Below are 252,597 nucleotides of genomic sequence, written 5' to 3' on the forward strand. Positions count from 1 at the left end.
TGTTCAGTCGCTAAGTCATGTCCAACTCTTTGCAACCCCATGGAATGCAGCACCCCAGGCTCCTCTGCCCTTCACTATCTCCCAGAGTTTGCTCAAATTCATGTCCAGTGATGCTATCTGACAATCTAATCATCTCATCCTCTGCTGCCTCCTTCTCCTTTTGCCTTCAATCTTTCTCAGCATCAGGAACTTTTCCAGTGTCAGCTCTTGTATCAGGTGGTCAAAGTATTGAAGTGTCAGCTTTAATATCACTCATTCCAATGAATATTCAGGGTTGATTTCCTTTAGGATTGACTAGTTTGACCTCCTTGCAGTTCAAGGGACTCTCAAGAGTCTTCTCCAGCACCACAGTTCAAAAGCATCAATTCTTCAGCACTCAGCCTTCTTTACGGTCCAACTCTCACATCCATACATGACTACTGAAAAAACCATAGCTTTGACTATACAGACCTTTGTCAGCAAAGTGATATCTCTGCTTTTTAATATACTGTCTAGGTTTGTCATAGCTTTCCTTCCAAGGGGCAAACATCTTTCAGTTTCATGGCTGCAGTCATCATTTAAACACATCGTAAACACCAAATAAATGAAGTTATTTCCAGCTCCAGCTAAAACTGAGTTTTCCTATAAGCCTTTATTCTGGGTGGAAGACAAAAACCAAGAACAACTGAGACTTGAGTCCCTGGACAGGCCTCATTCTGCATCCACCCCAGGACCTTGAGCCTTCTCAGCAACCAGCAGCTTGTTCCCTAACTCATAAATCCTGACTAATGACACAGACATGTCACTTAAATGTTTGTGAAGCCCAATGACTTATTGTTAAGTGCTTGGACATCTTCAGATGAAAGGCACCCAAGGGCAAGCACCAGATATCTTTTTCAGTCATAAAAGCAAAATACTACCCCCAAACTTGGAAAAGGCAGAGGCTCCATAACAATGCAGGAGAGAATTAAAGCAGGCACCCAGAAAGTGCAAATCAATTCTTAGACTGTAATTCCTTTATACAGAGACAGACACAGAGAGATAATTCTGAATATCTCAGGCTACTTGGAGGGTCCAGAACGCACAAGGGGAGCAGTATACCCAAGTCTTTAACAAAACTCGGGGTGAGGAAGGAGTGTGAATCTTTCACCTCTCCTAAACAAAAACAGGAACAATTTGTCTCTTATCCTAAATTTAAGTTAAGAGGCTTGGGCAAATTAGTCCCCTAAGTGGCTTTTTTTCTGAATTGTGGCCCGTCCTGAACTATGCCAGGTTTCCTTTCCAACGTGAACTTCATCTTCCCCCCTTCTCCCCCAACCACCAAGTTAGACAATGGATCCTCCTGGACCTAGAGGCCATTCCAGGGATGCCAGGCCAGGATTGTATCGGCAGACCCCTGGCACTGAGACCTTAAAAGTTGGGGGGAAAAAATCGTCAGGGGTGCCCAACACATAGTTTTTGCAGGGGCTGTCCCTGATGTTGAAGCAGAGAAACTATTGCCACAGATACTAGTTTCCTATCCGATAAATGGTAGAGTTGCCGTGATGTAAGAGCAAGGACACTCGGAGTCGTGCAATGCTACCATCTCATAGCTTTGATACTTTAGACCGGTTCCGTAACCATTCTGGGCTTTGGCTTGTTCATCTATAGAGAGTTGATAACAAAACTTCCTATCTCACATGTTGTGTTAAAAGTAAATGAAAGAGGAAATAAAAGTAAATAAGAGGGTATACCCGAATGCTTCGGCCGGCTCTAAAGTATTATACCAGGGGCATTAGAGCCGTAACTCCTCCCCACCCCCTAAACACGCACGTTACCAACTAGCAGTCGCCACTAATATAGCCTGCCCCCTCCCAAGGCATCTTGGGCCTTGAAGTCCTTTGGTGGCCACACCCTCGTTGGCTGCAGCGGAAGTAAGAACTACGCCTCCCAGGATGCAGCGGTAAGGCAGCCACCACGGCCGCCCTCTACTCCGCCCTCCTTACGCACAGCCTCCTGGGATATGTAGTCCCTGTTCTGCGCTGCTACAGTAGGAAAAAAAGGGCAGGGGAACCACAAACCCCAGAAGCCCTCGCGCCCACCCATCTCCCTCCCACTCGGAGTCCGAGTGCTGTTTTTGTTGTTGGTGAAAGGTGAGGGAACAGCTGATCCGTCTGTGGGGTAAGAAAACTTGGCCTAATTTGGGGGCGATCTTATGGGGGGTCACCCCACTTTCCAATCTGTGAAAGGATCATCTAAGGGAACCGTAGAAGGGGGAGCAGGAGCGTTTGAGCGTTAACACTTTCCGTACTGGAGAAGCCATCCCCACTGTTTCGGGAGTTCTTGGTCTCATGGGGGGCCTAATCACGGGGGTTCCCTCTGACGGTTCTTGCCTCCCTCTCAGTCCTTCTCTACAAAGCTTGATACGCTTAAGGGAACTCGAGGGAGGCTGAAGTCTGCTCGTTCTCGGCCCAGCAAGACTTGGCCCCACAAACCTTCCCTTTCCCCTTACACCCTACGCCGTTCCCCCCGACCAATCCAAAGGCCTTCACTACGCTGGATCCGTGGGGAGGGAAGCCTTCCAAGATGTAGAATGTCAAAGAACTCTAGAGCCCTACAGCGTGGTGGGGGGATGGGGAACCCCCCCCCCCCCATGCAAACACCTGAATCGGGCTACACGTACACACCTTGGGTGCCCATAACTCTCTTTCAAACCTGGGGGATATTTCCAGCTGTTATGAATTTTGTGGGGAATATTGTCCTGGGTGCCCAGAACAATGTCTTTGAGAACAGTTCAACCCCTTTTAAGAGAGCCAGAATTGTATTGAAGGGGAAAAAGCATAGACTAGTTTTCACTAGGGATTTTTCAGAGATGAAAATAAAGAGACACCTCTTGTTGTCAATTAAGTCTCAAGTTTGGAGGGAGAAGTAGCTCCTTTTTATAGAGCTGGCCCACCTTCCTTTCTCTACTGAGTTTCTGTCCCCTTTTAAAGTCCCTGCCCACCTGACTTAAGCCTGGTGTGGGTTTGTGATGTTTGAGGGCGTGCACATGACTAGCGGCTGTGGTTGGTTGGACGCCCATCACTGTGGTTGACACAGGCCTGAGTTCAGTGGGCTGGAGATGAGAGTTGACAAGGGCCATCTCACAGTCCTCCGCTGCAAATTCTCTTGATTATTGTTATCTTTCCTCACTCTACCCTCAGATTTTCCAGGGAATTCTCCTCACCCAACTTAGAACACCTTTTCTTCTTAATCCCATCCTATAGCATGCCTCCAACTACCAGTCCAAGCAGATGGAAGGGTTCAGACATTTAGAATTGAGGCTAAGGGGAACAGAGAAAATGAGGGGGAAGGGGAAAACTGGAGATGGGTTAACAGTCAAACCAGTAGGTTTCAAGCCCTGCTCGAGACCTGAAGAGAAGAATGTGAGGTTCTTTTTGAACTGTTTCTCCTCCTCACAACATTATGTGTACATTTCCCTGTCCCAAGGCCCCATACTTCCAGGTTATCCCTACTGGGGGTGGCACTTTTCTGGCTCCAGGCCCCCACATTCCATCTCCCCACAGCACCACGTTCCTGCTGAGTGTTCCACCTCACCCTTGAAGCAGCCGCCTCCAGAATTCTTTACTTTCTGGAGTAATAATTGAGGGAGAGAACCTGTGTTTCCTTCCTTTCCCTTTGTCTCTTGGATGAGAGTACAGGCTGCTATTATTATTATTATTATTATTATTATTATTATTATTATTATTCATGGCATAAGTCAGCCAAGAGATGGGAAGAGAGGGTGAGAGTTCACTGGCTTCAGGATTGGTCAGCCACATTCCAGCTCCAAAGACTGACTTGTTACTTTCAGAGATGGTTGCTGTTTTCAGGTGTCACAAGTCATTTCTGGGTACAGCTGGAGTGAGCAAGGAGACCTGCTCAGGATGAGGGGGCCCCCACGCCTCAGCTGGAAGTTGAATCTAAGAGCCAGAAGATGTGAGGGATGGGGTGAGGAGATGGAGGCTGAAGAATTTGGAATATTCAAGGCTATTAAGAGATGGAAAAGGAAGGACTAACTGCAGGAAGCAGAATCTGGGGTACTGAGGCTTGGTCAGTGGGGCTGTGAAAAGGGAGCAGAAATTAGATCTTAATTCTAGGAAAAGCCTATGACTCAGAGGGTGCAGTGTGAGACAAAATGTGTACCAACAGCAAAGGCCAGACCTATGCCCTAGAAGCAAAGATTGATACCTTTAAAGAGTCCTGTAACTCACAGGGCTTGGAAACCAGATCCACCTTCATCTACAGGGGCAGGGGCTGTGGGTAGGTAGGGACAGAGTTGTGGGGCAGAGAGGTAGAGGGGAGAGACTTTTTAGGATATTAAATCTTTGTTTCACAGGAGGGCAGATAGCTCGAGACCAGAATGGAAGAGTCATCACTAAGCCGGGCACCATCCCGGGGTGGAGTCAACTTTCTGAATGTAGCCCGGACCTACATTCCCAACACCAAGGTGGAATGTCACTACACACTCCCGCCAGGCACCGTTCCCAGTGCCAGCGACTGGATTGGCATCTTCAAGGTATCCCTAGGTCCCCTTCAGGCTCAGGTTTATGGGCCATGAGTGGTGTGGAATAAGGGGAACGACTTGGTTTCTGGATTCTTAACCTTATAATGATAAGGAAGAAGGGAAAAGGATGTCAGAAATGGCAAAGGCCATCTGTGTAAGCAAAGCCCACCTTCTCCCTATCTTAACATTGCTCTCTCCTGACACAGTAGCATCCCTCCACTTTCCCTGTCTCAGCATCCTTGCCACAGCCACACCATCCTGCCTGCCTCCCAGTCAGTCCCTCAGCCCTTTGCACCATCCGGACCTGGGAGGTGCATCACCATACCCCTCTCCCACTGTGGGCTCTGACAGGTGGAGGCTGCCTCTGTCCGGGATTACCACACATTTGTGTGGTCTTTGGTGCCTGAAAGTGTTACTGATGGTTCTCCCATCCATGCCAGCGTCCAGTTCCAAGGTACAGGGAAGAGGGGAAATCGGGAGGGAGGGGTCAAAGGGATGGAGTTTGGAAGTGGGTAATGGGCTCACCAGATATATTGATAGAATCATGGGATTTTCACAGCATCAGGGGTTCAGACATGAAAGGAACAGTAAAGGGCCAATAGCCCTGGCTCCTAAGAAAAAAGGAGGGAACTCCTCCTGTGGAATTAGGAGGTAGGGAAGAGGGAAAAGTGGCTTAACAAGAAAAGTGGCTTAACAAGAAGATGCTCATTAGATTCTGAAAGCTTCAAATCTCAGCTCTAATACTTATAAGCTGTTTGACCTTGGGCAAATTACTTACCCTTTCTGTGTCCGTTATCTTAACAGTAAAAGGGGATGCCTGGCTTATAGGAACAATATGAAGATTTAAAATGATACAGATAAAGCTGTTAATACAGTGCCTGGCACATAATGGGTACTCAAAAAAATGATAACTAGCATTGTTACTGGGTTTCCCTAGTGGCTCAGTGGTAAAGAATCACCTGCCAATGGAGGAGATCTGGGTTCAATCCCTGCGTCGGGAATATCCCCTAGAGGAGGAAGCAGCAAGCCACTCCAGTACTGTTGCTTGGGATATCCCATGGAGAGAGGAGCCTGGCACACTATGGTTCATGGGGTCACAAAAAGAGTCAGACATGACTTAGCAACTAAACAACAACAGCATTGTTGTTGTTGTTATTAAGGAGGGGAGGGCAAAAGAGGAAAGAGGGCTAGGCAGAAAGGAAGGAAAGAGTATCCCAGGGGTCAGAAATAGCCTGTGGGAAACGGAGAGGAGAGAAAACAGTCTATAGAACAGGGAGCAAGAGACGAGCCAAAGACAGTGGATAATAAGACACCCCACGGGGGAGAGGGTCTGCTGAGCACCTGAGGGCCTGGCATCATATTGGGGTCCGGGGTCTGTACTTGTCCCCACAGCCAGCTACCTGCCCAAACCTGGAGCCCAGCTCTACCAGTTTCGCTATGTGAACCGCCAGGGCCGGGTGTGTGGGCAGAGCCCCCCTTTCCAGTTCCGAGAGCCACGGCCCATGGATGAGCTGGTGACCCTGGAGGAGACCGATGGTGGCTCTGACATCCTGCTGGTTGTCCCCAAGGCAACTGTGCTGCAGGTGAGAACAGAGCAGCAGGGCTGTTCTGGGCAAGGGCGCCCCCTCCCGCTTCACCCCGCCCTGGCTGTAGCCTCAGCTGCAGACCTCATTGGGAGGTACACAAAGCCTTGCCTACAGGAGAGTCTCAGTCCAACACAGTCACACATGCAGGATAAGAGAGCAGACCACCCACAGGCCAGCATCACTCAGTATTTCCTAAGAACTTTTTGAACCTTCTTCTCCTGGCGCTGCATCCTCCCCTGGGCTCTAGAGGAAGATGCAGAGGGTGGAGGAAGGCCCCTTGGGGAAGGAACATTCCGAGGGAGGGAAGGATGAGACCCACTTCCAGGATGAGTGAGGAGGGAGAGCAGATCGGTAGGGCCCCAGACCTGTGGAGCAGCTACCCGTGTGTGGCCCTTCAACATTTGAAATGTGACTGGTCTAAACTGAGACGTTCTGTATGGATAAAATACACACTGGATTTTGAAGACCTATATTAAAAAAAGAATGTAAAAGATCTCAATAATGGTTTATATCAATCCCATGTTGAAATGGTAACATTTTGATCAACTGGATTAGATGAATGAATTCCACCTGTTTCTTATTATTTTCCTTAAGCATCTACCAGAAAATTTTAAGTTATATATGTAGCTTGTATTATTTTTCTATTGGCCAAATAGAGAAGGATTAGGGAGAGAAGGCAGATGTTAGCAAGGAAGACTTCCTGAAGGAAGGGGAAAGATAGGGCCTGGTGGGGAGGACGTCCATGCCCCTGACAAGAGGACAGGCCTGAGGAAGGCTCAGAAGGTGGAAATGAGTAGTTTGTGATTTACACAAACTCCTGCCCTCTGGAACCGTCTAAACTTACGGAATCACCAGAAGGATGGGAAGAAGATGCTCATATCTTACATAAGTCAGCGGTGGGTGAACTCCTACCCAGTTGCTGTTTTTACATTCATTTTTCTCATTTAAACCTTCCAACAACCCAGGCTAGGGGATCACATGACAGATGAGGAGAGAGACTCAGAGAAATTAAGTACTTTGTTAAGAGTCACCTAGCTAGTTAAAAAAAAAAACATACTGGAGATTTAAACCCACATCTGTCTGACTCTAGAATAAATGGGGTAAAATTAGGGGAGCCATCCCTTTTGTCTGTGTGGATTAAGAAAGACTTCTGCCAGGTGAGGAGTTCCTGCTATTGGTGGTCAAAGAAGGGGCAAGGCCTCGGGGCAGGGGGAGGAGAAGAGGAGTGAGCAGTTCAGGGAGTTCAGGGAGCCCATGTGTGATGGGAGATGGGCAGGATTTGGTAGCACACCAGGCCTCCCCGACTCTCCACTTTGTAGCCTGTACTGATGTAACTTCCCCACCCTGACACGCATCTGCAGAGTGGTGGGGAAAGGACCTTGGAATGGGCGCTTCACAGGCAGAACCCAACTTCTCATCCTGTCCCCCGTAGAATCAGCTGGATGAGAGCCAGCAAGAGAGGAATGACCTGATGCAGCTGAAGCTACAGCTGGAGGGGCAGGTGACAGAGCTGAAGAGCCAAGTGCAGGAGCTTGAGAAGGCTCTGGCCGTGGCCAGGGAGGAGCACGCGGAGCTGGCAGAACAGTATAAGGTGAGAGTTGGGCCGGTGCGGGGAAGGTCCTGGCTGCCCATCTGGGGTCCAAAATCTAAACCCAGTAAAATGAAGACAGTGAAAGGGAGATGTTAGTGGGCTCTTAAGATGGTTCTGGCATTAAAGATACAGGCTGAAGGGGTCAGAAGTAGTAGTAAACTGGCTGTGATGGGAGACTTGTCCCAAACTGGTAGTGAGACTCAGTTCTCTGAGTCACAGAAGTGCTGAGATAGGGTGGAGGTGGCTATCTTCACTGGAAGGGGATGTTCCCTTACAGTTTCTTCTTCAAGGAAGGTGACCGGGTAGAAGGGTAGATAGTCAAACTTAGGAATTCTCCTTCTAAGCCTTTAGTCCACTCACTGCAAGGTGAGTCTCAGCTTCTCTCTTCTTCTTGGGGAACCTTAACTCCAGGGGCTTTCCCGGTCCCACGGGGAGCTCACAGAAGAGAGGGACATCCTGAGCCGACAACAGGGAGACCATGTGGCCCGCATCCTGGAGCTGGAAGATGACATCCAGACCATCAGTGAGAAAGTGCTGATGAAGGAGGTGGAGCTGGACAGGTGAGGGGACCCCTTCCACCCCCAACACTTCCCTTTGCTTCCTGTGACCCTCGAACCTCAGCCTCCTGTGTCAGGCAGGCAAGACCTGCCAGCCGGTTTCTCCTTCCCTTCTCAGCCCCACTCAGGGTATTCCAATTCCTGAGGATATCCCCGTCTGCCAAGCTCTCTTCCATCTTTCCTAACCTATTCTGTATTCCTTACCTTTGGAGATAATCATTAGTATTTATTGTGCAGCAAAGGTGAAGCAGGAGCTAGGAGTACAGGATTTGGAAGAACGGAATGGATAGAATGTTCCAGGCAAGATAAGAGAGGATGGATTTCAGATTTTACTTCAGCAAAGCATAAGATTAGACTCTGTTCTCAGTATTAGGAAATGTTAGAACTGGTGATCTGGAAATGTTAGAACTGGTCATCCAGAAATGTTATGGGATCTTTGCCCTGAAAAGAGGTACAAATCAGGAATCTTAGCATTGGGAGAAATGTAATGTATTTAAGAGGGTATGTGAGGGAAGATCACTGCCTCAGAAGGTGGCCTCTTTATCACAAAGCTGTCATTTGTTTTATCTCTTGTGTCATATTTACTCTCCTATAGCTTTCCTGATTGGTCCTGGTTTAGACCTCTGGAGCCACATAGAATAAATTTCTATCTTCTGCTAGACAACTATTCTCTCTACCAGATAGCACAAATATTGGCCACCTCCCTTGCCTCTCCTTCAGATTTTCACTGGGAGAAACACTTCTTTCATCAAATGACATAATTAAGTTTCCTTCATTCAGTGCTGGTAGATTTAATATCTTTTTAAAAACTCTTTGGAGAAAAGCAGCATGCTATCCAAGACCCAGAGTAAAAAGTGAGTTAGTCCCTAAGGCCTCTTCAGTCTAGGATGTGTTAGTCTTGCCCCAGGGAGATACTAAATGTCTAGATTCTAAATCATGGAATAGAAACGTTAGGATCAAACCAAGCATCTGGAAAAGATCAGGGACTGTCTAGACCAGGGGTCAGCAAACTGTGGCCCACATGCCAAATCCAGCCTACCATGTGGTTTTGTATAGCCCACAAAACCAAGAAGGGTTTTGACAATTTTTAATGGTTGAATAACAAAAGAAGAGTTCTATTATGTGACATGTAAAAATCAGATGAAATTCAGATTTCAGTTTTCATAAGTAAAATTTTATTGAGACAGCCAGGCTCATTCATTTACATAGTGTCTGGCTTTTTCCACACTCCCATGGCAGAGTTTAGAGGTTGCCACAGAGTCCACACAGCCTGTAGAACCTAAAATACTTACTCTCAGACCCTTTACAGAAAACACCTGCTGACTTCTGACCTAAATCAAAAGTTTATCATTAATGATGACTGGCCCCTGTCTACAAAAAAATAGATTCCAGTCTCGATTGAGTGCAAACAACTAGGAAGCCATCAACAGAGCTTCCCTCAAAGTGATACACAGAGAGGAAAGAACAACTGTCTATTCTTAGACTGTGCTCTAAAGCCAGCAATCTCAGATACTTGGGGCTTGGACCTGGATTATTTTGTGTTGGGAATTTGGGTGTCCCAGAGAGGTGGAGTTCTGGGCTAGACAAGCCCCAGCAGAAGGGCTGATGACAAAGTCTTGAGTCTTTGTTCCTTCTCTGGAAACTGATGAGTCACCTGACATTGTGTCCACCACTCACAGGGTTAGAGACACGGTGAAGGCCCTGACTCGGGAACAAGAGAAGCTGCTTGGGCAGCTGAAGGAAGTGCAGACAGACAAGGAGGAAAGCGAGGTAAGGGCTCCAAGCTGGTTTGCCTTCTCAGTTGTCCATCCGTTGTTTTACTGTAAACTTACATCTGTAAATTCAGGTGTATAACATTTCCTTATTAAATGATGAAAGCGATTAGATAATTTTGGTGGATACCAAACTTTGAAATTGGAGGTTGTGGATGACTGTTTTGTTGGCCTCAGCAGCTAACCTGTTTATGTATCGCGTGTATTGTACAGTATTGAGTACACCTTAAGTCTCACATACAGACCAGTACAAGTGATCATTTTTAAGCTTCTACCCTGCAATCTCAGTTCAGTCTTTAGGTCAGTAGAAAATACAGTTGAGTCAATGTATGACAAAAACCACTACAATATTGTAAAGTAATTAACCTCCAACTAATAAAAATAAATAAAAATAATAATAATAAAAAAATAAATTTAAAAAAAAAGAAAATACAGTTGAAACTTTATTCTGAGGTTTTCACAAAAATGAAGTAACCTGGAAGCACATGTCAGTGCTTGGGGATCTCCAGTGTGCTAACACGTGAGTCTATGCATTGTTTTTCCAACATAATTTTTCATAATTTGGAAGAAACTGAAATCAAATATTTAAGCTTCCAAATGGCTTCATCAGAACCCTAGGCTTCCATGGGAGATGGTCTGAAAACCATTTGCTCAGCAGTGAAGAGTAGGTAGAATTTGAATGGACAGAGATGAGAGGGAGGCCATTCTTGGAACAGAGGAAGACATGAGCAAAGGCTTAGAGTTGAGAATACACAGGGAAGTTGAATGTGTGGGTAAAGAGTTTGAAGTAAGACCTAAGTCAAATTGGAGAGGTTCTTGAATTTAGTCTTTATTCTATAAGCAGTGAGAGGCATTGATGATATTTTAAGTAGAGGACATGTTATACTTAAAGAATGTTCTTAGAGACTATTAATGTGGGAATCCCTTGGCAGTCCAGTGGTTAGGAGTATGCACTTTCATCGCTGAGGGCCTGGGTTCAGTCCCTGATCAGGAAACTAAGATCCTACAAGCTGCATGGCATGGCTAGAAAAAAGAAGACTATTAATCTGATTGCCTTGTGAGATTATTCAGTGATCCAAATGACCAGAGCCTGAGCTAACGTGATCATGGTCATGGTGACAGCAGAAAAGGGAAAATGGCTGTGAACAAGGTGAAGGATGGAGAAGCATCCTTCCGATGGGTCGCTAGGAAGAGAACAGAACCACACATGGCACCAAGGTATCTAGTCTCAGTGACTTGGGAAGTAGTACCATGGACAGAAACAAGAGTGGCAAGGATGGGGGTGGAGTGGGAGGAAGAATATGGCAAGTGTGAGAGCCTACGCGACATCCAAGTTGAGTTTCGGTCTAAAAGGAAGTGTAGGGGAGCAGACATGAAGCATGGGATGCCTAGATTCACATAAGACCCCAGGCTGTGCCACTGGAGATGGGACGTTCAGGATTGAGTTGTTTTGTGCTGCAAACCCAGGAAGGGCTGGCCAGGGCTGAAGGCTTGAGTTTGTGTTAAATCTGAGGAGTGGAACCTTGGCTTTTCTCATCACAGAGGTCCATCTGCCCGGTCACCCCAAATATGTATTCCCTTTCCTTACCTCCTTCTCCACCTCCACCAGGCTGAGCTCCAGATGGCACAGCAGGAGAACCGCCGCTTGAATTTGGAGCTGCAGGAGGCCAAGGGCCGGCAGGAGGAGCAGAGTGCTCAGGCCCAGCGACTGAAGGACAAGGTGGCCCAGATGAAGGACACCCTTGGCCAGGCCCAGCAGCGGGTGGTGAGTGAAGCCCCTGGGCAACAGGAAGTAGCGAACATTCCAGGGCAGGTTGTAAACACATTGGGGGAAAGGCATGGCTCAAGACTAAAGAACCCAGTCCTGAGATCCTGATGCAATGGGGGAGAGGAAGGAACCCAGTTGTCTTCCTGGCTCAACAGATGACTCCTGGGAGCCCTGATTCCATCTCCTTCTTTCTCCCGAGGCTGAGCTGGAGCCCCTGAAGGAGCAGCTTCGAGGGGCCCAGGAGCTTGCAGCCTCGAGCCAGCAGAAAGCTGCCCTTCTTGGGGAGGAGTTGGCCAGCGCAGCGGGAGCCCGGGACCGCACCATAGCCGAGCTGCACCGCAGTCGTCTGGAGGTGGCCGGAGTCAATGGCAGGCTGGCCGAGCTCAGTCTGCACTTGAAGGAGGAAAAAAGCCAGTGGAGCAAGGAGCGGGCAGGGCTGCTGCAGAGTGTGGAGGTAGTGGGATGGGGGATCTGCAGGCTCCTGGTCACTACTGCCCCCACCTCAGTGTGGTCAGATCCCCTGGGGGGAGAGAAACAAGGGTGAGAACCTTCATGGACTTAGGGGTGGGGAGGACCCGTGAGGGAGGTATTTCACTGTCCCGGTATGGCCCCTCCCTGCGAGGAGTGTCCAGTTCCTGATCTTCATAGCACCTGCCTTTGTTAACATCTTGATTCAGATACATGTTCCAACCTAGGCCCCAGCCCTGCACGATACCCATTCCTACTCAGCAAGGCGCCTTGCTGTCAGAGCCCTTCCTTCTTTTGGGGAATGAGGTGGGCAAGAAGGGAAGATGTCTCTAAATGGCTCCAAAACATTCAGTCCAATAAAGAAGAGACACGGTGAGGAGTGGAGCTGTTACCAGGGCATCCCTTACCCTTACCCTCCCGTTTGCCTCTTCGGCACCTCCAGGCGGAGAAGGACAAGATCCTGAAGCTGAGTGCAGAGATACTTCGACTGGAAAAGGCAGTGCAGGAGGAGAAGACTCAGAGCCAAGTTTTCAAGACTGAACTGGCCCGGGAAAAGGACTCTAGCCTGGTGAGGCACCCAGCCTCCCACGAGCCCCAGGCGAGGGCCTCCCGGGGCATCAGTGCCCCTTCCCTCTGCCTTGGCTGTGGCCTCAGAAGTGCTGAGCACTCACTTCCCTGGTGGGCAGTATTCCACTTGCAGGCCTCCCCTCCCTCATTGGTCAGAAGCCTGCCATGTGCGTTTCTGCTCTCGGCACACATTCTGGGTCCAGTGGGGATGACTCAGGAGAATTCTAGGGTGGCCCTTCTCTGACCAAGGCCTCTGCACCCCAGTCCAGAGGCAGTCCTCCAAGTCCCCACTTGGGAGGTGGAGGCGAGGACTCAGGTGAGTCTCCTGCGGTTGAGATGGGGCTCTCGGAGGAGGAGAGTCAGGCCTCCCATGTGTCGGGGCAAGTGAGGAGCGAAGGCATGAAGAGTCGTGGTTCCATGTTGTGGCATCCAGGTTCTAGGAGGCACATTCTAGTCTCCAGATTCCATCTGGCCGTTTCCCCCCAGGTGCAGCTGTCAGAGAGCAAGCGGGAGCTGACAGAGCTGCGCTCAGCGCTGCGTGTGCTCCAGAAAGAAAAGGAGCAACTACAGGAGGAGAAGCAGGTGAGAGCCCAGAACCCAGCCCCTGGATGCCTGAGTGGAGGACCTGAGGGCTAGGAGCTTGGTGTCTTCTTGTCATCTCTCGGCTTAGAGATGGACATCAGTAAGAAGCGCCCAGAGGCTAAAAATGGGACCATGGCTCCTCTTAGAAGCCCACCTGGCAGGACAGAGGAGGGTTGCTGGGGGAAGCAGGGTGGGCGTGGGCAGTGGAAATCGGCCTTAAACCCTCCCACCCTTTGATGAAGGCATCAGATTCTGAGGAGCTCAGAGATCACCCTGGACCAGGGGAAGGCTCTGTGGGGCTGCCTGGTTCATACCTTCTCAGCCTCTCACACTTCTCCCCTCTTCCAGGAACTGCTGGAGTACATGAGAAAGCTGGAGGCCCGCCTGGAGAAGGTGGCCGATGAGAAGTGGAGTGAGGACCCTGCCACAGAAGACGAGGAGGCCGCCGTGGGGCTGAGTCTGTACACCCGCAGTCTTGTGACCCCCACCCCCCCCAGCTCTCCCTCCCCATGTTGGGAAAACACCATGTGCCTCCCTGGGAGCAGCCTCTGCCCTCCGTGTTTTGCCTTCTTCCTTCCCAGCCCCTGGTCCCCAATTTATTAACTATATTTCTCCTTCAGAGAAGCCAGAGCTGATGCAACCCTCTTTCTTCTCTGCCTGCTCCCTCGCTTGCAGGCTGCCCAGCGGCTCTGACAGACTCGGAGGACGAGTCTCCAGAAGACATGAGGCTCCCACCCTATGGGCTGTGTGAAAGTGGAGACCCGGGCTCCTCCCCTGCCCCGGGGCCACGAGAGGCTTCTCCCCTCGTGGTCATCAGCCAGCCAGCCCCCATCGCTCCCCAACTCTCAGGGCCAGCTGAGGACAGTAGCTCAGACTCGGTGAGCAGAGAGGAGAGACTAAACAGGGGCAGGGACAAGGGGTATGCCCAATCCCAAGTGGCCCAGCCTCCAGAGCAGCTTTAGCTTCCTGCTTTCTTTGGAGGAGAAGAGGCAGGCCCAGGCTGTCTTTAAGACCACCCAGTAGACACCACCCCAAAACCCAGTCTGACCCAATAGCTCACTGCTGCCACCCCCTCTTCACATACCCGTTCTCTTCTTGTGTACCAGCCCCCATCCAAATGCTTCTCCTGGGACTTCCCTGGCAGTCCAGTGGCTAAGATTGCTCGCTCCCAATGCCCATGTTCCATCCCTGGTTGGGGAACTACATCCCACATGACATGATCAAGACCCAGTACAGCCAAATAAATTAACAAACAAACAAAACATGCTTCTCATGCCCCACTCTTACTACAGCCCCCTGTTAGTAACCTTGGCCTAGTCTGCTCTTCCCTTACTTGTCCCAGCACCCTGCTCCCCCCGTCTCGGGACACTACCCCAAGACTCAGCACTATCCCTTTGGTGCCCAGGAGGCTGAAGATGAGAAGTCGGTCCTGATGGCAGCTGTGCAGAGTGGGGGTGAGGAGGCCAACCTGCTACTTCCGGAACTGGGCAGTGCCTTCTATGACATGGCCAGGTGAGTGCTCAAGGGGGCAGACAGCAGGGAGGATGCCCGTGGAGAGGGCATCCAGGTGAACAGTCCTCATGCCCTTCCACCCCCTCCCCCTTCTTGGCCCCAGCTAAGAAAAGGAGATGCACTTGTATTGACACAGAGAGTGACCCACTGCCCCAAATCATTGGTGCCTTCAGGCAGTCCTCCCCCATCCTGTCAATGCACGCGTGCACTCAGAGGCCCTGCCTTTAGCTGGCTTCTCTGTTGTTCTAGCACCATCTTCCGCGGAGCCCACATTGCCCTGCATCCCCTCTCTCCTGCCCCTACCCCTTCCCCAGCCACCAGGTAAGTGCCTAGGCTCTGTCAGGGGTTGAAGGGAGGTGACCAAGGCCCCCAGGGACAGGAACAGAGAGAAGACTGGGGTCCAGCATCCATCTGATCACCCCTTAGATGCTGCCGCTCCTCTCTGACTCGCCTGGTCAGTCCTTTGGGTGGGGGATTCAGGTGTCAGATTGTGCCCCCGCTGCCTTCCCTTTTCCCCTCGCAGGTCAAGAGGGGAAGGCAGGGAGGCAAGAGAGGTTTTATCATCCAGCCCCCAGCTTCGCCTGGATATGAGATGGGCTCAGGGCAAGGAGGAGGTGATGCTGTCATCCTTCCAGGCTGGAGCAGGAAGATGAAGGACGATGTCAGAGTCATTTTCAGCCTCATTAGGCAGCAGACGGAGATGGAGGGAGGAGAGCAGGAGGTTGGGGGAAGGGCTATGTACCAGAGCAACCATCAGGGACTACAGGAAAGAGGGCTCGGGGGAGCCAGGAAGCTGAGGCTTCCAGTGCTGTGGGGAGAGGGATACTGTGAGAGGCTTGGAGAGGACTTAGGAACAGGGTCATCTGGGAGCCCACGTGTGTGGGTCCCTCTCCCTGAGGTCCGAAAGCCAAGAAGCCCGCAGAGCATTGTGACCCTCTCCTTCCCCCTGTCTTTCTCTAGTGGCTTTGCTGTGGGTCCCTTGACAGAGGCCAGCACTGGGGGCCCTGGCACCCCGCCGTGGAAGGAGTGTCCTATTTGTAAGGAGCGCTTCCCAGCCGAGAGTGACAAGGATGCCCTGGAGGACCACATGGATGGACACTTCTTTTTCAGCACCCAGGACCCTTTCACCTTTGAGTGACCCCACCCTGCACTCCCAGTCCACACACAGACACACACTTATACACATGCACACACTCATGCATAGACATACACTTCGGTTTCATGCCTCTTTTCCAATGCCCTCGGCTCCATGATATTCTGTTGCCTGACAACCGCTCCCATGTGGTTTCACCCCAGGCTCCCCAACATCATCCTCTCCCAGCTGGCTCTTCTGTCCAGGCAGGGGTTCCTTCTTGGAGGCAGTGGCTGAATTTACTCCCTGAAAATGGTTTTGGAGGAACCAAGATGGAGGAGGCCTTCTCTAGGGGGAATGGAATCACCCCCTCCTGGCCCCGGTTGCTTCTGTTAGTCACGCCAACCACTGCACCACCACCACCACACACACTCACACACTCACACTCTCTGATGCCCCAAAGCCAATTCCTGGGGCACACCCCCACCTCTTTTGTTTGGGGTCTGTGTTTGTTTACCTGAGTTTTCTCTGGGGCCTGCATTGACATCATGACTTCTTTAGGTCTCTTCCAGTTCTGAGCTTCTCTCGTTCCTCCTCCTATTCCCCCGCTGCCTTCCATACCCCAGCCCAGCCTTTTCCATACCATTAGATATTAAGTTTTGAGGTTTCTTTTGTATTTTTGAGGTTTTCTGTACTTTATCTCCTGTCCCTCTCCACCACCATCCCCCAGGGTCCTCACATGGAAAGAAATGATGTACTTGTGCCTTCTCTGAGGGATGGGGGAACAAATGTCCCAGGTGTCCCCACTTGCCAGCCCTCCCTCGCTCACCAAGTCCCCCCTCAGCAATAAGAGCTCCCCCCCATTGCCCTCCCCCTGCCAGTAGTTGAACAAATATATTTATATGATATGTATAACTATTCTAATAAAATGTGTTCTTATCATGAGGTGTGACTAGAGAAAAGACGCTCAAGACCTCTGGCTCTTAGACCTCGGTGGAGGGAAGAGGGAGGGAGGAAGGGCCCCCCCACCCCCAGCCCCAGCCCCATGCCTTAGGGAGGAGGCTGGCAGTATTTTTCCATGATGCTTCCATATGCTGGCCACCAGTGGGAAGTGAGGAAAGAGGAACGTTTGTCTCAGATGGGGGTCTGAGTGCAGTGCAGGAGGGGGTAAGCCGAGGGAGAGGGGACCGTTGTTTCAAGGTGGAGCAATATGGGACCTGGGATATGGCCTGAGGTGTGTGTCTTGAAAGTAGGGTGAAGTTTCCACCACTGAGACCTTTACTCTCCAGAGTAGCCTTCACTGTACCTGAGCCAAAGGACAGACATTACTCCCAATAAGAGTACACCCCTTTGAGTATCAGCTTGGTAAAAAAATGTCCTAAACCTCCTACCTCTAGAATTATTTGAATTTCTCCCAACCCTGCCTCCCTCTCTCCCTCTGTTGCAATCCTCAGATAACCAGTATGCACATGCAGACTCTACAAACACAAAAACACATTCATCCACCCTAACCAGCTTCACAGGCTAGACAGACACACACGCAGCATCATAAAGCATGAATTAAGAGCCCACGTGCTCACCAAGGCTCTCGGCAGTACCCGGCATTAGCCGTGTCTACAGCCCACTGTTCTCCACTCCAGTTGCTCCCTTATCAGCCACCCTCCATTCCCTTCAGGGCCCATGGATGGGCCACCCCCACCATTCCCTCTCTGCATCCACCTGAAACCTCCTTGCCCACCCCCTTCCAGCCCCACCTGGGTGACATCTTACATCCTTCCTTCTCTCACGTTGCTGTCTCCTAGCAACCCCATCTCATTCCCTGAATCCCTTCCAAGGAAATTAGAGATAATGGATCTCTCCTCTCTCCATCTCTACTCCTCTTTATTGATCCTCCTTTAATGAAAGTTAATTATAACAATGATTTAATTAATAGAATCCCTCTCTTCCTTTATTGCTTCCCGTATTAAGACTATTAATAAATACGAGCTGGGCTGACAGAGGCATCCATCACCCGCCTGGGATTCCCCCAACCCTCCTTTTTCCCTCCCCCTTATCCCCTCCCTCTCTTGGCCTATAAACTTGCTGGGGTAGTGGGGGTTAATCAGAGAGGAATTATGAGCCAACATCCCCAGCAGGAGGTGCATTTAATGAAATCACTTGTGATTTATGTCTGGGGGAGGTTGGGGAAGGAAGAATCTGGAACCCAGACATCCTGCTTCTATAAGGGTATCCCCCCAGTGCAAAAGAGGAGGAAGGGAAGCAGAAAGAGGGGCCCAGGGCTTTACTGCCACCCCACAGCCCCTGCAAAGCCACACACACCCTGGCAGGAGCCACATGGGTAGCTACACAAGGCCACTGACACAGAGGCTGCCAGACTTAAAGTGCTTCCTAGGAGTGTAGTGTAAGTTTCACTCTTTCCCACCTCCACAGCTACACAGGTCATTTTCACCTCTTTCCCTTCTCCCCAGCCCAGTTCTGCTTCACCTTCCCAATCTACTCCGCACTTTCCTCCTTCATGAGGCCCCCAGTCCCTCATCAGACCCCTCAACCTGGGTATCTAGAAATTTCCAGCCCCTCCTTTCTCTGCCCTTAGTATGTTTTCTGGTGTGCAGTCTGCACCTTCAGACTAGGAGTTCCCTGGAAATGTAGAACAATTTCTTTTCCTCACTTATGATTTGCCTACCGCAGGTGCCAGTGCCTGACACCGGGTGCTCAGGGGAGAGCAATTGACTGCACAGGCAGGGGAGGAAGACAGCTGGGTTCCCATCAGAGTTTTCTCCTACTCACGGTGTGGTATTTGGCAACTCAGCCTTCCTACTGTTCCCCCCCTGTAATGGATCGTCTGTCTTCCTCTGCTTCCCAATACTCTTGCAGAAAGTGATGGACCTGAATGGGTTCAGACCAAGTAGCAGCAAATAGGAACTCAGGTGTCAGTATTTGGTGAGGGATGAATGAGTCCAAACATCACTCCCCCCTTACAGAACCTCAGTGGCTGCCTGTGACCTACAGGAATGCAATGTGTGCCAGTCGGGGCACTTCACCAACTCGCCTTTCCATTTCCCATCCTACCCTAAGGAACCCTGGGCTCCAGTTTTACAGAACCACTCCACAGAAATAGGCACTGCTTTTGTATGCCTCTGAGCACATGCTTTCGCCTCAAAACACACCTCCTCGTGAAGCCTTTCTTCATCCCCTTCATTATCCTCTGAGGTACCACATGCTAGCACTTTGTCAAAACTCACTATATCGTGTCTGCAAGTTTTTCTTCTCTCTCAGTGATAAGCAGCTTGAGAGAAGGGGTACTTAATTAATCAAGAATCGAGGAGACAAAGCTTCCTGTGGATAATGACATGGGGGCTGAGTCTTAATCAATGTGTACTTGTTAGCTTAGTGTGTGCAGGCAGACAGGACAAAATGGTGAAGATCGAACTCACTAAGAAATCCCAACCTTTAACGCTAAGAAATCTTGATTCTCACTTAACTCTGAATTGGATTGGATGTGACGTGGGAAGTGAAGCTGGACAGATGGATCATAGACATCTACTCATACATATCCTCAACAAATCCTCACTGAGTGCCTACCATGTGCTAGGTGCTGTTCTAAGCACTAGGAAGCTGCATGAACAGACAGGAATGTGTACGCTCAAAAAGCTTACACTCTATTGCAAGATCATGAAAGTCCAAAGAAACCAATTAGGAACCCACTGTAATAACCCAGGCTAGACCATTGAGCCCAGAACTAGGGAGTTTCCTGGTGGTCCAATGGTCAGAGCTTGGCACTGTCACTGCAGTGGCCCATGTTCAATCCCTGCTTGGGAAACTAAGATCCCAAAAGCTGATCAGTGAGGCCAAAAAACAGTGAGCACTGAACTTAAGTGGTGTCAAAGAGAAAAAGAGGCAGAATTCTTTAGAATGCAGAATTAGTGGGACTTGTTAATAATGAGATATGGGAATTGAACAGGAGTCCTGTTGATCCCAGGTTTCTGCTTTCAGTGACCAGATAACCAGTGATGCCATTCACCAAATTAATAATACAAATGGAGAAATAATACATTGAGGGGAAAGGTTATCAGTGCAATTTTGCCTTGTTGAATTCCCAGTGTCTTCAAGATCTTTCAAAGGAGACAGGACTCCAGTAGACAATTGGATAGATATTTAAGTCCAGAGCTCAGGAGAGTTTAGAGCAGAAGAGAGAAACTTAAGATCCTTGTAAGTAAAGATGATACAAGTGAAGAAAGATTACCCAGGCCTCCCTGAGTGTAGAGTGAGAGGTCAGAGGACCAGGGGCAGCACTCAGGAGACCATTAACACGAAAAAGAAGGATGGGGAGTGCTAAGCCACAGAGAAGAAAGAAGAATCAGAGAGGTAGGAAGCAACTCAGGGGAGGTGAGTCAAGGAAAAAGGCCACAGCAGCAGTGCAACAGAGAAGCCAGGGAATGTTTCCCTGGAAACAGCTGGTTTGACAGCCAGGAGCTCACTGGCAACTCAGCAAGAGGCACTTAAGGAGAGTGTTGCAGGTAGAAGTAATTGTACAACTGGACTTCACAGAGCCTGAAACAGATACCCTGCAATAGATATGCCATTCTTCTGACCCATGGGAACTGGGGACATGTCTCTAGTCTCACAGAAAAACAAGGACTCCTAAGTCAAGGTGTAAGAACAATCAAGAGTGGGAACCACGATGTCTGGATTCCCCCATCAAAGATCCTGCTGCCTGTGACCAATCAAGGTTAGGTACTCTCTAAGCCTGCACTGCCCACTTGGTGACCACCAACCACATGCCACTACTGAACACTTGATTTTTTAAAATTTCTTTTGCTTTTTGGCCTTGCAGCATGAGGGATCTTATTTCCCCAACCAGGGATAGAACCTGTGCCCCATGCAACAGAAGTTTGAGTCCTAACCACTGAACCACCAGTGAATTCTCCGCTAAAACACACTTGAAATGTGACGAGTATCGACAGATTTGTCAACTGCAAATCGCATAACAAATTTCATATTTAACACCAAAGCTAAAACAAATTTAAAATAATGTTACATTGACTGCATGTTGAAGGGATATAATATTTTGAATAGCTTGGGTTAAATAAAATGCATTATTAAAGTTAGTTTCACCTAGTTCTTTTTAAAATGTGGCTAATAGAAGGTTTGGGGCTTCCCAAGTGGCGCTAGTGGTAAAGAACCCGCCATCCAATGCAGGAGACGTAAAAGATGCCAGTTCAATCCCTGGGTCCGGAAGATCCCCTGGAGGAGGGCATGGCAACCCACTCCAGTATTCTTGCTTGGAGAATCCCATGGACAGAGGAGCCTGGTGGGCTATGGTCCATAGGGTCGCAAAGAATCAGACACAACTGAAAGTGACCTAGCATGCATGCAGGCACTAGATTTTAAATTATGTATGTGACCCATATTAAAGTTCTACTGCACAGCGTTAGTCTAAGCTCTGCCACTAAATAGGACCCCTACAACATGGACATCCCTAAATTCACCCAGCCTTCCAACAGCCCTCCTAGCAGAAAGAGAAATGCCTGGAATCCCAAGATTGCATTCTGTAGGTACTTGTATGTCTCATGCTCCCAATGCCAACACCCATGGCAAGAGATTCTAGTGTCCAGTACCCCACCTCCCAGTTTCTCTGTGCCTGTCCCTTCTTCTCCAGGTAACTGTTGATAATCAGATAAGAGCAGAAATGTCCTATTGTAACTCTCAGAAAAGTAGATTCCGCCCCCCTCCCCCCCCCCACCTAAGAGTTCCAAATTTCTCTCCCAACGCTAAATTTAAAAGCCATGTCTTCTCCTGTTTCCTCCATTTCTCAACTCCTTCTTAGCCTTTCTGAAACCTTGGAAATCTCTCAAACTGGTAGAAACATAGTGTGGTAGCAATTACCAGGATTTAGAGATCTTTAGGAGAAGGCAATGGCAACCCACTCCAGTACTCTTGCCTGGAAAATCCCATGGACGGAGGAGCCTGGTAGGCTGCAGTCTATGGGGTCGTGAAGAGTCGGACACAACTGAGAGACTTCACTTTCACTTTTCACTTTCATGCATTGAAGAAGGAAATGGCAACCCACTCCAGTATTCTTGCCTGGAGAATCCCAGGGACGGGGGAGCCTGCCGTCTATGGAGTTGCACAGAGTCGGACACGACTGAAGTAATTTAGCAGCAGCAGCAGCAGACTTAGTTTGCCGTATTTCCTAATTACGTGACCTGGAGTGAAACACCTTATCTCTCTGAACCCTTATCTGCAAAATGGATCTGTGATGATTATATGAGATCAGCTGTGTAAAACACCTTGTGCAGAGCCCTGCCCACAATAGTTACTTTGTAACTTGGGGTTTCTCACTTTGCATCTTACCCCTGGATATCTGGAGAACTAGGAAAAGAACAGCAAACTCAGTTTCATGTATATGGACTAACAGAATCTTAAAACCAAAAAGGGGCTTAGAGATATATTTCCAGCTTCCCATTCAGTGCAGAAATCGCCTGGACTCCATCCCTCATTGGTAGTCATCCAACCTCTGCTTAAACATCTCCAGGGGCCATTCTCTGGTTCACTCAATAAACAAGAACAAGGCAATGCGGGAGCCACAAAGAAGGGCAGACACAGCTCTCACTGTTAAAGAGCCTACTTATATAAGAGCAAAAAGGATAGAGAAATTACTATCACATAAAATAAACGTTGGTATGTGCCAGTCAGGGTGCATACAGAGCCAACAACCTTACAGGTTAATATATGTGCAACAAAGTGTAGTTGTAACATTGAAATCCCTCCTAAATCCCAGACCTCAGTGTTCCCATTCATTTCATGGAAAATGAAGCAAGATCCTTCCACATTAGATCTTGGGTCATTCTCTCTTTTTTTATTATTTTGTTTTTGGCTGTGCTGGGCCTTCATTGCTACATGCAGGCTTTCTCTAGATGCAGCAAACTGGGGTTGCTCTCTAGTTGCACTGTGTGGGCTTCTCATTGGAAGGGGCTTCTCTTGCTGTGGAGAACAGGCTCTAGGCATGCAAGCTCAAATAGTTGAGGCATATGGGCTTAGTTGCTCTGCTGCACGTGGGATCTTCCCAGATCAGGGATCCAAACCGTGTCCCCTGCCTTGGCAGGTGCATTTTTAATCACTGGACCACCAGGGAACTCCCATGGGTCATTCTTAAGGAGGACATTTTTTTGTAAAAACCTTTAAAATTCCAGGAGGGTGTAAACATGGAAACAGCTAGAACAGATAAATGGTAGCACAGGTGTAGGGAGAACTGCAAGATCCTCCGGCCTCTTCTGTCTCAGAATTTCTAGGAATCCCTAGATGTCTACCCTAGATGTACAGTCCCTTATGTACTACCAGCAATTCCTGTCCCCCTGGGAAGCCCTGTACATCCCCACTCTCAGAGCTCATCCAAATGTCTTCCCGCGTGCTCTTTTATTCTTTTTCATCCCATCCCTCTTACATTTTTTCATCTTTCATCAGCATCTCTATGATTTTCTTTGTGTCCATCTCTGCTTCAGTCTGTCCCTCTCATTATTTTGATTTGGCATATCTGGTATTCTCAAGGTCTTTCTGTCTCTCAGTCTCCCTCTCTTTTACTCTTTCATCATTCTCAATTTCTTGGTTGGTTTCCATTTTCTGTCTCTGGCCTCGCTTTCTCCCCAGCTGCCGCAAAGCCATAAACCCAGCCGGCCCTGCAGCAGGCAGCCGCCAATCACCGGGCTCCAGGAGTTGCGGGGAGGGGGCTGCAGAGAGAAGGGGGCTTGGAAAAGCTGGGGCGTTGTTGCTACAGCATGGGAGGGGAGAGGCAGAAAAGAGCAGAGAGATGCCACTCCCAGAAGGCGACCACGGCTTTCCTGCAGGGAGCAGACGCCTGACCCCTCTTTCTGTTGGGAATCAGGGTACCTGGGTCCTTCCCCTGTACTCCCCAAATTGTGATTTCTCATCTAAAACCACAGGTCACAGAGCACTTACTCCACCAGAGATTTGCCTCCTCCTTCATTTTTAGTCTGTCCCAAGATGATAGAGCTAAGGGACCCTGGGAGTCTCAGGATGTTTGGGACATACGTTACATGAACATTCGGACAATAAATGGATGATCAAGACATGGTGCTGGGAAGGCGCTGAGAAGAGGCAGGCTCTTAATTGGCCAAGGGCGAACCAGAAGGTTGGACAATCCAGGCTCCTTACCTGCTACCTGCATCCCCAAAGCAGGACTGACAGCCTGAAACCCTGGTCCCTAGTCAAGGCTGGGATTGGGCAGTTTAGGTGCTATATAAGGAGCAACTATCCAGCTCATCAATAGGAAACTACAGGGCCTGGGGAAGGGGAGGGGTGCTAGAAAAGGAAAGCAGAAAAGGGGAGGGATTAGCGAGAGATTTTAGGAGAAGACAGAGGAGGAACATTCCGTTCTGTTCGGGCCCAGCGAGTGGTAATTCCTGGTGTGCCGGCGACCCCTGCTGGCTGCGCACCTCACTGCCGGGGAGAGGAGAAGGAGCCGCCGGCCTCTGTGGGTCCCAGCGTGGGTCGAATAAAACACTGCGTTTTGTGAGTGTGTCGCTGTACAGCGGTCGCGGTGCCTGTAGCACCACCTGCGATTATATGTGGGCACCCTGGGTGATGGCAGTAATGTGACCGAGCACAAAAGTCACAAAGTTCAGGCTTTGAACTCCTGGCTCCCCCTTAGGGAGTCCAGACTGGAAAGGGGGAGGTCTCTGAGCCCCACAGAGGCCTCACTAACGTCATGTCAGTGTATGAACCCACTCGTTGAGGCTCTGCGGGCATCAGAGTAAAATTTACCTGTCCGAGTTTAGGGGGGAAAGTGTGGGCTTTGGAAACAGACTTACCTAGGTTAAAAATCCTGATTCCCTGTACTAGCCATCTAACCCCAGGCAAGTTACTTAACTTCTCTGAGTCCAATTTCCTCACCTGAAAGACATGTTAATACCCCTCTCACAGGGTAATTGTGAGTGTAGCCCAGTGCCTGGCAATGGAAAGCGTTTAATAGATGCTAATTTTCTGCCTCCCTTTTTCTTTACCTCCCACCCCCAAGATGCGGCAGGGATTTCAAAAGGCAAATGAACTGAGGATATTGTTGACACTGATGATGGTGGTGGTTTATATTTACATCACTCACGCAAATCATTTTAAACATATTTTTAATACGTGGCTTTTTTCCTTTTTATTAGCCAAGCACATCATGATCATGTTTTATTGGGATAGAAATATCCTGATGATATGGCAGGTACGTAGAAGGACAGCCTTATGAAGTGATAACAAGGCATGACAAATCTTTCTTTATTGTGATACATTTTCATTACTCAGGTTAATCAGGAATTACCCATTAGAACAAGGGCTTAAGATAAGTACATGACAGTCATCTGTGCAGATCAGAATCTCCTGATTTTCCAATGGGTATCTAATTGTTATTGCTGTTGTGGGGGGATGATTAATGCTTTGATTGAACTGGTCTTAAAACGTTAGAATAACTCGAGATACGACAGGCAGTTAGAAACAGTATATTCTGAAATTTAAAAGAGGACGGATTTCAATTCTACTGAAAAATGTCTATCCATTACAGCTGTCCAGTGACAGAGGGCAAACTGCTCATGAAGTAAAAAGCTCCTTTTGGGGAGAAGTACTGAACCTGAAGCTGGCTGATGCCCTGGCAGGCTTACTGTGAAAGAAAGAAATCTGGGCTGCAGAGGGAACCTGGATAAGAGGCCCTTTGAGGTGCCTTCACGAATACACTGCCGTGCATAATGAATACTTAGCTCTGTAGAAGTGTTGTCCCAAATGACATTACTGCCATACCCAAGGCCATTGTTTGTCACAATGGGGTGGGATGGGGGGATAGTGATAATAACAACTATATGCTTTTCCCGTTCAAGACTGTTCTTCCCAAGGAAAGTCAAGATTCCAGATCGTTCCCTCTTTAACCATCCCCACATTCCTCTAATTCTTTTTTTTTTCTATCTTCAAATATCTTAAAGAAACTTTTGCTTTTAAAAAAAAAAAAGACTTTTTTCATCTTTTAGTTTTCTGCCTCCAAGAGGTGGGCAAGCAATAGGTGGGGGCAGAGGAGGAAACAAACATTTATTGAGATCCTATTTAGTGCTGTCATTTTTGCATTTAAGAAAAGTGTGTATCTGCTCTCATGCGGGTTAAACATGTGTATGTGTGAGTTAGTCGCTCAGTCGTGTCCAACTCTTTGCGGCCCCATGGACTGTAGTCCACCAGGCTCCTCTGTCCATGGAATTCTCCAGGCAAGAATATTGGAATGGGTTGCCATTCTCTTCTCCAGGGGTTCTTCCCAACCCAGGAATCAAACCAGGGTCTCCTGCATTGTGGGTGCATTTCTTTACTATCTGAGCCACCTATAATCTTTTGTAAATGTGATGGGGCCACACATTTTTTTTTTTTATTCTTCAGGCTTCTCTGTGGGATTTTGGTTATCTAGCTGCCTGTGGGGGTATCTGTATGCAACTCCTCCAAGGATTTCAGTTCCTCCTATGTGTACACAGGAGTTATTCTTCTGGCTTCAGGATCTTTGTGCAGGACACCAGCTTTGTCCCTATCCTGGGCACAAGGGTGTTACCATATCAGGACTCCTGCCTCCTCATATTCCGTGTGTGCATGATTTCCTTTTCCATCTTTGTCACAGTGCACACAGATCCCTGTGCCCAAGCTCCGCCACATGAAGCCATGTGTGTCCCACAACCCCTCCTTCCACCTCTGTGAAGAGTCCTTGGTACCCTCCCTTCCTGGCCACCTCCACTCCCCACTTTCCATGCCAGGAGAGATCTAATTACACAGAAATTAGTACAGAGAAGGATCGTTTGCTTTTATGGCATCAGCGCCAGGGCAGTTGTAAATCTGGGGCTGCTGCTGCAACTGCCTCTGGGCACTGTGCAGGCTGTAGGGGGGTTCTCACCTCTGTACCCCACTTTGTTCCATCTCTGCCCAGCTGCCCAGGGCTCTAACCCTGCCCAGGACCCCAGAGTCCTATCATATACCCCTCTCAAAAGGAGGAGGAGACCTGTGAAAGGGGAGGGGTCAGTCAGAAGATGACACATACTAGCTGCTCAATAAATGTTCCCTGAATGAGAGAAGGGTTAATCCTAGCAATGCTAACCACCACTAGGTACCCAGCTCTGGTGGCCAAGGGATGACTATTCCTACTATTCCTACTAAGATTTCTCCCAAAATATTTAACACTCACTAGAGAGTCTTCCCCACCTTCTTATAAACTCAGATGAAGTTTATGGGTCATCTTGGCTTCCACTTTAGAGCTCTTGAACTCCTTCTCAGGCAGTATCAGATAATGAAAACAGCCCAGTTTACTAGCTAAGTGATTTTAAGTTCCACACACCTATACACACACACACACACACACACACACACACACACACACACTCACCTGAGCCTTGGTTTCCTCATCTGTGAAATGGCAGTCATAAACCTACCTTTCAGGTTGTTGCGCGACATCCATAAGAAAGCACTGAACTAACAGGAAAGTGGTCTACTAATTGTTATTATCACCACTGATTTCTTGGGAGCTAATGCTTCCATTTTCTCACCACTCTTAAACTAGCCTTTATCCCAACCAGTGCTCACACAAGTGCCACCACACAATTTGGCCCAATAGGGTATGCAGGCAAGGTTGTGTCCAACCTAGAATGAATGTTTGTGTTATGAGTCTTGTCTGGAGCCAGGGGTGAGGACAGGTGACTCCCACAATCCTGGGTGCCTGTAGACACTGTTTCACCTGTAACCAACTTTCTCCAAGCTCTTACCTTGACAATGATTATTTTGAGCTCCATTATTCTCATGGAAGTTATGAATTTGTTCCTTGGAGTACCTGTGAGTACTGGGTAGAAAGAATCAAGGACTTAAGGAATTAAGAGAGCAGGAGCAGGGGAATCAGGGTGGTGACAGAAGACTTTAACCCTAAAGAGAGAGTAGCAAAGACAGAAGCCAAAGGTCCAGGCTTCCAACTTCCTCCCAACACAGTCTCCAAACCTAGGGACTTGGGGCCTCCTCCCTCTGTTCTCTCCTACTCTCATGTCTCCAGTCCAGGGCACTCAGCCAGGAATTTCTGACTTTCTCTATATATGGATAACCCTGGAAAGCTCTAAATGGTGTGTAGGCCAAGAAGTGAAAGCCAAAGGAAGGAAGGGGTATTCCGCCTTTCTCAACCCAGGTCTGTGCGGATCTCCAAGCACCACTTGGACAAGACCCCCAGTTTCCATTAGTCAAGGGCAGGGAGAGCAGGCTGGAGAAAGCTGAGGCACATCATTGTCTGCGTTCGGCCTCTCACCCCATGATCTGCGTCCCAGGGAGGGTGAGGATTCGGCGTGAAGGGCAGAGTGGCGAGGGGATCTCTGGCCCCCGCCTCCCCCCACCCCCAACCCCAACTCAGGCTGCAGTCTCTCCTCGTTGTAGCAGAGCGAGAGCAAAGGGACGGGCAGTAAAGATGAGTGATGGCGCGGAGACAAGCAGAAATACACCATCATGAAAATGCTAATGACTCCTTGCTCTCTTTCTTTATGGTTGGAGTAATACAGACTTCAATCATAAAAACAATCTCCCAACATTTTAATGGGCTCCATCATGCCCGCACTTGTCGGTATATTTGAAGAATAAATCACCCTCCCCTCTCGGAATGAATTCGCTGTCAAACTCGGCTCCCTCGGAGAAAATGGATGGGGAGCGAGGATGGAGGTTTTTTTGGGGGGAGGTGTGGGAGTCCTCTCCCCCTCTAACTCCCTTCTAAAGTAGGCTTTAGACGGTTGTGCGAGGCGCCTGGATCCTGAGAGGGGTCAATTGGGAATTTGGTGGAGCTGAGCCCGAAGGGAGGGTTTGAGGCAACAGGGGGCAGGGACTGAGGGACTCTACACGGAGAGAAGCCGCCCCTTGGATGGACATGGAAGCGAGAAAGGAGCAAAAACTGTCATAGCATTGGACGGAAGGGGCAAAATCTTGATACAGAACCGAGAGAAGGCAAAGAAAATGCAAAAAAGCATACAAATTCGCCTTATTTTTTGCGAATTTCTTTCCGACTGGGTGTCAGACAGAGGCGCTGAGGGGAAAGTTTGAGATATCGCTTTGGGGGAAGAACAGGGAGACAGGCAGAAAAAAAGCCCCGGAGTTCTGGCTCTGAGCTTGCAGGTTTCAGTGCTGTAAGCCACAGGTCCACGTCGCAGAGACGGCGCTGAGAGTCCCCTGTCATTCTCATTTCCATACAGGTGGCCGTCAGCCAATGAAAACTTAGGATGCGCTCACCGCCAGCAGCCAATCCCAGTGAAGGATGAGCCGAACTGCCAGGCCTAATTGCATCTTGATTGGTTGTGATGTTGCTAGGCAGAAATGAGGTCCTGGAGATCGCTGCGGGCAAGACCGGAGAGACAGGTGGATATGAAAATATCTGGAAACCTAGACTCTTGGATTGTCATTTTTCTTCCTGAGCTCCTTCATTCTTAAAGGATTAATGGGGTCAGGGGAATCACTCTTCCTTTTCTCCTCCGCAGTGGGACAGAGGCAAATAGTTACCGTTTCCCCAAAACGCCTTCAGAGAAATCTGGCTGCTTCCAAGGTCTTCTAATCCAAAAAAATCATCAGGACGTATTCCAGCCTCATACTCAGTCTTCCCACTTAGGAAGTCCTTTCTGAGGCCTACCTTCAAGCCTCCTGGCTGTAGTTTATGAACCATTTTCTCTAACATGATCAGGAAACGAGAAATCCTGTCCACGTTCTTCTTTCACACCGCAAGACTCAAAGAGCAAGAGATTTCCCTACAGAATGGCCCCTCCACCACCACCCAAGGATGCCCTGCAGACCGCGCCAAGGTCGAGGTGGCCATATAGTAGCTATATAGTGGCATTCTCAAACCCGTGGTTTCTGCATCTTTATTTGCATCTCATTTGCATCAATGCCGTTCTCCCGCTACCCCCAGACTCACCCCACTCTGCCCGGCCTCGGCCCCCCTCCCCTCCACCTTACATCTGCAGTTCCCTCTCCGTGTGCCTGACTCGCCCCCCGCTCCTCACTCTACCCCCTCTCACCAGTCCGCTCGCCCCCACCCCGGTGCACCCCCGCCTGCAGCCTCCGCTGCTGGAGACCCGGCTCCGGAGCCTCCCGCGGCTCCTGAGTCACAGCCTCCCAGGAGGCAGGAGGGGGCAGTGGGGGGAGCGGCGGGGGCCGCCGCCGGGAACTGAGAACCCGCTGGTCTAAACTAGACCGTCCGCGAACAATATGCCACCATTTAAATCTGAACGCGCGCCAGCCGCCGATTGTGATGTTAATTCGGGGATGATTTAGGGGGGCGGGAAGGAGTTGGGACTGGCCGCCTCTCTGTCAAAGTGCTGTCCGGGGGCTTAATACTTGTAATTGAAGCTGATGAGGACTCTGTCTGTTTCCACTGATAAAAAAAAAAAAAAAAAGCAGGGAGGGAAAAAGAGCAACTAAATTATGGGGCCGGGAGAAAAACATGATTAATCAAAGGTTTGAACTGTCGCCGTGTTCGAGGCCCAGTAAATCTCGCCCGGCCGGGGCCTATAGAGGCCGGAGGATAAATCTGAGCCGACCGGTGTTTGCCGCCCCTTTCTGTTTGCCTCTAGGTTAGCACGTCAATTAATCCGATAATTGGATTTGAAGAGCTATCAGGAGATTATCGAGGGGGAGCTAGGAGGAGTGGATGTGGAGGAAGGGGGCCGGGGATGGCATGGAGGAGGCGAGAGAGACGGCGAGATCGGTGATGGAGGGACGCAGAGAGCGGGCCTGCCCAAAGAGCACCTCACCCAGCTCGCCACCAGGAGACCCCGGGAAAGGCAGCCCGGGTGTGCGCTCCCTCAGCCACGGTTCCCAGCCCCGCTCGCCGCGCACTGATCCCTCCAAGAAACTTTCCCCAATTGTCTCAGTACTGCCCTTGTGCCAGCACTCGTTTCCCAGCTCTTTCCTCCATTTAAAGCTGTGGGTGCCCCTGCGTGAATTCGTTTGTCATTGTCTGTTATGCTGGTTTGTAAACAAAGTTTAAGTGTTCCCTCCTCTGGTTCATCCCATCTGACCCAGAGATCTGCCTCCCAGGAGGCGGGTACCAGGACTTCCCTTTGTATCCCTTTTAAATGACAAAACAGGATTTTTGTCCTCACCAAAATTTCTCTCCCACATTCACACTTAGAATTATAACCTACAACCAAAGTTAACTTCTGCTTAAGGAAGACATCTTTACAAACTCATAACACACACAGGAATACATGCAAAACTGACAGAAGCAGAATTCTTCAGAAATTAAGCCCTTCAATAACCTCAGGAGGATCTCCCCAAAGGGGTGCATTCATCTCGTGGAAGAAAAGTGATTCTTTCTCTGTGTTGCTTTTTAGGCTTGGGTTTGGGTTTTGGAAGTGATCTTGATTTGATATTTGGGAGCACAATAAGGTCAGAAGAGAAAAGAAATCTGCCATCCATTCTGTGTGTTTGTGTGTGTGAGAGCGAGAGAAAGGGAGAGAAGGGGTGGGGTGGCCGGGGGAGAGATTGATTTCTCTTTAAGAGATATTTGTACCTGTTCTCTGTAGAATTTTATGCAGGGATGGAGAAGGTTGGGGAAAATGCATCCAGGAGAACCATGCAAATGATTCTGGAAAACAACAACAAGAGGAAATTGGAGGCAGGGGAGGAAGTGAGGGCAGGGACATGAAAACCATCCTGCCAGGTTGCCTAGGAAAGGACACTAGTAGGCACCCCAGCCAGAGGCTGCCCTGGTGAGAACAACACACAGCTACTCTTGATGCACGGACAGGAGAGGCTAAGCAGGGACAGCTGAGTCAAATAACAACATGAGGGGTACAGCAAGCCAATTGTTATTTAAGCATACCAATTTAAAACAGTGATGAGCTAACCAAGCACACTCGTTCAGGTAATTATCCTTTGTCTGCATACAAGGGAGGAAAAATTCCAGCTATGAAGGGACAAAATGGAGGATTTGAGCAGCTTCAGTTTCTATGTGGAGGCTCCTCAGAGAAATGGACCTTTCAAATCCACTCATGCCTACTCTTTCATGATACCTGGTCTCAATCTCTTGCCTGTGTTGATCAACCTCCACACACAGAAATGAATCAGACCCACCACCTTCCTTTTGATTAGTGCCTGGTTTTGGCTGTGTCCTCTGAATGGATTCATGATAACAAGCATCCTGAATACTGGGAAATATTTTTACTTAACTAGGAGTTGAGGGATGGAGTCACAGGAAGAAATTGGGCTCAAGGGTCCTTCTGCAGTTCTATAAGCTGCAGCCATGAACCAAGACATTCAAGAAGTCATCAAGGTCTTCATATATAATGTCTCAGAAAAGGATGCTCCAGTTATGAATAACACAACATCACAAGCTGCCTCTTACACTACGAGGAGATGAAAGATGAGATTTAGGGGATCACAACCAGATTTAGGCAATTGATACTGGTGGAGAAGCAGAGGACTTGAATTCAAAAGAATAGGCTTTAAGATTGGTGATCAGAAGGGGCCGAAGACCAGAGAGCTGAGATGATTTCTGCAGGTCACACAGCAAGCATACAGCAGGGCGGGCTGAAGAACTCAGCTCTCCACTCTCCCAATTCATCACCTGGACAGCAGACTTCCTAGATTCAAGTTCTGTCTTTTCTTGCTTCCTATCTGTGCCTGAGTTTCCTCTTCTGTAAAGTGGGATAATAATCATATCTACTTCATAGGGTTGTTGTTAGGATTTAAATAATTCATGTAAAGAAATCAGCAAAATATCTGGCACATAATCAATATTCAATAATAACTGTTTTTTATTATGAAAAATGGACACAGTTCTCATAATTCACAACCTGAATGACACAAATTGGCAAAAGGTATTCACCAATGCCTGTAAAATGCTTTGTGTTTTAATCACTAGGCCTTAAGGAAAGAGTGAACACTGCCTTGAAAAGACATTAGGCTCTCTGTTTTGATGCCTCTAGAGAGCACTTCTCCCCTCAAACCAGTCTCACACCTTTAAGTCTGTGAGAACTGGTTTCATAAGGGAGGGATACACCTGGAACAGCTTGCAGGGTTGTTATCCAGTAATTTCATTCATTCATTCATTCATTCATTGAATGCCTAGTCAAAAAGCAGCATGGTTCATCAGTTCATCAAACCTCTACTGAGGAACCATTATGTGTTCAACACTTTTATAGGCAGTTATTAAACCATGAGTCCATTACTAGCTCCACTAGTGAAGAGGAATATATATATATATATATATATTTCATTTTTGCATCCCCAGCACCTGAACCCCAGTTTAGGCACATGGTAACTCAATAAATGTATATTAAGTGAATATATAGACACTATGGGAAATGGAAGAGAAATAGAAATATAGTTCCTTCCCTTAATAAGCTTAAACTCTTGTTGAGGAGACAAGACTTGCACACATAAAAGGATAAATGAACAGGACTTTCCTGGCAATCCAGTGGTTAAGATGTGAGCTCCCACTGCAGGGGGCAGGGGTTCAATCCCTGGCTGAGGAACTAAGATCCCACAGGCCACTCTGTCAAATAAATAAATTCTAAAAAATTAAAATAATTTTAAAGGATAAGAGAACAAGACTAAACATATTAAGACCATGAATAAATTCCAGGTGATATAGACTAGGGGCTTTCCAGGCAGCACTAGTGGTAAAGAACTCACCTGTCAATGCAGGAGATATAAGAGATACTGGTTTGATCCCTGGGTGGGGAAGATTCCCTGGAGGAGGGCATGGCAACCCACTCCAGTATTCTTGCCTGGAAAATTCCCCTGGACAGAGAAGCCTGGTGGGCTATGGTCCATAGGGTCCAAAGAATCGGACACAACTGAAGCTACTTAGCACAGCACAGATACAGACTAGGAAGAGCTCAGAGGAAGTGGGGAGGGTCATACATACCATGGAAGGAGTGAGCCTGAAATAAAGAGTAGAATTTAGAACAGCTGAGACAGAGAGAAAGGGCATTCTAGCTGCAGGAGTAGAGAGAGTGACAGCATGTGGTAAGAATCTATGCATGTTACACAACAATACAAGATCAACTTAATGAGAGGGCTAGTCCATGTCTGAAAGATGGAAACCATCTGTGTTTTCAACCATGTTTCTCCGACCATTTTCCTGGTCTCCAAGAAATTATGTTTGGATTTTCTATTCTTTTTCTTTTTCTTTTCACACCTTCTTCCCCTGTCTTAACATGAAAACCAAGAATCGAAACAGTAACCAGCTGCTACTGTCAGCAAAACAAACAGATTGTGAAAGCAATTACGCTATTACCATTTCTCATTCATCTACACACAAGACAACTGACTCTCCCTCCTTCCCCCACATGGCCCCAGCCTGAGCTGGGATTACTGCTGCCTAGATTGTTACTGTTTCCTTTATAAACTCCTTTTTCTTGGACCCACTCCTCCCAGAAAAAAAAAATTTACCTAGAACAAACTTATTTTCCCCAGCCTCCATGATTAGTTTGAGGGAAAGTGGTGATGAGTGGGAAGAAAACTGTAAACTGGGGAGGGGGGGAGGGGGCATTAAATACCAGGTGCTCTGCATATATTATTGTTACTTAATTCTCACAATAACCCTATGAGGTAGACATTACTATTGCCATTTTACAAGAAAGGAAACAGGCTCAGAGAGTTTGCCCGGGTACAAAGAAGAGTAAATAAACAGGAGAATAGGGGTTTGAACCCAGTCTGTATGATTTCAGAGTCTATGCCCTTAGACCAGGTAAGAGGGACCTCTACCCTGGGCGACAGTTTTAGAGGGTCTCTTCCTCTTGCAGGGGGAGGATAACTTTAGGCCAAGGGGATGTGCCTACCCAGAGCTCACGCCTGCCCACTCCTAGAACACGCTCCATTAGCCAGACTGTCCTGCCAATTTGCCCCAAGATGACTTCCAGGACCTCTTCCTGGGGTTTGATTTCCTGAAAACACAGAAGGAGCTGCTGAGGAGTGCAGCACCAACCTTGTTGGTGTGGAGTTTAGAGGTGAGACTGCCCCCAGCACGCACTTTGGTGTTAGGCCCCTCAGGTAGCGGGATAGAGCAAGGAACAGAGACAGAACCCGAGGTCAGACTGAGGCTGGAAGAGTCCCAGGATTCTAAATATAAATCTTGCAGCTGATATTGATATATTTGTCAAGATAAGAGGGTAGAACATGTTTTATTTAACAGTTTGTTAGCTTTGATTTATATCTTGTACATATTTAGACATTTGGTATGTAGGCTATATTTTTTATCTTGCCCTGGGCCTCACAAGTATTAGGGGTTGGCCTGCTCATCTCACTCTAACCCTCTGACTCTTTTCCAATCAGGGAATGGCACCACAGTGACCCAGGCCAGAAAACTGGGCACTGTCTTCACCTCTCTCACCTCCTTCATCCCCCATAACAATCCATCACTGAGGCCCGTTGGTTCTTCTTCCTAAACCTCTTGAGCTCTGCCTACTTTTCTCCATCCCTGCTATCACCTCAGAGTTCAGGCCACCAACATCTCCCACCTGGATTCTAACGACAGCCCCCTATAGCACTCCCTGTCCCCAGTCCTGCCCCCTCTCATCCATTCTGCACACTAGACCTACAGCGATTTTCTAAAATGCAAATCTGAGCTCATGCTCTGGTTTAAATGGCTTCTGGCTGCTTTCTGGATAAAATCCAAATGGCTTGAGTTTGATGGTCAAGATCCTTCAGGATCTAGACACTAACAATCAGTCTCTGCACCCTGTTGCACTCACAACTACTCATTCTGACCACACTGAGTTACCTGCCCTTTGTGGAAGAGACCACTTATCCCTCTCTTCAAGCTTTGTCCTTACTGCTCCTTCTCTGTGGAACATCCTTCTACTTCCTCTCTTTCCAGGTTCTTTGAGTTTCTTGTAAATGTCACCTCATCTTGGAAGCCTCCCTTGACTACTAGTTCTCAGGACGGAAATATATGTCCTCCCTACGCGTTCCCACAGCATCCAGTGCTTATCCATCTTAAAACACTGTCAAATTGTGTTGAAATTATTTGCCTTTTGCTTCCCTGTATTCCCTGATAGACTAAAGCTTTTTAAGGGCAAGGACTCTATTTGATTCACCATTCAATCATTCACGAAATTCCTATTGAGAGCCTGTTAAGTGCCAGGCACTTTTCTAAATGCTGAGGATACAGTGGTGACAAGGTCTCTCAACTAGTGGAGCTTATCTTCTAGTGAGGGAAAAAGCAATAAAAATAAAACTATGATAAGTGCTAAAAGAAAAATGAAGGAGGATAATGAGATAAAGAAGGGAAGATGGAGGAGTTTCCTAGTGGTCCAGTGGTTAAGACTCTGCACTTTCAACCACCTCTGGTTCTGGAATTCAGATCTCACAAGCAGCGTGGCCAGAAAGTTAAAAGGGGCTGGAGAGTGGCAGCTATTTGAACTGGGTGGTCAGAAAAGCCCTCTCGAAGGAGGTGCTATTTGAGATGAGACCTAGATGAAATGAGAGAGTGAGCATAACCCAGGAGAATGATCCAGGCGGAGGAAACAGCCAAGGTGGTTCCGAGGGGAGACAAGTAAGTGTGGTGTGACTGAGGGTCAATAAGAGCCTAATGTAGCTGAACTCTGAAATTTTTTTCTATGAGAACTGGAAAACCATTGGAAAGCTTTAAGTTGCATGATCTGATCTACATTTCAATAGATCACTTTAGCTGCTTATTAGGTGGTGAGTAGACCATGGCAAGACCAGACTGGAAAAGGCAGAACAGCTAGGAGACCATAGTAGTGGTCCACCAGGAGATGTCACTGGCTTGGACCCAGATAGATCTTGGAAGTGGTGACTGGTGAGCAAGTGTGGAATATATTCGTATTCTCAGAGTCTAGCATGACGTCTGGCTAGACATTCAATAAATATTTGATGAATGAATTAAGAATTAATTAATCCAAATAAATGAGGACTCTGAGCTGGAACTGAAATCATCCATCCTTTAAGCCTCAACTAAAATCCCAACCCTACTAAAAACTGGAAGTAGATAGCTGATACTGGCAAAGAATCAGGACTAGGCTATATATATTTGTTAATTCCTAAAAATCCACAGGGAAATGACAAATAACCCAATAGGAAAATGGGCAGAAGACCATATATGAATAGGCATTTCACATAAGGAGAAGCATGAGTGGCCAATAAATATATGAAAAGATGCTCAACTTCCCTGATAATAAGGCAAATATAATTAAGTATAAATTCAAATCACCATTTTATATCCAATAGATTGACTAAATACCAAAATTGGTAAGGATAGGGTAGCAAGCAAAACTCTTATATACTTTAGTAGGCATAAATGTTGGAAAACAGTTTGACATTATCCAGAGAGGTTGAAAAATTCATATGCTTCAACCCAGCAATTCATATATATGTACCCTGAAGAAACTCTTACCCAGGTATTCTAGGAGAAATGTTCTGAGCAGCATTGTTTGTAGTGGCAAACAGCTGAAAACAATCCTAAATGCTCTTCAACAGGGAAATTAATTGACAAATTGGTGGGCTATGATACAGCAATGAAAGTAAATAAACTATAGCTACCTACATCAGCTTCAATGAATCTTAGAAACATAATGTTGAATGAAAAGAGCAAGTAAAGAAGGATACAAATATTATATCACTTTTAGAACAGTAGGGGGAAAAGACCAAAATAAGCAATATGGTAAAAATATGAGGAAAAATCTTGAAATGATAAACATAAAATTCAAGGATTACTTTACTATAGGAGAGATGCATGTTTGTGTGGGGGGGGCGGCTCAGTGGTATTAGTAGGTTTTTTTTTTTTCCTTTTCCTAAACTGGAGGTCATTTAATGGATATCTATTTTATTATTATGCTTTATAATTTATATTAAAGTCACCTCTGAGGAGGCAAGGATTTTTGTCTTATTTTATTCACATCTGTGTTTCCAGCACCTAGAACAGCACCTGGCACATAGTAGGATCTCCAAAAATATCTATTGCATAAATTATATTCATTAATTGCATTCCTTTATGTAATTCAAATACTTTAAGTTTTCTTAAAAGAAGAAAAAAACTACTTTTAAATCATAGTGCCCCCTTGATCATGCTAAATGGAAATCATACTGTTTCCTCAACTCCTATAACCCATATAACCCATTAAACCTTGCTGCAAGTTATAGTTATATATGTACATGTTTTTCCTACTGATTATAAACTTATGAAGACAAGGGACTGTGCTTTCTCCTTTTTTATTCCTAATCACAATACATGGTACAGCACCTCACATACAGTAAATGCTCAGTTAATACTGGTCGAATACTTAAAGTCACAGGAGATGAGGGCAAAACAGGCAGAACAGATCTATGCTATTTACATTTTAAGCCGAAAAAGAATTCAATAGTCAGCAAGTGTTTTCCTACAATGTGCAGTTAAGAAAACTGAAGTCCAGAGAGGTGAACTGATTTTTTTCAAAGTCACATAATTAAGAACGGTCCCAAATTTAGGGCTTCCCTGGTGGCTGAGTGGTGAAGAGTCCACCTGCCAATTCAGGAGACATGGGAGTAATCTCTGATCCAGGAAGATGCCACATGCCTTGGAGCAACTAAGCCTGTGGGCCACAGTTATTGAGCCTGTGCTCTAGATCCGCGGAACCGCAACTCCTGAGTCCACATGCTGCAACTGCTGAGCCCATGTTTTTACTATAGCCTGTGCTCTGCACCAAGAGAAGACACTGCGACTAGAGAGTAGCCCCTGCTCTCTGCAACCAGAGAAAACTGCACAGCAGTGAAGACTCAGCACAGCCAAAAATCAATCAGTTAATTATATTATTTTTTTAGAAGATATTCCCACATCTACATTCAGATCTCTAACTTTCAGTCTTAAGCTCTTTACAATGTATCAGAATGACCTTTTTTTTTTCGATTGTAGTATAATTGCTTTACAATACATTAGTTTGTGCTGTTCAAGACAGTGAATCAGCTATACGTACATATATATCCCCTCTCTCTTGGACCTCCCTCCCACCTTGCCCCTTTCCCACCCCTATGTCATCACAGAGCACTAAGCTGAGTTCCCTGCGCTATACAGCAGGCTCCCACTAGATATCTACTTTACACAGGGTGGTATGTGTATGTCAATGATCACAATGACTTTCATTTTCTGTTCTTTGGCTTGGAAGACAATAAATGGCAGGGACCAAATCTGTTCACATAAATACTTAATCATAGTTTCTAGATAAATATGTAGAGCATGTATAAGTTCACCTTATAAATTCAAAAGAACTTAGGTTCTTCCCAGCAAAAACTTGTCTGGCCTTCTCTCACCAACGCTTCCACTGATCCCTGTCTTGGAATCCTGGATAACCATGACACTTTTTTCTTCTTCCATCTACTTTTTTTTTTTGTTTTTTTTCTCCAAGAGTAGGGAGGTTTACTGATGGCTAACAATCCTGTTGTTCTGGGGAACTGATTTAGCAAGAGAAAATAGAAAAGTCCATCAGTCAGTGCCTACCAGTCCCAAAACCTTGAAATTAACAATCTCAAATAAATAGAGGAACATAGCACCCAAGAATAGTCCTTATGGCAGTGTAAAGTTACCACTTAAGCTTTAGAAAACAGACTGCTTATCAGAAGAGAATCAACAGAGTTAATATCAGATGGAACCTTACGGATCACCTACTTCTCCCCCTGATTTTTCCAAATGGGGACACTGAAACTTTGACAGATGAAGTAACTTGCATAGCTACTCAGCTAGTTAGTAGCAGGGCTGGGACCAGATTCCTAGCCTCCTGCCTCCAAGACAGCTGTTCTTCCCATGCCACACGCTGGCAACATGTGCCTCTAACAAAATGCATCATAAAGTAGCCTCCTCTTAAACCACCAGAAATGAAAACCAAATTATTCAAATCCATCCTCTTTGGCTATTTTTTTTTTTTCTTTCATTTCTCTGTGTCCTAGTCTCTCTCTTTTTACCACTCTTCTGTTTCCCTCTGTGAATCCTTCTCTCCGTTTGGGTTTCAAATTGAACTGTAGCATGCCTGCACGACTCTTGATTTTTCTTCTCTAAGCTATTGTTTCCAGTCCAAAGGCAGATATGCATAAACCAGTCAAGACTCTTTCTTGGTGACCTTTGTGGAAAAAGAACTCTCAGAATTTCTATATGAAAGGTGCCGGACCTCCCTCCTACCCTCTCCAGTCAATTAAAATGAGTCTCTGGCCCCTCTGAGGGCTGTTAACCAATCCTAAGAAAGAAAAGATCAATCTCATTTCACCATCACCACTGTGCAGGGAGGTGGCTAACCAGTCAGAATCTGCCACTAACAGTCCTTAGAAAAACTGGCCAATCAGGCCAACCTTGTTACATGGTCTGGTAGGAAAAGAAAGGGATTGATTGGAAAAGATAGTTCTGGCTCCACACCCTTTCCTTTCTGGACCCTAGTTTTCCCTCAGTGAAGTGAAGGAAGAACCCTTTACCAAGCCCTTGGTTAAGAAAATCCCTAGACCCTTAGCTAATGTTCTCTCGGCTTATATTTTGCTGTCTTCAAATTCACCCCTCTGCACATACCTCCAACCACTTTTTGTAGTCTCATGCCTCCAGGTTTAATGTCTGGTTGCAAATATGGTAGCCCTGGGAATTCTCAGCCCTCCCCACAGATCCCCACCCACTAACCTGTCAAGTAACTCCTTTGTGTGATTTATGTAGGTAAAAAAATTCAGTAAGCCATAGTTGAGTTTCTTTCAGGGGCTATCATTGCAAGAAGCTGGCAATAAAGTCTCTAGGAACTAGAGCAGAACTGAGCTGCTATGCTCCCAACTATAACACTACTACTAACACACACACACACACACACACACACACACACACACACACACACACATATTATATTACTAGCATTTATTGAACTAAGTTCCAAGCTCCTTGCTAAAAGCTTCAGGTATCTCTGCACAGTCATGTCCAACTCTTTGCAATCCCATGAACTGAAGCCCTCCAGGTTGTTCTGTCCCTGGGATTTTCCCAGCAAGAATACTGGAGGGGGTTACCATTTCCTCCTCCAGATGTCCTGACCCAGGCATGGAAACTGCGTCTCCTGCATTGGCAGGCAGATTCTTTACCACTGCACCACCTGGGAAGCCCAAAAGCTTCATGTATATTATCCCAATATTTGCTGCTGAGAAGCATTATTATCGGGCTTCTCAGGTGGCTCACTTACCAAGCAGGAGACTTGGGTTCGATTCCTGGGTTGGGAAGAACCCCTGGAGAAGGAAATAGCAACTCACTCCAGTATTCTTGCCTGGAGATATCCCACAGAGTAACCTGGCCGTCTACAGTCAAAAGGGTCAGATGAGACTTAGTGACTAAACGACTATGAAAAATTATTATCATTCCCAAATTACATAAAAGAAGATCGATATAGAGGGGTTAAACAGCTTGTCCAAGGTCACACAGCAATTTGGGAAGCCAGGTGTATGAATTCAGAGACTACCACTGAACGGAGGTAAGGGAGAAATAAACATATCAGACACAGGCTCCTTCTCCAATTCTCCTTTGGATTGTTAGAGATATCTGAGAGGGGTCTAAATTGTCGCAAGAAACAGCTGCAACAACTGGCTAGTGGTGGCGGCTCCTACGAGCTGTGGAAGTTTTGCCCTGAGGATTTCCAGCCGCGGGCTAAAAGGAATTCAGTGTGGGCGGGCTTGGGGTGTCTGCGGACCTCAGGAGATATATTTTTTTGCCAACTGCTTCCAGGCATGAGGTATCTTAGCTCTCAGACCAAGGATTGAACCCCCACCTCCTGCATTGGAAGCTTGGAGTCCTAACCGGTGCACCGCCAGGGAAGCCCCCCAGGAGATACTCTTGTAGCCTATTTTCCCTTTCTCCTCTGAGCATCTCACCCTGTGCCTGGCACCGCTTGGGACCTGGTAAATACCTGTTGAGTGATTCCCAAGGATACCAGTTCCATTTCTCACCTACCCGCAACCTCACCCCAAGTCAACAACTGGAAATGGAGAGCGATCTAGGCATTTCAGGGGAACCAGTGAGATTCCAAATTCTCGAGCTGGAATCTTAGATTTAGGAAAGGCGGGAAGTCTCCCACCCTTCTCCTCCTCGCCCGCTTCTCCGATTTCTCCCTACTCCTTCCCCTCCCTTTCAGAAGCTCAGGGCCATAAAAATGCAGATGGAGGATCGGTGTGAAATAACGGGCCCATATAAATCCCTCTGCCGCCCGCCTGCAAGATGGATTGGCCGCATTGAAATTCCTCCGCGAGGATAATTAAACTCGGGGCCTCATCCGGGCAAAATTACATTCCTGTAATGGCGTCGCTCGGGGTCCCGGGAAATTGCTCCGTGGGCTTTCAGCGGCGGTTTTTATCGCCGGCCGGGGTGTGCCTGGCTGCGGCTCGCCTCTCCTCCGGGACCGTAAAGCTGCTGCCGTGATTTATCCTCCCCTTCTCCCAAATCCGATTAAATGGAGGAGCTCGGGGCCGGGGCGCCGCGGGGCCCGGGAGCCGGGAGGGGGCGGCGGGAAGGACGGGGCCAAGGAGGGGAGGACAAACGGCCCCTCAGAGGGTGGCGGATTTGGCTTTATTTACAGCCGCGGCCTTCTTTTTATTTTTTTTTTTTTATGGGGGTTTGGTGAGCTTTCCCCATCTTTCTTGTGCTGCGTTCAAGACGATGCCTGGACGGCCGAGGTTTGGACGCGAGGGGAAGTGGGTAGGCCTTGTGGACCTCCCTCCAAAGGAACAGGTCAGACCTATCTGGGACATAAAGCAGCCTAGAAGAAGAGGTGAGGGCCAGAAGGCCCCCTACTTTCTCCCATGAGGAAAGGACGAGCAAAAGGGGAAGAAGCTGAGGGGCTTCCATAAGAGCACGTCCTGGGGGTGGGGGACTGCTTATCTTAACTCGTGTAGATGAAGCCTGAGCAGAGGCCCTGGCATGCCTGGTTTGAACTCCCAACCTCACTGCTGCCCTGTATTCCTTGACTGTCTCAGGCCTCAGGAAAGAATGCTTAGGGTCAGGGCTCTCGAGCCCTAATCATCTTTAGCCCCTATCTTCTGATTCCCTGATGCTGATTTTCTCATAGTTGATCACTGGAATAAGAAGAGGGAAATAAAAGTGAAGCCACTAGAGGCTGCTACTGCTATTAGTCACTTCAGTTGTGTCCGACTCTTAGCGACCCCATGGGTCGCAGGCTACCAGGCTCCTCCATCCATGGGATTTTCCAGGCAAGAGTACTGGAGTGGGGTGCCATTGCCTTCTCCGAGCCACTAGAGGCAACTGGGGCATTTTCCTGACTATCCGCCCATTGAATCCATAAAGCCTGGGTCGGTGGCAACAGGCGTCGGGAATCCTGTGACCTCATTTTCCTCCTGCTAGATTTTGGACATTGAACCCCATCTCGATTGTATGCCATTTAACACTGAAATTCTGGACAGTTGGGTTTTCTTCCCACCCCCCCAGTGTGACCGCGCATGCTTGGAAAAGAGACGCAAATCCAAGATCCCAGCCGGTGTGCTGAGCAAACCGCAGGCCACGTTACGGATCGGCTTACACTGCGGAGTGCCCTCATTTCTCAGGCTCGGCCTGCAGTTTCTCCTCTCAGACGCCAGGTGGAGTGATTGGCTGGCTACCGCCACAGAGCTGGCAGGCGGCGCTGTGGTGCCTGGGCCGACCCTCAAGTTTGCGATCTCTCTATCCTTGGAGGAGCGACTCTTTGGTCCGGGCCGCGCCTGCGCTGAGCCTTCCTTTTCCTATTCCCGCCCCTCCCCGCCCCTCTCTGTCTTCTCTGCACTGGGAGCAGGTAAGGCCTTGGGCCCTCGCGCCCGTGTTGCGCCGCGCACGCGCGCCGGGCGCCCACCTCGCGTGGATGGTCTGAGGCCCTTACCTTGCGTGCTCCCACCTGGGTCCTCACGCCCTCCTTTGCCCCCGTATCCCAGCGCGTTAGGGCTGCCCCTTCCGCGTGCCGGTGACCTCCAGCCGCATGGGCCTGGCGCCATCTTTGATGTCTCTTGGGTGGGGGGAGGGCGCCTTGGAGTTGTCGAAAGTCAAATCCCAGAGTGCTCATTTTACCTGTCGCTTGCAAACGCTCTTTTCTTACCCTTTTGCCATTTCAGAGCTGTCCCAACCCCCAGACTCTCCCCTCCAATCTCTCCTTTCTCTTCTCATCCTGACTCGTGCTTTCCTTATTCTGAAACCTCCAGACTTTTGGCCCCAGGATCTCAAGTGTCGAGCAGTGGAGATTGGTGGATCGTCTAAAGCCACCAGTCCCTCTAGGCAGCACCCCTCGATTTAAAAAGTAAACCATAAAAGTGGTAGAAATGAACAACACAGCCAGAGCACCCCCTACCTTCAGGCTGTGGACTGGGAGAGAGCTATAGCAGAAAAGAGGCAGGTTTCTTTAGTTCCGCGTATCGTCTCCCAGTGACGTTCTCTTCTTTCCACTGCGGTGAAGCGGGAAAAACACAAGTCGTGGGCTTTGTGAGGTTTTCCTTTAGAGGCAACAGGCCTAAAAAGCGGAGGGGCCAGCATGGGGTGCTACCCACTTGCCAGCTTTCCTGTCAAGGGGTTTACTGAGAGTCCCCAGCCTGCCCTCAAGAGGAAAAGGTTAAGAAAGGGAACGATTAAGTAGCAGCCCTGTAACTCCCTGGCTGACCTCCACTGAGGAAGAAACCCATGAACCTGGGTAGTGCTGTTCCCCAAGGTGATATTGGTTAACAAGTGCAGACTTGGCCAAGTTTAGGTGGCCAGCAGAGGGATCACCGCTTCCTGCAGACTTCCTTCAGTTCCACATCAGGCTCTTTCCATGTTATTTCATTTAATCCCTCTAAGAGCTGTATTTTAAAAATGATGATATTGAGGTTTTGTTGCCTTTGGGGGGAAAAAGTGTCTCCTCTTTTTAAGCTTAAAAGAAATTTTGAATTTTTGACCTAAGAAAACCTGAATAGCCTGGCAGCAAAATTGGGTTAGACTTACATATGGGCAGAAATCAGTTCCGGAAAGGACAAGAGTTGAAGACATCCATTAATGTAAAAGTAACATTCTGGAACTGGAAGTTAATTTGGTAAAGTATTAGTCATTCAAGGAAGTGTCATTTAACAGGCCTAAGTAATCACTAAGTATTTCAACCTGTAGCATATTAGAAAGCGTTAAGAGTGAGAAGAGTTCAAATTCTTATTCTACCACTGCCATAGTTTTAAAACTTTTTAAGACCACGCTCTCCAAGTACCTAAGAATCATTTGGGAAGCTTCACTGAAATACAGAAATTATTAATACAGTTATTATTGTTTAGTTGCTAAGTCATGTCCCACTCTTTTGTGACCCCATGGACTGTAGCCAGCCAGTCTCCTCTGTCCATGGGATTTCCCAGGCATGAATACTGGAGTGGGTTGCCGTTTCCTTCTCCGGGGGATCTTCCCCACCCAGGAATCGAACCCGAGTGTCCTGTACTGTCAGGCGGATTGTTTCCTGCTGAGCCACTAGGGAATCCCAAAATAGAGTACTTGGGCCTTATTGCCAGAGATCTTGACCCAGAAAGTCTTAAGGTGAGACCCAAGAATATGCATTTTTTGTTTTTTCTTTTTCTTTTTTGGCCACAGTTCATGGTCAAGGGATCTTTGTTCCCTGACCAGGGATCCCTGCAGTAGAAGTGCAGATTCTTAACTGCTGGACTGCGAGAGAAGTCCCACGTTTTTAATACATACACAGTCCCTACCCTCCTGTAACTAGTTCAGGTGGGCCTCCAAATGTACTTGGAAAAACCCTGCCTTTAGATCTTTAACTCACCCACTCTTCTCTCAGTTCTACCAACTTAGGTACTCAAGGGTGTTAGCATTGTTTAAGGTCTTTTTTTTTTTTTTAAGTCTTTATTGAATTTGTTACAACATTGCTTCTGTTTTATGTTTTGTTTTGTTTTTTTTGCCCTGAAGCATGAGGGATCTTAGCTCCCCAACCAGGGATTGAGCCTGAACCCCCTGCCCTGGAAGGCTAAGTCTTAATCAGCAGGGAAATCCCTGTTTAAGGTCTTGAGGATACAGAATTGAATACCCCTTAGAATAATGGTGGAAATGAATACTTTTAACAGTCATTGCTAATTAGAGTAATGACAGAGTTCCTCCTTGATCTGCCTTATCTGGTTAATTAACATAGGAGATAAGTGTTTTGACAAATGCTTCCTCAGTCTGTCAGTTAAGTAGCTTAGTCTGTCTCTTTGCAACCCCATGGATTGCAGCACGCCAGGCTTCCCTGTCCATCACCAGTTCTCGGAGCTTATTGAAACTCATGTTCATCAAGTCAATGATGCCATCCAACCATCTCATCCTCTGTCATCCCCTTCTCTTCCAGCCTTCAATCTTTCCCAGCGTTAGGGTCTTTTCAAATGAGTCAGTTCTTCACATCAAGAGGCCAAAGTATTGGAGTTTCACCTTCAGCATCAGTCCTTCCAATGAATATTCAGGACTGATTTCCTTTAGGATGGACTGGTTGGATCTCCTTGCAGTCCAGTGGACTCTCAAGAGTCTTCTCCAATACCACAGTTCAAAAGCATCAGTTCTTCAGTGCTCAGCTTTCTTTATAGTCCAGTTCACATCCATACATGACTACTGGAAAAACCATAGCTTTGACTAGACAGATCTTTGTGGGCAAAGTAATGTCTCTGCTTTTTAATATACTGTCTAGGTTGGTCATAACTTTTCTTCCAAGGAGCAAGCATCTTTTAATTTCATGGCTGCAGTCACCATCTGCAGGGATTTTGGAGCCCCCCAAAAATAACAGTCTATCACTGTTTCCATTGTTTTCCCATCTATTTCCCATGAAGTGATGGGACCAGATGCCATGATCTTAGTTTTCTGAATGTTGAGTTTTAAGCCAACTTTTTCACTCTCCTCTTTCACTTTCATCAAGAGGGTCTTTAGTTCTTCACTTTATGCCATAAGGCTGGTGTCATCTGCATATCTGAGGTTATTGATGTTTCTCCTGGCAATCTTGATTCCAGCTTGTGCTTCATCCAGTCAGCATTTCTCATGATGTACTCTGCATGTAAGTTAAATAAGCAGAGTGACAATATACAGCCTTGATGTACTCCTTTCCCGATTTGGAACCAGTCTGTTCCATGTCTGGTTCTAACTGTTGCTGCTTAACCTGCATACGGATTTCTCAGGAGGAGGGTCAGGTGATCTGATATTCCCATTTCTTTAAGAATTTTCCATAGTCTGTTGTGGTCCACATGGTCAAAGGGTTTGGCATAGTCCGTAAAGCAGCAGATGTTTTTCTGGAACTCTCTTACTTTTTCGATGATCCAGCAGATGTTGGCAATTTGATCTTTGGTTCCTCTGCCTTTTCTAAATCCAGCTTGAACATCTTTGACAAATCTTTTGACATGTTTTGACAAACGTTTCCTGGTAATTCAATAAGAGGATTGCTAGAGACCCTTTCAGAGTCTTGGCCTTATGCACATATCTTCCAAGAGTCTCTTTTTTTGGCAAGGGGGGGGGGGCGGGGGGGCTTGGCCATATGGCTTATAGGATCTTAGTTCCCCAATCACGGATGGAACCCATGCCCCCTACAGTGGACTCTCAGAGTCCTAACTACTGGACTGCTAGGGAATTACCCTGATAGTCTTAAAGGGCAACATTTTTAGATCCAGGAAGTGAAGGCTTGAGAAGAGTTCCTTTTGGATAAGAGACTGAGGGGAAACTTGGGCAAAAAATGCTGGGAAAATTCATCTACAACCCCAACTCATGAGGCTATGGAAAGGGATAACATGTCTTAAAGCTGGGACCAAGTGACTTCTTGTTCAGACCAAGAGAAGTCACTTGATTATAAGGAAATATTGGAAATTGTGTGGAGGAAATCCTGACTTCAGGGTTCTCATTCCATCTCTGAGGTCAGTTACTGCTTTCTGGGCCATTTTAAGTTTTCCAGAGCACCTGCTAATACAGCTGTCTTTTGATGAGCAAGAACAACATTTACACTGCTGCTTCTGTAATTGCAGCTTTCCTGCCACAGCCCTTCATCCCCTGAAAATGTACGCTTGCGCCAAGTTCGTCTCCACCCCCTCCTTGGTGAGTACCCACCTTTCCCAAGAAAGTTTTTAAGGAGAGGCGTTTTGTCTTTTCCTTCTCAGAACTTATGCTTCACAGTTGGGCCCTTTGCCTTGCTAGCCTGACGAGACAGTGAATGCTTCCTAGGCATTCCTTGCCTTGTGTCCCATGAAGGCCAATTGATTTTTCTCATGCAGTCATAACAGAAGAGCATAAATGAGCATCTAGGCTAAGATCAGGTTATTCCTATCAGAAACACTGTGTCCTTGTAAACTGGAGCCTCACCAGAAATGGTAAACATGAAATAAATTGAAGTATCAAATTGAAATATGAAATAAATAAGTTCGACTGAGTATGCACTGTGTACAGGATCTTGTCCTGAGTGTCAGAGAGCTATAGCTAGGAGTTCCTCTGGAAGCTTAAATTTGGGTGGGAAGCTAAAATACACATAGGAAAAATATTTGATTCAAAAGCAACAGGATGGAAGAAATGAAAGAGTATTCGATAGTGGAGGCAATCAGTTCATTCACTCATAAGTGAAAAGGAGTGATGCTGTTAGTTGGTATTATTTATTGAGCACTTGCTGTGCCTGGCATTGAGTCTACCAGTTTATGTACATAATCTTATTTACTCCTCCAGTCAACCCTGAGATATGCTATTCCCATTTGATAGATAAGAAAGCAGGCTTAAAAAGATTTACATGACTTGTGCTCGCTTCGGCAGCACATATATTAAAATTGGAACGATACAGAGAAGATTAGCATGGCCCCTGCGTAAGGATGACACGCAAATTCGTGAAGCGTTCCATATTTTTGGGAGGGAGGGTCGGGATGGGGAATACATGTAAATCCATGGCTGATTCATGTCAATGTATGACAAAACCCACTACAATATTGTAAAGTAATTAGCCCCCAACTAATAAAAAAAAAAAAAACAGCCTAAAGAGGAAAAAAAAAAAGATTTACATGACTTGTCCTAAGATCACACAAGTCAGATAGAGCTAGGATTTGAATCTAGTTGTATATGACTAAAGCCTTGGCTGTTAACCACTGTGTTGTCTATTTTGGAGATGCTGGCTTGGAGTTAGAAAAGGTATCCAGGAGGGGGTACATTTTCAGCATAGGTCTTTGTGCCTAGTTTCCAGAACAGTGTGTTCAGGGAAGGATGTTCTAGTCATTCACTTCCTTCTAATGAGCTGGCCATTACCAGTATATGTGTAGATTTCTTATTGAGTGAAGTAAATGCTTTAAATGGATGATTCCAGATTCTCTTTTGAGATTCCAATATAAGTTCTAGTGAATAAATGGGGCATCTCAGTAATAATTTGCAGTAGTTCTAAAACTCCTCTCCACAGCCTTTCTTGACCTTCTTGACCTTGTATTATTCCGGCTAGATCAGGAGAACCTCTACAGTATTGAGCCGATCACTGTCTGCAGTGGTGGTAAGACGACCAGAGACACTGACAGATGAGGTACCTTATGAGTGGAACTGGACCTGTGGGGATGGGGTGGGGAAGGGAGGGTCACCTGACAGAACCAGTAGGGGGAGTGCTGAGGACTCATGATACCATGTACGATGTGATATATTCCCTAATGTTCCAGCTTTTGCCATTGGTAGCACATGCCCCTGTGTGCTGCTTGTAACTCCCATTTTACTTGATCTAGTGTGGACTTGAGTTGGGAGCATGTAGCCCAGGAAGATGATCTCAAGGCATGAGAAACAGGCTAGGGCTGTGGTCTTCCATTTCTAGACTGTACCTGAGTCATGAAGATATTTGACATCCACCTCTTGCATTTAAAGGTTCTGCTTGGCAGTAGAGTTTTCTGGGGAGTTAAAAGATTTTCTGTTTGGAGGAGAAATGATGGGATTTGATGGGAGAAAGGGATTAAATGGTACCGAAGTTTTCCAAAGCAAAAAAAGGATTTCCTAAAAACTTTCTATCTGCTGCTTCTTCACAGAGCCACAGCAGCTTGGCAGTAGTCCCCCGTCCCCTGACCACCTCACTCGCTCCTGGCCGCACCTTCCAAACCAGTGCCATTTCAAGGGACATCGACACAGCAGCCAAGTTCATTGGAGCTGGGGCTGCCACAGTAGGGGTGGCTGGTTCTGGAGCTGGAATTGGGACTGTGTTTGGGAGTCTCATCATTGGTTATGCCAGGTAAAATGGGCCCTCCATTGGCTCCCTGCCGTGCTTCCACAAGTCTGGGCAGAAATATTTGGGGTTCTGGAGCTGCAGTATCCTATACAGTAGCCACTAACCACATAATGGTATTCAAATGTGAGTTTTAACTAAAAATACACTGACTTAAGTTTTTTATATTTTCAGTGTAGCTCAGTAGCCATATGTGTCTCATGGCTACCATTTTGGAAAGTTCTATTGGACAGCTTTGGTTTAGAGTAGGAGTCAGCAAACTAAGCCAAGAGGTCTGTATTTGGGCCTGCCTGGTTTTGTATAGCTGAACTAAGAAGGGTTTTACATTTTTAAAGGGTCATGAAAATAAAAAAGGTAACAGGTTGTATGTGACCCGCAGAGCCTAAAATATTTGCTGTCTAGCCCTTTACAGAAAAAGTTTGCCACATCCACCCCCCAGTCTAAAGCCTTAGTCAGCATAGTGGCTCTGCTGCTGTTTTTCCCTGTCCCCGGGAATTCCCTCATCACTCCTGAGAAAACTGCTTCTGCATCCAGCCCCGGTGCTCCCTGACACTTGGGACTGTTTGGTCCCCAACAGCTCTGGGCAACTCAGTGTTAGAGCTAAATTAATCCTTCAGAGACCTGCAAGTTCTCTCAATGTCTTTGGGGAAATAAGTTTATTTTTTAGGATTTGTATGGAATAAGAAACTTCTGTGTCCACAATTCTGTTAAAAGCTAGTGTTGCTTTACTTTATCCATCAAGTCTTCCGGAGGTGACAGTAAGGGAAATAGAAATTATATATTGATTTTCAGAATTAGAAGTCCTTTATCCCATTTTGACTCATATTGTCTAAATATGACGCCCCCCCACCACCACCCCCAGGCGGCTTGTAGCCTAAAATCTTTTGACTATTTTGAAATAAGAGAAGTTATTTGTCCCTCTGATGTCCTTGTCCACTAGAATAGTGTTTTTCTAATTGTGTTACATAAAGCCCTAGGGTTCTGAGGGTACACCCCAGAGACTCTTAGAGAATGAAGGGGAGACCAATCAAACAAGACTCCAGTTCCGCCACTCCATTACACTTTAGCTGTTGTATTATGGGGTTCTACTGCTTAAAGTTTGGAAATGCTGCTCTGACAGACCCTGCCTCCCAGAGATGTCTTCCATCCTGGTTGAGCCCTGGATAGTTAAGTGTCCAGTCCCAGGGAAGATGTGATACAGTAGAGGAGGTAATGTCTGTACCTGGGCTGTGTTACAGAATTTTGGATTGTCCCCTCCCCCATTCATCTCTGTAGAGACCTTGATGGGTCAGAGCAAGAAATGGGGCATGATGGTGTCACCCTGAGAGACTTGCTACCTGAAATGTTAGCTTGAGATAGATTTTCCCTGAGCCCTTTGAATGTTTGTCTTTTCTTTATATGGACTAGAAATTCAGTCTTCTCTCTTCCCCTCCCAGGAACCCTTCTCTGAAGCAGCAGCTCTTCTCCTACGCCATTCTGGGCTTTGCCCTCTCGGAGGCCATGGGGCTCTTTTGCCTGATGGTGGCCTTTCTCATCCTCTTCGCCATGTGAAGGAGCCGTTTCCACCTCAGTTCTTTCTCCCGTGTCTCGTCTGCCCCGTATGTTTCTTTTCCTGTACCTCCCCAGGCAGCCTGGGGACAGTGGTTGGCTCAGGGCTTGACAGAAGGAAGACAAATAAATACTGTATTAATAAGATGTTTCTTGAGTCTCCTGTGTGTATTTCTTTTCCACAATTGGCTGAATGCCTTGGTGAAAGTATAAGGCCAGAGGTTAGTGATGGTTTTAAACCCAATGTGGATCTGGGCTCACTTATTTGTCATTCTCTATGTTGGGAAAGCTTTATTCAAATTAGTGCTCCTTTTTAATAATTTTCACTTGGGATAGCCTGTTACCATGGAGAATTGGAACAGAAGCAACATACAGTGCCGGTTTAAAATTTTGACTAAAGTGGTTGTCTGTTTTCACTGCCACTATCCTGGCTGATGTCCTCATTGCCACCCACTGGTCTATTGAAATAACCTCTTACTTGGCCTTCTGCCTGCCATCTGTACCCTCTGGCATTTACTTCTACCCACCACTGCCAGGTTAATCCGTAAATGTAGGACTGGTTCTGCCATTGACCAATTCAAAAATAGTCTGATTCAACTTTCTCAGCTTATGTCTTATTCCCATTACACTCTACCCAAAGTGGACTGTTTTGTCATTTTTCACTTTCCTGCTTTCCTGTCCTTACGTATCTGCAAGCCTTGAACTTTGTCCATCTGTTTTCTTTGCCTGAATCTTTAGTCACTTTCCTCTTTTTTTCAAACTCTCCCTGTTACCCTGAAAGACTTACTTTAAATGCTACCTCTTTTTCCATGAAGCTTTCATCTGGTTTCCCTCTACTTTCAATCAAACGAGCATTAGTCCATATAAAGGACCATAAAGCATGCTGCATCCTTTATAATGCTTACTGTCTGTGTGTGATAAATGTGGGCTTATGTACATGTATGCACAGATGTGTGCCTTCTAAGTTAGATTGTTAGTTTCTTGAGGCAGAGACTCTGTCATACTCGTATCCTTAGAAGTATCTTGGCATGACACATCTCAGCAGTATCTTAGTTAAATTTTTAAATGTCTAAACCAACCACCTCACTTCACAAGTGACGGAACAGACTTTGAGATATCAAAGGACTCTCCCAGGAATATTTATTAGCAGAGCTTGAGTGGGAGCAAGGGTCATGTCTCGTAGTCCAGGATGTAAGACTACCACACTGTTGGTCTAGTTCTCTTTCAGTGTTGCTGGTGATTGCTGTTTTCTCGTCCAAAAAGAGCAGAATAAGCAATGATAAACCTTTTTCCTTAAAAATGCTTCAAGAGGGACTTCTGGACAGGGGTTAGTATAAAGGTAAAGGATTATTATTTTCTCAAGGCTAAATTTCAGGGTCTTTCCTGGTGGTCCAGTTGTCAAGAATCCACCTACCAGTGCCGGGGACACGGGTTCCATCCCTGGTCCAGGAATCTGACATGCCTTAGATCAGCTAAGCCTGTGTGCCACAACTATTGAGCCCACAAGCTGCAACTACTGAAGTCCATGCTCTGCAACAAGAGAAGCCACTGCAATTAGAAGCCCCCACTTGGCCACAACCAGAGAAAGCCCACATGCAACAACAAAAACCCAGTGTAACCAAAAATAAATAAAAAATTTAAAAGAATTTTTAAAGGGCTACACTTTAGAACTGCCCTGATGGCACAGTGGATAAGAATTTACCTGCCACCGCAGGGAACATGGGTTCCATCCCTGGTCTGGGGAAGATTCCACATGTTGCAGATCAATAGAGTGCACATGCCACAACTAGTGAGCCCACACGCCTAGAGCCTGTGCTCCTCAACAAGAGAAGCCATTGCCGTGAGAAGCCTGAGCTCCGCAACTAGAGAAAGCCCAAGCAAAGCAACGAAGATCCAGCACAGCTAAAAATGAATTTTTTCTTGTCTTTTTTGAAGAAAAAGTTAAAACTTCAAGTAAGACTTACCTTACATATGGTTGAAGTTGGGTATAAAAGTCCTTTCATGATAATGTCGATGATCATAACACTTTTTGTTTTGGTTCAATCAGTAATTAAAGCCTAGAGCAGACACTTGACAATAAACTGATGCTTGAAAGCAGGTCACCTCAAATTATTCACCCTGTCCTTTTGCTATTGTCATCAAGGATTGAGTGGGATCCTATCATCAATTTGCTTCTAGATTGCTATACTATTCCAAAAAACTATACCCTACTGCACTTTGGGGCTCTAGGTGGACCTCACAAGAATAGCTCCTCCAGCCTTAAGTACAAGGGACAAGATATGTACATATTTGGGGATGATGAATAGTGCTCTCTTTGGTTTGTTCACGTAAGTTTGAACCTCTGGTAAGGGCTTCTTTGCCAGTTCTGTTACCTAGTAATCAGATCAGAATCATCGGTGTTTTATTTTTCTCCTTGGTCCTTTCTTTGGGATTAAAACTGACTCCTTAACAACTCAGGTGTTTGGAGAGAGCACATCTGGTGGCCCACGTGTCCTTGTTCTCTCTGAGGTGAATGATGAGATGGTGCTGCAAGAAGCTTGGAAGCAAATTTCTTCAGAAGGAGTCGAGGCAACCAGGATCCTCTCAGTTTCAGGTCCCAAGAGGTATCTATTGGCAACCTAAGTTGCCAACAATTTGGGGTGGAGGAGTGCTTTGTTTTAGTATAGACAGGGTCCAGGAGCAAATTTTCTGAAGATCTTTCCAGTTTTGATAACATACAATCAAAGCTTTCTATTTGTCCTTGTAATTTCAAAAAGATTGCATGATTTGAAATTAGATATTATTGTAATCTTTCTTCTGCCCTGGGCCACTGTGATGGTGGTCAGATCACTAATAAATAACTCTAGGTCCTCAATTTCTCCCTGTCTATTAAATCAGGATGATAATTTTCATCCAAAGAATTAAGTGCATGCACACAAAGGTGACTTTGGGTATTTGGAAAGGATGGTGCCTTGAAAGATCAATGTATATTGATTATAATTTGCTTTCTCATTCTCCATGAAACTCAGAGCCTGTTACAGGCATTTTACACAGTTTCTTCCCCTTGTGGTTGGCAAGTCTGGCTATAAAGCTCCTGGAGGAAAAAAACCCCAGGGATGCTGAAGGCAGCAAGTCTTGGTTTCCCTTTTTCTTTTTTTAAATTTTTATTGGAGTATAGTTGATTCACAATGTTGTGTTAGTTGCAGATGTACAGTAAAGTAAATCAGTTATACACATACATATATCCACTCTTTTTTATATTCTTTTCTCATATAGTTGGTCCCCTCTTCTTACATTTCAGTTTCCCCAATCATCAGTTGTGTTTCTTCAGTACCAGGCAAGTGTCATCCTAATTAGAAAAAATGATGTTCTTTGAAAACCATCTACATGCTAAATAGTTCCAGTTTGCCTTCCAGGATGGATTTATTAGCTTGAGATCTTCTTAGGTCACCAGGATGAAAAAGCAACTCAGGAACAACCCTGGTGTTTAGCCGAAGTTGGTACACAGGAATATAGAGGCTGCTCTGTGTCTTAACCTTCATTGAAGAGAAATGAGGTGAAGGGATGGGTATCTACCTTGAATCCTGAAGTAGAATATGTAAGAGGAGTACAGGGGTATTATCCTGGTCCTCCGAGTTTTGAGCAATGAAATTCTCTCTTAGTTGAGCCATATCTAAAAAGATGCACTTCCAACATGTATTCTTAGGACAAGCTCTTGGAGGGCTTGGTGTTGACACCATTTGATGAGGAAAAACTGAAGCTTGGTAAGAGTTTTTAGTGCCCAAGCATTCCTTAAAATGTCTATTATTGACCATTTACCTTAAGCCACTGTGATAGGACATTGTGACCAAAGTAGCCACTCTAGAGGTGGAAGAAGATATAACGGGCAGGACACCATGGATGAGGTCAGGACTCTCATTGCAAATGGTTGGCTTCTCTCATCAGTATATTACTTAGAATTTATTCCCACTTCCTTTTCCCCCGCATCCCAAAAGAATTTCCTTTCATCTTTTGAATAAGTGCTATGGCAGGCAGAATTTCTTAAATGACCCCCCAAAAATACTCTAATCCCCAGAACCTGTGAATTTGATTAGCTATTGCACCTGTGGTAATGTTTGGGTTTGTTTTTTTTTAACTTGGCTCATAGAACAGATACTTTATTGAAAAATTTATTGGTTATTACTACCAGATAAGAGGCAAGATAAAACCTACTTCTCATTTGCAAAAGAGTATAAAGTCAACTCAAAATGGCTGTGACAAGTGTGTATGTTATGTGCCTTTATTCCAACTCTTGCCAAGAAAGCTTTTTTTCCTTTGGACATTTTTGATGGTTATAAACCGAAAAACAAAACAGGAAACAGTACTGATAAGGACAGGAAAGAAAAATAAGTTTAAAAATAAAAATAGGGATACTCAAAATGATGGCTTCAGTTCTATCTCAATAAGGCTGTCTAAAGACAGCTCCAGCAGCAGTCAGCAGTTCAGGTCAATCATACCTTCTGGACTGGTGATGGTTCAGTCCCCACTGTCCTGGAGTTCTAAGGCAACAGACTGCAACCTTGAACCTCAGAGCAATTGAGGAGTGCAAGCATACCATTTTCTGTTGTTTTTAAATAATGTGACAATTCCCAACTGAATAACAACCAACATCTGAGACCGTGTCTGAGATGCCACTCATACTCTGCTGTAAAGGGTAGTTTTGAAGCACAGTATCTGAAAGTTGGATAGAAGTCATTCCTTTCCTCCCTTCAAAGTAGGCCCCGCACTCCATGGATGGCGGGGGCATGAGCCTGACCAGAGGCTAAGAGCCAAGGAAGCAACAAAGCAGGAACCCAGAGAAGGGCCTGTATCCCAGTCCTCAGTTCTGGTCCAGTACACAGTGAAGGACCCACCAGGCAGCCAGAGACTTTGGAAGCAGAGAGGTAGGCTTGTTTTTTATTGAATGAATGATCTATGCAATTGCAAAGCCACTATGTACAGAGAAGAGGCAGGGAAACTTATTTCTTGGTCTCTTCCTCCTGGGACAGAGTCTTAATAATTTCCTCCTGGGCCTGAAGCCACTCCACGGCGCTTGCCGGCTTCCTTGGTCTTAGACCTGCAGGCCTCAAGCCTGTTCTGCCAGAGGCTTCTTGCGATCCTTGTCTGCCTTCAGCTTGTGGATATGTTCCATGAGAATCCGCTTGTTTTTGAACATGTTACCCTTCACCTTCAGGTATAGGCTATGATACATGTGGCAGTCAGTCTTCTTTGATTCACGGTATTGTCTGAGCGGCCAGCGCAGAATTCTCATCCTCTTCATCCAGGTTACCTTCTCAGGCATTTAAGCATTAGCAGTACCCTTTCACTTACCTATGTCCATATGCCTGCCTTTCCGGCAAGCCAAGGTGTTTTTCTGGCATCAAGCCCGTGAATGGACAGTCACAGGCTTCTGGATGATCAGCCCATCTTTGATCTGCTGGCGGGAGTTGGCACTGGTGATTTTGTTAGTCTCATTGGGGTCCAACCAGACCTTCTTTTTGTCACAACGGAGGACACTGGAGGCAAGCCTCTTGTGAAGCCTGAGCATACTCATGGCTGCGGCCACAGAGGTGAAAGGAAAGCTGTGATAATGTTATATATGGCACAGCTGACTCAGATAGGGAGATTACCTGCATGGGCCTGAACTAATGGCCCTTAAAAACAAAGAGCTTTCTCAGACTAGTGGCAGAAAGAGAAATCAGATTTGAAAAAAGGATTTGATACACTGTTATTATTGGCTTTGAAGTTGGAGGGCACCATATGTAAGTGGCTTCTTACATCTGAAATTGACCCCTTAGCCAACAGCCAGCAAGGAAATGGGACCTCAGTCCAACAAGTGCAAGGAACTGAATTCTGCTAACAGCCTGAATAAGCCTGGGAAGTGGATTCTTCCTTACAACCTCTAGATAAGAGCCCAACTCAGTCAACACCTTCCTTGACTTGGGATCTATGAGACACAAAACAGGAAACTTGGGCTTCCCAGGTGGCGCAGTGATAAAGAACCCACCTGCCAATGCAGGAGACACGAGAGACGCAGATTCGATCCCTGGGTTGGGAAGATTCCCTGGAGGAGGAAATGGCAACTTGATCCAGTGTTGTTGCCTGGAAAATTCCATGGACAGCAGAGCCTGGTGGACTACAGTCTGTGAGGTTGCAAAGAGTCTGACATGATTGAGCACACACAAACAAAAAGTGTAATCAAACCTGCCTGGATTTTATGATCTACAGAAAGTAAGATAATAAATGGAATTTGTTTTAAACCACTGAGTTTATATAGTTTGTTATGCAGCAATAGAAAGGTAACACAAGTGCAATTTTCCAGTCTGCAAAAGGAGTGTAGTTTCATCTGAATCTCGTGTTGAAAGGAATTCTCAGGTTGACTTATCTGACCCTCTGCCTCCTAAATTCATTGACTCTAACCTAGCTCAAGAAGGCAAAGCAAGGAAAAATCTTTTAATTTTATTTATTTACTTACTTATTTGCCTATTTATTTATTTTTTGGCAAGACCGTGTGGCATGCAGGATCTTAGTTCCCTGACCAGGGATCAAATCTGTGCCCGCTTGGGTGGAAGCATGAAGTCTTAACCAGTGGACCACCAAGGAACTCCAGGAAAGACATATAAACAAAAATTGTATGCCTATAGCTATTTTTACTATAGCTATTTCATTTGTGTGAGGTAGGTATTTTTTTCCGGTTTCAACAAGTGAGAAAACTAAGACTCGGGTTCAAGAATGATGACTTTGTTCTAGAGGTTACCTAGGTGGAAACTGATAGAACAGAATAGAAACCCATGACCAGAGCTCCTTGCATTATGCCACACCACAAGGTGTGGGGGCCAGGATATCATTGAAGGAGAGGGAAAGATGAATCTGGACAGTTTTTTTCGATTTCTCAGTGAAGGAAATTGATCTGTTTTTCTTATAATTATCATCTCTGTGGTTAGCTTGCAGATAGGTAGCATTTGCGTACACTTGTGTTCATTTTATCCACTGCTGGGTAACTTTCTGGCCTTCTGGGTAGGCTCAGTTTAGTTGGTTGGCTCAGTTCTTACCCCAAGATAGATATTTTTTTAACTATTGTGGATTAGAACCTTCCAGGAACTGCGTTGCTGCTTTTAGAGAAACCAACTCTGTAGATCTTGCTGGGGAGGGTGGTGGTGGGGGTGGTGTTTGTATGTATGTTGTGGGGTGATATCTATGCCTAACAGATTTCTATCCCCATTGCACCACTAAGGCTTTTTGATCCACTTCTTCCAATATCTGGAGCAAGGACTTTTAAGTTTCCAAAACATAGCTGCAAAGGGTAACAAACACCTAGCCCATAACTCCCTCAACAACAAGAGGATAGTCAGTGGGGATTTAGCTCAGGGAAAATCTGTACAATGCGAAAACTCATAAAATTTTCAAAAATAGCTTAACCTATGGAGTTGACCAGATTGAAAGTCCCACAATCCTGGGTTCAAGTCACTTTCAGTTAATTCTTCTCTTGCCTCAACTCCTTCCCTTTTGTGAAATGAGAGGCACATTTTCTTGAGATGTGCCTCCTAGAGATGACATAGAAATACATGAAATTAGATTTTAAAATTCTTGCTGAAGGGAATTTCCGTGGTGGTCCAGTGGGTACGACTCTGAGTCCCCAGTGCAGGGGACCTGGGTTTGATCCCTGATCAGGAAACTAGATCCCACTTGCCAAGACTAGGAGTTTACATTGCTGTAACTAAAGATCGAAGATCCTTCTACCACACCTAAGACCCAGGACAGCCAAATTAAAAAAAAAAAACTCTTGTGGAGACCTGGATCTTGTAAATTGTCTTTATCTCTTCTGTTTCTTAGTTACCAATTTACCAGGAGTAATTTAACACTAGGACTCTCTGCCAGGGCTAAAATTAGACTCCACCACTCTGGGGCTTCCTTTTCTCCTTCTTGCTTTTGTTTTGGGGGCTGGAGGGAAACATATGTGCTGCTGTAGTTAGTAAACTAAAGACCACAGAAAAATTTTCCTGCTAAAAAAAACATTGTTTTCATCCTACCCACCTTAATATCCTTTAAAGAAAGAACCCAAGTCTGCCTTGGATTTTGTCTGTTTGATTCCCTCCTAGATATGGACCTGGGACAGCCTAGGAATCCCTGGGGAGTGAGAGAGAGAGAAGATAAACAGAATTGGAATGGAGACAAGTTAAGCTCTCGATTGCTCCAGCCAGTCTCCCTTTCCCAGCCAGACAGGCTTTCCGCCACCAAAAACTGTAAGGTTCTCTGTCACGTCACAAAAGGATCTGGCGTTACTCCTGTGGACTGACATCTTTTCTGAGGGTGGAAGGCCTCAGGTATCGGACACCTTTCTTGCCCAGGGGTCTAGGGAAAAGGATCAGGCAAGGAGGGAGTCAATCTTTTCCAACTGTAACCTAGAGAGAAATGGAACAAATTCTTCACCAGGGAAGACTGTGTAAACAGTGCCTTTGGCTGGAGCCATAGAGTTGGGGAGCAAAGAAAGAGATCTTTGTTCTCCCCTACCCCAGCCGGAGCACAATCGTAGAGCTGGGATTGTTTGCTTTGGCAAGAGACTCCCTGCTTGAAAGGACTAGGCGTTCCAGAGACTGGTGAGGCCTCTGTTAGGTTTCCCTTATGGAGCTGAGAAGAGGGCAACCCCCAGCCTAAATCTTTTACCTAAGGAAGTGAGCTGGGAAACCTGGAGGCTTAAGGCATCTGGCCCATTCTTCTCCAGCTTTGTTCACTTCTTTCCTTCCCAACGTTACCACAGCATAGGATGTTAGTTAACCTCAACCTTCCTGCCTTTGAGGGTGTTTTTGGTTCTTGTACTAGTGTTCCCAAAGAAGCTACATTTTCACAGAATGCAAGACAATCCCAGGGCTCCTTTCTAAGGAGTCCAACAAGAAATAGGGATTCCAAGATCATTTCTCCAACCTGTTCCTTTCAGGTTGTATTGCACATGCCCCTTAAAGTTGTAGTCAGTCTTTCTCAAAATGTCCAGAAATGTCCCATTTTCCTTGGATAGCATTGTTGTTCAGTTGCTCAGTCATGTCCAACTTTTGCAACCCCAAGAACTGTAGCCCACCAGACTTCTCTGTCCATGGGTTTTCCCAGGTGACGATACTGGAGTGGGCTGCCATTTCTTTCTCCAGGGCATCTTCCCCACCCAGGGATAAAAGCTGTGTCTCTGTGTCTCCTGCATTGCAGGTGGATTCTTTACCACTGAGCCGCCAGGGATGCCCAATGGGTAGCATTGAAAGAAAGCTTAGCTGCTCTATCGTGTCCAACTCTTCGTGACCCTGTGGACTGTAGCCTGCCAGGCACCTCTGTCCATAGGGATTCTCCAGGCAAGAATACTGGAATGGGTTGTCATGCCCTTCTCCAGGGGATCATTCCAGCCCAAGGACCGAACCTAGGTCTCCTGCATTGCAGGCGGATTCTTTACCACCTGAGCCACCAGGGAAACCCAAGAATACTAGAGTGGGTAGCCTATTCCTTCTCCAGGGGATCTTCCCAGGAATCAAACCAGGGTCTCCTGCATTGCCGGCGGATAGCATTAGTGTCTCACAAATGTAAAATAGTATTTATTCAGTGCTAGGTGATCTACACACCCCATATCATTTAATCTCTGTGACCATTTTATCAGGTAGATACAATTGCCCCTATTTTACAGATTAGGATATTGGGCATTAGAAAAATAAAATAATTTGCCCGAGTCACACAGATGGTGTATTAGTTTGCTAGGGCTGCCAAAACAAAGTACCACAAACTGAGTGGCTTGACAGAAATGTATTCTCTCACAGTTCTGAAGGCTAAAAGTCTAAGATCTAGGTGTTAGCAGAGTTGGTTCCTTCCAAGGACTATGAGGCAGAGTCTGTTCCATGCCTCTCCCCTATCTTCTAGTGGTTTGCTGGTAATTTTTGGTATTCCTTGACCTGTAGATCTATGCTTTTGTATTTAGATGGCATGTCTATGACCAAATTTCCCCTTTTTTTGAGGACACCAGTCATATTGAATTAGGAGCCTGCGTTACTCCAGTATGAACTTATTTTAACTAATTACATCTACAATGACTCTATTGACTAAAAAGGTCATCTCTGAGGTACTGGGGGTTAGGACTTTGACATATGAATTTGGAGGGGGACACAGTTCAAGCCGTAGTAGATGGTAACTTGCCATGCCAAGATTTGAACTTGGGTCCCTCTGATTCCAAAGTCATTTGTGTTCTTTCTGCTGTACTATGCTGCCACCTAAAAATCCAAAAGTTACTCAAAATGTCTTCTGCTTTCCATTATCTCTCATCTTTGATCCAAACTCTATATGGCTGCTGCTGGTAATCTCTCTAATGTGTAGATTTGATCAATCATTCTCTTACTTAAAAATCTTTTAGTGACTCACAGTGACTAACTGGATAAGGACCAGACATTTTATGGTGATAAAGAAGGCCTTTCTTTGATGCCTGTCTTATAAGCCTACCTTCTCATCACTCTCTCTTCCTATCCAATCACCATCAACTCCAACCATATTGACCTATTTGCTGTTTCTCAAATACGTTATGCTTATACACTCCTTCAGTTCTTGATTTCATTCATCACCTCTACCAATATGTCCCTTTTTGCAGTTATCATAATTTCAACTATTCAGATGAAAAAAAACCGACTGTAGGCTCACTTTATTTTTAAATACTTTTTCGGATGCACTGCACTGCATGTGGGATTTTAGTTCTCCATCCAGGCATCATACCTGTGCCCCCTGCATTGAGAGTGTGGAGTCTTAACCACTGGACTGCCAGGGAGCTTAGGCTCATCTTTGATTCCTCTACTTCCTTCACTCTATACATCCATCTCCACTGTCACCACCCTAGTCTCAGTCACCATCATCTCTTACCTATACTACCAAAATGACCCCCTAACAGTCTCCCTGCCTTCATTCTTGACCACTCCATAGTGAAATGATTACTGAAAGTGAAATTGGTATTGGTATTGTAATTTGTATTCTTTGTGATTTATAATCACAGCTCTGAAATCATGATTCATATTCTTCTGAATAACACCACTAGTGGCTTACCATTAGACTTAGAATCAAATCTGAAGTTGTCACAATGCCTGTTAAGTTTTTACAAGATCTTGTCTCTATCTACCTCTCCAACTTTACCTCAGATTACTCCTTTCATCTCAATAATCTATTTACAATTGTGTAACAAATTACCCCGGACTTACTGGCGTAAAACAACAAATATCTATTATCTCACAGTTTCTGTGGATCAGGAATTCAGAACTGGCTTAGCTAGTTGCTTTTGGCTCAGGATTTCTCATGAGGTTGCAGACTAGAAATTGGCCAGGCCTGCAGCCCCTGTTGACTCAAGGATTGGGGTTCAAGGATCTAACTCCAAGATGTCTCACCTAAATGGTTGTTGGCAAAAGGTCTCAGGTTCTTATCATGTGGGCTTCTCCATAAGGCTGGTCAAGGTCCTTACAAGATGGTACTATGGTTGATTCTCAGAAGTGACACACTGTCAGTCTGCCATCATTTGTTTCTTAGCAGTGTGTCCCTAAGTCTGTGCAGACTACACTAAAGGAGAAGTGAGGCATGTCAAAGAATTTGTAAATAATCAATTCTCAGCCTTCTGACTAAGATCAGGTGTAGAATTTGTGGACACATTTTAAAACTGCACTTATTCCTATAGGTGATTATTTTTTAATTCAGACCTAGTAAGGAATTTACATACAATAAAGTTCACCATTTTTTGTTTGTTTGTTGTTTTTATTATTATTTTTTCATTTATTTTTATTAAGTTCACCATTTTTAAATGTGCTGAGTTTTGGTGATGTGTATAGTAATACAATCATTGCAGTTGAGATATGTGCATTTCTATGACCTCAACATCTTCTCTTATGCCCCTCTATAGTCATTCCCCTCCATCACCACCACAGCCTCAAGCAACCACCGAGTTGATTCTTGTCCCTATGGTTTTGTCTTTTCCAGAATGACACTAAATGGTATCATGCAGCATGTAGGGTTTTGTGTCTGTCTGCTTTCCCTTCACAAAATGCTTTTGAGAGTCATCCATGTTGTTGCATGTATTATTCCTTTTTGTTGCTGAGTAGTATCTCATTATATAGATGTACTATAATTTATGTATATATTCACCAGTTGATAGCCATTTAGGTAATTTCCAGTTTTGAGCTATTAAAACAAAGCTGCCACAGGCATTCATGTATAAGTATTTATGTGGGCATATATTTTTACTCCTCTTGGGTAAATAACCAGAAGTGGGATTTCTGGGTTATATGGTAAGTGTATGTGGAACTTTATAAGAAACTGTCAAACTGTTTTCCAAAGGGAGTATGTCATTTTACACTCTTGTCAACAGTGTTTGAGTTCCAGTGGCTCCTCACCCTCGCCAGCATTTCGTATTATCCATTTTTAATTTTAGCCATTCTAATGGGTATATGGCAATATGGCACAGTGGTTTAATTTGCATTTCCATAAAGTCTAACGATGTTCAGCATCTTTTTATATATTTGTTGGGTGAAATGTCTATTCCAACATTTTGCCCATTTTAAAAATTAGATTGTTTTCTTCTGAGTTTTGAGAGTTCTTTTTGTATTCTGGATCGCAGTCTCTATCGGGTATATGTTTTTCATACATTTTCTCCCCATCTCTGGCTGTTTTTTTCATATTTTAAACAGAATCTTTTGGAAGACAGAAGTTTTTTACTTTTGATGAAGTCCAAATTTATCAATTTTTTAATGGTTTGTGGTATTTGTGCCCTAGATAAGAAATCTCTGCTTAACCCCAAATTATAAAGACTTCCAGTTATATTTTCTCATAGAAGTTTTATAGTTTTGGGTTTCATATTTAGGTCTATCACCCATTTCAAGTTGACTTTTTTATGTGGTGCAAGGTATGAGTTTTAAATCCTGCACCGTGTGGGATCTTCCATTGTGGCTCACGGACTCTGTAGTTGTGTCACACAGGCTTCTCTAGCTGTGGTGCACAGGCTTAGTTGCTCCATGGTATGTAGGATCTTAGTTCCCAAACCAAGGATTGAACCTGAGTACCCTGCATTGCAAGGTGGATTCTTAACCCCTGGACCACCGGGAAGTCCCTATAATAAATCTCTAAATCAGGTTGTGTGAGTCCTCTAACTTTGTTTTCTTTTTCAGTTTTTCGGCTATTTCAGGTCTTGCGACCAGCAACTCTTGCATTTGAGTGCCCCTCTCTCTCCCCATCTTTTCATGTCTGACTCCTTCTTGTCATTCAATCCTCACCTTAAATGTTTTCTCCTCGGAAAGACCTTCTCTTACCATTTTCAGTTTAGAATGGACACGCACTCACACACTGTGTAACACTGTCACATTACCCTCCTTGGTGCCCCCACCACTGGAGTGTAAGCTCCACAAAAGCCTAGCTCTTCCCCTACTTGTTTATCACTGTATCTTCAGAATTTAGAACAGTATCTGCCACAATACAGATTCTTGATAAATGTTTACTCGGTGAAGGAATTAAGTCCTTTGAATATGTTTAATCCTCCACCCTCCAAATCTCATATTTATCCACTAAAATATCTCAGTCAAAAGCCCAAGTTTGTGATCTAACTCTAGAGTTTGTTGTCCCTCTTTGTGTCTGTATATATATTTATTATAGTACTTACTATTCATACTAGCATTATATATGTACATGTCCGTCTTGGCCACAAGACTGTGAGCACCTATGATACAGTAGCCACTCAATAAATATTTTTTTTAATGGATGAATGAATGAAAGAAATATCCTACATTATGTATTATCTTACAGTTTATCTTTCTACAAGGTGCATGCTAAATCTCTTCAGGCAACTTAAAAACTGAAACAAAAACACACATACACAAAATTGAAAATAAAAATACCATAAAGGACCACTCAATATTAGATGTAAGTAATAAAAACTAAAAACTATTTACCAAGTACTTACTATGTGCCAGACAGGAGCAGACCCAGTTGAGTAGGGCCTGCAGTTTATACAATTTGGGGATTCTCTTTAAGAAAGAGAAAAAAATAAATATAAAATTAAGTGCAGGGCCATGGAGGTAGCCTGTGCAAGTGAGATTCCCTGAAACTTAAATGTCTAGTTTTCAAGGCAAATCCACTTCTAGTGCCAGACACTGTTTTAAGGGTATTGCTTAATCTGCTTAAACAACCCTATGATATAGAATTTCCATTTTAGAAATGAAGATGTTGAGGCCTAAAGAGGCTGAGCAATATAATAAAAAAAAGAGAGAGAGGCTGAGCAGTTTTTGCAAGGTCTCATATTTGGTAAATATGAGAAGGCAGATTGGAACCCAGTGTGGGTTCAGAGCCCATGCTCTTTTGCACTGCTGCCTTCCTGAATCAGTGTGAAATATTTATCATTCATTATTGGTCCAGATCTGACATCTCCCATCTAAGATAATTCTCAAATCTTAAAACTGACTCAGTATAACAAAAGCTGCAACGCATGGCTTATCTGCAAGTGTCTGAGGCGTATTCTTCAGCTAGAATAGAATCCTGTACTTCAGAGCTTAGTCAAAAATGAAAGAGTAATACTGAGTGGTAACTCTCTTGGATCCAACTATTCTATTATTTTGTCTCCTAAATTTGCATAGCTGGTAATCTGAAACTTAGTTCTTTAGGCTATAACTATGTAAATCATTAAAAATACCACGGACATCTGATTAACCATACCCAGTTTAATAAAACCTCATTTTCTTTTGACCACAAGTAAAAGAGCAGCCATCAAGACTCCTGTGAATGACAATCAGCAATCAAAATGATTGGAGGCTTTTTTTCCCCTTAGTTAAGAAATAATTATGAGCCTGCCTATCTTCTTACTTTCCTTCCTTTCTTCTTCCTTCCTGAATAATTCAGTCTAAAAACCATTAGGTGGGGAACGTAGGAGTCCAGCTAGAATGAGTAGCAGCAGTGGCTCATTGCAGTGTATTAGAGCCTGAAGAGGGTAAGGAGGGTTCCGATTCCATGTTTGGAAACCATGGTGGGAGCCTGGCATGGAGTGTTGGAGCTTAAGCAGGCATCTGTGGTTGGGGAGAGGGACAGGCAGCAATAGCAACAGAAAAATGGTAATATATAAGTGGGGTTGGTCAAGTAAATATATTGAGGACAAAGGGAGCCAGGTTTCTTCTGCCAGATAAAAGTCTCAACTGTGGAAAAAAAGAAAATCAGAATGAACCCTGTAACATCAGGTTAGAATTAGAGGTATCTGTGTAAAATGCATATACAAAAAATATTCCCAGGTGGCTCTAGTGGTAAAGAACCCACCTGCCAATGCAGGAGACACAAGAGACACCAGTTAGATCCCTGGGTCAGGAAGATGCCCTGGAAGTAGGGCACGGCAACCCACTCCAGTATTCTTGCCTGGAGAGTCCCATGGACAGAGGAGCCTGGTGGGCTACAGTCCATCGGGTTGCAAAGAGTCGGACACAAATGAAGCAATTTAGCACGCACACACATACACACGTTTCCCCCAATTCAGTTCACTGAGAGGACTTGGGAATAATGATACCCCAAAGTATTGATCTATGGTTTCTAAATACTAGTTCTCCACTGAAAAGAACCATTGCTCCAGGGGAAAATGGTTGTTTCAGGGTCTGGGGAGGGGAACTACAAGATGAACCTGAAATATGTGGCTGTGCCAGGACAAAATGTGGAATGCTCAAATAATAATGGGGACGTGTCACTTATAAAATCAGTCACAGAGGTGATGTACAGCATAGGGAGTAGTCAATAATATTGTTATAACTTTGTATGGTAACAGATGGCAACAAGACTTATCAGGGTGATCATTTTGCAGTATACAAAAATATCAAGTCACTATGTTGCACACCTCTAATATAATATCGTGAGTCAATTATAATTTAAAAAAATGGTGGGGACATCATTTCAAAAGGACGTAAAAGAGAGCTTTGAAGCAACTATTCCAAATTTTAAAAAGTTAAAGAAAAAAAAAAGAGCTTGAAGGGGCTCCCACTAGCCAAATCTGTGATAATTTGAACATCAAACTAAATAATAACAGTAAAAGATTATAATCCACTGAATAAAACAGGAATCTGTGCGTCATTCTGATAGTAATAATTAATAAACAGAAGGGAAGAAGAAAAAGCTTTTCTCAGTAAAATGACAACTAATTAATGTAGAAGCAATGATGGAGTTAGAAAATGCCATTGAGAAGCCATCAGTAATAATTAAGCCACCAAACACCAATGAATACTAAACCAAATGAAAATTTGATGAGGGGTAGGATATTTCCATACTCTCAAAGTACTTTCCCACACAATACTCATTAATTACAAAAGGGAAAAGAATAATTTTACAGTGGAGAAATCTGGAAGACATCACCATAAGGGATGAAAGTTACTAACATTAACATTAATGGAACAAAACAAAATAATATACAGGCTACTAGAATGCAATTAGAATATCACTTCCACTGTAATTCCTGACAAAAATGCATAATCTGAATAGAATCATGAGGAAATATCAGGCATACTTGACTGAAGAACATTCTACAAAAAACTATCCTAAAATCTTCAAAAGTGTCAAGGTCATGAAAATCAAGAAAAGACCAAGACAAGTTCTATATTGAAAGAGAATAAATGCAACACATGACCCTTTTGCACTGTGCTACCTCAGTAGCACAAAAAAAAAGGAAATCCTTTTGCACTGAGGAATAATTTTTGGACAACTGGCAAAACTTGAGCAGGGTCTGTGGGTTATATGGTAGTAGTATATAAAATATCAATTTCCAGATTCTGATGGTTCTGTTGTGGCTGTGTAGGAGAATACCCTACTTGATAGGAATCAAACACTGAAGTATTCAGAGCTGATGAGACATCATGTCTCAAATGGTTCAGTGAGGAAAAAAGTTATTTGTACCATTCTTGTGTTTTTCCCTTAATTTTGACATTTAATTTAGAACATCACTTCTTTTACTATTCTTGTGTTTTTCCTTTAATTTTGACATTTAATTTAGAATGTCACTTTTGAAGATTATAGTTTTTTGTAGAATGTTCCACAATCAAGTATGTCTGATATTTCCTCATGATTCTATTCAGGTTATGCATTTTTGTCAGGAATTACAATGGAAGTGATGTTCTAAATGTCCTTTGAATTTGACATTTAATTTCAAATGTGAATCATTTGAAACATAAAGAAATGTACCAAGAATTATAGAGATGTCTGGTCTCACCAGGCTTCCCTGGTGGCTCAGCTGGTAAAGAATTTGCCTGCAATCCGGGAGACCTAGGTTCGATCCCTAGGTTGGGAAGATCCCCTGGAAAAGGGAAATGCTACCCACTCCATTATTCTGGCCTGGAGAATTCCACGGACTGTATAGACCATGGGGTTACAAAGAGTCAGACACTTTCACTTTTCACTGCTCCCACCATATGTACTCAGTATCATATACAAGATTCTAGTCGGTGCATAAAGAAAAAGAAATAAAAAGCATACATTTTAGAAAAAAAGTAAAACTGTCATTTGGCATAGGTAACATGATTACTTTTACAGGAAATCCTATGGACTCTACCAAAAAACCAGTAACTTAAGAAATTAGTGAGGTTCACAGGATATAAGATCAACATGCAAAAATCAACTATTCTTACATTGGATTGGCCAAAAGTTCATTTGGTTTCTTCCATAAGACCTTTTTGGCTAACCTAATATATTAGCAAAAATAATCAGATGTTGCCACCCAGCAGACTATAACTGAGTCTCACTATTCTATCAAACCAACTGCTTTTAGATGGCAGAGAACATGGTAAGACCAGTGAATTCCATGAGCATGGACCCATTGCTGCACTTATTCTGCTGTGAAATGAGTTCCTTGATCAGAAGCAATACTGTATGGAATCCCACAACAGTGGATTAAACATTCCATAAATCCATGGATGGTAGTTTGGGCAGAAGCATTGTATGCAAGGAAGGAAAAACTCATATCCAGAGTGTCTATTCCAGTAAAAACAAAATGCTGCCCTTTCCATTGTCCAGTGTATTCAACCTGCCACCAGGTATCTGGCTGATCACCCTGAGGAATGGTGCCATAATGGGTGCTCAGCAGTGGCTGTAGTCAGGTTGGCTTTGGTGAATGGAAGTCCACATTGTTGCCATGCATAACCTCCATCCCTGCCACCATGGCCACTTTGTTCATGAGCCCATTGAGTAATTACAGGAGCAACTTGGGAAGGAGGCTGACCGATACCCACAGAATTATTAAAATCCTTCTCTGCTGAGGTCATCCTTTGGTGACCTTTCACAATGTACACAGATATTTCAACTTTTTTTCTGCCTATTCAAAGAAGTCTGAATACATAACTTTGTTTTTCTTTCTTTCTTTTTTTTTTTGTTGTTGTTTTAATTTTTTTGATTGGGCCACATGGCTTGCAGGATTTTTAGTTCCCTGACCAGGGACTGAACCCAGGCCCATGGCAGTGAAAGCACTGAGTCCTAACCACTGGACTTCCAGGGATTTCCCTGTGTACATTCTTCTTCCCTAAATTTCCTTGTCCCCAATTTTCCACTCATGTTCCTTCCAAGTCCCTGACCACCTGGCCAAACCATTAACCACAGCCCATAAATCGGTATATAATCATATGCCTGGCCATTTCTTCTTTCAAGCATAGGGAGCTACCAGGTATACTGCTTTGAGTCCTGCCCACTGGGAGGATTTCTTTTCTCCAATGTCCTTCAAAAATGTTCCTGAAAGGGGCTGTAGTACTGCCACTGTTTACTGCAGCCTAATACCTGCATATCACATCGAACTATCTGTAAACCAGGCCTACATCTTTTCCTTCGTCAAGTGATCACAGGGTACTCTGGATGAGGCCATAGTTTCAGGCTGGGAGAGAGATGGCAGTGTAGCAGGAGTGGGGATCATGCATTTGGGCCACTTCATCTAACTTACTGTGCCCTCAAGGCCTGGTCAAGCCCAATCTTATATCTACTACTTCCATCCGACAATAGAGTACTGTTGTGCACACACAACTTTCTCACTTAGTGGGCCAGATAACACCCAGTTCATGATGCTGGGCAGCTGAGGTTACATGGTAACTTGGTTGCTCAGTGACAAGGACTCAGTCTCTGGTAAGGTCCAATAGCAAACCGAAAACTTTCTCGAAAAGAGGATTTATCTGCAGAGATGGCAGGGCTTTGCTCCAAAGTTCTAAGGTGCTATGATGCAATTCACTAACAGGAGCCTGCCAAAAACTCCAAAGAGCATATATGCAACTGACACATCAAGCACCGTTGGGTCTGCTAGATTATGTGGCCAAGTGCGAGAGCAGCTTGCACAAGACCTGTTGCGGAGGCTTCTTGGGTTCTGGGCCCCTCCCTCCAAACTAGCAGCTTTTGAGTCACTTTGGAACACATCCAAAGGAGAAATATGTTGCCTCCAAAATTCAAAGAGGCCCACACTAAGCATCGTTCCTCTTTATTGGTTGCAGGAGAGGCCATATGCAACAATTTACCCTTCACATCTTGGAATGGATATCTTGGTATGCACCACACCACTGGATCCCTAGAAATTTCACTGAGGTAGAAGACTCCCGAATTGTCAGATTTATTCCCCACCCTCTGCCATGCACATGTCTCACCAATAAATCTAGAGTAGTTGCTACCTCTTGCTCACTACGTCTGTAAACATTCTGTCAATGATGAAATGAACCAGTGTGATACCTTGTGGAAACAAACGACCTTCAAGATCCCTGGGAACTAAATTAAGACCTAGGACTGGAGAGTTAATATCCCCCTGAGGTAGCACAGTGAAACTGGCCTTGCCAAGTTAAAGCAAACAGCTTCTGGGAGGCTTTGTTGATAGAGAAAAAGACATTTCCCAGATTAAGAGTTGTGTGTTAATTTGCTAAGGCAATGAAACTACAACTCCTCCTGCAGTTACAATTGGAGGGATCACTGGGTTAAGCCTATCCATTGTCATTTTCCAAGATCCATCTGTCTTCTGCACAGACCAAATAGGCAAATTTTATGGGATAATGCATCCTGGAACTGGGTAAATAAGCACCGGATGGGTTTGTGGAAACACTGGGCCTACGGTGAGAAGGACCTAAGCTAAATCTCCATTGATCACCTAACTTCCTACTCTGACTGGTTGGCCACAGTGATGTTTGTGTTTGAATTGAGTTTCTTGAAATTAATGTCAATTCAGAGTCAAGGCACAGTAGTCTCTGAAAGGTCTGATTATTTTCTTTTCCCCAGTGCAGTCTTCCTGGTAAAAGGCTTTAGGTCTCTTTGGGGAAGGATGAGAGAGTATGAAATTTTTGATAGTGTACCAGGGTGCTTCCTCAAGGGAAGGAACCAAGCCTCCCCTTCATTCAAGTGGTCCCAAGTCTGTAAAGTAGCTCAAGTGTGGGAATTGATTGAAGGGCAATGACTCTCTGTTTTCAGGATCTCCAGGTTACGTCTTGTTTGCCTAACCTAGAAATTTTCTCCTTATACAGCTCAAGTAGGAAATTTAGTAGGCTTCTTATCTATTTCACTTCTAGGAATGCCATGATCAACTAGCCAGTGCCATAGGTCTATGAGGGTCAGACTATTCAGACCGCTGCTTTGACTTTGCTATTCACTATGGTAACTATGCCTACCTTACCTTTGGTGTTGAGTGCTGCCACTTGGCCCCTGCCACCCCGAGATCCAACTACTCCCACCATATTTAGGTTTCCCAGTTCAGTGACTGCAATGCCCACTGTAAGGTCTGGCCTACAGAGAAGAGTAATCACAGATTCCAAGGATTCTGGGGCTCCCTTCACAAATTTCTCACAGTATTGTTGAAAGATCTGTCTTCTGGGGACTACCCTGGTGGTCCAATGGCTGAGAATCTGCCTCGCAATGCAAGGGACACAGGTTCGATCCCTGTTGAGGAACTAAAATCCACAAGCCACAGAGCAACTAAGCCCACACTTCACAACTACCAAGCCTGTGGGCTGCAACTGGAGATTTCAAGTGCCACAATGGAGGATCTTGAGTGCCACAATTGGGACATGGCACAGCCAAATAAATAAATAATTTTTTTTAATATATGTCTTCTGGATCCTCCCACTATGGACAAGTCTTAAATGGCAAATTCAGTCTAATATTCCAGTTTCCCTAAGCCTTTGAATCTCTTTCTCTACATTAAACTAAGGCATATCTGGTTACTCTAATTTGCTCACTGTGGGTCATCTTTTGGTCCATATTTTAGACAACAACCAAAGAATTTGTTACAATCCTTTCTAATTCCCCTTGCTGCAACATTAAATGCAGACTCTCTGCTTAGTGTGGCCCTGTCAATAAATTTGGCCTGATCCAACTTTAGATTCCTTCCACCATTATCCCACACCATTGGTATACGTAGTTCCTAGCTTTCTGTCTGCCTAAACCAAAAAATTCAAGTAGTTCTTCTGGAGTATAACACATCTCCTCACGGGTCCACTTGTTACCTCATCTTCAGGGGTCTGCTGGGACTTGAGTTTAGTTACAGTAAAGAAGTATAGAGCATGACAGTAAGTCTTCAGGAGAGTCAGCCTTGTCTTACATGGCGAATGCCTCAGGAGCAATCATTACAGTTTCCTCAGGCAATGTAGGTTTAGCCCCCTACATTCCATGACAGTGGAAGAGCAATACCACTGTGTGTGGGAAGCCACTTCTGCTGGGGGTGGGGAGGTCTCTTCACTGGCAAAGAAGACTCATCAGAGTTTAAGGGCTCAATATCCTTACCTTCATCAGGTTTTTCCCACATACCTCCATCCCATCTTAAAGACCCCATTCTCTCCCAATCAATGCCCCACTTTAACAACAGATATTCTGGAAAGCTGGGAATCCAACTTGAGTTGTAGTTCAGTTAGTCACAGAATGAAATTCTGGGTTTGATTTTCAGCAGTCTCAACCCAGCTTCTCTGAGACATAAGGGTCTCCCTTAGGGTACACACAGAAGCCTTCAGTCTTATATGTGGTGATTGAACTGAAAACTTAAATCTCTGAGCTCATCCTTTTCTTTCCACGTTGTCCAGTAGCAGGAGCACTCGGGCAATTTCATTATATTTGTTAGTTTTCTTGAAATATTTGCCATGTGTAAAATAGACAGCTAGTGGGGAAACTGCTGTATGGTACAGGGAACTCAGTTCGGTGCTCTGTGGTGCATCCCACCCTCTTAAGGTGGGATGGGGGAGGTGGGATGGAGGTTCAAGAGGGGAGGGATATATGTATACAGATGACTAATTTACTTTGTTGTACAGCAGAAACTAAGAAAACATTGTAAAGCAATTATACTGCAGTAATAAAAAATGTTAAATAATAATAAAAAATGTTTGAGGTGTCACATACACAGTCAACCAGCTTCTTTTTTCTCTCTTTCTTTTTCAGTCAGGCTGTGCATATGGGATCTTATTGTTGTGTGTGTGTGCTCAGTCATGTCTGACTCTTTGCGACCCCATGGACTGTAGTCCGTCTGACTCCTCTCTCCATGGGATTCTCCAGGCAAGAATACTGGAGTGAGTTGCCATTTTCTCCTCCAGGGGAGTTTCCCAATCCAGGGATCCCATCCATGTTTCGTGTATCTCCTGCATTGGCAGGTGGATTCTTTACCACTGTGCCACCTGGGAAGTCCTATGGTATACAGGATCCAAGGTCCCCAATCAGGGATCCAACCTGCACCCCCTGCAGTGGAAGTGCAGAGTCTTAACCACTGGACCACCAGGGAGGTCCTGCTCCTTTGTTCTTGTAAGTAGTTGATTAGGACTATCTAATGTAGATATTTTGCATATGCCTATTGACAGCAGACATCACAAATTGTCAGTGCTCACATTCCTATTAATAATAGAGTCATTAGCATCTATCAATCTAATCAGATTAGAGAGTCAGTTTCAGAAACCTCAGAACCAATTCAGAACTCATCCTTAACATTCTTTTTTTTTTTTTTTCGCTATGCTGTACAGCTTGCAATATCTCAGTTCCCCAACCAGGGACTGAATTAGGGCCATGGCAGTGATCACCTGGAATCCTAACTATTAGGCCACAAGAGAACTCCTTCATCCTTATATATGAGATTTATTATAACATGTACTAAAATAATTCAGTACTAGTAATTTGATTATTTGTTGATTTATTATAAATAAATAATTGGCTCATGCAATTGTAGAGGTTGTCCCACAATCTGCTTTCTGCAAACTGGAGACCCAGTCCAATGGTGTAGTTTGTTTCCAAATTCAAAGTCCTAAGAATCAGGAGAACAAATGGCATAAGATCCAGTCCAAGTCTGAAGGTGTGAGAACCAGGAGCGCCACTGGTGTGAGTTCTAGTCCATGTGCAGGGGAAGGCTGATATCCCACCCAGAAAACAGAGCAAATTCTACCTTATCCTCTGTGTGTGTGTGTGTGTGTGTGTGTGTATGCGTGTGAGCTCAGTTGTGTCCAACTCTTTGCAACCCCAAGGACTGTAAGCTGCCAGGCTCCTATGCCCATGGATTTCTAGGCAAGAATACTGGAGTGCCATTTCCTTTTCCAGGGGATCTTTCTGACCCAAGGATCAAACCCGGGTATCTTCTTTACCATCTGAGCCACCAGGGAAGCCTTTGTCTTACCCTACCTTTGTTTTATTCAGGCCTCTCATGGATTGGATGAAGCCTGCTCACGCTGAGGAGGGCAATCTGCTTTACTCTGTCTACTGATACAAATATTAATCTCATCCAGAAACACCTCACAGATACACCCAGAATAATGCTTAATCAAATATCTGGATACCCTATGTCCCAGTCAAACTGACACATAAACTTAACCATACAAAAATCAACAAATTGGATTTCATCAAAATTAAAATCTTTTGTTCTTCAAAAGACACTGTAGGGCTTCCATGGTGGCCCAGTGGTTAAGAATCCATCTGCCGAAGGAGGGAACCTGGGTTCAACCCCTGATCCGGGAAAATTCCACATGCCATGGGGCAACTAAGCCTGCGGACCTCAACTATTGAGCCTGTGCTCTGGAGCCCGCAAACCTCAACTATTGAGCCCATGTGCCACAACTACTGAAGTCCATATGTTCTAGAGCCCCTGCCCCACAAGAGAAGCCGCCACAATGAGAAGCCTGAGCACTGCATCTAGATGGTAACCCTCACTTCCCACAACTAGAGAAAGCCCTTGTGCAGCAACGAAGACCCAGCACAGCCAAAAAAATAATTAGTTAAAATTGTAAGAAGTCACTATAAAGAAGAAAGGAAGGCAAGCCACAGACTGGGGAGAAGTATTTGCCAAACACATAGCTGAAGAAAGATTTGTATGTAAACCATTGTAAATAACCCTCATAACTCAAGAAGCCAAACAACCTAATATTTTTAATTGGCAAAAAATATGAACAGATAATTCACCAAGAAGACATGTAAATAGCAAATAAACTCTTGAAAAGATGATGAACATCACTAGTCATTAGGGAAATGCAAATTAAAACCACAATGAGCTGCCACCACACACATCTTAGAGCCAATGGAACTTTTATACACTCCTGGTGGGAATGAAAAATGTTACATCCAATTTGGAAAACAACTTGAAAATTTCAAAAAATAAATCACATCTAACATATGATTCAGCAATTCCACTCCTAGGTATTTCCCAAAGAAAATGAAGGTATATGTTCACAGAAAGATTTGTACACTAACTGCAGTGTATCCAAATAATTGAATACTGCTCAGCAATAAAAAAGGATAAACTACTGGTACATGCACCAGTATGGATGAATCTCAAAACAATTATGCTGAGTGAAAGAGGCTGGATTTTTAAAAAGAGTACATATTGTATGATTTTGTTGTATAGAATTCTAGAGAGTGAAGGCTAATCTATCCTAATAGAAAGGTCAATGGTGGCCAGAGAATGAGTGGGAGTGAAACTTTTGGGGGTGATCTTTTTCTTGTTTGCTTTTTTTTCATTTTTTGGCTGCACTCCCTGGCTTGTTCAATCTTAGTTCCCCAATCAGGGATGGAACCCAGTTCCAAGCAGTGGTCTTAGCCACTGGTCTGCCAAGGGATTCCCTGGGGGTGATCTTTATGTTTACTATCTTGTTTGTGGTGGTGGTTTCATGGGTATATACATCTGTAAAAATTTATCATATTGTATCATTTAAATATGTATAGTTTATTTTATGTCAATTATACTTCAATAAGGCTATTTAAAATGCAAATAAGAATATAAACTGATATAAAGTAAACATATTAATAAATCATAAAATATTCCAGATACAGACACAACTCTACCTACCAGTTCTTCCCCCCTCCTTCTTAGACACATATAATCACATTATAGAAGCTATTGTGTATTATTCATGTATATTTTTATACTTTTATAACAAATGTAAATATACAAAAACCATACATAAATTGTACATGATATCATATAGCACATTTAAATTTTATGGTTATAAACAGCATTTTTTTAAGCAGTATTTTTTTTCAACTTGCTTTTTTCACTCAACAAAAACATGTTTTTGAGACTTGTCCATCTTTGTAAGTGAAAGTGTTAGTCCCTCAGTCATGTCTGACTCTTTGTGATCCCATGGATAGTAGCCCAACAGGCTCCTCTGTCCATGGGATTCTCCAGGCAAGAATACTGGATTGGGTTGCCATTCTCTTCTCCAGGGGATCTTCCTGACCCAGGGAATGATCGTGGGTCTCCCGCATTGCAGGCAGTACTTTACCATCTGAGCCACCTGGGAAGCACCCCCCATCTTTGTAAATGTAAATGTTATTCATTCATTTTAACTGCTCTATGGTAGTCCATTTTCCCATTGAGAGAGTTTCCAGCAGTGTAGCTATGAACATAGTATGCATGTCTCCTTGTGCACAAGAGTAAATATTTCTCTAGGGAAGATTCCTCCAACTGAAAATACTAGGTAATGGACTATATGTATCTTCAGCTTTATGAAATATTGTCAAATTGTTCTCCAAAGTAGTTATTCCAAGCATTCCCACCAGCTGTATTCTTACCAACACTCATTGCACTTCTCCAAGTTTTCATCTGGCAAATAGTATGAAATGGAATTTCATTATTTTAATTTTCACTTCCCTGATATTAGAGAGATTGAAACTCTTTTAAAATGTTTAGCATCCATTTGGGTTTCCTCCTCTGTTTTCCCCTTCTTATCATTTGCCCAGTCTATTTTTGTACTGTGGTGTTTATGCTTTTTAAAAAAACTAATTTCCATAGACTTCCTTCGTGACACAGTGGATAAGAATCTGCCTGCCAACACAGGGGACATGGGTCCGATCCCTGGTGTGGGGTGATTCCACATGCTGCAAAGAAATTAAGCCTGAGTACCACAGCTTCTGAGTCCAAACACCAGAGCTCACAGGTCACAACTACTGAAACCCACATGCCCTAGAGTCTGTGTTCTGCAACAGGAGAAGCCACCACAATAAGAAGATGCAAGAAAGAATACCCCCTGCTCACCACAACTAGAGAAAGCCTGTATGCAGCAACAAAGAGCCAGTGCAATCAAAAATAAAATTTTAAAAATTAATTTCTAGGAGTTCTTTATATCTTCTCTATGCTAATCCTTTATGTGGAGTGCAAATAGCTTTTACCTTGTGATTTATTTCTTTACTTTGTTTATGGTATCTTTTAATATAGAGAGTTCAAATTTTTTTAGTCTTTTACTTTATGGGTATGCTTCGTAATTTTCTTCAGGATTCATTCCCTGGGGTTTCCTCGGTGGCTCAGCAGTAAAGAATCCTCCTGCAATGCAGGAGATGCAGGAGACTCAGGTTCGATCCCTGGGTTGGGAAGATCCCCTGGAGGAGGGCATGGCAACCCACTCCAGTATTCTTGCCTGGAGAATTCCATGGACTGAGGAGCCTGGCAGGCTATAGTCCATTGGGTCGCAAAGAGTCAGACATGACTGAAGCAACAGCACACACACAGGATTCAGTCACTATCACGTTGTCATAAAAATATTCTCCCATATTTTTTTCTGAAGTAAATCCCAACCTCTGTTACTTCAGTTCAGTTCAGTCGCTCAGTTGTGTCCGATTCCTTGCGACCCCATGGACTGCAGCACCAGGCTTCCCTGTCCATCACCAACTCCTGGAGCTTGCTCAAACTCATATCCTTTGAGTCAGTGATGCCATCCAACCACCTCATCCTCTATTGTCCCCTTCACCTGTCTTCAATCTTTCCCAGCATCGGGGTCTTTGCCAGTGAGTACACACACAGGATTCATTCGCTATTGTGTTGTCATAAAAATATTCTCCCATATTTTTTTCTAAGGTAAATTCTAGCTCTGTTACTTACTAGCTATGTAATCTTGGGCAAGTTTCTTAATCTTTGTGGGATTCATCTTTAAAATTTAAAGAGTTCTCATCTTTAGAATGGGGATGGTAATAATGTCTACTTTGTAGAGTTGTTCTTAGGATTATTCATCTGTATGAGGCAGGGACACAAAGATGTTACTTTTAAATTAGGATGATATGAGATGGGTTTATTTACAGACATATGGATAGATAAAGGGGAACCATAAGAGATAGTACAATATCCTGAGGGTAGTAACAGTAGTTATAACACTGAGGCCCAAAGTGTAGGGTAGGTGGTGGTTATAGGAAAGGGTAGAGTAGGTGGTGGTTATTGGAAAGATAGTGATCTCAGATCTAGGCATAGGGTAAATCTGAAGCAATTTGGCAGGGAAGAGCCTGTGGAATAGGTACACTGACTCTGTTGTCCTTCCATCCTACAAATGTCCCTCCTCCTGCATGGGCTGAATCCAGAGGGCAAAGGAGTCCACTGACGTCCATACTAGATACTGAGAAAAAGGTGCAGAGTGGATCTGGAGAAGCAAATGAAAGATAATGACATACTTTCAACCAGAATTTATTGATTGCCAACATGAGCCAGGTACTGTTCTAGGCACTGAAGAAAGAACAATAAACTCCATAACAAAGTCCCTAACTTTATGAGCTTAAACATCCTAATGCTGCTGCTGCTGCTAAGTCGCTTCAGTCCTAATGGGAGCAGAAAAACAATAAATATGAGTAAATGTAGTGTTAGGTAAGTGCTAGGAAAATATAAACCAAGATGAGGAGGATAGAGTGATGGGGTATGAGGTGTAGAGTTGTCAGAGGAGCATCTCTGAGGAGATGTCATTTGAGCCATGATTTGAAGGAAGTAAGGAAATGTGCATACCTGGTAGAAAAATGCAGGACCATGCTTGGCAGTCTTAGGAAACGTGAGGAGGTGGTGTTGTTGGAAAATAATGAGTGATTAGAGAGGAGAACGTGGTGATGATTGCTGGCACCCTGGATTATTTTGAAAGTAGGAAATTTTTTGCCTCTACAGGATTTGTAAAGATATAGGATATTGAGAAAGACAGACATGAAGGATGACTCTAAAGAATTTGACTTTAAAACAATTGGAAGGAGTGACATCAGCAAAAATGGTGGAATAAGAATCTCCAAAAATCTACTCTTCAATAAAAGCAATGAGAACACTGGCATAATTGTCAGGATCAACTTTTCTTAAAACTTTGGAAATTAACCAAAAGTTTGCAACAATGAAGGGAGAGTTTATGCAAAAAAAAAAAAAGACAACTTCAGTAAAAACAGTGAATTACGTGGCATTTTAATTTGTCCTATTTGCATCTTCACCTCCTCCAAGCTCCATGATAACCTTGAAAACCAAAATCCTGCAACCACCGTAAAAACCAGCAGCCTCATAGCCTCTTGGAGGGGGCAGAATGGGGCTGAAGCTCCTTCAAAGCCTCATCCTCAGAGAACTGTCATTATTCAAACTGCTTGGTGGTTCTCTGGAAGATCCACTCAAAGCTATCTTTATTTGATCTGACTCAGAGCTTGCCTCACGCAGCCTGTTTCCTGGAGGCATTTGTTTAAAATAATAAGAGGCAATTTTTCAACATTACAGCTGCCTGTTGTGGTGGACAGCAGTTGAGGTAAAAAGTAAATAAATAAATAATAGACTACAAAAAATTTAAAAGGAAAATCTGAGGATTATAATATCTGCTAGGGCTTGGAATGTTTGACATGTTCCTAGGAGTCTAGGAGGCCATGCACGTTCATAAGTTTGGGTGCATGGCCAGGAAAGACCTTAGAAGCTCTTAAACTCTCACCACTGACTAAACTTGAGGCTCTGTACAAGTAGGAAGTGAAGCTTAAGGTAGAGTTGTGAACTGCCTGGCTGAATGTTGAAGACAAACCCCAATATGAATTCAGAGTCCCTTGGCAAAGACATGTTGGTTCCAGGCATTTAAGAAAATCTCTGTCAACTAATTATCTGACTGCAAGGCTAACTCCGCAGAGGCTTCAGAGGATACACATGACAAAGAACATAGAATTTACAGAATTATTTCAGAAAATCCTCTAAAATAAACAATTACCAACACCAAGCAGCATCAAAAGAGACCTTGGGGGAGGGGAAAAATCTGATTTTTATTGTTGCCACATTATATTACTTTAAATGTCCAGCTTTCAACAAAAAAAATATGAGATATTCAAAGAAACAAGAAAATACAGATTATACAAATAAAAAAATGTAGCCAATAGAAACTGTCTCTGAGAAAGATCAGATAATGGACTTACTAGACAAAGACTTTCAATCAACCATTTTAAACATATTCAAAAAACAGATAAAGAACATGTGATACACACATACACACACAATGGAATACTATTCAGCCTTTAAAAAGATTGAAATCTGCCAAATGCAATAATATGAATGCAACTTATGGGTATTATGCTAAGTACAGTAAGACAGATGGAGAAAGACAAATGCCATATGATTCACTCATATGTGGAATATGATACATATATATATGAATAAACCAAAAAAACCAAACACATTGATATGGAAAGAACAGAGATTGGAGTGGTGGGGGACAGAGAGCAAAATGGGTAAAGGGGGTCAACTCTATGGTGACAGTTGGAAACTATACTTTTGGTGTGAGCACACTGTTGTGTACAAGGAAGTCAAAATATAATGTTGTACACATGAAACTTATATAAAGTTGTAAACCAATGTTACCTCAATTAAAAATAAATATATTCAATAGCTAAAATAAACCATGTCTACAGAAACAAATGAAAGAGAATGTCTAACCAATAGAGAATATCAGTGAAAACAGAAATAATTTTTTTAAGAACCAAATAGAAATTCTGGTGCTTAAAAATGCAATAACAAAAATAAAAACATTCACTAGAAGGACTCAACAGCAGATGTGAGCAAACAGAAGAGAGAACAGTGAATTTGAAGGCAGGTCAATTGAAATGATCCAGTCTGAGGAACAAGCAAAAACAACGAAGAAAAATGACCTGTGATATGCCATCAATTGTACAGCAGGATGAGAGGAGAAAAAAATTACAGAAAAAAATATTTGAAGAAATAATGACCAAAAATTTCTCATATTGGATGACAAAACTTAAGGTACATATCCAAGAAATTCAACAGATTCCAAGTAGGAAAAATTCAAACAAATCCTTACTTACACACATCATTACCACACTGTCAAAAAGCAAAGATTGAATCTTGAAAGCAGCAAGAAAAGAGTGACTCACCACATATATGGAATTCTCAGAACAATTTCTCATCAGAAATCATGGAGGCTAGAGGCAGTAGGGTGACATACTCAAAGTACTGGAAGAAAAAGACTTGCAAACAGGAATTTTATATCCAGCAAAGCTTTCCTTAAAAAATGAATAAGAAATTAAGAATACCCAAATAAACAAAAATGAGACGAATTCTTCACTAGCAAGCTTGTCCTACAAGAAATACTAAAGGAAGTTCTTTAGGCTGAAGTGAAAGGTCACTAGACAGTAACTCTAAGTCACATGAAAAAATTAAAAGTAGCAATAAAGGTAACTATGTAGGTAAATATAAAAGATGGTATAAACATAATTTTTGTTTGTAACACTGTCTCTCCTATAACATTTAAATGATAATTATATAAAACAATAATCATGAATCTGTATTGATAATCATACTGATTCTGGCAGTGAAAAGCTAGAAGAACCTCAGTTCTCATTTTCTTTGACGAAAGAATTCAACAAAGAGACCAAGATTGTGAAAAAGATAAAAGTGTTTATCATAAGCATAGTATGTGTGGAAGAACCCATGGGCAGGCTTGGAGTCAGTTATGCACCATAGGGCAGCTTAGATTGCTTATACAGGGGCAGTTTTCCGGATTGTTTCTAGCCAATCATTTCCATATTTGGTCCTGGTGTGCATACTAATCTCTCAGCTAAGATGGATTCCAGTAGCATCTTTTCCCTCCTTTAGTCCTTCCCCTAGACTGAGGGCCTTCTCTGAGCATGTGTTGGGCTAGAAAATCCACAAGAAAGCACCCAATCAGGACCCAATGCTCCCACTGTTATACCATCTTGAAGCATCAGCAGGAGACCAGCTATAGCAGCTTAGCCTGGGGAAACTAGTTGCAGCTGTTCGGCCTATCTATCCCCTACCTCAGTACAATGTGGAGAGATGTAATTTGTATGACAGTAACAGCACAAATAGAGAATATCAGTGAAAATATATATGATTACAACAACAAAAGGAGAAAGGAAATAAGAGCAAAGCTATATAAGAGCAAAGACTTCATATGCTATTAAAATTAGGTTGGTATCCATCCAAACTTGATAGTTATACACAAATAACCCAATTAAAAAATGGGTAAAGGACTTGAATAAACATTTCTTTCAAGAAGATGTATAAATGGCCAATAAGCACATGAAGCAATGTTTAGCATTATTAGCCATTACGGAAATGTAAATCAAAATTACAATAAGATACCATTTCACATCCAATAGGATGACTAGAATCAGAAAGATGAATACAAAGTGTTGGTGTTAGGATATGGAGAAATTGGGATCTTCATATAGTGCTGGTAAAAGTAAAATGTTGCAATTGGTATAGCAGTTTCTCACAAAGTTAAACAGAGACATAGATATGACCCAGCAAGTCCATTCCTTGGTATATATCAAGAGAATTGAAAACAATGTCCCTGTAAAACTTGTAAATGGATGTTCAAAGTCATATTATTATAATAGCCCCAAAGTGGGAACAACCCAAATGTCCATCAGCTGATAAATAGATAAACAAAAATTGGTATATTGGGGACTTTCCTGGTGGTCCAGTAGTTGAGACTTTGCCTTCCAATGCAGGGGGTGTGAGTTCGACCTCTGGTCAGGAAGCTAAGATCCCACATGCTTCTCATCCCCAAAAATAAAACATAAAACAGAGACAATATTGTAACAAATTCAATAAAGATTTTTTTAATGGTCCAAGTGAAAAAAAAATCTAAAAATATTGGTATATTCATTCAATAGAATATTACTCAGCCATGAAAGATATAAAGTACTGATTGATACACATTACAACATGAATGAACCTTGAAAACATTATGGTAAGTGAAAGAAGTCACAAAAGGCCACACATTATATTATTCCATTTATATATAATGTCTGTAATAGGCAGATCTACAAAGACAGAAAGTAGGTAGACTTGTGATTGCCAGGGTTTGATGGAGGTGATGGGGAGTGACTACTAGTGAGAATAGGGTTTCTTTGGGAAGTGATGGAAATGGTCTAGAATTAGATATTGGTCATAGCTGCATAATTTTGTGAATATACTAAAAATCACTGAATTGTACACTTTATTTTTGAAATATAGTTGAGTTATATGTACACTTTAAAAAGATGAATTTGGGGAGTTTCCTGGTGGTCTAGTGGTTAGGATTCAGTGCTTTCACTGCCATGGCCTGAGTTCAATCCCTGGTGAGGGAATTGAGATCCCACAAGTTGCATGGTGCAGCCAAAAAAAAAAAAAGATGAATTTTATGGTATATGAATTCTATCATAATAAAAAAACACAACTGGAATGGTAACTTTTACTAAGACAGGGAAGATTAGGGAAGGGCCCCATGTGGGAGAGAAAGGAAGATTTTGTTTGGCACACGGTAAGTTTGAAATACCAAACTTAGACATCCAAATCAATTTGTTAAGTAGGCAGCTGGAAATATTAGTCAGCAGTTCAGGGAAGATATATGGATTGGAGATATACATTTGGAGAAAAATGAATACATGTAATACACGTAGAATGGTGCCTGGAACATAGTAAGATCTATAAACATTAGTTATTATATTATTTTGTATGTATATAGTAGTAATCAGTTGGCCTAGCATAACTTGTGGAATTGCTTCTTCTCTGATTTGTAATGCCACCTCTGTTATAAACAAATATCCATATACATTGAGGGTCTCTTTCTATCATTGCATTCCTTTAAGTAGGAATTGTTTTAGGAGAGAGTAAATTAGAAGCCAAAGCTTCCCTGGTGACTCAGTAGTAAAGAATCCAACCTGCCAATGAAGGAGATGCATGTTCAATCCCTAGGTCAGGAAGATCCCCCGGAGAAGGAAATGGCAATCTACTCTAGTATTCTTACCTGGGAAATCCCATCGACAGAGAAGCCTGGTGGGCTATATAGTCCATGGGAGTTGCAAAAGACTTGGACATGACTTAGTGACTAAACAGACTGGAGCCAAGACTACTCTCAACTTCTCTCACTTCACACAGATACAAGTGACTGTACATTTCTGTTTCACCTTTGATTGTTTGTTCAGTTGCTAAGTCATGTCTGACTCTTTGCGATCCCATGGACTGCAGCACACCAGGCTTCCCTGCCTTTCATTATTTCCTAGAGTTTGCCCAAACTCATGTCCACTGAGTCAGTGAAGCCACCCAACCATCTCATCCTCTATTACCCCCTTCTCCTCCTGCCTTCAATCTTTCCCAGTGTCAAGGTCTTTTCCAATGAGTCATCTCTTCACATCAGGTGGCCACAGTATTGGAGCTTCAGCATCAGTCCTTTCAATGAATATTCAGGGTTTATTTCCTTTAGGATTGACTGGTTTGATCTCTTTGCAGTCTAAGGGACTCTCAAGAGCCTTCCCTAGCAGCACAATTAGAAAGCATCAATCCTTCAGCCTTCTTTATGGACCAACTCTCACATCCATACTTGACTACTGGAAAAACCATAGCTTTGACTATATGGACCTTTGTCGGCAAGGTGATGTCTCTGCTTTTTAGTATGCTGTCTAGGTTTGTCATAGCTTTTCTTCCAAGGAGCAAGCATCTTTTAATTTAATGACTGTAGTCATCATCCATAGTGATTTCAGAGCCTAAGAAAATAAAATCTGCCGCTGTTCCCATTTTTCCCCCATTTATTTGCCATGAAGTGACGGGACTGGATGCCATAATCTTAGTTTTCTGAATGTTCAGTTTTAAGCCAGCTTTTTCACTCTCCTCTTTCACTTTCATCAAGAGGCTCTTTAGTTCCTCTTCGCTTTCTGCCATTAGAGTGGTATCATCTGCCTATCTGAGGCTACTGATATTTCTCCTGGCAATCTTGATTCCAACTTGTGATTCATTCAATCTGGCATTTCAGCATGATGTACACCACACAGACGTTAAATAAGCTGGGTGATAATATACAGCCTTGATGTACTTCTGTCCCAATTTTGAACCAATCCATTGTTCCATGTCCGGTTCTAACTATTGCTCCCTGACCTGCCTACAGGTTTCTCAGGAGGAAGGTCAGGTGGTCTGGTATTCCCATCTCTTTAAGAATTTTCCACAGTTTGTTGTGATCCACATAGTTAAAGGCTTTAGCATAGTCAATGAAGCAGAAATAGATGTTTTTCTGGAATTCCCTTGCTTTTTCTACGATCCAGTGGTTGTTGGCAATTTGATCTCTGGTTCCTCTGCCTTTTCTAAATCCAGCTTGTACATCTGGAAGTTCCTGGTTCACTTACTGTTGAAGTCTAGCTTGAAGGATTTTGAGCATTACCTTGCTAGCATGTGAAATGAGCATAATTGTACAATAGGGAGAAATCACCTGGATTCTGTCTACCTTTCAGAGTCTAGGAAGATAAATGAGATCCTAGGCAGGAAGTTCAGAAAGTTGAGTAATATAAACCTGAAAAAGGAAGTTACCTGAGAGAAAATAGATTCCATAGGTAATATTTTGAGTTAACTCTTTATAATTACATAACATTTTAAAAGTTTTTTTTTTTTTTTTTCAGTTGTGGTTAAAACACACACACACACACAAACCACATAACACAAAAGTTACCACCTTGGTAACAACATGAGAAAATTTTAAATACAGCCTTTACATTTGATGTTTCACCCAAAATCTTCCCAAAGCTGTCTCCTCATAGTTCAACTCAATACAAAGGTTACTTCTTCCATGAGGTCTCTCAATAGAGAAGTAAAGTTGCTTTCCTACTCTTGGTCACTTTCTCTCTCATTACCTTGAAGCATTCTTCACTAACTGAAATATTTATATTTATTAACTGTCTCCCCCTCCCCAGAAAAGGACTTCCCAGGTGGCTCATTGTAAAGAATTCTCAGGTTCTAACCCTGGGTGGGGAAGATGCCCTGGAGAAGGAAATGGCAATCCACTCCAGTATTCTTGCCTGGGAAATTCCATGACATAAGAGCCTGGAGGGCTACAGTCCATGTGGTCTCAAAGAGTCAGATGTGACTTAGTGACTAAACGACAACCACCTCCCCACTAAAACTGTAAATTCTACCAGAGTAGGGACCTGGTCTGTCTACTCTTCTCCCCACGCCTAGTTCTTTGTACACAGTATGTTCTAAGTATTTGTTAAAATACGTTCTGAATAATAAGTATACTGCCTTTTAATACCAAACAAGTTTCATATATCTTATCTCATTTGATTATTACAACTCAGAGTAAAATGGGATTGCTGGCCCCACTGTAAAGATACTCAAAAGAAAATGATAGAACTCTCCACCTCCATATACAGCAACCCCCAACCCCATACACACACAGAGCAGAGACTATGGCTACAGTGATGCTATTCTAAGTGCCAAGAAGAAAATGCAACTACTCGACTGTTTGGAACACTGAATCACCTTGTGTAGCTGTTTTCGGTTTTTCCCCCACTTTTAAAAGTTTTTTTTTTTTTTTAACTTAATTTTTTTTTTTTTTTTTTTTTTGCCTTCCGTCAGGGCTTGCAGGATCTTTGTTCCATCCCCAAAGGTTGGGACCCGTGGCCCCTGCAGTGGAAGCGCGGAATCCTCACCACTGGTAGGCCAGGTTAATTCCCTTCCCCTGTTCTTTAAAAACAAAACAAAACAAAACAATACAAAACAGCTTTATTGAGGTATATAACCTTGTCTTGTTTTTAAAGTGCTCTCTTTTGTAATAATCTAATTCTCTAGTATGAGAATACTTTGGATCTCCATTACTACAGGCACCTGTAAGCATTCCCTTTCCTTCTTTTTCTCTTTTTCCCCTTACACTCCGCAGTCAAACACGTGTGACCAGCGACTAGTGAACTCGCTCAGCCTCGCTCCCCAGTCCTGCCCACCGAAAGTCCCGCCCCTTCTTTTTCCGGAGCCCGGCCCCTCGGCTTCTTTCCGACCTGGCTCGGCGGATCTCGCCCTTCCTCCAACCCCTCTCTACATCTCGCGAGAAGTGAGAGCGCCTGGCCGGACGAGAGAAAAGTATCTGCTCCGCTGAGGGGGGAAAGAAGGAGCTGGAGATAGATTGTAGGACCGATCGCGGGCGGGCGGGACGCGACGGAGCTATCAGAGGGTGAGTCCTGTTAACATTAACTAGACCATGACCTGACGGGCGTCTCCCCGTCAACGCTGGTCAATCCCAGCTTCCCAGACCGGGGTCTCCCCTCCCAGTATGTGTTGGACGGGGGCGCTGAGGCGGTGGCCGGGCCCTGTCTGAGGAAGAGGGTGGGGCATGGACTAACGCCGACCAATAAGAAAGAAGGAAGCTACGATTGGCGGCGGCGAGCACTAATGGGAGGTCATCTTTACCTTGCGGAGTGACGCCCCTCTTCTCTCCCTCCTCCCGCCTCCTTCCTTTGAGGGGGGAAGGCGGGGCCAGAGGCCTGAAGTGTGGGGAGAACTTGGGGTAAGTAGCCCCGGGGGGCACAGGGCGTGGCAAGGAGAGGGGAGTTGAATCCTGAGGGAATGGAAGTCTAGTGGAGCCTGGAATGGGGTGGAATGGGAGAAAGGGAAAGGGTACTAAACTGGTTGAAGACCCTGGACTTCTCCAAAGAGTGGGGTTAGAGGCTTGGCACTGGAAGAGTTAGGGGTAATAAGCAGGAGGTAGGGTTGAGTAGGTGAAAACATAGCATTTGGTTTTGCTGGGAAGATAGGGAGGAGTAAGTGGAAGTGAGAGCGTGGCATTTCGATTGAATTATAAGAAAAACTATCAGGGACAAGGTATCAGAGAGAAAGTATGGATATGAAGAAAATTAAGTGAATGAGTTTAGGAAGATTTAATAGGGGTGGGTGTAGTGGCCAAAAGGCATCACTTTGGGTAGGGTATGGGGGAATCCAGAGGGGTAGGAGAGGTATTTGGTTGGGAGACGGCTGATATGGACAGGTGTTTAGCTTAGGTATCAGAAGAAGTCTGAGAAGTGATTTTAGAGCTTTTGGTGAATACGGCATCCAGTCTGGTAACCAGCCTGCAAGAAAGCTGGGATAGTGGTAGAGAGAAAAATAAAACACTTTCATCACTTCTACTCTGATTTCCTTTCTCCGTCTCTTCCTCTTCCCGACTTCATCTGTTCCTCAGCTCAGGGATGGGGGCTTGGGACTTAGGTGGCCAAGTCGAAGCCCCATCGGGAGTTATATGTTGCTCTGAATTGCTTGTTATGTTCTCTGACTGGGGTGTTTACTACCCAGGGCACCTCCTACCCAGATCCCGCGTTGCTACTTTTCCTGACTCTAAAAGTTTGTTTTCTACTTACCAGAGGGTGTTTTAGTACCTCTGAGGGTTGTGTCACAGTAAGTGTAGTTTTGTAGGGATACGCAGAGTTTTCTCCACAAGCTCACTTGATTCCTATGTTTAAAAATTTTGCAGTAGTGTAAGTAATTCTTGCAGAGACATCGGTCTTTGTAGGTATTCTAAGCACAGAAAAATGTACTATACTGAAGTTTGTTTTGTTAATTTCTTTCCCATTTGATTTGCTAAATGGATGGTTGCAGTTAGTTTAAGCTAGCTTTTTTTTTTTGGCTTATGTTTTTTATTTTAAAGTGGTGTAAATAAAATGGACACGTATTTCAGGAAAGTGAAAAATTTTCAGTTTCTTCCTTTGTGTCCAGATCAGAAAGCTAAAGATTTGTCATAATATCTTGGGGGCAAGGGTTGGGGAAATCAAACACAATTTGTGCTTAAACATGGAGGATATAAGGTAAGTGGAGACTATTGCGAAATGTAACATGTCAGTAATAAAAGAAGCTAAAGAAAAGTCTGGCAGCTATACTAAGTAGTCTTACCAGTTCTTAATTCTATACAAAAAAGGGACAAGTCTTTTCCCTTTGTTTGATATTTGTTTATTATTTAATAATGAGCTAGTACAGTCAATTAATAACTTCTTTACTGTTGCATAGATTTGTCTTTTACATACCTTTTCTTCTTTTACTTTTGGAAGCAAAATGACATCTGAAATACCAGTAACGGTATTATATGAAGAGAAACCAGAGTATGTTGCTTTGTATTAACTTTTTTTTTTCAGCAACCATTTGTCCTCCTGGCCAGGAAGTTACCCCTACAGCACATGGAGACTAATTAATTATTGTCCTTATAGCATTAATTACTTAATTGGGTTCCAGTATTTCACATTCAGAGCATTGCTATTGGATATTTGGACATTTTCACAGTTTGCCTGGCAGTAGCACAAAGAAATATCCAATGAGAGAGCAAAGTTCCTTGTCTTATTCTTCCATCCTAGAATTTGTGATGGCTTTGAATTGGGCACTGTCTCATTAGTGTTACCACCTAGCAGAAGTCTAGAGAATAATAAACACTGCTCATCTTTAAACTTGTGGATCAAAGGGTACAACCTGTGATAGTTTCAGTGTTGTAACTTTTAAACATTTTTGCTTACCATGACTTTAAAATGCTAATAGATACTGTTGTATATCTCCTTTCTCTTCCCTCTCCCTTTTCTCTCCTTTCCTTTCTCACTTGCAGCTCAAAATGAAATTTGTTTTTTCAACCAACTCTCAAGCTGGTGCTTTAAGTCCCTGGCTCTGCCTGAACACAGCTGCTCTGAAATTCTCACAAGTTATTGTTTTGTACACGTCAAGAGTGAGTTTTCCTAGGCTGCAGTAGGAGGGAGTTAGTGATAACAGCCTCCTCCTATCCATGTCTGATGAGGAGGAACCTTTTTGAAAGGAAGTTTTAGGTGGAGCAAATAGCATTGCCATATAAATGTCTAATAAAAACAGCTCTCTTTTTGAAACTAGTTGGCAGGCTGGCATACAATTGTCCCTTATCCCTTGATAAAGGTACTAAAGTTAAGGTGCAAGTGTTTCTTTGAGAAAAACAAATGCAGCATTCATTTAAAAAGAAAAAGCATTGTTTCTTTTGTTGTTGGTTTCTCTGATTGTGGTACTATGATTTTAGAGTTCATGGGAAAAAGTCTTCCATTTCTAAAAACATGACAAAATGATTTTTAATCTTCTCATTTTTGAATGTTGCCTTCCCCTAGCAGGCCTATTTTTAGGATCAAGTATATTCTTGAAATGTGGAAATGCATCATTTTGGAATGTTTGGTGGATGGTCTTTTAACTTTGAATGCTGTAAGGAAGCGACCCCTACTTCACAGACACCCTGTTACATTATTGGAGCTCTACTTTTAGAACATTCTTTACATTGTGGTGCTCTTTACTCCTGCCATCTGAAGCTACAATAAATAAACCTAATTCCTTGTCAACATGGTAGCACTTCAAATGTTTGATGACAGCTATGTCCTGTTAAAACTTCTCTCTTACTGGGGTAAATATCCATATTCTTTCAACCATTCCTTAAGTTACATTTTAAATAAAGTTCAGCCTCCTTATCAACTTAGTTGCTTGAGTTTTTAGAATTTCTTATTTAGATCTGAATATAACCATTGATATAATCTGATCAATACAAAGTATAGGGGCGAGTAGGGCTTCTTTTTTCACTGCACTCAATACTTCCTTTTTTAAAAAAACCCACAACATTGATTTTATTTATTTATTTGGCTGTGCAGGGTCTTAGTTGTGTGAGCTCTTAGTTGCACCACGTGGGATCTAGTTCCCTGACCAGGGATCAAACCCAGGCCCCCTGCTTTGGGAGCGCGGAGTCTTAGCCACTGGACCACCAGGGAAGTTCCAGTACCTCTGTTCTTAAAGCCTAAGATCACATTAATTTATATAATTAATTTTTAAATTTCAGTTGAGGAATTTGCATTTATCCCTGTCTATGTTTTATGTTTGAAATAAACTATAGCACTTGTGAAGAAAAAATGTACACATACATACACATATATATGTATATTGTTGTTGTTTAGTTGCCAAGTCATGTCCAACTCTTTTGCAACCCGCATGGACTGTAGCCCACGAGGCTTCTCTGTCCATGGGATTTCCCAGGCAAGAATAGTGGAGTGGGTTGTCATTTCCTTCTCCAGAGAATCTTCTGACCTAGGAATCAAACCTGTTGTTTCCTGCAGGTGGATTCTTTACCACCGAGGGAAGCCCATATATATAAATACATATTTAAATGATAGTTTATTAGTGTGGTGGTCTAAATTTGTCTTGCCATGTGCTGTAGGTAAAATGGTGCTTATAAATGAGATAAAACATCAAGACATCTCTAGGAACTAAAGACTTTATGTTGGCAGCCAACTTTCTTGTGTGTTAATTTTAGCCTGATAGTTGAATTTATGTTTGAGCAATTTTAGCTGATAAATGCAATTTTAAAGCATCTTCCTCTTTTGGGGTTTTAATTTTTACTTTCATTTTTAGAAAATTGCAAATTCTGTATGGAAATGTCTGTGTGGAATAAAGTAGCACGCTGTTAGGGACGGAATACATTTTCCTCTGATACATTTTCATCCGTCTAAAATTGTAATTATGAATTCTCCTAGAAAGCAGAAATATGGACTTGATGACCCCTCAAAGTTCTTTCCAGCCCAGAAATTCATAAGTAGAGGCTCAGATCAAGGAACTTACTATTGAAGAATCAAGAAGAAAAATAGAATGTAAAGAAAATGAAATGGTTCTACTGACCTAGTGGGAATGGATAAACAAAAAGCAAGGAACATAAATGGCAAGAAGTAATAATTCCTTTAAGCTAAAAGCAAAACAAAAGTCATCAACAACAAATATTTTGCATTAGGGTCATTTTATGTCTTAAAATATTTTATCATGACATTTTCTCTTCAGAATTTCCCTGGTGGACACTGTGTTGAAAGAATGTGGTTGGTTTTTTTTTTTTTTTTTTTCTGTTAAATCATAGTATTTTGTTTCCTTTGGTTGTCTTGGTCCTTTTGTTGAGAAACTTAAGGGGGAAAAAAAAATCTGAATAATATATTCACTGCCTGTATACAGTGAAGCAAATTTCAGTTCAGTTTTGAAAGTAAACATAAACTCCATGGCTTCCTTGGAGAGGAAGGATGAATGTTAAAATTCAGGAGAGGTTTTATGAAAAGACAAATTTAAAAAAATTCAGTTTTTAAAACTTTTTAAGCAGACATCTAGGAAAGATTCCCAACTAAACCAAAGGTGAGCTACTACAGTAGTGTCATGAAGGAAAATAAAACTCATTACAAACTCACAACTTTGTTAGCTTCTTTTCTTCTTTTGGTGAATTTAATCCTAAATATTTTCATGTATTTGAAACCTGACTGTGCAAAAAGTTTCTCTAATTCAGTACTGCATTTATCCTTAGTAAATATCAATTTGTGAAAGTCTAACAAGAGCCAAAATTTAGCTTGAGAAGTTACTTTGTGAGTTTATGTCTTGGGCTTCCCTGGGAATAGTTTTGTTCTGCCATAGTCTCCCCTTCTCACAAAACCCAACTTGTTTTCTTTGAGTGAAGTTTTTTACTAATATCTTCTTATCTGGTCTAGTGCTTCTTTCTGACCTAGCAGACAAAGAGATTTATGTTATAAATTGGTCACATTTTATTTGGGGCTTAAAATTTACCATGTAGGAGAAATGTTACTTTTTTCAGATTAAAAAATAGAGTATAACCATTCTTTTTGAAATAGGAATATGCCTGCCTTTATTATAAAAACAGGATGATTTATTGAATATAACACATGATTGCTATAAATGATTTGTGTTGTCACTAAGTTTCTTGCCAGTAATGTTTATTTAAGCTTTATCAAACTTAAATAAAACCAGGATTTAACATGATTTTTCTGGTATTTCTGGTACTAATATGTCTTTCATAGCACCATTTAATTTTTTTTAAGTTTTGGTCAAGCAGTAGTTTGCTAATATTTTACATATCTATGTTAGGGACTTTTGAAAGTCATTGAACATTGCAATACCCTAGATAGGTCACTGTGTTGCCAGTATGTGGACAGTATTAGAAAATAAATTTTTTTCTTGAGAACTTTTAAGGGTCTCCATGATTATCATTGTGGGATATTATAGCTGTTTCCTATCTGGGACCAAACTCACACTGGGGTTTAATATTAAAGTCTATCAGGTTTGTTGTTGTTTGCAGCCTATTTAAGTCCATGAAGATTTAAAGTTTATCCTTAAAGATCAGTGTTGGCCCTTTGATAGCTGTTGCTTTGTTGTTTCAGGGAACACATTTTATCCGAAAATGAGTAGGAAAAAACCAAACCACAACACCAGATTTTTGACAGTCTACCAGTTTCCAGGAATTTTTTTACTTCTAAAATCATATTGGGGCCAAGCATAGATAGGTATAGTGTTCTCTAGTTATTTCTAACTCTGCTTCCTGCTATCACTTTAGCAAGTTGTTTCTTCTTTGTTTTTGCTTTATTAACCATCTTGAGAATAGCTCAGAATAGTTCCTTGATTCCTCCAAAAGCCTGGAGAGGCTTTTAAAAAGTTCTAGTCTAGTAATTGCCTGTATGAATCTGCTTCCATACAGCTTCTAAGCTTTGACCATGTGTTGCCTAACTTATGATTCAGCCTAATTCTCACTCCCATCTGTTTTCAGTCATTTGCTACAAAACTATTTGGTCTATTTAAACTGGCTCCTTTCTTTGAAACCTGTCCGTGCATGTCTGAGCCTGAAATCCAGAAATTAATTTTAACCTTCTCTTTGATCAATTCAGGGCACTCGACTGTTTATTTCTCAAACTGTGGGTCTCAAACTGCTTTTGGTCTTAGTACCCACCCCTCTATACTCTTAAAAATTATTGAGGACTCCAGAGAGCTTTTGCTTATTTACTGTATTTACCATATTAGAAATTAAAATGGAGAAAATTTTAAAATATTTTATATACTTATTTTAAAATAACAGTATAAATGTATCTATAGTTTTAAAAAGTTGGGGAGAAGAACATCAAATGTCTGACTGATAGAAAACATCTGTGTTCTTGTATCTCCTTCTGCATTCAATCTGTTAACAATATGTTGTTTGGTTGAAGTATCTGAAGAAAACCTGTGCTTACACAGATATGTAATAGGAAAAGAAAAGATTCTTTTCAGATAATTGTTGATAATCTTTCTTCTTTGATACTACATCAAAATCTGAAAAGTGATAGCTTCTTAAAAGTAGGCTGTTGTGTAGAATCTGATACCACATCTGTGAACTTTTAACACCCAGACTTATGTTGACCCTTAAACAGGTCTTTTGCCCATGTATGTTCTGAATAACCATGAACCCTTTGAAAGGGTCTCAAGGATCTGTAAGGATCTCTGGAGCCCTCTTTGAGAACCAAACTTGAAAAATACAGCTGTTTATCATGCAGGAGGAATATCCAACCATCTTAATGCTTCTCAAAGGGTGGGCTACTGATCACGTGCATCCGAATTACCTGGGGTGTTTTTTAAAAAGTGTCGATTTTGGGGCACCAAAGCCAAGAGAATCCAGGAGGTCTGGGGATCTGTATTTTTACCCTGTGCCTACATGAATATGCTAAAGATTGAGAACTATGGAGATAGCTTAATCATATTTTAAGAAAATTATTTTCTAAATGTTAAGAAGTAAAAAAAATTGGTACTTGAATAGTCGTAATAAAAGTCCTTATTATCGAGCACTCTGACATTTGTCATATTTGGGATATCTTAACCTTGTATTTTAATTAATAATAGTTATCATAATACCAGAAGTTGGCAAACTAAGGCCACTTGGTCAGTTTGTTAGGCTTTGAAGTCATGAGGTCTCTGTTATAACTATAGCTCTGCCATTGCAGCACAAAAGTAGCTAGCCAGAGACAGCATGCAGAGATTGAGCATGGCTGTGTTCTCATAAAACTATCTATGGACACTAAAATATGAATTTCATAGAATTTTCACATCACAAAATTTTCTTCCTTTTTTTTTTTTTTCAGCCATTTAAAAGTGTAAAAAGCATTCATAGCTTGTGGACCAAAAAAGACCAAGTGGCAGGCTGGGTTTGGCCCATGGGCTGGAGTTTGCCAATCCTTGATGTATACTCTAACTGGTTTATGAGTTTAAAAATTATTATGATAAAACATACTTATTGTTAAAGCCATAAACATTATTTAATTTTCCTAGACAAAAATAATGCTCCAAGAAACTGTAGTCCCTCAAATTCATGTTTCTGGACATTCATTTATATAAGAAACACTTGTGCATAAACTTCGAAATGCACTATTCAGTTGAAAGTAGTCATACAATATGCAAGTTACTGTACAACTTTCAGGTATTACAAAAAGATACGGTGTCCATTTTTATATCTTCTTTGGGATGTGTGAGAACAGGTTACTAGGATTTAGTCCAACTTCAGCTACTTGTCTCATCTTCTGCCTATTTTTTTTTAACTCTCTTCCTCAGTTTTCCAATTTGTTAGTTAGCCAAGTGCCTTATAAAAGGCTAATTAAGTTTATAGACGTATACATGCTTTTTATGTAATCCTTTTGGGACATTTGGTTTACTTGCTAATGAAATAATGTGTTAAACTGTTGTTATGCTAAATAATACAGTGGAAAATGAACCCAGATTTTATGAACAGAAATTTCACTTCCTAAATAATCTACTGTCTAGTAAAACTTGAGTCTTCTATGGCGTCTGGGGTTAACATACCTTCGTTATAGTCTCATATGTTTATTGGACTCTTCCTTAAGTCAGTGTTCTAGGTGTAATTTGAGTCACAGCAACACAGCGTCTTACTGTGTGGAGAGTAAAATGTTGAGACCGCTGTGATGGAGCCCCTCAGTGTTGGTGCTCTTTGCTTAGCAGCAGCTAAATTATCTTAGAATCTGAAACTGGGTAACCAGAGTTATGTTCTTAGAAGAGGACTGTGTATAATTTTTTTCTTTTCAGTATCATGGGGCATAGAGCCTGTAGAGCTCTGTTTGGGTGTCTAAATGTTTTAGCTTGTTTGTAGCTCACTGAAAGACATTCGGTACCTTGATTTCAGCTCTGTTCCCTTTGTGATGAAAAGTTGGGCAATTTCTAGGTGTTTTAATATAAGTACTAATTTTTATTGTTAGGCAGCATTTGTGGGTTTCTGAAAATGGATCCTTGAGGGTGACGAAGAAGGAATTATCTTGAAATGCTTGATTTACCCTGTGTATCAATCTGAGTTTCTACCACGTCTGTTTCTATTGATACATGATGCTGTTAGTTTATATTTTTAGAAAACTTTTTTGGTAGTCCATTTTGAACTTAGTTGATTCTATGATTCTGTTGCTTTGTAGTGTAGAGTGAACAGCTTCGTACGATTTTTTTTTTTTTTTTAATTAGTTGGAGGCTAATTACTTTACATCATTACAGTAGTTTTTGTCATACATTGAAATGAATTAGCCATGGATTTACATGTATTCCCCATCCCGGTCCCCCCTCCCACCTCCCTCTCCATCCCATCCCTCTGGGTCTTCCCAGTGCACCAGGCCCAAGCACTTGTCTCATGCACCCAACCTGGGCTGGTGATCTGTTTCACCCTAGATAATATACATGCTTCAATGCTGTTCTCTCTTTTTTTTTTTTCCATTTATTTTTATTAGTTGGAGGCTAATTACTTTACATCATTACAGTAGTTTTTGTTATACATTGAAGTGAATTAGCCATGGATTTCCATGTATTCCCCATCCCAGTCCCCCCTCCCACCTCCCTCTAATGCTGTTCTCTTGAAACATCCCACCCTCGCCTTCTCCCAGAGTCCACAAGTCAGTTCTATACATCTGAGTCTCTTTTTCTGTTTTGCATATAGGGTTATCATTACCATTTTTCTAAATTCCATATATATGTGTTAGATTTTTAAATACTATACTGTTAGTGATTTAGAATAGTCCAGCAGATACAAGCCTTTTTTAAAAAAACTCAGACATTTTTTAGTCATGCAAATCAGTATTCTTTTTATTATTAAGTTATATTATTATTTGACTTATTAGAAGCAATCTATGATCACTGTAGAAACTTTGGGAAACACTGCAGGTAGAAAGAAGAAAATACAGTCATCTGGACTACTACTATCCAGAGATAGCCATTGTTAACATTTGATGTTATTTCCCTCGTCTTGTTCTGTGCTTATTATTTTGTTTGCTTTTTTTTTTTCCATTTATTTTTATTAGTTGGAGGCTAATTACTTTACATCATTACAGTAGTTTTTGTTATACAATGAAATGAATTAGCCATGGATTTACATGTATTTTGTTTGCTTTTTTATAGATTTGGAATTATGGTGCATGTGCACGTTTGTATCCTACTTAACGTATAGCACTTAATGTATAGCATTTTCTCATGTTTTTAAATAGCTTTGAGAAATGTTATTATTAACAACTTATATATATTGTAAGACAGAGTTTTAATTTATATTTTTCCATCCTTTGTAAACATTTTATTTAATTCCTTTTCCTTTTTTTGTTATAAATATGACTGTGGTGAACATTTTCATATATAGATTATCCATGTTTCTGGCTTTAGCCTCAGAATAAAGTCCCAAAAGAAGAATTATTTGTTCAAAGGATATAAAACATTTTAAGACACTTAATATAAACATTGCCAGATTGCTTTCCAGAAAGATTGTCCAAATAATGTATTCCCCAAAGTCTCATATTAAGGTTCCCTCTCTGCTGCATCCTTGATTAGCAAGCATTCTTTTATACTTGAAAATGTATCTTAAAATCTGTGGTGTAGGTTTTGTTTTCAAGGGTCAATTAACTTGATGAATACCTCTCTTCTATGCATTTTTAACACTCTAACCAAAAACTGTAGAACTTCTTCTATGTTATTTGTATGATAAGAACATAGAATTGATTGGGTGTAGTCACATAAAGTTCCTGAGGCACAAGGTAATTGTAAATATGTATTTAAAATAATGTCTTAAATATATATTGCGTTAACTACATAAATAATCTACATCACAGTTGTCTTGTGAACCCAGCAGCTTTCTGCAAAACTTGGAAAGCTAAGTGTAAAATTTCAGCAAACTATACTAGAGTATTGACTTCAGATTAAATTAATAAACATTGAACATCAACTGTGTTAAGAAAGAAAAGCTTCCAGAAGTTTTAAACTGGATCTCTATATTCTATCCCATTGCCCTTTTGGTCACAGATAACACAGCCATTTTTATTCATGAAACTAAAGTAGTCCACTCCTTGTTACTAACACATTACCATTGGATTTCTTTTATAGCAATTATCTGCTACTATTGTGAAATTATTTTTAACTTGCGTTTGTTTCATCTTTGTAGACTCTTTTTTTTTTTTTTTTAATCTTTGTAGACTCTTAAGGAAGCCACTATGAGGGCAGATACCTTGTCTGACTCATTGTTGAATTTTGGAGCCTAAAGTGTGTGTTAGGCACTGAATAAAGGTGTTCAGTGAATTAATGAATTTTTTAATTTTAAAAGTAAATTTAATGATTAAATTTACTTTTTGATCCTAAAGATGAATCTTAGTTATTAGTTTCATACATCGCTTTCTCAAATATTTTAATGATTAAATTTACTTTTTGATCCTAAAGATGAATCTTAGTTATTAGTTTCATACATTGCTTTCTCAAATATTTTACCAAGACCTAACCATCTCTTTTGTGCCCATGTATACTCTGGAATTGCTAGCAAAATAATTTGATAAATGATCTTAAGGAATAGGAGAAATAATAAGAGATCTAATATGTACACTGATCAACCTATGACTAATTGAACTTGTAAATTAAACCATCATTCTTATCTTAACTTGGCATGTTTCATGCTAGATAATAGGATTCTTTGCTTGGCCAAACTTTAGTCAGGCTCCTGAACCTTCTTTTAGGCCCATCTCCCTTGTAAAACTGAATTTTAGCAAGAACCTTGCTAAGTCAGTTTAGCAAGAACCCCCTCCCCCTCAATATCTGTTCACGCTCATATCTGATTAGATTCTTCATCCTCTCCCATCCCTCAGGTGATGTCTGATCATCCTGGCCTGTCTTCAGGAAGAATCTTGCTAGGTTAGTTTAACCAGACTCTTCCTTATCCCTTGTGTTTCCTCTTGGTAATTTTCTAGTCACTGGCCCCCACTCTGTACCTTGGCTATAAATTCCCAGTCACTGATGGTGTATTCAAAACTGAGCCCAGTTATGTACTGAAGTCTCTTAGCTTCTGTTGCAATACTCCTAAATAAAATCTGTTTTTTACTGCTTTAACTACTCTCTAGTTCTGGGTTTTTTTTTTCACACAGATGAGAGATTCTTTTTTTGCAAAAGACTGTTGTCTTTATTTTTATGTCTACTTTGCCTGGCACTTAGTAGTTTCTTAGTAATGTTTTTGAATGAATGCATGGTAGTTAGTCTGAACCCCTTCTAGATTTTCATGAATCTTTGATGTTTATGGTGTATATGCCCTTCTCATTTTTTTGTACTTAGCAATATCTGCTTTTTGTTATTAGGAACCTAAAACAGGCCCTTGGGTGTGTTTCTACGTGGCTTTTATTCCTTACCATGGCTTTTATTCCTTACCTAAAGTTGGGTCATCTTATTAACATCAGTTGGTTACTAAAGAAGTGATCATATTACAACCAGTTCCAGAGAACTGACTTTGTAGACCTCAGTGACAGACTCCATCCTCATTCTATTTAAAAAAAGGATAGATACACATATATATACTTATGTATATATGTTTTATATACATTTTAGGATATATTTTTGGCTCTGACAAAATTATATAAGAAAGATTCTATTAAATAACCCCAATCATTAAAAATCATTCTCTAAACCTAGGATTTTCTTCACTTTTTTCTCTGTCAGCATTCAAATAACTTTCTTTTAAGTGAAGACCAGTTTTTATCATTCGTGCATTCTGGTGAATCTGAGTGTGTGAGCCTTTTTCTTGGCCCCTAGGACAGACCTTTTTTGCATCTTTGTTTTCCTGTTTTGAGATCTCCATTGAGAGCATTTCACTTTTCCTTGGAAATGTTTCTAAATATGTGTATCCTCTGTCTGTTATTTATTGCTTAGTTCTGTAAAATGCTTGCGTTTCATCCTGAAGAATAGATTGAGAAACAGACCACAGACTTGAGTGCCATGCCTGGACACGTGATCTACTTGTCAAGCAGTACAGTTACAGATGGGCTATGAGTTAAATTCTAGTGAATGACAGCATCATCATTCAAGATTTCACCTTTTGTCTCAGTCTTTGTACTACAGAAATGTGTTGCTATTTGTTTTTTTGAGAAGGCATTAGCTTGACTTTTCATAATTAGAGATTTAAGTATCAAAGAGGAATAAGCAATGGCATCCTTTATGTCCAGCAGTTGATACAACAGATTGGGAATGAAAGAGAAATTTTTTAAAGGATGCTAACTGGAAATTCTTTTTTAAGTGGGGAGACAGATCATTATTGTAGTTAAATATTTCATTTTTAAGAGACATCAGTTTAAAGCTAAAAGCAAGAATGATGGAAATGAAAGAAGGCAAGAGACTGAGGGAATGAATTGTAGGGGGATTTCCCTGGCAATCCAGTGGTTAGACTCCATGCTTCCAGTGCAGGTGGCGTTGGTTCGATCCCTGGTCAGGAAACTAAGATCCCATGTGTTGTGTTACAGCCAAAAACGAAGAAGGAGAATTGTAGGTATTTAAGAGAGAAGGCCTTCTTCCTCCCATTTCCCTTTGATGAAAATGGCAAGACCAAAGCCAACAAAATGGGAAGGAAGCAGGAAATCCTAGTTAGTGACTGTCAAACTTGAGTATTTAAGAGGCATGAGAATGCTTGCTTCTGTTACATTTTAATGCTTTTCCCCCAAACTTATTTTGCTCTTTTCCCCACTTTTAGAAAATCCTAGTTTTTCATCTCTATTTCTTAGTAAGGGAGCCATGAAATAAAATTTGAGAACCATATATTGTGATGTGACTGTGCAAAAGCAAAAATTTTGAATTCTGTGGTTTGAGGAAAATCATTCCAGTACTGTCCCATTCCTCAGCCAAGACCCTTTTTTCCCTCTAAATCGGTAGAAAACTGAGAAAACTTAGCCTCCAAAAACACAACCGAGGTAAAAAAATTAGGAATCCTGCCTGGTTCTTTATGTTATATCTATTCTAGACCTTGTAGTTTGCTTCCCGGTTAAAAATATGTTAGAGGATCTTGTTGGAATAAAATTCTCATTTAGTGATTATATTAGGAAAGCAGGTTCTGGGACTAGGAAGTAGAATTATCTCTAGCACAGCAGTTGTTAGGAACTTTTCCGGAGATCAGTTGCTTTCCAGAAATGTTCTGAGTTTTCAGTCATAGTGGCATTGGTCTTTGGATGTATTTACTGTTATATATTGATATTTGTATTTATTTTTTGCACTATGATGTAATTGTAGAAAGTGCTAAAAAATCATCATGTATTTAAAATAAACAAACAAACCAGAAAACCCCTTGTCCTGGGGCTATGTGAAGAATAAAGCTCTCATTTTCCCAGTACCCAGTCATCAGCTTGAACTGGCCTCTCCCAGGAACAGAATTTATTGAAGCAATTTATCCTGGCTAAATGTGATATAAATCTGTGTACACCTATGTACATACAGGCTCTTTTCCATTACAGCAGTGCTGCAGCATCAGTTTCCTTCATAGTTAGACCCTGTTCCTATCACACTGAAGGATTACTAAGAAGCCCTTTCTATTTTATGGGGCACCCCACAATTTTAAACACCGATTAGTTGTGGAATTACTGATCAGACTACCAGAAATATGGGCTTCCAACCCCAGAGTGAGTCTTAACAGAGTAGGAGAGATGTTTCCACTCCCATCTGAGTTTTAAGCATGTTTTTAAGTTTCTGATTGCCAGATTCCATCTAGCACTTTAATATTTTATTTTGATGTAGACCTGACTGAGGTTAACCTGACATTTTGGTTTATCTTCAAGATAAAAATTCAGAATTTGGCTATAGTTCTGAAATCGTTTCTAGGCATATTCAGATTGTAGTTCTTCCTCTTTCATCTTCCCTTGTTCTTGTTCTTGTTCTTTCATACAGCTTTCTCTCTCGTAGAAGGATGTTTGAAAATGTCCTTTAGGGATTTTATTTTAAAAGACTATTTTTGTGACCCTCCCCTTTTTCTCTTTCACTCCTTCAAAATACGGTATATCTTTCAGGAATATTTTTACTATGATTTATATTTCTAATCTATCCATCTCCACCTCTATTTTTATTCCTAGTTAGGATGTGAGAAATTTCCCCAAACACATTCATTTGGAATTACTGTTCTTTAACAAAGAATTTTGATCAACATTTCAAGAGTTTAGCTTCAATAATTAAAAAACAGCAACAGTATAAACCCTGTTAATTCTTCAGAGAAACAGAGAGGATGGATGGTGATGCCTTTTAGTGCCATTTCTTTTATCCCCTGCAGCAGCTCACATCTGTTGGCTGCAACAGAGCAGTCCAAGAACTCTGGCCGAGAGCAGCACAAACAGCCGGAACATATTCACCCAGTAAACCCCCAAAGAGTCGACATTTGTTTTATTGCTGCTTTTAAAAACCTAGCCATAAATAGAATCAGGGGGGAAGGGCACCGATATTTCTCCATTTGCCACAGATGATTGGTGGGGGGAGAAGGAGGCTCCCTGTAGGGAGAGAAAGGTTTTATTTTTATTTTTTTTATTAATGAAAATCATTTCCCATGTAGCCCAATAGGATGGGTGCTTTGTTTTCTTTGGCAATAATCTGGGATAAACGGCCCTTGCCAGCAGTCTCATAGTTTATACACCAGGGAGCCAGATTATGGCCCTGTAAAATGGAGCACCCCTCCTATAATCCCTTAATTAATTAAATGACAAATTTTGGTCTTCTCTAGTTCAGAAATATGGCTTCCGCATCAAGCGTTCAGTGGATTTATTGACGTAGGGAACTACACTGGTTGTAATTCAGCAGACTGGAGAAGTGTGTTATATTCTATAGCAGAAAGAGGGAAAATCTAGCAAAAGGTTTGAAATTCCTTGACTCTTCAGGTCTACATTTTTCTAATTAAAAGTTTAAATTGAGGCACAGTAGATCATATGCCACCTGTCTAATGGGTCTCCCCAAAGTAGCCTGTGTTTACAGCTTTGATAGACAGCATTCTTGGAACACCTGTTTCTGGGCTTGATATTTTTGAAGCACTTTTTTTTTTTTTAACTCCAGCGTATTTAACATAACTTTTCCCCCTACCTCCCCCTCCTCAGCTCCGCTCTGCTCTATGAAATATGGGAGACGACAGACCGTTTGTGTGCAATGCCCCGGGCTGTGGACAGGTACGTTTACAATATACTTTATTGTGAATGTCTCGTTGTGAATCAAAGTGGCTGTTTTATCACTAAGGCAAAGAGTTTAAAGCCGGTGTTTTACGTGATCACTGGAGGTAATCAGATCAGAGGATTTGCAGTGTGTAAATCCAAGTTATGAGGAAGTGTAGGCACTCTACTGTAATGAAATCTGCCTTGCTCTCTTTCATATTGTTATTCTACTGGTGTTTGTTTCCCTGCACACTGTGTTTAGGAATACATGTTGCTCTTGCACCCTTTCTGAAGCTGTTTATATAAACACAAAGCAAGTTTAGAAATATCTTCTCTTCAGCCTTCATGAATATAAAAGTCTGTTCAACATATTTGGATAAGTAGCTGAAAATGCACCCATTCATTGTGAACCTCTATTTGGCAGAGCCTATTTTGGATTTTGTAAATAAGAAAAAAAAAAGTTTCTTTTGATTGTTGACCCAGAAAATCATTGTTAGCAGCTAAGGCAGATACCTGTCCAGGAAAGACAAATTCAGCATAGAACCCAAGCTCTCACAGCAATATATAAACACAGGATTTCTCAGCCATTTTCCCTGTCTGATGCTGTTAGATGCCTCCTGTGTGTTAGCTGCCATGTCATGGTTTATATGAATATCATGTATCAAATAGTTTTTCATCATGTACTTTTTAAATAATTTTGTTGAAACTGCCTTCTTTTTTCCATTTTTTATTCAATACCTTCTTAACTCTTACTCCTGGACCCTCCCCTTCTGCCATGTTCCATAAAGGATGAAAAAAGGAATACAAAGAAAGTCTTATCAAAAAGGTTTTGTTTCCCTCATGAGTTGATTTTCTGGAGCCTGAGGGGTTGAATTTCTGTTCCATTAGGAATATGTCCAGAGTTTCCTGGTAGCTCAGATTGTAAAGAATCTGCTTGCAATGCAGGAGACCTAGGTTCAATCCTTGGGTCAGGAAGATCCCCTGGAGAAGGAAATGGCAACCCACTCCAGTATTTTTGCCCGGAGAATTCCACAGACAGAGGAGCCTGGTTGTCTACAGTTCACAGGGTCGCAGAGTCAGACATGACTGAGCAACTAACACACACACAGGAATATGTCATGTGATTGTCCAGTGACACTTACAGGTAGTATGTGAGATTGCAGACCAGTTCTATTAAACATTGTAAATACTTAAAGAAGTATAAAAAGAAAAGAGTAAGTTCCAGAGATTCCTAAGAATTAGAATTTGAGAAGGGGACGGGGTGGGTTGGTAACAAGAAATAGTCAGAAGGGCGATTCCAGATTCGAATAAATGCTAAACATTTCATAAAAGACTAAGAAAAACCAATATATTCTGAGTATTTATCATTGTAAGGTTTATATATGTATATAATTTTTTTCAATAGAAGCCACTTGGAAAATTAAATTTATTTCACTTTTCAGATGGCTTATTGAAGTACACATCTGAATCTGATTTATCCAAATTTTTGTGTGTGAATTCGTTGATAATTGTACTTACTGTGACTCCCATAATTGATACCTGGTACCTTTTTTTTACAATACTTATCTCACTTACTTTAAAAGTCTGCACTTTTGATGAAAAGATTATTTTTCTTCATGAACTGTTTAAGCTGCTCAGTGCCCACTTAGATGTTGTATGCTTAGACTACCCAGACAAGGACTTAAATAAATAAAAATGGAAGATAAAAATAAAGGAATACATAGGAAAAGCATCTCTTAAACTCTCTAAGAAAGAAAATATATCAATAGGGTTTCTTCAGGCTGTCTCATCAGAAAAATGTAGTTTTCACTGAAATTTGTGAGATCCCAGAAGGGTTTAGTTTTTGTTTTGCATTGTTTTTGAACTAGAGGTAGGAAAACAGACTCTTTAGTTCTTTCTTGTGTTGTCAGGTTCTGTTTTCCATAAGCCTTTTCCTTCTCTTACTCCTTCCCATTTCTGAATTGTTTATTGGTGTTTGGGTTATTAGGATTCCTATAACCTCTGGCATAGATTCTGAAGTCTTTTTTTTCCCCCTCAGTGAATGTCAAACTGAGGGAGATTGCTACCTTCTTTTGGATTCAAGTTACTTGTTTCATAGAAAAAAAGGATAAAAAGCTGTAACTTAAGGCTTTGGGGTAGTGTGATTCCTCCTTTACCTCCTTTGCATGTCAAAACTTAGTCGTGTGAGACTGTAGTTCTTTAGTTATGTTTAGTTTCCTTTCAAGTTTCCCCCAATATCTAGTAACAAATAACTCTAGAGAGATCTCTATAAGACTTACTGTGATTGCTTTATGTTATATAAAATAGTGAAAATCTGGCAGAGAAGATAAATTTGGTAAAGTGAACTACCCTTGGCTTGTTGTTCCAGCTTCCTCATATACCTTGAAAATGGTTTCATTCTGGAGCCACCTTGAGGCCTTCAAGCCCATTTATAATCGATCTTCATTGATTCAAAGTCGTTACTCCAGAAATGGAAGAATAATAAAAAGGTTATATAAGTCCCAGGAGAGGTAATAAGGACCATGGTAATTTTCACAAGGCATGTTTAGAACTCAGCAACCATAGAAACCTCAAAAATCAGTGGCTTCTACCAGTTAGAGGAAGCAGGAATGAAAGTAAATTATAATTAAAGAGATTTATGCATAAAACAAAACCTGTAGGAATCCTGTAATTATTTAAATATCTGTTCTCTGCCCAGGTTTTGCCCTGTATACCCCGAAACTCAGAAATCATCTTACACTTTAATATTAAGGGGAGGTGAAAGGAAAATTCACCTAAAATAGACTAGCGGATTATGCTGTCCACCATATAATCAAAACCAGCGGGCCTTCAATGGATACGTAAACATGTTTTGGTTGCTAGGTCTTTAATGGCTGTTATTTTTGGATTCTGTTCATGATCCACTTCCCAACAGTAAGTCTGATGTGACACAGCTGAGTTCTAAATACGCTACATGTACTTTTTTAAAAAAGATGGTTGCTGAAGGTTGTGTTCTTTGCATTCTCATCTGAAAAGACAGGTGATAGGGTTTTCTGAGCTCTCTCATTCCTCTTCTCCTGTAGTCTCTGTTTCCCCTGAGGCCTCATCACCCTCATGAAGAGGAACTTGGGGAAAGTAATATTCCTGCTAATATCTCTCTATGGAATGTGGTAGCTGTTACAGTTAGTAGAACTGCCTTTAGAGAATGGGTTAGTGTTGTTAAGGCAACAGAGCCCCAGATGCTACTATGTGGTAAAGGGCTGGTTGAATTTGAGGTGTTATGGGTTTTAAAATGTTTATAAGATAGCATCTATTTTAAAATTCTGTAACTGTAAATAGCTTTGCCTCTGTGTTATTAAAATAATAGGAATACAGTTTGATGCTGAATCTAGGAAGTCTTATAAGTTTTTAAAGCTTTGAGGGGCACTTTTACTTGAAAGTGGATTATAAAATTGTTCTTATTGCATGTGGAAGCAGGAAAAATTACTACTGTGTCTGTGTCAGTAATCTTGAATTTGAGGTGTTACTTCGTGTGGATACGGTTAGATAACCTAACCTTTTGGATACTTTCTGTCCACAATTTCCCCCCACCCCCCATGCCTGTGGGATTTTAGTTCCCCAAGTAGAGATTGGACTTGGGCTCTTGGCACTGAAAGCATGGAGTCCTAACCACTGGACGCCAGGGAGTTCTTAGTCCAATTTTTTTACCAAGTGTCAACAATTTCTGTATTCCTATACCTCCCTCTCAGGCACATGACACTGGTTTGCAGTACAAATTGTGCAGATTTAAGTAGCCTTTCCGGTTACTGTAATCAAGTCTTTGAGCAGAAGCTGGTTATATAAGCTTTTTACTTAGAATGTCTATTTCCTTAAGAACAGGAACATAGTTCCTCTGAGAAGATGCTATTAGAGAATAATTAGTATCATCCCATTATTAGCCATTGAGAAAGGTTTCTATCATAACCACTCAGTATCAACTTTGTCCTTTTAAGGGCAAATCCTTTGATTGTTTCTCTGTCCATTGTGTCCCTGAGGTGCTGTATCCCCCCACCTCCCAAGGGTATCTGCTACCGGATCTTCTCTTCTCCCAGAGAACAGTTAGGTACAGGTTGAGAGTCTGTTCATATCTTTCTGAGACATGAAATGTATAACTAGCTCATAGGCCTCCGGGGCTTGTTTTCCCTTTCTGAGGCCAAGGGTAGCAGTAGAGCCCTAGTTGTGGTGGGATGGAGGGCTGCTTCTTTACCTCCTTATCTTGTCATATAATAGGAATAATGTTTATGGTGCTATAGTCCTGGCTTCACTTGGCATTTAACCAACCTCCAGTGCTGTTTATTACTTTGTATCCTCTGCCTCCATGAACATTATCCTTTAAATCTCTATTGCTTTGTAATATATGAGGCAACAAATAGCTTCTATGATTGGTTAAATGCTGGCATGCTACAAAGGTGTGTATTTTATTGCCTATATAACCCACATCTATAGAGATTATTCCTGTTATCCCAGCCCTCCCATTAAGTGGGCCCTACTGGTACTGTGGGACTCTGGATTTTTAATTCTGTCCCTTTGGCAAGTTTTCCTATTAACTGGCATTGGCACAAAAGAAAAGCAGGGAAGAATGACTGGTGCTGTTTACTAATTCTTTATGTTAGGGGAGCATCTTGAATTAGAGAATAATATAGGAAAAAATGGCTCTGGTACATAAATACCATTTGTGGTGATATGTGCTATCTTTACATGCTTCGACAGGTGAGGACAGTTTCAGGCAAACAAATAAGCCTTTTTTTCTCACCCCCTGCCAAGAGTTTAAAAAAATTCAAATTTTTATTTAATAATTCATATTTCCTTCAATAATTCATCCAGTTCCCATCTGGTAAGAGTGCCTGCATGCTGTCAGGCTGCTGAAAATACACTGCATTATACACAATTAGGCCAAATGCTAACCTTGTTTTTTGTAATAATATGTTGATTTTGTAATAGCTTTCAGTCCACTCTGAGAATGCTGCAGTTTTATGTAATCTTGTAATAGAAGTAGACCACTAAAAAAAAAAAAAGAAGTAGACCACTGTTACACATAGTAAAGAAAAAAACTGGGACTGGGATGGAAAAAAAGCTAGACATGTTAAGAGCAAGAAATTAAACCCTAGTTTTTCATGTCAGATCTGGCACTCTTGACACTTGCCCTCAGAAACAAGTGGTTATTTTAGTTTTTTGTGTTATATTTGTTATTATGTTACTAAGAGCATAGTAGGTTAAAAGCATCCCTGTTCCAATGTACCACAAAGAGAGAATGTTGTATGAATCTAATTGAAGCTATATTCAAGAAATTAAGGTGAAAATTTTCAGTTACTCACTCTTGTTTTTCCTTGGATATGACTTAATATTTGGAATGGGAGCCCAGAAACTGTTCTCTGAATTTTTCTGGTGGAAAAAAAAATCCTCTATCTTTGCATGTCAGTTCCTCCTTAGTCAGGAGAAGGGGCTCTTTCCTAGTCCCTTCTTTTACAAACTTCTGAGTTTATATACTGCCTTCCAGATCTGAGAGCCTGTCCTTCATTCATCCCTCTTTTGCCACCCCTGCAAAACACATACATATTGCTAGGTTGTTAACTTACAAGATATTGTCAGCGTTATATAGAATTCTTCATTCTTTTATCAAATACTCTTCCAGCTAATGAGGCAGATTGAAGAACAGTCAGTGTGCTCCCTCTGTCTGGTTAGCATGTTTCTTTAATGCAGATTGACTTGCTCAGCAGTCGCATTTTGTCTGAAGCCCTTGTTAAGGCCTACCCTGTATGTGGATTCATAACACATCTGTGTGTACATCTACAGTGCTGTATAAATAATAATAAGTAATCACCAGATGGCCTATAACTGCTCCTCTGGACCCGCTGGGTCTCTTGAAGCTGTTAGGAGAGTCTTCTGGCGTTTTACTGGAGAAAACTTGTCATAGATTTATTTCTAAAAAAATTCAAACTCACAACTGGGTGTTTAGGACTAGATATTGCTGTCTGTGTTGTAAATATTTAACAGGCTTTGTACAATGACAAGTAAAAGCGCCATTACTAACCACGCACAGTGGCTGTGGAGCTCTTCTTCCCTCCCGGCCATTTAGAAAGGAAACAAAATGCTGATAAATTGTGCATTATGAACAAGTGCAGGAGATGTTCTCTGAATGCTTTTTCATAGGAGAAGAAAGAGAACTTCAGTGTTCTGCTTAAAGGGTGTAACTGGGCAAACTTAAGCTTTTTAACCTTATGCTGGTGACGTAAATGAAACAAAATGCCCCCTTTAAACTGGACTTTATAATACAAGAAATGCCTCTTCAGCTGAAGTTTGGTCATGGCCAGGTTTCAGTCTTAATTGTCTTTATAACTAAATGATAAATCCCTTTGAAAGGGTTATAGTTGCAAGTGTTAGTAAATGCTTAGCATTTAGCTAAAATTTTAGACTTTGGGTTATGTCTAGAATTTAAAGCATATGTTGTTTGTCCGTATCATTTATAAAGCAAAACATTTTAATTTTTGTCCTCTTCATTTTTCTAAAAAGGGTTATGTATTTTGTTGGGGGAAAAATATTATTCTGGTGTAGCTTGCTTATAATTTTCTATTCTGTATCTTGTTATACTGGTCCCCTTCCTCCAGTATCTGTTCTGGGGTACTTGCTCAGTCAATAATACATGTTTTTGAAAACGAAAATAAAACTGACTACCTCTAAACATTAATGTTTTTAATCTTGTCTTACCATAAGGTAACATTAAAAAGCTTTTTTAAAAGTTGGGTATCTTTTAACTCTTCAGCTTAATTTTCTTTTGTCTATTTAACCATAGAGAGAATTCCTATAAATTATCACTCGTGGCTGTTACATTCCAGTTAGGATGTATAGAAAGCTTTTCTCTTTTAAAAATCTCATCTCGAAGAAGTGACATACAAATTGTGAGGGAGAAATGCTGCTATTAATAGTTTATTGTAGATAGATTTTGCTTTTTAAGTCTTCACATAAGATTACCAGGTTAAGGGAAGGATTTCAAGAAGGAAAGCATCATGGAGAAAAGATGGAAGTTTGGGGATTTATCTCTTTGTGTTTTTACTTCGAAGTTTCTTTGTGCAATGAAACATGCTGCCTAAGATTGTGCTTTGGTAAGAATCTGGACTATTTGCAATTGTCATGTGAAACTACAGAGAGAATGAGAATGAATTTTGTGAAATTAGCCCATTCCCAGTCTGGCACACCATGTGCCCTGTGTGGCTGCCGATTCTGTGGCAGATTGAAGAGCTGAACCAACTTCTGCTCTAAAGACTAAAATTGCCAGCCATCATTCCAACTTTTTTTTTTTTCATTCCAACTTTTAAATCTTGTTGTTCCCCTCGATGATGTCAGAATTGGAACACACATGGTTCTGTCTTTAGATCCCAGGTGAAATTTGCAATTCCTTGGATTGGAAGGAGAGAGTTCTTTCTTTTTTGCCTTTGAAAAACTTAAGGAGCTCTGCATGGAAAGTCAGCAGAATAAATCTGCAGCTTTGCTGTGTACTTTGAGTCATTGTAGAAAGCTGAGTACTCTGTGAGGCGTTCAGCAGATTGGCTGTCAGTGTTGTAGCTCTGCTTATCAAATACATAATCTCTCTGAGAGCCATTTATGTTATTCCGGAGAGAATCATCCAATGGCAAAAGGAACACCTCTTTTCTCCTCCCAAGGGTCAGATCCTCTTTCTATACTGGTCAATTACCCCTTGATTTTTCCTGAAAAATACCTCAGTCTACTGTAAAGATTGGCACTAGCACAGGTTGCAGACTCGGTTACAATGACAAGCTCTGATTTCTTAGCCACAGGGAGAGGCATCAGGGTGACACTCATAAGTATGCCAGAGGCTTAATGGTGGTGGTTTTTCTGCTGAGTATCTCAGTCCCCATATAAGCTTGGCTTCTCTTCTCTCTCTCTCTGAGGGAGATAACATTGGCTTTAGTGTTTTGCACATCAGTCACTATAAAAGTGCTGCGAATGTTGTCTTTCTCAAGTCTCTTTCCTTGTCTTTAGTTATTGTCCTCTCCAGTTTGAAATCAAGCCTTATAATCTTAATTTTTTTACTTTTTTGCCTTCCTCTTTCACTGCTTCTCTTGGCTCTTATTAGCCATTGTACCTGACGGGGATTATTAACCAGTGTTTCCTCTAATTAAGAAAAATAAATAGGCTTTATTTTTTTAGAGCAGTTTTATATTTACAGAAAAATTAAGAAGAGAGTAAGGAGAATTCTCATATACCCCTAGCTTGTTCCACCTCTAACTTTTACATCTTGTATTAGTGGGGTAGATTTGTTACAACTAATGAGCCAATATTGATACATTATTTTTTAACTAAAGTTCAAAGTTTACGTTAGGGTTCACTCTTGTGTTGTACCTTCTGTAGGTTTTGACAAATATATAATAATGTGTATCCTCCATTACTGTGTCAAATAGAATAGTTTCACTGCCCTAAAAATCCCCAGCTATTCCACCTATTGATCCGCTACCCCACCCCAGACTCCGCTAATTACTGATCTTTTTACTGTCTTCATGTGAAAGTGTTAGTCACTCAGTCCTGTCCGACTCTTTCGAACCCCATGGATTGTAGCCAGCCAGGTTCCTCTGTCCATGGAATTCTCCAGCAAGAATATTAGAGTGGGTAGCCATTCCCTTCTTCAGGTTATCTTCCCAACCCAGGGATCGAACCCAGGTCATCTGCATTGTAGGCAGACTCTTTACCATCTAAGCCCAGAATGTCATATAGAATCATGCCTTCCTCTGATTTCTTTAAAGTCATGAGCAGATAACCATATAACTGGGAATAGCTGGGAAACAGGAGGAGAGAAAATTAAGCCATGTGAGGTCATAGCTCTGAGGTCTCTCTCAAAGTACAAGAATCAAATCTAGGGAGATTTATGTGGCCAGCTGTACTGGGAGTCTCTCTGATGTTCAAGACTGGGCTTGCCTGGTGACATATTTACTGGTTCTACATATTGGGACTAAGAACTGGATGAATGCTGAATGGACTGTTTGGGGAGTCAAAGTATTAGGGCTGGGCAAGGTGAGAGGAAGTAAAGCCTATGATTCCTTTTCATTTGTCGAAACTGAGAACAATAAAATCTCTCCTCTCCCATTGGCAGCCTTATATTTGATTGAAAAAATCAGTGTAAATTAACTTCTATACTTTTAAATTAATTAAAGATTCATGTAAGTAAATATTATTTTAAAAGTATGGGAGCTGTGAATCGCACTTAGTTTAACAAACACAGCTGTAATATTGTCTACAGAAAGTAATAAAGTGAAAGTGAAAGTCACTAAGTCATGTCCGACTCTTTGTGACCTCATGGACTATACAGTCCATGGAATTCTCCAGGCCAGAATACTGCAGTGGGTAGCCTTTCCCTTCTCCAGGGAATCTTCCTAACCCAGGAATCAAACCCAGGTCTTGCACATTGCAGGCAGATTCTTTTACCAGTTGAGCCAGAAGGGAAGCCCACATAAGGTGATAGATGTTTGTATTTGGGTTAGGGGTTAGTAGATGAGAACTGGCTTCCCTGGCAGTGCTAGTGGTAAAGAACTCACCTGCCAACACAGGAGATGTAAGAGATGTGGGTTCGATCCCTGGGTCAGGGAGGTCCCCTGGAGTAGGAAATGGCAACCCACTCCAGTATTCTTGCCTGGAAAATCCCATGGACAGAGGAGCCCGGCCAGCTACAGTTCATGGGGCCACAAAGAGTCACAAAGACACAGCTGAGCAGATGAGAACTGGCTTAGGAGGAATGGCCCCTGAGCAAAGGAGACATGGCAACTTATGAGGATGTCAAAAATAAACAGATTTACTTGTTAGCTTTGTTTGGGCTATCTTGATTTCCTTCTGCTAAATACTAGTTGAGAGTTATAAATTGTGTGTGGGGGTGGGGGGTCATGATACATAGCTTGCAGAGTCTTAGTTTCCCAACCAGGGATTGAACCTTGGCTCTAGCAATGATAGCTCCAAGTCCTAACCACTGGACTGCCAGGGAATTCCCAAGAAGTATAAATCTTTTTTTAAGAAGTATAAGTCTTAAGGCTTCCCTGGTGGCTTAGTCGATAAAGAATCTACCTGCAATGCTGGAGACCTGGGTTTGATCCTTGGGTCAGGAAGATCCCTCGAAGAAGAAAATGGCAACCCACTCCAGTATTCTTGCCTGAAAAATCCCATGGACAAAGGAGCCTGGCAGGCTACATACAGTCCATGGAGTTGCAAGGAATTGGACACGACTTAGTGACTAAACCACCAACACCATAAATCTTAAGGGCACCAATAACCATTAGAAACAACTTAGTTCTTTTTTGATAGAGACATTTCCTGCTTGTCCTGGTTTGGAAATTTTATTTCTTATTACTAGTATTTATTTATTTTGGCCGTGCCTCCGGGTTTGCAGGATGTGAATTCCCTGACCAGGGATTGAACCTGTGTCTTTGGCAGTGAAAGCGTGGAGTCCTAACCACTGGACCACTAGGGAGTTCCCATGGACATTTTAGGTTGATAAAATATGGGAGAAATGGAGAGACCTGATTTCTTTACTTCTGGGATTCAAGTTTCCTGTCACTTAGAATGTTAACTCCATGGTATTAGGTAAGATCTCTTTTCATAGAGATACTAACTCTTTACCTTTTAGATTTGGCTACATATGAGACTCATTCTTGGCCTCAGCACTTATTTCATTTCCTTACTTGTTGAACTGAGATGACTTAATGGTAAAAATGAACACTAACCTAGGGTAGGCGCTATAGAATAATGTTCAGAGTTAACATCAGTTAGTGCACGCCAACATCATATGTATGCATACATACATCTACAACTTAGAGGAGATATTGTGTTTTTATAATTTACAGGAATTATATGGAGATCATATGGGGGGAATGGGAGAGAACAAAAGCAAAGAAAACGGTTTAACTTTATCCATGTCTAATAACAGCAGAATAACAATAACTAAAGCTAACTGAGCTCTTCTGTACTGTGCAGAAGTAGTTTACAGATATTATTTTATTTAGCCTAGAAATCCCCTGAAGGACCTATAATATTATCTTCATTTTACAATACAGAGGAGAAAATTAAGGCTCGAAGAGGTTAAATAACTTGTACAAGGTCATATAGTACTTTATGATGGAGCTATAAGGCCAGACAGACTTCAGACCACTTTTACTAGGATAAATTGCTTACTTATTCTTTACCATAAACATGTAAATATGCACACCTAGCACAGAAGAAAAAAAAGAAGTGATGAGGTTTTTTTGCACTGGTCCAAATGTGATCACTTAAGTTTAAGTCCTAGCTGTAGTTTGTTACTGATCTAGATAGACATCTGGCTGCCATACCAGAGAGAGCTGGATCAACAGCTGAGCTCTGCCTGTATGAAGAGATAAGAATTCTTACTAAAATGAAGAGCCATCTCTGCAACTGCTTCAGCCTTATTAATCTGCGTTTTTTATCTCCCTGGGAATGCTGCTGAGATGTATCTAACTCTCTGTGAGGCAAACAACCACTAGCAGGGGCATGATTTTAGGATGGGAAAGAAAACTAAGTCTTGACTAACCAGAAATGTAGATAGAACTAGAAAACTGTGACCTAAAAACCATAGCTTCAGCCTTCTCCACTAATAGGTCCAAAGATACACTGTGGTGTCATCTTTGTGAATTGTAGACTTGGTCACTTCCTGTTTCATATTCCCTTCTTTCTCTTCTTAGTTTTATGGCTATAAGATGCAGAGGATGTGGAGAAGGAAATGGCAACCCACTCCAGTATTCTTGCCTGGAAAAGTCCATGGACAGAGGAGCCTGGCGGGCTGCAGTCTATGGGGTTACATGACTGAGCATGTGTGCACGAGGGTGGAGGGAGATGGGTTGGTAGCAATAAAGTGGTAGAACTAAAAAAAAAATGCAGAGGATGGTATCTGGGTGTTTTGCTCTATGTAGTGCCATGTAGCAGTGGGGCTTTTGTTATTGAGGCTGTAGTACTAATTGGTAACAAGAGAAACATGACTAAGGTGGAATTAGGGTATGATTTGGAGTGTATTACCAATGTAGTGAGATATGTGATCTGTCCAGTGGTTGATAGCTCATTTATTTTCTGACTTTTTGGAGGTATGATTGCATGGAAGGTCTTAACTTGTTGACTAACAGCATTCTTCTCCACTCAGATCTCACATTCTTTCCTTCTTTGACATCATAGCACTTCCATATATCTACTTTTTCCTTTTACTCTTATGAACTGTGGTGTGTTGATGCAGTGGACATTTTATCATTGGAAGTGGAATTACATAACCAAGTAGATACATGGAAATATTTATGTGAAATAACTTGTGATTTAAAAAATATATACATGAACACATAAAGGATCAAAAGAGATTGGAGGGTCTCATAGTTGATATTTTTAGCAAAAGTATTCTTTGTTTTGTCTGAATGTCTTTATCCTTTACTGGAAAGTTGCTTAAAATGTACATTTCCTTCTTGATTCTGATAGTGATTCATTATATAACTGTGGACTATGTGAAACTAACTGCATTCAGCCGCAGGATATATCTGACTGGAGTCTTTTCTTTTCTGCCTCTGACAAAGAAGTCAAATGCTTGGCTTCCGAGCTGAGAATGCCTTCCTTATTGGGCAAGGTCACAAAAACTATCAAAATGATAACTCTGGATATCCAAAGATCTCATTTGTTTATTTTGTTGGATACCTCTGACAAGCCAGTTATTTGTGTGTGTGGATGCATGTTTGTGTGTTTGTGTGTCTGTCTGTCTGTCTGTCTGTCTGTCTCCTGCCTGTAGTTTCTGTAAAATTCTAAATACAAAGGAGAGGTGATTGAGAGCAAAAACCTATCAAATAGAAACTGCAAGCTTGGCTCCTAAGAGGTTATCAGGTAGACGGTGATAGCTTAGCAGGATAGATGATGATTTTGTAAAAAAGAAAAAGGCCGTACATTTTAATGCTAGCCTCAGTTACCTCCTTTTTGTATCTCTATTCTCAAGCTTACTGACCAGAACAGCAGCAACAAAAATCTTTCACTGCCATAAGTTATTTGACTCAAGTGAAGAGAGTTGTTGAGATAGTTTTAAAGATCTGTTGTGGTGTGTAGGTGGAGATAGCTGTATAATACCAGAGTGGGCAAATAATATTACAGACATTTGTCACTTAAGTGAGCATCATTTTTTTTTACACAGTGGCAATCTCTGTGCATTAATTTTTTTCACTGTGTTATGTTTATTCAGTTTCAAGTATTTCTTGGGATTAAGGAAGAGACTGTAGTCTGCTTAAACTGTATTGAAAGGGAACAGTAAAAGTAGTTACTGTAAAATTTTCGGGGGTCTAGATGTCTACATATGTTCTATAAGGCATCATGTTAGATTCAGTAATTTGCCTATTCCCTCTTCAGTCTTTCTTTTTCCTCCCTTTTAATTTTTACCTAGATAATTGCAAAAGTGAAAAGGGGAGACTATTTCATCATTCTTTTAATTTTACTTTATATGCATTTAAAGCTACAGCCAGACAGGGCTTCCTGGAGGCTTAATACTTTCAGTTATGCATGTGATTGCTCAGAGGAGAGAGTTGTGTGCACACATAGAGCAGCTCATGGCAGAGCAGTGGTTAAAGGTTTGAACATATTGTACCTTGCAGTCCTAAGGGAGGCATTTTGCTCCTCCATAGACAATAATCGGCTTGTCAGAGTCGAATGGCTTTTTGTTTTTTCTTTATCTAGTAAAATGCAGTGGGCTAAGCCTTTCTGGGAAGCAATTTCTTCCTCCACCACATGGACAGAAGGTCGTGGATGCTGTCTCTGAAACAAAGGGGAAGTGGTGATAGAAAAATCAGTGGCTGGGGCATAATTAGATTGGAGCTCTGTCACAGAGACAACAATTCTTGTTTGAAAGCTGGACTTTTCTGCTATGCCATGCTTTTCTGTCTTCACATTAGACATATAAGCAATGAGTATCATTCTACTTCAGGCTTAATTTTTCAGGCTCTTTCCTAAGCACTCTGAGAATAAAGTTGGAACAATTTACTTTTCTTGGTGGTTTCCAAAAATTTTTAAGATTGCTTTCCAGCAAAATTGAGAGGACAGTACAGCAATTCCCCATATACTCCCTGCTTCCCTGCAAACGTAGCCTTTCCTGTTGTCAGCATGCCCCACCAGAGTGGCATATTTGTTTCAACTAATGAACATACACTGACACACCATAATCACCCCAAGTCACAGCTCACCTAAGAGCTCACTCTTGTTGGTGTACATTTGATGGGTTTGGAAAATATATAATGACATATAGTCATCATTATATTATCATACAGAATAGTTTCACTGCCGTAAAAATCCTCTGTGCCCCCTGAATGAGGGAATTCATTTTCCCCTCATCCCCCCCTCCCCTGCCCCCCGAGCAACCACTGATCTTTTTGCTGTCTCCAAAGCTGTGCCTTTTCCAAAAAGCCACATAATTGGAATCATATAGTATGTAGGTTTTTTCAGATTGCCATCTTTTACTTAATATGTGTTTAAGATTCCTTCATGTCTTTCCATAGCTTGGTACCTCAGTTCTTTTTAGCAATGAGTAATATTCCTTTCTCTGGATGTACCACAGTTTATTTATCCATTTACCTACTGAAGGATATCTTGGTTGCTTCCAAGTTTTGGCAGTTGTGAATAAAGCTGCTGTAGAAACCCATGTGCAGGTTTTTGTGTGGACGTAAATTTTCAAGAAACTGCCAAATTGTCTTACAAAGTAACTCTGTCCTTTTTCATTCCCACCAGCAATGAATGAGAGTTCCTTTTGCTTCACACCTTTGTCAGTATTTGGTGTTATAAGTGATCCAAATTTTGACCAGTAGAATAGATGTGTGGTGGGATGCCTTTGTTATTTTAATTTGCATTTCGCTGATGTCATACGATGTGCAGCATCTCTATCTGTATATCTTTGGTGAGATGTCTGCTAAGGTCTTTGGCCTGTTTTTTAACTTGGTTGTTTGTTTCCTTATTGTTGAGTTTTTGTTTGTTTGTTTGTTTTTTGCTGCACTGGGCAGCATATGATCTTAGTTCCCCAACCAGAGATCAAACCCACACCCCCTGCAGTGGAAGTGCAGAGTCCTAACCACTGGACTAATAGGGAAGCCCCATCCTTATTGTTGAGATTTAAGAGTTCTATATGTATTTTGGATAGCAGTCCTTTATCAAATGTGTCTTTTGCAAATACTTTCTCTCGGGCTGAAGCTTGCCTTCTCTCATTCTCTTGACATTGTTTTTCACAGAACACAAGTTTTTATTTAATGAAGTCCAACTTATCAATTATTCCTTTCATTGATCATGCCTTTGGTGTTATCTCTAAAGTCATTGCCAAACCCAAGATTATACCTAGGTTTTCTTCTATGTTATCTTTTGGGAATTTTATTGTTTTGTGTTTCACGTTTATGTTTATGATCCATTCTGAATTAGTTTTGCAAAAGGTTTAAAGTCTGTGTCTGTATTCACTTTTTTGCTTATGGATTTCAAGTTGTTGCAAAGCACTATTTCACAACTATTTGTTGAAAAGATTATTGTATGGTTTTTGCTCTTTTCTTTTAAAATGAGGTGTAGTTGACATATAACATTATATTAGTTTCAGGTGTACAGCATAATGATTTAATATTTACATATACTGCAAAATTATGGCCACAGTAAATCTAGTTAACATCCATCACCTTACATAATTACAGAATATTTTTTCCTTGTGATGAAAACTTTTTTCTCAGCTACTTTCAAATATGTAATATATTAACTGTAGTCACCATACTGTACATTAAATCCCCATGATTTATTTATAACTGGAAATTTGTGCCCTTTGACCCCCTTCCCCTATTTGACCCCCTTCACCGCCCATCTCTGGTAACTGCCAATTTGTTCTCTATCAGTTTGGTGGAGTTTTGTTTTGTTTTAAGATTCCATATGTGTTTGGCTGTCTGTATCCTTGGATATGGAATAGTGTTGTTCAGTATCTTTTCATGTATCAGTTGGCCATCTGTATGTCTTCTTTGGAAAAATATTCAGATCCTCTGCCATTCAGATCCTATTTAATTGAATTGTGTGAGGTTTTGCTATTGAGTTGTATGAGTTCTTTATATATTTTGGATATTAACTCCTTATCAGATATATATTTTGCAAATATTTTCTTATTCAGTAGGTTGTCTTTTCATTTTGTTGATGATTTTCTTTTTCATGCAGATACTTCTTAGTTTGTTGTATTCTCACTTGTTTTTGTTTTTGCTGCCTTTGCTTTTGGTGTCAGATCCGAAAAACAGTCACCAATATGGATGGCAAGGAGCTTATTGCCTCTTGTTTTTTCCTTAAAGAGTTTTCTGGTTTCAGGTCTTGGTCTTACATTCAAGTTTTTAATCCATTTTGAATTTTAATATTTGTATTTGATATTAGATAGTGGTCCAGTTTTTCTCTTTTGCATGTGACTGTCCAGTTTTCCTAACACCATTTTTTGAGGAAACTCCTTTTCTCCCATTGTATAGTCTTGTCATAAATTAGCGATATATGCATGGGTTTATTTTGGGCTCTCTTTCATTGATATGTATGTTGGTTTTTATGCCAAGATCATACAGTTTTGATTCCTATAGTTTTGTGATATGGTTTGAAATCACGGAGCATGATGCCTCCAGGTTTGTTCTTTCTCAAGATTTCATTGACTATTCAGATTGTTTTGTGCTTCCATACACATTTTAGGATTGTTCTTTTTGTAAGAAATGCCATTAGAATTTTGGTAAGGATTGCACTGAATTTGTATATTGCTTTGGATAGTATGGGCATTTTAACAGTATTAATTCTTCCAGTCCATGAATGTGATTATCTTTCCATTTATTTGTGTTTTCTTCAGTTTCTTTTGTCAATGTCTTAAGAGTTTTCAGTGTACAGGCCTTTCACTTTTGTGGTGATATTTATTCTTGGGTATTTTATTCTTTTTGATGCAATTATAAATTGTATTTTCTTAATTTTTCTTTATGATAGTTCATTATTAGTGTGTAGAAATACAACATTTTTTTGTATACTGATTTTTTATCCTCAGCCTTTGCTGAATTCACTTTAAGAATTTTTTTGTGGTCTTTGGGGTTTTCTATGTATCATCTGCAAATAATGACGGTTTTACTTCTTCCTTTGCAATTTGGATGACTTTTATTTCTTTTTCTTGACTAACTGCTGTAGCTAGGACTTCCAATACTGTGTTGAATAAAAATGGTAAATGTGGTGTTTTGTTTTGTCCCTGATCTTAGAGGAAAACTTTAGCTTTTCATTGTTCAGTATGATGTTATGGGCTTGTCAAATGTGTGACCTTTATTACGCTGAGGTATGTTCCCTCTATGCTTACTTTATTGAGAATTTTTATCATAATTAATGTTGAATTTTGTCATATGTTTTCTGCATTTAGTGAGATGATGGAATATTTTTTATCCTTCATTTGGTAAATGTGGTATATCACATTGACTGGTGTATTGGATATTGAACCATCCTTGTATCCCTAGAATAAATCCCACTTGACCATGGTATGTGATTCCTCTTAAGGTATTGTTGAATTCTATTAATATGGTGTTGAGGATTTTTGCATTTATGTTTATCAGGGATGTTGGCCCATAATTTTCTTTTCTTGTGGTATTCTGGTTTTGGTGTCAGGGTAATGCTGGCCTTATAAAATGTGTTTGTAAGTGTTCCCTCTTCTTTAATTTTTTGGATGTTTGAGGATTGGTGTTAATTCTTTGAATGCTTGGTACAGTTCATCTGGTCCTGGACCTATGTTTGTTGGGAGGTTTTTGGTTACTGATTCAAACTCCTTACTGGTAAACAGGTCTGTTCACACTTTCTATTTCTTCATGACTCAGTCTTGGATGCTTGTATGTTTTTAGAATTTATCCATATCACTTAGGTTGTCCAGTGTGTTGACTTACAGTTGTTTGTAGTAGTCTCTTATGATACTTTGTATTGCTGAGGTATCACTTATAATGTCTCCTCTTTCATTTCTGTTTGGTTTTTTCTTGTTTTATTTAGTGCTCTTTTTTTTTTTTTTTGGTGATTCTAGTTAAATGTTTGTCAATTTTGTTTATCTTTTCAAAGAACCAGCTCTTGGTTTCATTGATCTTTTTTATTGTCTTTTTAGTCTCTAATTCATTTATTTCTGCTCTGATCTTTGTTATTTCTTTCCTTCTCCTAACTTCAGGCCTTGTTTGTTCTTTTTTAGTTCCTTGAACTATAAAGTTAGGTTGTTTATTTGAGATTTTTTTCTTATTTCTTGAGGTAGACATTTATTGGTCTTAGCTTTTCTCTTCGAACTGCTTCTGCTGCATACCATAAATTTCAGTATTTTATATTTTCATTTTACTTTGTCTCAAGGAATTTATTTCTCTTTCAAGTCCTTTGTTGACCTATTGGTTGTTCATTAGCATATGTCATTTCCACATATTTGTGAATTTTCTAGTTTTCTTCTTGTGACTAATTTCTAGTGTCATACCATTCTGGTCTGAAAATATGCTTGGTGTAACTTCTTTTTTTTTGATGCTTTATTTTACTTTATTTATTTATTTATATTTTATTAGTTGGAGGCTAACTACTTTACAATATTGTAGTAGTCTTTGTCATACATTGACATGAATCAGCCATGGATATACATGCATTCCCCATCCCGATCCCCCCTCCCACCTCCCTGGTGTAACTTCTGTATTCTTAAATTTATTAAGACTGTTTTGTGGCCTAACATGTGATTCATCCTGGAGAATATTTCTTGTGCACCTGAGAAGAATGTTTGTGTCTTTGCTCCTTTGTTAAAAATAAATTAACTATATTTATATGGGTCTATTTCTGGATTCTCTACTCTGTTCCACTGATCTTTTAATCTGTTCTTTCACCAATACTACATCTTGATTACCCATAGCTTTATAGTATATCTTGGAGTTAGGTACTGTTGGTCCATCAACATTGTTCTTCTTCAGTAGAACAGTTGGCTATTTTGGGCTTTTGCCTCTCCGTATAAACTTTAGAATCAGATTGTTGACATCCACAATAATTTGCTGTGATTTTGATTGGGATTGCATTAAATATATAGATCAAGTTGGGAAGAAATTACATCATCTTTACAATAAATACCCATTTAGTGGTTCTTTGATTTCATTCATCAGAATTTTATAATTTTCCTCATGTAGATCTTTCACATATTTTGTTAGATTTATACCTTTGTATTTAACTTGGGGAGGTACTAGTCATTGGAAGGACTGATGCTGAAGCTGAAACTCTGGTACTTTGGCCACCACATGCGAAGAGTTGATTCATTGGAAAAGACCCTGATGCTGGGAGGGATTGAGGGCAGGAGAAGAAGGGGACGACAGAGGATGAGATGGCTGGATGGCATCACCGACTCAATGGGCATGAGTTTGAGTAAACTCTGGGAGTTGGTAATGGACAGGGAGGCCTGGCGTGCTGCAATTCATGGGGTCGAAAAGAGTCGGACACGACTGAGCGACTGAACTGAACTGAATGTAAATGGCATTGTGTTTTTAATTTCAAATCCCACATGTTTATTTATGGTATACAGTAAAACAGATAATGACTGTATGTTAACCTTGTATCCTGCAATTTTTCTATAATTTATTTTTGGAGTTTTTTTGTTAACTTCTTTTGGATTTTCTACATAGATGATCATGTCAACTGCAAACAGTTTTCTTTTTTCCTTCCTAATCTCTGTGACTTTTATTTCCTTTTCTTATTGCATTAGCTGGAGTATTCAGTACAATGCTGAAAAAGCGTGGTGAGAATGGGGAATGTCATTGCTTTCTTCTTGATTTTAGCAGAAAAGCTTTGAGCTTTTCACCATTTAGGGTTAACTGTAGGTATTTTGTAGATGTTCTTTATCAAGTTAATGAAATTCCCATATATTCTTGGTTTGCTGAGAGTTTTTATCATGAATTCATGCAAGATTTTGTCAGTACTCTTTCTTTATCTATTGATATGATCATGACATTTTTCTTCTTTAGCCTGCTGATGTGACGGATCGCATTCATTAATTTTTTAATGTGGAACAAGCCTTGCATACTTGAAATAAATCCCACTTGGTTGTGGTGTATAGCTCTTTTTATACATTGAAGAATTTGATTTACTAATATTTTGTTGGGGATCTTTACATTAATGTTCATGAGAGAGAATGGTTCGTAGTCATATTTTCTTGTAATGTCTTTCTCTGGTTTGGGTATTTGAGTAATGTTGGCCTCATAGAATAAGTTAGGAGGTTTTCTCTCTGCCTCTGTCCTCTAGAGAAGACTGTAGAAAATTTGTATAGTTTATTCCTTAAATGTTTGGTAGAATTCACCAATGAACACATCTGGGCCTGGTGCTTTCTGTTTTGGAAAGTTTTTGTTGAGTTAATCTGATTAAAAGATAGAGGCCTTTTCAGGTTGTCCATTTCTTCTTGTGTGAGTTTTAGCAGATTGTGTCTTTTAAGGAATTGGACCATTTCATCTAGGTTATCAAGTTTGTGGACATAGTATTACTCATAATATTCCTTTATTATCCTTTTAACATCCATGCAATCTGGAGTGGTGTCCCTCTTTGACATCTGGTAATAGTAATTTGTGTCTTCTCTCTTTCATGGCCTGTCTAAAGGTTTATCAACTTTATTGACTTTTTCAAAGAATCAGGTTTTGACTTCATTGATTTCTTGTTTTTAATTATATTTTATTTCTGTTCTGATTTTTATTAATTTTCTTCTACTTACTTTGGCTTTAATTTGTTCTTTTTCAAGTCCATTGTGATCTGAGAGCAGATAGTGATGATTATTTGTTAAGGTCTGTCTCAGTGAATGTTCCTTCCATGTGAACTTGAGAAGAACGTGTAATCTACTATTCTTGGATGAAGTATTCTATAGATGTCAATTATATTCAGTTGATTGATGGTGGTGTTGAGTTCAGCAGTGTGCTTCCTGATTTCCTGCTTGCTGGATCTGTCCATTTCTGATAGAAGAATGTTAAAGTCACCAACTATAATAGTTGGTTTATCTGTTTTTCCTAGCTGTTCTGTCAGTTTTGGTGTCACATGTTTTGACACTCTGTTGTTAGGTACATATATACTAAATATTTTTTTTTCATCTTTTTGGAGTATTTATCCCTTTATCATTATGTAATGCCTCTCTTTATCCCTGATGACTTTCCTTGCTCTGAAGACTGCTCTGTCTGAAGTTAATATAGCTCCTCCCCTTTCTTTTGACTAGTGTTACCATGGTATTTTTTCCATTCCCTTACTTTTTAAAATTTTTAATTCAATTGGAAGATAATATTTAAAATAACTTTACAGTATTACAAAGAAATAGAGGAAATGCAAAGAAATAGAGAAAAACAATAGAATGGGAAAGACTAGAGATCTCTTCAAGAAGATTAGAGATACCAAAGGAACATTTCATGCAAAAATGGGCACAATAAAGGACGGAAACGTAGGTATAGACCTAACAGAAGCAGAAGATATTAAGAAGGTGTGGCAAGAATACACAGAAGAACTATACAAAAAAGATCTTCATGACTGAGATAACCACAATGGTGTGATCACTCACCTAGAGCCAGACATCCTGGAGTGTGAAGTCAAGTGGGCCTTAGGAAGCATCACTGTGAACAAAGCTAATGGAGGTGTTGGAATTCCAGCTGAGCTATTTCAAATCCTAAAAGCTGATGCTGTTAAGGTGCTGCACTCCATATGCCATCAAATTTGGAAAACTCAACAGTGGCCACAAGACTGGAAAAGTTTTCATTCCAATCCCAAAGAAAGGCAATGCCAAAGAATGTTCACACTACCACACAATTGCACTCATCTCACACACTGGGAAAGTAATCCTCAAAAATCTCCAAACTTGGCTTCAACAGTACATGGACCAAGAACTTCCAGATGTTCAAGCTGGATTTAGAAAAGGCAGAGGAACCAGAGGGCAAATTGCCAACATCTGTTGGATAATAGAAAAAGCAAGAGAATTCCAGAATATCTACTTCTGCTTCATTGACTACAGTAAAGCCTTTGACTGTGTGGATCACAATAAACTGTGGAAAATTCTTCAAGAGATGGGAATACCTGACCACCTGACCTGCCTCCTGAGAAATCTGTATGCAGGTCAAGAAGCAACAGTTAGAACTGGTCATGGAACAGCAGACTGGTTCCAAATTGGGAAGGGAGTACATCAAGGCTGTATATTGTCACCCTGCTTATTTAATTTATATGCAGAATACATCATGTGGAATGCACAAGCTGGAATCAAGATTGCAGGGAGAAATATCAATAGCCTCAGATATGCAGATGACACTACCCTTATGACAGAAAGCAAAGAGGAACTAAAGAACCTCTTAGAGAAAGTGAAAGAGGAGAGTAAAAAAGCTGGCTTAAAACTCAGCCTACAAAAAACTAAGATTATGGCGTCCAGTCCCATCACTTCATGGCAAATAGATGGTGAAACAATGGAAACAGTGAGAGACTATTTTCTTGGGCTCCAAAATCATTGCAAATGATGACTGCAGCCATGAAATTAAAAGACATTTGTTCCTTGGAAGAAAAACTGTGACCAACCTAGACAGCATATTAAAAAGTAGAGACATTACTTTACTGATACAGGTATGTATCGTCAAAATTATGGTTTTTCCAGTAGAAATGTATGAATGTGAGAATTGGACCATAAAGAAAGCTGAGCACCAAATAATTGATGCTTTTGAACTGTGCTGTTGGAGAAGACTCTTGAGAGTCCCTTTGACAACAAGGAGATCAAACCAGTCAATCCTAAAGAAAATCAGTCCTGAATATTCATTGGAATAACTGATGCTGAAGCTGAAGCTCCAGTCCTTTGGCCACCTGATGCGAAGAACTGACTCATTTGAAAAGACCCTGATGCTGGGAAAGATTGAAGGCAGGAAGAGAAGGGGACAACAGAGGATGAGATAGTTGGATGGCATCACCGACTTGATGGACATGAATTTGAGTAAGCTCTGGGAGTTGGTGAAGGACAGGGAGGCCTGGCGTGCTGCAGTCCATGGGGTCACAAAGAGTGGACACTATTGAGCAACTGAACTGAACTGAACTTAAAATATTGTGGTGATTTTACAATATTGTAATAGTTTCTGCCATATATCATTATGAATCAGCCATAGGCATATACTCGTCCCCTTCCTATCCCATACTTTGAATCTATACATGTCTTTGTACTTCTAATGAGTTTCTGGTAAACAACATATAGTTGGGTCTTGTTCTATTTATTTATTTTTGGCTGTGCTGGGTCTTTAATCCTGCACACAGGCTTTCTCTAGTTGTGGAGAGCACAGGCTACTCTCTAGTTGGAGTGCGAGGGCTTTGCAGAGCATGGGCCCTAGAGTCTGCAAGCTTCAGTAGTTGCAGCATGTGGGCTCAGTAGTTGTGGCTTGTGGACCCTAGAGTGCTGATTGAGTAGTTGTAGCTGCTGCTAAGTCACTTCAGTCGTCTCTGACTCTGTGCGACCCCATAGACGGCTCCCCCGTCCCTGGGATTCTCCAGGCAAGAACACTGGAGTGGGTTGCCATTTCCTTCTCCAGAGCGTGAAAGTGAAGTCGCTCAGTCATGTCCGACTCTTCGTGACCCCATGGACTGCAGCCCACCAGGCTCCTCCATCCATGGGATTTTCCAGGCAAGAGTACTGGAGTGGGGTGCCATTGCCTTCTCCAAGTAGCTATAGAGCACAGGGTTATTTGTCCTGTGGCATGTGGGATCTTCCCTGACCCAGAATTGAACCTGTGTCCCCTATATTGGTGCAGATTCTTTACCACTGAGCCACCAGGGAAGTCCAGGTCTTGTGTTTTGATCCACTCTGATCATGTCTTTAATTGATATATTTAGACTATTGACATTTAAAGTGATTATTGATTACTGATAGTTGGTTTAATATATACCATGTTTGTTATTCTCACAGTTCAGGTGGCCAGAAGTCCAAAATCAAGGTGTAGGCAGAGCCACACCCCATCTGGAGGCTCTCAGGAGAATCCCTTCCTTACCTCCTTACCTCTTCCAGCTTCTGATGACTGCCAGCATTTTTTGGCTTGTGGCCACATCATTCCAGTCTCTGATTCTATCTTCAAATCACCTTTTTCTTTGTCTGTAAGCACCTCTGTCTTAACAACGGTGCTTGTGATGGCATTGAGAGCTCAATTGTATAATCCAGGATAACCTCTTCATCTCAAAACCTTTAATATAGTCATCATTATAGGTAACATGGATTCTAGGAATTAGGACATGGGCATCTTTTGGGGAGCTGTTATGAGTTGAATTATGCCCCTAAATATACATGTTGAAATCTTAGTCCCAAATACCTCAGAATGTGACCTTCTTTGAAAATAGGATCATAGATGTAATTAGTTGATAATGAGGTCATACTGGAGTAGAGTAGGTCTCCAGTCCAGTATGACTGATGTCCTTATAAAAAGAGAAAATGGGACACAGATGTATACCCAGGGTGTAAAAGTTGGAGTTATGCTGCCACAAGCCGTGTAGCACCAAAGATTACTGGTAAACCACCAGAAGCTAGGAGAGGAACATAGGTTGGACATAGATTGGACTCTCCTTTACATCCTTCAGGAGGAAGCCCTGCTGACATCTTGATTTCAGACTCTGGCCTCCAGAATTATGAGACAATAAATTGTTATTTAAGCCCCCAGGTTTGTGGTACTTTGTCAACTCTAGTGAACTAGTATGGGAGCCATTATTGGCCTACCATGTTGTGGTAGTGAGTTATTACCAAAAAGTGGAAACTAGGAGTACTAGAGTCTTATTAACTCCTCCCTGACACCCACTGGTATGCTTAATGGCTTTTATATTTATCCTTTCTCTCCTACCTTCCCCTGACTAACATGGGCATGCTGTAATGTGATATGAAGGCTAATAGGATCCCATTACCACCTGCTGGTTTGTCTCCATTCTGTTTAATGGGAGGTAGGAATGGGTGGAGGTTCTATGTAATTGGAGCAATTTGTTATCATTTTAAACCACAATCAAAAATTGACTATTGGTTTTCACAAATGTCTCTAGTAAGAGACTGTGTGCACAAAAAAGGTCCATTGTTAAAATCAAGGTATTTCCCTTTGTGTATTTTGCTAGATACCTCCAAACTTGAGTAAGCCTGGGAACAGGTTTACAGAAACTAGTCAATGAATAATTTTCTCAATTTCTTCAGCTCTTCTCTTGAGCTTTTGTGCATTAAATTTAATTTAAAAAAATTTTTTGAATATCTGCAGCATGCTCAGCATAACACTAGATATTGTGACAGAAAGATGTGTAAGACGTCTACGTACACGCTGTCTCATAGGGGAAGCAGACATAGAAATATAGTTACTTGTAAGTATTCACAGGTATGGAGAGGTCTATTAGACATCAGGGAAGGTTTCATGGAGGAAATGATGCTTTAACTGGTTTTGAAAGATAAGTAGAAATTTGCCAGACAGAAGGTGGAGAAGAGTATTCCACACATAAGAGAATAGCATATACAAAAAAATGAAGCAGCATATCATGTTCAGAGAAACTGCATATAGTTTTATGTTTCTGGAGCACATACTGTGATGCATAGCAGGAGAAGATGAGGCTGGAGAGGTTAGCAGGGGCAGTTTCCCCACTACCTGATGTTGTTGCTGTTTTGGATCACTGTGAAGGTCAAGTAGCATGTGGATAAGTGTTACTGTTAGGCAGCATAGATTCCATTCTTTTCCTCTGCCTGCCTGTGTTCTTTTATTATAGACATCTATTCAGTGGCCAGCATTCTAAAATTTATCTCTAATGTCTTAAAAGCAAACATTCAAAATTTAATAAGTTTGCCGTTTGCTTTGTTTAATTTAAAAACTATTTAGACACAAAAATATATCAGCCAAATATGTCAACAAATTGGGGTAAGAAGTTTTTGCTGCATTAAATTAAGGTGGCAAAGCAGAATCAGTATACCTGTGTTGCAGGAAGGGGGACTTTTCCGGGGCCCAAAACGTTAACACTCAGAAATGAATTATCCAAGGAGATACATGAGCTGACAAAGCAAGAGACTTTATTGGGAAGGGGCGCCTGGCGGAGAGCGGTAGGGTAAGGGAACCCAAGAGGACTGCTCTGCCACACGGCTTGCAGTCTTGGATTTTTTGGTGATGGGATTAGTTTCCTGGTTGTCTTTGGCCAGTTGTTCTGATTCAGAGTCCTTCCTGGTGGTTCACGCATTGCTTAGCTCAGATGGATGCCAGCAAGAAGGATTCTGGGAGGTAGTAGGACACATGGCATCTCCTTTTGACCTTTCCCAAACTCTTCTGGTTGGTAGTGGCTTTTTAGTTCTGTGTACCTTACTAGGACCACCTGTCATAAGATAACTCACTCAGATGGTTACTATGGTACCTGGCCAGGGTGGGTGGTTTCAGTCAGTGTGCTTCCCCTAACAACTGTAAGGTGGTTTATTCTAGAGGCTGCCAAACCATTTGAGTCTTTATCTTTGCCCATTTCTTTATCAGCCTGTAACCTCTTCTGTGGTTGCTAAGGCTCTGGGCACTCAAGATTTGATAGCTTCTTTAAAACAAAATTGCATTGTTGTGTTTTGGAATTATTTAGAGTGAGTGAGTGTAATCTTGTAAGCTTGCCCCAACTATCTAAGCACACTTTTAGAGACAGATATCTAGATATCTTTCTCCTTCTCCTCTCCCCTCCATCTTTCTCTCTCTCTGTCCCTCAGCTTAATTTTTCTTTTGGCTTAACTGTTACAGTAGTAAGTTGTATATGCCCTTACAAGGCAGGGTTTTAGTTACTGTATACTCTGTTCTGTGACTCATATATGTTCTGCTCAGCTTATTGTAAGCATTCAGAATCTCCTGCGTTTACAAGACGTGTTTCTGTTGGTTCAGTTCAGTTGCTCTGTCGTGTCCAACTCTGTGACCTCATGGACTGCAGCATGTCAGGCTTCCTTGTCCTTCACCGATTTTCGGAGCTTGCTTAAACTCATGTCCATCGAGTCGCAGATGCTATCCAACCACCTCATCCTTTGTCTTCCCTGTCTCCTCCTGCCTTCAGTCTTTCCCAGCATCAGGGTCTTCTCCAGTGAGTCAGTTCTTTGCATCAGGTGGCCAAAGTATTGGAGCTTCAGCTTCAGTGTCAGTCCTTCCAATGAATATTCAGGGATGATTTCCTTTAGGATTGGCTGGTTGGATCTCCTTGCAGTCCAAGGGACTCTCAAGAGTCTTCTCCAACAGCACAGTTCAAAAGCATCATTTCTTTGGTGCTCAGCTTTCTTTATGGTCCAACTGTCACATCCATATATGACTACTGGAAAAACCAAAGCTTTGACTCGATAGACCTTTGTTGGCAAAGTAATCTCTCTGCATTTTTATACGCTCTCTAGGTTAGGCATAGCTTTTCTTCCAAGGAGCAAGTATCTTTTAATTTCATAGCTGTAGTCACCATCTGCAATGATTTTGGAGCCCAAGAAATAAACTCTGTCACTGTTTCCATTGTTTTCCCATCTATTTGCTATCAAGTGATGGGACTGGATGCCATGATCTTAGTTTTTTGAATATTGAGTTTTAAGCCAGCCTTTTCACTCTTCTCTTTCACTTTCATCAAGAGGCTCTTAGTTCCTCTTCACTTTCTTCCATAAGGTTAGTGTCATCTGCATATCTGAGATGTGTTTAGGTGTGTTAGAGTATTCTTCTTCCATAATGAAATTTTTTGCACCCCAAGAGAAAAACACAGTGTAGTAGATTTTCTTAACTTTAATGATTAAGGTCCATACTGTTCACACTGCATGTTTATCCTTCCACCCATATCTGTGAGTCCCAGGAATGACAACACTTTTTTTTTTTTACTGTGTATGAAATTAAAAATTAAAAGTATTTGATGTTTTTTAAGAGCTCATAATATCCTAGTAAGAATTTTGGAAGAGAAATGAGATTGAAAAACATAAGTTTGTAATGTCAGTAGGAACTTAATAGGACTATGTGGTAATCATTTGACCCAAAAAGAAGCTTTCCTTGCTTGGTTAAGAACTAAAGCTGTTCCTTAGGGAACTTTAATGGTACCCCAACTAAGTGGCTACATCTGGAAAGTAAAATACTAAAAGGTCTACCATTAGGCAAGAGCTGTGGAGAAAGCAATTAACCATGTAACTGACACAGGACCAAGCCCTGCTGAATTGTCCCTGGGATTTCTCTGCTCTTAGGCACTGGTCCTTTAAAGTTTGTTGAGCATTTAATCTATCGAAGTAAGTAGCTGCCATCTAAAGAAAGATAATGGATCTACTGTTATTAAATCTTTAGCATAGTTCCCAAGAGTACCCTGGTGTTTAATGAAGAGCCAGCCATTAAGTATTGAGGAAGAGGGGCAGCCAGGAATAAGAAAAGATGTGGTTCAGACTCAACCTCCATACCTTAGTAATCTTCAACTGCTTCAGTTTCAAGAGCAGCATCATAGGTACCCTCACTCTTACTGTCTTGTCCCTTCCCAAAGCCCAGACAATGTGTAGCCATTGTTTTTAAGGAGCCCGGGAGGCTTTAGCTGATGATGAGATAGAATAATTTATTTGGTATACTGTGTGAAAGTGAAAATGGAATTCTGCATTAGGGTACAATTGATAAATATTCTTGAAGACATAGAGCAAGATATTTTACTGCATATTCCATATTCACGTTCCTTAAATAGAAAATGAGGAAAAATCTATATCCTGAAAACCATTATGTATGGGTTAGGAATGGTTTCAGTTGCTGGTACCTAACAGTAACTTAAAACTTTATAAATACATGTAACACAAGAAGTCTAAGAATTAAGGTGGAGCAGTTAAGCAAGGTTGTTGAAGACAGCTCTTTCTGCCTCTCTGCTCTGCCCTTTTTTAGCTGTTTTACCTTTCAGTCTCAAGTTTTGTTGCCTCACTGTCAGTTAAGGAAGAAAAAAAGACTAGCACCAGGAATTTTCTTCTAGCTTTCCCTTTTGTAACGAAGTAAATGCTTTCCCAGAAATGCGGTCTTCTACCCTGACTCCCAGTAGTTTTCTGTGTCTCATTGGCCTGAACTGTATGCCAGATTTAATCTTAGCTGCATGGGTAACTGGAAAAGTAACTATCTGGCTTTTCGGCCTTAGTGATGGGAGGCAAGGAAGAAGCATTGGAAATGAGGATTGGGTTTAAAAACTAAAACCTATTGGGATATAGAAGCTAATAAACCTACTGGGGAGTAAACCTATTCCCCAGACCTATTGCCTGTCCCCAGGCCCCATGCCAGTGCCCTACCTTCCCCCAAACAATAAGAATCACAAAAATATCATTAAAAAGAGAGGGAGGGATTCTGGGAAGGTGGCAAAGTAGAAAGGACCAGGAATCTGTTTCCCCACTTAGGCAGTAGTTGCACAGGCAGAATATGTCTGATGTAACTATTTTAGAACTTTGGAGTCTGTTGAGGGCTTACAACTTCCAGGGGAAGAATTAAAGGGTAAATTGTGGCTATTTCTGTCAATTTTGGCTGCGCACAGTAGCAACTACCTATCCTCCCACCCTTAGCCAGTGCCAGGCAGCTGTGCATGCAGTTTGCACACAGAATGTGAGGGAGCTAAGATGGGCAAAAAGAGCCCTTTCTTCTAAGTATTAGGGCTGTATCTCAGGGTGCTGATTGTTGCTCTGGTCACAGAGGGGTAAACAGGTAACCATTTTGTTGAACCTCCTCGTATTGTTAAAGTCTAAGACATTTAAAAACAACCACATATATGTGGAAAGTTAGGAAGTGATTGTGCATGCCTGGGAAAAGGATCAGGAAAGACTTGAGAAACATTAAATTTACACCACAGGCTGATCTGTGACACAAAGACACTCTACAACAATCATAAAAACAAACAAGCAAAAAAAAGCAAAAATCAGCAAGTTATGGGAAAGGGGAGAAAAAAAATCTGATTTCCAGAGTTACTGTTTTATTAGATTCAAGTAACCAGTGTTTGACAAAAAATCACAAGGCATACAAAGAAACAGCAAGGTATGTCCCATTCAAAGGGGGGAAAAAAATCAACATAAACTGTCCCTGAGAAAGACCTGATAGCAGATCTGCTAGACAGAGACTTTAAAACACCTGTCTTAAATCTCAAAGAGTAAAAGAAGATGTGGAGAAAGCCAAGAAAACAATGTATGAACAAAATGGAAATAACAATAAAGAGATAGAAAACCTAAAAAGAAATTCTGAGGCTGAAAAGTTTAGTTACTGAAATGAAAAACTCACTGGAGGGTTTCAAAGGCAGATTTGAGCAGGTAGAAGAAAGAATCAGAATTTGAAAATAGGAGTTTGGGGAATTTCCTAGTTGACCACTGGTTAGGACCCAGTGCTTTCACTGCCAGGACCTGGATTTGATCCCTGGTTGGGAAACTAAGATCCCACAAGCCACAGCATGGCTAAAAAAGGAAAATAGGAATTTGGAAGTTATCAAGTGTGAAGGACAGAAAGTGAATACTGACTCTTGTCAGCAAGCAAAGCCTAAGGGATCCCTGGGATACCATCAGGCAGACCAGTATATGCATTGTGGGAATCCAGAAATAGAAGGAAGGAGGGAGGCAGGAAGCAGAGAAAGAGGACAGACAGAGAGAAACATTGAGGAAATAATGTTTGACCACTTCCCAACCAAAAATCTTAAACTCCAAGGAAGGTGAATTCAGAGACCCACATCAAAACACATTATAAGCAGATTTTCAAAGTCAAAGAATCATAAGAGCAGCAAAAGAGAAGTGAACCATCACATACAAGGAATCATCAATAAGATTACAAGCAGACTTCTGATCAGAAATTTTGGAGGCCAGAAGACAGTTGACCAAATGTATGCAAAGTACTAAAAGAAAGAAACTGTCAACCAAGAATCCTATATCCAGCAAAATTGCCCTTCAAAAATGAGAGAGAAATTAAGACATTCCCAGAGAGGTAAAAGCTGAGGGAGTTTGTGACTGCTAGACCCGACCTGCAAGAAATGCTTGGGAGTGCTCGCTTCGGCAGCACATATACTAAAATTGGAACGATACAGAGAAGATTAGCATGGCCCCTGCGCAAGGATGATACGCAAATTCGTGAAGCGTTCCATAAAAAAAAAAAAAGAAAAAGAAATGCTTGGGAGTCCTAAAAAGTGAAATTAAAGTATACAAGATGGTAACTCAGTGCCATTGGGAGAAATATTAATAAGAATCTCTAGAAAAGTAAATACATGGACAATCATAAAGCTAATATTATTACGGTAAGAATGAATGACTTGTAATTGCACTTTTTGTTTTCTGCATGATTTAAGACAGTAATGCATTTAAGGAAAAACATTTCTGTTGTGAAAGATAGTATTACTGTAACTTTGGTTTGTCAATTCAAATCTTGTTTTCCATGTAATTTAAGAGATTGATGCATTTATAAGCATTATTTATGTTTTGGGGGTTTGAAGTGTATAAAATTTTATTTGTGTGACATAAGCAATGGAAAGAGATCATCAGAGAACTGTAAAGGAGCAGAGTTTTTGCTTATTATTGATGTTAAGCTGGTATAAATTCAGATTTGAGTATTAAAACTTCAGCATGTTGAATGTAATCCCCATGGTACCCACAAAGAAAGTAGTTGTAGAATATACACAAAAGGAAATGAGAAAGAAATTTAGACTTTTCACTACAAAAAATCAACAAAAGAAGACAGTAATGCAGGAAATGAGGGGCAAAAAAACTATAAGGCATATGGAAGACACGTAGACAGAAGTAAGTTCCTCCTTATCCGGAATTACTTCAAATATAAATGGGTTAAACTCTTCACTCAAAAGACAAAGATTGGCAGGATGGCTAAAAACACGTGATCCAAAAAAGAATGAAATATTGCCATTTGCAACATCATGGATGCAGCTAGAGCATATCATGCCAAATGAAATAAGTAGGACAGAGAGACAACATGATATCATTTATATGTGAAATCTAAAAAATAATACAAGTGAATCTTTTACAAAACAATAACAGACTCACAAACAGAAAACAAACTTATGGTTACCAAAGGGGAAAAGAAGTAGGGGCATAAATTAGGAGTATGGGCTCAGCAGATAAACACTACTATATATGAAACAGATAAGCCACAAAGATTTACTGTATATTACAGGAAACTATTTAATATCTTGTAATAACCTATCATTGAAAATAATCTGAAAAAAGACAACTAAATCACTTCACTGTACACCTAAAACTTACAAAACATGGTAAATAACTGTACTTTAATAAAAACAAAAGAAGCCCACATGATCCAACTATATGCTGTCTGTAAGAAACTCACTTGAGACCCAAAGACACAAACAGATTGAAAGTGAATAGATGAAAAAAAGATGCTGTATGCAAGTAGTAACTGAAAGAACACAGTGATGGCTATACTGATATAAGAATAAATAGATTTTAGATCAAACTGAAAGTTAAAAAAAAGTTACGAAAGATAAAGAAGGATATTATATATTAATAAAAGTTTCAGTGCAGTAAAAATATATAATGACTGTGAAGAAAACTCTTAGAGGAAAAATAGGACAAACGCTTCATGATACTGGATTTGGCAGTGATTTCTTGGATATGACACCAAAGGAACAAGTAAGAAAAAAATAGATGGGATTTTATTTAAGTTAAATTTTTTTTATACATTTAAAGACAGTATTCACAGTAAAAAGGCAACCTACACAATGGGAGAAAGTGTTTGCAAATCATATATCAGATAATGGATGAATACCCAGAATGTATAGAGAACTTCTAAAACTCAACAACAGGTCTTCCCTGGTGGTGTCCAGTGGTTAAGAATCTGCCTGCCAGCACTAGGGTTACCAGTTCAATCCCTGGTCTGGAGAGATCCTCCATGCTGTGCAGCAACTAAGCCTGTGCACTGCAACTGCTAATCCTGTGCTCTAGAGACTGTGAGCTGCAACTACTGAAGCCTGGGTACTCTAGGGCCTGTGCTGCACAACAAGAGAAGCCACTGCAGTGAGAAGCCCACACACCACAACTAGAAAGTAACCCATGCTCAGCACAACTAGAGAAAGCCCTCACACAACAATAAAGACACAGTGTGGCCAAAAAATAAAATGTAAAAATGTGAAAAGTAAAACTCAGCAACAACAAAGCAACTGATTAAAAAATGGGCAGCACTCTTGCCACTATTATTCAACATACTTTGGAAGTCCTAGCCATGGCAGTCAGAAGAAAAAGAAATAAACAGAATTCAGATTGAAAAAGAAGTAAAACTATCACTGTTTACAGACAACATGATACTATATGTAGAAACCTATAGGTATGATCAGAAAATTACTATAGCTAATCAGTGAATTTAGAAAAGTCACAGGATACAAAGTCAATACACAGAAATTCCTTGCATTTCTATATACTAACAATGAAAAATCAGAAAGAGAAATTAAGGAATCAGTCCCATTCACCATTACAATAAAAAGAATAACTAGGAATAAACCTACCTAAGGAGACAAAAGAGCAGAAAACTATAAGACACTGATGAAAGAAATCAAAGATGAAATAAACAGATGGGGAGATGTACCATGTTCTTGGATTAGAAGAATCAATATTGTGAAAATTACTATATACTACCCAAAGCAATCTACAGATTTGATGCAATCCCTATCAAGTTCTTGCCTGGACAATTCCATGGACAGACCATGGAGTCGCAAAGAGTCAGACATGACTTGAATGGATAACACTTTCACTTTTCACTTTCTATCAAATTGCCAATGGTACTTTTCACAGAAATAGAACAAAAAATTTCATAATTCATATGGAAACACAAAGACCCTGAATAGCCAAAGCAATCTTGAGAAAGAAGAATGAAGCTGGAGGAATCAACTTTCCTGAATCAGACTATACTACAAAGCTACAGTCATCAAGACAATATGGTACTGACACAAAAACAGAAATATAGACCAATGGAATAAGATAGAAAGCCCTAAGATTATCCCTATAGGCACCTTATCTTTGAGAAGGAGGGAAGAATATGCAATGGAAAAAGATAGTCTCTTCAATAAGTGGTGCTGGAAAAACTGGACAGCTATATGTAAAAGAATGAAATTAGAACACTTCCTAACACCATACACAAAGATAAAATCAAAATAGATTAAAGAGTTAAATATAAAACCAGAACCTATAAAGCTGTTAGAGGAAACCATAGGCAGAATACTCTTTTGATACAAATCACAGCAAGATCCTCTATGACCTACCTCCTAGAGTAATGGAAATTAAAAACAAAAATAGGATCTAATTAAACTTAAAAGCTTTTGCACAGCAAAGAAAACCATAAACAAGATGAAAAGACAACCTTCAGTATGGAGAAAATAATTGCAAATGAAACAACTGACAAAGGATTAATCTCCAAAATACACAAGCAGCTCAGGCAGCTCAATGGCAGAAAAACAAACAGCCTAATCAAAAGATGGGCAGAAGATTTAAACAGACATTTCTATAAAGAGGATATACAGGTGGCTAATAAACACACTGAAAATGCTCAATGTTGCTTATTATTAGAGAAATGTGAATCAAAACTACAAAGAGGTATCATCTCATACTGGTCTGAATAGCCATCATTAAAAACAAAAACTATTAATGGTAAATGCTGGAGAAGATGTGGAGAAAAGGGAACCCTCTTACACTGTTGTTATTTAGCTTCTGAGCCGTGGCTGACCTTTTGCAACCTCATGGACTGTTGCCCGCCAAGCTTCCCTGTCCATGGGATTTCCCAGGCAAGAATACTGGAGTGGGTTGCCATTTCCTTCTCCAGGGATCTTCCAAACCCAGAAATTGAACCTGCACCGCTGTCATTGGCATTGGCAGGCAGATTCTTTAGTGCTGAGCCACCAGGGAAGTCCTGGTAGTACACTGTTTGTGGAAATGTAAATTGATACAGCCACCATGGAGAACAGTATGGAGATTTCTCTAAAAACTAGGAATAAAGCTACCATATGACCCAGCAATCCCACTACTGGGCATATACTCTGAGAAAACCACAATTCTAAAAGACACATGTACCCATGTGTTCACTGCAGCCCTATTTATAATAGCCAGGACACGGAGGCAGCCTAGGTGTCCATCAAAATAAAAATGGATAAAGAAATTGTGGTACATAGATATACAATGGAATATTACTCAGCCATAAAAAAGAACACATCTGAGACACTTAGTGAGGTGGATGAACCTAGAGCCCATTATAGAGAGTTAAGTAAGTCAGAAAGAGAAAAACAAGTATCATATTAACACATATATATGGAATCTAGAAAAATGGTATGATGAACCTATTTGTAGGGCCGCAATAGAGATGCAAACATAGAGAACAGACTTGTGGACACAGTGGAGGAAGGAGAGGGTGGGATGAATTGAGAGAGTAGCATTGAAACATATACATTTCCATATGTAAAACAGATAGCCAGTAGAAATTTGCTTTATGACGCAGGGAGCTCAGCCTGGTGCTCTATGACAACCTGGAGGTATGTGATGGAATGGGAGGTAGGAGGGAGGTTCAAGAGGGAGGGGGCGTATGTATACCTATGGCTGATTCATGTTGATGTATAGCAGAAGCCAACACAACATTGTAAAGCAGTTATCCCCCAATTAAAAATAAATAATTTTTTTAATGGGCAAAAAGCCTCGAATAGACATTTCTCCAAAAAAGATATACAAATAGCCAACCAGCACATGAAAAAATGTTCAATATCACTAATCACTAGGGAAATGCAAATTAACTCTACAGTGATAACTACTTCACACCCATTAGAATGGATGCTTCAAGAACAACAACAGAAACCACCCAGATAATAGCAAGTGTTGTCAAGGATATGGAGAAATTAGAACCCTTGTGCATTGTTGGTGAGAATGTAAGATGGTCCAGCCAATGAGGAAGACAGTATGATAGTTCCCTCAAAAAACTAAAAATAGAATTACTGTTTGTTGATATATGATCCAGCAGTTTCACTTTTGGGTATATACCCAAAAGAATTGAAAGAAGAGATATTTATACAACTGTATTCAAAGCATTATTCACAGTAGTTACAAAACAACCCAACTGTCCATTTACTGATAAATGAGTAAAAATGTGGTATATACATACAGTGGGTTTTCATGCAGCCTTAAAAAAAAATTATATAGTATGCTACAACATGGATGTGCTGAGTGAAATAAGTCACAAAAAGACAAGTACCATATGATTTCACTCATATGAGGTTCTTAGAGTAGTCAGAATCATAAAGACAGGAAATATAATGGTGATTGCCAAAGAGTGGGGAGGGGAAAATGAGGAGTTACTTTTTAATGGGTATAGTTACATTTCTACAAGAGAAAGAGTTATGGGGGGTGGATAGTGACAATGGGTACACAATAATATGAATGTATTTAATACCACCGAACTGTACAGGTAAAACAGTTTATATGGTAAATTTTATGTCATATGTATTTTATCACAATTTTAAAAAAAAGAGGAGGAGGAGAAAAGATTTACACTTTCTACTTGACTATGATACGAGGGAATCCCATAGAATTGAGACGACAGGATTTTCTAAGTACATTGAAACCTGAAGTAAGATTATATTTCTCAGTCCCATAATAAGTAACATTCATAAATAAAGTAAAAATAAAATGCCTACTTTTATTCAGTTATAAAACGCACGAGAAATTATATTTGCTGTTCTACACTGCCCAGTCCTTGGTTGGAGTTGGCCTGTATGACCTTTGGAGCTCTTTTCCCTTCTGCTGTGATTTATTAGGCACCTGAAACTTACTTGGCAAAAAACACTACCCATGGGGCTCATGATTTTTCACATTTGTCATAAACAGGAGGAGGGAACAGGAACAAAAATAAAAATGAGTGATCAGGTGTGGCTAAGCATTTAAAACTTTGCATCATTCATCTGTATGTTATGGAATAATGTGTTAGTGTTGATCCCAGATCCTAACAGTGAAAATCCAGCAATTCAGTGTTGACTATATGTTTGAATATTCTTTTTCCAAATGCCAACTGGTTTGTCAATTTGATTGTCATATACCTTTTCCCCTTGTCAGATACTCCAGGGCAAACTTTGTAAAGGGCGGAATCCAGTTCTTGACATGGCTTGACTTCTGTGTGTTGCTGATATTCTGCCCAATAAAATTCAAGTAATTGGGATCCTAAAAGAAAATGCTTAAAAGGGTGTGGTTTAAACTACCACTCGTGGCTTGGGGAGTGAAGAAGGAAAAGGTTGCTGTTGATGAATTGATATTTTTTTGCATAGACCATTTTAGTTGGTAGTAAAGTTCAGTGAGGCCTTCCCAGGTAGCTCAGTTGGTAAAGAATCTTCTTGCAATGCAGGAGACCCAGGTTCAATCCCTGGGTGGGGAAATTCCCTGGAGAAGGAAATGGCAACACATACCAGTATTTTTGCTTGGAAAATCCCATGAACAGAGGAACCTGGTGGGCTACAGTCCATGGGGTCACAAAGAGTTGGACATGACTTTGCAGCTAAACCAACCAAAATTCAGTGATGGAATCAGATACCCAAAGACAGTAAATTGATCCACAAGCCATGGCTTGAATGCCCTTTCATACAACAACAGTATAACTGCAGTCACTGAAAGTGTCCAAAGTGCCTTTCTATAATAAAGGGAACCTGGTGTCTAACAAAATAGTAGAGGGATACGTTGATTCTCACTCATTTGCATAGTGAAATATACTTTGGAAATGGAGATGGAAAGGGAGCAGATCATTCTGAAAGTGTACCTGTTAAAGGTCTTAGAATCTAAAGGTGATAAAAGCTTTTCAACAGTTATTCTTATACCACTATATAAAACTTTACCTAATCACTGGAAAAGGAATTTATTGAGTACCCGTTCTGTGCTCTCTGCTGAGTTAAGCCCCACGATGGGTTTGGTTGGGAGGGTAAAGAATAAGTATGGGGAATTCCCTGGCGGTCCAGTGGTCAGAATTCAGCGCCATCACTGCTGGGGCCTGGTTCAGTCCCTGGTTGGGGAACTAAGATTCTGAAATCCACTTGACATGGCCAAAAAAAAAAAAAAAAATAAGTGTAGGGTACATTTTTAACCATCTGATAGTTTATAGTCCACTTTAAAGGATAAAACTGTGAGACCATGTAGACTAGAATTCTAAATTATATGGTGCAGATTGTTCAAAGTACAATACAAGTTCAGGGAAGTTAGACTACTGAAAGTTAGAATCATTAGAGAAGCTTTCAAAAAGCAGTTGGAATTCAACTGAGCCTTGGAAGGTTATAATATTTGGATAAACTGAGGCGAGAGAGGAAGGCATGTCTGAGAGTAGAGGAATTGTGTGTAGGCACAAAATTGAAAGCAAGTGGATTTTGCAGATCAGGAGAGACTGACCTGGATAGAAAGCACTAATGGAAGAATAGTAGGAGAAAATAGTGATAAAAATATGAGAGGCCCAGAAAACTAATACATTTTTCCTTTAAAATCTCCTTTGGAAATGATTTCAGCCCCCTCACCCTCAGAGTCCAGAAATTCTTCCCAATGATTTAAATCCCTTTTGCTGTTGTTTTGGCCTTTTCATGTTGTCTTAATTTTTGAAATTCTATTTGTTTCTTATTCTAATCCCATTAGGGTATTCTTGGTCCTCATTGGGCCCAGCCTTTAGTTCTATAGGAAAGATCTAATGTTTATAATAATATCAACTCCCTTTTTGAATATTGATAATGAAAATACTCCCACCATTGTACACATGAAGAAGAGTTTTCTAAGTTGGGGGTGCTTTGTCACCCTTAATGAGATATGCTAGTTGGCATCTATTCAGCAAATGTTTACTAAGCATCCACTATATGCAGGCACTGTTCAAAGTGCTTGTGGTATTCCCACAAACAAACAAATGAGGATTCTTGCACTTGAGGGGCTTGTATTCTATCAGATGGCTTCTCTGCTAGGCCAACTATCAAATAATGTCTCTCCTTTAAAAATTATTTCTTTTTCCAATGGGCTAATTTAGTCAACTGCCAAAATCTTCTCTTTTAAGACACTCAAACAGCCTTTCCCAAGCAGAAAATGTCTTAATCCACCGACAAAAGGATTTTCTTTAGGTACAGTTTGGTGGATCTTTTTCCCCCTCCCTTCAGTTTATATCCTTCATTCCCCTGACAACATTTTTCTCTTAGAATATTTTGGGAAGAAGTTTCCTGTTCTTATTTTTCCTCTATAAATTACCTTGCTCACACATGCAGCCTATGAGCTGCTGCTGCTGCTGTGGTTGTATTTATTTGTTGAACAATCCTGTACTTTGAAATGATTCATTCAAGAGCCATGAAGCATTCAAAGCAGGATGTGTGACTCATTTCATAAACAGCAGCATCTTGAAGTAGAAAGCAGGAACCTAAGATTGACTAAGGTACAAATGAAAGTTATGGTGGATTGAGGTGTGTGTATTTAGTCCCTTCCCTTCTCCCTTTCCCCATTTTCCCAAGCCTAAATGATCTCTTGCATTGGGAATCGATGTTCTCCAGTGAGGGTGAAAAGCATAATACTGTTGGAGATCTCCCAGTTTGTTCTTTCAGAATACGTGATCAGTTGAAGTGATTAAATAGTGTTTTCAGAAAGGTCAGCTATTCTTTCCATGCTGCTCAGCACCAATATCACTATATTCTAGAGCTTTCTACCTATAGTTATCAGTTTTCTCCTGCTTTTTCAGACTATTTCCTTTCATCAGGATATGCCTGAGTGTAGATATTTTAATAAAAGAAAGCTATTCTGTTCATCAAGTGCTGCCAAACCCACAAACTTTGGAGAAGAGTACAGTTAGGTTTCAGCATAAGTGATTTTTCAGACTATCACAAATAGAAACTCAATTCCCTGATAGTTTAGGCATCCAGGACTCATTTCCTAGTAACTAAAGAGTTCTGATTTGTCTCCTTCCCCCAGTCTACTCTTCTAAAACAAGGAAAGGGACGTGAATTAATCATAGTTCAGGATATAAGAGCATTTTAAAATGTGAGGCAAATCCACATGGAAACTGGAGCTGTGGTAGCCAAAAACAACATTTCAGGAATGAATTTGGCTAAGGGTGGAGTGCATATTGCACAGAAATTTCATTGGTCACAAAAATTTACCAAGGACTTAGCTTAAAACTACTACATTTCTAATGCCCATATGCTTATGCCTGACTCAGAGTCAATAGACAAAAATTTATCTTTAGTTTGGGCTAAGCTCTCATTTGCCCTGAGCCTTCTCTTCAATTCTGTTTAGTGGCGCTATTTCAACAAGTGTCTGGGAAACTTGTCTTAACGGGATCAGGAAAAGAACTCTCTCTGCATTGATTTACTCAGAATTATTCTACAAAGAAAAACTAATTTTTAAATATCATACCTGTCTACCTTAAGATTTAAAAAGGGGAAGAGGGGAGAGCTAACTGAATATATGCTGTATGCCAGGTACTAAGTTTTATATAACTCTTTCATTTAAAAGCTTAAGAAAAGTGGGGTATGAGGGGGCCTTCTGGGGTGCCTGAAATGTTTTATATTTTGACCTGGGTTGTGATTACACCAGCGTAGGCTTCCCTGTGGCTCAGACAGTAAAGAACCTGCCTACAATGTGGGAAACCTGGGTTCAGTCCCTGGGTCGGGAAGATCCCCTGGAGAAGGGCATGGCAACCCACTCTAGTATTCTTGCCTGGAGAATTCCATGGACAGAGAAGCCTGACACACTACAGTCCATGGGATCGCAAAGAGTCGGGCACAACTGAACAACTAACACTTTCACTTTACTCCTTTTCATACTTATATAAAAATTCATTGAGCTCTACACTTGAGATTTTTGCAGTTTATATACATTATACATCAACTTTTTAAAAATTTTAAGGCTTCATTCACTGACATGTATTCCTGATTTCCAGTTCCCACTGTGCTTGTTCTTAAAGCCATTACTAATTTTTTACTTAGTTCTGTTTATTTAGTCAGTTTGCTAGTAGGTGGGATTCCAGTTTCTCACTACAGGAAACTGGGTGAGAATGAAACTTCCTAAAAATGGAAAGTATTTTTTACCAAAACTATACCTTCTATGCCCATTCTAATACTAATGTCACTTTTCAGATTGACTTCCTCATAGTCCTGTAGTCTATTTTATGCTTTTTAAACTAAGAAAATTTTCTTTCTTGATATTATTTTTTCCTCTGTTGAGGAGTGAAAATCCGAAATAGCCAAAAAGCTATTGCTGATGTGCTTTTTCAGTGTTACCTCTTTGCTACTAACAAGGCAGTGCGTGAGAGCTGCGTTTAGTCTGTTCTTCTCCCAATTACAGTGCCTTCTGCCTCATCTTCCTGATTTCCCTCTCCTAAGTATTTGCAGATTGGCAGTACATCAGCCATCTTCTGAAATGAGGTTGTGAGTTTTCTGCCTGTGTTCCAAGTTTCATATCCAAAAACATGTGTTGGCAGTTTGGCAAAGGAAACTAAAAAACAGCCTTTTTGTTTATTTGTTTGTTTTTTCTTTTCCCTGTTATCTTGAAGCAGAGTTTCTCAGCAGAGACACAAATGACATTTTGGGTCAGATAATTTTTTGTTTTGGGGAGCTGTCCAATGCATTTCCCAGGCCTCTGCCTTCTATAGTTCACTAGCATTCCCTAGGTTGTAATAAGCAAATGTTTTATTGCCAAATGTCCCCTGGGGTGCAGAGTTGCCCCTAATTGAGAACCACTACCATAGAGTATAAACTGTATTTAGAGAAAAAGTGTTTGAGGGGAAAGAATCAGGTTTGGGGATTTCACTAGCAGTCCAGTGGTTAGGGCTCCGAGCTTCTACTGCAGGGGACGTGGGTTCCATCCCTGGTAGGGGAAGTAAAATCCCACAAGCTATGCAGTGAGACCAAAAAAGTTAATTCAGAGGGAAAAAAAAAAATCAAGTGTGGCACATGATTAAAATTCCCATTAAAAAAAAAATTCCCATTAGATCTTCAGGCATGTTACCTAGATCAGAACTCTCCAAAAGAAATATATTGCAAGTCACAAAATGCAAGCTACATAAGTAGTATTGAATTTCCTAGTAGCCACATTAAAAAGCAAAAATAAACAAGTGACATTAATTTTAATAATATATTTTATTTAAGCCAATATATTCAAAATATCATTTCAACATAGAATCAAAGTAAAATTGAGATATTTTACGTTCTCTTTTTCATTTTTCATACTCAGTCTTCAAAATCCAGTATGTGTTTTGACTTAGTACATGCGTGAGTGTGTGCTAAGTCTCTTCAGTCATGTCCAACTCTTTGTGACCCTATGGACTGTAGCCCCCCAGGCTCCCTCTGTCCATGGAATTCTCAAGGCAAGAATACTGGAGTGGTTGCCATGCTCTCTTCCAAGATCTTCCTGACCCAGAGATGGAACCCATGTCTCCTTTGTCTCCTGCATTGCAGGTAGATTCTTTACTTACTGAACCACCTGGGAAGCCCTTGTCTGTACAGTACAGGACAGTACATCTCAATTTAGACTAGCCACATTTCAAATGTTCAATAAACTCATGTGGCTAGTGGCTCCCATATTGGATAGGGCAAATCTAAATCATCTTGGTCTCTAGCTATGGTGCAAATCAGCACATAGTACTTTCCCTCTCCCATTTATGCCAAGAAGCTGTCCTGATTCATTTATTTGGGCAAATAAGACTCTCACCTTTATTGTGTTACTATTTACATCTTCTCCCAAGGCATATAAACTGCCTTCGTGATCCAGTATAACTTAAATTCTTCAGTCCAATTTTGAATAATATCAACCCTCAGTTGTCTTGGAAATGGTTAATATCTACACATTTATTGAAAATTATCGTTTTCTACTGTACAACCAGAGTGAATATTCCCTAAGTTGACTGGCTCTTTGCCAAAACCTTAGTCATAGGTAAAGAGCAAAGAACAAAGGAAGACTCACTAACTGTATAATAAATGAGAGAGCTGGATTTTTAAATGGGCAATAATTCAAAAAGGAAATCCTTTTAAGGAGCCCCTCCACCCATTTTATTTAATTCAATAGAATAATCTATTTTTAATAAGATCAAATTTTTATCACTTAATAATTTTATACTTTTTAATTGAGAAATTGCTTTTAAAGGGATGGTTTCCTAAGCATGTGGTTCAAGATTCACCTAGAGGCTTCCCTCATAGCTCAGTCGGTAAAGAATCTGCCTGCAGGGCAGGAGACCTAGGTTCAATCCTTGGATCAGGAAGATCCCCTGGAGAAGGAAATGGCTACCCACTCCAGTATTCTTGCCTGGAAAATCCCATGGACAGAGAAGCCTGCTGGGCTGTAGTCTATGGGGTCGCGAAGAGTCAGGCAATCCCTGAGCGACTAACAGTTCACTTCACAGAGAATTCTTGAGTTAACTCTTAAATATAACGAGAGAATATAAGGAACAATGAAAATAATAGCCAGATTGACATTCACTTTGATTAAAAAAAAAAAAAAGTTCAGGACTTCCCTGGTGGTGCGGCAAACAGGAAATACCTGCCAAAGCCAGGAACATGGGTTCGATCCCTAGTCCAGGAAAGTGCCATATGTCATGGAGCAGCTGAGCCCCTGCACCACAGCTGTGGAGCTGGTGGTCTGGGGCCCTCAAGCCATATCTCTGATGAGCCCCTGGGCCACAGCTACTGATACCCATGTGCCTGAAGCCTGTGCTCCACAACGAGAGAAGCCCCCACTCTCCACAACTAGCGGAAGCCCGTGTGCAGCAACAAATACCAACACAACCAGAAATTTTAAAAACCTCAACACTCTTTCATTAAAAAAAAAAAAAAACTTTAGTAAACTTTTATTCTCTTCCTTACTCTGGCCATACAAGAGTTGTGTTAGAAATAGCAGGGAGAGATGACTGGAGCCAAACCATGCCAGCGCCCTGCTTCTTAAGCTCCTCCTTCTGCCATTTTCGCTCCTCCTGTGAAGCATACTATCTGATTTAGTTCGGAAGGATTCTTAGTTTTTGTAGTGTCATGACCCACAATGGCAGTTTGATGAAGCCTATGAACTCCTCAGAATAATATATATATTTTTTAGAATAATATTTTTAAATCAGTAAAATAAAAGACATTGGATTACAAAAGAAGTGATTTTTTTAATATACAGTTATCAAAATGCTTTTAAAATATTTGATAATAGATGTGCTTTTTTAAGCATAATACTGTCTGTAAGTTCTAGTGGTAGGCCTGGTGACTATCATAATTTTGAAGTAGTGATGAGTAGAAAGGCTATTCTGAGATACCGATAATAACTGTAATGTAATATGAGAATATGTGCAATTTCTATGATGAATTAGGAATGCTAAATTTCAGAGTTTAGTGAAAATGAAGATGTAATTTTTTTCCTATAATCACAGTTTTCAAAACCCTGTGAGACGCTGATGGATGGGAGATCCCTTTAGCCACGTTTAGTTCTCTTCAGACACCAGCTATTGGTTTGGGAAAAATAAACCACTCAATGGGGAATAGGGTAGTGTGAAGAGTAGGGTTGTGTAGCAGAGAGGAACAAGAACTAGAGAACAAACAGATCACAGCTATGTAGAAAAGTTGTAACAAGAAGAGGAGTTGCCTTTTAAAATACCAAATGATCCTAACTAGAGCAAAGCCTGGAGATTTAAAATCTTTCTCCAAGCAGTTTTGGGTAAGCTAGATTTCTGATAGTAGAAAAGGACTTTTTGCTTGAAAGTCATTCTTCTGTATTCTAGAACATTGTGCCAATTTTTTAAACTACCTACAGAAAATTTCCTTGGAGTACCTATAAATGTATTTTTGAAAAAAGATGGTCATAACATCACCAGTACATTTTGAAAACATATACCTTCATCCGCTACTCTTCCTGTCCCTGTAAAGTGATTGTTTTTCCTCTTTTGTAGACTAGTTCTGTTTATTTCCTTTTACTGAATACCCAGCAATCCCAAGCCCTCCACACTGATTTGTTTAACCTAGAAATGTCATACCCATGGTTAAAAGACTATTCCCCCCCTTTCCCACTCCATCCTTTCTATAGGGAAAAATCTGTGACTGAAAAAGTTGATGCCTATGATAACTAATCAATGTCTACATTGCCTAAAGTTAATCAACGATGGAGAAAACTAAAGTTCTTGGCTAAATATCCACACACTTGTCAGTTTTGTCCAGGATCCATTGGAAACAACTAAGGCAGTCTTCTTTTGACTGTCTTACTTCTTGATTCTTAATATTTTTAATTGAAAATTCCCTATACTCTTAAGGCTTGTAAGCCTAGCCTGGAAGGATTTTAGGTCTTAAGCTTCAGTTATGATAGAACTTAGAGAAAATGTGGGGAAAGCTACTTTTAGGTAAAATAAAGAAATTTAAACAGTTCAGTATTGCTTTCTTTCCTGGATAGGTGCTAGGATGGAGCCAACTCCTAACTGGTTTGTAGTCAAGAAGAGCTGTGGATAGAGAGCCAAAAGAATAGTTTTGGGGGGAAATGTGTATCTATCTACTGAGAGTGAAAAAAGAGGACTAACCAATCATTATTTTTAGAAACAAAAAGACAAATAGAACCATGTTTCAGAGCCTGGCTAGTGAAAGAGATGTGGAAAACTGCAGCATCCAAGCTGTTACTGTGTTGCAGGCATGTTTTAATGAAGGAACATGGCCAGGCAGCCTCAAAGGGAATTTTGAGGGTATCATTCTTTTGAATTACTGCTGTTCATCTGTTCTCTTCACCACCCCCTTCTAAAGAAAGGGGGGAGCATAAATTACTGTCCAGTAACCCTGTCTTACTTAGTCATAAACTGAGGCAGATCTAGCCTCACATTTTCATTGTCCTTTCACCAAATCCCTAAATAAATAAAATCTCCATACCATCTCCTTTTTCCCTTCTCTCATCCTGCCTACAGGCTTCTCCCTACCCTAACAAAAAAAAAATTTTTTTGCTTGCATTTTTATCCTAACATTATGTAGTCACCAGCATTGCACTGGCCCCTTTATGGCTGATGCAGCCCAGGCGGGCTGCCCGATGAAGGGAGACAGCATTTGGCCGATGGGGCTGGTGTGTGCCACTACTGTTGGCCATTGGGCCTCTGTCCTCTACAGCTCCATCCTGGCTCATTAAAACCCTGAGCCAAATAGCTAGGCAGGCGCCTGCTGCAGCACTGTAGGGGCCAGGAAGTTAAATGGTTCTCCTAATCCTGCATAATTTATCTCTCTGTTAGCCCCTCATAAATAGTCCAGTTCAGCCCTACCATGGAGAGCTAAATTTCCTATATTTTTGTGATGACCAACTAGTACCCAGCCTTTCCCTTCTTTCTTTATTATCATTATTAAACATTATTTTCCCCTTGCTTGCTACGAGCTAGCCTTAATGTTTTTTTCATTTGGAACCTCCTGCCTGGATCCCACTTCACCAACAATCTGTCCATTTCTCTCATTTGGACCTGGTATTACAGAGCAGTTGGTGCTACAGTCTTCCTCTTCCCCTCTCCTCCAGATTTCTAGTGCTTCATTTTCTCCTTTCCTATTTTCTCTTTTTTAACCCATCTCCTCTCCTTTTCCATCATTTCCATTTTTTTCTTCCTTCCCATTCCCTCTCCAGTCCCTCTTTCCAGGGACCAACCTTACTGTAGGATGTTTGGTAGGACATTTTAGAAAGGGCACTGAGTCACTTTTTTTTTTTTTTTTCACATCTCTGTTTCTGTTTCGTTTCAGAGATTTACAAACGAGGACCACCTGGCAGTTCATAAACACAAGCATGAGATGACATTGAAATTTGGCCCAGCCCGAACTGACTCAGTCATCATCGCAGGTATTTGCTGCCCCAGAAGCCACGTGCCTTGATATCACCAGACAGTTAAGATTAATACCAGGGACCAGATGTACTGGGAGCTGTACTCCCCTTCTCCCATTAAGAGCCCTTATGTGATCTGCATTTAATCAGGAGAAAGGAACAGTAAAAGCTCCCAAGTTTCTATTGTGCCCTCCATTCTCTCAGTTTTTAATACAAGGTTGGGTTCTGCGGTTTTTGAGGTGGGTGTGTTGAGGTTTTTGTCTTAGCTGTTTTCAGTCTGTTCCCTCCTTGCCTTCTTTTTATTAAGACTTTGAAAGATTTACAGACAAAAGATGCCTTTGACATTTTTCCCTACCCACAGTGAAGGGGTGAACAAAAGAAAGCAAGGAAGTTGACCTAGTCTGGCTGCTTCTCTTCCACTGGGTGTCAGCTTTCCCCCAAGCAGGCAGGCTGTCAGTTCGTAAATTCAACTTCCCTTTATGACTGTGGACACCATTGAGGGCAAACAAGACGCTTAGTCAGTGGGACTTCTCTAAGCCAGTTTGGGTGAGCTGGGACCTCTCACTGGTTGTGTGAGACACTGGTTTGCTTACCTGTGCCGCTCTCAAGGGAGCATTCTCAGCAGCTCCTCTCAAACAGCGCAGCAGTTCTGTCGTGCCATCTTCAGCTAGACAGGCAGACAAAGTGGGCTCTTTCTTTGATACCACGAGGGGTTCTGATTTAGCCTGAGTTAGGCAAGCTTACCTCAGTGTTTAACCAATGGAGAATATAGTGATGATTATTGTATCAGTTAATAATTCAGGTAAGGCACAATTTCTCTGAGTGTGTGCGTGTTCAGTCATGTCTGACTCTTTGCAACCGCATGGACTGTAGCGTACCAAACTCCTCTGTCCATGGAACTTTCTAGGCAAGAATACTGGAGTGGGTTGCCATTTCCACCTCCAGGGGATCTTCCCAACCTGGGGATCAAACCCACATCTCCTACATTGGCAGGTGGATTATTTACCTCTGCATCACCTGGGAAGCCCAATCTCTCTAAGTACTACTAGCCAAAATGCTGCTTGAGACACAGAGGAGAAAAGAGAGAATCTCTTCCCATAGTTCTGTACATGAGGAAGGGGCTTGTCCTACAGATCTCCTGTACCTTACTATTTGTTGACTATCTACTGTGTGTACCAGGCACTTTGCTGGTAGCTTGTGGATTGTAATTCCTGGAAAAAGACTTAAGTTGGGGACACTGTCATTAATGATCCTTAAGAAAGCCCAGGAAAAAAAAAAAGAAAGAAAGCCCAGGGAAGGTCCTTGGAAGAGTGGAGAGGGCATAAACATGTGTGCAAGCAACAGATACTTAAATTTATCATTGGGGCATGTATATATGGAAAAATTTTTAGTATTTTAAGTCAAGCATAAGTGAATAATACAAACAGCATCAGTATTCAAAGAATTATTATTAAGTGAAATTGATCAAAAAAGTTTATGAAAGAGGTAAATTTGGGGCTCTTGAAAGTCCCTTAGACAGCAAGGAGATCAAACCAGTCAATCCTCAAGAACATCAACCCTGAATATTCATTGGAATGGCTGATGGTGAAGCTGAAGGTCCAGAACTTTGGCCACCTGGTGCAAAAAGCTGACTCATTGGAAAAGACCCTGATGTTGGGAAAGATTGAGGGCAGGAGGAGAAGGGGGCGACAGAGGATGAGATGGTTGGATGTCATCACCAACTCAATGGACCTGAATTTGAACAAACTCTGAGAGATAGTGAAGGACAAGGAAACCCAGCATGCTACAGTCCGTAAGGTTGCAAAGAGTTGGACACGACTTAATGACTGAACACACACACCAAATTTGGGGCAGAGTTATCAAGCTGGAGAGGTTATTCCAAATGCGTGGAAATGCCTATGCCACCCTCCATGAGTGGGGAGAGAATATGATACAGGACAGTCCCAAAGAGATCAAATGTTTTCCTGTTATTCTTTGCCTTCTGTTTCAGGGCATTCATCCCATTGCACATTTCAGCTATCCTATCTAGTCTGGTGATTCTCATATCTCCAAATTAAGACCTGGTACCTCACATGTATTTCAGCCCCTACTGAACACTTACTTGGCTATGTTTCTGTTTTCAGATATTCATGTCAGTGACTGTCAGTTAAGGAATTTTTTTTGTCCCCAAAACCAGTTCCTCCGCTTTGATATTCAGTGATATCAATATTCTCAAAATCTTGTATTGTTTTATTCTTTCTTCAATTCTGACTGCTGTATTTCTTTCTGTGCTTCCTGTCATCCACCAGCAGTGTGCTTGAATTCCTCCATAGTCTCCTAGCTGGCCTCCTTGACTGGTCTCTCATTCTAATCCATCTTGCATTCTGTTGAAAAGCCAGACTTCCTGAAATTCTTGTCCTCTGCTCAAAATCTGTCATTATTTTCCTATTTACTCTTACTTTAAGGCTATTTTTATTTGGGTTTTCAAGCTTTCTATAGCCTTGCCCTGTGGTATTTACCCATCTTTAAATGCAACTTTTATCCCTAGCATCTTTTGACCTGCACGTACCTTTTTCTCCTTGTGTATTGGTGCCCATACCTGCTTCTCTCTGTGCCTTCACCTGCCTGACTCCTCTTATCCTACTAATCTCCTCTCTCCTGTACCTTCTGAAGCCATTCTTTAAGGCCCAGCTCAAGTCCCACTTGTTGAAATCTTTTTCCAATTGCTCCGCCATTAATTTGTCTTTATTTCTGTAACAGTTTTATTCTCTGCCATACATGGCACATATCTTTTGTATACAGTGATACTCTGTATATAAATTAATTTTATTTCCTCAACTAAAAAACATCCTCAGTTCTCTATGGCAAGAACCATATCTTCTTTTTGGCCCAAATTCCTATACTTCTATCTCTCCCCCTCCCCCAAATGTACACACAGTTTATACATATAGCAGCAAAACACAGAAAGCATTCAATAAACACCTGTTGATTTCTCTGGAATTATCAGAGCAAGCTAAGGATTTTCTTATATACATTTTCTGGCTGTTTCTTCAAGAATGGGAAAAGTTTATATGAGCCTCAGATCAGAGATCCAAAAGGCCCTCTTCTGCTGTAACCATGCCCTTAGCTGCCCTGTCCTGTTCCACTCGAGTTGTGATTTTTTTATGTGCCCTTACTGAAGTACTCTCTAAGCATAAGGGAATATTACCTCCACTCACCCGGGGATGGAGGGAAAGTGGCTTTATCGTTGGCCAACCAAAGCTGCCAGCGAACCTTTTAAAACTATTTTGGGAGGTTAGTGGTAAGTTTTCCAAACACTCTGATTCAGAAGAGGTTTTGTTTAAATTTAAAAAAAGGGGGGGGGGGCGGTTATGTTGTTTCCATGGAAAATCCCGCTGGACTATTCCCAACTGATCATGCTAGGAGGAGTGATTTTAGCCCCAGGTCTCACTCCTTAAAATATTGTTTAAACATCGTTCTATCCCCATCATTTGGTTTAGTGGCTTGGAATATGAGATGAATCCCTGAGGTGATTAGCACTGCAAGGAAAACCTTCATAATAGAGTTAGGACTGGAGAACAAGATTCAACTGACCTAAGAGAGAAAAGGGGCTTCCCAGGTGGCACTAGTGGTAAAGAACCCACCTGTCATTGCAGGGGATATAAGAGATGCGGGTTCAATTCCTGGGTCAGGAACATTCCCTAGAGAAGGGCATGGCAGCCCACTTCAGTATTCTTGCCTGGAGAATCCCATGGACAGAAGAGCCTGGTGGACTATAGTCCATAGGATCACACAGAGTCAGACATGACCGAAGCAACTTAGCACGCAAGAGAGGAAAACTAGAAAAACAGGATGGGGAGAGAGAAGCTCAAATCTAAAATTCAAGTCGCTTGAAAAGTTCCCATGGGTTACCCAGAGCCTTCTTCCCAAGGGCAGAGGCCGTGTGCTGAGGAAAGATTTGTGCAGCCTCTGAGAGGATATTTTGGCTGGCAAATCTAAATCCAAATATCCTGGTTTCCGGAATTTGCTCTTGGTCCCAGGTCTCCATGCAATGAGGTCTATTGTTTGCAGTTTCCTTTTCTAGCTCACAATCTTGCTGTCTTGGTCCCCAGCCCCTTGATGTGCCTGGAATGCCTTCAAGAAGGTAACACTCTTACCTTAGTGACAACTGAAAAACAAGGCACTATTTCTTACTTTGTAGCTTTAGCAAGTAGACTCAGCCATCTGATCCTCAGTCTCTTCTCATCAGATTTTAGTGTCCATCTGCTCACACCTACTCACTTTAGACCTAGCAGATAATAAGTGTAAAGAGAAAATGTCACTTAACTATACTTGATTTTCCGACCTAGAAGTTTCACAGACTCCACCTGGGTGGGCAGTTTTGTTTTGTTTTGGGGGTGAGGGAGCTGAAACCAGCCTCTGAGAGAAAGGTGGTTACATATAGATAGCCACACAATGAAACATTGTTCTGTCGTCCCTCTGCTGGCCTTGAGGCAACACAGCACAGACACCCTCTGGTGGCCTAACACCAGTCTTTACTTACTAGTGCTCCATAAAAACAAATTTGCCTAAACACAGAGATTCTTTCCAAACAGAAGAATAAAAATGTGTTCTTGATGTGCTCTCTAGTTTTAATTTCAGATCAAAACTAAAATAAAGGTTCCTTTTCTTTTCACGTCTGCAGATCAAACTCCTACTCCAACTCGATTCCTGAAGAACTGTGAAGAGGTGGGACTCTTCAATGAACTAGCTAGCTCCTTTGAACATGAATTCAAAAAAGCTGCAGATGAAGATGAAAAAAAGGCAAGAGGAGGGACTTTGGTAAAAAACTGGTGGTGTTCAGATCTAGGCAACTTGCACTGTGCCCTGGGATAATTTGCATAATTGGTTAAAGCAACAAATTATGGACTTGGTTCTGTAGAACTAGATAATACTCACTTATCTTGTCAGCCATTCAAGTCTTCAGGGGGTCCAGGTGATAGATAAGCACAAGTGTTGGGTCTTCATCAAAAACCAATTTTCTTGCCCTTCCAGTGGACATTGTTCAGTAATCTATTTTTTAATTATTTTTGTTCTGAATATGTTGAAGATGTTTTTAAAAAAAGTATAAATTACTCAAATTTTGTTATATAATTTTTTTTTTTTTTTTTTTTACCAAATCCCACTCTTACCTGAGCTAATCAGACTTCTCACCTAGATTGTTTTATTCAGCCAGCCAATCAGTAGACATTTACTGAATTTTGACTCTTTGTTTCAGTGTATGTAACTCCTACCTCCAAGTAACTGTAGTAATAGTCAAGACATTAAGCTTAAGGAAGGATGTTCTTAAAAGCCTTTCAAAGGAGATCAGCCAGGATGGTGAAAGAACCAGAAATTAGGTGACTTTGGGAACATTTAAAGAAACCGATTTTTTTTTAAATTTTTTTTCCTGCATACACATGTATATATATTTTATTGCATAGAAAGGATGATATTTGTCTCCTGTTTTATTTTCTTATTTTGATTTGGCCACACTCAGTGGCACTGGGGGGAGAAGGCAATGGCAACCCACTCCAGTACTCTCGCTTGGAAAATCCCATGGACAGAGGAGCCTGGTGGACTGCCATCTATGGGGTCACACAGAGTTGGAAACGACTGAAGCGACTTAGCAGCAGCAGTGGCATTGGGATGGTAGTTCACCAACCAGGGATCAAACCCATGCCCCCTGCAGTGGGAATGTGGAATCTTAACCACTGAACCACCAGGGAAGTGTGAAAAGAAATTTTATTGGAACAAAATTGCAGTCTTCAATAGTTGAAGAGTTTTTGTGTAAGAGAGGAGTTAAACTTACTCTGTGTGGCCCAGAAGTAGAAATAGGACCAAGATAGGAAGCTATCACAAGATATGTCCAATTATATGGAGGTCCCTTAGGATAGATATTGTGGAGAGGATTAAAATATTGGAATCACTGCAGATTCTGATGCTGTGATCCTGATTTTAACCTTTATATTCAAGATCCCTAAAGAATCCTTTAGTTTGGAAGATCAGAGGAAATAGTTCAAGAAGCAGAGTCGAAGAAAAATAGTTCCCATGGAATAAGGGGTTTGGGGGAAAAAGAAAAAGTCAGAGTTTACTCTATTTTGGAATTATAATTCTGGGTTATTAGTCACTACTTAAAATCAGATCTGTGTTCCATAATAATTCAGAAAAAATTCCAATATCTCTGTCTCAGAACATATACATATTAACACGTGTACCTCCCACAATTGCATGGTGCAGTGAGGCATGGAATCCCATCAAAATACAGGAAAGCCAAGACTTAAGCAAAAATTTCCAGGGAGGACTCTTTCCCTCTAAGAGGGAGATAGCAGTGAGAGAGTTTATTCTTAGGTTGGTCGATAAGGAGACCAGGGCCCTTGAAGAAAGCTCTGAGTTGTTATGGCAACAATCTCTTTCTACTGAGACCAACTTTCTTTAAGTCCAGAGCTAAGGATTACACAGCAAAACAGCACATCTTGCTCAATGGTATGTTTTTGCTTAAACTCTGTATATAGTATATAATAATTATATAACAACAGTGTATCTTTCTTGAAGACATGTTTTTCCTTAACAGAAACCTTCTGACTAATCCTATCAATTTAAGATTATGTTGTGGGAGTGGGTCTGATAAGACCTTTACAACCTGAAGATACTCTTTTGATCTGTTGTTGATACCAATTGCAAAAGTATATAAAGCCCCACCCAAACTAGTGATTGGGGCACTCATTGCCCACTTCTGATGTCTATGTCAGAAGCTGTCTCTTTTCACTGTAATAAAACTTCTGCTACACAAAAGCTCTGAGTGATAAAGCCTTGTCTCTGGCCCCGGATCAAAATTCTCTCCTCTGGAAGCCACAAATCCGACACCGTTCACTATAAACTATCAGCAGGTAAATCAAAAGAGTTTGTGCACAATTTTTCCATCCATCTTAAATTATAAGAATGAAGCGTTCCTATCACTGGGGGTCTTTCAAAGTTCTATAGCTTTCTATCATCTTCATTTCCTGTTATCTCCCACATATTAAAAGAAAGTGGGGGAAACTCAGTGGCATATATTTGTAGTTCTCATTTCAAATGGCAGAACTTGCCATGGTCTGCTCATGATTCTTTTTATCAATCAGTTGCTTACAATCTGTGTGGTATAATTCTATTTTACAGTTTCCCTATTTCATCCTCCCTGTCATTTCTTCCTTCCCCCAAACAAAGAAATCAGTCAAACTGTTTCCACCAGGTTGTGAAGTATTTTAAACCAAACTCATTATACGGAAATTCAAGAAAATTAGCCTCCTTTTAAAGGCTCCAAGTCTTTTCCACTGCCCTTTTAGCTCAGTTGACACAGTTAGTCAGGCCTTTACTCACTGGGCCTCTCTTGGTGTTTCTTCTTGCTTGGTCAGGGGTGGTCTTCACCTCTTCTTGATGAGAAGCATAGGCTCAGTGGAAAATCATCTCCAGGAGTGTTTTATGAGCCCAAAACTTCTCTGAACCACAACTTTTCTAGGAGATGCCCCTAGGAGATTTTAAACTTGTGGTTGTATTTACTTAGAGGCCTCTCCTTCCCACCACCCTCTGACTTCAGGGGTCCAAGAATTAGCCCAGTTGGACCTGACATTGGTGTAGATAAAAATGAGGGCAGAAATTGAAACCATCTTTGCTGTTGCTCATCCGTATCAGATTGGAGAGAAAGAACCATTACCACCTTCTCTAATGTAGTAGATACCAGATTATCTTCAATTTTCTCAAATACCAGGATTTCTAGTGATTAAGATAGCAAGGGATAAATTAAAAACAAGCTCCTCTTTCACCAAGAAGCCTAGGATGTGGGAAGAATAGAACAAAGAATCCCCTTTGTCATGAAACTGAACTGCAATGCCAGCCTCCCTGTTGTGGTGCAGTATCAGGGTCATCTTAGATGGTTTATTGTTCTCTTCAAAGCCACTTAACGGCTCCCCATTTCTGTGAGGTGATTGCACCACTGCCAGAAAAGTACTCTTTCCCTTCTGGTTTTCTCCAGTCCTGCCCCTAGGACCAAGTTCTAGTTTCTTTCACTGATCAAATGATCAAGCCTTTCCTTTCTTTGTTACCCCAAAACCCTATCTTCCTAACTTCTAGCCTCTAGCACCAGATTTTGGGGTGAGAACACCATCAGGCATAGAGAGTTCCCCAGAAAAGACAGTTCTTGTTTCATTGACAGTACTTTAATAGCCAATTTTATTTTGTTTGCGTTTGATAATTGGGTAACCTAGTCATTCTGATTGTCAGAAAACATGTTCACAGCTCTCTAGTAGCCAACGGAGCTGGTTGAGAATAGGAAGGCACTGGATTCAGGAATCGTTGTACTTTCCTGAAAAATAATCATAGTATTTGATGGATAAATGACATCTTTTTATTTTCTCCTTTCAGGGTCTTCATAGGCATTTTAAGGTTTTTTTTTTCCCCTGCTTTCAGAATCTTTATCAGCATTCATCAGTGGTTAGGCAGCTATAAATAACTTCATTTTATAGTTGGGAAACAGAAACCCTGAGAAGTTAAAGGATTTGTCAGAGTTGTGTGTAAATCCTGGGTTCCACGTTTCTTTGACTTTCAGTTTGGTACTTTGACCAAGGATTGAACTTCTTAGAAGTATAGTCCCTCATCTTTTAACTGGGAAGATATAGATTAAACCTGAAGGGAATCATGGGATTGAACTATGCTCATTTCTCTCTTTTAACAGGCTGCTTCTGGGCCCCTTGACATGTCTCTGCCTTCTACACCAGACATCAAAATCAAAGAAGAAGAGCCAGTGGAGGTAGACTCATCCCCTCCTGAGAGTCCTGCCTCTAGCCCTTGCTCCCCACCACTTAAGGAGAAGGTAAAGCTGTTTACCAAGAGTCATCTGAAACTTGAATTGATAGATGATGTTTTGATGCGATAGTTGTATAAACATAGGGTGATACAGAAGGATTGATTAGGTTTAAATAAATGTTAATTGTTTAGAGGATTTATATAAATTACACCTATTCTCTGACCCAGCAACTCCACTTCTAAGTCTGTATGGAAGAGAAGTTAGTGCATATGTCCACCAAAGGAAGTATATAACGATGTTCATAGCAGTTGTATTCATCAGTTCAGTTCAGTTCAGTCACTCAGTTGTATCCGACTCTTTGCAACCCCTGAACCGCAGCACGCCAGGCCTCCCTGTCCATCACCAGCTCCTGGAATTCACCCAAACTCATGTCCGTTGAGTTGGTAATACCATCCAACCATCTCATCCTCTGTCATCTCCTTCTCCTCCTACCCTTAATCTTTCCCAGCATCAGGGTCTTTTCAAATGAGTCAGCTCTTCACATTAGGTGGCCAAAGTATTGGACTTTCAGCTTCAACAACAGTCCTTCCAATGAACACCCAGGACTGATCTTCTTTAGGATGGACTGGTTGGATCTCCTTGCAGTCCAAGGGACTTCCAAGAGTCTTCTCCAACACTTCTCCAACACCACAATTCAAAAGCATCAATTCTTTGGTGCTTAGCTTTCTTTATAGTCCAACTCTCACATCCATACATGACCAATGGAAAAACCATAGCCTTGACTAGATGGACCTTTGTTGACAAAGTAATGTCTCTGCTTTTTAATATGCTGTCTAGGTTGGTCATGACTTTCCTTCCAAGGAGTAAACGTCTTTTAATTTCATGGGTGCAATCACCATCTGCAGTGATTTACGAGGCCAAAAAAATAAAGTCTGTCACTGTTTCCCCATCTATTTGCCGTGAAGTGATGGACCGGATGCCATGATCTTAGTTTTCTGAATGTTGAGCTTTAAGCCAACGTTTTCACTTTCCTCTTTCACTTTCATCAGGAGGCTCTTTAGTTCTTCTTCACTTTCTGCCATAAGGGTGGTGTCATCTGCATATCTGAGGTTATTGATATTTCTCCCGGCAACCTTGATTCCAGCTTGTGCTTCTTCCAGCCCAGCGTTTCTCATGATGTACTCTGCATGCAAGTTAAATAAGCAGGGTGACAGTATACAGCGTTGACGTACACCTTTTCCTATTTGGAACCAGTCTATTGTTCCATGTCCAGTTCTAATGGTTGCTTCCTGACCTGCAAACAGATTTCTCAGGAGGCAATCAGGTGGTCTGGTATTCCCATCTCTTTCAGAATTTTCTACAGTTTATTGTGATCCACACAGTCAAAGGCTTTGGCATAGTCAATAAAGCAGAAATAGATGTTTTTCTGGAACTCTCTTGTTTTTTTTTATGATCCAGTGGATGTTGGCAATTTGATCTCTGGTTCCTCTGCCTTTTCTAAAACCAGCTTGAACATCTGGAAGTTCACAGTTCACGTATTGCTGAAGCCTGACTTAGAGTATATTAAGCATCACTTTATGAACGTGTGAGATGAGTGCAATTGTGCGGTAGTTTAAGCATTCTTTGGCATTGCCTTTCTTTGGGATTGGAATGAAAACTGACCTTTTCTGGTCCTGTGGCCACTGCTGAGTTTTCCAAATTTGCTGACATATTGAATGCAGCACTTTCACAGCATCATCTTTTAGAATTTGAAATAGCTCAACTGGAATTCCATCACCTCCACTAGCTTTTTTCGTAGTGATGCTTCCTAAGGCCCACTTGACTTCTCATTCCAGGATGTCTGGCTCTAGGTGAGTGATCACACCATTGTGATTATCTGGGTCATAAAGCTCTTTTTCATACAGTTCTTCTGTGTATTCTTGCCATCTCTTCTTAATATCTTCTGCTTCTGTTAGGTCCATACCATTTCTGTCCTTTATCAAACCCATTTTTGCCTGAAATGTTCCCTTGGTATCTCTAATTTTCTTGAAGAGATCTCTAGTCTTTCCCATTCTATTGTTTTTCTGTATTTCTTTGCATTGATAGCTGAGGAAGGCTTTCGTATCTCTCCTTGCTATTCTTTGGCACTCTGCATTCAGATGCTTATATCTTTCCTTTTCTCCTTTGCTTTTTACTTCTCTTCCTTTCACAGCCATTTGTAAGGCCTCCTCAGACAACCGTTTTGCCTTTTTGCATTTATTTTTCTTTGGGATGGTTTTGATTCCTGTCTCCTGTACAATGTCTCAAACCTCCGTCCATAGCTCATCAGGCACTCTGTCTATCAGATCTAGTCCCCTAAATCTATTTCTCACTTCCACTGTATAATCATAGGGGATTTGATTTAGGTCATACACGAATGTCCTAGTGGTTTCCCCACTTTCTTGAATGTGATTAATATTCATAGTAGTCAAAAAAACTGGAAGCAGTCTAAAGGTCTTTCAACAAGAGAATAAATAAATGGTGGTATATTTTAAAAATGGAATACCACATGGCATTAAAAAAGAATAGAATAATGATATATACAGCAATGTGGACATTATGTTGAACAACAGCAACAACAAATTTCAGACACAAAAGTACATACCATGTGAAGCCATTTACATCAGATTCAAGAAGAGGCAAAATTGGGACTTCTCTGGCAAACTATTGGTTAAGACTGTGAGCTCCCAATGTAGGGGGCATGGGTTTGATCCCTGGTTGGGGGACTGACATCCCACATGCCATATAGCCAAGAAGAAAAAGTAAAGAAGAGGCAAAACTATTTGAAGATGATAGAATTCATCTTCAAACTCTTTGCCTATTTTTTTTTTCAATTTATTTATTTTTAATTGGAGGAAACCCTTTACCTCTTGAGGGAAGGTATGAATTAGGAAGGAACACAGAAGAATGTTCTGGGGTGCTAAAAATGGGCTTTGTTTTTAGTTTGCATATATAGTTTTGTTTTATCCTTTAAATTTATATACTTTACTATATGTATATTGTACTAGATCATGTATGTTGTACTACTTCAATTAATAAGTGAAAATGAAAGATAACATAATTCATACATTGAACATTCAACCATTTAGAAAAAAAATCTTCCCATAGGAACATTTTTTAGTGATTCAAAGGAAATATTTATCAGAATTCTTAGTGTTACTTTTTAAAGCAAGCACTTTGTGAGATATTATTTTTCATAAATTTATTTAAATATAGTACACATACAGAAAAGTGCAGAAATTTTAAGTATACAGCTTACTGAATTTTCACAAAGTTTACAGTGTATATAACCAACACCTTGAAAATACTATCAGAACCTCAGGAGTCTCCTTATGCCCCCTTCCAGTCTCTATTGTGCTACCTGTGATTATTTAGTATCCACTGTGGATAGAGCATCTGTACCTCATCTTAACCTTCCTCCAAAACTAGTTTGCTAACATCTCAAAACTATCCCCTCCATAAACACTGCAGCTATCCTCCACTCCTCCTCTTTCCAGCAGCAGCCAGGTCCTAGAAGCTGCTTAGAGAGGTTTTCAGGGCCACCATGGGCACTGGCAGTCTAAGATCCTAAAGAGTTAACAATGGGAAGCAGTTTGTTTTATTCACAATATGGTCATTATTCAAACATCCATAGCCCTTTTTTAAACGGGTCTATAGGAGATACTGGATTGCCTTATCACCAGTCTTATACTTGTCTCTTCCCATTAGAGATCAGTGGACACTTGAGCATCAAGTTTAGAATGAAAGTACCTAGATCATGAAAAATTATAATGCTCCTGGGATTTCCCTTTTGGTCCAGTGGTTAAGACTCCATGCTTCCACTAACTACAGGGGGTGCAGGTTCAATCCCTGGTTGGGGAACTAAGATCCCACATGCTGCACAGCATGGCCTCAAAACAAACAAAAATTATATCACTCCTTAGAATTTATATGATACTGTAATGCTTCTGCAGAGATTTCAAGTGGTCTTCCAACTGTCATCCCACTCATATTGCCATTATCCCTGGAAGGGAGATAACCAAAGGTCTTAAGTCAGCAATCCTTCTGAATGGGTGAGAGATCCATGATCACCATGGAATCAGGTCATGATTTACCTTAGTAGCCTGAGTGCTCTTTCCAATAAATTTATACTAGATTTTACCAGCTCTGTATTTCCCTATAAGCAGCCCCTTAAAGCATTTTGTGATCTGTTGGTTCTTCTCCCCAGGATGTTGCCCCAAAGCCTGTTGTGATCTCTACTCCCACGCCTACCATCGTACGCCCTGGCTCCCTGCCTCTCCATTTGGGCTATGATCCACTTCACCCAACTCTTCCTTCCCCAACCTCCGTCATCACACAGGCTCCCCCATCCAACAGGCAACTGGGGTAAGTATAGAGAGCAGGGAGAAGCAGCAAAGCTTAAATCTCTTTCTTCTGTATGAAATTATTTTATAAAATAGAGACTGTTTCTGAATTCTCAAGGAAAACAAGTTACTGAAATTGTGTCTCAAAATGAATTATTTTTGCCCCATAAACAGAATCTTCTTTACCTTTTTGGTAGGCAAGCAAGTATTTATTTGAGCGTGTACTTCCTTAATTTGGAGGTTTAATACTTATTCAGCCTAAAAGAAGAATCCTTCGAACTTTAGTGGTTGAGGTCACACAGGGAAGTAAATATTTAGTTCTTGGCCTCAATTTTATAGAAGTTTATGGAGGAACTACTGAATGAGGGGCTGAAACCCATTAAGTCATCTTTTTTTAAGTCTGGTTGTTCCCCTCAGTCCCAGTTAAGGTTCTTGGTCTTTGCTATTCCTAATTTTGTCTATCTATTTGTCTTCACTCCTAGCATGGCCCATGCAGATTTCCTAATGAGATGACTTAAGATCCTGTCTCCAGGTACCCATGGGTTTAAGAGGTTGTTGTCAGGCTTCAGCCTCTGAAAGCTTATTGTTTTCTAGACCCATTAAGGAAAATACAAAGGGATGGCTTCCTTCTTAGAGTAGAACAAAACATGGGAAGGAACAGGAGTAACTTACTAAGATTTGGCTATCATATGACATAATTCAGCTTTGCAAAATGGCAACTTTGGTAGCAGTCCTTGTCTAAGGCAGCACAGAATTTTACATGCCAGTGGTAGGAATGTTTGTTGTTCTAAACTCAATAGTTAGCTTCCCTCCCACTTGAATTCAGTGGTGTTTGCTTAATTTGCAAGGTGTAAAAATCTTGCCATTTCTCTCCATCTATAAGGTGAGGTAAGTAGCATTCCCTGCTTTATCTGCATTCATGAGGCTGTCAACATTTTGCAGTGTTACCATAACTAGAAAAGACTGGGAAATCTGCTGTAATTACAGGAGGAAGATTTGGCAAAAGGGTTTGTATCGTGAGCATTTCACTTCATATCTTCTGTAGGTCTCCCACCGGCTCCCTCCCTCTCGTCATGCATCTTGCTAATGGACAGACCATGCCTATGCTGCCAGGGCCTCCAGTACAGATGCCTTCTGTTATATCGGTGAGCTCTGTAGTTAGGGCAGCCAACCCTACCAACACGTGAAGCCCTCCCTTCCACCTGAATGCTCATAAACACACATGAGCCCCAGGGAAACATGGGCTCTGGTCTGTATTAGTTGAGCATGGCAGCCTGCCCATACTTTTCACTAACCTCTGCCAATCCAGCACTATGGAACACTAGACAAAGGCTCATCTGGACCGTTGGCTCCTGGTCTAGGAATTGATCTTGCCAACCTGCTGATTGGCTTATTTCACTTGGCACTAAGTACCTCACAAATTGCCCACCACTTTCCTCAAGATAAAGCCTCAGCCTTTCCCATAGAAACTGTCACAGCACTGAAGGAGTAGATCCCTTATCCTGTGGTGCTCCATGAGGGAAGGTATTTCCCAGACTTTCTGCATGCCCCATGGGCAGGGTGCATAGAACAGGCCCTAATGTGCCAGCCTCAAAAGCACTTCATTTGGGGAAGCTATAGCCGCACTAATAGCATTGTGTTCCCTTCTGATTTTTCTTCTTCCCTTGGTCCAGCTGGCCAGACCTGTCTCTATGGTGCCCAACATTCCTGGTATCCCTGGCCCACCAGTTAACAGCAGTGGTTCCATTTCTCCCTCTGGCCACCCTATGCCATCAGAAGCCAAGATGGTGAGTACATCCCAACCTGGAGCAATGCTGACCCTTCTGAAAGAAATGGTATCTTCTGGGGCTTGCAGAGCTAAAAGACCTACCCAGTTGTGGGGTCTGGAGAAGAATAGACCCTGATTCATGACTCTTATCTCCTCTCTTCCACCTTTAGAGCCTAGTACATAGGCCATGGCAGTGAAAAAAAGCAGCACAGATTGTTTGGATGGAACTCTTGCTGTTTCAGTTCCAGGGTGACAGATGGAGGGTGGATGAGTGGGCAGGAGAGCTGGCCAAGAGGTGAATAACTGCGTAACCAGCCCCTGGCCAGGTTCCAGGGTAGAGCTTTCATCTGGACTCTATTGCTTCAACAACCCCAACCCTCCAACTGTGCCCAGGATGATAGTGAGGGAACAGAATAGGTATTTTAGGGGTCATGTGCACACACTCTCTCTCTCTGTCATTTTCTTTTAATCCCTTTGTTAAGGGAAAATCAGTGTGGGAATTTTGTCTGTAAGGTCAGTAATAAAATCTAAGCCCACTTTTCTCACTCTTAATAAAATCTCACCCTTAACAAGCTATTTTTTTTTATCTTTTACCACAGAGACTAAAAGCTACCCTAACCCACCAAGTCTCCTCAATCAATGGTGGTTGTGGAATGGTGGTGGGGACTGCCAGCACCATGGTGACAGCCCGTCCAGAGCAAAGCCAGATCCTCATCCAGCACCCTGACGCCCCATCCCCTGCCCAGCCACAGGTCAGTTAGACCCTTGGATGGGGGAACCAGCTTGTCGCTATTACTCTTTAAGTCATATCTTGTTTTTTCAAGGAGCAGGAAAATGAAGGAGGAATGGATTTCAGCCTTCTGGGCTTCGACTTGCACTTTGTTTCTTGTTGACAGTTTGACAGTAGCAAAATGCACTCTGCTTCATCCATCCTTTTGTTAGATAAAATGCAAGCAGACTGGATAATGCAGAACTGCCACAGAGGAGGTCTCAGTTTTTGTTTTCTGGTTTTTTGTTATTTTTACATGTGAGTGCTCTATCTGCAGAAACCTCTAAAATGTGACAGAACCTCATTTCAAGCTACTTTATACAACAGAGTCTCTAGTCTCTCCTATCTTAACCCCCACCAACCCCCCAAAAAACTTAACTGATTATATTTATGCAAAAATCAGATACTAACAATATATTAATAAAATATGATGTTACAGCATTAAGATGGCTCAGTAAACAAACATACCCCAAAAAACACTTTTTCCTTATCAATTTAATCTCTTTTTATCAGGAGGAGAAATTAAAGTCTTAAAAAAGCCAGAGAGATCTTCTTTAGAAGCCCAATTCCTTTTTCTCAAGGAGTCCTCAGTTTTACTAAGTTTCTCTGGAAACTGAGTAAACCTTGGTTTCGTATTGTCTGTACTGGTTAGGTGACAACAACCTGATATCAGTTTGTAGAGTTACATCTTTGGCCCATCCCCTTTTCCTGATGTCACCACCTGCTTCATCAGTTACCACCACGTGTCCTAACATTTAATGACCATATGCTGCCTTAAAGCTTGGCCAACAACAAAAGCTTTCATTTGAGTTTTCTTGTTAGAAGCTAAGCCTGCCCACCTTCCCGTAACCACTTCTGATGCCAGTCCCTTCTCGAGATGGTAAAGCAGCAGCCCCCTTGCCCAAACTGTGCTGCTTCCCCCTTAGGAAATGCCATGACTTCATTTTTAGTTACCACTAATTCCTTTCCTTCTTATTCTTCCCATGTGTCTCTTGGTCTATTCTCTTACCTCCATTCCCTGCATATATTAGTACATTGCCTATGAGAGAGTAGGAATCCATCATTTCCTTTTTCCCATTCTCCTCCTCAATCACTAGTCTTTACATGTGTACCAGTGAGCTCAGGACAAAAAGCAACTTGAAAATCACAAGAGAATCTGTGTAAACTTCCCTTAGTACAGTGAGAAGCAGCAACCCCAAGGCCTGTAGTTCATTAAAATGAGTTTGAAATTTCTTCTCCACATTTTTTCTTTTGGGGGAGAGACTATTAATCTAAATAATTAAAATTATCTCTTCATTACCCATATTACTGGAGACTATGATTCAGTAGGGCCTGAAGTAGAATAAGATTCTGTTTTCTTATGAGTTTATGTTTATCCTCATGTACCTGATTTGAGCTCTGGCATTGGGAAACTACCAATATAGATGTTCTCTAATAGCAACAGATTCAGGAAGAATTTATTTTTGGCATTGTTTTACATTACATAGTTTCTTTATACAGATGGTTGACCTTTCTATATTTTAATTTTGGCCATTATTATAAGATTGGTCTATCTTCTTTGAATACATACCAGCTAACAGAAAAGGAAGATGATTCAAAAGTGCTTTAGAAACAAGAGACATCAGCCTAAAGTTTAAAAATAAAAGATAAGGGCTTCCCCATCAGTCCAGTAGTTTAAGCATCCACCTTGAAATGCAAGGGACACCCATTTGATCCCTGGCCTGGGAAGATCCCACATGCCATGGGTCAGCTGAGCTCGTGCACCACAACTACTGAAGCCCGAGTACCCTAAAACCCATGCTCCACAACAAGAGAAGTCACCATAATGAGAAGCCCTCAGAAAGCAAGGGGAGAATAGACCCCACTTACCACAACTAGAGAAAGCCCACACATAGCAACAAAGACCCAGCACAGCCAAAAATAAATAAATTTTTTTTTAAAAAAAGATGGTCTCGGGGACTTCCCTGGTGGTCCAGTGGTTAAGACTTCACCTTCCAATGCAAGGGGTGGGTGCAGGTTTGATCCCTGGTCTGGAAGCTAAGTTCCCACATGCCTTGAGACCAAAGAAACATTAAAAAAAAAAAAAACTAAATTGTAATAAATTCAATAAAAACTTAAAAAAATAAAAAGATGGTCTTAAATCACCAACTTGTAAAGGGATTTTAAGATGTTTTTCTTTTTAAAAACAAACAGAACAAACAAAGCAGGAAGCAGGGACATTGTTGAGGATGATTAATGACTGATTTTACATAAAAAGAATATACTAGGGGTTCCCTGGTGGCCTGATGGTTAAGATTCCAGGCTTTCACTGCCAGGGCCCAGGTTCAGTCCCTGCTCAGGGAATTGAGATCCCTCAAGCCTCATGGTACAGCCAAAAAAAAAAAAAAAAAAGAATTTGCTAATTCATATATATCTCCATGATAGTTCATATCTCACTGATGGTTAAATCTTTTCTCTTTTTCTGGAACTTACAGCATGCAGTTGTTTGTCTATATTGCTTGGCCAAATCAGTAATTCTCCAATTTTTTATCCCACAATCTCCCTGAAAGTTCTCCTGACACTTCCCCTGATTATAGCTTCCCTGCCCACCATATTTCCTGTTAAGAAACAAAAAATGATCCTAGTTTCATTTTTGTCTGTCTGTCTCAGAAATAATCAGAGTTTCCAACTTAGTTTGTCTAAGTATGGAACTGAGAAGACTGAAAGGAAACAGGAGGCAGAATGAGGAACTACTGCAAAAGAGAAGCTAAGGGCCATAGTGAGATTTGCTATGGTGACAGAGGCTGGTAGATCCTTTAATCGGATCTTTGCCAGATCTTACATCAGGTTTAATTTGGAAAGGATTGACATTCCCTTCAAGTAACTCTTCCTTCTGGGCAACAGGTCTCACCAGCCCAACCCACTCCTAGTACTGGAGGTCGACGTCGGCGCACAGTTGATGAAGATCCAGATGAGCGGCGACAGCGCTTTCTAGAGCGTAACCGGGCTGCAGCCTCCCGCTGCCGTCAAAAGCGGAAGCTGTGGGTGTCCTCCCTAGAGAAGAAGGCTGAGGAACTCACTTCTCAGAACATTCAGCTGAGTGTGAGTGGGTCCTGGGTGCTTATTAGGATTGTTGAATCTGAAAAGCGATGTTGAATCATGAGAAAGTGGGACAATATAGTAGAAGATGATAATTCTTTAAATTAAGATGGATTCAGAACATACGCCAGGAAGAATACAGAAAGAATGTCCTACGAGTCAGACTTGAAATCTCTTCCCTGGGGACTGGAAAGTTCACTCATCATCTAATCCCAAGTCTGCTACAGAATGAGTCATCCATAGACCCTTTAGGATGAAGGAAAATAGATGAAGTGCCCCAGGGTGCTCTGTTAAATCATCAGTAAAATCTGCCGGGTAGTGGAACACCTAGAGGGAAAGTATTTGTCCAGATAATGCAGCTTAATAAAAGAAAGAAAGGCCTCTCTGACCTTCTGAGATGGCCTAACTCTATGAAGTGTGTTTCTTCCCCAAATGAGCTTTCTTTTGCTTAAAAAAAGAAAAGAAAAAAACCACACAAGTACAAATAGAACAGTTATAATCCAGATATTTTCTTGAATATTTCCCTTCTTCTGATTTTTTAAAAATATTTAGTTACAAAGATAATATATTTATATAACATATGTAGTATACACATACATACACACACAGAAGTAGAGATTAAAAATAAAAGTCTCTCTTCAGTATGTCTTTCCCAGTCTCATTCTATTCCTTATAGATAAGTTTGTACCTACCAGACCTATATATATTTCTAATATTTTTTCCATTTTTTAGCTTTTGTAGGGGAGCCAGGGAGGGACTGTATGTCTGTTTTAGCATAAAACAGTTATCTTCTGGAGATCTATTCATGTATACAGAGAACCTACCTAATTTTTTTCAATAGCTGTACAGTGTAGCATTCTGTAGTTTGGTTATAAGATTCAGATATTTATAATGTTTTTAACTTTTTGCCAGAACAGCAGTGCTGCAGTGTACATTGTATGCACTTGAGTAAATCGCTCTGTTAAATAGATTCGTGTAAGTAGGCTTTCCTAGTCGAAGGACATATGTATTATTAATTTTGATGCAATTATATTTACCCTACAAAGGAGTAATTTTTCTGTGTAAAATTCCTACTATCATTGTAAGCAGCTCCTGTCATTGAATTTGTGGCTCTATTGACTCTGGGCTATCTGAAGCTTTGCTGGATCTTTTCTAGACTCGAAGGAGAAAATCCAGGCAGCCTTCTGTCCTCACTCTGAGGATAGTCAGTGGGGCTTCAAGAGTGGAGCATGAATTTTCTTCATATTCTTTTCTTACCTTCCTCCTCAGAATGAAGTCACATTACTACGCAATGAGGTGGCTCAATTGAAACAGCTACTGTTAGCTCATAAAGACTGCCCAGTTACAGCACTACAGAAAAAGACTCAAGGCTATTTAGGTGAGTGTCTCACAACCTAAGCAATGTCAATCAGTCAGTAAACTGCATGTAATGAGTGTCTCAACTGTTTATAATTTTATAACCCCATTGTGAATGTTCTGGGGGGCCCAGACAGATGAGTGAGCAGCCTATGTAGAACAACCAGTCCTGCCAAAAAAATTTTTTGAAAACAGGATCCTAATTATCCTTTAGGAGATAAAGGGTAGCAATATATATTGGGTACATGTTTTGTATGAGGTACTGGACCATCTTCCCAGTTCTCTCATGAAACAGATATTACTTCGATTTATACTCACTCACATTAGTCTCTTACCTGAAGTTACACCGCTGGTGAAATGCCAGAGTCAAGATTCACATCCAGCTCTTCCTTATTCCAAAGCCACCATCTTAGTCTAAAGAGGATATAACAGCAGACGATACCTTGGGGTTTGTCAAGCATTGAGATTTGGCAGTATGTTTTATCTTTCTATGACAGGATCATGTTGGTTTCTGTTTGTAATCTGTGAACACATAATATAGAGCTCGGAAGAGCTGGTCACAGTCATGCTTGGGATAAGCACAATCCTGAAAGTAAAATTACTGTGAATAATTTGTTTATGGACAGTAAAAACTAATAAATCATTTCCCTTTACAAATTAAATTCATAGAAATGTTGGCTATCAAATTTTGATATATTGAATTATTTTTCCCCCTATCTTTATCATTTCAAAGATATGTTCCCATAGAAAGAGAGTGACTACATCACCAATTTTAAACATCTCTATTTAAATTTAATTTAAATTAAAACTCATTGGAAAAGACCCTGATGTTGGAAAAGATTGAGGGCAAGAGGAGAAGGGAGTGACAGAGGATGAGGTGGTTGGGTGGCATCACCAACTCAATGAACATGAGTTTGAGCAAACTCTGGGAGATAGTGAAGGACAGGGAAGCCTGGTGTGCTGCAGTTCATGGGGTCACAAAGAGTCAGACACGACTTAGCGAATGAACAACAATTTTAATTTTAATGTGTACTTCAGAGTACATTCATTCATCCAGCAGATATTGATTGAGCCTGTTCTAAGCACTGTTTTACATGCTGAGGGCATAATAGGGAACCAAATAGATTAAAGTCCCTGCCTGTAAGGGGCTTATATTTTAGTGGGTGAGACAGACAATAAGATAAATAGGTACAATATATATTATGTCAGATAAGAGTAAGTGCTTAGAAGAAAAAAAAACAGGGAAGATGAATATGAAATGTTAGCAACAGGGTTGAAATTTTAGATGAGGTGTTTTTTAACTTTTAAGGAATTGAGAGAGCTAGCCACGCATTAATATGGGAGAAAAGTACTGCAAGCAAGAGCAGCAACAAATGCAAAGACCCAAAGTGGGAGCAAGTATGGCACATTCTAGAATCATCAGGGAGGCTAGTGTGGCTGGATTGGAGAGAATGGGAACTAGAGAGTATTTGGAGATGAGGTAGGAGAGGTAATGGAGCATTAGCTCCAGTTAGCTGGGTGTGGTGTTCTATAAGCCAAGATAAGAAAGTATTTCAGGAAGTTTAGTGATCAGCAATTTCGAATCCTTTTGATGGGCTAAGGAAGACAAGGACTGAGTATTTATCAGTATGAAGTCTATTCATAGACTTCAGTAGGGTTTCTATTCAGTCCCTACAAGAACTCTGACAGGTAGTTAGTCTTTGAAATCACTTGTTACAGCAAAGATATATTTAGTTCCTACTGGGTGGTGTGGACATTGCGGTGAGTACCTGACACAAGACCAGCAAGACTCTCCCTATCTTTGAGAGACTCATAGGTAAGGTGAGCACAAGTGTGCCAAAGAGCCCCTAGACCAGAACTTCCTGCGGACAGGAAGCTTGTTTATTCTTTGTCTACCCCAGTGCCTGGCACATGGCCAATACTCAGTAAATCTTTGATGAATGAATGAAGTATGCTCTGAAAGCACAAATGATGAAATAGTTAAATTGCCTGAGCATAACAAAGAGGGCTTCACAGAGGAGGTAATATTTAAGTTGTGAAAGAAGACGCAGGCATTTATCAGGAGGTCAAAAATACAATCAACTGTTGGAATTTGCCCTTACTGAACACATCTCTGTTTAAAGAGCCAGAGAGGCTATCCAACATTTAGTGAAACTCCCTGATTGTTGAGCAACATGGGGATACCTTTGTATGCACCTCAGATACTTGTGTTTAGTAGTAAAATATTATTGTCACTTTATGTGGAGTGGTAGAACTCAGAATAAATGTGTTAAATCATTAATGCCTAGCTAGTTGACAGCCAGGAGGGTCTGACAGATCTCATGTAGTTGGTTGTGTTAACAGCCTTGGCCAAGGACTGGTCATTCATAACATGATTTGAGTGTAGCTTGATATTTATTAGGTTTATCTGTAGTGCAACTTCATGCTAAAGGAATATTAAAAATAACAGAATGATTGCAGTGTTGTGAGCATTAATGAGAGGATAGCTTAAAACAAGAGAGATTTATTTTAAATCACCTTTAAAGACATGAATAACAAGAAGAGTATTCCAGTGGGTTAATGAATTATGTAGAGACCAAGAAGCCAAGTAGTGTAATTAACATGTTGGGGGTTTGCTTTATTGGGATGAATAGGTTAATTTTGACCTAGCTTACTTCCCTTCTCACAACTGGTAGTTTCCTAGCTCATTTGTGCCCTATAAGCCAAGATTCTGGGAAGTTTCTCCCCCTAAAAATACGGGCTTCATTTTCCTTTGGGGTCCTTTAGAATTATGGGGAAAGGTAGTTCTGCCTACTTCCACATTCTGTTTCCTAACCACTTGCTCTGTTTTTGCCCTGCTTCCTGGCAGAAAGCCCCAAGGAAAGCTCAGAGCCAACAGGTTCACCAGCCCCTGTGATTCAACACAGCTCAGCAACAGCCCCGAGCAATGGCCTCAGCGTTCGCTCTGCAGCCGAAGCTGTGGCCACCTCAGTCCTCACTCAGATGGCCAGCCAAAGGACAGAACTGAGCATGCCCATACAGTCGCATGTGATCATGACCCCACAGTCTCAGTCTGCGGGCAGATGATGCCTCCCCTGGTGGAGAGGTCCCCAGCCAGAGCTCGCCCGACCGAGAGCCAAGAGAGATGTCATCTTATCCTCTCCCATCTGCCTTGGACACGGCAATGTAGGGGAGGGAATTGCGTGTTGTGAGTAATGGTCAGATGTGGGGCTTTTCTCACACAGTCATGTACGCTGACACCTGCACTAGGAGCCTCCCAGCCCCAGAGCCACATAGATCGTTCCCCCAGGGGGAGTTTCTGGTGTTCCCACAGCCAAAGGCCTTTATGGATGGTCCGAACAATCGCCCTGCCCATGCACGCGTACCTGTCTCTTAACACTAACGCTTGCACTTCTGGGATTCAGTTTCTCAGTTGCCTCTTGTCCCACCAAGCCATGGATGATACCTTCTTGATCCTTAGCAGCATGCCACTTCCTGCTCGGTAGAGGGAGGCTAGAGTTGACGGCATATCACTGTTGACCCATCCCTAGCCACCCCGTGGACTCAGGACTTTGTCTCCCAGTAGCTGCTTATTGGTCCCATTTTCCCCTCATAAATTCTAGTTAAAACATTGACTTACAGAGAGTGTAAGGTTACCTCTGATGTATGAAATAGCAGTATTTCCCAGCTCTTCCATAAACTTTAGCCCTTCTCCCTACCAGCCACCAAAAACAAAAAGAAATGAAACCTTAAAAGTTCTAGTACTTTCTCATTTATTTCAGAGCTATTTGGGTACCTCATTTTCTCTCTTGAGTTTTCCCAGTCTAGTGGTGGGGTCTTTTCCACTTCCCACTAAGCCTTAGCAACCTCATCTATGGCCTTATTAGATACCGCTCAGTAGCAAAGAGAAAACGCCCAGGATCTGACTGGCTGATTCCCTGCCCCTCCCTGCTCTATCCTCCAGGACAGAGAGGAACAATGTAGTTTTAAAGCTTGTTCCATCAGGTGACTGGATTGATGATGTTTTACAACAGTATACCAGCCAAAGCATACATACTCCTTTTGGTCATCTTTACACTCCTGTGTCTCTCTCTCTCTCCGTCCCCCTGCCTGCATCCCTGCCTCTGTCTCTCTTCTGTAATTGATTCTGATGCAGCCCTCTGGAAGCTGTCATGTGGGGGACTTTTGTGCACCCTCACTCCCCTCACCCCCATCTCTTAGCCTCACATGTCTATCTTCTTTTATGAGCAAGGGTCTTATATGCACAAATAATCCTCACTGGATCTACCTTCTTTCTCTTTCACCAGACTCCAAGCCTAGCCTCTAGGTCTCCTGGTTCTGTAGTGTTTCTTTCGCTCTTTTCTGCTCTCTGCCCCCTGGATGTGATGCTTCTCTGTAGTCTAAGCCCCAGGACTCTGAGGCATCCAAGTGAAGGTCCGGAGTGGTTTTCTTGAGTATGAGGTAGGTTGGAGGGAGGCGCCGGAAGGGGAGGTGGAATACTGATGTCCACCAAAGAGCCCTGTTTGTTGAAAGGTCCAACCTGCTGGGAAATTAGTGACTATTGCTCTCAGCCATTCTTACTTTGAAAAGCTGGGTTGCAGGGGGACATTTTTATCCCTCTTGCCCCTCTTTCTTCCCCATTAAGACTTCTCGTCTTCCTTTGGCCCTGAACTATGCAATTTCTACCAAGGCCATAGGAAGCAGTCCAGAGCCAGAGGCCTGTGGATAGATAGGTCAGCTTTAATAGCCCTTCAGTATGAATCCCTTCCAGTTGTCCCAGAGCCACTTTCTGCCATCTGCCCAAGCCAGTAATGTCCCTTTCTCTCTCTCTCTTTCCTACCTCCATCTTATACATGCATACAGAGTAACTGCCAGCTTCCTTTCTTATCTTCCAAAATTGGCTGTCAGAGAGGAATGAGGAAATGGTCTAAACTACAAGCTCCCTGTCTCCTCAGACTGATAAACTGGTGAGCCAGCCAGATGACATGTTTACTGCATTTGTTTTTAATTTCCCCTCCTGTGTTCAGAGCTGGTGCTGAAGAAGCTATACCTGGTGAAGAGAAAGGAGAGGAAAACATGGTTTTCTCATCCTCCCCCACCTAGGACCCAACAGGAATAACCCCTGAGGTGACTCAGACTAGCAAACGGCACGACAGATGGTCAGGATGCAGGTTACCACCTCCGGGGACTCTGCTTGCCTTTAAAACTTCACAGCCATACTTATGCTCAGGACATTTCCTTTAGATGGTTGCTCTCTGGGATTTTCTCCTGCCTTAGCTGTGTTTCATTTTTTTGTTATCTTGGTTTCCTGCTAGTAGCCTTGCCCTAAAGCTTGACTGAGTATATGACTCCTAAGGAGCCTTCATAAGACCCTTGGCTATTCTTCTTCCCCTTTTAGTCAAGTGTTCTTCAAGTTAAGAATCAGGTTGGCACTGCACATGTGTGCTGCCTCACTGCTTGACCTTGAGGGAAGTTGGAGTCCCTGCTGGTCTTCCCTGGGTAGGATGTCTAATTTATGGAGAGGGTCTTAATTTCTTAGTCCCCATGTCTAAGTCCTTATTTTATTTTCATCAGTGGGAAATTAGTCCTGGGGACCTGAGAGGCATTGGCAGAACCTTAGTAAAGCAGCAGTGAGATGTGGAAGGAACACGACAGGACCTCCCCCACCCCATCCAGCTCTCTTGTTGGTCCTTGGTCTCACTGAGAAGGCAGAGCAATTGCTTGAGCTGAAGCCTCTCCTGTAGTCAAGGAGAATGACACTTACCTTGTTAGTGCAGCCAACTGTGTGGCCGCTCGCCCCTGCTCCTTGCCTTCCAGACCCCTCTGAACCAGAACAAACATGGAGGGTGTCGCTTACTCCTTCTTAAGGACCATGGCCTCCCTGTGGGCCTAAGGGAGGGCACATTCTGAAAGGGGCTGGGAATGGGTTTCCCTGGTGGCTCAGATGGTGAAAGATCTGCAATGTAGGAGACCCAAGTTCTATGCCTGGGCCAAGAAGATCCCCTGGAGAAGGGAATGACTACCCACTCCAGTATTCTTGCCTGGAAACTTCCATTGACAGAGGAGCCTGGCAGGTTGTAGTCCGTGGGGTCGCAGAGTCAGACACAACTGAGCAACTAACACTTTCACTTTTAAGGGAAGACATTTTCTGAAAGGGGCTGGGAATATTGATGCCTTGGGACTTTTCTAAGTGAACACAGGACTCAGGCCTCGTACTCGCTTCAAGGACACAGCTGCTAGAGACGCAAGGCCATAGAGGAAGGGGCCAGAACCAGGTCTTCTGGTTCACAGACTTTATGCCACGTTGTCTTAAAGCTTGTTTAGAGTTGAAAAGTCTGAGAAAGCCTCCCACTCTATTAGGAAGGACGAGAAAGAGTAGGATCTCCTTTGCTTCATCTTTCCCTGTTGGTTGTACGTCCCAAATCTGGCTTCCTTTGGCCTCTGCTCCTCTCCTTGGCCCTAAGCCCTAGACTATACACTCTTGGTGGCAGTAAAGAGGAGATGGCCTAGCTGAAACGCATTTTGCTGCCTTCCCATGCCTGTTCTGTTGTTCCAGTTCCTTTCCTGATTTACTGCCCTCCAGCACCACCCATCCTGGTAGACAGGGTGCTTAACCATAACAACACCCCAATACAGCCTGAACCACCAAGCAGACACCAAAGTATCCCGCCCCTGTTTGCTCACACTGAGAGGCTCCTTGAAAGGTGCTAGCCCTGAGACGGCTCTTCCCCACAAAGATCCCATTTCTCTCTTAACTTCCTTCCCACCCCAAGTCATTATTTTTCAGTAATATTATACATTGTATACACAGGAAGGAAATGTACTCTTTTTTTTTTTTTTTAATGTCATAACCAGTCTGTTTAGAATCCAGTCCTTCTAGCTGTATATCACATATGCCTTTGTTGATACGCTCTTTCTGCTTTCTTTAGACTTGTTTGACATGGGTGGAGGGAAGAGCAGGACAGGTGAGGCTCCTAAGGCAAATTAAAGGATCCTGCACCCCCAATCCTACTTCAGCCTCCCACAACCCTAATCATTCCCTTCGTCGTAGAGAACTGATTTCTCTGTTTCCGCATGCACACATGCAGGTGCGCACAGGCCTAAATGCTCACCACCCAGGGTCAAGCAGGAGTGAGCATAGATGGTGCTGGCCAACATCCCCACCCTCCAGACCAGTTCATTCTTCTCTGTTTGGGGTAAAATTCTTCCCCGGAATGAGAAGGGCCTGGGGAGTGTAGGGCAGCTTAAGGCAGCTTACGTCCTTTGCAGATGCAGGTTTGTATCACAGCTGCTAGAGTTTCTCTTTTTAATGGGGGCTGGTAGCCTAGAGCAGTCTCATCAGCATTAACTTCTGGTGAGTGACGTTTTAGCTTAAAGAAATGGCTATGAGCACTAGCTTCACTGACTTTCCCTTAGGGCAGTGGTTCTCAGAATGTGGTCCGGGACCAGCAGGACCATCATCTGAGAACTTGTTAGACCTGCACGCTCGGGCCCCATTCCAGACATACTAAATCAGAAATTCTGGGGATGGGCTCCGACGAGCACTCAGAGCCATTCTCATACACACTGAAGTTTAAGAACCATTGCCTTAGGGGCAAGCTGGGAAATCCTCGTAGGGTGTACCATCCTCTGCCTTAGCACTAACATTTTTCCATTTTGTCCAGTCCCTCCCTCCACTGCCATTAAAACAATAACAGCATCACTCATCTCAAAATCTAGATTTGTCTTCCTTTACTTACCCCTAAAACCTGTCCTGCATGAATCCAGACAGGACTTGGCCCATATACTTCCTTGCAGATGGATTACTCCATGTTCTTTGTTACAGGAAGGACCAGCTGTCCTGTTCTCCCACCCACCCCACCCCCCAACACACCTTTCAGGCAGGGAGATGAGCCTCCAGCCCCAGCAGTGGAAGCCATAGTCTCCTGACATAGTATCTGTTGAAAAGAAAGCTGTGTGTATCTATGGTTATATCTCTGTTCATCTGTATATCTTTGACATGTAGCAACACCTCTCCATGTCATTAAGGAACTTGACTCTGGGTCTGGGTTTCCCCAGTCCCCAGTGGTAGACTTTGACAGGCAGGAGGATGCAGTGCTACAGGCTGTTTTGTTACAAAACTGTCTTCTCCCTTTCTCCCCCGACCCACTTCAGCATGATCCCTGTGAGCAGGTTCTCACAGTCTCCTGGGACGGGGCTGAGGCAGAGGCTTCGCTCTATTCTCCCTTCCCGTCCCGCCTCCTTTCCCCTCGCCACATAGCAGTTACCCCCAGCCATGCCTTCTCCCTCTCCCAAACTTGCCCTGACATATATTGTGCCTTATTTATGCTGCAAATATAACATTAAACTATGAAGAGAACCACTGTTCTGTCTGATGCTTCAGTAATCGACAAGTCCCATTCTTTCTGGGAACTCACTGGGCTCTCATGCCTGGATCTTCACTCTCCCAATTCTTAGGACAGAAAGGGCTGGCATTCGTATCCCTCCCTCCTTTTTATGCAGGGGACGACACAGCCTAGAGGAGGTGGGTGGTTTGTAGGAATTACATAACACACCAGAAGGCCCAGCTCTGTGCACTGCCCTGGGGACAAGGGCCCTCGGCATTATGGGAGCCCACGTAGAAAGAACCATGTGCTTTGTGTGGATGGAGATGAGATGATGTTGGAAGGCAGGTGAGGTGCCCTCTTAGACTTTCAGCATTCCCACTTCCCCACAATTAGAAAATAATAAGCCCTACCCTCAAGAAGTTTCCAGCATGTCTAGGAAGTGCACGAAGACTTAGACTTCTGTGATTCTCTGAGTCTATGAGTGTGGGAAGAAGCGAATCTAGAAATGAAGAGGTGGAGTTTCTTTAGAAGCAGATAAGATAGGTCACAAGAAAAACAGGTAGTGCTCAGGAATTGTGAGGAGGTGTGGGGCAGTCACTACCAGTGTCTTGTACCTATGTATTCCTTGATACCACAAATGAGGAGGGTGAGCAGGCTGAAGAAGCAGACTGGGAGATAGCCAGCTGCCTCCAGGGGAGTTTCCGGGAGGAGAGGTGATTTACATGCTGTTCACGGCTGATGTTTGGTACAACTGACACAAACAGGGAGCTCCAGTCTCTGGGAGAGCAGGAAAAGCAGTGTGGTCTTCACTGTGGTCAGGAGCACATGAGAATCCAGAGAGTGGGAAAGGAAGCTGCTGAAGGCCAAATACCGAAGCCAAGACTGAGGGGTTTTGGAGGCTGAGATGAAACTGAAAGCAGGACAGTTTCCCAAGTTAGAAAAATTAACCCATTCTAACTTCTCGCCAAAGGAGAGACCCATCACCTCCATCCTGGACACAGGAACCAGCTAGAACAGCTACTTTGTGAATCAGCCTCAGCTCAGATCCATTTGTAAGTGGTGATCAGAGAAATAACGGGATAAACGTGTTTGGGGAGCCCGCTCTGCTTGGTGGAGTACTAGATGCTTTGCATTCATCAAGTCACTTACCGTCCACAAGCGCTCTTGATAACAAATAGTTGCCTCCTGTTACGGATGATGAGGTTTAGGTTGAGACACTTGACCAAGGCACACAGTGAAGTGTTAAGAGCTGGATTAAAACATTTCAACCCAGGAGCTGCCTCTGCAGCACCCCACCCACCTCATACCCTGCTCCTCTGAACTTTGTCAGATAAGAACGGACAAGGACCTCAATACGGTGCACAATCCATTTCCCATGGAAAACCATCTACCCATGGACTTGATAGTTCCTTCTAAGAAGTGGTGAAACTATAAGATACAATGATGATGAATGTCAGGTTCTGTGCTTGGGACTATCCAGGAGACAAACCTTACAGAAAGGTGCACCCTAACTTAGGTTGCATGGATAGAAATGAGTATCTAGGCCATCCAGATCAAAACCTGCTTTCATCTACCTTTCCAAAGTGTGAGTTGGTTTCTAGATGCCTCAGTTTAAAGAAAGTGAATGCTTCCCAACTCTACAGAGTGGAAGAATCGCAATCTGTCTTCGAACATGGGAAAGGTTTGTAATGTGAGAGATGAGAGGTCCACTCAGAGTGGGGCAAACCCCTGGTGGAGGCCACAAGATGAAAGCCAACGCCTTGCAAGGATGATTCTGTCTGGACTTCTCAGGAGATGGTAAATTCTCCAGGACCGACCCAGATATGCAAAGACAATCACAGCTAGTGTTGTAAGGACCCCTGCTCTATGCCAGGGTTACCAAAAGTGTCTCAAATAATGTTCCCCTTTGAAAGTGCTTCTTTTTAATGCTGCCACGTTTTTTAAGTGAAGAAACTTCACTTACAGAGAGCTAAGCATCTTGCCCAAGGCTGATTCATAGACCCTTTATGTCATGACACCTCTCTGGCATCCACTAAAGAACCACACTGGTGGGGGTACTGAGGAAGGACTCTAAGATCAGAAGGGTGACTTGGAAGGGAATACTTCCTGAGAGGCAGTGACTGATGTTTCCTAAGGAGGATTCTGCCCCAATCGGTCAGAGGCAGAGCCAGGCAGAGGATGGGCTGACTAGAGGGAGGTGGACAAAAACAACAATCCAACCCCAGTATCCTGCCCCTGCCTTCCTGGGACTCTGAAATCAGGGCCATTGAACTCTTCTCCAGAGAAAGGAAATGGCCAGGCCGACCATGCACAGCGGCGACCACAGGGTGGCAGCAGTGCTTCAGCTGCAGAGCGCGGCTCCGGAGTCCGAAGTGGGGCTGGTCCAGGGCAGCGCTGGTGAAGACGGGTCTGCTACAAACATCTGATGCAATCTCCACTCTCTGGAGGCTCTGAAACCTCTTTGTCTGCTGTACCTCACTTTTCTCTCCACAGGCAAATCTCAGAGTACTGACTCCATTTTTAACCCTCCAAGAGGCATGCCTCTTGGGCCAGGAGGGCCAGGAGACCCCGCCTGCAACCTCCCTAGTCCCCAGATGGGATCACCCTGGCTCTTTACTCCTTCTTTTCCAGCACATGATGCCTAGCCTGACAGGGCTTTCTCTGTGTTTTATTCTACAAGCTAGCAAAGAGAGGAGGTGATCCATTGGAGCGCTCCAACCTGTTGAGGGATTGGGAGTTCTTGAAGGCCCCCCAGGGCTCTGACAAAGCATCTGCAATTAATGATGCTTCTTGAGCTCTGGAGACAGGATTTATGCATCTAATAAAGTCTATAACTCCAGGCTTAGGGGCTGGGACCGGAGGCTGAGAGCACGAAGTCCCACAGGGGCCGGGGAGGGGGGTCCCAGGCGGCTCTTAATGGAGCTGTGCATTTCCATTGCCTTCTCTAGATTCCCCCTCAGGCGGCTGTGGGAGGTGAGGAACAGGGGGACAGCAGGTATAAGAGGCGGGTGTGGCCACAGCAAGGCAGATGGCAGCATGGATGCCAGGCAGGCAGCAGCGCTGCTGCTGGTGTTGCTGTTAGTGACAGAGTGGAGCCACGCTGAAGGACCAGGGGGCCGGGATGGAGGAGACCAGATCTTCATGGTAAGTGAGCATGCCCGTCCCCTTCTCACCATTTTCCCGGACCTCAGCGTGAGACTTCTAGAGAAGGAAATGGCAACCCACTCCAGTATTCTTGCTGGGGAATCCCAGGGACAGGCTACAGTCCATGGGGTCACAAAGAGTTGGACACGACTGACTAACAACAACAGCTTGAGACTTACACTCCAGGTTCAAATACTCTGGCTGCCAGGGTCACTGGGTCCTCACATCTGAGGAAATGACTCCTTAGCCTCCGACAACTTGCCCTGGAGGTCACTCCCTTCCCCTTGTGATCTAAATGCCCAAGGCCCTCACCCATCTTCCTTCCCGGATGGCTCCATACCACAGGAGGAAGACAGTGGTGCCCACCCACCACAGGATGCCCAGACCCCCAGGTCGCTCCTGCGCTCCCTGCTCCAGGCCATGCAGAGACCTGGCCGGAGTCCAGCCTTCCTGTTTCAGCCCCAGAGGTGAGTCTAGGAGGGACAGAGGCAAGGCCAGGGCTGAAGGGAGAGGAGTGGGAGGAGAGGAGGAAAGGGGGGATCTGGAAGGACCTATAGCTGAGGGTGGATCTTTCCTAAGGTTTGGCAGAAACACCCGGGGCTCCTGGAGCAACAAAAGACTGACTCCTCGAGCTGGAGAAGGGCCGAGTTCCCCCTTTTGGAGCCTGGCTGCCCCTCAGCGCTTTGGGAAGAAGTGACATGTCATCCTCTGAGGTGTGCATGCAAGGCCCACACCCCAAACTGCCATGTATCCCCCGCAAATAAAGCTGTCTGGCTTCTGAATCCGTGTGCATGTGTCTGCATCTGCATGAGACATGGGAGGGAGCCCCAAGACAAGAGCCACAGCCTCCCCCACCTCCGCTAAACCCAACTCTCCAGGAACGCAGGCCATGGTGTGCCCAGACGTCAGTGCACCCACCAGAAAGGCAAACATGGGGACGTGTTGGGAGCAAAATGGAGGGGGGGGGGGTGCACCGGGGATGTGACCTGGCACTAACCCCCTCTGAGGCTGACCACTCAGGGAAACAGACCAGGACTGATGAATCCAAAAAGCAGCACATTTATTTGGGGCTCTAATGGGAGAGCCCCCAATTTCATTCCCCTTGGTCATCACCAGTTACATGACGGCAGAACCGGGGCCAGCTGAGGCCCTGTGGTCCCTGGCTCCTGGCCCTGTGCTCCCCTCAACCTGCAGTCTGTGTCAGAGGTAGAGGTGGCACCTCCAGGGGGTACCAGCGCTGGGCAGGCGCACAGGCCGGGGGCAGGAAGAGCAGGGAGCGGAGGCTGTGGTTCATGAATCCCACCGGGGCTTCACTTGCTGCCCGCCATGATCTTGAGGTACTGCAGGGCACGGCGCGCAGCCTCGCCACGGGCGGCCTCCCTGGTAGCGGCGGAGCCATGGCACACAGTGGCCGGCTGTGTGGACAGCTCCACCAGGCACTGGCGGAGCCCACTCAGGCTCAACTCCTCTGCAGACCGAGAGAAGAGGGAGGCAGGGTCGGGCAGGAAGGCAGCACTGAGACGGCCCATGTCCCTTTCATGCCCTCCCGAGCCCTCATTCCCATCCGTACTTGCTCTGGTCTAGTCCCCACCATCCCCCGGCCCCCCGACTAGCCATACCAATATCCAGGTAGCTGACATGGAAGGCCTGCTCCTCAGATAGCTCAGTGAGGACACTGCAGCAGGCAGGGCCCAGAGCGCCCAAGGAGCCCAGTGAGCAGCTGCGGAGGGACAGGATCTTCTCTCCCACCGAATTCCGCAGAGAATCCCAGGTGCAGCCTGGGCCCCGGTTCCGAAGTCCATCTAGGCGGGAGCCCACACCCTGACAAGACAGGGACGGGGGAAGGATGCAGCCAGGGGCTCTGAAACCAGGCACTGAAGAGACAGTCTACACCCAAGGAGAGAAAAGCCTGAAGAATGCTTCCTCCTGTTTGAGCCCCACCTGCCAGGCAATCCCTGGATTGTTTGGTCACTAAGTCGTGTCCGACTCTCCTGCAACCCCACAGACTATAGCCCACCAGGCTCCTCTGTCCATGGAATTTTTCAGGCAAGAATACTGGAGTGGGTTGCCATTTCCTCCTCCAGGGGATCTTCCTGATCCAGGGATCGAACCTGTGTCTCCTGCTTGGCAGGCGGATTCTTTACCACTGAGCCACTCAGGAAGCCCAACCCCTGTGTGGCCCCCTCTGATGACTAGAGTGTGGACCAGATGGTCAGGCAGTCTTCCTTATTCCAATAACAGAAGCCTACAGGTCCCTTGCCCTGGGCCAGCTCCCTCCCCCAAAGCACTCACCACGCAGGCCTACAGCTGAGGCTGAAAGGGGGCTCAAGAATCCCTGGGTCCAGAAGGAAAATGGGCAGAAGTAGGCCTGGGGCCCAGGAGGCTCACTTTCAAGTCAGACCCGAGTCCTCAGTGCCCTGCCCTGGCATGGAGGATGGAGCATGGGGCATGGCCCACAAGCCACTCACAATGGAAAAGTGATCGTCTTCGGGCTCTGCCTCGTTCCCGTCCCGGGCATCCAGAGGCACTGTGTGCACTCGAAGCAGCATTTTGGCCGCTGCGTTCCGCTTTGCCAGCTTTTTGGAAGTGCCACTGCCTGCACAGGGGAGAGGGCTGCTGAATTATGGTTCCCAATAGACCCATTGCTTCCACCCAGCTTAAACTTGGGCTGAGGGTCCCCTCAGTGGCTCAGGACCTGCCAGGCACCCGAGAACCTGGCCGGCCAGAAGAGGAGGGCAAGAAAGGGTGCAAGGAAGCAGCAGGCAAGCCAGGGTCTCAGCCAGGAGCGTAGAGAGAAGCTGGGAGCTGCCCATGGCCAGGGCTGGAGTGCTGCGGGGTAGTCACTACAAGCACTCCCCTCTGCCCAGTTACCAATCTCAATGAAACGCTCCACTCGGCAGGTCATAGTAAACTCTTTGCGGTGGGCTGGCCCAGACTCCTGGGTCACCGTGTACTCAGGCAACCGCCAGCCTTTCTGCACCACCAGCTCCTTGGAAGGGAGAAACAAGGGTGCGCAAGAGTGTGAGAGAGGCGTCCTCACATCCTCTCCCCCTCCCATCCTGGGAGTCTCAGGTTCCAGGCTAGAGGAGGAATAAAGGGAGGTGGGTGGGAAAAGCCCTCAGAACAGGGTAGCCACCCCCCACAGCTTCCCCTACAGCCCCGGGTACAAGCGAAGGCAGGCAGGCACGGGAAATGAGGGTGCAGCACACCTGCAGAGCACCGACCGGGTTGCACTCAGACTGCTGAGGGGAGACTGGGGGCTGCACCTCCATGGGCGAGCTCCTGAGGACAAAGGGCCCGAGGCCAAAGCTGAAGGGGCTGGCTCCTCTGCAGCCGCCCAGGAGTCCTCCGCCCTGCTCTTGTTTTCCCCACTGCCATCTCCCTGCTCCCCACCAGGCAGGCAGCTGTCTCTCCAAACATCAAGCCCGCCACCCCCTCCCCCTCCCCCTCCCCCCGGCAAGGTCTCCTCAGGTCCCAGGCTCATTCTGATTTTCTGGAACACTTGATCACCACCTAGACAGGACACTGGAGAGGAGGGTATATCCAGTCCCAGAAACACCTGATGGGACTCAAACACAGAACCATCACATGGCCAATTCAGAAGAAAACGGGACCAGCAAGACCTTTAACGTGGTCAAATACCATCCACATGGTACTGCCAGATTATAAATTACCTCCTGTCTCAAGAGCTTACCAGCTGGTGCAAATTCTTCAAACTCTGGTCCCCAACTATTCCATCCGCTGTTCACTCTCAGACTTCCTCATGCCTGACCAGCCTGGGTCTGAGGGCTGGGAGGCCGGGAGCCAGGACCCCTTTCCACCCTCCTCAGACAGTCAGGGGAGACAAGATACCTGGTTGGGACAGCAGATGGAGCGGGAGTAGCAGCCGCTGCAGCTGTAAAAACCGGCACGTCCTCAGGCAGCGACGAGTCTAGGGGAGAAAAAGAACTTCCCGAGGGGAAGGGGGCCTTTGATTCACACCCACATGGGGTGGTGGTGGGGAATAAAAGGTGGGGGACCCAGGTCCTCCTGACCTGCCCTCCCCTAAGAAAATCTCTTCCACTGAAGCCAAAAACTCAGGGAAGCTCAACCACCAGTTCCACCTGAGATCTTTTGGTGTCAAACCCTTGACGAAAAATACTAAAAAAAGTGGGAAAGGTGTTTCTTCCTACCCAAGAACTGTGGGAGCAAACAACACCAACCTGAGTGCGGAAGAGGGAACAACATCTTGCTGGAGAGAAGTATGTTGGGGAGCAACCCCCTCCAGCCTCAGCCTCCACCCCTCTCCCTCCCCAGGCCCAACCTGGGACCCAAACCACAGCGACAACCCCACACTGCAGCTGGCCACTGCCTCCCAGAATCCCTCACAGCAGCAGGAGCCCTGGAAGCATCCTGCTCGGGTTTCAGAGGAAGCTCTCAGGAAGCAGCCACGTCAAGGTAGTTCAGTGTCACCAAGCGAAGCCTATGGGGCAGAGGGGCTGACGCAAGGGCCTGGGTTCCTGACAGAGCCTCTAGGATCCTCGGCCGTTCCTCCCTCACCTGCTGTCCTCCAGGGCTGGCTCCAGCATGCTCCCCCCTTTGAGGTGTTTGAGGGCCACCTCAGCTGCCTTGTGCTTGGCTGCTTTCTTGCTGGGGCCCTGACCTGAGAGAGGGGGTGTGGGCAATACTGGAGGTCACTAGAAGGATGGAAGAGAAACCAGCATCCCACAGCCTCTCTCCTCGCAGCCAGAGGGAGTCAACCAAGCCCCATCTCACCAACCTCCCCTTGCCCAAGGCTGAAAATGTTACTCTAACTGCTGGAAGGAAGGGTCCTTATCTTTCCACAAGTTCCCCAATTCAAGTCATGCCAGGTAGAACTGACTGTCCTTGAGGTTAGCCACCTGGAAGTTTTTTCTCTGCCCTACTTTCCTCTGGGGAGCACTTTCTTTGAATAGAGATTGCTGGGAAAATAGAAAAAATGTAGGCTCCAGAGTCAAAGCCTGGTTCTGCCATCTACTAGGTTTGTGACCTTGCCCCAGCCATTGGATCTCTCTCTCTTGGTTTCCTCACATTCAACATGAAAATACTACCAGCTACATCACTGGATTCGACCAAGGTTTAAGATTAAGTGGGAACTTGATTAAGCACCTAGAACAGAGTCCAGCACAGCAGGCACTCACTTCCCCAAATGCTGCACTGAGATTTGATTTACCTCCTTTTTCCTCTAGGATGACAACGATCTGCCCGATCACTGTGGCAGTCCTGCTTGCTCCTCTAACTCTCCTAAGTCCTAGGTACCTCCTCACAGACCTGTTCTCCCAATCCAGTCAGTGATTTTTCCCCTAAAATCTCTCCTTCCCTCGCTGGTCTTGGAGAAGAGGACCATGAAGAGATTCCAAGTAATAAAGCCAATGGGGCCCTGTGAATGCACACCCCAGCCAGGCTGCCCAAGCCTTCCTCACCAGTGCAGCTGGTGTCGCCAACGGTGACCCGAAAGGTGAAATTAGGCTGGTGGGCTTGGCCCTCGGCTTTGAGAAGGTCGTACACGGGCGTCTTCCCTATTCTGGTCCCATACTCCTGAAGAAGGCTGATCGGGGTCTTGCCCGGGTTGGCTGCCAGCATTTGCTCTATACTGGGGGAGGGGCACAGACCCTTCATCACACCTCCCCTCTCTGCACCCACCTGGCCAAGCACTGCCATTATCAGACCCATGCACACTATGGGGAACATAGGGTCCAGGAAACCTCAGGCAGCCACTGGCTGGGTTCAAGTGGAGTAGAGGTGCAGGCTGGGAAAGCAGGGTCCACTGCCCCAGGGCAAGCGGGGAAAGCACTGTTCCTGTCTCAGTTAGGGCGGGGGATCCTGTACCCCAGTGCGGGTTGGAAGTGCATGTCCCCTGACACAGTGCAGGCCAGGAACCCAGTACCCACCAAATGCACTGAATGTCGGGGGCATAAAGCCCAGTGCCCCAGTGCAGTCTGGGAACCGGGCCAACCCCAACTAGCTAAAGCTGGAGGCAGTGGCCACGGCCGGGGTGCATGCCGGGAACCACGGCCCACTACCCCAGTGCTTGCCGGGAACAACCCTCAGGCCAGGTGCATGCTGGGGCCGCGCCGCTACTCCCTCCGCACCGCGCCAAGCTCTGCGCCCTGCAGGGATCGGTACCAGGCGGCTCACCTGGGCAGCCCGCAGCCCGTGGTAGTGCCGGAGCCTTGCTCCTCTTCACTCATTCCCTCCTCCGTCCCCGCAGGCGCCACCGTGACTGCAGCCTCCACGCGCCCCAATACACCGCCGACGAGCTAGGGCCGGGGCCAAGCCCCAAGTCGCGGCCGGTCGGGCCCGCCGCGGGGCATGCTGGGATATGGAGTCCCCCACCCACCGGACTCTATGAGTCTCCATCAGGAGGGGAGCTATCCGCCCCACAACCCTCCGCGTGGTTCGTTCAGGCAGGCAGCACCGCCTTCTGGGAGGAGTGGACCCTTCCACTGTCGCTTTCCGAGCTGAGGGTGGTTTTTTTGTTTTTAACAACGTCCCGCCTCCTTCCTTCCGTGTCTCCTCGCCCCACGGCTGGGGCTCGGGGCATGCGTACGAGTAGAGTGGAAGTGGCTGGGGGCGGGGCAGTAAGGGCGAACACGAGCCTAGGAAGGTGGGGAGGGAATGCTTCGGGTACCGAGAAAACTACAGAACCCAGGAGCTCGAGCACCATCTTTGTCGCAGCTGGCAGGCAGCATGCGCGAAAAGTTTCGCGGCATAATTGGCTATTCCCGATTTTGCGTGCCCGCTCCAGGTGGATTGCGATTGGTTACCTCATCTAGAGGGGCGGGGACAATGGAAGAGTCAACCCTCTTGACTCCGCCTCTTTCTTGAGAAAAGGTTGTGATTGGCCCAGGTGAGAGGCCGCTGTCGGTTGCTGACTCTTTGCAGTCTGGGAGGGTGGGCCCTGCCAGGACGCGGGAGGTGACTATTTTCTGCCCCTCTGAGCTGGAGCAGTTGTAAATCCTCGTGCACCTCAGTCTCAGTTAGCCCTCAGCCTTTGGCCTAATCCTCTGGCTCTCGGGCATTCGTCTTACAGAACCTGCTTCTTTTTCCTGTGTTGTCCTTCACCACCCTTCTCATTAATTCTGCAGCCTGTCGATTTCCGCTTATCTTCTAAAGCCTTTTTAGAATCGACCTACACCTTTTCCCCTTACGCTAGGAGATACCCTCCGGGGCCTGAGAATCAAGCTATAAGGGACAAGATTAGAAGGACTAAGGCACACAGTGGTCTCATTCCTTCTGCCTGTGTCCCGGGTCTCAGCTAAAGAGAGGGCAAGAGAGAATTCTGGCCTCTTAAGATTAATCGACTAATCTGTGAGGAACAGAACCCGTATTTTTGAGTCCCAGAGTTCTATTTCCTCCTCGCCAAAGTCTCACAGCCACTGGCGTGAAAGATGTAGGGAAATTTTTGTGACCTTGGAGAGAAAGAAATCACGAAAAATGTCTGTCTGACTCTAATGAGGATTCTGGGAATGGGTCAGAGACGAGATGGGCTTGCTCCGTACGGGGCTAGAGGTCCGATAGAATCTTGGAATAAAAACGAGGGGTCATCCAGGAACACTGGAAAGGGACGGGGCGTTGAGCTGACGATTCCAATTGGTGGACCCGGAGCGGTGGCAATTAGGGAAAAGACAGGCAAGATCGTTTGACAGGGGGAGCGATGCAAGAGCGCTGAGCGGAGGAGGGGGTTCCCATCTGAGGGGTTGCTGTCTCAGGGTATAGGAGGGAGCCTATAAGACCAGTCAATAGGGCTTAAGGTCGGGAGTGGGATCGCTCCAGGTCACCGCCAGCAGGGAGGTGCGAGGACCAGACGGGCCAGGGACTAGCCTGGAGCGTGCCGGATGGCAGCAGCGGGCTCCTTTAAGAGGCCGTGGCTCCAGCGCAGCATCCCCCGCTCAGGGCGTGTCCGTCCCGGGGGGCCTGGGGCGGGGGCCTCGGAAGGAGCGGGAGTTCAAGCCGTGTGAGGACGGGGTTTGGGGTCGGGGGGGGGGGGAGAAAGCTGGAACTGACACACCCGTGCACCCGGACACCTCACGAGCATCGCCTGTGACGGCGCCCCTGGTCCGGTCGAGGGCAGCGGGGGGAGGCGGGAAGGAGGAGGAGAAGGAGGAGGAGGCGGGAGCAGCATCCGGAGCCGAGCTGCAGCAGCGCCGCCTTTTGTGCTGCGGCCGCGGAGCCCCCGAGGTGAGAGCCGGGCCGAGTCGTGGAGGGTGGGGGGCAGGGATGGGTCTGGGTCCTGGTATCCAGGTACCAGGGAGGGTCGGGACGCAAGATGTGGCGGGGTGTGGGGAGGGTGGCGCGGGGATGCTGAGACGGGATGGAGGAACTGGGGGCCTGGACCCGCCGCTTGTGGGGATGGGAAGGAGGGGAACCGAGCCGAGGGACGCCGCGGCCCAGCTTGGAGGCAAGGGCCTCCAAAGCTGGAAAGGAGTGTATGGGGTGGGGGTGGGGGATGATTGGGGGACAGACTTAAAGGACAGCGGGCAAGAGAACATCTTCCTCTCCTCCCACTCACCCTCAGGAAGGGGGAGAGGAAAGGAGGAGGAGGAAGAGTTTCAGCCCCACAGGGAAGGAGAGGAAGGACAAGGCCTCATGGGTCCCTCACTCCTCCTCCCCACCCCTCGCCCGCGCACCGGCACACTTTGCAGGCTGGACCTGAGGATTATAGGCAGACAGCACCTGTTCCTGGATGCCCAGGTGATGGTCATCTTCCCCTCCCCCATCCTTATATGGCTTTCTCCCTTCTCCATCTCCATCTGCTCTGGCTCCCCTAACCCATTTCCCCAGTCCAGGCCTTTCATGAACCTCCTGCCTTTTCCCTACACACTCCTTAAACTCCTTGGCCTAAAAATAAGCAAGAATCCTTTCCACAGAGTTAAAACTCCTCAAACCATGGCCTCGGCTAAGGGGTCAGAGTGTGCATGGACAGTGGAAGGAAATAGTGGGGTGTCCCTTAGAACTGAAGGAAAAGTCCCACCATTTAGCTCCCTCACCTGCTCCCTCTTGGGAGGAGAGCAGGTCAGGGCCTTAGGAAGGGGTGCACACGAGGTCCCTCCCGCACTCAGGGTCCTCTGAAGCCACAGTCAGTGCCTCCCTCTAAACACCATTTCCCTTCCAGCTCACAGAATGGACTCCATGGCTTTGAGAGCTCTGATTTTTCAGCCAGAGGGTCATACCTAGGGAAGGCAAGTAGGAGGGATTCAGGAAGGAAAGGACCTGAGTAAAAGCCCTGGGTCTTCCTGTCCAGACACTGAAGGGTCTCTGAAGTTTTAGGGCTTGCTCTCTCCTATCTCACACTTTAGGGTGGAAAAAAATTCTGCCCTCTCCAGCCGGCCACCCATCCACTCACTCACTCACTATAGGGACCGGGGGATGCTGGGAAGACCAGTGGTGTGAGACACTAATGCCAGCACTTGTGAAAACAAGCAATTAAGTATCCATCCTGTAATTCAACCCAGTTAAGGGCAGGAGTCAAGAAGTTTACATAAAGTGGCTCAGGACTTCCTGGGTGTCCTTCCAGCTAAGGAAGGCAGAACCCATCTAAAATCTGACTGCTGTTTGTAGGTTCCTCCCTGAGAGGTGATGATGTGCTACTCTGGCTTTGCCAGGAAGAGGACCCTAAATTCTAGTACCTGCTACCCTGGACTCGCCCTGTGACATAGCACAGGCAGTTCCACCTTGCCCTGCTGGGCTGGGAGAAAGAAAGGATTAGGGAATCAACCCTTTCAGGAGTCCCTGTTGGGGCAGAAAAGAGGATAGTGTGGAAATGACGCCAGCAGGGGACCCGGGAGCTTCACAATGGCTGGCCACTGACACTGGTCTGTCTGCTTCATTTGCTCCCAGAAGAACTAGGGGCAGCTGTGTGTTGGAGAAAGGTGATGAGGAGGCAAGGGTACTTACTCCAGAGTAGACTAAGGGTCTTCCTCTGGTTCCTTCTTTCTTTCCTCCCTTTTCTATCCCCTGTGTTTACCCAACTTCCTCTCCATCTGTACCATCCCCTCTACCTCTTGCTTTGAGGAGGCAGACAGGGGAAAGAAAGGAAGGGACACCCTTTATAAAAACCTACTGCTGCTTGTTAGGTGCTTTCCATATGCTAATGTTTATAGGGAGCTTCCTGTAAGCCAGGTAACAGGCCCACGAACTTTATTTGGATTATCTCAATACGCTCATAACAATACTGAGAGGTAGTGTGATCATAATCTCTATTTTAGGGATGAGGAAACTGAAACTTAAAGAAGTAACTTGTTCAAAATCAAAAAATCAGTGGCCAAAGAGTTTAGGATTTGAATCCAGGTCTGTCTGACTCAGAGCCTATGTTCTTACCCACCTGATAGCTTGCATTGCCACAGTGTGAATTAGTGAGCACTGTTCCCATTTAGAGATGAAGAAACTGAGGTTTGTTAAGTCTCAGGCAGGGACTTTGCAGGCGGTCCAGTGGTTAAGACTCCACGCTCCCCATACAGGAGGCACAAGTTCAATCCCTGGTCAGGGAACTAAGATCTCACATGCCTCATGCCACGTGGCCAAAAAAAAAGTCTTGTACTCCAGGTCACCCAGCTGGAGACTGCGGTCAAGAGCAGAGACAGGACCTCAACCAAGCCACTCTGCTTCTCCGGTCATCCATCCTCCCTCCCTATCTTACCATCCAAGGCTGAGTGACAGAAATCGATAATAGACATTCTGTAATTTTCATTTCTTCTTTTTCAACTTAAAATAGGTTTTTAAATTTCTTAATAAAATACCCACAATTCTATCTACTTAGAAATGGTTATACATTGGTATCTGTCCTTCCAGATCTTTTTCAATAGCACCTGGCTCAGGAACAATTTGTTAAAAATACACAGAACTTCTTCCAGGCCCACCTGAAGTCCTGAGTAGCAGGGACCCCTGTGACCCACCATACCTTGCTCCTTGCCTCCCCTTCCCCTCACACCTTAACGGTAGGGCTGAGGGGTGATCCTGGGCCACGAGACCCATGGGGTGAGGACAGGGTGCAGAGAAGGAGGCCTTCCTCCTCAGTTCAGAGGAGGTGGGATATAAGGATTTGCAGAGGAAGGACGGGGGGCTCTAGCACACCACTGCCATTGGGACCTGGTTCCCCAGGGACCTGAAAACAAGTTGTGTCCTGGGGAAACAGAAGGTTGGAGACCCAAGTCTCCCTTCTGACCAGAGAGAAGAGACAGCCTCTCCAGACTCCAGAATCTACAGAGAAAGACGTGGTGTCCAGCCATCCAGAAAGACAAAGCCAGGAGCCCGGCACTGTGCTCATGGCATTCCCTACATCATCTTACTTAACCCTCACTACCCCATAAGGTAGGGTTGGGAGTCTCAGAGGGATTATGGTCCTTAAACTAATTTGTGACAAAACCAAGGTTCTAGTTCTGATCTCTCCAAATCCAAAGCTGGTTCCTCTTTTCCTAAGCAGTACTGCCCCCTCCCAGCCCTTTCGGTACCCACTCTACCGGAAGAAGAGGTGGTGCTGGCTAGAGGTTTAGGGGCTGGACCTGTGTGAGGCCGGGGACCTGGAGTTAGAGGTGATCTCCAGTTTTACCCTGGCTCTCAGGAGAAGGCATTCTCCCCCTCAGGAGGACACAACAGAAAAGCTGTAGTTCTTTCCAGCTGAAAATAATCCTGGGGCCAGGACCATGGATTCTGTAAGAAGCAAAACAAAAGCTGCAGCCAAGTGGCCAGGAGCCTTGGCCAGGAGGGGTTAGAGTCCTTTATTCTCTCAGGATCTCAAAGCCTGCACGGAGATAATTCCCCATCCCGAGTCTTGGTTTCCTTTCCCTGGGAAGACATTCCTTACACCCCCACTCAAGAGAGACAGGGAATCTTCCTCCCTTTCCTGAGTGCAAAACAAGAGTCCAAGACAGTGGCGAGGGCTCATTATGGGAGCCCAAGACTTAGACAGATGGCCTGGCCTCTCAACTGAACCCCCAAGACAGCCAGACAAGCAGCCCGGCGTTGACATTCTGCTGTTAAACAGGAGGGAGAGAGAAAAGACTTAAAGGGTTGCTTTGCCACAGGCCTCCAGCCTCTCAGGCAGGAGAACCAAGGTGGGGGCGGGGGGAGGTACTCCCTGCTGCCACAGTACCACCAGCAAACAGAGAATCTGGTACCTGAAACTGATTTGGGGCCTCCCAGGATGTCCAGAGCTTCTTTTGCATAATTTTCAGACCACTCTGTGTCCATACCCGATCTGAAGCAGAGTTCTGCACAGTGAGCATTTGATAAATATGGTTGACAGAATGACTGACAGATCCACCCGCTCCTGTCACATCCCAGCCCTTCCCCCATGCTCTGCATAATTGATGGCCAGGGAGACAGTTCCCCTCCCCCAGGGTGACCGAGTGTCTGGGCCAGGGGCTCCTAGCCATGTTATCGCCCTCCAAAGCCTCGGCGCCAAGGCCCAGCTGGGGGGCAGTGGGACACAGCTGGCAGGGCAGAGATAAAGGACAGAGAGAGAGGGTGTGTGCTGGGAGACAGGAATCTCTCCTTTACTAGAATTCCCTGGGGCCCCAGCTCCGATACCTCCACTCCCCTCGCCACACACACACACATGCACACGCACACTCACTCCTTCAGGTCAATCTGGAAGAGCTGTCATTAGCCTGAGAATGGGGAAAGGGTGGGTTGAGCCTAGCAGGGTTCTCTCCCTTTTCTTTGGTCCCATCCACTACTTCTTCAGCTTCTTCCACTGCCCGAAAAGACAAACAGGTGAAATGGCTTCTCTCTCTCCCCAGCTGCCGGCCCTGGATACAGGAGGGCCCCCTGGGGAGGCCTGGGCAGCTGGAGAAAAGATCAATTTAAAGTGTCGTAGAGCGTGTCACCCTCTCTATGCCTAATCCTCCTGGTTGCCAAACACCAGATGAAGGCTGAAAAATTCCTTTAAAAAGCCAGGTGTTGTACCTGCTTAGAACTCAGCTTCTAAATAGGAAAGGAATCGGGGAAGGCACAGATCTCCTGTTTTTGAATCCCCTTTCATTCAGCTCCTTTTTCCGTGTCCTTTGCTTCCCAAATCAGTTTTTCAGCCCATCCTTCTTAGGACTGCCTCTCCCTGCGTTTCACGCTCTTCTGTTTCTCAGCTAGACAGGCCCTCCTTTTCTGGTCTGCCTTTCGCCCTTTCTCCTGCCCAGTCTCCCCGTTTTCCTATTTCCTGCTTTCTCTACGGCACCGCACCCTCAGTGCCGACCCAAATCCCCTCTCTCCACCACCACAGCTCTCCCTCCGCTGCACTCGGGGACGGGGGTGGACATGGGGAAGACGGGACGCAGAGGTGGTGGGTAGCTGGGGTCGGTGGTCCCTGCCTGCGAGCCCGCAACCAGCACGTGGGCCAGCCCAGGTCAGGGGCGGGGCCCGAGCGCGGCCCCACCCCCGCGGTCGCCGCTCACGTGACTCCGGGCTAATCTTGTCCCGGTGACTTCACGCGCCGCCTCGGGTCCAGTCGTCATGGTTACGCCGCAGCGCCCAGCGCTTCCCCCAACCCGCTGCGTCCCTTCCCGACCCCCTCCTCTCGCGGCCGGGCCCCCGCCCCGCCCCCAGCCCCGCTCCACGTGACGGCCAGGAAGGAGGTCGGGAAGGGGGAGGGGGCGCTGGGCCGTAACCCCTTCCTCTCCGCTGCGAACCGCCCTCACTCTGGCTGCTAGCTGTCTGAGCGCCCCAGTCCCGCCAGCCCCCCCTGCAGACCCGCCCGGGCGGAGCGCCGGGAGCCCAGCCTTCGTTCTCAGCGGTCCAAAGGGGCGGCCGGCTTGAGGGGGCGCAGGCAAAAGCCCTGGGGTTCTCCAGCGAATTGGCACGTTGCTTGGCCTGCCATTTGTCTTACTATGTGCATCTCACTTTCGTTATCTCGCAGGATATGTTGGGGGTCCGGAGGCTGGGATTTCATCTTTCTGAGCCTCGGTTTTCTCAAGAGTGTAAAGAGACCTATAATAATACCTCCTTCTCTGGGAGCTAATGCTTGCGTAGGGTACATGTGGTCCTTAGGACGGTCCTCGGCTGCATAGCGCAGTGGTTGCACCTAACTGGGCACCTTCATGCGCTCTGGATGCTGTTGTAAGCCCTGGGATCCCGTGTTGCGTCGTCACTCTCAGGAGTGCAGGCTCTCAAAGGAACCAGACGCCCGACCGCACTGTGCCTCCAGGATCATGGGAGCCATGATGGAGGAGGCACAGCTCAGAAGGGACATTAACTCAGAGCACGGGGAGGGGGGCCACTTCCAGGATGAAGTGAGACTTGGAGGACAACAGATGGTGTGTGAGAAGCACCTTCCAGACTGAGAACGACTGGGCACTGAGCAGGAGCCTCATCCTAGCTGAAGTGCTTTGGGCAGGTTATTTAAGACCTCTAATACCTCTGTCAAATGCGAGTAACTTACACGCCTAAATTAAGAGATTTTAGGATTAAATAAGCTAATGGACCTACAACAGAGCCTGATGTGGGTGGTAGCTTTCCATAAGTGTGAGCCATTCTCATTAGGTGTCCTGGCCCAAACACCTGATGAAGCTGGGGAACAGTCTCAGTTCAGTATGGCCTGGGTATGAACAGCAGTGGATAGTGAGGCTGGGGAGGGACCAAGAGCATGGAGGTGAGGCTACAGGACCAAGGAGGGGCTACTAGAGGGTTTGAAGAAAAGGGGAGCTCCAAAAGGCCAATTTGTGCTTTAGAAAGATCCTTGTAAAGGGTGGGTGGAGAATGGGGTGGAGGAGGGTCTCGGAAGAACTTGGAGACCATTCAAGGGGCAGTTTTCCTAGGTCAGGTGACAGCTAATGAGGCCTGAATTAAGGCAGTAATGTGGAATAGAGAGGAGAAACTAGTAAGGCATTGGTTCTGGTCTTTCCTGATGTTCCAGGCATAAGAATCACCTCAGGTGCTTGTTAAACACTTAGGTATTTGAGAGACCTGGAAATGGTTACAAGAGCTGAGCCCATCAGAGGTGCCAAGCCTCTCTGTGCATACATCCCCACCCAGGGAGTCCTTTTTATTGTAGATTCCTGCCACCCCTCTCCAGTAGTGACTCAGAAGCTCCAGTGCAGGGGGTCAAAGAGGGACCCTACTATACTGAGTAGTTGTTAGAGAGGAATTTTGGCCTCTGAAATCCCTACCTCTCAGAATCTGCTAACTGGCAAGATGTGGTGGGAGATGGAAGATGAGAGGACTTCTGGTGTCAGGCTGAAAAATCTGCTGTACCTGAACGATAGCTAGTCTGTCCTTTTGTGCAGTTGGAGAAATCAAGGCTCAGAGACAGCTTGGCTGAGGTCAGCTATCAATTGAGACAAATCTCCATTGACTGGAAAGCTAGGAAGTAGGGGATAGAGTAATGAAGAGGAAAGGAGATAGGCCCTTCTCTAACTGAGCCCTGAGGGAGCAGCTGGACTAATAGGAGGGATAACATGGGGTGGGGGGTGGAGAGGGGGAGATGCAGTGAGTAGGCTGCACAGCCTGTCCTGACAGTTTCTGCATCATCCGTGGACACTTCTACCTTTTTCCCTCTGTGTCTGTGCTGGGCACAGAACTGATCGGCTGTCACTTGGATCAGCCCAGGTGTGTAGCTGTGAGCACCTGAGAGAGAGACCCAGATGTGAGCCTTGAGTGTGCCTTAGGATAAGACTCTCAGCAGGATCATGTATCAAGTGCATGAGTGTGAGGCCCAGGTGTATCACATGTACACAGGAGGGGTGGAAATGTCATCTGAGAGTGCCTGAGCGGCACAGTCTGAGCAGTGTCATCTGCCTTTGCTTCAGTGCGAGGGAGGCCTACATGTCACTGTTAATGTGTGTAAGATTGAGACTCAAAGTAAAAGTTGGGTATCTGAAAGACCCTCATACAACACATGTGTGCACCTGAGCCTCAAGTGAAAGAAACATGTTTTCCAGAGGTGATTACACTAATCTTACAGGGAGAAGGGAACTAGTCTGTTACCATACTTGAGATTGGGACATACTTTCCCAGTATCTACCTGAGCAGGGCTGTTAGCTGTGTCTGCCTGAGAGTGATACTTAGGTATGTTGCCTGTATACCTGAGTAAGGAAGACTTAGGTTGCTAGTAGATGCTAGAGAGGAAGCCTGTGTATCAGGTTTCCCAAGATGGATCCCAGGTGAAACTTGGAGGTAGATGGGTGCCTGAAGCTATGTGTTACTTCTAGGAGTGTTCTTGTGTGCCTAGCTCCCCAACTCATGCCTCTGCCTCTATGTACCTGAGCTGGGCACCTGTGGCTTTGACAGCTCCTCCCTCTTTTTCCCACAGGGCCCACTGCTTACCACCACACTGGGGCCCAGAGGCCATGGCCTGCCTCCATGAGACCCGCACACCCTCCCCTTCCTTTGGGGGTTTCGTGTCCACCCTAAGCGAGGCATCAATGCGCAAGCTGGACCCAGACACTTCCGACTGCACTCCCGAGAAGGACCTGACGCCTACCCAGTGTGTACTCCGAGACGTAGTGCCACTCGGGGGTCAGGGCGGGGGTGGGCCCAGCCCCTCCCCAGGTGGAGAGCCGCCCCCTGAGCCTTTTGCCAACAGTGTCCTGCAGCTCCACGAGCAGGATGCAGGGGGCCCAGGGGGAGCCACTGGGTCCCCTGAGAGTCGGGCGTCCAGGGTCCGAGCGGATGAGGTGCGGCTCCAGTGCCAGAGCGGCAGCGGGTTCCTGGAGGGCCTCTTCGGCTGCCTGCGCCCTGTCTGGACCATGATTGGCAAAGCCTACTCCACGGAGCACAAGCAGCAGCAGGAAGGTAGGCTGTGTCCATAAGGGGGACCTTTCCCTGTCTCCCTAAGCCCGAGATCTGTTTGGACAGCCACACCAAAGTCATCCGATGACCCTTTTCACCGCCCCCCAGAGTCCAGCCCCCGCCCGTTATTTGTCCATCAGTCACTGACTGCCCAGCTTTATTTCAGGCCAACTCTTCGTTTCCTCCCCTGTCCCCTCAAATCTAATCTTCTTGGCCCATTTTAGGTGCTTTTCTACCTCACCCTCCTTGAGTCATTTCAGCCAACCCCAGGCTTTCCCCCGTGCCTGACCACCCCAAGGCCCTGAGTGTGGCTCTCTGAGCCTATGGCACTGTACCTCCTGTCCACAGACCTTTGGGAGGTCCCCTTTGAGGAAATCCTGGACCTGCAGTGGGTGGGCTCAGGGGCCCAGGGCGCCGTCTTCCTGGGGCGCTTCCATGGGGAGGAGGTGGCTGTGAAGAAGGTGCGGGACCTGAAGGAAACTGACATCAAGCACCTGCGAAAGCTGAAGCACCCAAACATCATCACCTTCAAGTAAGGTCCAGGGCAGGGGCCGTGGTACTCTGCCCTCAGCGTATTCTGTTGAGGGCAGAGACCTACTTGGGTAGCAAGGGATCTTCCTGCAGTGGGTGCCAAAACGGCACAGTTGGGAAGGGGGTACCAGGTGTGAATCAAGGGGCTGTTGGGACGGCTGAGGCCTTCATCCCACTGTGTTCGGCCCCCAGGGGTGTGTGCACCCAGGCTCCCTGCTACTGCATCCTTATGGAGTTCTGCGCCCAGGGCCAGCTGTACGAGGTGCTGCGGGCTGGCCGCCCCGTCACACCCTCCTTGCTGGTTGACTGGTCCATGGGCATCGCTGGCGGCATGAACTACTTGCACCTGCACAAGATTATCCATCGAGACCTCAAGTCCCCCAAGTGAGTAAGCGAGCAAGCAGAGAGAAGCATTTGCAGTCTCCATAGGTATCCCCACCCAGGGCAATGTGGCCATCTCCCTGCTTTCAGACCCTGCTCTAAAGTCCACATGGCCATGTCAGAAACCCTCCCCAAGTGACAGCCCTATCTCGAGAGGGCTGTGGTAAGCCCTCCGTTTCTGGGTGTCCCAAATGACTTCAAACAGTAAGAGTTGCTGCAGCTAGACGAGGCGCGTGGAGGGGCGCGGACCCCAGCTGACTACACTCTTTACCAGCATGCTAATCACCTACGACGATGTGGTGAAGATCTCCGATTTTGGCACTTCCAAGGAGCTGAGTGACAAGAGCACCAAGATGTCCTTTGCAGGGACAGTAGCCTGGATGGCCCCTGAAGTGATCCGCAACGAACCTGTGTCTGAGAAGGTTGACATCTGGTGAGGGCCAGGTTGAGGACTGAGGGTCGCAGGTGGCCAGCGGGGGCTGGGGAGAGGGTTGTTCCAGGGCCTGAGTGCATGTGAGATCAGCCTGCAGTAACCAGGGCCTCTGGAAGAGGCCCTCCTCCAAAGTGAGGTCCCCTCTTTTCCCTAGGTCCTTTGGTGTGGTGCTGTGGGAGCTGCTGACTGGTGAGATCCCCTACAAAGATGTAGACTCCTCAGCCATCATCTGGGGTGTGGGAAGCAACAGTCTCCATCTACCTGTGCCCTCCAGCTGCCCAGACGGCTTCAAAATTTTGCTTCGCCAGTGCTGGTAAGGACACCTGGGAAGCAAGGGAGTATGGATGATGGTTAGCCAGCACCCAGGACCCAGCATCCAGGCCCAGAATTCTCAACAGCAAAAGGGGAACCGTGCTCCCAGATATGGCTCTCCAAGGCCCTAGGACTCAGTGTGGATCAGGGACACTAGGATAAAGAACTGAGAGAAGTTGGAGTGACCAACAGTCTGCAGGGGTGTATGTGACCTATTTCCTTATCTGCAAAGTAGGGACAGCAATGTCTGATATAGAGGGTGCTTATAAAGTGCCAGTGAAGGACCAGCACAGCTGCTAAGTGTGGCTGGTTGGACCCTCAGGTAGACTGCCTCAGAACACTCCCTGGAAGGCCAGGGCCTTGCATCCTTGTTTGGAACCTAAACCATGGAGGAAGGTGGGAGATTTCTAATCTTTCATTAAGCATTTCCTGAAGTGTTTTTTTAATGGAGTTACTCAGAAAGGTTTGTTTTGGCAAACAAGTTGGAAGACAGAATTAAATAGGTTTCCTTACTGCAGGACTTTTACATACTACAGACCGATTGTAACATGTCCTGGCTAGTTGACCAGGGAATCCTTTTGTCACAGCAAACATTCTAGGGTTGGATTCTCCAGGACCAGGACACACTTTGGGAAAGGGTGCTCTAATTCCTTCCTGAACCTCCCTGAAATGCCTCTCCCCCCCAAACTTCATTCCATCTAGGAACAGCAAGCCACGAAACCGCCCATCATTCCGACAGATCCTACTGCATCTGGACATCGCCTCAGCCGACGTACTCTCCACACCCCAGGAGACTTACTTTAAGTCCCAGGTGTGCTGTGGAGAGGAAGATGAATGCCCCAGCTCCCTCTCTTTGCAGAAATAATGATACCCTTTGAGGGGAGGCTGGGAAGAAGGGTGACTGGGGATGGGTAGATCAGCTCTTGAAGGGCTGGGACCTGTCTTGGTTGATCCTGTGCCCCAATCCTTTGGGCTCCCACACACCAGTTTGCGGCAGCACAGGCACCTGCAGAGGCTTTCTACAGGTCTGCCAGGTAGAGGGATGTCCCTCACTGCTAATGTCTCTCCACCCCCAGGCAGAGTGGCGTGAAGAGGTAAAGCTGCATTTTGAAAAAATTAAGTCAGAAGGGACCTGTCTGCACCGCCTAGAAGAGGAGCTGGTGATGCGGAGGAGGGAGGAGCTCAGGTGTGTGCCTGTGTTTGGCAAGGTGACTTCACCAACTGCAGGGCCGGCCAGTAGAGCAGTTCCCAGAGACTGGGATGAATGACGGCAGCAGGTGAAGCCAGCTCACCTCTGAACACTTCTACCCGTTTCAGACATGCCCTGGACATCAGGGAACACTATGAGCGGAAACTGGAGAGAGCCAACAACCTGTACATGGAACTTAATGCCCTTATGTTGCAACTGGAGCTGAAGGAACGGGAGCTACTCAGGTAACCACAGACGCCCTCATGCACCAACTCCCATCTTCCTGAAGCTGTGCCTGATTCCCAGAGTCTGCTGAGCCTTGGCCCAGCTTCCTGGTCACATGCCTAAGGTGTTTTGTCTTTAGGAGGGAGCAAGCTTTAGAGCGGCGGTGTCCAGGTCTGCTGAAGTCACACCCTTCCCGGGGCCTGCTGCACGGGAACACAATGGAGAAACTCATCAAGAAGAGGAATGTCCCACAGAAACTGTCGCCCCACAGCAAAAGGTAGGACCAACCAGAATTGACAAGTGCCATGATTCCAGAATGGCAAGGGGATGCTGGAGAGACAGGTGTAGGGCTCTAGAGTGCCAGGAAGATACTTAGGTGGGTGAGAAGTGCCTCTTACTGCCTACATAATGTGTTAAATCTCCAACTTGCACTTTCCCTCTCCCACCAGGCCAGATATCCTCAAGACTGAGTCTTTGCTACCCAAACTAGATGCAGCCCTGAGTGGGGTGGGGCTTCCTGGGTGTGCTAAGGGCCCCCCCTCACCAGGACGGAGTCGCCGTGGCAAGACTCGTCACCGCAAGGCCAGCGCCAAGGGCAGCTGTGGGGACCTACCTGGGCTTCGTGCAGCTGTGCCACCCCATGAACCTGGGGGACCAGGAAGCCCTGTGGGCCTAGGAGGGGGACCCTCAGCCTGGGAAGCCTGCCCTCCAGCCCTCCGGGGGCTCCACCATGATCTCCTGCTCCGAAAGATGTCTTCATCATCGCCAGATCTGCTGTCAGCAGCACTGGGAGCCCGGGGCCAGGGGGCTACAGGGGGAGCTGGGGATCCTGGCTCACCGCCTCCAGCCCGGGGAGACACACCCCCAAGCGAGGGCTCAGCACCCGGCTCCACCAGCCCAGATTCACCAGGGGGAGCCAAAGGGGAGCCACCTCCACCAGTAGGACCTGGTGACGGTGTAGGGCTGCTGGGAACTGGAAGGGAAGGGACGGCGGGACGGGGAGGAAGCCGGGCTGGGTCCCAGCACTTGACCCCAGCCGCACTGCTGTACAGGGCTGCCGTCACCCGAAGTCAGGTAAAGTATGGGACTCATCCGGAGCTCCTCCTCGCCCCTCCTCCCCATTGTCGCTCCCACCTTGGGTCCCTTATCTCAAACCATTCCTGACACTTTATAACCTGGTTTCCTCATCCTGAGTTCTTGGTCTCTTTCCTCCTCTGACCAGTCTGCTCGTCTCTTACAGAAGCGTGGCATCTCGTCGGAGGAAGAGGAAGGAGAGGTTGACAGTGAAGTGGAACTGACCTCAAGCCAGAGGTGAGTGACGGATAGGAGGTAATGCATTCTTCCCTTTCCAAACTGTGAGGTCTAGTCAAGCTCTAATCCTGGTTGTTCCCACAAACAGGTGGCCTCAGGGCCTGAAAATGCGCCAGTCACTCTCTACCTTCAGCTCAGAGAATCCATCAGATGGGGAGGAAGGCACAGCTAGTGAGCCTTCCCCCAGTGGTACACCTGAAGTTGGCAGTACCAACACAGATGAGCGGCCAGATGAGCGGTCTGATGACATGTGCTCACAGGGCTCAGAAATCCCACTGGACCCACCAGCTTCTGAGGTGGTTACTGGCCCAGAACCCAGCTCCTTGCCCGTCCCACACCACGACCTACTCAGAGGGGAGCAGGTACGTCACACCAACTAGGTACTGACCAGGGAGACACCTGGACCATTTGAGAGCCACTGGGGAGATAGATGCACAGGCCAGAGAGATAGGTCCTTAGCCTCTATGTCACGCTGTAGCTGAAGCTGTTCTCTCCATACTGAACATGAAGAGCAAATATTCACCTGGTAGAATCTAGGAGGTTTAGACTACTTACTAAAGTTGCTTGCATGCTACCTAGAAATTGCAACCAGGGGGAAATCCTGAAAGTCTGGTGCCTTGGAGAATGGCCTGAACAACTGCTATTTAGAGACAGTAAAATCACTAACTTGACTACAAAGACCTCAGTGGTGGATTCTGAAGGAATCTATTTGCCAAGATGCTGAGTCTCACCTCACTGCCTTTTTTACAGGGCCCTCCCAGCTCTGAGGACTCAGACTGTGACAGCACTGAACTGGACAACGCCAACAGTGGTGAAGCCTTGCGGCCCCCAGCCTCCCTCCCTCCATGAAAGCCACCCTTATCCCTGTACATAGAGAAATATTTATATAAGTAATATATATGCGCCACATAATCAATAAAGACAGGGCTGTCCCAGCCTTAAGTTGGGCTCAAGGGAGACTGACCCCTAACCAAGTCACCTGATAAACTCTAGGGACACTGGCAGCTGTGGAAATGAAGGATAAATACTGCCCTAGAGATATGGTTAAGGGCAAACTGGCCCCTTCCTGCTTCACCCCAATGAATTCGGCCAGTGGTGAGGCAACATGCAAGTCCAACTTGTTCCTCTGCTTTTTCTGCCCAAACCCTACGGAGCAGGAAAGGGGGCCATGTAGACTGCACTTTTTTTTGTTTTCTGTTTACTGTTTACACATTTTGCACTTGGGAGGAGGGAGGCTAAGGCTGGGTCCTCCCCTCTGAGGTTTCTCAGGTGGCAATGTCATTTCTTTATCCCTCCATTTCTCTGCCCAAGCCCTGGCTTAGGGCCTAGGGGAGGCCAGGAGATTGTGAAAGCATGTGATGGCTCAGGCTGAAGAACTGGGGTGTTGTTTTAAGTCCCTACTTTTTATCTTGGTGCCTGACTGGGGTGGGGACTGTCATATTGTAACCCCTGTGAAAAACCTTGAAATATAACCACTCCATGCAGGCCCAGCTGTTGAGGGTTTTCTTGGTGAATGAATGGGGTAGCTTGCATGGTTTAAGTAGGAGCCCTGGGCTTTGGAAATTACCTAAAACGCTGAATGACTTGCTCCTTTTATGCTTTAAATGATACTAACCATTTAAGAGTACCAACCTAAAACCTGCATAAACAGGAGGTCTATTTTTATAAAGGATTGTAGTAGGACAGACCTTAAAAACCACCCATCCTTATTAAACAGGAGAGTGATGTCTGGACAAGGGTGTAGATATATTCCCAGGAAGGTGAATCCCAGTCAGACAAATTCTGCTGCTTCCATGTGTATGCGTGTGCACCCTTCCAGTGGGAAGTGCTTGCTTACACTTTGCAGACACGTCTTAAACTGTAATCCCCGTTCTTTTGGACCAAGGGCACAGCCATCTTGCTATAGCTATTATTAAGATCACTTTGCAATGCAGGCTCAAGGGCTACAGAAAAAGATGGGAGTGGTAAAACAGAAGAAAACATCTTCACTGGAATTAAACACTTATATTAAAAACCCAAGCAGGGTCCTTATCCTTTTGAGGAATAAAAAGTGCAAAAATAACAGCAAGACACCAGAATAAAACCCACATGAAATCACTGTGGCATCCAGTTTCTATTCACAAAGAAAAAGCTCCAGTCCATCTTTTAATTTTTTTGAAAAATTCCTGACATTACAGAACTAAACTGAAATGTATTAATATTCCACTCTTACATTTCCATGACAAACAAAAAAATTCATGAGCCAAAAAAAAAAAAAAAAACAGGGAGAAGCTTATAAAACTAAATATGGATCTCAGCATCAACAGCTGAACAGAGAAAGGAATTAAAACGCTTTAATTAAAAAATCACGAGTGGATGATAAAGTGTGTAGAAACTGAAAATTTACAAACTATTTAAAACCTGGAATCGCTGACTGTTCAGAAACTACACAGATGGATCATGGGTGGTGGTGAACAGCAGAAAGGGATTATGGATGAATCTGCATTGTTCTAGCTGCTCCCCATGCCACCCGTCTCCGAGGAAAGCCTGTAACACACACACAAAAAAAAACTCGAAGTTAGTTTCCTGAGTGCCCAGCAGTACCTCACCTCCAAAACTTTCAGTCTGGTTGGTAAGATGTGAAGGAGTACATAAATCTTGTTTCTGTATAAAGGGAGACATTAATTTTAAGATTTGTTGGGTTAATCAGTACCGTGGTCCTATGTAACACCCCTGCAATCCAAGCTTCCTAGGGCAAATCACCTCAGAACCATAGTTCTGAGAACTATGAGAACCATAGTTCTCAAACCATGCTCTTCATACTATCTCTGTGGGATACGTTAAGCATTCTCAAAAATACACCACACACACAAAAGCCTCCTCTTAGGGGGTCACAATACACAGAAACTTTACTGCCCAGCTTTATTTTGGCTTCTTCCAAACTGACAGAACAGTTCTGGGTTTCTCTATCAATGTAAAGGCTATTAAGAGGTACTAGTGTTTTAAAAACTAAGCCATGTTAAAGAGGGAGCAAGTATAGTTAAGTTTGGATTAAGAATTATACTCAACCTACAATTTTTAGGTCTAATTTTCAAGACTTGGAGTGTAAGTCAAAACCATTTTCACCAACTCCCTAGCTTGGTCTAAGAGCCCCCCAATTTGTGGTCCTGTTAGGCCAAACTCTCCATTCAAACACATCTGGCAACAATGCCTGTTTCAAATAGATCATTTGAAGTCCTGGAATCCAGTTTGGAGCTTTGAAGGAAAGGTCTTTAGGTGTTCAGTGATCAGCCTGCTTCTCTGATATTATTAGGTAGCCAGGAAGACTTGGCTCCCATTTTGAACAGAGCTAAATGTCTAAGACCCAGTCTCATTTTTACCTTTTTCTTTCTTTTTTGGGGGTGGGGGGGCGTGTGGGCAGCGCACTTCAGGGTTTCCCTGGTGGCTCAGACAGTTTAAGGAATCTGCCTGCAATGCAGGAGACCAGGGTTCAATCCCTGGGTTGGGAAGATCCCCTGGAGGAAGGAATGGCAACCCACTCCAGTATTCTTACCTGGAGAATCCCCATGTACAGAGGAGCCTGACGGGCTACAGCCCACAGACACAACTGAGCCACTAAGCACCTAATAAGCACAGCACACCCTCACCTTGGGGCATGTGGAACTTCTCCATGCCCTCTGCAAAGGAAGCGTGGAATCCGAACCAATGGACTACCAGGGAAGCCCCTCACTTTATAACTTTATTTCATAAAGAATTTAAATGTAATGGCACGCCTTCTCAAGAGAACATGAATACTTCCCCATCTGAATCTCTTCCAAAATAATGCAAATTGAAAAACTGGCCAAGGGGAAAGCCAGGAAACACAGAGGTCCTTCAATTACAAACTGCATATAGTTTCAAGTCAGAAATGGTATTTTGACCTCAGTATAAAGGAGAACAGTTAGTTCTTAATAGGGGACAGATTCCTGCCAACCTCAAAACGGGATGATGTAGGGCAACATAAAAAACAGACCAATAATCAAAGACTTAAGTGGGAACTGAAGGTTCAGGAAAGGAGCTGCTGCAAACACATCTAAGACTTAAAAAAATTAGTAAGTTCACACAAGAAGGTGGTGGCACTCTGACACCAAAAAGAACTCAAAAAGAATTGTCCAGAATTTATACCCAGTGTGGGCAGGAATTGGGGGTGGCAGGTAAAGAGAACAAAGAGAAGGGAAAACCCAACTAAAATATATCAAGGACTCTAGACAAGAAAGACCACATGGGGGAGCTGTAGGCTGCTAAAAAATTGAACACCAAAGACCTCTGGATGTGATTTTAGTCAGCACTTTCAGGGGAAAAAAAAAAACTGACTTTCTTCCCAGCAATCCTTTAGGGAGTACTCATTAGGTAAAGAACTAGGTAAAAATTAAAAAAAAAAAAAAAAGGTTTCTAGGGAGAGATGGTATCAGCAAGCTTTTAAAAAAAGCATTGCACCACATGATAAAGCATCATCTAACAACCAACAAAAGCCCTATCTGGACAATGAAATTCACCCCACTACTCCTTCATGCAGATTTGTTTACACTAATTCACAGCCCCAATCTAAAACTGAGGGGCAACAATAGTGTAGTTAATATACTGTAATATAATTAGGTCTTTTAAACAATGTAAGCTGAAGGGGGATGTGGGAAAAGGTCACGGGAAAAAATCTCCACACTGGTTCTCCTAAGCCCTAGGAGCATTGTACTTTCATTACCCCGACAATATACATTCAGGCTTATTAGAGGCCTTCCACCATTTTACTTAGGGCATCTCTACTCTTATGGAGAGAGAACTGTGATCCTGGGATATAAAAAATGATAATAAGGCTTTGGAGAAATTAGAACAATCTTAAGTGGATCAATGAGTTAAAGTTCATCTTACAGGTTTCCTTCCAAATCTAGGTCTTTAATCCTCTAAGTATGACAGGGTTGGAGACAGAAAGGTTGGAGGGGATAGAAGAGTAAAAGGACCTGTTTGAGTAATCAGAGTTGATTTAAGATAAACAGGCAGGATCTTGCCAAATTTGAGGCAATGTCACAGGTTGATTGTTTGAGATTTAAGTAATACTAGTTCAGAGGAATGCAGACAGAAGCTGGCAAACTTTATTAGACTTTTCCCAACTTGCCTCCCCATTCTGGGTAAAGAAAACTTCTTTCCTTCACAGCAGTCAACTAAAGTTCTTACTGTGGCAACTTTATTACAACTAGAAACACAAATATGGCCAAGAAGGACAGCTGATAACTTAACCATGAAATAATTAAAAGAAAAAAAAAGTTAACGGAGAAATTTTTATTCATTAACACAGAGCCTAACACATTGTTATATTGCAAGGCAGAATAAAGCTACAAAAAAGTAACAGAATGAGAAAGAAGAGCAAGAACTGTGGCTCTAGATAAAGAATTCAACAAGTCAGACTCTGAAACAGGCACTCAGCAGAAATGGCCTAAACCTAAACACAGTTTACCATAGCCCCTACCCCCACCCTGTCATCCCCCCAAAACAGTAAAAAGGAAACGGTCACAAGCTCACAATTGTTTGGTTCTCACCAATATTAACAAAGGGAAAAAAAAAACAAGAAATACTTGAGGGGGTGCCCCAAGATATAGAGGCCATCAGTAGGGAGAGAATCTCTGTTTCTCGCCTTTCAGTTTGTTAGTTACACATGGCACAGCAGAGGTGGTGGTGGTGGTAGCTGAAGCCCCGGTACCCTTAGCAGCAGACACAACATTTAGAGCCAGGAGAGGGATGGGTTTCATGCCAAGCAGACTGGAGACACAAGGGGCGGTCGGAAGAGGGTTGGGGAGGCTGGAGGGTGCGTCGGAGGTCCCCGCTGTGGCGAGCGAGGGGGTGGTGGTGGAGGAGGAAGAAGAAGAAGAAGGGGTGGAGGGTTGAGAGAGGTTGATGCTGAGGTGATCGGGGATCGTGACGGAGGCTGCCTGGGAGGAGGGTTTAGCGTTTTCTAAACTGTAACAGAGGAAAAAAAGGAACAAAAAAAAAAGGGTGGGTGGAAGGGAAGACCACAAAAGGGAAAAGTACAGGACAAAATCCGCTTCAGTTATCAGTAAGTGCCTCTGGTTGCCAATTAGGAAAACTTATATCAGCTTGTGACAAGCTTTTATTCTGTGTCCCACCCTCTAAAAATGTATACTTTGCCAAATTTCATTCCAATGCTATTGAGAACTTCTATGGTGAAGAAAAGGCTGACAGACTGAGGAAACACATTACACACTTTCATGTACCTGACACATTGATCCAACCCAAAGGCTTTCAAGCAGAAAATGAAAGAACACTCATCACTTTCCAGACAAATAAATGTTTCATCCACCAAGCACTTGTGAAGCTTAAATTGTTTTTTTTTCCCTGTAATTAATATCAAAAATTTGTTTCCATTGCCAGTCAACTAACCAATATATCAGGATGGAAAGGGACAAGAGCCCAAAGTAGGTCACTCATTTCAAACTCTGTAGCCTTTTTCAATGAAAACTGCTAAAAACAAAAGCATAGATAAGCCTTATCTCTGGTGATGGGTGAGGAGAAAAGCAGCTTCTTTTGTTTAACTGACCATGCTTCTCACATAGACTTTACAAAACTAAAGAGAAACTTCATGCACTGCTGAAAAACTCAGTTTAATCAAGTAAAAACATCACTTCTACTTCTACGTAACAGTGATGACCTGTAGCTCCCAATGCCTGCATGGGTCTATGCCAGAACTGCAGGTATGTGCTGAAGTCTGTTGGACATCCTAAGGCACAAGACTAACTCTTCCAAAGCAGGGATGCTCCTCAAGACTCCCATTTTGTCTACCTAAATCCAAGGGTAGCTGCAATCCATAAAAGCTGCCAGAATCAGCAGAAACTCTAAAAGTCCATTACTAAAAACAGAGAATCTTTCTTGCCTAATATTCATAATAAAATCAGTTTGCTTTCTGTGTTCAAATTGGGCCAATGTGAGAAAATGAGTTAGCTGCATGCATGCATAGTCCTTGCTTGGTAATAAATCAAGTTTTTAAAAAGTTCTGACCCAAATCCACAGCTTGGACAGTTTCATATAAAAAGGATGGTCCTGAAAAGAGTGACTAATTCAGGAAACGAAGATGGACCCAAGTTCTGCTTCCTTACGATACGACTTAGCTATCAATCTAGTAGAGGGGTCAGGCAAGTAGGTAACATGGAAACACTATCTGACAATATTCAGTGCACATCTACTCAAGCAGAGGCTTCCAGCTTCTAAGAACGTTATTCTTCCCTCTTAACAATACAGCACCAAAATCAGCAACAGGGAAACCCTTGCAAACAACAAGAAGATAGAAAGCAGATCCAGGTACAGAAATCTTTTCTACACAAAGACAAGAAAATACCTCAAGGCATGAAGAGATATGATAAAAGTTGGAACCACTACTGGGAAACTGATAAATTCTTACGGGGATAAAAGACCATGGAATAAATACATGGTCAGCATAAGCATGACAAAAAACAGACCCCATACCATACTTATGAATTCCTTTCCCTGCACTAGATTTAAGAACCCATAGAATTTGTCTGTACAACAGAGACCAACTAGTTGTGACAGAGATAAATAACTTAGGTAAAGTCTACATAAAACGGATAACTAACTCCCTTAGGTAATGGGCTGCTAATACAGCTTTAAGATGTTAGTAAGCAATTAAGAACATGACTTAAGCACATGTGCTGAGAAAGCAAGAAATACAAATGCCTTGCAGGATGCCCACTAACTTTAACAGTGCTGCTACAACTCTGTGTGTTAACATTAGCTACCTTAGGATAAGAAAAGTAAAACCTCAGCAGGTCAATAAGGGATGAGATGAGATGGTGGGGGATAAAGAAAACACTAAGCATTTCTAAAAATTTCCAATACCTGTACTTCTCCTTTCACACAAGCTCTAAACAATGGAACACAATGGCACAAATGGATGTGTTCAGAATAAACGGTAATGACTGCTTCAAAGAAACTACCTTGCTGTTATTATCCTTATTTCAATTAAGGGTGCTTGGGAGCCTAAACCCAGTGAAGTATTAGTCTGTATGACACCTACAGTGAGACCTACTTTTAAGTCAGTATGGATGCTCTAGCCAGAGCAGTCCTACAAAGTGAAGACATGCTCCATACCTTCCACTTCCCAACCATCAAAAAGTCAAATGCAAACAATCCACTTCCCTTCCCCCAACCCCATGCAAACTCAGTACAATCTGGTTACTTTTTACCCTATACTAAAGGATGAGAAGTAGAGCTAGATACTTTTTCTTTTGCAATCTCTACCCATCCCATTTCCATCCCCCAAAGAATCCCACACTTAATATTACAATGTAACTTTACCCAACACACACATTACTTGTGTTGGCATCAATAACACAAAAGATAGGGAACTCTTACCTGACATTGATTAGATATTGAGCCAGGCTAATGCTGGCAGCAGATCCAGTGATGGTAACCTGCCTATCAGTAGATCCTTCCACTGGGTTCGCAATTTTGATCTGCGCCCCAGACATCTGACGGATCTCATTGATTTTGGCGCCTTGACGCCCGATTATGCAGCCAATCAACTTAAGGAAGAAAAACAAGGCATACCAAATTAAGAGTTGCATGGCTAGGTTCCAGCATTCCACCCCACCCCTCAAGCTTCTATACCTCAGGCCCACAAACATGGCATTCAACTCTGAACTGAGGGACTCCTAGAACCATTAGCTCACTTCTTCAGAATACTAACTCCAAAGACAAAATAAAGCAGTGCAAAGATGATGATAAACCTAGTTTACCAGGGCTAGGGATAAATGTAAAAGTATATTCTGTTGTTGGCAATAAAGATGCCTTAACTCATCCTGCCATGATTATTACTTTACTATAGTGACAAGGATTCTGGCTAATTTCTAACACTTTTGCCTTGGAAAAAAGTAAACAACTGGTCAACATTTGCACTCTCCAATATTGTAGACACTAATAATGCGATTACTGAACACTGATGTGGCCAGTGAGATTAATAATGATAACCTCAGTCTGACTACCATGTTGGACAGCACAGGTAACACCCAATGACCACTCCATTAGGGGTTAAATATTCAGACTCTACAAGAAGCAAAAACAAATGGGAATTTCTATTTGAGACAAAAAGTTTCCTTCTGGCTCAAGATAACTCACACAATATTTTCATTAATCTCCATCAGTTTTTATTTGAGATTTTACAGTTTTAAGAATTTTAGTGCCTGAACTCCTTTTCTTCCCCAAGGTGCTAAGAGGAGCACAACCTCTATTTTTACTTACATCGTTTGGAATGGTGAGTTCATGAGAAGTAGTCTGAGCAGATGCATCCAAACCTGCTAAAAGACAGAAGACAGCAAAGAAGTTCAAGGCACAGCATACAACTCCCATTGATTTGCACATTAACCTAACAGAAGGAAAATGAACTGGAAACCCAGCATTGGCTGTTGGGATTCATCTCTAACTTGGAAGCCTCCAAAGAGGAAAGAGGGGGAGAAGGGTGTAGAAATAATGCTGGAAAGGTTCCTCTGTACCAACAAGAGGCTGATTTCATGCCATTTCCTGCAAAGCCCAGCCTATTAGGGTTTAAGGGGGTGGAAGCAAGGGGCAAGGGGATGTGGTATCCTCAATTCTCAGGACCAAAATCTAACCAGGTACTTCTGCACTTCTCCCCTTTTCTGGTTGGATTTCCTATTGTTGTATCCCAATTTTATCTCACCTGATGCTATCACCAGCGCCACTACCATGCCTGTTACTGGGTACCATGGGCTTTTGGCACACATGCAGAGTTGCTTTAAATATACCTATACCAGATTAACCAATCCCAACACCCTTACTCTAACCTACACTTAAAGGTCAGTGAGAATGAAATGGCAGTAAGGTGTGGGAATTTCATTTCTTCAAACTACTCCCTGTCCTTTGCTCAATAATTTGTTCTGATTTTTGTTTTCCCAAGAAAAAGAAAAAAAAAAAAAAAAGAAAATCCTATCAGCAAACACCCATACCCATCTATATGACACCTGGACTAGACAAGGCCAGCTGGCTAACTCGTTAAGTCTAGTCCTGCTCTCAGCTGTGGCTGCTAAAACATTTTTAGAAGGGGGTAGGCCAGATCCATCAAGGGACCCTCAGGGGCACCAGGCCCACCCCCACTTTGCTCTCTCAGCTCCTTTTTGCCATGTGCATGTTCTGCTGGTATGTCATGGGCAGTGAAACAAGACTCCCACCAGTTTATTAATATAACAGTAGAATACTACAGATTTTTTTTTTTAATCATTACCCCAATAGCCTTTCACCTCTGGAGAGCTGGATTCAATGCCTGTTAAGATACAAGTGAAAATGAGTTTGGTGGTCTCATCCTAACCCTATCGGACAAGTTATTCCTTATATAGAAAAGCCCAAAAAAAACCAAACCAAAACAAAACAAAACAAAACACACTACACAAATGGATTGTTTCTACCCAGATCTATGAATAGCTGGTGGAGAGAAAGGGGGTGCCAATCAGATCAAAGGGGCAGCAATGAGAATGGGTTAGAAGAAATATCAGCCTACCCTTTGCCTGACAAGCATCCCCAAACCTCACCCCAAACCTTCCAAGGGCCTTTCTTTTTTTCTCTTTTAGAATAACTCACCCCAAATGAAAACCAAGTTAACAAACACATTACCTCCTTTGGTTTAGCCATAGAAAACAGGCAAGTTTAAGCCAGCAGGACGCTGGGTAATGAAGTTTGTTTTAAACAGATGTCAAATGGAGACCTTGGGGCTGGCCTCTTGTCTTGTACTACACCTTACAGAAATCAACACTGAGGTATCCATACCACTGAATCCGGTGTTGCCATGCGTCATGGGAAAATGAGACTGTTGCATTGCCAACTGGTGCAGCTTGGTCAACTGCAGGAAGGAAACAGAAGAGGTTGACATTACAAGAGTAACACAGCCAAAGCTCAAGCACATTAAAATTGAAAAATGAAGAGCTCCTGACCCCCCAAGTTGGCTACTACTCAAACTATGACAGAGGCTAAGGAATGGGTCTGCTATCACAATCCTGGGGACGGGCACAAGAAGGTGAGGGTTAGAAATAGAAAGAATATCAGTACAAAGAGAATATATGCATTTGGGGTGTGTGAAAAGCAGCAGCACCACCTGATAACCACCCCCTTGTGGGCTATTTAATGAAGGTGTTTGCAGCCATTGCAACAGTTGCCCGAGGGACAAGCACAGACAGGCTAGGTAAACAAACTGTGCAGTGGTGCTAGGGAAAACACACCATGCAGGGTTCCGTCAGTACTGGGAGGAGGGAAGGAAATGAGGGGATGGAGAGACTGCGAGGAGAGATTAAGGTAAAACCAAACTGGGTTTAGCAACCACAACCCTATGACGTCTACAGCTATTTTTCTTCATCTATATAAACTGTCCTGGCTGTTGTAAAACCATCTCTCTTCAAGTCTATTTCTCCTCCGGGGTCCTACCACTAACCAAAAGCCAAACTCAACTTTTCAAATCTAAAGCTCAGCACCTGAAAAGGTTAGTAAGGGCAGAGGGTAAGTGCAGAAGGAAATGCCCTTATAAGTCTAAATACCAGCACTTTTTAAATTGGAGTTTTTAGTGACAAGGAATTTCATTGAGTTGAATCCAAGTATTTAGCTTCCTAACCCTCCCTGTGTAAATAAGTCCCTTTCCCACCCCTCCAGACGCTTTTTACATTACCACCTCAGACTGAGGAGTACACAAAAGCGAACCCATCCTCCCACCCCCTCGCCCTCCCTCCACAGAAAGGACTTCATGCAGAGATGCACAGTCCACTGTGAATTTACATTGTGCCCTGGGATAACCAATGACAGTAAACAGTGGAACATTTCTCTTTCAGAGTAATCTGTAACATGGGAGAAAGTACAATGTAATAATCTATTAGATTATAATTTCCAGGGATTAAATTTCAAAACAAGGTGCTGCTTTTTCCTGATTAAAGATTATTTAAGGGCCAAAATAGAGTTCACCTTGTGAGGGAAACAATACTGCAAATGTCTGAAACCCAACTCACTTCTGCCTACATGGAGAAAGGAGTGAGACAATTTTGGATGGGAGAGGGAGCTTTTCAAAACAAGTGAAAACAAAACTTACATCTGGCTGTGGAATGGCATACTGTCCTTGAATGGTATAGGCCTACAAAAGGAGGAAAACAGTTCCTATTAAAAACCAGTCATGGACAGCCACCCAGTGTGGGGGGCAGTGGGGGGAGACAAATTTCAACTAGCCAGGAAGCCAGAGTTGAACTAGAGAATGGGGAGGCCAGGGGTTGAGGCACTAGATGGTATATCTCACAAATACAGTCAGACCCGAGTTGGCCTTCTTTAAACCCTAAACATGATGGCTTATTCCAGGATGCCTATAAAGGGAGCCATGTTCCCTGCAATCAAAGACAAAATAACACATTTGTTTCTTAACAAAAATGTGGGAGGTAGGATTAAACAATGCCTCGATTGCCTGAGCCCCCTTCTTTCTCCCTTTGTACAAGACGACCTAGGAGGAAAATTATCTTTTTTCCTCAACCACCCCAACCCTTCTACCAATCACGGTGACATGTTTTATATCTGCACAAACCTACACGGCATGTTAAAACACTTCCCTTTTCCTATCTTATTTTTCTCTACATCTGCCTAATGACCTTAAGTGCACTGGAAGCTAGCTGGGTCCCTAGCACTAGGGAGCTGACCGTAGGAACACACATACAACAACAAAAATCTATGTTCTAGGTCCTGCTTTCTCCCACCTCCCCTCCATAAAAGGCACTTGCAGCTCCCACTATGCCCTCCGCCCCCCATACCATAACCTCCCAAAAAGGGAGCTGGGTCTTTAGGGCAATGGGGTGGGGGACAAGGAGAATCAGGAAGGGAAGAAAGGAGCAGCTGGTTAACAGGATGTGAAGCTTCTCACATCACAGTGGCCAGCACCCCCAAAAGTGTACCCAGGTGGGGGTGGGAAGGTGAAAATGGGGTAGGAGGAATAGGAGACAGGGAAAAGGGGTCGAACAAAAAAAGAAAAAAAAAAGGAAAAGGGAAAAAAAAAAAGAGAGTTGGTGTTACCATCTGGTGGGCTACGCAGCCTGTGTGAATTGAGGTGGGGGGGGTCAGTCCAGGTCCCCGTGGACAGGTGGTGTCCACAGCACAAAAATCACCAGCGCCACTGGCCCCCCGCGTGTTGGCAGTCTCGGCTGAGGCGGAAGGATTGAGTGAGCCTTGGAGACTGAACATCCCCTCTCACCTCTAGAGGTGGTCCCTCCAGGTCAGGGTTGAGGCACATGGACGGGGTGGTGTGGGGAAAGCTCGCACTGTCGCTGCCTGTGCTGTACCTGTCCTGTGGATAAATAGAGGATTTCAGTCTCCAGGGCTGTCAATCCGGCACCTTGTCACCAGCATGAAATTCACACAAAAAAAGTTGTTTAATTTTTTCTTTTCCTTTAAAAAGGAGCTCACAACACAATTTGAAACGAGCTGTAATCAGTGAATTAAAAAAAAAAGTTACCTATAGTGGCAGATTTCACACTGCACAATTGGACTATTTTCAGTAAGAATGAAGGAGTGGGGCAACAGAGCTGATGCCAGCTCCTGGTCAATGTGGGATTAAACTGAACCCCTATAGAGCCCACTTTGTCACAAAGGAACAAAAGACACAGGTTCACCTGTGGACAATGCATAAACTGCTCCATTTAAAAAGGCCCATGGGAATAATCCAAGACAGGGCCACTCATGGAAGAAGAAGCTGCAAGCTTTTAGAGTGGTCAACTGAATAAAGGGGAGGGAGGGAAGGAAAGCAAAGAGGTAAGAAGGGGGAAGTGGGAAGGGGAGGGAAGGAAAGGGAAATGAAGGCAGAATTGTAAACAGAGAGGACTGCTGCTGTGCAGTATGGACTCTAGATAATCCCAAGGGACCTGGAAGAATCCAGAATAATAGGAACTTGTAGTTCCAGGGGAGACGGGAAAACACCTAAAGCTAAACCTTCCTGCTACTCTAACTCTGGGCCTTTGTTTATCCGCCTAACTACCCAGACTCATGAAGCGCCCTTGGACCAAACCAGTTTGTACAATGCTAGTGTTAACAGGTACAAAACTGTGATATGATTAACTTCCTATGAAAGCTTCCAGAAATACAAGACAAACTAAGTTCCCCAAAACTTGTTCAGTTTTTTGACAATTCAACAAAATGGGAATGAGATGGACTCTTAAGAGCTTCCCCAGTTTACATACAAGATGGAATTAGGTGAGTTATCTGCGCTTGTTAACAGGTCAGCCCCATGTAGGAAAAGGCACGCTTGTACTTGTTTAGGCAGCTACCAAAATGAAGGTCACTATTTCATCCTGAATCCCCATATTTTAAAACTGACCTACCTATGCCTCAAACACTAACCAAAAAGCATAAAACTAACATGGTGCTAATCAGTGCCTTTTGTCATAGAACTCTAACTTCAGAATAAACCATGTACCAAGGATCCAGAGTTTAGGTGGATGAAGGAGAGAGGCCAAGGGGTGCTTTGGTGTTCTTACTCTAACACCAAAGATCACAGCCCAACATGCTCTCCCCCTCTTAAGACACTAAACCCTTACCCCAGCTGATTTCAGTTATGCCATGTGGGTTCAAACCAGTGTTTGAGGTTAAGAGCCCAGGGACAACACACTGGAATTTGGGAGTGAAGGGGTAGGAGTAGGGGAGGTGAGGTGGGGAAAAGGGGAAGTTTGTAGGACACTCAATTTCAGGAGCCCCCAATTTGAGACCACCATCCAAGAACCTATTTCAGAGGTCCAACTCCTTACTGTGTTTTATTTAGACCTCTAAAGAACACCCCACACATGGAAAAACACAGATGGGGTGGGGATAGGGACAGCAGTGACATCAAAGCAATTTTATCTTTTCTTCTAACCCAACCCATCTTAAATTACTAAGTAGATTACCTCTTCCGAGTGCCTACAAAACTCCCAATGCCTGCTAATAATTAAATAAGGTGGCATTCATAGCTTTCTTCAGGACAAAAAATAAAACTGAAAGCAGGTCAAACTATGGCCAGAGTACAGGTTTCAGCAAGCATGCAGAGTGGCCTGGTGTGCTGCTGGCAAAGTTGACATTTCAAATACAATCTTGTTCACCTTAGCCCATCAATGAAAAATTTCTTACCTGACCACCTGCAAAGATGACCGGAGAACTGGACGGCTTGGGCCGGTACGGGATGGTCACGCCCTTCGGGGGGGACTGGGAGAGAGTCAGAGGGGAAAAAAACAAAAAGAGATAAGGTTTCAAAGCTGCTTCAGCTGTGTGGCTTAAGCTCACACAGGTCAGTTAAATTAAAAACTTTATTATTACCACCCCCTCACCTACCAACTTTGTCTCTGGCTAGATCTAATCTCAAATCAGCACTTATTTGCCTTTAAAGCAGTAAGATGGTCCGTGGACTACACAATTCACACTAATTCTCATCATGGCAGATTCCCATGTAATAATTTCCATGTGTTCAAATTGTTCTAATTAACACGAAAAACCAAAACCTCTAGATGTACGCATGTACCTTTGAGTTGGTAATTACATTTTGGACTGACTAGGAAATAAAATCAAATAGGAAATAAAGCTCCCAAATTTTGAATCTAGGGTAATTCAGAACTTTCCATCAATAGCTCAATGATTCAATCAATAGTATCCTAAACTCTACTTAAAAGTTCTACTTTCCTTCCTCACCAATATGGGACCAATTTCCTATGACAATTCTAGGAAGGCTTAATTCTCCTTAATTTTATTATTCTTATTAATTGAATAGCATCCACCAGGACCTCGTAAGTCATTCAGAAACACTATTATGAATATTTCTTATTATTGATCATTTTGAATAACCCTGCCTTATAACACAGAAATTAAACCTATCAGTTCCATGTAGCCAAAATAAGGTAACCTGAAAGGCAAATTAACTTAGCTTCTCAAGACCCCAGATATATCTTTTGTCCTCGAATTCCAAGTAGTAAATCTTCAACCCTGATAAAATTGCTATAAACCAAATGATCACTATTGCTTAAGTTTCTATTTTTGCTTGGACTATAAGAAAAGTCAAAGCTGGGAGAAGGAAAGGATGAACTCAGGGCACCTCTTCCCCACCCCCATGTGAGGCTTCTGACAGCCTCACCTAATTCTAGTCTGACTAAATATAGAGCAGTCTGTCTCCCTAAATCACCCTCCCCCCATTCTCAGCATGAGCCTGAGGGCTTACCTCCAACATAACCACGCAGATCTGTTTCACACACTCAATGATGGATTGCGGAATGCCAGCAATAGTGATGGCCCGCTCAGTTGAGTTGGGGAGCATATCACCCGCCACTTGGACCTGAGCCCCTGTACTCTTTGGGGTAAAAAGAAATTTTAAAAATCAGAGAAACAGATCATTCATACTATTTACATCTCCCTGCAGAAATTTTAGAGTCTAACCCAGTAAACATTTATCTAACTCCTATCTGAGCCTTTTTATCCTCCTTTCCCTCTTCCCTTATTACAGATAAAGATTGTTTAATCACAGTTATAAATAAATTAGCCTCTGAAAGCTAAGAATAAGCCTGAATAACAGCCTAAATTTAACCTGCTCTTAAGAAAAAGGTCCTTCTGGACAGTTTCCTCTCATTTAATGATAGCTTTATGGGTCACCAAACAAAATATTCATAAATATCACCCACCTTTTATTCAGCAAATATTTATATTAAGCCCATTCTATGTGCCAAGCACCATCCCAGGTACTTGGAATATATCAATGAGCAAAATAAAAATCCCTGCTACATAGTATGTATAATAGCCTCCCAGATAAGTCCAATCCAAATAGGAGCCAAATTTCATCCCAACATCCAATTCAGTAACTCCCAGATATAATAAAAGCTTCCATAATTCACCATTAAATTTCATAATTTTGAAGGGAGAATTACATCCCAATATACCTTCATTTCCTCCATGCTATTTAAGAATTTGGCCAAGAAAAACACTTGATGATATTATGTACCAAATTATTAAGTTCTTAAGACATAAAAAAGGATTATGTAGCCTCATGGAAAAGTCACCAACAGGTCACATGCAATAGCTGGAAATTCTGGTTAACTTTTCTGATTTATTATTGAAATATATGAAATGTAAGAAAAATATGCACATCAACCAAATTATAGACTTCTAGGACTATTACTTTAATAAAAATCATCTCAAAAAATTCTAATTTTTCCTAGATAATAAAAATTAATAAAGATTAAAAAAAAGGAAATAATAAAGGAACCATATTTAGAATAATTCACACTAACAACTTACACTAAGAAAAAGCACAAATTAACCAACCTCTCGTATTTCCTTGATCTTGCAACCACCTTTCCCAATGAGAGAGCCACACTGACTAGCAGGGACCACCAGCCTCAGGGTGACTGGGGGTCTACTGGCAGCTGTGCTATTGGTCATAGAGCTGCTGATGTCCTACAAAAAGAAATTAGTCAAAAACACCACAAGAATATACAAGTTTAAACAGATCCCTGGCAACTTCTAACTGCCATAAAAGAACCTTATAAGGGACATATTATGTCATGATCTCCACCAACATTGAAACATTGCCCCTGCCCCAAACCTTACTAAAGAGATAAAATGGTCTACAAATATCCTCAGATTTAGCCTTAAATATATGCTCCTTCATGCCAGAAGCAGTGTTCTTAGTAGAGAGAAAACTTATTTTGTTAAGTAAAATAGGAAGTTTTCTGAGCAAAATAATACTGGTGAAGTCAAAATTAAACATTAAGAGAAAGATGAGACAATGCAACCGAAATTCAAGTGACCAATTTTGTCCTCTTAAATTACATAAAGATTAAAAAATAGTGTACTTTTATTTATTCTTGTTTTCTTGGTATAAAATTGAAGCTGAGTACTTACCCCAATCACATCTGAAAAGATGGTAGATTTTAAACTAAGACTGTATTGGCTTCAAAGCCCATAGTCTCTATGCTGCATCTTGTCTATATTTTAGTATAAGTGCCGCCGGAGCGAGCACTGCATCTTGTCTATAGTTAAATTTAGCCTTCTGAGAATTTAGCCTAATCTCTATGTATAGAGTGTGTATGTATTTAGATAGACCTGGGAATTCCTCAGACATAAGCTCCTTAAGTCAAGACCATGTTTCTTATTTGTTAAAGTATGAATAGATTTTCTGAATTTTTTTAAAGCTACAAGCTCTGGATTAGCAAGGTCTTACAGGTCAAAAAGATAACATATCTGATCTTGGCAAGCAGAAGATTTCAGGCACCATTAAGGCATTAGCAGCAGCCCAGAAGCTCTCCTCTGCCTGCAGTATCAATTGCATTATTAGCAGCATTACTACAGAAGCAAGGAGGCTGAAAACTGGATGGACCGAGAGCAATGATTGTTCAGCACTGTAAGGCTGAGAAAGTTTAATAAACAAAAAAATCCCTGTTACTGATATTTTGCTTCTGATAACCTATAAAATGTATTCCCTCCCCTCCAAGTATAGCTCTGACAGTTAAGCAGGCTTTTTAAAAAATATGTAACTGCCTACCTGTATTTATGGAGTATATTTGTGTTTAGCAGGGCTCCTAACAAAACCATGTTAATTTAGTTCACTCAACTAAGAATCAGGGGACATAATTATGAACACAATGGTGGCATAACTTCAAGTTGTTGGTTAAGAAGTAAAAGATGCTGTTTTTTCACATTTTTTAGAGTCCCTAATAACAAACTATTTGGGGTTTTTTTTTTTTTTTAAATTCAAGCACAGTCAATGTACACTCTAGTTTCAGGTGTACACATACTGTTTTGACATTTAAATTCATTACAAAATGATCACAGTAAGTCTAGTAACAGTTACCATACAAAGTTACTACAGTATTACTGACTATTCCCTATACTGTATATATAAACCCCAATGACCCATAATTGGGAAAATATGGAATGCTTCACAAATTTGTGTATCATCCTTGCACAGGGGCCACATCAATCTCTTCTGTATCATTCCAACTGTAGCACATGTGCTGCCAAAGTGAGCACTCTAATTATAGCTGGAAGTTAGGCGTGCTGACCCCCCACCCCAGTCAAAAGTCCAAGTATAACTTATCCATAGTTCCACATTCACGGATTCAACCAATCGCTGACTGTACAGTTCCACAGTACATATTGTATACTACTGTAGTACATATTTACTGAAACAATCCAAGTACAAGCAGACCAGCATAGTTCAAACTCATGTTCTTCTATGGTCAACGGTATTTTTCTAAACAATTGAAGTGACTTTTTAATTATAAATGGCCCAATTTTGGGGATGCTGAATGGGAGCAAAGAACCCAATTACAGAGCTTTATGATCTAGTCCGTTCTTCAATTTTAAAACCTCTTGGAAATCACTAAGCTATCAAGAAGCAATAAAAAATAAAAGAATGAGGGGCAGGGAACAACAAACCTCTTCCAGTTTGTCAATGATCATAGCAAAGGCTTTGAAGATGGCATTAGTGGGTCCAGCCAAAGTGATAATCCTTTCAGGACAATTCCCTTCTGAGATGTTTATACGTGCACCACTCTGGATAGGAAACAGAGCCAAAAGGTTAACAGACAAAAGAGATCTAAGCACAGACACACACACAAATACATAAATAATCCCTCTTAAACAAGATGGGCAAGAAACTGCCTATGTACATGATCCTGACATAAGGCACCATCGACATCATTTTAAATACAGCTCCATATTTGTCCTCCAACAAACTACGGAAGCTGCTTTAAGTCTTGAATGCAGACTTCCTAAAACTACATTTCCCAGCATACTATTTGTCATTACCAACAACCCAAGCCAGAAAAATACCAGCTTCTCCTATTAAGATCTTCCCTTTTCTGAGACACATCCCTGGTGGTTTAGTGGTTAAGACTCCATGCTTCCACTGCAGGGGCATGGCTGCCCAGGTTGGGGAACTAAGATCCGACATGCCCACAGTGTGGCCAAAAAATTAAAAAAAAAAAAAAAGAAGAAGAAAAAGAAAACCTTCCCCCTTCCAATCTCTCATTAAACACTAACTTTGCTTTTGTTTTAGAAGTTTCTACCTTCCCAAGTTTAACAGTCCCTGTTCCTCCATCCCCAATAACTCACCTCCTCGCGCATCTTCTTAACTGATTCTCCTTTCTGAAAGGGGAAAAGTCACAAATGAGTTCCAATTATTATTTAAACCCAGGCTGACTAAATAGTAATTAGAGTTGAACTGATGTCTTACCTTTCCGATGATACTGCCAACTTCCTACAATGGAGAATACTAGTGTCAAATACGAGGAAACTTGAAGCAATGGTTATCACAAAAAGTAATTTTTAACAATCCAAAGCAATGGAAAAACTAGGATTCATTGGGAAGGGGAATGGAAAGGTTTATTATTTTCTTTGCTCAAAACATAAGAGAAGCTTTCAAAGAACTGTGAAGAAATAGTGGAGTAATAAAGTGTTGTCTTTAATATAAATCATTTTCTAAAATATCAAATCCCAGTTCATCTTAAAGTTGCCCAAAATTGTTTGGGCAGTGGAATCTACCTATCACAAGCTATAGCAACATCCATGAGAAAAATCTTATTATCCAGATAGTTTTGGCTCTAGCCTTTGGTTAAGCCTTTCGTGCTCAGTGGAGCTTCCTAGTAAAGTCTGTCCATTTTCCCACTACACTCTCATCTAGTCCACCAGAGAAGGAGTGCTAAAGCCAGACTTCCCACAGAGCTAATCTGATGAGCTCCAAGATCCATGCCCTCTCTTCCTGGCCCCTCCTCTAAGAGTTACTATGACCCAATTTCCCAAGCTGTTGCATACCTTTCCATGCATAAGTAGCCGGATGGTGAGAGTGACATTTAATCCACCTTCAATCACACCGGTGTCCATGTCGAGCAGTGTTCTGAGGAGCTGGACTTTGAGTGGTCAAGTCTTTGGTCACTGGTGGGGGTGAAAGCCAAAAACTGAAATGCAAACATAACCAAAATCAGAGTAGGAAAACAACAGAAATAGTTCCCAATGTTACTTTAATCATTGTCAATGTTTTCTAGCTGACTCTTCCCTAAATAACAGTCTATCAGTTGGCAGGCTTGTATACATCCAGCACAACTCTATTAACAGCTCAGATTCTGTTACAAAGTACATAAAGCAACTTTCCAGTCTACTCTCATTAATGATAGGGTTTCCGCTGACTCTCAGGATGTGAAAGATTTCTTCAATTGGCAATGGTTCTAAGGGAACTGCTGAACGTGCACCAGTTGTCCTTCAGCAGAGTAAGCTTCAAAAGAATACAGAAACACCTGGAAATCATGAGGGCAAACCTCAAGCTATACACTGAGGGCTACGACTTTTGCTTCCCTGTTATGAAGCCATTCAGGTTGAAAGCTACAAAGGACACATGTAAATGTTTTTATTGGCAGCAATCTCTAGGTAAAAAAACTAAGATGTATCTTCACTTTAAAATTCTGAATGTGAATACATGTCACCAAATAATTTTTAAAAGATTTAAATCAACAACCTCACTGAAAAAGGCATTTGAAATGCCTTCTATGCAGGCTGGGTTCCATATTCCCCTTTGGGAAATGACTCAATACATTAAGTGCAGCCTGAGTCCTCTTTTCCCAACCAAACTTGATAGTCATTCAAGATCTGAATATTTTCCTTGTTTCCGCATTAACCTGTTACCACTCAAGTCTTTATTCAAACTAATCCTAAATTTTCTTCCAAAGGAAACAATCAAAATGATAGCTGGTATCGCTAAAAATTTATTGTGTGGTTGTTTTAAGCAACAGCAGTAATAAGACTTTCCTACTGAGGCCCTTTCCCCACCTAAGCACTAAAACAATGCTACTAACATTTCTGCTTTAATTGATAATGTTCTTGAATATACTTCAGCCTACAATGCTTCCTTAGGATCTAACAGCGTTAGTTTTGAAAAGGACCTCCCCAAAGTGGTGAAATTTCTCCAGTGACATTTTTAGTATCCACCTCTTCAAAACAACATCAATGATCTCTCTCCTACAGCCGGTCTTCCTCCTTCACAAAACCAGCCACCTTTTTAACTTTGCTCTAACACAAAGCCACATCCTAAAAATCCTAAAAATGTTAAGGGGCTGTCTGACCTGTATATGTCCTGTATATGGCAAGCTGCCCCATGGCTACCTCAAGTGTGTGATTACTTAAAAGGAAGGGCTCTGCATCCCCAAAGCACCTCATTCCCCCATTTTCAGAATATAATTGCTGGAAAAAAATCCCAGAATTCAACACTTTCCACTCAAGGAAAAACAACTGTACTGAGGATAGGGAGAAAATGGGAGTTGGGTCTGTAAGGACCACTTTAGTAAGACATGGAAAAAATCTGGCAGTGTAATTCCTTATCCTCACTCACAGAGTAAGCAGCACTTTACAAACACCATGACAAAAGCAAATTCGAAAGGGCAAGAAAATTGGAAACCTATTTAAAGCCATTTAGGTACGGCACAAAGGTGCATTTCCAACCCCAAACCACCCAAAAAAATCCGTCATGTTTCTCTCCTGACTAGGAGAATGTAAGTGTACCCAATCCCAGGAATCCAGCTGTTAATCCTGCATCCATTACCCCTTCTCCTATAAATAGCTCGGTCTGGGTCTATAGCGGCAGGCATTTTGTAATTTCAAAATTCGTTACCCCGAGAAAACGTCCTGAATAACTCGGTAACTGGGAGCCCGTCTACCCTTTCTTTAACTCCACAGCCCCCCTCCCCTTGGTCATCCAAGCATTTTCCACTCAAAAAATGTACCCCCCCATCCCTCCACTAGAAAAGCAGAGGAAAAAATAAACGGTTCGGTCGGGGGGGGGCGCTGCGATCCAGGGGGAGGGGCCAGACTAGTAGCGCCTCCTCGTGTGGCTGCGCCAGCGCCTGACCCCCGCGGGGAGCCGAGCTCACCCGCCCGGCCAGCAAGCCGGCCATCGCCTCCCCCACCCCCCTCAACCAACAAATCCACCGCCGCCCCCCCCCTACCGCGCGCGCGCCCTCCTTGACTCCTGCGCAGCCGCCACCGGGAAAAGGCGGGGGGAAGGGGGAAAGGCCTTGCGCGAGGCCTACTAGGCCTCGTCGGAGCCAGGGCCTCGCGTGAATGGCCGGCCAAGCAGAGTGAGGGAGCAGGCGCACACGCGGGACTACGCGAGGCCGGGGCTCGTGACGAGGACCGGAGCCCGCTAAGAAAGATGGCAAGAGTAGAAATAGAGCCATAGCCGCGGGCGGAGGGAAAATTTTGAAGCTTACCTGCAGGCGCGAGGCGACTGAGGGGAAAAGGGGAGCGGGCGGGAAGGGGAAGGGCGGGAGGCCGGGGGCGGAACAATAGGGGCGGGCGGGAAGGCGAGGGGGGCCCCGCGGGCGGGCGGAGGAGGAAGGGGGGGGTGGAGGAGGAGGAGGAGGAAGGGGGAAAGAGACCCCGGGGCGGGTGGAGGGCGGCGGAGGGCGGGCGGGCGGGCGGAGGGCGGGCGGGCGGGAGAGGGCGCAGGCTGCGGCTGCTCCGGCTGCTGCCTCTGCTGGTCTGGGAGGGGGACGGGGCGGAGCGGCCCGCTTTCAACCCCGCGCACCCTCCGACCCCGGAAGTGCTAACCGCCCCGGGGGCCGGCGAGGCGACTGCGTCGTCCAAACCTTCCCCACGCAATGCAGACGGCCTCCCAACAGCCTAGAGCGGCTCCATGGACAGCGTTGGCACCAGCGAGAGAACAACCGGCAGCAAATGGCGAAGAGCATGATAGAGCGGCAACTTGGGGGCAGGGAGGAAACTAGTGGTCCCTAGCGGGCTGGTTAGAAAGCCCACACGTTTAAGTGCGGAGAGAGTTGGCAATCGCCATGGATAAACCAGACAGAAAAATGGGATGTGTGAGGAGAGACTACTAAGACAAACCCCTAGTCTATAGTAATACAAATAGGGAATAAAGCTAATTTGCCACCTTGGAGGTCACTTTTACACCAACTCCTTGCTCTGAAAATTGGTAATTAAAATGAAAGAAGCACCTTTTCATCTAGGAAGAACTGTAGTTCATCTTTAGTCAATAAGGGAAAACTTTTTTTCAAGAATTCCATATAAGGAATGTAGAGAAATTTAAAAATTACAAAATCATCATTCTCCAACCCAAAATGAAATAATTGACTTAAGCAAGTGTCATCAATCATCAAAACTTTAAGGGAAAATTTGTTAGGGAAAAGGATACTAACCTGGTAACAAATATCACATGGATTATTTGCAAAAAAAAAAAAAGAAAAAAAGAAACCCAAAAATTTTAAATGGAAAGATCAGATAGGTCACCACCTTATCCAAGTGATCAAACCTTGTATCAGTAATAATACAACTGTGACATAGTCCTTAATGAGATGCAATAAATACATAGCATTATCTATTAAATATTCTTCTCAAGTGTTTAATCTTAATCTAATTAAACCTTCAGACCCAACTTGCAATTTACAGGAAATTTACAAGAAATCAAGGAAAAAATTAAATATATCATAGATAATCAGCAAATCCAGAATCCAAGACATTCAACAAGACAACTAGCCTGTTCTCATCAAAATGAAAATGTAATAGAGGGGGAGGAAAGAGGATAAATTCAAAAGACAATAATAATCAAATATAATGTGTGGATCTTATTTGGATTTTTTTTAAATAGTTATATAAAACATTTTGGAGACAGGAGGAAATTCAGACATGAATATTAGCTAATATTAGGAAGTATTGTTAATTTTCTTAAGTGTGGTAATGGAATTATGGCTATCCAGGAGAAATGCTGTTCTAAGAGGTATGTGATGAACTATTTAAAGTGAAGGGTCATGATGCATGGAACAGACTTTCAAATATTTCACATCATTATATCAATAAAGCAAATTTGGTAAAAATGTTAACAGTTGTTGAGTACAGATGGTAGGTTTATAGGTGATCATTGTACTGTTCTTCAAACTTTTAAAAAATAATTTTTATTTTTTAGGGAATTTGTATATTTATTTATTTTTCAGGGAATCCCCTTTCGCTCCAGTGACTAGGACTCTGCACCTTCACTGCTGTGGCCCAGGTTCAACCCCTGGTCAGGGAACTAAGATCCTATAAGTTGTGTGGCATGCCCAAAAATAACAATAATTTTCACAATAAAAATTGGAAAAAATATGATGTGGAATGGAACAAGATTGGCAAAGTGTGGGACTTCCCTGGAGGTCCGGTCCAGTGACTAAGATGCCATGCTCCCAGGGGGCCCAGGTTTCATCTCTAGTCAGGGAACTAGATCCCACATGCCACAGGGAAGATCCTGTGTGTGGCAACAAGGAACCCATGTGCCACCAACTACAACCCAGCACAGCCAAATAAATGAATAAATAAAGCAAGGCATTGCTGGGTCATATTTTTTAAATGCTTAAAAAAAGTCTCTGTGCTTCCACTACAGGGGTTTCAGGATTGATCCCTGGTTGGGGTGTGTGAAACACACATACACACACACAAACCAACTGAACAAACTTAATAATTACTGGAGTTAGGTATGGGAAATCTGCTTTCCCTACTCTTGTACATATCTGTAAATTTCCACATTAAAACTTTTGTTCAAAAAATAGAGAAGAAACCTGAAAGAGAATAAAACTAAATTTAAAAAAAAAAAAAAGGCTACTGAAAGAGACAGCTACTACAGGGTTATTGTTTACCCACATTCAAGTTCTTTGGGTGTTAGTTCTGGCCTGGAGAAGGAAATGGCAACCCACTCCAGTATTCTTGCCTGGAAAATTCCATGGATGGAGGAGCCTGGTGGGCTACAGTCCATGGGGTCGCAAAAAGTCAGACACGACTGAGTGATGACTTCACTAACTCTGGCCTTAATATTCATCAGGTTTTATTGGGCAACTTCAATTCAGGGGAGTTATCTAAAGAGACATAGCTTTCTGAAGTGGAAAATAAAGCCTGGGGACTCCATCGTCTTTCCTGCCACCCTCCAAATGATAGGTGGGCATTAGGAACAGTGTGAGAAATAAAAAGAAGTCTGTCATTTAACAAAGGCAAAGGGCAGAGCAAATACTGAGAGAGTAAAGGAAGTAGGAAAATGTTAGGACACCCAGAGAAAAGCAAACCCAAGAGCAGGCTTACTATGAGGCCTAGCTTGCTCAGTCACTTCATGTCAGACTCTTTGTGATCCCATGGACTGTAGTCCACCAGGCATCTCTGTCCATAGGATTCTCCAAGCAAGAATACTGAAGTGGAATGCCATGACCTTCTCCAGGGGATCTTCCTGACCTAGGGATTGAACCCGCGTCTATTGCTGCTTTGCAGGCAGATTCTTACCCACTGAATCACCCGGGAAGCCCCAGTGAGGGCCTGGGCTGAAGGTCAAATTAACCTCAAGATTTTGCATTTACACCCCAAGAGCTCTAAGAGCTGGAGTAAAAGTGAGTGGCAAAAACATAAAGTGAGTGGCTATCTGTGAAGTCATCTCTAATAATGGTAGAGAAAATAAAGATCAAATTAAAAGTTGATAAAATAACACGACTTAGTGACTGAACAAGAAAATAACACAACATAATTCTATTAACAATAACCTGGCTTCTGTTGGGGCCAGCCAACAGTCGCAGCCAGCTTTGAAAGAGATGCATCCAATAGCAATATTCAATGGTTTTATGAATTAATAAATTATTCTCAGAAGAACCGAACTAGTCAAGAGAGTAAACTTGTCTGTGACTATAAAACACCCTGATGCAGGGAAATGATTCCAGAAAGACAGCAAACTGATGATTTGTCCCATGACTTACAGTCCTAAAGCTGCAGTGTCAATTTGCATTTTAGATTTAATGAGTTTCCTATCCTTTCCCATTTTCAATTAATTGTGTGGAACTCTTACTACACTCAGTTTCTAGTAAGGACAGAATGGTAGAACTCCAGATTCTCTCATGGATACAGGGCATAAAATAAAAACATTTGAGAACCACTATCTTTAGAGTCTTACACTGATGCACAAAACAGGGCGCGCCAACCCAATGCCCTGGAGAGCCAGGTAACTAATGTAACTTGCCTGAAGAAAGGCAACAGGAAGCTGAAAGGATGATTAAGACTGGAGAGTATGCATGCCTGCCTAAGTCGCTTCAGTCGTGTCCAACTCTTTGCGACCTTATGGACTGTAGCCCACCAGGCTCCTCTGTCCATGGGATTCTCCAGGCAAGAAGACTGAAGTGGGTTGCCCTGCCCTCCTCCAGGGGATTGAACCCAAGTCTCTTATGCCTCCTGCATTGCCAGGTGGGTTCTTTACCACTAGTGCCACCTGGGAAGCCCATGGAGAATATAGGATCCATCTATAAGGAATGATCAGTAGTGGTTCAGAAATTTGTCTTCAGAAATGTGAAATCTGAACCTTTATTGAAAAGGTCTGAAAATTAACAGAGTAGTCCCTCAAACAAAAAAAGTCCATAGCCAGAAATAGCCATGAGCAACCAATGTTGCAACCTCTGGCAAAGATATACATACCAAAACGTTTCCCATAGCAGTTAAGTGTATAGCAAAGATGGAAACATTTAAAAATTCCAACAAAAAAAGATTGAATAAAATGCTATTAAAACAATGTTACACACCCACACTGATATGGAATCAACTCCAAAATAGATAATTAAATGGGAAAATATTAGATCCAAAAGAGGGCTCTCATTTGATATAAAGTGGGCTAGGAGCAATAGGAACCGTGTAAGGTAGAAACAGGATGTTTACTTATGTGCAGAACAGCTCTGAAAGTTTACAAAAGAATTTAGTAGTCATAGTTGCCTTTGGGGAGTAAATTAGAAATCTGCTATGAGGAGAACCTTACTTTTCTGCTGAACATCCTATTAATGTTACATCCCCCCCCACCCAGGTACATGTATTTCTTTTAGCTTTCAAAAAGTTAATCAACTTTTGAGAAACAACCATAGCAAAATAGCAAGGTGCTGTTAGAAAAAGAAAAGGCAGGAAGGGGAAATGGGCTGTTTATGGCTAAAACTGGGGAAGGAGGTGGGTGAATTTTCTCCCTAACTTGTTTCTCTTTGTGTTTTCTCCCTTGAGCCATTTCTCATTGTCTCTCCTTAATTTGTGGTTTGTCAACACTGTTTTTTTCACCTCACAATCCCCTTATGCCCACCTTTCCCTTCTCCTGGAAAAGGAAGTGCTAATAAATAAATGAAAACAGAGTGTTACAGAGGAAGAAACCCTTAGAATGGCCCCCAAATTCAGGACACTGGAAAACAGGTCTTGGTGCTCAGTCACTCAATCGTGTCTGACTCTTTGTGACCCCATGGACTGTAGCCCGCCAGGCTCCTCTGTCCATGGAATTTTCCAGGCAAGAATACTGGAGTGGGTTGCCATTTCCTTCTCCAGCTTGGTCTTGGATTTCCTAATAAAATTAGAAGCTAGATCTAATATATTCAAGCATGTTTTTCATATATCTCAATCCCAGGACAAGTCACTGATGAAACCCAGTCAACTAAAAACACAACTTCCCTGTTCAATTCCCACACTTAAATCCCTAAACCCTGTGGGTTCCACCTAAGAAACATCGCTCAGGTCCACTCCTTCCTCTAAACCCATTGAGAGCCTCACTTCCTGCTATCAGGCTCTGGTATGGTATCTCAGGCTCAGGAATTTCTGAATGTCCATCCTTTGCCTTTTTACAAATCTTTGCCTCTGCAAAACTGCTTCTTCTGCTGGAAACCCACTGGGTTACAAGCACAGACACAGGAGCCACACTGCCCAAGTTCAAATCCTGACTGAAGTTTTCTTCTTCCTCAAAACAGGAACAGTAGTACCTACCTCATGGAGCTGCCATGAAGACATAACAGGGAAACCCCTATGTGTCCAGAGGCCCAGCCAGGACCCCACTCATTTCCCAGTGGCACTGTCGCTCCCTCCTTTGCTCCCCCACCACTTAATCCCTGTCTTACTCACTTCTATACTATAATAACCTATTCATATATTCACACGACAATCTGCTTCATTAGCTCTCAAAGGCCATGAAGGGCAGAGACTGTGTTATTCTATGTCTTTGTACTTTCAGCACCAAAACACAGTATTTCCTCAATAAACACTTTCCAGGGAACTAATCTAGGCCCACTGGGAGAACTGTGTTTCCCAAACATGCTGTGGAGCTTTAGACCCTGTCCCTAAGCACATGCCTTTCCCAGCTCCTCTCCACCATCCACTTGATAAATCTATTCTTTCATTTTTTTCTAGGGCAGCAGAACTAGTAGAAGGTGCTAGGCCCAACCAAGGTAACGGTACAGGTGAACAGAGACCAGGAGAAACAGCTTTATTTGGACTGAGAGGTGGAGAGTGAGAGGAGGGCCTGAGACAGCATACTGAGTGAGAGAACAGAGATTTGTTTTCAAAATGGCAGTCAGAGCTCATCAACCAAATGGACTCCACTTGCCATCAGCCTTGCAGTGAATGCCATCAATGAGAGGCCTGCTGGGAAATGTTTATTTGCCACTAAATCACCCAAGCATGCTACAATTACAAGAAAGGTACAGGTCGTTTTTCCTTTCCATAACTCAATGTCCACAGCATCTCCTCAATCATAAGTGTTACAAAAGAAAGTTTAAAAAAAAAAATCACATTTTACAGATCTTAGACTTGTCTTTAGCATTTAGCTCAAATCTTACCATCTTCAAAAAACAGTTCTCCTGTCAAACTCATCAGCTAAAAGTTCTATCCAAGCAGTGAGAAGACGGCCTTTGTTAGCCCGTGGCAATTCTTTTCCGATTTGTCCTAGCTAGTGAGCGCTGAACAGCAGAATGAGGCTTAGATTGCAGAGGTGGGGGTGAAGGGGTAGCAAGAGTTAATTTCCCCAGCACAAGATGGCATCTGAAGCTTGATGGGAGAGCTGAACTGGAGAGACTCGAGGGAAGGGTCCAGGCCCTGTATTCAGTCAGAGTCACTGCTGGAAGAGGAGGAGGAGGAGGAATGCTGCAAGGGGAAAGGGGAAAGGATACATCAGATCCAAATGACTTTTGTTACTTCAGGGACGTTCTTTGGTGCCCTATACCTCCACCCCAGTGCCCTTTGCTTTCTAAGAAGGTCAGGAGTCTTCAACTCAACTGTCCCTTAAACAGCAAAAGCAAGGATTTCCTTCAGCAGTGAGCATACAGGAATGGATGAAACCATCCTAAATCACTGCACAGAATTTAACATACTACATTTGGAGAAAGTTCCCAGTTTTCTTTACTTGAGCCAATGCCTAGGCAAGGAATAAATTATAGGCACTAGAGTAGAACTGTACAAGGAACAGCTGCTCCCTTATAGTATTTATTAGCTGCATGGACATTCCTAGTGGCTATGAGACAAAGAAAAGTGAGTAGAATCAGGAGCTGTGTGTGCATCTATTTCTACTTTTTCCTAAGTCCCAACTGAGAGAAAGTGAGGAAGGTGGGAGAGGAGGCTGGGAGAATACTAGTCAAGGTTCTTTACACGTATACTCCCACCAAAACTGTCATCAAAAACATTTTTGAGTGTCTCCATTCAAGCTCACCTTTTCTTCTCCTCAGACTTCTACCAAAGATGGAGAACTAGAATTAGCATCCAAAGTCATAAGGCAAATATTGGGCGGAAAAATGTATATTAAGGCCTCCTCAAGATCGGGGTTGGTTCACTCCTTCCAGAGTTGTCCTGAGAGCTACTTTTACCCTTGCCAATGAACAGTCCTCTGGAGTGAAGATATTTAACCTTGGGGCTGAGCATGAAACTCGGGTTTTATTAGAGGCTGAGAGTCTGACTTCTCTCGTCCTCAGTTTCCCTACTGAATAGTGGGATAATGGGACCCATGTAACTAACACAACACCCTGAGAACACTGAAGGAGAGAAAGAAACTTCAGGACCTAGGGCCAGATTATTACAAGTTAATTATTATATAAGAGTTTGCTTAGTCAAACGACTGACTCTATTACTTGATATTTGACCACCTCAGTGGGTGTGTCCAACTTGCTAAAACAAGCACGGGGTGGGGCTGGGGTGGGCAGTTCTGGGAAGAGAAAGGCAAACTAGAAAGACTTTTGACGCTGACATCCATTCTGAGGCTCAGCCTAGCACCTCTCAGATAGAAGGCCTAATAAGCCTAATAAATTTTTTAAGATGATCAGATTCTTCCCAGTGGGGATCCTTTACGCAGTCACTGTCCCACATCCTCATACTTCAACCCCCCCATGCCTTGCCCTCCCCCTGCCCGCTTAGCCCCTGTGAAGGGTGCCCCTTCCCAGCCAGGCTCCAGGGGCACTTACCTTGCCATGTTTATGGTGCTTCTGCTTCTTTTTATGAGCTTTCTTCATTTTCTTGTGCACTTTCTTGTCAATCACTATTCCTGGTCCTACTATACCAGGAACCAATGGATTCACAGGACACATGCCAGGGGCAGGTGGTGGGTATGGAGGGGGGTAGGGACCTGAGGGCTGGCATCCTGGATATCCTGGTTGTGGCACGGGATGACAGGGCCCACCAGGGGGAAAGGCTGGATTCCCCTGGGGTGCTCCTGGGGGAGTGGGAAAGGGGCCTGGAGGAAACGGAGGGTTGGCAGGTGGCGGATGGGCAGGATTGCAACCTCCAGGATACCCGGCGTTAGGGGGGTGTGGATATGGTCCTGGCTGCCCTGGTGGAAGAAACAAAGAATAAATTAAGATTACACTTCCCAGAGCCTCTGACAACAAACAACAACAAAAAGAATCACTCAAAAAAAAAAAAAATAACTCAACAGTTAAAGACAAATGGGAAGGTGAGGAAAGAGAATGAAGGGAAGGAGAGGCAAACTTACAGGAGACAAAAGGGAAGGTCCCTGGCAGGGCGGGGGAGAAACGGAGACAGTGAACTCCGGGAAAAGACGAGAGGATGGGTCAGCGACTAAGGACTTTGCTTTTGCGGGTTAGTGGAGAGGAGGAGGATAAACCGCCACAGAAACCTCCTGTTGTGGTCCATCTGAAAAGGGGTTGGGGCAAGAGAAGCGATCCCCCAAACACCTACCGGCATTGGGATTCCACATATTCAGATGTTTCCTTCAGCCTGAGAAAGAAATGAAGGCAAATAGCTGATGACCCAGAAGTGGGTGGGGGGTTTAGAGACCAAGCCCCAAGCCCAACTCCAACGACTCTGGCTCCACTCTATGCAGTCCCTTAGAGAACTTCTACGACCTCCACGGAAGAAAGGTTTCTTTCCACCCATTCCTTCGCCTCCAATATTTAATTCTATCCCTAGTTCCCTAGCCACAGGAACCTAGCTCCCAGAGACCCTCCACCTTCCACTAGCGCTGGCCGCGGCAGGAGGCTTCTAACTCCTCGCGAGAGAGGCTGAGTCCGTGAATCTCCCTAAACCTAAATCCCTATTGATTCATCTGCCTTTTCGTGACCGAGTCCGGAAGACTTTAAGCACCCAGAGGCTGCGGAAAGACCTTAAACACTTTACCGCTCCCGGCGGAGAGTGACGGGGGACAAGACTCCCACCCCAGGCTAAGAGAAGGAACTGACTTGGGGCGAAAGGAGGTAGGAAGATCAGGAAAGATCCTCAAATGCTTACATAGTAGACACACCCCCCCCCCCCAATTCAAAAGGGCAAATAGAGATCCTGACTCCCAGCTGTGAAGGGACTCCTCACCCAGGAATGGAGAAAGAAGGAGACTGGGGTATCTAGATGTCCGGTCACCCTTACACCACTGCCGGCGCGGACTTGTCCTTCTTAGCCTCCACTCACTTCCTGGTAACCCTCCCACCGTAGGCTTCAGCATCCGCCCCTGCTACCGTCTAATTGGCAATATGTGTTCATTCTGCGTTAGGATTGGAGAACGTGCTCGTCAATCACTCCATTCCCCTCTAGGCTAGAAGGCAATGGTTGCAGTAGGGGCGGAGCCAAGGGCTTCAGGGAGAGGCGGGTGCAAAAGGACAGCCGGAAATCCCCGTGGGCGGGGCTCGGAGAAATGTACACTCTGAGAGGGCAGGGGCAGTTTCTGGGCGAGGTCCCCAAGTGCCTAGAGGAAATTCGACCCTTGACTTCTGAGCTGTTAGTCTAGTGGGTGTCACACCCTTCCAATATGAATTTATGTTCAAGTTGTGAACTTTCGAAGATGTGAATGTGCGTGTGTTCACGTGTCCAATTAGGTAAGTTGGTTCACGGGGCCGACGTACATTGTCACATGCAGCTTGCTCCCTGTCTCCTATCGCTGACGAATCCCTCCGCTCTACCCTCTGCCACCTCTTCTCCCTCCTCCAGCTAGTAATTTTTCTTCTGTTCTCTTGATGCCAGTTCCTGTATGTCAGCTGTTATACTACTGTATGCCAGCTGTACTGTACTACTATAGTTTTCAAGGCACTTTAAGATCACATTTATTTTCCTTGTTTTTTGTATGTATTATTTGTGTGAAAAGTATTATAAACCTATTACAGTACAGAGACATCACTCTGCTGACCAAGGTCCCGTATGGTCAAAGCTATGGTTTTTCCTATAGTCATGATGTATGGATTGGAGAAGGCAATGGCACCCCACTCCAGTACTCTTGCCTAGAAAATCCTATGGACGGAGAAGCTCGGTAGGCTGCAGTCCATGGGGTCTCGAAGAGTCGAGCATCTTCACTTTCATGCATTGGAGAAGGAAATGGCAACCCACTCCAGTGCTCTTGCCTGGAGAATCCCAGGGACAGGGGAGCCTGGTGGGCTGCTGTCTGTGGGGTCGCACAGACTCGGACACGACTGAAGCGACTTAGCAGCAGCAGCAGCATGTATGGATGTGAGAGTTGGACCATAAAGAAGGCTGAAGAATTGAATGTTTTCCAATTGTGGTCCTAGAGAACACTCTTGAGAGTCCCTTGGACTGCAAGGAGATCAAACCAGTCAATCCTAAAGGAAATCAACCTTGAATATTCATTGAAAGGACTGATGCTGAAGCTGAAATACTGTGGCCACCTGATGCAAAGAGCCGACTCATTGGAAGACACCCTGATGCTGGGAAAGATTGACAGCAGGAGAAGAGGGCGAGATGTTGGATGGCATCACCGACTCAATGGACATGAGTTTGAGCAAACTCCGGGAGATAGTGAAGAACAGGGAAGCCTGGTGTGCTGCAGTCTATGGGGTCACAAAGAGTGGAATGTGACTTAGCAACTGAAGAACAAATATATAGCCTATTGTGTTAGCCTATATAGCCAAAGTTAGTTAGGTAACCAGGCTAACTTTGTTGAACTTACAAACAAACTGGACTTATGAACACACTCTCGGAATGGAACTTATTCTTACCTAGGGGATTTACCGTACTGTGATGTGTTGTACAGATACACATGCATACGCAGAGGGCTTAAGGAATGGCAGGAGCTGCTCTCACCCACAGCCTCAATATTCGCCACTGCCCTGTTGGCCCCCATAGAAAGCAAAGAAACATTCTTGGGGGAAATATAGATGTCTAATCTCTCCTAGAATTCCCTATCTCAATTTCATATATCTTGGCAACCCACTCCAGTATTCTTGCCTGGAAAAGTCCATGAACAGAGGAGCCTGGCGGCTACAGTCCATGGAGTTACATGACTGAGCATGCATGCATGAGGGTGGAGGGAGATGGGTTAGCAATAAACTGGTAGAACTTAAAAAAAAAAAAAAGCTTTTTTAAAATTTCATGTATCTGCCATCTGGCAAATTGCATAAACAAGAAACCAAGAAAGTCATCCTTATATCCTCTACATTCCTCCCATCCCCCTCCAACATCAGGATGGGTCTGTTTTGTTTCCCAAATAAATCTGGAATCCCTACACTTCTCTTCATCGTCTCTGCTCCTAGCCTACCATCATCTCTTAACTGGACTGCTGCAATGGCCTCAGTTTTTTTTTTAGTAACCCACTTAACAAGCTTGATTTAATAAACATATGTAGAACCATTCACCCAAAGTAAAAACTACTTATCCCTCTTAAGCATACGTAAAACATTTTAAAGATCAGTCTCAACGAATGTAATTCAAACTTCAGAGAGTTGTGTAATACATACTGTATTCTTTGACTACAGTGTAAAATATAAATACAAATGAAACTGAGCGGGCCCTGTGGGGCTTTCACGTGTACCTGTGAAGGCCCCACAAGCCTTTTCCTCGTCCCCTTTTCTTTTTTTTCCCTTTTCTTGTTTGTAGGAAACCGGATTCAACTTCCTAGCATATGTGTTAAATCACTTCTGTCATGTCCCACTCTCTGTGACCCTAGGGACTGTAACTCTCCAGGCTCCTCTGTCCATGGGATTCTCCAGGCAAGAATACTGGAATGGGTTGTTGTGCCCTCCTCCAGGGAATCTTCCCAACCCAGGGATCGAACCTGCATCTCTTATGCCTCCTGCACTGGCAGGCGGGTTCTTTACCACTAGTGCCACCTGGGAAGCCCTCAGCTTCCTAGACCGTCCCTGAATTCCAAGGGCTTCCTGGTGGCTCAGATGGTAAAGCGTCTGTCTGCAATGCTGGAGACCTGGGTTCAATCCCTGGGTGGGGAAGATCCCCTGGAGAAGGAAATGGCAACCCACTCCAGTACTCTTGCCTGGAAAATCCCATGGATAGAGGAGCCTGATGGGCTATAGTCCACAAAGGGCAGATTCAAATAGTTACTAATCAGGGAAGAGAGAGAATGCAGAAACAAAGGAGGAACTGTCAAAAAACAATAGTGCAGTCATAAAGCAGAGCCCTGGTTTCTTCTCAAGGGAAATACACAGCAATTTATTTTTAGTTTTTCTATGGGAAATAAGCCCCCCAACCAGGTAAAGAATGGTAACTTCTGAGCACAACATTCCTGCAATACCATACTGTTACCTCACCACCAACCAATCAGAAGAAAGTCACGTGCCCTGCAGGCCTAGCCCCCCAATTTTGCTTGTAAAAACTGCTCTCCAAAACCTATCACAAAAGTTTGGGTTTTTTGAACACTAACCACCAATTCTCCTTGCTCGGTTCAGCAACATACCTTTCTCTGTTCCAAACTCCAATGTTCTGGTTTGTTTGGCCTTCACTGTGTGTTGGACACATGAGCTTGTGTGCGTTCAACAAAACAAACATATATGTGGAAGTTAAAAAAGCAAGTCTTCCAAATAAATCTGAGTCAAAGAATAAAACAGTATGGAAATAAAATATTTTAAACCAAACCATAATGAAAATATTACATCCCCAATTTGTGAGGTACTAAAATATGAAGATAGATCTTATGCTGAGTTTATTGTCTTGAACTAAAATTGATAGATTTTTAATTTTTTAATTAAAAGTTTTTGCTATATATTTTATTGAAATACACTTGACATACAATACTATGTTTTGCATAACCATAGTACATTTTGATATATTTTTATATCAGGCTTGTACTAAGTATTTAAGATGAATTGTAACTTTTTTTAAAGGCAATTTATATCTGATTTTTTTCTTTCTTGAAAGATCATTGAGTTTGAGAGAAATTATGGATATGTCTCTATGAACATGATTCCTCTTAGAGTTTCTAATTTATTTATTGTATTCCTTTTGGTTGCGCTGGGTCTTTGTTGCTGCGCACGGGTTTTCTCTAGTTGTGGCAAGTGGGGGCTAGTCTTCGCTGTGGTGCCTGGGCTTCTCATTGCAGTGGCTTCTCTTGTTGTGGAGCACAGGCTCTAGACACACAGGCTTCAGTAGTTGCAGTATGTGGGCTTAGTCCCCCTGCAATATGTGGGGTCTTAGTTCATCGACCAGCGATTGAACTTGTTTCCTCTTCATTGCAAGATGGACTCTTAACCACTGGACCACCGGGGAAATTCGAAAACTCTCTCTTATTTAAAGTAGCTTTATTGAAATATAGTTCATATACCATACAATTCACCCATTTAAAGTGTACAGTCAATGGTTTTTAGCGAATCGTGAGCTATTATCTAATTTTAGAACATTTGGTCCCCCTTAAAATAATTTATACCCATCAATAGTGAATCCTCATTTGTCTCCTTACCTCTCCCTCATTTTACTCAAGCCCTAAGCAACCACTAATTACTGTTCTGCTATAAATTGTCCTATTCTAAACATTTCATACAAATGGAAAATTGTATAATATGTGACGTATTGTGACTGGCTTCTTTTACTTAGCATAATATTTTCAAGGTTCACCCGTGATGTACTATGAATCTTCATTCCTTTTTATGAAGGAAGTACTGACTAGTATGCCACTCCTTGGCTATACCACATTTAGTTATCCATTCATTAGTTGAAGAACATTTGAATTGTTTTTACATTTTTACCCACTATGTACATTGGTGCTGTGGACATTCATGGACAAATTTGTGTGACCATATGTTTTCTTTTTATTATCAGAATAGAAATTTATTTGAATTCAAGATTATATGGTTATATTTAGAAGAATAATTATCTAAAGCATGTATCATTCTTGGCTTTGAAACAGTTCTAAAGGTGTACTTTTGAAGTCAAAAATATGTAGTAAGAATGTACAAGGAAGCAAATATATAAAAAACAAGCTTGCTGAGTATTGGGAGTTGTTACAAGAGGGACACACCAAGATAAATGTAACAGAGTCCAAATTATATAACCTACAGCAAGGCATTCTTTTGCTTTATCAACTCCTAGAAAATGAATCAGTAACCTCAGTAATGCATCATCGTTGACCCAATGGATATGAGTTTGAGCAAACTCTGGGAGATAGTGAAGGACAGGGAAGCCCAGCGTGCTGCAGTCCATGGGGTCACAAAGAGTCAGACACAACTGAGCGACTGAACAACAACAGTAATGCAAGAATACTACAAAAGGGATAAACTTTCCGAGGGACGTAGGTAGTAATTCACTATGCTTTCCTTCTTTCTAACTCCTTCCCTCACGGCAATTTCTTTTCTTCCCTCTAAAATAGGTTTTATTGTATTGAAAAAAAAAAGTAGGCTTTATTTGTAAATTGTAGTAATTGAAATATGCAACAATTTACCTAAAGATGCTCAGGGATGGTTTATTTTTTTTGGTTGTGCTGGGGCTTCGTTCCTGCACGCGGGCTTCCTCTAGCTGCGGTGAGCCTGGGCTACTCTTCGTTGTGGTGCTTGGCTTCTCTTGTGTGGAGCACAGGCTCTGTCTGGGTGCACCGGCTTCGCAGTTGCAGCACATAGGCTTGGTAGTTGTGGCACATGGGCTTGGTTGCTCCGCAGCATGTGGAATCTTCCCCGACCAGAGATCAAACCCCTGTCCCCTGCATTGGCAGGGGGATCCTTATACCACCAGAGAAGTTCTCAAGTGTTTAAAAAAGCCAATCAGCTAGTTAGCAAGGGATCATTAGAGGCTTACAGGGAAAAATTTCAGGTATTACATATTTGCTAAATAGATTTTAAAAAGAATAAGCAGCTAAAAATGGGTGAAAAACATCCCAGGGTTTACTGTGACCTAACAACTGAAAACAGACAGACCTATTTACTTGCAGAGTGAGCAATAAAGAGGTTCCGAGATAGAGTTTGGTTTCCAATAGTGTCCACTGCCAAAGGTGGACAGACTCAGAATGTCTCCTCTTCTCATAGAAACTGGAACACGGACAAGCAGCCTTTCTTTGAGCAGCCCTTTGCACACATCATCCACACAGATCTGATGGGCTTGACTGCCCAGAAAGATTGGGGTGTTTGTGCTAACATTAGAGTCTTGTGCTAATCCCAGATCCTTAACCATGAGTGTTGTTCTGAATCTACCCCGATAGTTATTAGGGAAGGGAACTCCATTAGTCACCCCAGATACGGGATTATAAGCAGCACTTTACCAATGCTGTCCTGAGCATTAAGGATTTTGGCCAATAGTTTTGGGTCAGGTCCTAACCTGATTCCTAGATTCATAGCATCAGCAGTTCCAATCATACCAATAGCTAACAGTATGTTGTAGCAGATCCTCAGAGCCTGCCCAGGCCCACGGGCTCCACAATACAGCACATTGGAATCCTTGCTCCCCAGCAACTCTTGGGCAGCAGCAAATTTGTCTGTGACTCCTCTGGTGGCACTAGTGGTAAGAACCCGTCTACCAACACTAGAGACATAAGAGACCCGGAATTGATCCCTGGGTCAGGAAGATTCCCTGGAGTAAGAAATGGCACCCCACTCCAGTATTCTTGCCTGGCGAATCCCCACGAACAGAGGAGTCTGGTGGACTACAGTCCATAGGGTCACAATGAGTAGGACATAACTGAAGCAACTTAGCACAGCACACCTCCCACCATAAACATGAGGTTCCCAGACTGAGTAGCTTCCACACCATCAGAAACAGGGGCAACCCTGAAAATTGCTCCCATTTTCTCAACTTCTTTGGCCAAATCTTTCCAAACTATAGGATCAGTAGTACTAGAGTCTGTTAAAAGTGAGCCTTGCTTCGCTTTTTTTGGAATCCCATTTGCTCCAGAATAAGCTTGTGTTGCATTGATACTGGTGGGCAACACTGTAATAATTCCATCCTTGCTGGCTACATCTGCCGGAGAAGACACTCACTTGCATCTAGAAATTCTCCGCATGCATCAGGGAACACATCATAAATAACAAGTGGATAGCCATGTCCATGAGATTTTTTTTTTTTTTTTTTTTTTTTGCCATGGGATGCCCCATTTGCCTAGTCCAATGAATCCGGCTGGAGCCATTGATGTAGAACACACCACTGCCAGGCTGGCCCCTGCCAGCGACTCCAGTAGGGAGGCTCGAGGCACTCCACAGAGCTATAAGGAGGCTGCCTTGCTGCCCTAGCTCACCCACTGACTGCAAGTGTGCATGGGGCATGAGCACTGATACATGTTTTCAATTCTATTAAGTTATTTACTTATGAGAGGAATTGTTGGGTCATATGGCAACTCTTTAACATTTTTGAGGAGCTGCCAAATTATTTACCAAAATAGCCACACCATTTTATATCCCCCCCAGCCATGTATAAGGGTTCCAATTTCCCCCCATCTGCACCAGCACTTGTTACTGTCTGTCTTTATTGGTATAGACATTCTAGTGCATATGAAGTGGTGTCTCATTGACTGTCCTGTCAGCATCCACTCTGACCCTCTTTCAATTCATTCTCCACATTTCAACCTTGGAAATTGTTTTCTAAAGCCAACTCTGACATCACCCTACTGCTTAAAATTCTTTAGCGGCATTGCATTATCCTTTAGACCAAGGTTGAAACTATTTTTACATAAATGTATTCATTTTTGTTGAATAGGTAATGTGTTAAAAAAAACAAAAAGGACCAAGTGGTATAAAGGGAAGAGTCTCTCTTTCACTCCTGTTCTCCATTTACCCAACCTTCCCAACTCACATAACACACATAACCACATAATTGGTTTCTTGTATACATTTCCACAGTTTCTTCATTAGAATCAAGCAAATGCTGACATAAATTTATATCCCCTCTTTTAAATATACAAACAGCAAACTATGCAGAGTTTAGTTTGCAACTTTTCTCCCCCACTTAATATATCTTGGAGATGTTTCCATATCAGTAGAAAGTGTGTCCTGACTTTTTCACAACTGCATTTTATTCTTTTATATGATGTACCATAATCAGTATAACCAACCAAGAGAGATTTGTGTTATTTTCACTCTCCTGCTACTAAAAACAATGCTGAAATAAATAACTCTGATATGTCATTTTACATATTTTGGCTTTTTATAGATATTGATGAGTAATCTCCATAGAAGTTAGATTTATTTACTTCTCACCAGACTTCCTTGGAGGCCCAGATGGTGAAGAATCCTCCTGCAATGCAGGAAACCTGGGTTCCAGCCCTAGGTTGGGAAGATCCCCTGGAGAAGGGAATGGCTACTCACTCCAGTATTCTTGCCTGGAGAATTCCATGGAAAGAGGAGCGTGGCAGGCTACAGTCCATGGGGTCACAAGAGTCAGACATGGTTGAGCGACTAACGCTTTCATTTTTCATTTTCACCTTCTCACCAGCTCTCTTGAGTGTCTGTTTCCTCCAACTTGTCAAACCAAAAAAACTCAACATCTTATTACTGCAATGTCTGCAGTGGTCTGACCCTACTGCCTCTCTGCTCTCCTCTCATACTGCTTACCCCTTGCTCTCTACTCTTCAGCCCCTAGGCCTCCTTCTTCCCTGCAGAAAATCTTGGTTCCTTTTGTAGGAGGGCTTTTGCACTTGCTGCCCCTGCAGCCTGGAATGCTCTCCCTTCTCTCCACTTTGCCTGGTTAACTCCTGCTCACTCATCAGCTCTCAGCTCCAGGATCACTTCTTCAGGGAAGCCTCCTTGATACTCTAGTCAGGTAAACTCCTTTGTTGTAGCCAGTAGTAGAACTTTCCCTTTCCTTTAGCATATCTATCTCAGCTTATAACCATGCATGAATGAGTGATTACTGTATGTTAGCTTCCTGCATTCGGTTGTAAGCTTCTTGAAAGGAGGAACACTTCACAGTTAGCAGTTCACACAGTGCCTGGTACATAGGAGGGTATCAGTGAATAAACTTAAATAACTACATGAATAAATGAATGAACAAAGGGAGGAATAGAGCATAATGGTTCTGGAGTTAGTCAGACAAACCTGGATTCAAATCGTGACTTTGACACTTATGTGTGACCTTGAATAAGTTAACCCCTTGGATCATCAATTTCCTCATTTGTAAAACAGTGGCACTGGTACCTACCTCATAGATTTGTGATGAGATAATTGTGTATCTGTCACATAATAAGCACTTATATGCTACCATGTAGTAGTATCATGATTCTAATTTATATTAAGAACTATTATTGTTAGATTCAGGTGATTCCCAGTATTCTTCCACTTCCCTTGTGGCTCAGCTGGTAAAGAATCTGCCCGCAATGCAGGAGACATCTGGGTTCGATCCCTGGGTTGGGAAGATCCCCCGGAGAAGGGAAAGGCTACCCACTCTGGTATTCTGGCCTGGAGATTGCCATGAACTGAATAGTCTGTGGGGTCACAAAGAGTCAGACGCGACTAAACAACTTTCACTCAGGATGATTTCTAATCTCCCTGCAGGACCCTTATAGATTGCCAATATCCTCCATACCTTTCTTCACTTACCTGCTAGTTGGGAAATTCTTCCTCAGATTGAAACTCAGATTTCTTTTTTTTTTTTTTTATTTACTGCACTGTGCAGCTTGTGGGGTTTTAATTATTTGATTTATTTTTGGTTGTGATGGGTCTTCCTTACTGCATGGGTTTTTCTTTAGTTGTGGGGGCTTGCATGGGGGCTACTCTCTAGTTGCGGTGTGCAGGCTTCTCATTGCAGTGGCATCTCATTGCAGAGCACGGCTCTAGGGCTCCCAGGCTTCAGCAACTGCAGCACGTGGGCTCAGTAGTTGAGGTTCCCAGGCTCTAGAACACAGGCTCAATAGTTGTGGTTCCTGGGCTTAGTTGCTCTGCAGCATGTGGGATCTTCTTGGACCAGGGATTGAACCCGTGTCTCCTGCATTAGCAGGCAGATTCTTTACCACTAAGCCACCAGGGAAGCCTAGCTTGCAAGATTTTAGTTCTCTGATCAGGGATCAAAACCATGCCTCCTGAAGTAGAAGTACAGAGTCCAACCACAGGACCACCAGGGAATTCCCTAAACTCAGATTATTTTAAAAGCATTAAATAATGCCTTTAAAGCTTATATTGCTCATTCATTAAGTCTTTAATGATTTACCATGCTTCTGTCATTCATTCATTCAACAAATACTTTTCAAGCTAGCCGGGTACTGGGGACAGAGTGAAAACACAGGAGAAAAAATCCTTGCCTTCATAGAGGTAATATTTTGGTGGTTGAGGCAGAATATAAATAAATATATAATAACATTATTATATAAATTATGAAATTGCTATTATTATTATTATGGCTACTGTGTAATAAAAGAACAAAATAGAGAGAGATGGTTAAAGTAAGCAGGGAACCCAGTTAGGAGGTTGCTGCTGTGGTTCAAGGGAGAATGGTGGTGGCCTGGATGGAAGTTGTAGAGATGATCAGCAGGGTCAGACTCTGGATGGTGGTGGTAGTGGTAGTGTAGTCGCTAAGTCGTGTCCCACTCTTGCGACCCCATGGACTGTAGCCTGCCCGGTTCCTCTGTCTGTGGGATTCTCCAGGCAAGAATACTGAAGTGGGTTGCCATTTCCTTCTCCAGGGGATCATCCCGACTCAGGAATCAAACCCGGATCTCCTGCATTGCAGGCAGATTCTTTACTAACTGAACTATAAGGGAAGCCCCCAGACTCTGGGTATTTTTTTTAATTGAAGTATAGTTGATTTATAGTGGGTTGAAGTATATTTATAGTGAAGTATATATATATATATATATATATATATATATACTTCATAAATATATATATATTTATAGTTGAAGTATGGTGGGTTTGTTTTTTTTTTTTTTAAGGTAGAGCTTAGCAGGCTTGGACTGGATGTAGAGGTGAAAGGAATAGAGAAATCAAGAATAAACCCAAGAATATTGTGTGGGAAATAATGGTGTCATTTTCTGAGATGAAGATGGGGGAAGAGTAGACATAAGTATTTTTGGACAAGGTTAAGTTTAAGAAGCCTATCAGTTATCCAAGTGGAAATGTTGAGAAGGCAGTTTGGTGCTCAGGAAGAGGTCTTGTCTGAAGAGAAAACAATAAGAATTATCATGGTATCTAAAGGAGCTAGTAAGGTCGGCGAAGGGGCATAGGTAAGCCAGAGTAGGAAAAAAGGCCCAGAACTTGAACTCCGGCCTGCCAGTATTTAGAAACTGGCAAGAAAAGTGAGCAAAGGATACAGAAAGGATACAGATTCTTCCCTTTCCCAGTGAGTAAGTGGGAAATCTGAGGAAAAGTGTGAAGAAAGGATTCAAGGAAGAAGCTATCAAATGTTTAAATGCTGCTGATAAATTGTGTAGGAGGGAGACTGAGAACTGGCCATTGGATTTTGAATAGTGAGTTTTTTTAAGAGTGGTTTTAATTACATTCCAGGGATGAAATTTTGCCTGCCACAATTTGAGGAGAGAATGACATGTGAGAAGGTGGAGGCAGCAAATAAAAGTGATTCTTCCAAGCAGTGTTAGTAAGCAAGGAAGCAGAGAAATGGAGCAGTAATCATAAGAGGATGGGGGAAAAGAGGAGGATGGGCAGTCTGGGAAGGACTTTTTAAGATGGGAAAATTTAAGGCGTGTTTTTAAACTGATGGGAATCATCCAGTAGAGAGAAAAATGGAAGGGATAACTGAAGGAGCTAAGTTCCTAAGTGACCAGGAAAAAAGGGGTTCAAGTTTACAGGAGAAAACATTGACCCTGGATAGGACAGTTCAGTTAATACAATGTAGTGGTTGAAAGAATGAACTGTGTGTGTGTGTGTGTGTGTGTGTGTATGTGTGTGGTCTAAGGGTGTGTTCTGACTTCATTGATTTACATGCAGATGTCCAACTTTTCCAGCACCACTTGCTGAAGAGACTTTTTACCATTGTAGTGTATTTCCTTGTTTTAATTTAATTAAATTTATTTATTATGGGGTGTGCTGGGTCCTCGCTGCCGCGCGTGGGCTTTCCCAAGTTATGGCAAGCAGCAGCTATTCTTAACTTGAGGTTCTCAGGCCTCTCGTTGTGGTGGCTTCTCTTATTGTGGAGCACAGGATCTAGGATGCATGGTCTTCAGTAGTTGTGGCACACAGGCTTAGTTGTTCTGCGGCATGCGGGATCTTCCCAGATCAGGGATCAAAACCGTGTTCCCTGCATTGGCAAGCGGACACTTAACCACCGGCCCACCAGGGAAGTACCAAGAATGAGCTCTTGTTACCTGAAAACTGGGTTCACCTCTTGGTAGGTGTCAAGCCAAAAGACACAACCAAGCCATAGAAGAAGGAAGGATTTATTGCCTGCAGCAAGTAAGAAGAACACTGGGAATCTGTCCCAAAGTAGTGTTTCCCTGGACAGCAACATTGGGGAAGTTTTAAGCTAAGAGTACATGCATATTCATGAAGGGGTGTGAACAGAAGATAATTCAGCATAGAAGTGGGTCAAAGGTTGACAGAGCCAAAGTTTAGTTGGTTGAAGTCATGAGGGTCAGAAAAGGTCAACGTCATCAGTCCATTCTCCAGCTTAGTGGGAGCCGGCAGAACTCAAAGACAAGTATCAGAGTGTTATGGATACCCCTTAAGGAGGAACTGGGACTCTGTTTTATCCCTGGATTATTTTTTCTTTTTTTTAAAAAATATTTATTTATTTGGCTGTACCAGTTGTTAATCATGGCATATGGGATCTTTAGCTGTGTGTGGCACGTGGGATATAGTTCCCTGACCAGGGATTGAATCCAGGCCCCCTGCATTAGGAATACAGTCTTAGCCACTGGACCTCCAGGGTACTTACCCTGAACTATTGTTTCTTGACTGCTTTTCTTTCATTCCTGCATTCCCTCACCTCCTTTAAGATAATTAAATACTGAGACCTGTTCAAGGACAAGCTCTGTGGCCAAGGTTAGATCACGAAATGGCTTAGGCCAAAAATGACTTCTCTGGTGTCAGGAAAGTCATGCTTGGTTCTCTTTCTCCAGGGATCCCTCTGCCCTATCTGCTTATAGTCTGAATCCAGAATACTTTCTTTGTAACCTTGGACAAGGTAATTCAAAAGAAAGTTCCATGTTTCAGTCCCCATCTCTAAAGTGAGGGATAATAATAATACTTAATTCATAGTGAGGATTAAATGACTTAATATATGCAGGACTCCAAACACTGCTGAACATATAGTAAGCCCTAGACTACATGTGTTAGCTGTTACTATTGTTATAGGAGGGAAATCAGAGTCCACAGATCTAGATGTAAATGCATTAGTAGATTTAGTGAGGGGGAAAATGTGACTCTGCTACTTGCTCCTGATCTTTTTTTTCTTCAGGGAAATAAGAAGCAAGATTATCAGTTGAGAGTGAGGTGGAGGCAGAAGGTCAGAAATAGTCATCTCAGAAAGTGCAAATGAATTAACTAGGGTACTGTATTAGGATTGTTGGGCAGTATGCAGGGCTGACTTGAAGCCTGTGGGCCACATGTAAAGTGAGACCGGTCAGCACAGGTGGTAGCTTCTTCCAGTTAAATGCCAATGCTTGGGTACAGCTGTGAAATAGGAAGAGGACTGGATTTAACTTGGGATGGGGTTTGCCTGCAAAATATGAGAAATGGAGAAAGGGGCAAGACTGTTGAGAGTGTAGCAATTATGATGAAAGACCATGGAAGATAAACTGAACAAGGAAGGAAAAACATAAGAGGTGAGATGAATAGTGGAAAAGTGGCAGGGTGAATGGATTGGATGTGCCAACAGAGGCTTTCTAGAGTAACCGAGCTGAAAAGGCAGGAGTTGGTACCCAAAGAATGGAATGCTTAAAACAGATTTGGTGGCTAAGGTGCTAAAGGAAAATCTTGTTGGAAGGAAAAAGGTCAAGATGAAAGGATTAAGTAGATTATCTACATAGTGAATTAAGTCACCAAGAATGATGATAAAAGTAATGATGAAAAAGACTTTGAGCAAATGCTAAAATATTCAACAAATACACGAGTGACCAGGAGATCTGCAAATAACCACAACAAGGTAAAGTAACAGATCATGTGGTCTGAAGGCATGCATTTCAGAGAAGCTTGGATTTTTAAGGAGAAAGAGAATGGTCTAGAAGCAGCAACAGAGAGCAAGGAAAATATCCACCTTCCTCCTGTATATGTGAAAGAAAAAACAGTTAACACTCCAGGAAAAGCAAGGTTTATTTTAACAAGTGGGGGAAAGAAAAGAGGACATTCACAGAAGAGGCTGAATTTATAGAATATTTGTAGTTATTTTCCTAGACCTGAGGAAGGCACTATAGAAATATAAAGCAGCATGAGACATCTGCTGCTTGCTCTCTAACAACTATAGGTAGGCAGGCCTATGGCAGTATGTGAAGGCGTTAAACTGTGGCACAGAACAAAAGAAAAAAAGGTGGGTGGGGGCGGGGACTTCCCTGTTGGTCTAGTGAAAACTGTGTTTCCAGAGCAGGGGGCATGGGTTCAATCCCTGGTGAGGGAACTAAGATCCTGCATGCCAAAGAGGGAAAAGTGGAAAAAAAAAAAAAAAAGGAGAAATGGCATTTTGCAGATTCTGCCCTAGTTAGTGGCAGATGCAGGTTAGGAACTCAGGATTCAGGCTGTGTGCTGACTCCTGAACTGGGTGCTATAACAAACCAGTAAGAACATAAACTGTGCTCCTCCATGCTCTCCATGCTTCCCATTACAGACTAGGTGAGAATATGATGGTCACAAATGAAACAACTTCAGCAAACAGTGTATCAACAAGCACAAAATATGCTGCAAATCATGTCCCTTAGTGCCAAAGGAGGGCGCTATAAGTGACCTATGTTTGTTTTTTTAAGAATTTTTTCTGGTGAGAGCATTTTCATTTACATATTTTTCCTAGATCCTGTAAGGAATTCATAAGGCTTAAAGAAAACTTGGAAAACACAGAAAAGTAGAAAGAAAAAGACTACTTTTGAGGTCCCATCACCAAACAGAATCACTAATTATTATTTTGGAATATTTCCATCCAGTCTTTTTTTTTTTTTCACTAGGCACAGACATTTTAAATTAGTAAGTAAACATGTAATTTTAATATACAAAATATGCAAAAAATCAAAATTCAAGAGGTTAAAAAAAGATAGTAAAAAATCAGTCTTTTTTTTATTGTTCACAACCCCTGTCTTCAGCTACACAGTTTCCCTCCCATGAGCCATTCTATTCATAGATTTATGTTTCCAAGTTTATAAGAAGTTTATTTATATGTATACTGCATCTCCATGAGTATGGAATCACTAATCATGGCAATGCCATACTATTATATACTGCATTTGGTGAAGTAGTCTTTAAAACTGGGACTTTAAAAAATAAAAAATAAAAATAAATAAAATAAAACTGGGACTTTAATATTTTATCATTGAATTGTGGAATCATAGGGTTAGAAATTACTTAAGAGAATCATTCATTCAAACTTCCTGATAAAATTAAATAAACTCTTTTAAGAGTTCAGAGTTAGAAGAGCCAAGATTATAACCTAGATTTTCTGAATTTTCTGTTAGTGATCCCTCCAATACAACATATTACAGCACATCCACTCAAGAATGTTGTCAGTAAACATTATAATGCTTACGACAACCCTCCCCTTGTTTTTTTTTTCTCCTTGTTTTTCTTTTTGTTTATGACCTCTCCACAGTTTTGAAGCAAGTCACAGTTTTTGTTTTTTTTAATAAGCTTTATTTTTTCAGAACAGCTTTAGAGTTACAGAAAAATTGAGAAGGTAATACAGAGTTTTCATATTCACCATACCCTGTTCCCCTATTGATAACTCTTATATTAGTATGGTACATTTGTTACCCAAATAAGCCAATATTGATTCATGATTATTAACTCCATACTTTATTCATATTTCCTCGGTTTTTACCCAATGTCCTTTTTTCTATTCCAGGATTTTATCCAAGAGGTCGTGTGTCTCCTTAGGCTCCTCTTGGTTGTGCTAGTTTCTCAGACTTTGTTTTTATAATCTTGACAGTTTTGGTTGGATATTATTTTTTCCATTTATTTTTATTCATTGGAGGCTAATTACAATATTTTACTGGTTTTTGCCATACATTGACATGAATCAGCCATGGATCTACATGTGTTCCCCATTCCGATCCCCCTTCCCACCTCCCTCTCTACCCCATCCCTCTGGGTCTTCCCAGTGCACCAGCCCTGAGCACTTGTCTCATGCATCCAACCTGGGCTGGTGATCTGTTTCACCCTTGATAGTATACTTGTTTCAATGCTGTTCTCTCTGAACATCCTCCCCTCGCCTTCTCCCACAGAGTCCAAAAGTCTGTTCTGTACATCTGTGTCTCTTTTTCTGTTTGCATATAGGGTTATCATTACCATCTTTTTAAATTCCATATATATGCGTTAGTATACTATATTGGTCTTTATCTTTCTGACTTACTT

At 43.1% G+C, this 252,597-nt stretch overlaps 8 protein-coding genes, 2 long non-coding RNA genes, 3 other non-coding genes and 2 pseudogenes across 40 annotated transcripts; 8 read left to right on the plus strand and 7 right to left on the minus strand.

Moving 5' to 3' along the window:
• Positions 1-2,034: 2,034 nt before the first annotated feature.
• On the plus strand, positions 2,035-16,924 carry CALCOCO1 (calcium binding and coiled-coil domain 1). Of its 2 annotated transcripts, XM_020895115.2 has the most exons (16): positions 2,035-2,139; positions 4,337-4,516; positions 4,856-4,958; positions 5,897-6,087; positions 7,523-7,681; positions 8,093-8,241; positions 9,918-10,008; positions 11,620-11,775; positions 11,978-12,232; positions 12,689-12,814; positions 13,300-13,395; positions 13,744-13,852; positions 14,071-14,273; positions 14,801-14,907; positions 15,157-15,228; positions 15,868-16,924. In XM_020895115.2, the coding sequence occupies exons 2-16, from the start codon at positions 4,361-4,363 to the stop codon at positions 16,043-16,045; spliced, it is 2,151 nt and encodes a 716-aa protein (XP_020750774.2). In that variant the 5' UTR covers positions 2,035-2,139; positions 4,337-4,360; the 3' UTR covers positions 16,046-16,924. The 2 variants fall into 2 exon arrangements, with proteins under 2 accessions (XP_020750774.2, XP_020750775.2); XM_020895116.2 differs by lacking the exon at positions 15,157-15,228 and having other exon boundaries at positions 2,036-2,139.
• Positions 16,925-28,491: 11,567 nt separating this feature from the next.
• LOC139030818 (uncharacterized) lies at positions 28,492-44,578 on the minus strand. Its single transcript, XR_011483226.1, has 2 exons — positions 43,822-44,578; positions 28,492-29,347 (listed from the first exon to the last, which is right to left on the minus strand). It is a non-coding gene; the product is annotated as an uncharacterized lncRNA (long non-coding RNA).
• On the plus strand, positions 43,643-51,822 carry ATP5MC2 (ATP synthase membrane subunit c locus 2). The gene is made up of 5 exons (XM_020895113.2): positions 43,643-43,737; positions 47,927-47,996; positions 49,369-49,446; positions 49,934-50,133; positions 51,564-51,822. Exons 2-5 carry the CDS (start codon positions 47,958-47,960, stop codon positions 51,676-51,678), a joined length of 432 nt encoding a protein of 143 aa, XP_020750772.2. The 5' UTR covers positions 43,643-43,737; positions 47,927-47,957; the 3' UTR covers positions 51,679-51,822.
• LOC139030979 (U6 spliceosomal RNA) lies at positions 48,683-48,789 on the plus strand. The gene has a single exon (XR_011483409.1). It is a non-coding gene; the product is annotated as a U6 spliceosomal RNA (small nuclear RNA).
• A 4,829-nt stretch (positions 51,823-56,651) lies between the features above and the next one.
• Positions 56,652-57,226, minus strand: LOC110138187 (large ribosomal subunit protein eL19-like; annotated as a pseudogene).
• Positions 57,227-88,013: 30,787 nt separating this feature from the next.
• Positions 88,014-179,477, plus strand: LOC110138240 (cyclic AMP-dependent transcription factor ATF-7). 6 transcript variants are annotated; one of them, XM_020895106.2, is made up of 12 exons: positions 88,014-88,283; positions 104,260-104,328; positions 150,946-151,042; positions 155,688-155,806; positions 159,732-159,869; positions 164,029-164,186; positions 165,210-165,309; positions 165,838-165,951; positions 166,532-166,684; positions 169,585-169,782; positions 171,049-171,157; positions 173,984-179,477. In XM_020895106.2, exons 2-12 carry the CDS (start codon positions 104,281-104,283, stop codon positions 174,199-174,201), a joined length of 1,452 nt encoding a protein of 483 aa, XP_020750765.1. In that variant the 5' UTR covers positions 88,014-88,283; positions 104,260-104,280; the 3' UTR covers positions 174,202-179,477. The 6 variants fall into 6 exon arrangements, with proteins under 6 accessions (XP_020750765.1, XP_020750770.1, XP_020750767.1 ...); XM_020895108.2 differs by lacking the exon at positions 88,014-88,283 and adding an exon at positions 88,320-88,616; XM_020895109.2 differs by lacking the exon at positions 88,014-88,283 and adding an exon at positions 89,728-89,904.
• Positions 135,281-135,387, plus strand: LOC139030994 (U6 spliceosomal RNA). The gene has a single exon (XR_011483424.1). It is a non-coding gene; the product is annotated as a U6 spliceosomal RNA (small nuclear RNA).
• A 92-nt stretch (positions 179,478-179,569) lies between the features above and the next one.
• Positions 179,570-183,367, plus strand: NPFF (neuropeptide FF-amide peptide precursor). Its single transcript, XM_020895112.2, has 3 exons — positions 179,570-182,585; positions 182,931-183,052; positions 183,165-183,367. Exons 1-3 carry the CDS (start codon positions 182,358-182,360, stop codon positions 183,280-183,282), a joined length of 468 nt encoding a protein of 155 aa, XP_020750771.1. The 5' UTR covers positions 179,570-182,357; the 3' UTR covers positions 183,283-183,367.
• Positions 183,368-183,621: 254 nt separating this feature from the next.
• TARBP2 (TARBP2 subunit of RISC loading complex) lies at positions 183,622-189,149 on the minus strand. Of its 3 annotated transcripts, none has more exons than XM_070454359.1 (9): positions 188,742-189,141; positions 188,027-188,196; positions 187,125-187,227; positions 186,438-186,533; positions 185,795-185,867; positions 185,457-185,574; positions 185,054-185,181; positions 184,205-184,406; positions 183,622-184,053 (listed from the first exon to the last, which is right to left on the minus strand). In XM_070454359.1, the coding sequence occupies exons 1-9, from the start codon at positions 188,792-188,794 to the stop codon at positions 183,896-183,898; spliced, it is 1,101 nt and encodes a 366-aa protein (XP_070310460.1). In that variant the 5' UTR covers positions 188,795-189,141; the 3' UTR covers positions 183,622-183,895. The 3 variants fall into 3 exon arrangements, with proteins under 3 accessions (XP_070310460.1, XP_070310461.1, XP_070310462.1); XM_070454360.1 differs by lacking the exon at positions 188,742-189,141 and adding an exon at positions 188,495-188,616; XM_070454361.1 differs by lacking the exon at positions 187,125-187,227 and having other exon boundaries at positions 186,438-186,516; positions 188,742-189,149.
• Positions 189,150-190,568: 1,419 nt separating this feature from the next.
• Positions 190,569-205,189, plus strand: MAP3K12 (mitogen-activated protein kinase kinase kinase 12). Of its 3 annotated transcripts, XM_020895071.2 has the most exons (15): positions 191,159-191,297; positions 198,844-199,017; positions 199,117-199,325; positions 199,671-199,854; positions 200,046-200,237; positions 200,509-200,667; positions 200,822-200,980; positions 201,682-201,790; positions 202,056-202,165; positions 202,297-202,413; positions 202,533-202,670; positions 202,843-203,467; positions 203,634-203,704; positions 203,793-204,066; positions 204,455-205,189. In XM_020895071.2, the coding sequence occupies exons 1-15, from the start codon at positions 191,290-191,292 to the stop codon at positions 204,551-204,553; spliced, it is 2,628 nt and encodes an 875-aa protein (XP_020750730.2). In that variant the 5' UTR covers positions 191,159-191,289; the 3' UTR covers positions 204,554-205,189. The 3 variants fall into 3 exon arrangements, with proteins under 3 accessions (XP_020750729.2, XP_020750728.2, XP_020750730.2); XM_020895070.2 differs by lacking the exon at positions 191,159-191,297 and adding an exon at positions 190,569-190,784 and having other exon boundaries at positions 198,844-199,325; XM_020895069.2 differs by having other exon boundaries at positions 191,158-191,297; positions 198,844-199,325.
• A 504-nt stretch (positions 205,190-205,693) lies between these two features.
• On the minus strand, positions 205,694-227,191 carry PCBP2 (poly(rC) binding protein 2). 18 transcript variants are annotated; one of them, XM_020895089.2, is made up of 15 exons: positions 226,978-227,174; positions 224,534-224,676; positions 223,956-223,979; positions 223,835-223,867; positions 223,157-223,273; positions 221,042-221,173; positions 219,945-220,073; positions 218,867-218,953; positions 216,963-217,055; positions 215,823-215,864; positions 214,520-214,592; positions 213,981-214,019; positions 212,984-213,036; positions 212,099-212,268; positions 205,694-206,230 (listed from the first exon to the last, which is right to left on the minus strand). In XM_020895089.2, exons 2-15 carry the CDS (start codon positions 224,600-224,602, stop codon positions 206,194-206,196), a joined length of 1,098 nt encoding a protein of 365 aa, XP_020750748.1. In that variant the 5' UTR covers positions 224,603-224,676; positions 226,978-227,174; the 3' UTR covers positions 205,694-206,193. The 18 variants fall into 18 exon arrangements, with proteins under 18 accessions (XP_020750748.1, XP_020750747.1, XP_020750750.1 ...); XM_020895088.2 differs by having other exon boundaries at positions 212,984-213,039; positions 226,978-227,173; XM_020895091.2 differs by having other exon boundaries at positions 218,867-218,941; positions 226,978-227,172.
• Positions 222,642-222,748, minus strand: LOC139031006 (U6 spliceosomal RNA). The gene has a single exon (XR_011483436.1). It is a non-coding gene; the product is annotated as a U6 spliceosomal RNA (small nuclear RNA).
• A 5,794-nt stretch (positions 227,192-232,985) lies between the features above and the next one.
• On the minus strand, positions 232,986-236,452 carry PRR13 (proline rich 13). Its single transcript, XM_020895068.2, has 4 exons — positions 236,324-236,452; positions 235,697-235,735; positions 234,964-235,328; positions 232,986-233,656 (listed from the first exon to the last, which is right to left on the minus strand). Exons 2-4 carry the CDS (start codon positions 235,713-235,715, stop codon positions 233,615-233,617), a joined length of 426 nt encoding a protein of 141 aa, XP_020750727.1. The 5' UTR covers positions 235,716-235,735; positions 236,324-236,452; the 3' UTR covers positions 232,986-233,614.
• A 165-nt stretch (positions 236,453-236,617) lies between these two features.
• On the plus strand, positions 236,618-239,346 carry LOC139030819 (uncharacterized). The gene is made up of 2 exons (XR_011483228.1): positions 236,618-236,823; positions 237,508-239,346. It is a non-coding gene; the product is annotated as an uncharacterized lncRNA (long non-coding RNA).
• Positions 239,347-242,175: 2,829 nt separating this feature from the next.
• LOC110138181 (3-hydroxyisobutyrate dehydrogenase, mitochondrial pseudogene) lies at positions 242,176-245,362 on the minus strand (annotated as a pseudogene).
• Between the last annotated feature and the right edge of the window lie 7,235 nt (positions 245,363-252,597).

Source organism: Odocoileus virginianus, chromosome 24 (assembly GCF_023699985.2).
Source record: "Odocoileus virginianus isolate 20LAN1187 ecotype Illinois chromosome 24, Ovbor_1.2, whole genome shotgun sequence".
In the NCBI taxonomy this organism is placed as follows: Eukaryota; Metazoa; Chordata; class Mammalia; order Artiodactyla; family Cervidae; genus Odocoileus; species Odocoileus virginianus.

Excerpts from the sequence above, each read along its gene's own strand:
- ATP5MC2 (XM_020895113.2), top strand. The coding sequence starts at position 47,958 with ATGTACGCTTGCGCCAAGTTCGTCTCCACCCCCTCCTTG. Across the intron at positions 47,997-49,368 it reads TCGTCTCCACCCCCTCCTTG|ATCAGGAGAACCTCTACAGT; the intron begins GTGAGTACCCAC and ends TATTCCGGCTAG. Across the intron at positions 49,447-49,933 it reads CAGAGACACTGACAGATGAG|AGCCACAGCAGCTTGGCAGT; the intron begins GTACCTTATGAG and ends GCTTCTTCACAG.
- PCBP2 (XM_020895073.2), bottom strand. The coding sequence starts at position 224,602 with ATGGACACCGGTGTGATTGAAGGTGGATTAAATGTCACTCTCACCATC. Across the intron at positions 223,980-224,533 it reads GGCTACTTATGCATGGAAAG|GAAGTTGGCAGTATCATCGG; the intron begins GTATGCAACAGC and ends TCTCCATTGTAG. Across the intron at positions 217,056-218,866 it reads TCATCTTTGCAGGTGGTCAG|GACAGGTACAGCACAGGCAG; the intron begins GTAAGAAATTTT and ends ATTTATCCACAG.
- TARBP2 (XM_070454359.1), bottom strand. The coding sequence starts at position 188,794 with ATGAGTGAAGAGGAGCAAGGCTCCGGCACTACCACGGGCTGCGGGCTG. Across the intron at positions 185,868-186,437 it reads CCATCTGCTGTCCCAACCAG|GAGCTCGCCCATGGAGGTGC; the intron begins GTATCTTGTCTC and ends CTTTGTCCTCAG. Across the intron at positions 184,407-185,053 it reads AAGACGATCACTTTTCCATT|GGTGTGGGCTCCCGCCTAGA; the intron begins GTGAGTGGCTTG and ends CTGTCTTGTCAG.
- CALCOCO1 (XM_020895115.2), top strand. The coding sequence starts at position 4,361 with ATGGAAGAGTCATCACTAAGCCGGGCACCATCCCGGGGTGGAGTCAAC. Across the intron at positions 12,815-13,299 it reads GGGAAAAGGACTCTAGCCTG|GTGCAGCTGTCAGAGAGCAA; the intron begins GTGAGGCACCCA and ends GTTTCCCCCCAG. Across the intron at positions 15,229-15,867 it reads ACCCCTTCCCCAGCCACCAG|TGGCTTTGCTGTGGGTCCCT; the intron begins GTAAGTGCCTAG and ends GTCTTTCTCTAG.
- PRR13 (XM_020895068.2), bottom strand. Across the intron at positions 233,657-234,963 it reads AGCACCATAAACATGGCAAG|CATTCCTCCTCCTCCTCCTC; the intron begins GTAAGTGCCCCT and ends TTCCCCTTGCAG.
- MAP3K12 (XM_020895069.2), top strand. Across the intron at positions 199,326-199,670 it reads GCACAAGCAGCAGCAGGAAG|ACCTTTGGGAGGTCCCCTTT; the intron begins GTAGGCTGTGTC and ends TCCTGTCCACAG. Across the intron at positions 201,791-202,055 it reads AGACTTACTTTAAGTCCCAG|GCAGAGTGGCGTGAAGAGGT; the intron begins GTGTGCTGTGGA and ends CTCCACCCCCAG.
- LOC110138240 (XM_020895106.2), top strand. The coding sequence starts at position 104,281 with ATGGGAGACGACAGACCGTTTGTGTGCAATGCCCCGGGCTGTGGACAG. Across the intron at positions 165,952-166,531 it reads TGCCATCAGAAGCCAAGATG|AGACTAAAAGCTACCCTAAC; the intron begins GTGAGTACATCC and ends CTTTTACCACAG. Across the intron at positions 171,158-173,983 it reads AAAGACTCAAGGCTATTTAG|AAAGCCCCAAGGAAAGCTCA; the intron begins GTGAGTGTCTCA and ends GCTTCCTGGCAG.
- NPFF (XM_020895112.2), top strand. The coding sequence starts at position 182,358 with ATGGAGCTGTGCATTTCCATTGCCTTCTCTAGATTCCCCCTCAGGCGG. Across the intron at positions 182,586-182,930 it reads GAGGAGACCAGATCTTCATG|GAGGAAGACAGTGGTGCCCA; the intron begins GTAAGTGAGCAT and ends TCCATACCACAG. Across the intron at positions 183,053-183,164 it reads TTCCTGTTTCAGCCCCAGAG|GTTTGGCAGAAACACCCGGG; the intron begins GTGAGTCTAGGA and ends ATCTTTCCTAAG.